Source organism: Channa argus, chromosome 15 (assembly GCF_033026475.1).
Source record: "Channa argus isolate prfri chromosome 15, Channa argus male v1.0, whole genome shotgun sequence".
In the NCBI taxonomy this organism is placed as follows: domain Eukaryota; kingdom Metazoa; phylum Chordata; class Actinopteri; order Anabantiformes; family Channidae; genus Channa; species Channa argus.
In genome coordinates this window covers 20,203,669-20,448,194 of record NC_090211.1, presented here as the reverse complement: position 1 = coordinate 20,448,194, position 244,526 = coordinate 20,203,669, and the positions used below count along the sequence as shown (strand labels likewise).

Here is a 244,526-nt window from a genome sequence, read left to right as displayed (position 1 = left end):
ATCCGAGAGAGCTTCCTAAGATATTTAAAACTGCCCTGCTTTAAATAATCAATTGCACAAAAAACATTTTAAAAATCATTGACAGTGAAGGAATTTCTTCTCTTCTTATAAAAAACAAATGTAGGCTGGTGTTTCTGGTAATGTATCAGTTTTTCATTATAAAAAAAATCATTTCAAACATCATTTGAAAGGAATCTGTGAGAATATTTTTGATAATAACTCAGACCCTGTTGGCAGCCATTGAGCGACAGGCTAGTGTATTTGACCTTCTATCGCATGTACACCTAATGAATTTAACCAGATTTGCCTGTGGACTTAAACAACGTTTTTAGTCCCATGTTTCCTCTCAAGGGTTTGTCCCTTCACACTGGAGCTTTTCTGCAGTAGTGCTATCAAACTTCTACTGTAAGTGTATCAAAAATCTCAAAAGTTCTTGGGTAGGCTAATATCTAATATTTCAGCAAAGTGCATATATTATTAACTTCAAAATGATATATCAGCATCAATCTATCCTCCTAGGAATGTCATTGCTGAATAATATGCTGAGAGCGTGTTGTGGGACGCATGAGTTTGCGTTGCAGTATCATTTAACAGTAAAGGCCACAATTTGGTTATCACCATGACAACAAAAGCCTCTCGGCAACTGAGTAACCGTCTGATGACAGGAGTGTGGGGGCGAGTATCAGCCACTACCAACATGTCAATTTATAATCTCTACTTCTCCTTAAACACAGTTCACTGCACAATAAAGCAATGCATGACATAAAATGGAGCCAGCTCATCTGTGTGTGTTTCTGGGAGCCAGTGTGCATGAGTGTGCACAAGTGGGTGCACTGGGCTAATCTTTCCTAGCTTCATCAGTGTGCAGTATGTGTTGCTTTTGACAAGTCCCCTGTGCTCCAGCAAACATACTGGAGGACGAGAGTGCTGTGAGGACTGTGTCTGCAGGAAGTGGTCAAAGCTTATTTGGCTGACTGAGAACAGCAGCAGACCTCTGACGAGAAGATAGAAAATATTTGTAAAGTCTCCATTTGTGACTAGACAGGACCTAAAGCCAAGCCTGTGCATTTTTATCGGCCCCTGAGAGAGACATGAACAGACACAGACAGAGAACCATCTTCAGTGCTCAGACAGGAGCCAATGCAAATCTCTCACCTTTATTTGAAGTATTTCACATAGACAGTTCTTGAGGGTCCAGAATCACACAGAGACAAATGGATTCAGCTTCTATTCAAGCATAAGTGGAAACTTAACACACATGCATGCATTTTCATGCTAGGCCTTTGGTTTTTAATTTAGTGTAATACAGCTTTAACCACTTCCTGTGTCTACCCCCTCATGTCTCACGCACACACATTTCAAACAAATGATGTGCTGATAGATTAAGGAATGGTCCTCTGCTGATGATTTAGTCTGCCACTGAGACTGCAGCCACCGCTGGAGGCGTCGAGGCACCCTAAATATTCCTCCATACCTTTTTTTCCACTGACATCAACCCACATTTTGTCAAAACTGCTCTTGGCTCACATTATTGCACCACAGGCTTTTGTTTCCAGTGACAACAGTGAAGGTCATGTAGCAGCAATAGTTTTCTTTTTATGTGAAGTTTCTTTTTTGTATTTTTTTTTTTGTCCTTTAATGATGACAAATATATACCACTATGGCAAGCTTATGAAACTGCATGTAAAACTGAAAAAAATAGTTCAGGACTGTGTTGTCACTTTTCTGAAACAGCAGACATGCACTTTTATTTAAGCATTACTCATGAACATTACTCAATCATTCCCAGCAAGGACAGTTATATTAAGTTATATCAAGTTTTATGGCTTTAAAATCTTGAAATAATACTCCAGCATCCTGCAAATACTATATTTAAATCTACTCATGTTAGTATTACATGAGACAACACAAAATGTGATTCTGAGTAATGACATAAAGATAAATCAAAAGTGGGCGGGGGAAATGAAGACGTGGGCGTGGTGAGGGTGCGGGGTTTGCGGGGAAGTGACAGTCACTCACTGCTGTGAGACGTTCAGGTGCACTTCGTCCTCAGTGTAAAAACGCACGGGGTAAAATGATGGACTATATGGGCTCAGTACTACTTTCATTTGAGGAATAAAACATGTTGCAGCGCCAGTGCAGTGTCGGAGACGCGTCGGGCCGATTAAAGTGAGCCTGGTGTTGTTCAGCGGTAGGAAATGAAAATACCTTAAATACATTTTACTCAGTGTTCATTCAAAGTGTTGTTAAACTAACCCGGTGTCCAACATGGAAGGAGCGCTTTGCTCCATTCAGTAGCCCACAGTTTGTGTTATCTTTAAATGCGATTTTAATTCTTATAACTTCGAGCTTTGCTTTGACTTCTGTGCTACTGTATGCTATTCCTAGTGATGCATTACATTACAACTGTTTGAATGTAAAATCATCTAAGTTCATAGTTGATTTATGGGGCTTTGTTGCTAATTATAGAAACTTTATGGGATTATTTGGAGTTGACATGCTGAAACATTCAAAAAACAAAAAAAAAGATCTAATGTTTTTTGGATAATGTATGGTAACTCTTGAAAGTGATCTCATGTGTGGTTTATTTGCAAAAATAAATGTAGTGCACTATTTCCTGGTGGATTAGAAATGTTAGTCATCAGAGGCTGCACACATAGCTAAACTTGCCAGCCACAGCTTTTAGCAGACAGACAAAACAGAACGCGCATTTGCAAAATATGCAATATACTCTCAGCATGTTGGCCACAGTTCTGAGATACAAAAAAAAATCCCCATATGACCACAGTCTGAGATACTGACATGCATCAAAACCACATGAATCCACAATGTGTGTCCCTTTGTCGGTCAGCGTCGGTTCTTTTTTAAAGCCTGACAGTAATCTCTAAAGTTAGCACACTTTGCAAACACTTCACCTCCCAGGTGTTTTGCTTCAGAAAAAGCAAACAGTAAGGCTCATCTCTGAGCTATCTCACCAGCACTTTCCACCACCGATGCAAGACAAACAGTATTACCCCAATACACCCGGTCTCTGCATATAGAAAGAGCAAGCAGTGTGTGTGCCAGCAAGTCACACAGTGAGGTTACAGGTGTGGTGGTAATGTCACTTAGAGGTGGTGATGTGGTCAGGGCCCCGTTTTTTTTCCTCAGCTAGCATCAAGAAGGGGAGTATTTGCTTTCACACAAGGACAGGGCACCACTTAGCAGCAGCTTGAGTTGACAGAGGGCTGAATTGAGCAAAAAAAACCAAAACACTGAAACTTTAGCCTTTTGTTTAGATGGGAAAGTGGTGACGAGACCGAGAGACACAGCAGAGTCTCAGTATCCCCTGTTTTACAGAGATGCTCTGAATGCTGATCTGAATGCTCGGGGCATAGCGCCAACCAAGTGGATCTGAAAATCATTCTCCAAACTGCAGAACTGTGAACGGAAAGAGGAGAGAAAGAGGGAAGGAGAAGAAAGACAGTGACAAGTGAAAGAGAGGATTTGCTGATTGAAGTGGAAGGGGGTAGAATGGGGGTGGAAGGGGGGAGGGGGGGGGCGACTACACCACACTGAATTTTGCTCCAAGTGTTGGAAAAAAAAAGAAAAAAAAGAATTAGATTTTCAGGCACAAAAGTGAATGATTGTGATGATGAAAAGGCAATGGAAATGATAATGAACCATCATTACTGCACTGGTGATGATGGATTTTTATCTTCAAGCTGAAGATACGAGGACATTCATATTTATTATAAGTGAGGAATTTTGGCTCTTCTACATGAGATTGCTTTTCTTCAGTTAATTAGATTGATGGGTTGGTTGCTTTGTGTGCTGAGAGACTCCATTCAGAGCTAATAAAAGCCGTGTCACACAATAGCGCGTAAAAGAAGAACAAAGACGAGAATAGTAAGAGGCACAAAAATAAATGCTCCAAGGTATTTTTCATCTGCTGTGTACCGGCATTGTAACTTTTATCCATTTACCCACCCACACAATAGCATAGCCTATACTTACCCTTCAAGTTGGTAGAAAATTGCTTTCACTGTAGAATAATCTGAGCCTGACTGTATTTTCTGTTTGTGTGTTTTTTTTTATTCTCTCTTTTTACCTCTCTCCCTCAAGACTCTAATGAGTTTCACCTTTTCTCCTACTCTCATCAAGCTCTGTTTTTCCTGCTTCTCATGTCACTGTTCCCATCCCTGTGTTTGTGGACCCTGAGCTTCTTTACATGAACTTACCAGTTTGTCACACCTCCATTTATTTTCTTCCTTCTCTTCAGTTTTTCCTCCACCTTCCTGTGCACCCTCCGTGCATACCTCTCCTCTCCTCTCCTCTCCTATCATGTCCGTGTCCACGAGGAACCCGCCCCAGCGCCGGCGCTCTCTGGGTCCTGTGTCGCCCAAACGCATCTACAGAAACCTCTCCGTCAGACTAAAGGGTGGAGAGTCGCCTGCTGACATCCCCAAGCACCTGAGCAAGTCTGCAGATGCTGTAAGACCTTTTGGTGTCATTCTGAGTCTGCTTACATTGCCTGAAATGTTTACTTGTCCTCTGACTTGGTTTCATTATAGTGGTAATTATTAGATCTTTCAGTGACACAGAGCCTGATTCTCTGTCCCAGATCAGTCTCCAGCTTTGATTTATGATTTGATTTATGTGTCCTGCATTACTGTCTCATCCCTTCCTGCTACCTCACAAAATACATCTTTCACAGAAATGCTCTTCTTCTGTCTTTCTCCTTGCTTGCACCCCATTAGTACAAGAACCTGTGGGAGGCAGTGGAAAATGAAGACACTTTGGCTGTACAAAGCCTGCTGTCCAGAGGTCTCACCAACTGTGGGGGAGGAGGAGGAGGAGGAGGAGGAGGAGGAGGAGGAGGAAGCATGTGGGTGAGAGGAGAGAAGAAAGACTGGGAAAAAGAAATGGAGAAGGCGGTGAACAGGGTGAGTGAACAGGGCCTAGTCCCCTTGGATGTGGCTGCCCTTACTCACAATTCACCTCTGCTCCATGTGTTGACAAAGGCTGGAGCCAGACATAACCCTGTTTGTGAGTTCTACAATTTAAAGTATCACCAACATAAATATTGCATTGGATGGTTTTAATATGCTGTTCTAAGTTACCCCTCATCCTCTCTATTTCCTCTCAGTGTGCCAACCAGCTGAGTGGGAACTTAAGTTGGATGCTCTGGTGGCACTGGCAGGTAAACAGGTGGAACATAAGAAGAAGGAGTTAGTAAGGAAGCCAGGGACAGGCACTCAGTCACGGACTGACGTCCAGAGATATGTCCACCTCTGGAGCCTGAGGCTGCAACTGTACTGTCGGATGAGAGAGAACTTTTCCAGCACAGGTCAGTTGTCAGCATTTATTGAGCCATGGCTTGGGACACAAACTCAATCCTGAGTTGTTACTTGAGGAAAAACTGGTACTATTGGATTTTCTGTCCCCTTCAAACGTAGTATTGCAGTTTCTTGCAGCTCTTCCTTACAAAGCCATTCACCTCTGCTGACAAGACCATAGCGACCAAGAATTCAGCCCAACTTTTGGCTTAGGTTTAACTTACTTCCCTTCTGGCCTCTTGTAACTCCTAGCCTCCCTCCAGCCCCTTTCAGCTCATCCAAAATTCAACAGACTGCCTTGTCATCAACCTTTCCAAACTCTCTCATGCTTACACTCCCTCACACGTCTGCCACTGGCTGCATGTATCAAATTCAGAATCCTTGGTGCTTGTGAATATATCAGTAGAAATCCACACCTTGAATACTTCCAGTGATCTACTGCAACCTGTGTTCTGCCTGTTTGCTTTCTTTTTCCTGCACCAACGTGCTCGAGTTTCTTTGCCACTGACTTTTCATTGGCTCAACCTTGATTTTTTTTTATATTCTATACATTCATATTATGCAATGATGTCTACTCTGCACTCATTGTAATTGCTCTGCATCAACCTCTCTGATAGCCTTCATTTCATTTCTCTCTTAAGCATTTTCTGTTTTCCTCACAGGCTGTTTTATGATCACAGTATTATTGTGAGGGTGAAAAGAGCAGAACTCTTCTTTTTGGCTGCAGTGAAGTAAGCTTGCTTGCTTGTCTGAAGTCTTGACTTCATCGGTTCACTTCAGTTCAGAGCTTAGTTTGAGCAAAAATTGGTTAGAATCAAGGAGCAGAACACAATTAGATTTGTTTACAATACAGAAACTCATTTTACGGGGCTACTTTTATGGATGCTATTGCATTAATAATGTTGCGATAATTTACTGATCCCCACAGGAAAACTCTTTTTACATCTAGGCAGGTCAGAGTTTAGCTGCAGAAGAGAGTTTCTGTGTCTTGGGGCAACATCGAGCTTCAATGGAAGCAGCTCGACTATGCTTTCTTAGCTCAGAGCCAGGACATTGAGAATTAGCTCGAAGTAAAAGATTATTTATCAGCAGTTGTCACTTGAGAAACTGGCATTTTTTGCCACCTACAGTGGTGTGAAAAATTATTCAACTCTGGTTGTGATTTTTTTTCTCTCTTTTTTTTAATCATCAAAACTCTTACATACAACAAAAGCAAACTCAGCGAAGAGAAATAATTAATTTAAACTAAATGTAATGCAATAACAGCCAGGCCTATGGAAAGAAGTATTTTCTCCCTTAACACATTCAAACAAACAATAAATCTGGGAATTGACCTGAAGGTAAAGCTCTAGGACAGAACCACAGTGAGAGGGACTTTGGATATACGGACTTGGAACAATAGTGACCTTCCCAGAAAGTCTGAGGAAAACATCTGAGGAGCTGCATGACACTCTCACCTCAATAAAGGTCAATTTCCACGACTCCACTGTTTAAAGGACACTGGGTAGAAATGGCATCCATGGGAGGGTGGCGAGGTGAGACCACAGCAACCCTAGAAGAACATTAGGGCTCGTCTGAAATCTGCCTCAACACACCCAGAATAGATGACCCTGAAACCTTTTACGAGAATCTTCTGTGGACTGATGAGTCGGAAGTTAAACTGAAACACAGTGGTGTGGTTACATCTGGAGTAAACCAAACACAGAGTTCCACGGAAAAAACACAAACCTATGGTTAAGCATGGTGGTGGTAGTGTGATATGTCATAGTGTGCATGTGGGTTACGCTCACAATGGCTCAAAAGGAATAAAAAAATAAACTAGCTGTTAAGTTCACTTACTTTTTCTCATTGGTGATGTAGCCATTAGATAAACTTTTTGTTATTTAAAATGTGTTTTTTTTTTATATTAAAAATACAATACAATACTTCTTCTCTATGGTTGTGTACACTCAGATGTTCTCTCTGTTTGAATTTAGTTTTTTCCTCTAAATGTTTCACCCAGACCTCCCTGGCCCCCCCCGGCACGTGTCCATATTGGTGACCGGTACTACTTCTCTGCTTGTGGCAGTCAAAGAGCCAGAAGGTGATACCATGGGGCTCATAACGTGCTACAAAGGTAGGTGGGAAGTAACTTTTTATTTTGATACATTACATGGATGGATGCATGGGTCATAAGAGTTATGACGAGAATGGCCACGGGAATGATGAATAAATAAAGGTTTAATTTAGGCATAACAGACCATTTAAGCTGGCAGGTATAAAAGCCCTATATTTATGCTTCCCCTTTTTGGCTTCTCTGCTTTTGTTAATTAGCTTTACAGCTTCATAAATGTCATACTTTGCAGCCAAGGGTAGATTAAGACCAGGTACAGCAAGTACAAGTTCCCGACACTGTAAATACACAAATCCTTAGTTCTCCTCTGTGGGGGTTTTAAGTAAAGCCAGAGAATAATCAATCAGTGAGATTGTTTTGTATCCACAGTGGAATGGAGCACTTCAGCCAGCTTCGAACGCATCCTTGGCTCAGCCCAAGTTACAGAGACCAAGAATCCCTCCTACACCATCAAGGGACTCACGGCCGTGAGTCAGGCAGCACACACACACACACACACACACGCACACATATAGGCAAGAAACATCCGAACATTTGCATCTGCACACACATTGTAGATATGTATATGCATATTAGACATGCAAAAACATATTTAAATAGGTTAAGACATGTCATTACGCACACACATGCACAGACTGTGTTCATTGCTGACCAATTACCATCCACTGTGCTGAACCACTTCCCATGAGTGAACATTATCCCACTCAACTGCCTTATCCAACCAGATGAATTAATAATGAGAGCGCTATGTGATTTCTTTGTCCCGGAACGGACGATTCATAAGGTTAATGCATGGTGATAATGTGGCAGTCTGGTGCTTCTCCAAATGCAGGGAGTGCATTACTTTGTACGAGTGAGTGCCTTCAATGTAAAAGGATGGGGTCCACCTCAGAGCTCTACTCCAGTCAGCGCTGCCCCCTCCAGTGAGTATACTGAACTGCAAACTTGGATGAATGTGGACTTAGCACTTTGGAAAGGCTCCATTCTTTTTCTCTCTGTGCCTGTGTAATGAAATTACTTGGCTGACATCAAGCTTGATGTGAAAGAAGTGGAATCCACTCATGGCTGGTGGATTAATCCATTATTAAAACACGGAGAACTAAATGTGCCACTTTGATGTCAATGGGCCTTGGTGCCCGTGCCGCTTTGAGTTTGAACGCGGCTCATAATCTTTTTTGTATGTCGGCCCTTGTTTCTCGCTGCATTAGTTGCTGGCGCTTGGCGTTTCGTGCTGGGAAGTAAAGCAGAAAATGGCACCTAATGTTTCGGAAATGGAGAAAAAAATATTTGTCTAAACGCCAAATTAAGTCAGAATGCAACCATATTAGTAATGTTATTAATGCTCAGCATCTTTCTTCATTCATTTTGTAACAAAATTGAACTTGAAATTCATATCTGAATAAAAAAACACATAGTTTCAACAGCTCAGTATGAATCATCATTAAACGTTCAGAAAGGCCGCGCACAGATGGCTTCTCATACAATTGCTCTTGCCTCCTAATCACCGCGCTAGGGAAAAAGCAGCACTCAGGACTCGCTGCAAATGGGTTCTTGATGTCTTGAATGATTTTCCCCTAATTGCGTAAAAAATGAAAGTGATTATTGTGTTCCCTCCTGCTTCCTGTTCAGGTTGGAGAGAGTGCGTTGGCGTGAAGTCACAGTTCAGAAATCGCGAGGAACTAGTGAGGAAACTGCTGGAAGATGCCAGAGAACCACATTACAGAGGGTATTGCATAGGTAATGCTGGGCCTTCAGTTTTAAAGCTGTTGGATCAATTATATGTGCAGTTTCTGTTTAATGATGAGGCTGGGGACTTTTTTTAATTTAATTTTATTTTATTTTGTTTTAATTGTGTCACCTGTGAATCCAGAATCTTATTTTAGCCTGTTCACCTGCACTACAGAGCCACAGTGTTCAAGGTTAACAACAAGCACAGATAGATTTCTGCAAATTACAAAATTTAAAAAAAGCATTGTTCAGAGCTTGTGAACTAAAATCAGGTTCTTATCTTTAAACAAACTACATACGCAATGAAGATGCTTTAGATTTGTTAGTGTATTTCTTGCATTTCCTATTTTATCTCCTAATATTTATCTTTTAATGTGATAAAACCTCTCTCGCCTGTACTTAATGTTTAATTGTCAAACATCAGAAAACATAATGAGCATCAGAGGCATTGCAACATTCTCCATTTGTTATTATTCATTCTTTACCACATTGTATTCTTGGAGAAAACCATTTTACCAACTTCCCCCAGTCGAATATTACGTGCGTGCACAGTGAATGTGATTCTCATCCCATCTGATCCTCTTCAGAGAGCTGTAAGCCCCAGAGTCCCAGCAAGCGGCTGTTTGTGTCTCGGGGCATCAAACAACTGTTCCAGTCGGCCACCAAGTTTGTTCGTCTCCTACAGAGGTAAGTCTCTCTCATCTGTCTCACCTGTCCCACGATGCCTTGAGGGTATGTGGAATAACGGATTAAATGTGATGCGATTACAGCAGTGTAGACTAGAAAGGTACAAGTCTAAACTCTTATCTGTTACGGTTATTGAAATAGAACACTAGTCACACTGAAGCTGATGCAGCCTTGAGATCAGTGTAAAGTTCTTTTGAAGAGGTGGATGGTTGAAAGTGTTGCACGCTGCAAGTGAATGATCAAAGCATCTCACTGCCACGTGCGCTCAGCTGAGCACACTCACCACAGTAGCTAGCGGTGAATAAATGGGGAAAGCTGTAACTGCATGAATATGAGCCACTCAGTAGCTTTAAAAACACTGAAGGCTGCATAGAAATGTGGTGACTCGAAATGCTTTTTGAAAATCTGCACAAGAACCGTATAATTGTTGCAGTTGGGTTAAGTGATAACAACATGATTAGAGTATTGATGCATTTAAAAAAAAAAAACATGGGCCCTCGGAGAATTGAAACTTCTCTGACGTCCCTCGTATTTTCATCTAAAAATCCACAAATGCCCAAAACAAATGATTTTAAAATCATTTGCCTGTTCATCTTTGTTGGATCTGTTTCATATTGGTCTTGTTAGGGGCGTGTACTTGGCAACGGTGTTTTACCACAAGGACAACATCCTGGTGACAGCAGAAGATCAAATCCCACTGGTGGAGATCCAGTGCTGCTCCACCTCCATCACCCAAGAGTTCCTTTGGTTCGCTAAGGTCAGGATGCTGGCACTTCGTGCATTCATGTAACACGCAACACTTCCAACGTTGTGTTGCATTTTGTCCTAACTGAGAACAAAGACAGAGAAGCTGAATTAAATTGTACGGTACCTGCCAATAACGACAATGTTTGATTTATTGTTTCCACATATTTCTTCACTCAAAACGCAGCTTTGGGAATTGCGGGTTGAGGTTTTTTTTGTGGTTATTTTCTTTTGCAGTTGTCCTGTGCATGGCAACAGGTGCCCTGGCTCCAGCAGGCCCTTTGCTCCGCTCACTCATCATCCTCCTCCCTGCTTCAAAACCGACACAGCATTTTAAGAGCCATTTCCCAGCTGCAGGTAGGATGTTAAGCAGCTTATTGTACTCTGCCTGATAAGGAGCATCAAAATGGGATAATTGCTATTTTAATTACCTCTTTACATCTTTTCTTCTTCCTCCCACTCTGCAAACTGCCGCCTCACTCCCCGATCTCATACTACCTACCTGTTCCCCTAGAACCTGTGTTTCACTGCATTAGTCCCTAATATCCTCATATTTATTCATCCTCATGCCTCTGTCTTACCTCTCCACCTATCTCTGCCATCAGTCTTCCCTGGGAACCGTGGACTTGGGCCAGGTGTACTATGAACCTCTGAAAGACCGGCAGGGCAACGTGCTACTAGTGACTCTGAAGGAGATCCAGAGCTCTCCCAGGTGAGAGAGTCTCTTTTCTTGCCTTCTGTTAATACCCTTGAGCAATTTTTATTGCTAACTTGACTTGCTGCCATCAAATTCAAAATGAGCAAATATTTCCCATGAAATGGTAAAATGTCTCAGTTTCAACATCTCATATGTTGTTTATGTTCTACGGGGAATAAAATAAGGGTTGATGAGATTTGCAAATCGTTCTGTTTTTATTTATCTTTTACACATCGTTCCAACTTTTTTGGAGCAGGGGTTATATTATGAATTACTCAAACAGAGCTATCATCGTATTTTAACTTGTCTGCTTTTCCACAAGCCCTCCCGACCCTCCCCTTCACTGGATGCCCCTTACCCGCCTGGACCTGAACCGCAGCAGAACTCCTCTCCTGCCTGAGCTCACTGCCATGGACATGCTCTATGAGCAGCTCAAGGTGAACACGGTTTTGCAAAAAAGTCCCCAAAAAAAGTGTGAGATCGTGGACACACTCAGCAGCGGCCACGTTTCTGTCTCTGTCCTGTGCAACTCTATTGGAATTAATTTAGCATGTTTGAACCAAATGAATCAGCCAGATGAAAAAAAACAAGAAATGCAGGGAATAAAAGGCATCTCAACATGACGTCGTCTTGTCTTGTGGTCTCCAGGAGAAGATGTCCTTCCACAGGCACAGCATTCAGTGGATGCAGCCAGGTCTGTATGTGGGCATCCTGAAACTGTGCAGTTCAGTGGAACAGATCAGGGTCCTGGTGCCTCAAAGGCTGCCCAATGTGCTCTGCCACACACGGGTCCGACTCAACGCTCACGTGACCAGGTAACTGTGCCGGGCCCAGCAAACGCAGCGGTTGTTGATGATGTTGCTTTTAACTTTCTACTGCTAAAATAGTAGGTCCTGACTTTGAAAATGATGCTGTTTGCAGCCAACAAGGCAGCAGCTCCTGTTTATAGCTTCATTACAACGACAAATGCTTCGGAAATGTGTCACACAAACCCAGAGTAAATGCAATTAGAGGTCGATGGTCTACAACGTGCACATATGTTGTGTTAATGCTCTCAAGACTCACACATTTTATAGCAATCTTTTGTTATGTTCGTTTGGGTGACAGAGGGGAGTGGGCGTGGCTCCAGAGTCATGTTTACGCCACAGCCAACAGCAGTGTCCAGAGCCTGTTGAGCGGTGACGATGGGAGCTTGGCAGAGGGCAGCGGGGTGGTTGAGTTCATCAGGTCTCTGAGAGCCGCTGTCACACATCTCCTTACGAAGCTCAACATCCCCCTCTACAGGGTAAAAACTCATTTACACAGCCGTCACAAAACCAATTCTCCTTCCCAAGCAGTTCATTTATGAGATGTTCGGGGGGACAAGACTAATCTGACCTCTTTAGATTTTCAAATCATTATTTTCATAATTATGTCCGCTCTGCCGTGGGTCTGACAGGCTTATCAGTATGGCGTCTACACCCGAGAGCTGCTGCAGTTTGGAGACAAGGTGTCAATGCTGCTGCTGCTGCCTCCCAGTGAGGACTTCAGCTCCAGCTACTGGCCTCTGGTGGGCACCAACGAACCTGGACTCACCATGCCCCTGCAGATCTTTGAGCTGGGTAGGTGCAGGTTTTCCACAACCACTCAGTCCTTCTCCTTCAATAATGTCCTGGGGCCTTTAGGGAATATCACATGAAAACGATGAGAAGTGAAGTGGAAGGAGTCTTTTTATGGCATAAATCTTATTAAGATCAAACAAATGGGACACATCTACAAATAAAGTCAAGATTAAAAATTTTAACAAACCTTTGATACATAATCAGCACTTTAATCCTCTTTGCATGAAAGGGCAACTTCACCAATTTTCAACGTGCCCCCCCCCCCATGGCTTTAGTTTAGGGTGTAAATATACAAGGATGCTTTTAGACTTCTCTCCAACTTCCCTATATTAAAATATCTCTCTTCTTCTGGCTGAAAAAAGCCTCCAGATGACATCACTTGGAGGAATCTTTAGTTCATATTATGTCACCTCGTTGCTCACACTGTCAGCTGTCCCAGATAATATTATCTGAACTCCCTAGGATGCAAAACACCTGCGGATGATGTTGTCTGGAGGCATTTTTCAGCCAGAAGAAGAGAAATATTTTAAAAGTTTAAAAGCCTTGTTGTACAGTTACACCCTGAACTAAAGCCATGGGGACGTACGTTGAAACTGAACCCTCTCACCCCTTGACTCCTCATATGATTTCCAAGCCACAGCTATGATAAAGTGTGAGTTCTGAGGCTCTGTCTCTCCGCTTGGATGTAAACGCTGCGTCTCTCCTCTCTACTCCGGCTCCCCACCAGTTCACTTCTGGACGTATGAACAGGACTTACTGTCTCTGTACTGTCAGGCCTGGGTGAGGCTGGAGCTGGACACTCATCTGGCCCAACAGGCTCTGCGGGAGGCACTGGACACCAAAGAGGTGCAGGAAGCCAGGGAACGTCTTAACCACATCACAGAGCTGTCCCACGTAAGATGATAACAGCAACACTCTGATTTGCTTCGTCTCAACGCTTAAATGCAGTTCTTTTGTGATTAGCACAGGTTTACTGAGGAACACGAATAAAGATAAAGGACTTCACTCTGTTCATCTGTTAGAACTTTAATTCTACTTCCGTTGTCGCCGTTCATTTCTCCAGCGTCTTGATGCGGTGTGGAGGAACGGCCGCTGGATTATGGACTGCCTACAGTGCGTGCGCTCAAAGCAGTGGGTGGGAGCGGCGCCTCTGGGTCTGGTGATGGGAGGGGACCCACCACCACGTCCTGATGGAGAGGAAGAGGGGGAGAGTTTGACTGGCAGACTGACATGGCCCAACCAGACAGAGGCACCAAGAGCCACCACAGGTATCCTCATCATCGTCAGGTTGGAAATGTCTCTGCGTAATGCAGTTCAGCTGCCGCACAAGCTACAGACTTCAAGATGATCACATAGAGGTTTGAGGATTGTAAAGTAGAAAAATCTCTTTGTACTCACTACCCAGACATGGGACTGGACAGAAAAGGTTTCACCTCCAGTGTGGTGTTAGAGAACCCAGAGAAACAGAGTTACCCAGAATGCAAAGTCAAAGTACACTAAGTGCTTAAATACACTTTTAAGGTTTTTCTACTTGAATATTCTCATGTTCTTCTATTTTTTAATTTGTCTTCAATTCAATTCAGAGGCAAATATTGTACTTTTTACTCCACTTATGTAGTTACTTTTTGAATTCTGATTACTAAAAGAAAAGCTTCATGATCCTGTTGAGAAATTAACAAGATTCACCACATGATCATAAAAACATTACATAATTTAGTTGGCTTTGTTGTACTTGTACCGTGTATTTCTGCTCTGTGGTCCTGCTGCTTTTACTTGCTGTAATGTGTGAAGGTCACTTGAAGTTTAATTAAACTTAATTAGACTATACTTAATTAAACGGGCAGTGCCTGAGTGCTACAGCAGGGGTCCCTGCAGGGCCGGTGGGATTAGCAGCATGTGAAATAACAGAGGGCGATCGGTCCATCATGTCAAACTGCAGGAAGCTAATTCACAGCAAATGTGTAATTTCTCAATTGATATGAGACCTAGAAAGACTTTCGTACTGCATATTATATACTTTACCATATGAAGCATCATGCAACTGCTGCATAGACATTTGTCCAAACAACAGAGACAATGTCTAAAATCTTTAGCCATGTAGGAAACTGCTCCTTGGCTCTGTCACATTGAAGCAAGCAGCTCTAAATGAACTTGTTTATCCTGAATGATGGATTAAGACTTTACCTTCCTCCTTTTTCCCTCTCAGAGAGTGTGGTCAGTGTGACTCCACCAAACAACGTCTCTGAAGAGGGCGTCACAAAGGGAGGGTACCCTGTGGACATCACCACCCCGTCAACGGCGGATTCCACCGGCTGTGGTCGGACCGAATTAGGTCCAAGCGCTTTCTTCGAGCCTGCTGCCGTCGCACAGTCGGAGGCGGGTGTGGACATGCAGGAGAGCTATCGCGGGGAGCAGGCCTACCCTTCCAGCATCACTGAGGTAATCCAACCGATGGAGATGGCAGAGCTGGTCGACATCATTCCCACGCTGAGTCTGATGGAGGATGAGGCCCCCAGCCGCTCCTCCACGCCCTCAGTAATGGATATGCTGCACAGCTTTGGCCTGGGGATTGGAGAGAACAGTACCTTCTTTGACTTGGAGGATGCAGACATGTTTAATGGACCTGGGTGTCTGTCAGAGCCTGACCTGCTGTGTAACAGCAGCAGGAAAGAGACACACACTCGGGATTTTCCTCCAAGGGACACAGACACTCAGCAGGTTTCCAGCAAAGGAGCATGTTTTCTAGTGAGGAACCAGGTGGAGTGGGACAGACCCTGCAACAGTTCATCCTGATATCGACTCTGCAAACAGCAACTTTGTCATTTTCAAACCTCCGATCCCCAGATTTATAGAGGCAAATGCAAGATGCAATAAATCTTGTGGCCTGAGAAGGATTTTGTCCTTAATCCTTAAATTAATGTCGGCTGTTGTAGACACTGGAGACAGAATTACACCAAACACGTCACTGCAGCTGATCTGAAAATGGCCGTGGAAAATGAAAAGAGAGAAATAATTAACAGGCTGATTTACAGGGTTTCTTTTCACATGTTCAGGCTGTTGAACTTCTAAGGACAAATTAAGTTTTTATGACTTCAAATTCCATCACTCACTACAGCACAGAGCAACATTGCTGCTTGAGCTCGCAAAACTCACAGTTATGCCAAATGGACGTGTTTTCTTTGTAGGCTATAAAAAGGTGTCAAAGTGGCTTCACACCCCTTCATTTTTTGCACTTTGTTGTGTTTGTTGCAGATTGATGTTTGCATCAAACTGCAAAATCCAAAGCTGAAATACTTAATTTAAACAAACAGTCAGACACTTTATTCAGTTCTGTGTAGAAGACTGTTTGGCAGCTGTTCCAGTGAGTCTTGTTGGGTAGAAGCCTGGATTCAGGCTGTTTATCTCTTCATCCTGACAGGGAAGGAAAGTACATTTTGGAGCTGGTTTACTTCAATAACCACCACAGTAACATACTTAAAAGCAGTTTTTTAAATACTTAAACACTGCATTTCTTTGCCTGCACTAATCTACTTGGTGGTTTTCTGGGTCTTTGTTTCTTATAGAACCTCGAAACAGTTTCTATTTATGCATTTGTGTTATTTTTTGCTTTGCAGAAAATGTTGTCTTTGCATTGCTGCATCTGTGCTTAGTGCATATTTACCTCCTCCCACGTGTCTTTTAGTGAGTCAGCCAGAGGTAAAGCGATTCCTGAGAAACATGCACAGTTCCGATGTTTTGGCAGTAACCAGAGCAAGAGGAAATTTTGCTAATTGGATGAAGAGAGACGCCATAATAAAAGGAAGTTTAACAGGGACCTGACTGGATGAACCGAGTCCAGAGAACTATGAGCACGACAAACTCTAAAAATACAACACAGTGGAACAGAACAGCTTTTCCTTTGCAGTTTAATAGGTTAACATGGCTGTTTTGACCGGTGCCTTAAATATTGGGTGGATGAAGTTTATACTATTAGCATTGTATTCTTACAGTAAGGGATAGAATACATTCTTAGAGTAATACACCTAAGCAAATGTTTAGTGAGATCTGGCTATAGAAGTGTTATAAATCCCATTAAATATCCCTTCTGAGACTGAAATGGGCTTCAGTTCTTTGAGTTCTTGATTAAGAAATGATCCTGCACATCCATCCACCCTCACACACATGTTTTTTTTTTCTGAATTTGCAGAATTAAATCTCTACTCCCAAAGGGGTGGGTGTACAAACTGACTGGGGATGATGTGGGGCCAAATCAGTCAGAATATATAAAAACTAAGCTGTGCAAAGCCTTTAAATTGTGTGATTATACTGGTTATTAGTTTAGCATGCACACATCTTGTCATACTTATGAAAAGGCAACAACATGGGAACGTTTGCTTAATACATGTGACAGTTTAGTTGAGTGAGTTACCAATTAGCAACCTGACAATGAGCTTTGTTATAACATTTGTCAGATAAAGGGAAACAAAAATGATTCAAATAGCATGAACATTAGATCAGTATGTGATCACTTGTTTCTGACGTTACATTCCATTCTTTTATTTTTTTGGTTGTTTTCACATATAAGTAAATTTAAAAAAATAAAGAAGACTAAATTAATTTAAGGACATCATGGATTTAACTAAAAGGCAGCTACCTTATCAGCGACTGAATGGAGTCATGAGTATTCACTGCCCTCTGGTGGTCACAGTTAGATACTACGTGACAACGACAGCGTGGAATGGTCCAAAAGCTTATATAATATGATTTATTACACTGTGATATTACAAGTAATAACAGTAATATTTATAAACGCTATGGATAACAAATCATTTTTTTATAAAAGGTTTTTTTCTGCTGTGCATGGTCTCCGCATACCATCAGATTATAGATTAGTGAAATGTGTCGCCCTCTGGTGGCCATTGTGTTGCACCGCACCATTAAAATGGGGAAAACGTAAACGCAGCGGTGCCCGTGTGGACATAGTATTTCCATTGATATCCTTAAAAATATTGGTACCATACTGAAACTATAAAACAAAGTGGTAGAAACGATTGGCGCTGGGATAAAGCGTCCAAGGTGAAAGTCGTAACTGATGCAGATGAAGGCAGCCGAAAGGATCAGTGATCTACTTAGTTATTAGTCTGCTAACTATTTTTATCACACCGATCTCATTTTGGGCTTCATAGTGGTCTTTCTAGGGTAAGTTAATTTTTCTTATGGTCTACATTTACTATTTGCCCCAGTATTTATTCTAGTTTGATCATTTTTTGTGTTGCAGTTTGTCATTGCGACGACAAAAGGACGACATAAGGATCATTTTGATTGAGGTTACATGCATTCAGTCCTCAATAGTTAGTTTATTAGAATTTGCTTTGATATCTGCAACATTTCTACTCTTGGATGAGGTGTCGGGGACTTATTTTGAAGTTACTCACCTGAAGCATCACGCCTACATTGACGCCAACGTATTGGAGGTTTCTTACTTTTACCACCACAGGTCAGAAAAACCCATCAGCGTGTAAACTGTTCTGTAATGTTAGAGAAGATGGACTAAGGTTACGTCTATATAACGCAGCTTATATTATAACAGGACACGCGTCCTCTTTTTATTGTTTTCACCCCAAAAAGTTTAAATTCACCTGCGCACATTTAACACGGGTTTTACTGCCCCCTACCGGTGACAGGGCGAAACCGTAAATAACTTGTAATATTACAAGTTTACAACTCATCACAGCAGCTGACGCGCGTTTTGGTTGTAACGTTGTGGATAAAAACCTCTTGCACTCGCAGTTTTCTAAAGACCGGGCTCTTATTTTAGTGCCGTTGGTTCCCCAGTGTGCAGCGCGGTGGCAGTGTGGAGCAGCTCTGCGGCTGCAGATGCTCCCATCAGGTCTGTGGGGATGAAATAAAATAGCATCCTTTGAATCGCAGAGAAAACACTGCAGAAGCCGTCAGTTGGATTTAGAGACACGGAAAGACCCGCAGAGTCTTTAGTTTGGTTTCTATGTCAGGATGTCGTCATCTGAAAATGCTGCGTCACACAAAGGTATGTGTGCGCATTATTGTAATCTGCAGTTATTTAAAGGTTAATATAAAACTAAACATCATCGTTAACATCGTTATTGTACCTGAAGTAACTCCTTATTTAAACATCTGCTAAAAACGCTGTTAACATTAGTTTTGTCAAAAGGTCAAATAATTTAAATTTGATAATTCACGTGTACTGTAGTTTATTAGTAGCGCTGATTTGCACAGAGACGTGTTCTTAAACTAATAGTTTAATAGCATGAATCACTTTTATGAGGAATAAAATGTATTTGTGATTATTATCATGTACCTCAGCAGCTGCTTCACACATTGTTGTATCAGTTACACTGTGCTGTATTTGTGCTTTTTGCTTCAGCCTGTGAAGCGTCACCTTCTGCATCAGAGGCCGAACCCCTGAGGATCGTCCTGCTGGGGAGGACGGGAACAGGTAGAAGCTCTTCGGGAAACACCATCCTGGGCAGGTCTGCGTTCTGGGTTGAAGCGTCACCCTGTTCTGTCACCACACAATGTAAGAGACAGTCCGGGACAGTGGACGGACGAAACATTTCAGTGATTGACACACCCGGATTCTTCCACACACACCTAGCCCCTCATGAGATCATGGCAGAGGTGGGGCGGTGTGTCGTCATGTCCTCTCCGGGACCCCACATCTTCTTGGTGACCCTGCAGCCTGGCAGGTTCACCCAGGAGGAGAAGGACGCCTTGGAGTGGATCAAGGCTATATTTGGGCCTGGAGCTTCCAGGTTTACCATGGTGCTGTTCACCTGGGGAGACCAGCTGCAGGACAGACGCATCGAGGACTTCCTGGAGAAGAGCAAAGAGCTGTGGCACTTTGTCAACAGCTGCCATGGGGGCTATCACATCTTTGATAACAGCAAACAGGACGGGGCGCGACAAGTCACGGAACTTCTAAAAAAGGTAGACAGGATTGTGGTGGACAATGGAAGCGGTTGCTATAGCGACGGGATGTTTAAGGAGGCTGAGAGGGCCATTAAGCAGGCAAAAGAGAGGATCCTGGGCGAAAGAGGACATGAGATGGAGTCCCCACAGAAGATGGCTGAAGACAAAGAGGAACAGGAACTAGCGATAGAAAACAAGAGGCAGATAGAAGAGGAAGACGAAAAGAGGAAGAGGGAGGAAGAGGAGGCCAAGAAGAGAGAGGAGAGGCTTTTCTGGTGCGAGCTGTTGACGGCGATGGGGAAAGGTGCTGCAGAGGGCGCAGGGATCGTGGGGAAGGACAAAGGGAAAGGAAAAGCTGTGAAGAAGGTGAAGGTGGTGGAGAAGGCCGCAGCACTGGCAGCCTCGCCGCTCTCCATCAGCTCAGCTGCCAAAGCGGTGGGAGGGGCGGTGAGGGAGGGAGGGAAGGTGTTGTACAAACACAGGAAAACCTTTCTGCCCTGAACATTGAGGGGAACAGGACACGAGGAAGTTTATCAAGTTTACATGTAGAAGTAAACATGACGTCTTCCATTGTGCATCACACATGTAAAGTTATCAATCTTTATGCACCAGCACTTTCACATCATACTGTAACATTAGAACGTGTGTGTGTGTGTGTGTGTGTGTGTTGGGGGGCTACATGTCCAATTGGCGTAGTAAAAAAGAACCAAACACATCTTTGATTTGAAAGAATTCATGTTATAATAAAGGAAATATTATCAAATGTTGTGCAATTCAGCTTTCGGTGAGAACCTCACACGTAGGTGGTAATTAAGTGAATGTTTGCCAATGTCAAACATCCTGATGCCATATTTGTCCATATTTACCTCTGACAACACGACAAACAGTTTTCTGTTACACCTTTGGTTCATTTATGACAAAACATTGAGCCCTTTTCTGTTCCATTAACATCCATATACATTGAAATACAAATGACAAAGAGGAAATATAAAAAGTGACATAACTTGGTAAACAGGAGAAAAAATGTCTGCTTATAAAACAGTAAACTCTTCAGGGTGTGTCTAACATCGTAGACCAGAAGAAGAAGATCAGAAGATCATTGTGGAAGGTCAGACAAGACAAATCTACAAATACAACCTCTATCATCAGGCAAACATTTATCAAATGTGGTAGTAGTGGGAGAAAGTAAAGGAACCCCTGATGTGAATGTCTGGACAAAGGACGTGTAGCTGTGATGCGTAGAAGCTAAAGCTGCAAACTATCTGTCTCAGAGAAAAAACAGGAGCAAATTCTAACACGTCTCTGACGCCCTGAAGGGGACAGTAAAGACAAATACACAGTTTCCATAGTGTTTCTCAACTGCCTGGATTTTAGTTCCGCATGCACATCGGGGACACGTTTCCAGCGTCCCCAAAAAGACACACGTGATAAACGTCGGATACAAAGTTTCAGTGAGAAGAAATGCAAAGAATACAGGTGCACTCATCCTGGTCAACGGGAGGATGTCAGAACGTTAGTCCCTTCGCTAAGCACATGTACAGATGTAGTGGAACGTCTGTGTTCGGCTTTAACGGCTTTAAATAGGCATCGGCAGGCTCATCTTTGCTTGTCCTCGAAGAACTGCAAGACAAACAGAGGACAAGGAGATTTTCAATCCACGAGACTCAACTTTCTCCACTGGTGTCATACAGTCACAAACAGCCCACAGCGAAGTCTTACATGAAGTCGTTACAGCATTTACAGCTCAGAGCTCAGCTGTCGGACTAGTAAACAGTAAAATCATCTATAGCCATGAAAACGCTGCCAGCACCTCAAGACCCCCACAGTTAAAGAGACACTTTTTGGTTGTGTGTTTGTTTACTGGTTAGAGTTGGACTGAATGCTTCATCTCAATTTGTACATTTGTTAATGTTACTGCTGCTATTCTTCTTCTTCTTCTTCTTACCACTATTATTATCGTGTTTTTAATCAACTTGTACACGTTGTTTTTATGGCTTCTAATTCACCATTATCATGTGGTTCCAGTTAATTTGCATGTCTTAAAATTTGCATAAAAGTTACTACAACTTCTGCAACTGCCACTGCCTGAACTTCTGCACATGCAGTACGTTGTACGTTGTCCATATTTCTATTTCTATTACGAGCATTTATCATCTAGTTTGTGCTTCTTTTAAACTCTGTGTATTTGGCATTCACTGCGGAAAACATAGGATTTTATTTAATTGTGCAGGGAAACGTGTTTCCTTCACTGTGCACATGACGATAAACACTTTAAATTGAATTGACTTATGTCATTTGGTTTCTCCGACACTTTGCAGGCAAACACCAGCTCTTTGAAGCCCTGGAGCCTTTGGGCCTATTCCCAGTTATCCATCCATGATTATTCAGTTTTTATTACCAATGAACTGTCTAAATCATCATCAACTACAGCATATACTAAATTTTGCTTCACAATATGTTGAAAGACACACAGTGGTTTTGTGATTTGACATTCTTTTCGATATTTCATAAATGAAGAAGTGGATCAGTTACTCAGAAGTTATTCAAACTTGGAATGAAAGAGCAACATGACTAGAGAAGTTTAGTTATGTAAAGGAAATTAACTAAATCATCGCCTTCACAATGGTCAACACTCACCTCTTGTGAAGTAAAGGTAGAAGAAATCGCAGTAGAAAATGGTCTGAACAACACCGGACACCACAGCGATCTGGTCAAAGAAGCCCTCGGTGTGGTAACGCCAAACCCAGTTGGCGATGTACAGGGCTCGGTAGAGGCCCAGGAAGAACAGGTAGTGGGTGGTGATGGACTCCGCCTCGCCAGTCTTGGTGATCATGAAGAGCTGCGGCATTATGGCCACCGCCTCCAGGAAGATGGAGAAGGTCCACAGGATCTGGATGGAATCAGTGGGAGAGGGTGAACATGAAAACATAAAACATTCACATAAAGAAACATTTTGGGTCTCAGACCTATTTGCGAGCACATATCTTACCTCCAGTGGGGTGAAAGTGTAATTCTCCAGGAAGGACAACCCGATGACCGGCACCAACAGGAACTCCACGCGGAACGTATCGTTCTCCGAGTCGTACGAGTTCCTGAAGCGCATGTAGATCAGGTACACAGTTGCGTAGGACAGAGCCAGGAACACCACCTGAGAGCAGCGTCAAGTACTGATTAGTGGCCGTGACTGGAACTGGAACGTGCAGGAACCACTCGGCACTTTATTAGGTGCATCTGGCTAAAACTAGGAGCAGTTTAATGCAGCAGCACATCCAGCACAAGGGCTTATTGCAGGACTATTATCCCTAATACAAGTCATAGATGTATCTTAGTACATCCAATAAACATCCACCTGCGTTTGGTGTGAATAGAGACTTGACCTGTTTAATCTGGTGTGTGTGTGTGTGTGTGTGTGTGTGTGTGTGTGTGTGTGTGTGTGTGTGTGTGTGTGTGTGCGCGCATGTTGGCAACATTTTGCGTCAAAATTTGAACACACTCTACATTTTCCACTGAAGGTACTTTAAGGTAAAGGTACCGTAAGTGATCACATACCTTCATGACTGTGTTGTAGGGAGAAATGAAGACTGTGAACAGGTCAAGGTACCTGGTGGTGAAGACTAGCGCAAACAGCACTTGGGACTTCCCAGAGATCCCTAAAGGCAAAAGAAATTAAAATGAGATTAATCATTGTCTAAAGCGGACGAGGGAGCAGCAGCAGCAGTGCAGATTAGTTTGCTTTAATATTGTAGACCCATGTGTAATAGGTGGGGCAGGCAGCAGACTGCTTTGTTAACATTGCCACGTAGGTTCCACTCAAGCACAACAACACAGCAATATGCAAATATGGCCATGTCTGCAAAAAGTCATCAGTGCGTCTTCACTGTACACTTGCATATTGCAAAGTGCAGGGACATCTCAGCCTACCAGCACAGGACTTGGACCTCCAGATCTTCAGCAGCAGGATGATGATCGCCACCAGATGTGACACGTCTCCCAGCAGCCGAAAGATATTCATGTTGTTTATATTCAGCAACTAAACCTTGGTGAAAGTTTCCACGGGGCCTTTCCTCAGGAGACAGCCTCCAAAAGCAGGCACCAGCTAAGCGAGGCTCACGGCTGCACAGCGAACTCCTGCTGCCGCTGAGCTTAAAGAAATAAGAAGGGAAAAAAAAAAGAAAGAAACTGAGTCCGCTCACTAACTCATCAGAGTCCGCAGGAGTGGGAGAGAAAAGGTGTTTAAGAGGAGGTGACGTGGCTGACAGCAGCACCGAGCAGGAACTAACGTGAAGTTAGCCCGGCTCGAACGGATGTGACGCTTCCCGGTTTAGGACTTTCAAAGTAAAGCTCGCACTAACGTGGATGAGTTGTTTCTACAGGTTACATTTAGATTTTTTTATTGATTATTATTAGTTTGTTTTTTTAATACCTGTATGTGGTGGGAACGGGGATGGGAAGATAGAAAATACAGGAAGTGGCGTGACTGTATATAGAAAATGTTCATTTTAAGCTTTAATGGAACCTTAAACATTCAACTGCACATTTACATCTATTTAACTCTTTTATCATTTTAGTTTGTGTTTTAGTGTTTCATTTTTTCTTTCCTGTTTAATGATGATCTAAAATGCTGAAATTGTCTTACACCGTACATCTTTTGTATCATAGCCTGTATGAAAAATGGTCTAAATTAATCTAATTAAGGCTCTTATATATACCTGTTTTCGGGTTAAATGAGTACAGGCTTTGTTAAATGTGACTATATGTATAAATACATATAAAATAGATTATGTTGAAATAATGCAAACTGATGAAGTTAGTGAATTGCTTAATTTTTCATTGTAAATGAATAAATCTATTGTCAATGTGAGCACATCTAACAAGAAAGGATAATAATCTCCTCCCACTTTGGGGGAAGTTTTTTTTTTTTCTGCATGCAAAAGGAACAAATAGTTGGGACACAGTCAGACAAGCATTTTTAGAAAACCATATCTTAATTTGGAATGTTGAAACAGAGTGGTGAGGGTGTGTATCGTTGCACTCGTGCTCATCACTGTATGAAAATACTCTCCAACCATTTCTTCGGACACTTCCATTCCACCTACCTCTATTTCTTCCTAATTCTGCTTTCTGAGTCACTGACAAAACCCAAAACTGCCAACCCTCTTTATTTCACCACACACCGTCTCCCTGCCTATCAAAACCCACTGTCTCCAACTCATCATTTGTCCTCCCTCTTACAGTAACTTTCAAATGGGAGCTGAATTCTGGCATCACACACGTCCTCCTCATCCCACTCTTACATTGGCTTGAGACAAAATGAACACAGGGCACCTGAGATTACAGAGGAAATGCTTTCAGCCTACTTTGACTGGTGCAGAGAAGTGAGGGGGCACCGCACGTCAACAAGGAGTAAACAGCTTCCTTTACCTTTTAGCAGGTTGAGTATTATTTTCAAGCAGAAGTATATGAATTTAATTTTTAAAAAGTGATGAACCAACAAGAAAAAGGGAAACAACAGCGGAGGACAATTTGCTCTACATACAAAATATGCAGTAAAATATACTTTATTATGGTCTGTGCTGAGATCTGCCTGCCTGGTCATTTTGTTTTCTTTTCAGACGCTGGACTGTGGATGCTTCTGTCTGAAACCTCACTCTCCTCCACACAGACATGTTTTCATTGAAACGCCTATTTAGTTTGTGATTCTGTCTGAAAACACTGACACAGCACAGAGACTCCTCTCAACACAAGGCTTAGGGTAATTAAATGGTGTCATGCACTTGTCTTTAATACTGTACAATGTAATGCATTTTTAAGTTTAAGTTAAGTTTTAAGTTCTTTTTTTATGAAGCAACAGTGACAACAGTACCTGAGAACACAGCTTCAAATCCAGAGATGTGGTCAAAACAGTACCACATTTCTGTTTCCTGGATCTGCTTATTGCTTTAACGCTGATTTTAAGAAAAGCTACTGGGGATCAAAGATTTTATACAAATTAAACATGAAACCATCCAGATTAGATCACTTGACTGTCTGCCCTCATAAATGGCTGCAGCCTTTGAGTGATAGTGTTGCTTCATCCTCTCTCCTTACTTGCGTCTTCATGCATGATTAACTGTATACGTGTACAAATTGTGCTTGGTTGAACTCTGAGCAGTTCTTGTCTTTCCACCCTCAACAGCAGAGGACTAACAAACTTCTCTCTAAAGTTTTATACCCTTCTCGGTGTGACTGTGAAGGGTATATATATATCTTGCATCTGTCTCCATGCCATGTCTCCATCTGCCTCCTAGTTCCTCCTCTGTGAAACTGTCATACAGGCAGATTCAACACCCACAAGCCGTATTCAGGGGGAGAGATTCTGAAAAGATGTTCTAGGAAGGAGTGAAGGAGAAGACGATTGAGGGAGGGAGCAATGAGGGGGCTAACGGTGAGCTGTGGGTGAGGATGGTTTCCATAGAAACAGTTTTGCTGAATTTATATTTCATATAGTAATTTGTATTCTGGACTAAGGCATTTTGCATTAAACTAGCACACAGCATTATGCAGACATTGTTGAGGTGGTTTGGAGTTTTACTTGTCCTCTTTTTATTCCCCTCCCCCCCAAGAATCTGCATAACAAGGTATAAAAGCAGAGTTTTATGTCACATTCAGAGCTTTTGACGTACTGGATTATAAATGTGTTTTTAATGAGCGGAAATGAAAATATTACTCCTGCTGCATTTTAAGTTGGGGTGTGTGTTCGGGGTGTTTGCATTTTGGGAAACCTTTAAGGAATCATGCTACATATGCTACTTGTTTCAAAATGTTGAGATAGTTGGGTTCATAGTGGTGATTGCCTACCAGTTTCCCAGTTTGGCTGGTTGCAGTAAATGTGGGTGATGGTATTAGAGCTAGAGAGGGGTCTGGGATGGAAAAAGCTGTTCAGTACTCTGGTGGTCCTGGTCCTGATCGGGCAGATCTGGAGGTCAGACATGCCTGAGTGAGTGAGGTGAAGCATGATCCAACCTTCACTCTTCACGGGAATTTTTTGATTTAATAATTGCAGTTTATTTGGTAAATAAATGTTTGTTACCTACAAAAACGTTACTCACGATTTACCAAATGGGATATTAATAGTAAAAACATAACAGCAAATCTACCAACAGCTTAAACAAGAACAGGGACCGTTCTGCATCCTTTCTATGTTTAATTGATACCTGTTGCTTATTGTGCCATTGTGCTGCTTGCAGTGTGTCGTTCCACATTTTTGGATTATTGGACAGTCGACCTTCAGGAATTAAAATGTTTTAACTTTGCAGGAATCAAATTGGGTTTATATAAAGTTCACAGGATGTTCATGTTGATCCTCATTTCTCTCTCCACTCTCTGTTTCTGTCATCAATAAAAGGCCCAACATGTTCAAAACCAATCAGTACAACAGTTCTAGCTTATTTGCTCAGTGCTAACTTAACACTGGCTGAAATGTTCTTCAATCAAATACTTAAATACCCTTGAATCCGCTGATGTGCCAAACATGGACTTTCATTGTAGTGTTGATCAATAAACTACTGCGGCTCAGACACTGTGCAGAAAAAAAGGAAACCAATGACATTGTCTTCTCAGTTATGAGAACGTTTGATTACATTCCAATTTGTATCTTGTGTACAAAATTTTAAATTGCCTGGTTCCTCCTCCATTATGTGACTTTGTCATTTTCGCTCATAGCTCTCTGTATAATCACTGAGAATATCTTGAACCTTTATTAATACAGTCAGTCAGAGAAACACAGTACGAGATGGCCAATCGAGTTATCAGTCATTTCAGAGCCAAATTGAAAAAGATGGTAAAAAAAACCCGCTGCAATGAATCAAATGCAAACATTTCGTTTTAATATTTCACGTGGTTCCTTTTAAATGCATTTTAATAATAATAATAATTCTGCAATTCAAGTTACAATGCAATTCATCCAAGAATGACCAATTTACATGAATATGCCTGTATTCTAATAATTGTGGTGATGCACACTATTCTTTTGTTGTCTCCCACCTGTTACCGAATCATCACTGTTGCTCCTCAAAGACAGTTACACTAGTCTAGAAATCATGACTCAAACTAATTCTCGCTCACTTCCATCAGGCTTTTATTCAACACCTACACATGCTAAGCTTCCACAAAGTTGCCACCCTCCCTCATCTCTTGTCCATTTTTGTTTGCTTTTCTTTTATTTCCTCTCCTTCTCCTCTCCTCCACTATCCTCTCTCTCTCCCTTCCTCCCCTCTGAGTCCATGCTCTGCAGAAGACAAGATTGAGACAGCATTTTTAGCCCGGGGTGTCTGTGTGCGCACAGGAGAGCGAGTGCAGACAGGATTATAGTCTGGAAAGGATGCGGTGGAGGACGACAAAGGATTAAAAGAGAGAAACAACAGGGATAAAACAATGAAGAATAAACTACAGACAGAGGAAATTTGCAAGAGACGATCACGGGCAGCAGAAGTGTGAAGATGTGGTGTCTTTGCTCTGGACAGTGAAAGTGGTTTTACATAAGAAACTCAAACTACAGCTGATAGTAAGACTCACTTTCTAGGTGAGTATCATTCATATTCATCTCACTACCAAGACATATCAGAAATTAATCATATTTACAGTGGTATACGTTAATTTGACCCTTTTGATCCCAAGAGGACACATTGAAACACGGTTTTGTTTAATCTCTGACACTACGTGGCTTAAAGACTGTAACTGGAAGACTATCAATACACACCAGCTATAAAATACGCCTTAAAGCAATGATGGTGTTTCGGAGACGCAGTTTGTAGTTTGTAAGATTGATATTGCGCACGTGAAATAAATTCTCCTTCTTCGTTAAGTTCTGGATTACTATGCTTTTGTGCGTGATCACATCAAAGCATTTGGAAGAGGAAAGCAATTCACAGAAATAGTTGTCAGAGGAAACAACTCAGAGAAAAGACTTAATTGTTATAGAGGAACTTAAAATATAGTCTTTTTAGTCCATATGAAGAACAAGTTATTGTTGAGGGGAACGTTATTGATCTGTTTTGCAGTGATTATATCAGCCTGACCCACTCTTCAAACAGCACCAACAACCTTTTCAGAAGCAGTCAGGCCAAACTGCGTTGATCAGGACAAATCAAACTAATACTTGTGCTGAGAGTTTTCAGCCTGGACCAATAGTACAATTACAAACCAATTATCGTACATTCATTTTACTTTCACCTATTTATTTCATAAATGTCAGATTGTTAAATTCACAAGTGTTTCCAATTATAATCATTCAAAACATATAATCTTCAAAAACTTGTTTGAAGTAGTTCAATACAGCCTTGAACATGATGATGCAGTACAAATATCATATATTGATATAGCTTTTCTGCATAAATAGAAGTTTTACTTTGATAACTTCACGTTTTCTTTTTGAAGGGGGTCATTTTTGACTTAATTTTGCAGCATTAATGAGCAGGTAGAGAGGAAACATGGGAGCAAAGAGGAGCTATGACACCAAATGTCCCCTCTCAGACTGGAACTGGGGACGTTGGAGTTACGTGACACAAAGCTCTGATCTCATATTTTTCATCCATATTTCATATTTCATTCATATTGTACACTATGGAAACGATACTATTCTTTAGGCAAACATGAGTACTTCTTTCAGTACTTCTTTCGAGTACTTTTTTTACCACTGCAAACCAGAAGCTGTAGGTAATAAGTACGACAGACGGATAATAAACCACTTCATGAGCCACAGGGTTCAGATCTGTCATCTGTGCCTGAGGATAAATCTGAACCTGGATTATTTTCCGTTTGACATCGTTTAATATAGTCATTTGGCCAAACTAACCTATGTTTGCAAAAGATAAAATCGGACAATATGGGCAATGAAATCTGAACTGAAGCCAAGATGGAGGTTGTCTGGGATGTGATGGTAGCGTGGGAATAATTCTCTGCATGGTTGACTGCCTCTCTGTGGGTTGGCTCGTGACAGGCCGAGGTGAAACTGGGGCAAGTATCGACTAGTCTTTACACGCTTTTTTTAACAAGGAAAACCAGAAGGAAGTGAACTGAACAGGCTCACTCAAAAATCCTTTAAACTATAATGAAATTATGAGGTTATTTCTGATAATAATCTTTGAGATAAGATGCTCTTTGTCTAGTTTTGAGTGAAAGCAACGCGGGTTATTCTGTTTGCTGTCATCTTCACAGTGTATGAGAACACATTTGCATTCGTATTTATTTTAATGAATTTAGCAATGTCATTCAAAACCTATATAGAGGAAAAGGACACTTCTGTATTTCCAGTGACCAGTCATGATCAGCAAATGACAAAAACATGACTCAGACCACTTTGCATAATTGCCCCACTGGCATCAAATCTGCCTTAGAGGTCTTATTCCTTTTTTGTGGCATTTGTAATAGTGAGTTACATCAGAACCAATTATAATAGGACTTTGGATAAGTGGGCACTTCTGCAGCTCAGGCACTTTCATTAAAGAATAGGTTCACCATTAATTTTTATTATAATATAATTTAATATATAATTTAACAGTCAGTTGTCTATATAAAATCCGAAATAGGCTTTGCTTGGTGTAGCAATGCTTCCCATTAATACAGTCATTTGGCAGATGAATTACTAAGGTCCTATGTCAGGACTTGGACAATATTCACACACTGAGCATGACATCGTGGTTGGGGTGCGTGATTAAATCTTATATGAACTTTTTTCTGCTGCTGTGTGTATGATTCACTCTAGCTTCTCAAAACAAGGGCTATATTTTGAATCCCGTCCCTTCCAGAATAGGACAAACGTACAAACCCCTGACACTGAGCATGTGCAGTACATCAAGTGGAGGCAAGTCCAGTGAGCACTGGTTGGTGTGATGATGCTGCTCGTTCAGCTTGTTCGGCCACGAGAATGTTACTCAGTGCTGTCCCCTATAAAACACACTGAACACTCAGACACGGCTTTCTGGATGAATAAATTCTTAGGTGATCAGCCGCGGTAAGTTTTTATTGGAATATTTTTGTCGACACAAAATACAGAGCTTGTTTGTAATGAGAACAGCATTGGAAAGCGGTTTGACAGTAATAGTCAAGCACTCAGAATCCATTTAAAGTAGTTAGGCTGCTTCATGTTCACTGTGTTGTGTGTTATGATGAGCAGCTCAGTGAATGAAATCCCTCAACACAAAAAAAAGGAATTTGACTCAGGGTGAAACACAACCACCACATGAACACAACTTGGTTCCTGACAGGTTTTTCTCAGTACAACCAGTGCAGTACGGCACAAGCCAATGTAGTGATATCCCAAAATATTTGTGGTATCAATTTGGTGCTATCTAATGTGAGAGAGAGGAATAACGATGCTGTAGCTATGCAGAGGTTTCCCTGTATTACTATGGGGAGCATCCCTGGTCCGCTGCCTCTCATTGATGTGCATTGTTCAGACCCGTTCAGTTTCTCAGTTTAGTTGCTGTGTCCACCAACATTACCGATGCAGACTAAACTAATTTTGGCATAACTTACAGACCCGAGTAAATACATAAATATAAATGTCCTTCTTCTCAGTTACTTTTGTCAAGTGAACATGTGAATTACTGCTTCCCAACTTGCATAGTACTGTCATTGCCTCATTTGTTGCAATTGTACTTTGGCTTCACTCAAAAACAATAACTAAATGAATTTGTTCGCCCCGCAACTTGATCAAAACTAGTAAGAAGTGCATATTTTTGATAACTAAGTACAGCAAAGATACCAAAAAGATACTGTACGACAGCTATGGGGGTTTACAGTGTATCATGTAGGCGTAAGTGATGGGACATGCAGACAAAGGCACAACACGCACGTGCACATGGTAATGTACAGTAGGTGCTCGCAGAGCCTGTTTAACTCACTGTTTTAGAGTTAAGCTAACGTAAAACAAACAAGTACAGTAGCAACAAACGAGGTAATGACACAACTTAACCAGTCGGAGGCAGAAATTCACAAAGAAGGTGCTTAGTCTGCTGGGAAAAGTTCTAGGCAGCTATTAAAAGGGTCATGAAGGTAAGTGTCAAAGCATCCTGCTGCATTCATCACCGACCTTTGAAAAGTCCTCTGCTGACATTTGCTGAGGACGGAGGGAGGATTACCTGTTTCGATAGTGTATTATTGCATGTAAAATGTGTTTCACGTTTATGCAGCACAGTGTGAAGAACATTTTACAGACTGTGGGGACTGAGCTGAGAAAAGAAGTGTTCCCGGATGAAACAGCTGGGAGAGAGGGGTCAGACTGCTGATGAAGTATGTCGAGCTGATTTAACATCTTACAGTTCTCATTAGTGGTGTGTGATACTCCAAGTATCGCAGGTACCAATACCGATACTTTTTAATAATTAAGGTTGATGCGTCATCAAAGTGCTAAATCTGAATGAAATTTCATTATAATGGATTATTAATTAGTTAAAACCCAGGACAGACTTTGGGCAAAGTTTATAGGTAAATACAATATACTTGATTATTATAATTAAATGTGTGCATGTGTCGGGGCCAGGGGGTGGGGGGTTCCTCTCCTCCTCTTTCCATTTCTGCAGTTCAGTGTTTTCTTTCACACGGTTTTTGGTGTGGTTGTAAAAATTTGCTGTGTTACCTTCGTATCTTACAGCCTTTTTACAAATAACACAGCGTGCCGCTGGTCTGTTTTTGACCTGAAAATTAAGCTTCTTCCTCTCTTCCATTGCTTGTTTGCCTGGCGCTGCTGAGTCACATGACGGGACTACGTGAAAACCCAGAAGGGGGGAGCAAAGTGTGCCTGCTCCACGCTGTGACAGGACACTTACACAGACACAAACAGCCAGGTCGCCTCTTTGATGAGAAAGCAGCCGTGCGTACAGGACAGAAACTCCATTTCATTACACTGGTATCAATCAATATCGATACGGAATCTATAATACAAGATATCTATGACTGCATTCTGACTAGTAAGAATGAATATTCTAGTCATAATGTGTTGGTGAAATAATTGAGTGAAGAAATATTATAATAAAAGCCTTGATTATTTACAGGTTTGTCGCACTTAAAAGTACGCCAGGGAAAACTGTCTCCAAATAGTTTGCATTGTGTCAGTAACTGTGCAAAAATGAACATATATATATAAGAATTTGACCTATGGTGCTATAAAATAGGAAATAAAATTAAGAAATGTAATAAAATCTAATGAATTGCATTGTATATCCAAAATGAAAGGTTAAGTCAGGACATTTTAGTTGTTACTCATATAATTCACAAGTCTCCTTTAAGTGCCACCATAATTTACTTAAAGGCAAACTTAGGTGTTATTTCGATGCCCTTACATTCTCTTTCAGAATACATGTGTGTGATCAGGTGTGTTGTGTGATAAAAGAGCATCAGCGAGAATGAAAGGAAAGATGTTCAAGACGGTGGTGAGACCAGAGATGTTGTTCGGCTTAGAGACAGTGGCACTGAAGAAAAGACAGGAGGCAGAGCTGGAGGTAGCAGAGCTTAAGATGTTGAGGTTCTCTTTGGGAGTGACGAGGATGGACAGGATCAGGAATGAGGACATCAGAGGGACAGCTCATGTTAGATGTTTTGCAGATAAAGTCAGAGAGGACAGATTGAGGTGGTTTGGACATGTTCAGAGGAGAAACTGTGAATATATCGGTAGAAGGATGCTGAGGTTGGAGCTGCCAGGCAGGAGGTCTAGAGGAAGAGCAAAGAGGAGATTTATGGATGTAGTGAGAGAGGACGTGAAGTTAGTTGGTGTGAGAGAAGAGGATGCAGAGGACAGAGTTAGATGGAGGCACATGATTCGCTTTGGTGACCCCTGAAAGGGAACAGCCCAAAGGAGAAGAAGACGTGCTCTTTGACCCTCCTTCTCTCCACCCTCCTCTGAGTCATGTAATAAGAGCACTTAATGTCTTCATATACCAGTGTGTCTCCTTAAAAAGTGATTTAGAAATCTGTCCTTTAAGGTCTGCAGTGGTGGTGCATGAAAAGAAATTGTCATAATGATACATATTTCCAAAGAGTGGGGTCACACAGGGTCACATTTCTTCAAGACATTTTACAAAATCCAATCTCAAGTCTGTCTAAAGCCAAATCCTTTTCTCAACAGAAGAGTCAGACTAAAGAAACACAGGTCCTTATGATAATGTTTAAAGAAATTAATTCAAATAATCTAATCACTCACTAATTTCCAAATCATAAATTTGCTTCAGTGCATTGTTAGTTTGTGGCTTAAGCTCATATGTTTAAATTCACTCAGTGTAAATATCTAGGTTTACAATTTCCCACATAATTCACGTTCAAGTTTTTGGTTTTAACTGTGCGAACTAAATTTTGCTTTTCTGATGCCTTAACATGAAATGATAAGTTGAATAAAAAGAGCTCGAGTGGCATTGTAATGAAAAAATGCCGGATCAGATGTAGAAGATGTTTAACTTATATGCACTGATTCTGTCCATGTCCCTCTCTCCTGCAGTGGTCTCCTTGTTGTCCAACAACCACCTCAACGGTGGAACAGGACAGCGTCCGGGCACAGAGTAGTGATCGTTGGTGCCATGGGAACAAGTAGGTCCAACAGGTGAGGGATTTACAGTAATGCGGTACCGTTATGTAATTCATTCTTTGTCTTATTAGGTGGTCCTGGTGGGTTTCTGACTGGCAGCATAGCTTAAATCAGCAACATAGATCATTTACTATCCCTGAACTTATTTAGATGTCCTACAACCGTTTTTTGAAGTTTACGCTGTGTTGATGTCTACTTTTATTTGGCTGTTAGTCCAGTTACAGTGTCAAAGAGCATCACATCACTCATATCAGTCACATATGTCTGATGCAGAAGCCTTAACATAGAAAGAATGTGCCTGTCAATAATTTATGAGCTGGTCAGGGTGAGTCAGACCCTGCAGCTCAGAGATATTTACAGCAAGGAGATCTTTCGAAAGGCCAAGGCTGTCTTACACTGTCCTGACCCGTGCACAAAGAGCTGCTTCTCCTCAGGCAGCTGCAACGGAAGATGACTGAATGTTTTCTTATCAAATAAAGACCTTCAATGTGTTCAATGGGGGCATTTATGGTGAATTTGATCTATAGTCTATAGATCTATAGATCTATAGTCCTGAAATAAAAAGTAACTTAAAATTTCAAAGTGGCTTTGTGAGATATTTAAAATAATCTTGAAATTTCCCTTAACTACTTGACTACAAAAGCTTCCCCTACACTACAGATATTGTGTGATACTGATTGCGTTGTCCTTAAATGACCACTTGGGGAGGGTTAATAATTTGACTGACCCTGACTCAGTATAATCCACTAATCTGTGATGACAGCAATCCTTCTCACGCAGCTAAACTGAACTCACCTTCCCATGCGGTAATCCCCCGTGTAAAGGAGAGACGCGGTATTTTGACTAATATGCTCAGGTGACCGTGGCTTTAAACAGCAGTGTGTTGTCTGTGGGGAGTTTACAATAATTATTTCACCGCTGAATTTACTTACAAGTGTCCTCACAGACAGTGCGGCATGTGACACTTCCAGCATCCCTGGCACAGCATCTGTAAGGGGTCAAGTACAGTATTATCCTCCTGTTACTCTGTGAGGTGATAGTGTCTTTGTAGGCTTTAAACACTACACTGGAAAGTACCTGAGTCAGAAAGACTAAGCTGTCGTCCTCTTTCACACACTGCACACGCCACAGTGTGAGTGATATAGATTTATTTGTGTGTTAAATCACTAAACTTCAGAAAATTTCAAGTCAGTGTTTAGCTTTTTGTGACAAAATAACATCTGGAGCATAACTTATTTGTGATCAGAGAGAAATCACTTCCCTTAAACAAATTCCTATGTAAACCTGACGTATGGTGAATCACTTGCTGTTATCATCACGTGGTGGTGTCCATTTAATATGACCACTTCCGTAATGTCCCCTCACTGTTGCTGACAGGTACAATCTTGTGGCAGGTATTTTACCAGAGGAGGAACCCCAGAAGGTCTCTATCCACAACGGCCATCGTTCCCCTGATTTCCATCCGCACCCAACCTGTGCAACAGAGACAGAAGACAGTCGGAAGAGGTCGGGAGCCTCTGCCGCCAGCGCGAAAGCACAAGGAGGGATGAACAATTACGACGGGAAGATTCTGACAAGGGGCTCCAACTCAGTGCGGAGCCGGTTTGTAAAGAAAAATGGACAATGTAACGTTGTATTCACCAACATGGAAGAAAAGAGGCAGCGGTATCTAGCCGACATCTTCACCACCTGTGTGGACATCAGCTGGAGATACCTGCTGCTGATTTTCTGCACCAGCTTCATGGTATCGTGGCTTTTCTTTGGCATTATCTTCTACAGTGTCTCCATGGCACATGGGGACTTTGAGGACTCTACAGTTAAAGCTCAAGGGCTGACAGCAGGCTCGTTGCATTCGCCCACCTCTGGGCACACAGCTGGAGGGCATCCTCAAAGCATGCCCTGCATACTTCACATCCAGGGCTTTGTTGGGGCGCTTCTATTCTCCATGGAGACCCAGACCACCATTGGTTATGGCTGGCGCTGCGTTACAGAGGAGTGCCCTGTTACCGTGATAACAGTGGTGATCCAGTCCATCGTGGGCTGTATCATTGACTCTTTCATGATCGGCACCATCATGGCCAAAATGGCAAGGCCAAAGAAAAGGAACCAGACCCTCATGTTCTCCAAAAATGCCGTCATCGCATTGCGCGATGGCAAACTGTGTCTCATGTGGAGGGTGGGCAATCTGCGGAGGAGCCACATTGTGGAGGCTCACGTCCGTGCGCAACTTATACGCTCATACATCACAGCTGAGGGGGAGTTTATCCCCTTAGAGCAGATGGACCTCAATGTGGGCTATGATGAGGGCACAGACAGGCTGTTTCTGGTCTCCCCACTGGTAATAGTCCATGAGATAGATAAAGACAGCCCCTTATATACTTTAAGCCGAGCTGATCTGGAGACAGATGACTTTGAGATCGTTGTGATCTTGGAAGGGATGGTGGAGGCTACAGCCATGACCACTCAGTTTCGCAGCTCCTACCTCTCCAGAGAGATCTTCTGGGGTCACAGGTTTGAGCCTGTTATCTATGAAGACCGGGACCGCTACAAGGTGGACTACGCTCGCTTTCACAAGACCTATGAGGTGCCATCAACCCCTCAAGTCAGCGCCAAAGAGCTCGATGAGGCCGCAAGCTTGGACTCTTCGGCTGCTTCTCCCGTCTCTGCGTGTAGATCCAGACAAGACTTTATTCCCAGGTCTCTGGGTGCTTTCTGCTACGAGAACGAGGTAGCACTGAGCTGTGGGGAGGAGGAGGTCGACATCTTTGACTCCTCTCAGATTGTAGGTCGGGACAGGGCAGAGGAGAGGAGGACTTCAGTTTCCACAGACTTCCAGAATATGTTCAAGGACACTGCAACCATGACATCAGGCAGCCACAATGTCCTGTGTGTTCTGGACATGGACAACAACCAGATGGAGTTTGACATTTTACAGACTGCCATCCCTCTTGATCCTGTGACCTATAAGAGCGAGCAAGAGATATAAAGAGCAGAAGGAGGGTAACATATATATTAAAACTAAGAAAAAGAAAAGTACGATTCCCCAAATATATTTTGGCAGATGCTTTGGAAAAGCATAAGGATTAATCGTGAGGAGAATAATCTGCAGGAGGACAAAGTGCAGATAGATGTTCCGTGTTCTCAACCAAAGGAAAAGCACAAGATCAGAAAAAAAAAATCCAGAAACTTGAATCAAATCTTAGACTCAATGTAAATTTTGCATGGGTAGAACTGTCTTTACTGAAAATAATAGCACTTTTGATGTAGTTCTCTTCCTTTTTGAAGAGGGCTGAAGTTAAGACTTACATTTTTATGACAAACAGTTATTGTCAATTTGTGCTTGACAGTCTTGGTTGTTAATTGTGGGTTTCAGTGGGCATCATGTCTGCAATAACTCTCTGCAAACTCTTATGAGGCCACTTATTTGTCAAACCTTTTCCTGAAAAAACACTTTGAGTGTGTTTTAGTTTGCACCAGAGAAACTAGTTTCCATTGTGCTGTACAGTAAAAAGTTCATTTCCAGTGTTGCACAGGGCGTTTTTCTGAAGATTCTTTAAGAAAACAATTTAGAGAGGAATTGCTGATATTTTTAACTTGTGTGATTTAAATTTATTTTTTGTGTTGAAGTAGTGATCCGGGATTTTAGTACATTTTACAGCAGAGTTTAATGCATTAATTTATAAAAACCTTGTCTTGGTTTGTTTCTTGCGGCAGTTGCAGCCGGTAATAACAGAAACCGTACTGAGACTTTGCTTTAATTCATGTGTGTGCTGTCATTGTTCGCCAAAGGTCTGGACAGGAAAACACAGAACGCCTCGGATTTTCGACTTGGAAACTGGGGTGCATGCAACCTAAGTGCACTGGTCTTTGATAGTAGAAAGGGCTGAAGCCACTCTGAAGCAAAACGCGAATGAAAGGGATGTGCAGAAGGTTGAAAATGTGCAATAAGTGACTGATTTGGAGGAGACGATAACTGAAGTGTGAATGTGAACTGGTGAACTAAAGAAGACGTCGTTAGTGCTGTTTAATAGATGAAAGTATCAATTATAATGAAAGCACAGCTAACTGATGGCTCCAATTTACCTTATTGTGCCGACTGCATTATCCAATCTGGAAACTACCAGCCATCGAGTTCTGGCACAAATGTTTATGTTCTTTTTTTCTCATTTGTGATTTTTGCAGTAGATTGTGCTGCACAAGCAGATGCATGTTTTTGGTATGTGTGAGTGAGACGACTGCATCTCAATAGCAGAGGTACTATATGCAGAATAGAACCAGTTTCATTGACAAGCAGCGATACACTGGCAGCCAAAACTAAACCACACCAACATTCAGGGTTTCCTCTGGAGAAGTGTATGCATTCATGTACTGTATAAAATACTGTTAAATATGGGCAAAAGTGACCGATTGTTCATCTTACTGTAGATCTGCTTTTTAATTTAGATGTCTTGGCCAATCTGCCTAATTACTGGCTGTGCACATGTAGTGACAGTGGCCTGGCAATAAAAAATTGACAGCCTGTCAACAGTCATCAGGTTCATATAAAAATGTTAACGTTAACGGCAGACAGAGCTTTATTTTCCGCTGAGCCAACTTCAAAAAAGCTGACACAGGAATACAAATATTAAAATGATCAAAACTGTATTCACTGTAATTAGCAGAACACCACACCAGTCACACAAGCGAAATTCTTCGCTAAAGCTAAAATATGCAACTTCGGGGAATCAACTTGTAGCGTAAGATTCAAAATCCAGGGACGAAGGGAAAAAAACTGATTGATGTCATTATTTCCACCTTTGCTTTAATTTCTATGTGTAAAAATGACCTTATTAGTAGAATTAGTTAGTGCTAATTAGTGCTTCATTAGATGCAGATGTTCTAATATTTTGTTTGAATTAATAAACACTTGTGAGTACCTTACCTGAAACCTTTGTATTTCTAGCATCTCATTTTAAGTTTTCAAAACAAACCTAATATTAATGTGATTGTAATTAATCCAAAATTTTACAAATAATTAGTATGTGAAGATTATGATTGGCAGTGTATGAGGGCGTTTCTGTACTGAGGGGTTTGAATTGTGCTCTCTAGTTAATTACAACATTAACTGGAGCCAAGTTGAGTATGAAACAAACTTTTGTTGAGTCTTCCTGCTTTGCATTAATCTACTAATCTCCCTGCTTGGGATTAAATATGCACTCAGAAATCTATTGTTCAAAATTAAATAAGATGAAAAGCACAAAGCACTTTATTGCTCCTATTTATATTGCAAATATATATTTTAAAGACTTTTGGTTGTCTCTTGTTTTTGAAACCTCCTCCTGATCATTTTAAATCAAATCGAATGTTTTTTATATGGCCCAGTTCCCAACTTACCAATTTGCCTCAGTGGGCTTTGTGCCCGAACAACACCACCCTGTGCCCTTACCCCTAAATCATGGAGACACCTTAGGCGAAGCAACAGGTGAGGGATCCAGCTTCCAGGATGGACAGATGTGCAATAATCCTTTTAATGCAGCTATGAGATATGAGCTGTGCTTCAGAGCCACTAGATGCCTCTGCAACCATTTCTATCACTCAAGAGCCAAACAGAAAACAGGAACCATGATCCCTCTAGTGGTGTGTTATGGTACATGATCTCACATATTTCTATTTCACATGAGATGTATACCTTAAAGCATATCTAGCTGCAAAAACGGTGCAATGTGCCTTAAGTCTGACAAAATCAAAGTTATTTTTTCTTCATTTAACGAAGTATTTTTAGGGTTTTATATAGGGTGTTAAATCTTTTCTGATTGGAAAGACTTGTTGAAATTGCTCTTTGACAGGCTCTTTTATGCTCTTTTACAATTAATATATATATATATATATATATATATATATTTGCTTTTTCTGCAGAATCAATCTTTGTGCAATGACCTAAATGTATGTTTAAGTTCTCAATTAAATGTAAACTTTACTCTTATGGCACTGATTCAAAACAAAGTCATCTCAAGCCACTTTACATAATAAAGTCCATAAAAAGATAAAGAGAAAACCCAACAAATCCCCCTTGAACAAGCCCTAGGCAACAAACTCCCTTTAAAGGAAGAAACTTCCATATGTCTATATTTTCTATATAGTCAAATAAACACATTTGCCAAAATGCTATATGATTTTCTATATTAACTTATGCAATGAACCCCCGTTATCTTCTTCCTTTCTCTTCCTCTCCTCCTCCCTTTAGCCACTGCCCCCCCCCTCATCTTTCTGAATACCCCCCCTCACAGAACAGTAAACACACCCAGCACACCTTCACATATGTACGCACCATAAAATGTCCTGCTTTTTTGCTTTGTAAATAATGTGCTCTAGCACATGACCTCGTGAGCCCCTGGGCCCATTCAGTAATCCCTCTATGGATGCTGCACATATCACAGACCAGGACCAGGACCAGGATCAGGACCATTATGAAAACGTTCAGTGCTATAAATGATAAATGTCAGTGACAAATGGCTCTATAAGATTAACAAGTCAACACAGTAAAGTGTCTGTTCCGGTTTGTTGCTATGAGGGATCCACTGTGCAAAACAGGAGCCAGGAGTCCCAGTGATCATACAGGATGTTAAAAAACGGTCCGAAGAGGATGTAGGGAAGTCAGAAAAGAAGTGTGAAGTGCAGTCTCCTGCCTTGTCCTATTTTACTATTGATTACTATTTACTATGATTTAATTTGTTGTTGATAATTCGGCCTGTGCTCAGGCTGAAGCTGATTGGATGTTGTCTAGAAGACACCAAATACCAATAACAATGATGATCTTCATACTCTAACAGGTGCAACAAAGATTAAAACAGAATGAAGAACAGGCCACTCAAATGCACCTTGTACACAGCCACATTACACATATACATACACCTGGTGCCAATAAGCCAACTAGCTAATGATTTATACGAGAAGAAAAGGTCCCATTCTAACATGTGGTGGCATCTTATTAAACCACGTGGTTTTCAAGCAGGGTTAAATACGAGCCAGGGCCAGAATAAAAGAGACAGTTTATTACCACTGTCAACAGCTGGAATTGGGCCAAACTCAGCTTTTCCTTTAATCGACATATTCGCAAGTGGAGAGACAACAGCAGATTTACGCATTATCGTGCCTCTGAATGATTGTTATCGGCCATTATCACACCCACAATTATGCCTCAGCAGGTCCCCTACTGCTATTGGAATAATTATCATAAATGAGAGGTGTGGGACATTAGTCATGTAACAGGCATATTAAATATATTTAAGGTGGTGGGCTGACAAAACACGGGGATTGGGGACAGATGATTTTCCGGATGAACTGGCCAGGTGCACTAAAATATGCTACAGGTCATGGCAGATCTGGAGGGCTGTAACCATGCACACCTGAAAGTGTTCTCATGTACTAATCACAAATTGAGTTTTGCAATCTACGGGAAGAGGAACCTTCCGCTATACGTATTCTCCTATAATTGAATCATCTTCCTCCATCTCTTGTGTTTTTCTGTCTAGATTTTAATCGAGTTGAAATCGGCCCATGTCAAACTAATAAGACACTTCCCCGTTTGGCTGCCCTCTCTTGATCTCCCCTTAATTACATATCCTCCATCGGTGACTGTCAGCCTGTAGCTGTTCCCATGCACAGGAACCCGAACGGCAGGTCAGGCATTTCTGTCAGTGGGTAAAAAGATGAAAAGCGGACAATCAGGAGGACGGGGCAAGCTGCTCAGTGGCCGCAGGCCTCGAGGCTATCAGCTTTTCATTAGCAAGTCAGTGAGTGAGTGAGTGAGTGAGGGTGAACGGTGGGATGGTAGCTGTGCTGGGGTGGGTTAGGGGGCTCCCACTGACTGCCATTGTGCATTGTCTCCGAAGAGAGCAACTGAGACTCAACAGAGAGGCTTTGTGTTGGGGACATTTAACTGCCTGTTAGCATGCTAATTATGAGATGTGTGTGTCTGTGTGTGCCAGTGTGCGTCCATCATTTACTGATCTTTTCCATCTCTTTGGGAAACACACTCCCCCGATACCTTCTCCTCTCTCCTAACTTTCCCCAAAGGCGCTACTGCCCCGTCAATGTCTTCGTTACTGTAGCAACCCCTTTTAAATCTCCGTCCTGTTTTTTTTTTCATTTTCTTCTCCTTTCGTCTTCCTTCAGACATCCGTGTTGTCTCTGCAGTGTCTCGTTTAGTCTGTCTATTTTAATTAATCAGCTGCCTTTAATTTTGCATGGATCTGCTTCGTTTTCGCTCCAGTGGCAAAACAGTGTAAGATACTATTTTCACATTTTGTGATGGAAAAGCGATTAAAACCAAGCCTCTTGCAAACTCTCCATCTTTCTCAGGCCTGTGCTTCTTTTTCACCAGTCCCCCCTGAGCCTGGATTAGGGGTGTACGATTACAGATTCCCAAAATATTTTTGGCCTAACAGATCCGGAATAAATTGTTCTGAGAGCTGCACACAAGTACGTAAAGTATTTTGTGAGGTGTTTATATTATTCCGTCTGTAAAATCAGCCAATGGTTGATCCACAATGTGCATCTGTTAAGTTTCTCTATTGAAGCAATCTAAGATCAATCAGCTCGGCTTCACCCAGACCTTTCTTTACCTGCTCCTCCACTGCCTGTTGTGCTCTGCAATGCTGGATGACATCGGACAAATATCAAAACACATTTCTACTAAAAATGCTTTTTAAAAGCAGTTTGAGACAATAAGGTATTATTCTTTCAATTAAACCAAACTGGGGAGGCATCCTTTAGCAGCTTTGATCCTAACTAACAGGTAAATGAGGTCAGCACAGTTTGCTGCGCGCCACATGAAATCAAAAGCCTACCAAACATTTAATGAGTTCCACATCCACATCCCATCCAGGAAATAATAACTCAAAGGTTTTGCATGAAGCTACAGTGGGGCAGTACAGTATGTCAACCAAATGACTCAACAGGCTCTGATGCTACTTGGTAAAATAGTATTATATCAAATGATTGATGATGAACAGACACAACACGGAGTGTTTCCCACTGACCACGACAAGGCTCCGTTTGTTGGGCCTGACAACCTGAATCCTTCTGCTGATGTTGGTCCTGACTTAGCTAAATTTCAGTAATGAAGTTAGAGATGCTAGGAATAAACAATCTCCACAACTCGAGCTGACATAACTAAGCAATGACCGATGTAGTTGTGAGTAAATGTCCGTGCCCTCTCTGGATTAGGAGGCCGACGAGTTCTGCAGGTTTTGGTGTCATCCATGGAAACTCATGTATTGTATGTATATGAGTAGTGTATTTACTCGGCAGCTGGTTTAAAAGGTCGTTGCTTCCCATGCTAACATTCCTCAGCTGAACCGTGATTGAAAAGAAATATCATGCTTTTCTCTATTTTAAGGGTTATTGGAAAACTTTATGATGGTGCTGGTCATTTGCTTCCTCTTAATCTTCCTAAAGAAGCAGCATGTAGTTTGTATTTAGCAGACATATTGAAACATGCCGGTTCATTCTTGACATTTGGGAACAGTTGCTTTTACTTTTGTACTTTGTCTTATTTGAACATGAACCCTGTTTGATTTTATGTCCCCAAAAAAACAAAACAAAACCAAAAAAACCAAACAAAGTTTCGATTTTTTTTAGGTCCTTGTCCAACTGTCATAAACAGGTGCGAATTTGTAGCACACATATGCAGATTTACAGTTTGCAAATCTTTCTGTGTGATTTTGTTTGCGTCCATGTACAGGGCCATGTATACATCAGTGTATGCACTCCTCTCTGTGTGTGTGTGTGTGTGTGTGTGTGTGTGTGTGTGTGTGTGGGAGCAGCTGTGGGCCCTGCGTTTGAACTCTAGCTCACATGGGCAGAGTCAGGGAGGGCTGCAGGGTGAGAAGGCGATGGGAGAGGGGACTGATGCCCGACAAACTCGCTGTCTCCCTCTCCCCTTTCATCTCCCTCTCCCAGCATCGAACAACGAACTCTTTCATTCAGGCAACTTCTGCGACCAGCCGCCCGCAGACCCTGGAGGCCTCCACCCGTTCACGCTGCTTAATTCAATGTTCCGAGAAAAACTCATGATTGGAAAGTGACTTTTTTATCCTCCGCCTTTTTCACATCTCCTAAGAATCATCAGCCATTTTTCTGTCCTCCCTGAGTCTGTTTTTCCATCTTCCATCAAAACAACTTCTATCCTGTAAACACAAAGGAGGTAAAGGCCAGGTCATAAAACAGGACTAGGCAGCGATGGTGGGTGCACCACCAGATGCTGGGAAACATGGAAATGATATTACAACAGTCCTCTGATGCAAATGTCTGTCTACTGATCGAAAGTAACTATGTACGTTTACTCAAGTACTGTACTTAGTTTGGAGTACTTATACTTTATTGAGTTTGTAACTTTTACTCAACCACAATATATAGAATATTGTACGTGCACCTAAATCTTACAAATTTTGTTCTTAGTTAATTCCTAATAAACAAACGACTCGATGAATTTTTGCTGATTAACAACCTTTCAACACATTTTAAATCAGCTCCACAACAGCAGTGATGTCTACACATTAATGCATCAACAATTACCATCCCATAATATATGTTGTTCTGCATCATGACGGCTTCTACTTTTGGTTCTTTTAGTCCATTTTGGTTCTAATGCTTTTGTGCTTACTTACTTAGGTAAAGCTTCCAATGCGGGACTTATAGTTTCTATACTGTCATGATGATACTTGAGTGAGTGAAAATATATCTTCCTGTATTCAGAAAAAAACATTTTATATGATGATAATTTGTGTGTAAAATATTGATGTGCTGAATGCATATTGGGTATTAAAGCAAAAAGCGCCTCTGTAAATTGTATATTTTATTGAATTACGGTGTGTTGATTTGTAATATATTTTTAAAAAGACGATTATATTTCTAAAGGCACAATGTACTAACTGCAAGCTAGTTGTCAACTGCATGCAGGGACTGGAAAAGTATAAATGAAAAGAGGAGCTAAGCTTAAACCTTATGGCATAATAAGCGCAGTACTGGAGTAAATGTAGTCAGTTACAAGTATCTGAAGTGCATGTTGTTGTGCTCGGCTTGCAGGGCATCAAGCTAAATTAATAGGAATTTTGTTTTGTGTCCAGGGGGAAGAACAGTCTGTGAAATAATCGTTAAAGTTGAACATTTTTAGAGAGGCACATCATTGCTGTGTAATGATGTCCCAAATAGCAACCAGCCAGACATGCAGCAGAAACATCCCAACAAAAGACCCCCTTGTTTCCCTGCTGGATTCTTGAACATCATTTTCTGCATTTTCCTGCAAATGACTCAATCTCCACATCCCTCACCCCTCACTCCTCCCAATTATCATTTTTCAAGCGCGTCGTCCCGTCCCACAGACATGGGCTGTTTGAGAGTTTCCAAACCATGGGTGTTACCTTCAAAGTGCTGGGAGCAAATATTAATGGGACTTATTTTGTCTAAGACAGTGGCAGGGAGACAAAGCAACATTGAAGATGATCTTATCCTTATTCCTCGTACATCAATCCCCTTCTTAAGCTTTGCTTCTCGTTGTCGACAAAGATGCAGCGGTGCCGAGCAACTATATAGCTGTAAGGGCTGATCTTGGCTGGTGTAAAATGGTGTGATAGTACTTCACAGCGTCGATTCTGTGCATCTGTGACTACAGTAAAGTGTAGAGAATGTCATCAAATTGAACTGAACCGAAAGGAACTGAAGGTTCCAAAGGTCAAATGTCATATGTAGCAGAAATACAGCATCTCAACAGAGTATTCACATAATGTCATCACTGTTACAGCGGTGCCACTAACCAAACACTTATATAAAAGTTCAAGTAGTTCCCTAAAAAAGTGGCCCTCTGCTTACTTACAGTGCTGTACACATAAAGAAATCCACTGCTGTTTACATTTTATCAGCCGGTCACAGGGTCACTTAAGGTCACAGGTTATTTTTGTAAACATTGCATTAAGTTGAAATTCAGTTCTTGAACTTTTTGCACCTTTTTTGAACCTTTCGCAACAAAGATGCGTGCGAGTGTTACTTTAAACTTAACTGTGAGCCATAAAGCACAAAGCAAATCTGATTAAAGTCAATGACTGACAACCAAGCTGCATCAAAGTGATTCAAGCCCGTGTAGCAGATAGTGTGTGTATCATGTTCACCTCTTAGTTGTATGGATTAGTACTCTAATGTTTACTGGTTGGTACAAAACAGACAGTACAGCTAAGTGGCGGCACATCCAAAGTGGGCTGATGAGGGAACTCCGATGTCATTATGATTAATTATCTGGGCCTCATCCATACATGGACCCAAATGCACGGCAATTTAGCATTTAAACGTCGTGAGACTTCACTTAAAGCCGGAAGATCCAACCTGTTGGTGGTGCTAGAGGAAAAGTAGGTGATCATCATCAAGTGCCTCAATCTGGGCTCTGAATTTTTGACAGAATGTGGTCTACTCAGTGTACGCACATGTCTGTAGTAAATCCGAATGGTTCCTACTGCAGTTCTCAGTTGGATGGGGGCACTGAGCAGCTGGGCTGGCCACAGTGATTTTATGAAAACGTGCCCCTTTTGTTTTGTTAGAATAGCTGCTATCTTTCTTTATCTACCAATGCCATATAAAGTTACACATGCAAAGGATTGTGGGATATATTGCCATGAAGTGTCCACCTATTGGAGGCGTTATTGCCGGGTGGTTGACAGAGGCGTTTGAAAAAGCCTTCGAAATAGGACTCGGAGTGACAAGAACCTTTGACGGGTGCAGTCTCCGATCTGATAAACAGCTATAATCAGCAGGATTCATCCTCTGGGTCCCACAACTGTGTTTAAAACCGTCAAGCAATGCAGCAGTTTTTCAGATAATTCAGCCTGAACCAAAGTGGTGGGACTGACTAACTCACAAACAGAACAAAGCAGTGAAACACATTTTAAATGTTGCAAACACAAAGTGCTAGTGTAGCGACTATTCACGGACTGACGAACAATCTTTGAGCACACAGTGAGAAACGCCAGCCACCTCCTGAGAGCGAAACCTGGAAATATGAGTCAAGTTCTCCCCAACAAGCAGATGGATGATTACAGAATACCAGCAGAGATCAGCCACAGGTAACTAAACTCTTCCTCTGTGTCTTACTTGGCATCATTAACCCTGATACCCCACACCCCCTCCAACACCCTTCCCCATAAACCCAGGCTTCAACCCCCACATATCAATTTCCTTTAGATGTTCTCCCGGACACAATCGAAGTAACTAGATTCTTTCCTTTGGCTGGCCACTGAAGATATGAAATGGAACACACAATAGGCTATTCATTAGGGCGTACGCACACACACACACACACACACTCGCGTCTCACCCCCATTCACTCTGGTACCGGCAACAGCACCATCCATCTCTTAAAGCCTGCCCCTTCTGGTACCATCAAGACTCGCAAAAACACACATACATCAACAACTAGATGAAAACACATTTGCATTTAACAGACACACACCACCTCCCTTCCCAGCTGCAGTGAAAGACCGTCCAAGTTTTTGTCAACCACTACACACACACACACACTCACACACACCCTAAGACAAGACAAAGAATGGTAACTTCATGAATCACAGATATTTGAGTGGCGGTCTAGTGTTAAAGCAGCTGTATGAATTGAAAAAGATGTTTGGACACAAATATCAGTACAGAAGCTGTTTCATTCTGACCATCAACCTCTTGGAAATCTATGTGAATCCATCAATATCATATAATAAGTGCCATCATTCAAAAACCCAAGCATGAATGCAGCTTTTAAAGCTGTAAGACAGAGTTTATTGCATTTGTAATAACTTAATGACGGCAGTATCAGTAGCCCACCGGATCCTTGTGCACAGTTGACTGATTCACTTCAGTTGCCACATACTGACACACCTGCTCAGTCCTGCACAGGTGCACACAGGGAGAACGAGTGAATAAGAGAAAAATGAGAGTATCACGGACGGGTGGAGGTCCTGCACGTCTGTGAGTAGAGGGGTATAACCCGCTTTGAATGAGGACATGTTAGACCATGTAGACCTCTGCTCTAAACTAAACTAAACTAAAACCAAACTAACGTCAAGCCCAGGTCAGCTGAGCACATTCCTGTCTCTTGTGAGTGTGAGTCTTTGTCAATGTGCTTGTCTGAACCAGAAAACAACTAAAGTGCTGATGCTTCCTCCTGGTATCGGTTGCAGAAGAATGCAGCCTCTCGCTCTGCACTGATTCATATTAGCACTTTTTATTTCTACTTCTAAACTTAAAAGATATCCCACCGGCAATGTGGGAGAAATACACGAACACAGTACTCAAGTAAAATATTCTCCGCTAAAAGTACAAGTTGTGATTCTCTGGGCTTAAATTAAACTGAGTTACTGATGAAAGTATTTAAATGCTACTGAACTTGATGCTGGTGATAAATTGTTCCACGTGTGCTTCATAAATGAGATTTCTGCAGAAATCTAAAATGTTCAGGTCTTAAGTAAAACCGCAAAGCTCATCAAAATATACTTGAAGTACTTGTTATGAATGATACATTTTAATAATTTATGGATTAACTTCTAAACATCACAAATGTTTCAGGTGGGAAACCTCGCTCTCCTAGGATTATTTTGTACTAAGTATCTGTAAAGTAACTAGTAACTAAATCTGTCAAATAGTACAAAGTACAACATTTCCCTCAGAACTAAAAGTAACATAAAATGCATAAAATGGAAATAAAGTAAAGCTAAATAAATATGGAGAAACATTTGAAGACAGAACTTGAGTAAACGTACCACTGACAGCATAAAGTAACATGCGTGACGTGAAAATCTGAATATCTTTCTGATCCTGTGCCTTAAATGAATATTACTGCCCTTTTTGTTCATATCTGGATTTTTTTCTTTATTTTCTGTTTGTAGATGACTGCGTTCACCCTTTGGAGTTGGGATTTGGAAAGCACGGGGTGATCAGAGTATTCTGCAGCGGTGAGCACACGGAGGAAGTTTGGCTCCACATCAACAAACGCAAAACAAATGCACAACCTTTCGCAGGGCTGCAGGATGTGAGGTTCAGTACTGAGGATGGGTTTTATGCTTCTGAAGGGAATCTGCTGTGGGCTGACGGAGGCGGGGCCACCGGCCTCATTGTCACAGGACTGCGGGGGCCCCTGCGGAGCCAGCCTGCTGACCTTTAACTGTCACCACCGTTTGTATGTTTGCATCTCCATGTCTGCTTCACAACGACATCTTTGTCAAATGGCGAAACATGTTTGTATCGTTTTGTTTTCTTTTCACCGCCTGTTTGTGTGCATGTCCATCATTACTGAGAGTTTGATTGTTCTATTACGTTGAAACACAAATCCACTGAGATTGTAAGCTGCAACAGCAAAAAAAAATATAAAAAAAAAAAAAAAATAAAACATTACACGGCCTGTTCCATTAAAATGTAAGGTAAATGATTTTTCTTTTCCAAACCTCACTTCAATAAAACCAACAGCTTTGAGGTCTGTGTAATTTAGTATTTTACTATTTTGAAAGTTGCTTTAAATGTAGTCTTGTGTTTAAGCTAAGTCAGTATTTTTTTAATCTAAATTATTTAAGCACAATATATTTTATTTCAGTTTATAAGTGTAGCTGTAGTTGCAAAATTGAATTTAGTTTGGTTTCTATGAGACAAAAGGGCCCAATAGAAACGACAGTATTACAATATGTCCAGTATAAAACACTTGTAACACTGGAATAATTTTGGCACCATTGTTCTTTTTAAAATTAGAGTTTTATCATTTTTTGTTTTTATTTTCCTAAACGCATCATATATTTGTCTTTTATTACTTGTATTATCAGTGTGAGGAAACTCATCCATATTGTGCAGACAACATTTTTCGACAAATAAGATGTTTAAAAACGAAAAAAAGTTTTTTTTTTACCTCCATATAACTATTAAGACATTGTTAGCCACATTCCCAGCAAAAGACAAAAATCCTAAATTCGACCCACTTTCTGCTTTATTTTATTAGACCTCGCATTTCTGTCAAACGTGTTACATTAACTGGACTTACCCATTAATGTTAGGCCGCTGTTCTTCCCTTCATTTGTCGTCTACCATCAGTATTTGCGCTTAAACACACACATACACGCACACGCACACACAGACACGCAGACACACACAAACACGCAGACACACACAAACACACACACACGAGCCAAAACAAACACTCCCGTTCAACCGAGGCCGGGCCGCAAATCCTCAGCGCTACAGCGGGAGACAGATCCCCGGAGTGGCTCTGTGGAACTACCCGGTTTTAAGCTCCAGGAGCCGGACAGTCCAACCACAGCTCGCCGCACATTTTCCCTCTATATGTTAGAATTTGCTGAGACGCAGACAAAGAGTGGCGGCACAGGGGGAAGACACAGGCCTTTTTCTTCTTTTTCTTTTTTCTTATGCACAGAACTGCTTTTTGTTCCTTTCTTTTTTCATTTGGGGGGGAAGGGGGTGCTCGTTTTGATCACATGATTACAATTCACCTGAGATAAAACAAAGCGCGCAAAGAAAGGAGGCGAGGGCAGGGACGGAAAGAGGCAAAGGAGACACAGAGATGCACTCATAGTTCGGTTCCCCTTATCACAGTTAACATTCATGGATAGTGAGAAAATTGTGAATTTTGGATCGGGGGCCAATGTGTCGCATGTGGTGGATACAAGGGGTCATTGTTGTGAAGAAAAGCGCTTGTGTTTGTGTCCGTGCGGCCTATAATGTCCCCTCTCATCTCTCCCTTCTCCGTTTTCTACAGGGACTGACGCGTCTAAACGGGCGCACACTGCGGTTGTTCTCAGGTGCTGATGCAATTAGAAAACGCACGTGAACATGAAGCGGCGCTTTGTCGTTAGTCTCACACACGGTGTGTTCAGCGACCTTTGATTGAGTATATTGTACGTGTGATGTGCTGGAAAATGTTAATGAATTCAGTCCCTTATTCTCTAAATTCTGTGTAAATTGGAACATTATCTCCGTCCTTCAATAAAACAACTTTTAATCTATGCTTTGCTTTACATCATTTTTTTTTTTTTTAATTTTGGCCTTAACAAGGTCGGATACACTTATTTTACAAGCGTGTAAAGTTATTTATCTGTGTAACTGATTGTGTTTAGGGGCATTCCAGTGCGCAAAGGTGCGTAAAAATCTGGGCACTGGAGTCAAAATGGAACATTTTTTCCAGTGGCAGCTTCCTGAGAGCCGAGGTCACTGAGACATTTGTCCCCCTCTTCTCTTCAATTAATTAACAGGCCTATAATAAACTTTGAATAACATTTCTGGATCTGCCAGGACAGAATGTTGTGTTGCTCGTGGAGAAATCTGAAATCAAACCTGAGGACTTTATTCTCTGCTATCGATACAAAAGATTTAAAAAAAGCCACATTTAAAATTTGGGTTATTATAAGACTTCGCCACTTCTTTTATTTCGGTAGTTCATTTTGAAATGAAACATATCAGATGCCTAAATTCGTGCGTTCCTGCAGAGGTTCGGTTTGGATGCCAGATACTGCAGGAAGCCTGTAAACGAAATACTTCTTTTTTGTTTTACAAACACTGCAACTGGAATAATCTTTCTCTAAAATTGACACCTAAACGACAACTTTCTATACGACTTATACCTGCACTAGACAGAATGTAAGTTGATAGTGAGATCCGGCGGTGCCATCTGTAAAATTACCGCTAGGTTGGTTAGAACTTGTTCAGAACTTGTGCAGCTTTGCGTGAACTTTTGTGCGCACATTCGGACACGTATCAAATATTAAACCTCAGATTTGTTTGAGAAATAAGAAAACGAACAATTTCCTTTCGATATTTCACAACCACCAACTCCACATTCCAAACGAGCGAGAGCGCGCGATTGAAGTGTAAAGCGTTTCTCAGCCAATCAGACATCTGCGGGTCTGCATCGGCACATTTGCGCTGCTCCTTTAAGACTTGTCCTCCCCGGGATCTTTTTATTTTTTTTACCCCCCCACCCCCCCCCCCCACAGCCTCATACAAGGAGCTCTTTAAGCCCCGGTACCGGCACACAGAGCAGGCATTCATACTCGGGCAGCGCGAGCGAGGGGGCTGGGGAGCGAGCGTCACTTTGGAAACTCGGGAACTCACGGATTCTCGTGCTAAACCGGCGACCTCCTTTTCTCAGTACTGAAGTAAGACGCTTAGCATTTCAGACTCTTTTCTCTCTGCTGCCGGCGGCTGCTCTCATTCTGCCAAATGATTATTTGTTCTGTCCAGACTCACGGGGGGAAGAGCCCCGACTCAGAATTAGAGCTGTAATTTTACCTCTAATAATCGTTATTACAACTCTTCATTACCCTTCATTAACAAATCGTTAAGTATTTGTGAGCTGGGACTGGTTTTCTATACTTGCTTTATTTACTCATTCTCAGAATTGAATTTGGGACATGTCGGGCATCCAGGTCTCATCGTTAACAGCCATCCTTATGATGCTCGATACAGTAAAGATAGGACTCCTGGTGTTAAGTTGATTTCTGTGACGGCTTCATGTTGTATGTCGTTGATCATTTATCTGGACAAGTTTTTTTAAAGGGAAAAGTATTTTTTGTGTTTGTTTGAGCAGCTGGAGGGATTGTAAAGCCCTTCTCATAACGAGGAAGACGAAAGGCTCATTAAAGCTCTTAAAGGCTCTTAAACGTTTTTAGCTGAAGGATTTTGTGAAATAACTATAAACGAAAACCTTTTACCTCAAACCGAACTGCATGCTGAGTAAAATAATGATATAAACTTATTTATGTCCTTGTTTGGTTATTGTCGTCGGTTTGATTCCTGCTTGTGTTGGGCTTTCCCATATATATTCTTTAGTTCTGGAGCTGCGTGGACCAGATAAAGCTGTAAATATGAACTTACAAAAAACAAACAAACAAACAAAAAGTTTTCAAAGAAGCAAATTAAGGTCAACTTATTGAGAAGTCAGGCGGCGATAATGAGCGCACGCAGCCGAAATTCATTAGGCACAGTAAACGTGCTCCGGCATGTAAATTAGAAACAAACACCATTTTACGGGTGTGTCGAAAACAATTTAGAAACAATTATATTTAAAATGAAATTACATGTGCTGCTGCAGACTGATGGGCGTGACAGTCAATAGATGGCACATTGTTCCTCGGTGGAGGCGTTATTTGTAAAACAAACTTTAAAAAAAAAGAAATTCTTCAGTCACGGAAGGAAACGAGCCCCGCTCAGTGGTGTGATTCTCCGTGTTCGGTTTCTCTCGTTAAAGGTGGCATTTTAAAACAATCTCGGTGCGAACGCGGGCGACGCGTGCGTAACTGGGCACGCTGGTGCCTTTACGCGCGATGTTTACACACTGTCTGCTTTTGAGACACGATGACAGTCTGTGCAGTGTCCTTGTGGAACAGGTGGCAGGCGAGTGTCATCATCAATGTGTCTCGGGTGGACGGTGAAGCTTTAGAACCGCTCTGCTGGAAATTGATACGTTTCCCCGATGGTGATTAAACGCTGGTTTTCAGACACGTTAAACATTTATTAAGAGCCTCATAAATAATTTGTCATTTAACTCCAAATGCCGTTAAGTAGCTAATCTGTCACAACGGTTACAACACAGAAATTAGCTGAAGCAATGTTTGTTTTCGAATGTCAACAGACATAATCCGCTGCAACACGACACCTGTATGAAAACAAACCCGCGGACTCTGTGCTGCTGTTCAAACGACGTTCGCTGATTGAGAACGTGAAGTTCGAAGGAAGGTGTTGATTTATTGCACTAAACCAGGACACGTTTGCCCCCGTCGATGGACCTGCCCCTGCTCAACAAACAGAATGTGTCCAATTCACGCACGCGTGCTAACACGCACGCACGCAGGGTTTATATTTCCACTGCCATGTTTATCCAAGAAGTGCGCGGTATAAATCCAAGGTCTGTTTCTGCTGCGGCCTCATTGCAACTCTTTCTCCCCGGGGAGCTTGGAATAACTGCAAACCCGTAAACAGTGGCTTTAACAGAGTCGGACCTCTGCAAAAAAAACTACACTCATATACAAATACTTGGAAATTCTACTTAGATCTATGAGAACATTCTGTAAATCTTAAACCTTTTCACACTGTCAACGAAACTGGTTTACCCACCTTCACATTTAAACAAGTAGTTATTTTCCTCACTACATTTAGCATTAACACCCTTTCCATATCTGTATGAGTGTTGCTGATAATTGAGTGACATGGGGACATTAAGAGTCACAAAATAATAAATAAAGTCTGGTTTAAGAAGTAAGCCAATTTCTTCGGTGTAAGTAAAAACACATTCTCCTCCCCGGCAGCCCAGTGGGTCTACGGGTGAGGCTTTGTAGCACCAATCACTCTGACCTCTGTTTTCTTAATCCCACTCCTCGCCACTCTTATGTTTTAGGTCCTTGCAGTTGGATTACAATCGCGGGGCACAAGGAGAGAGGAAAGGGGAAGTCAGGCGGAAGGTGAGACCGGGCGAGTTTGGCGCTGACAGGTGTGCGTTAGCAGGTAAACTGGGGTCCAAGGTGCGCACTCCGCCGCCTATGATACCAAGAACACGGATGGAAAGAACTTTAATGTGGAATCCTCACAGAGTTTTGCAACGGAGGCTGAGAGTAGAGACAGACTGGCAGTTTATATTATAACTTAGAGGAGGACAGAGGGACAGACAACAGACAGACGACACTCCGTGCGTCACTGTAGGTATAAGCAGGAACAGGCACCTGACGGGCAGAGCTGAGAAATTACGAACAGGTCTTGCATCCTCTGCGCACCTGGACGCTTGGGCGTGTAGGAACATGTCCAGAGACGAGCAGAGCTTATCGGAGGTTGAGCTCAGTCCTGGGATGTCGGACGACAGCCGCTCCATGTCACCGGGTCATTCCTCCGGTGCAACAGGTGGCGGGGACTCGCCTTTCAGCGGGCAGCATCAGCCGCAGCTGGCCGGCCTGGACGACGAGTCAGCGGGCTGCTCGTCCGTCAAATCCGACGACGAGGAAGAGCGCTTTCCCGCGGGGATCCGTGATGCGGTGAACCAGGTGCTCAACTGCTACGACTGGACCCTGGTGCCCATGCCCGTGCGCGTCAACACCGGAAGCAAGAGCAAGCCGCACGTGAAGAGGCCCATGAACGCCTTCATGGTGTGGGCGCAGGCGGCGCGGAGGAAGCTGGCCGACCAACACCCGCACCTGCACAACGCGGAGCTCAGCAAGACTCTGGGGAAGCTCTGGAGGTGAGGGGGGGAGGGGGTTACCGTCAGGTGTCAGATCTGGTATGTTTACACCATAAATTCATATAACAGAAAGTCAAAGTTGCAGGTATTTGTGCATTTTGTCATTTGTAAAGCACATTCAGATTCACGTCTTTCACCTGGTCTTAAGACAGACGTGAATGCCGAGCTTGTCCTTCTACCTTCCTTCTCCAATAAAAAGGCATTTAATGATGCAATTTTCACATTATCTGTTACATTATGAGAAATGAAATTGTCTTAAATGTGTGGCATTAAGAGATTTAGGATATATTCCACACTGGCTCCTTTGCTACTTTCATTCATATCTCATCAGCCACAAAAAGCTACACTGACTTACTCCCAGTCACATGAATCAAGGCTAATTTCACACTCTCATTGATTCTGGGGCATGAAGCTGCAGCGAATGACTCCTGAGGGAATACGGGGGGGGGGGGATTTTCGGAGCTTTTCAATGCTCAATTTATTGCCACACAAAAATCCCTGCTCATCTTATACTCAATGAATGTTTCGTTCTTTAAAGTTTTGCTCCGCCGCCCAGTTTACACGAGTTCCTCTCTCTTGTGCAGAACACTCACGGTTTGCTTACAAGAAAGGTCAGGGAGGTTAAATTCATTAACCTTGTGGGGGCTGAACACTAATTAGATAAAGACTTGACCTTGGGCTCGGGCACGACTGGTCAATTGGCCCAGAAACATGATCAAGAGGGAGGCTGAAGAAGGTCAGGGATTTCTCATGCCATTTGCAGCCAGGATGCATCTTCTGAATTATTACATTACTGTTCAGCCCCCAACAGGCACTACATTAAATACAGCTGTTCAGATGTAGAGATTGTAGAAGCTGACTGGTACAATATCAATTCTGAGATTCTATATAATGCATGAGTAGTATGTTGTTGATTATTTTGCCACGTATACTATGTGCTGATATTTTTTTATTCCTTCTACTCTGGAGCAATCAGAAAACATCATTTTCTTAAGCCTTAAAAACCTTTTGACGCCTTTTTCTTTTCCAAGGCTTCTCAATGAGAATGACAAGCGTCCCTTCATCGAGGAGGCAGAGAGGCTGAGGAAGCAGCACAAGAAGGACTACCCCGACTACAAGTACCAGCCACGACGCCGCAAGAACGCAAAGCTGGGGTCTGGCTCAGGGAGTGAGGCCGATGGCCATTCGGAGGGTGAGGTCAGCCACAGCCAATCCCACTACAAGGGCCTCCATCTGGAAGTGGCCCACAGTGGGGGAGCTGGGTCCCCTCTGGCAGATGGGCATCACCCTCATGCTGCAGGTGGGCTGTGGGCTCCCTCCCACTATCCCACTGATCCCTGTTACGCTCTTAAGATTTTTCTTAATACAAGTGGAGAGCAAGACACACACAGACAATTGTTAGCCAGGACAAAGAGATCTAAACCTGTGTTTCCCTTTGTATCTGCAGGCCAGAGCCACGGTCCTCCCACACCTCCAACCACTCCCAAGACGGAGCCTCAGTCGGGGAAAGCAGGTGATGGAAAGAGAGAGGGTCCTGGGAATGGGGGCTCCCGCAGTACAATGGGAGCAGAAGGAAGCTCCGGTGTTCCGGGTTCAGGGAAACCTCATATCGACTTCGGCAACGTGGACATTGGTGAGATCAGCCATGAGGTGATGGCAAACATGGAGCCTTTCGATGTCAATGAGTTTGACCAATATCTTCCCCCAAATGGGCAACCGGGGGTTGGGCAAAGCGCTGGGGGGGGAGCAGCTGCAGTGGCTTCCCCGGCCTCGCCATACACCTACAGCATCTCCTCAGCTCTGGCTGTGGCCAGTGGACACTCAGCAGCCTGGCTCTCCAAGCAGCAGCAGCCACAGGAACATCACAGCTCCCCTCTGAGCTCAGACGCCTCCAAGGCTCAGATCAAGAGTGAGGCCGGAGGAGCAGGGGTTCACTTTGCAGAGGCAGTTTCAGCAGGTTCTCATGTCACCTACACCCCCCTCAGCCTTCCCCACTACAGTTCTGCCTTCCCCTCACTGGCCTCCAGGGCTCAGTTTGCTGAGTATGCTGACCACCAGGCCCCAGGCTCCTACTATGCCCACTCCAGCCAGGCCTCTGGGTTGTACTCGGCCTTCTCTTACATGGGGCCCTCACAGAGGCCCCTGTACACACCCATTACTGACCCTGCCAGTGTGCCTCAGTCACACAGCCCCACGCACTGGGATCAGCCCGTTTACACGACACTGTCGCGGCCATGACAGACAACGAGACCAGAAGACACTGGTGCAGGTTCAGCCCCCACGTCAGACCCGAGAGGAAGCACCATCAGCAGCAGCAGCAGCAGCTACAGGAGCAGTACTGGTGGTATTGAAGGTGGAAGTGGTCTGGGCTGGGGTGAGTGGGCAGGCACTGGTGGAGTTGGCTGGGGAGGCAGGAGGATAGAAACCCCTGCCTGGTCCTGCCCAGATCCAGAAATGCTGTCACAGCCCAAGAACAACCTTGGAGCATGGTGGTTTTAAAGCGCGGTTGATCATTTGGAGGATGCAGCGTAATCGTTGTAGAGTTTAACAAGAAAAAGAAGCCCACCCTTTATTGCAGAGTATCAGGTTACAGATACAACAGCAAAGTTAGCAGTGTCCATGGGTGAATCACGTCCTTGTCGGTTTGGTGGCTCCACGTATATCAGAGGACGCACACTGCCACAAACCACAGGAAGCACGGTACTAACATCTAAATCTGCAAACTTCAACATCAGACATATTTATAAAGGGTGTGACTTGCCAGACTATTTGGCTGAGGCCCATTAATTTCTCAGGCATGAATGACTTTTTTATCAAACAGATGTTCGTTTTGTATTGAAAAGCAATACAAGAAACACTGATCACATTCTGTTGGTTTCTGAACCACATTTATCCCTATTTAATTCAAATTAGCGTGCTGGGTTCCGTACACACAGTGAACATGCAGGGGAGAACAAAAACGCCACAAAACCATGTAGAGGTTTTGTTAAGTGAAGTTCATATTCAATGGCAATTACATTTTAAACCTTTTAAATGATGACTTTTATATCAGGATAGTGTGTAAAATGTACTTGAAGCTACAAATGTACGTAGAGTGGATGGAGACAGAACAGATATGAAACATTTTAAAACGACCAAAGTTTTGAGACCAAAAGTTTAGAGAAGAAACTGATTTTATAGATGGTTTCGCCCAACGTGACACTCAAAACTACCTTATAGTGTAGAGCAGATTAGTTTTCTCTCTTTGCTGTCATTATTCTAAAGTGACTAACAAATTGCTAGTGGCTAAGGCTCAAAGGCTAAAATGTCCTGATGACGATTTTACTTATTAATAAACTTATTTGTAATGAACACGAGAAGACAATTCTATTTGTACTTGGATGATCCATTAACGTGTCCTATAATAACAGAGGTTCTTCTGTAACTGTAATATTACTGCTTTTTGCCATTATGTTTTCCACTAAAATTAACCTGTTACGTCTCATGTAAAACAGTATTCAATGTGAAATATCACATCTTTTGATTGTAACTGTGCATCTTTTTTAAGACACTTTCAGAGTGAGGAATGCCAATACTGGCAAGCTAGAGAAACCCCCAGGAGATAATAATATCACTATCTGATATTAATTATAAAAAAGTGCCTTGTCCTACTAACACGTGAAACAGAGATGGAGCTTTTTCTGGTGTTTCTGCTTCTCACTGTCCATTTTCCTATTTCTCCGTCTCCACACACAAATATATTTTATTCTCCACCTTGTTAATTTGTATTTTTAATCACTCAAATACTCTTTATAGCTACATAATACAACATGCATGCAGCACTGCTTGTGTTAATCCATTTCAAGCTGAAAACACATTTATTTAACCGTTTGTTTTATCTGTAATATTGAATATATGAATTTTGTTGCATGTTTTATTTATCTTTGTTTTATGTTTTTTTGTGCACTGTCAATTGATGATATGAAGAAAAAATGTTTGCTGTTTTAGTAGCTACTTCATACTTTTTCATTCTTGTATACCTGTTGCCAGCGCCGCAAATCAACATCTAAGCAACAGCCTGAGCGAAAGCCTAAACATGTGACGCTGACTCGTGATCTTTTACTCTCTGGTGAAATAAAGCTATTATTTCTGCTTTAATACAAGCTTGCCTCTTGAAACATTTTTACAACAGAGCAAATGAAGCACATGACATTTAATAAATAGCAGCGTGAAGACTAAAAAAACCCTCCTTCTCATAACTTACACTAAACAATAAAAACACACGTCCGCGTGGCTTCGAAAGACTCAAGCGCTGCTCACATTCTGAACATAATCTCTTTGGCTAGTGGATAAGTCACTTCAGCCGGCTGCAGCTACCGCAATCCATGACTGACCATTAGCAGAGGTAAGCTCAACACGGGCAACTGTGACTTGAGAGTGAAGGCAGCGAGAGAGACTGCAAGCGTGGTGTGTTACATGACAACACATTCAGAAACTCTGATAGTGGGCAAACGTACCTAAGTGCATATTTCAGTTTTGTTACACTGTGCATGTATATGTGTCCGTTTCTGTGTTGCGGGATAAGCCTGACTCCTAATTCCCTCTCTTTAATCGGCTGTATGATTCTTTGGAAAAACAAAGGAGGCCATTGAAGGGGCGCTTGGGGGAGGGAAACAGGGCAACGAGGAAGTCTTGCCCATAACTGCCTGGCCTGTAGCTTCACTGGGATACAAAGGGACTCTCATACATTGTCTTCACACAGACCCTGCACCCACTGCGACACACTCACCCCCATCCAGTGAAAAATAGAAAACACTTAGGTTGAAGCCATAATGGCATCTAAAAGTTTAGAGAGGTAAAAAACTAGTAAATTTACTTATCTATTTAGACACCAGCCTGGTAAAGCAGGTGTCTGCCGGGAGCAGCGCTGCTGAAATGGGACCTTCCCAGAGAACCTCAATATATTACAGAGAACATGGCTCAAAGGTTAATCACAGGCCTGTGTTGTTTTGATTCACTGGAAGACTAGTACAGCTCTGCTCTGTCAAGATGTTTACAGTAGGTTCAGATTCAGCCAAGTAATGTGAGACAGCAATGCTCAGAAGTGCATGGATTCAAAACAAGTGTGCATTCATTCGGAAAACGTCTGATCTATGTGTTACAGCTACGATATTTGGGAGCCAAGCACATGTAAGCACGAGACTCAGAACTGAAACCTAGCTCTTTAGGTTTTAGTCTCAAACAATTACAACAAATACTGCAGCTTTAAAAACATAATAATTAAAACATAAGGTTCTTGTGGGCCAGCTGGGGAACTTATCCAACACACAACTAGATGGTCATAAAGTTGGAATCAATTTTGTCACTCGTTATAAAGGATCTTCAAAATGACGTGAGGAATTACAGAGAGACACAACTCGAATGACATATTTCACATATTTCATCACTTCAGGATTCTATATTCCAATCTATGAAAGAATTAAATTCAACAATATTTGGTCCAGTTGTCCAACGTTTACAAAGTTAAAGGACAGATTCACCATTTTTTTATGTAATTCTTAAACCATATAAACATAGAAACTAAGTTTTGGTTGCCGTGATAAATAATCTTGTCCATACGGGCCTTTATAGGAAGTGATGAGGGACAATGTCCACAGTTCCTGTTTGGTGAGAAAATGTTTTTAAAAGTCAGAGGGAGTTAATTCAAATGAACTAGGTTTCTTCTTTTGAGTATTTGCGTTTCTATGGTCACAATTTCTCTGCTGCTGAGCTGTAGTGGGAAATAACAAAAACCGCATCCGAATCTGACGTTTGAAGCCTCTTAGCTTATGATGAACTCTGGGATGTTGCTCGGCACAAAACGCAGACAGCAAAAGTGGAGGGACTTTTTAAATGGTCTGTATGAGCAAGAGGAACACTCACAGAAAGCAAACCCTGCCCCGTTGTACACATGGACACCTGACCATTGAGCAGAAAGAAATTCAAACAAAAACAGAGACAGACAATGTGAGGGACAGAGAGAAATAAAATGGGACAAGAAGCCGATTAAGTGTAAGATAGAGATGTCAAAAACAGCAGAGAAATACAACCCTAACTCAAAATAAGTTGGGACAATGTGGAAAACATAAATGAAAACAGAACGCAACTTGCAAATCTCATCAACCCATATTTTATTCCCGGTAGAACATAAACAACAATATGAGATGTTGAAACTGAGACATTTTATCGTTTCATGGAAAATATTGGCTCATTTTGAATTTGATGGCAGCAACACTCAAAACAGTTGGAAAAGGGGCAACAAAAGGCTGGAAAAGTAATTGCCACCAATCAAAAACAAACTGAGGAGCATCTGACAACTAATTAGGTTAAATGGCAACAGGTCAGTAATGTGACTGGGTATTAAAGGCACATTTCAGAGAGACAGAGCCTCTTAAATGTCAAGAGGAGAGATGTTCACCAATCTGTGACAAAATGTCCCTCATTGCAAAGACTTTGAAGAAAACACCATCTACAGTAGAATCAAGAGGAATCTCTGTGTGCAAGGGACAAGGTCAAAGGTCAAAACTGGCTGCACGTGATCTCCGGGCCCTCACGAGACACTGCATTAAAAACAGGCAGGAACACAGTTCACTGTGCAAATCCACAAATGTAAGTTAAGGCTGTATCGTGCACAGAAGAAGCCACATGTGAACATGATCCAGCCTGGACTCGTGTTGCTGCCATCAAACTCAAAATGAGCTAATATTTTCAATGAAATGGTAAAATGTCTGAGTTTCAACATCTGCCATGTTGTTTTATGTTCCATTGTGAATAAAATATGGGTTGATGAGATTTGCAAATCGTTGCATTTCTGGTTTAATTTATGTTTTACACATCGTCTCCACTTTTTCTGAATCGGGGTTGTAAGACTTTGGTCACACCCTGAGCTGGGTTGAGGGCAACCTGATGGTGGCCTTTCTGTGGTGGATGCTGTTGAGTGTCACATGAGCTGAGTGTCACCCCCCGCTTCATGAAATGAAACCAGTGCTGACGCATCACCCTGAGGCTCTGTCTCCTCCAATCAAAGGAATCACACATTCAGAAATTAACAACATAACTGTGGCTAAACACATGTAGACACCAGTTCAAACTAGCTTCTTGGTGATGCTATATTTAATATTTTTGCGATAGAAAATACAATAATAAATCACAAGATGTGTTTGTATACTGTTCACACACACAAAATAGAATTTACAATCCATCAACCAGTGGCTGAATCTTCCTCATGCAGCTTCATCTGCATGAGAGTTTTGTCTGTCTTCTAGTTTGCACTGGACCTCTTTCTGCACACAACAACAACAACCCATTTCCTCTAAACAATAGAGTGACTGTTTAGCTGCTGTGTGTGTGAATGTGACTGCATTAGGGAAGAGGTGGGGCGAGACCCATCTCCATCAGCTGCGAGAAACCGCCATGTAGCAGAAAACTGCTATTTCTGCACAGGAAAGTCACTAATAAAAACAGAAATCATCAGGCAGAAACATGCGAATACTTGTGGCGCTGCCCTGCCTGTAGCTGTCCAGTCTGAAAATCATGCTAATTTTAGCCACACAAACACAAAGGCGGCCTGCTCCGATTTTCTCTAATAGTATGTGAAGGGCCAGTTGCATGTACGTTGCTTATCTGGGGAAGGGATGACACAAGGATGCACAATGGGAACAATGCAAGTCAAATGGGGCAGTGTGATACTTTGCTAAGGTTCTGCTGGGAAACCTTGGGTCTTACCGTAAAATGGGGATGTTACTTTGACACGTACCACCTACCTAAACATGGTCGCTGACCAACTACACCCTTTTATGCTCGGATAATGCAGCCTGCCACACTACAAAATTGGTTCAACAATGGTTAAAACACAAGTTTGACATGTTGACTTGGCCTTCAAATACTTCAGCTCTGGACCTCCCACATACTACTGTATAACAAGATTATTGAATTTTATACTATGAAACCTCTGCAACACAGATATTAATGCAGACGGTCAAACCCATTGATTAAAAACCCTCTGTGTGTAGATAGGCTGAATGAGACATGGTAATTTATACAAAAAGGTTTTATTTATAACAATAAAAATTATTTTAAACTAATCACCTATCTCCTTCGAAATACAACAAAAAGAATTACAACACAGGACCCTTCTGTGAAACAAAGTATCTTAGAGTTGAGTTGACATTTCCCCCTTGAGGCTTTAAGTTGTAATGCAACTGGAAGAAGAGAATACAGTGGATACTAATTTAAGTATTTGATTGGGCTTAATGCATCAACAACTTAATGAGAAAGAAAGTCAAATTACAGGATGATCAACATGCAGCCAACATACTTTGATCCCCCCCTCCCCAAGTTCATTACATTTAATGTTTTTGACCAGCTCTCAAACGTATCTGATATTATATTACAATAAATTGGGGCATGAACTAATGGGTATTGATTGCAACAGTCATAGGAATCTTCCAGGTTTGTGAAGCTGGCTGACCTGCTCTGATGGTGGGTATGAAACAGTGTATAATGTTCTGTAGACCTGAAAAAATGGTTTAATCAGCTACAATGAGCTCATCGCAGCCCCAGTCCTCATAACTCCCGTCGGGAAGGTATCTGCGAATGATGATGGGGATCTTTCTGCTCCTGTTGGAGGGTCCAAACAAAAGTCACTGTGAGATACAGGGGCTACACATAAGCTCATCATCTCAAAATATGACAGTCTCACTTACTTGAGCTCTTTCATTGCAATTTGCAATGGGTCTGTTTCTCCCTCCAGCTCCACCATGACCGGAGCACACATCCTGTTGAAAACAAGTCAGTGAATACAAAAATACAGCTAATATACAAGTTTTACCTTCAGCACATCTTCAACATGAGTCTGCAGCTGGAGAGGGAGCCAGTGCTTTTAAAACAATTTTGTTAACTGGTGTGAGCACAGTTATGTCCAGCTCAACATTAGTAAAACAAAGGAACTGGTGGACTGGACAAACTAATAACGAGGGCTGGTTCTGTTCTGGGGGAGATGCTGGACCCTCTGCATGTTGTGGCTGAGAGGAGAATGTTGTCCAAACTCCTCTCAGTCTTGGACAATTCCTCCACCCACTCCACTGAGTGCTGGATGTACAGAGGAGCACTTTCAGCCAGAGACTGATCTCAGTCAAGTTCTCCACAGAACAACACAGGAGATCCTGTCTCCCAGTGGCCATTCAACTGTTCAACTCATCCCCTTTCTTTAAAAAGGAAGTGGACTGAATGGTCAAAATGGACAAATATTGTTTTTATTTCATTTATGTTTACTCATCTAGCTGGGTTTATCCTTAGTGATCAGTAGTTTGTACTTGTTTATTGTCTGGGTTTAGTGGACGTTTCTTCCTCTCTTTTCTAATTTTCACATTGAGAGCAGCTGTTGGGATCAATACATTTGTTTGAATCCCTTGATGATAACATTTCAATGTATAGTATAAACGGCCATAAAATATGATTCTAATTGTGATATGCTTCAAACAGAGTGGAAGCTTTTACGGTCACCCAAGTAGCATAGTATCCATAACACAATGATGTGTTAACGACAACACTCACGCTATCTGTAGAGCCCGTGTCCCCAACACGCGGGCCCTCTCATATTTGGTCATGTACGGTGTTGTGATCCTCTTCTGGTTTGCCTGCTGCCCCTCTCCTGCAGGCAAAATCTGCATGTTCTCTTGGTCTTCCTGCCCACACAAGCAGAGCAAACACGTTAAAAAATTAATCAATGAACGATTCAATGTTGTATTCAATTGAATAAGCCAAGCATTGTACAACTACACGTACATCTTCCACGTTTTCCAGATCATCTAATCCCTCATCCTCCTCGGCATCATCAAAATCGCCGTCATCGAAGCTACAAATGGAATAAAAAACATCGTTATCAGAGCCAAGAGTTCTGGTGACCAACTGGCTACACGTTAGCTAATTTAGCTACAACATTAGCGCTTTCCGTATTGCACAAGTTATTCTTTAATCCGCTGTTTAATATATGGCTCAAATCTGTGAGTCGTTACTTACTTATCTTCGTTGTCGGACATGTTTAATTTTGAAACTCGTACGTATCCCTATTAATCCGTAAAACCAAAGATTTTAATTTAATATTGTGGTCAACATGAAGCCACATGAACGACGCAAGCTACAAGCTTCCGGTTCCTTTGTGCGCTGGAAAATATTCCGAGTGGTCAAGAGTTTCAGTTATTTTTCGTTCCGCTTGCTATGCGGTTCAAGATAAAATGTTCAGAAAAAAGCATAACGTAATTATATCAAATTATTGTGAATAAAGAAGTGAATTAAGAGTCCATTTGTTTATTTTCTGTTAAAAACTAAAAAGTGAATACACAGATTGTTAAATCTTCTGTTTCTTTTAAAAATCATTTGTGTGTTGACTTTTTGGGGAGTTTTAGTACCAAAAACCTCTCAGTATTGTTCGAGTTAACAGTTAACAGTTAACAGTTTGGACAGATTGGTACAAGTTAGGAGTTAATCATGACAGACAATATAGATCAGACACAAAACATTTCCAAATAAATATTTATTGCACATTTTAACATTAATAAAAAACAAATATGAAGCAGATGGAGAAAGCAAAGAAACACGGAAACAGAGAAAATATACAATAACATTGAAATGAATTCTAATCCATGCGTCTGAGCTGCTCTTTGTGAACTTTTTAATATGATGATCATTATCTGTGAATGAGTTTGTTTTCTGTGATAGTACTTGTAAAACACTTCTACACTCTTGTGATAGTGTTTCAGCTATTTTTGTCTATAGAGTTTTTTTTGCTCTCTGCTTTATGACTGAGCATCTTAAAAAGTTTTGAAGGCTTCAACTTTCCTTTTGACTTCTTTAGATCTTTTAGGCCTTCTTTTTGCAACTCTGAGAAGAGAAAAAAAGCAGAAAAGGCATCAGAAAACACGTATTATAGTGTGAGAATGTTATTAAGCAGAAGGTCTCTTCTATATCTGTGTGGGGTGACTGTGGCTCAGGAAGGTAGAGCGGTTGTCCACCAATCTTGCAGTTGTTGGTTCAATCCCCGGCTCCTCCAGTCACACGTCAAAGTCTCCTTGAGCAAGACACTGAACCCCAACTTAGTTGCTCCCTGTGAGTGTTGGCCACTCCCCCATCAGTGTGTGTGTGTGTGATTGTGAGTGTGAATGGGTGAATAAGAATCAGTGAAAAGATCTTTGAGTGCCAATAGGTAGAAAAGTGCTATATAAGTGTAGAATATTTGCCTTGTACCTCACATGTAAGTCTGCTAAATGACTAAATGTAAATGTATCTCACCTTTGTTCTTCATCATGGTTTCCCAAAGCAAATCTTCTTCTCTTTCTCTGTTTAAAAAAATCAAAGTTCCACTTTACAACATAAGAATCTATGACTATCCAACCCCCACATATTGTTTTTTCATATATAATGTACCTCTGCCTGTCCTGATCCAAGCAGCTAATGATCTGGTCCCGCTGTCCGATGACAGCGATCAACTCATTCGTGAGCTCCTTCTCTCGATTATGATCCTCCTGAGTCCAGTCGCTCTCTGAATGTGTACACAGTGTGTAATATTCAACAAAACAAAGAGCTTTGCCTTTGCACTGCATCATACAGCATTTCAGAATAATGAATACATTTTCCAAACTTTCCCCTCAGTAACTCCACTGGCTATTGATTTCAGTTATTGTAATTATTGTTAGACATGCTAGCTAGAAAACTGCTGCAGTCACAATTTATTAATTTATTTTTTGTCCTTTCTGCTTATCCCTTGAGTTCAGGGTTGATTTGGCAGAGTTTTTACACCGGATGCTCTTCCTGTCGCAACCCTCCACAATTTCTACTGGGCTTGGACCAGCACTGACAGCTGGGGATGGGAATGGGCTGTTGGGGGTTCGGTGTCTTGCCCAGAGACACTTCGACATGTAGCTGACATATAGTCGAACCACTGACCCTGTGGTCCGTGGACCACTGCCTTTACCATCTGAGCTACATCTGCCCCTGCTGCCGTCACACACTAACCAGGTTTATTCAGGAGACATCGGAGGCCATACTCCACATCTGCCTGTTTCTCCTCCAATTTCTGCTGCTGTGACCTGGAAACATGCACAACTTAAAATACAATGAAATTTACTTCAAACTGATATAATGAGGAAAATGTTAACATTTTCCTCATTATATCAAACAAACACAGACACACACACACACACACACACACACAGCAATATCCCAGCATAACCCTTCTCTATTCTACTCACAGGTAAACCAGCTCTATATCTCTGCACACCAGAACATGTCTCTTATGGATGAGAGAGAACCACTCTGTTAACATCTGCATTTCTTCTTTATCTGAAATTAAAAACATCCACAGTTTATCACAATACAAGTTAATTTGGTGTTAGGACATTATTTGGTCTGGGGAAAATCTGATGTACCATTCTTGCAGTTTCTCAGTTTCTTTTCCAATTCAACTCCTCTTTGTTCCAGCGCCTCTAGTTGTTTATCCAGCTCTCCCATCTCCACCTGCAGGTCTCCAGGAGAGACACTGTGGTCTGTCTGCACCTGTCAAGCAATGTATAACTTACAAATAGCCCACTCCATCAATGTCATTGACAATTTCTGAATGTAAAAGTTGTTCTAACATTTTACTTTTGGGCAACAATGTGTTGATATATATTTAGAAAAATAAAAAACAAGAATACATATTTGTTGTTGATGATGTTGTTAGCTGCCTTTTTGTGTGTATGTACAGGCACCGTACCTTCCTCTTCATGAGTGGGAAACCATTTCCAGGGGCCGGGACCTGCTGAGATGAGAGGGCCTGAAGCGAGTTTGATTTGGCCATGGCAAGTTTCTGATCCAAAGGACTCTCTTTGCAAACGTGCTATAAATCAAGAGATGTGAATGTAAACTTGTAAAGGTGTTTGTGGGTATATGTGAATGACTTGTTGAGTTGATATATTAAAATGATAACAGGAACTGGGAATAAACCCCTTGCAGCACTTGAAACCTGATTAACCTGATATATTTTACATAGCATTATTAATTTATTAAAAACAACCCTTTTCTACAAATTCATACATTCAAAGATTATTATCTCTTGTCTTACCTTGCTTTGGCATGATGTGACACATTCCTTTGGTTCTGTTGGACCATCAGGCACTAAGGAACCGTGAGAGACAGCAGATGCAATAGGTGGCACAGAAACACTCCTGGGTAAAATTCGACTCTGTGCTTCATCTGAAGTGGCCTGCGGCCCTGCTGTTGGTGCAGTGACATCAGGTAGGGAGTCACCGGTGCCTTGGTTCTCATCCGAAACTGATGAACTGTTTGTCTTTCTAGCAAGTTCACTGGAAGTCTCCACTGTGTTAGCACCCACTGCCTCTCTGCTCTTTGATGGAAGGGGGTTATCAGATTTAACGTCAGTCTTTTCAGGATCTCCTGAATAAACTATAACCTCTGTTTTAGTCTCTCTGCTCTCTGAATGACAAGCTTCCACTAAGCACTTAGTTTGTTGTGAAGTTTCATGTTGGGCATCCTTACTGCAAGTTTCCTCATCCACCTCCTTTAGAAACGGGTTTGGTGGAGGCACTTTAGGTCTGTATCTGGGCTGATGCAGGTTAGATTTAGGAATGGCTACTGGGGGTGGAGCAGGAGGCAGCTGTGTCCAGGGTCCAGGATGGATGATGCCCAACCACGGATGGTTGGTTTTCACTTTAGGTCGACCGCCGGTTGGCCTGGTATGAACAGAGAAGTCAAATAGTGCTTTTAGAGATCAGTCACTGGCATTTTTGGCATCATTATTATAAATAGTAAACTCATTTTTACATGTTGGTTGAAAGTCCCATCTAATCATGCAAGTTGATGTTCAAAATTACTCTGCTTTGAATAATAAACTGTCTCATATTTTCTACAAAAAAGACATTTCTGTTTCATCCTACTTAACAATTCAGGATCTCTGAATCTGTAAACTGTGATCATTTTCAAAGCAACATGCCTCCTAATTCACCATGATACACGTTCTCATTATCTGTTGGCTGGAAGTGTGAAATCCTGCACATCATCATACTTCAAGTTGCTAAATGACATCTGAGATCAGATTTTAAAACCTTTGAGTTGTCACAAATCCCTATATAAATAGAAATATGAGCTCAGAGAATCGTTCCCAGTCAGGAGAATTTTAGAGAGAGCTTCTAGAACTGTCCGTGCCAAAGGCCAGCACCTCCTTTTGCACACTTACATCTGAGGTGAAATGAGCGGAGATTTACGTTGGCTGGATGCACTGGCTGCACAGAGGAGAGAAAGAAAAACAGAGTTGGCTTCACTAATGTTTCACAAGAGATGGACACGGACTAAAATACAGACGAGTGATTAAATAAGACAAACACTTTATTCACCTGCAGTAGAAGAGCTGTTTATTCTCTGCGAGGTTTTCATCCGTGGTGCAGGAACGGGTCCTGCAGAAGAGTCTTGCATTCGCCGGGGTGCTGGAACCGGCCGACCGCTTCCGTCTACACATGGTGAAGAGGGCTCAGACGGCTGCTGAGTCTCTGTCACTTCCTGCTGTAATGTGCTGTCTGGTACAGAAGGTTCCGGTGTGCCATGTTGAGCTCTTTCCACTGTCCTGTCTTTACCACTGGGTTGGGGGAGATGGAGAGGTTCTGGCTTTTCTACCATGCTCTTCAGTCCAACAGAAGACTCTTGTCTGTCTTTCCCCCTTGTGCTCTTCTCCTTTGCTCTCTCTTCTGTGTTTGCTGTTTCACAAACCAGTTCATCCAGTGACTCTGTTTTCTCAGTGTAATGAGGGATGCTGGTGATTGCCAATCCACCAAAAGAATAATAACCCGCCTGAAATGTAAATTTGGGCTGAGTGTGTTTGGATCCATTTTTCGGAGCGAAGTCAACATGAGCATTTTTACTGTCTGTTCCATGATAAGTGCACATCAAGGAGCCTGCATCACTTCCCTGTGTGTAAAACCGTGGCAAAAGAGTGCTGCGGCACACCGTGCACCTAAAAGGCAAAAAGGAAAAGTGCTGTTGTAAAAGCATATTTAATGAGTAAGGAGTAGATACTAAGCTCCTCCTATAACTCATCTGCATGAAATAATCATTTAATTATAAACACACGACGTGACACTAATTTAAATAAACACAATTACTATTAATGTAATAAAACCCGGACCCAATCAAACAGGCTGTAATCTAATATTATTCGGGGAAACTCAATTCCAGCCTTTTAAAAACTTCTCAGGACCAGAAAATTCTCTCACAAGTCTTCCCTTAAACACCCACTGTGAAATGCAGCTATTTCCAAATCAGATCTAAAGAGTCTGTATGTAATGTGGATGCAGACGCTAATGCAAACAGAAAAAACAAGCTGCTGTTACCTGAAGCAGCTGCGATGATAGACCTCTCCGTCAACCAAATTTCTCTGTATAAGGTGGACAGGCTTGAAACACAGTTTGCACATAGTTTGTAGCCTTGTGTTGGATAAGTGATCATTACTGGTTTTCAGATGAGTCGTGCTCTAAACAGAGAAGAGAGAGTCAGGAGCTGAGATCAGCATGAGAAAAGACGTATATTTTAATACTGTGAGTAATTACCTTCAGACCTTTCACACCATAAAGTCTTTTACTCCTTTTTAAATTGTTTAAGAGAGTGATGTGTGATGATCTCAAACTGGCGGGACCTGCTGCAAAGTCAAGAGAAAACATGCAAATTGAGCACAGTTTGGATAACAAGAGCAACCTCAGCTGGTGGTGAAGCAGGTGAAAGAGAGACACCTTGTAAAGTATCTACTCAAAGGATCCTGTACAACACGTACCTTTGTATATTGTGCTCTAAAACAGCATGCAGTAAAAATGTGCTTTAATAAAATACCTTTGAGAAAGACAGCAAACCTCAAAACTTAAAAATAAATGCATGCGATAAAGGTAAACAACACCGTGACAACAACCACACACCGTGAGACTTGTTGCTGAAGAAGTGGTAGTACTGGGAGACGTAGGAAGTGATGCTCAAAGCATTAGGCACCTCGCAGGAAACCACATCTTTTGGGTCTAGCAGTGCTGCAATGCCCAGCTTAGTTTCTGCAACCTCGAATGCCTACGAAGTGAACAAAGGAAGTAAGACGTCGATGACTGTAAACATAGCATTTTGTGTAATTAATAAAGTATATATATCACACACACAGTTAAAGAGTTGTGTGGCTTGTGTGCAGAAAAAGGATGGAGGAGACTCACCCGTTTGTTATTTTCAAACGCATTATCTTTGGAAAGGGAGCGGAAATCTCTGTAGTGAAGTGAGAAAAATGAAGAGATGGATGACAAAACGATAACATCACAAATAAACAAATAAAAAGTGAACAAACTTTATGTGCCTTGTTTGGATCAGTAGTTAAGAAATGCCACTCAGTCACCTCATTGATTTATAAATGTCCGTCCTCACTAGCTGGTAAATGTATGAGTCACAAATCTATTTCGTCCAATAGAAACAATACAATATGCTGCTAACTGTATTATAACTATTACTATACCTGCTAGACGTTAAAATTCCTAAACCGAAGTGCTCACATGCATATGGCTATATTTTGGCAACAAGAGTTTATGAAACACATTGCATTTAATAAGGCAATTAGTAACACACATTACTAAAGTATGAGTTGCACCCTCACCGTGCACATCACTCACTGCACACGCAGATTAGGTTACATAACTGAGGGTCAGTCCATAAGTCTGACTGAGTCTACTTACATCAAGTCAGGTCGGTGTTTGTGGATGATGGCACAAAATGCAAGTCCATCCCTGAAGGAGCTTGACATGTTCTTTATTTCCACAGTGGAGTAATCGGCGCATGTGACGCGGCACCATTCTCGCAAAGCCAACGGTGATGCCATGTCGTCTGTGAGATTTGATGTGCAGACTGGACGAACATGGCACTTTATCGATCAAATGAATGTGAACAGGGTCCGGTCCCGTGGAGGAAACTGGTAACGGGCGTCTAACTACTTGTTTGCAGACAACCTGCAGCAAAGCATGTGCGAGACGTTGCTGAAGCTGCAGGGAGGAAGTTGTGTTTTTTTCCCCCGTCGTTGCGTTGGTGTATGAAATAAAAGCAAAGGTGTCCAAAGATTTGACTCGTTACTCCCGCAACACGCAAACTTTTCGCCTCGATCCACTAACGAGTTTCTAAACGTGCTAAACAATCATCCACATGTCTGCACCGATGAGACCGGATCGATTTGTAAGATGGGGTGTGAAGTTAAGTCAAGTCCCGTTACAATAGTCCTCGTTTTTTCGCTCCTCACACACAGTGATACACACTATAGTCGCCGCTAGAGGGAGACAAAGAGCGTGTCTATGTGTGGGAAGGTGAGCTTTCCGGTTACAAGCAGTCTTGGCACTTTATCTCTGTACTGCGTGGCAGATAATATTTTTTAAAACATTATTTTAAAAAAGCAGTATGGCGTTATATCAAGTAGAACTTCTGATCATGTTTAATTGCTATTATATTTACAAGTTGAGTCTCACAACAGTACATTATAGGCAAAGCGCAACGTTTGGGATGAAGTTAAAAGAAGTGCACATTGTAGACTTTAAAGATTTATCCCAGAGACCACACCAACTAAGGAATTATGAAGGAATTATGAATTAAATTATGAAGGAATTTAAACTTCCGGTATGGTTCTGTTCGGTAACTTGACGGAACTATCATAGAAATAGATTAAATAGAACGGTTAATTCCAACGTTCTAAAGATGAAATTTGATATTTGATGATATTTTTATGGACATTTTGGTCCGTATTACACTTCGTACACGGACCATTGTTGATGTTGTTCTACAATATCAATTACAAAAATAGAATGAACATTATGGCAACATGTGCTAAAGACGCAACAGACAACATTGTTTATTATAATTACAAATCGTAAACTGATAAGTGTTAATATAAATTCACCTAACCTCTTAATTACATATAAATATATACAATGCATGCATAGTATTTACATTTTAGAATTATACAACTATTTTTGAATCATATTTTGTTGTAGACTATCTTCTATCCCGTTTAGTTCTTTGTCTACCCTTCTACGTAGTCGCGTGTCCCTCGCGAGAGCGACGCACTACATAAATCTCGCAGTGATGGCTGCGCCGCCCGATGCGGAGAGTTTGGAGTCTCGTATCAGTGAGTATTTTAACCTTATTTACCAAGCCGGTGATACCTGGAGCTCCAGACATCCGCTCACTATCACCTCCGAGGAGTCAGCGAGATATCAGCACACCACATCCGAGCGTGCCCCACCAGTGGGGGCCGTTACATCCAGAATGCTAACGTAGCTTCGGAGCTGCTGTGCCTGCCAGCTGTCAACAGACAACATTAGCCAGGCGCAGCTTTAGCTTCACGGCTCGATAGCTTGTCCGGGTAGCGGACGACAACACTACGAAAGGCCAATTTTTGTTCTAAAGGTTAAATTAGAATTAAAGTTTCAGCCTCGTAAGAACGTTCTAGACGAGACAGTGACACAACGCGACTGCCGTGAGCGAGCCAGCTGAGGCTACACCCTGTGTCTGTCTCTGCACGCTGACATGTCGGGGTTAGGTGGCACCGACCTGATGAATTTTTAAGTTGAGGAGTCACTCGGGAAGCCGTCTGCTCTTTTGCGGCTTTCGTTGCGCTGGTTCAGTTTGTGCATGTTAACATTTTGACGTTTTAGACTCCACGGGACTGTCTGAAGTGGTTTTAACCACCTGGAAACTGTTGCTGGACCTTGTTGCTCGGCAGTGTGTTGCTTTCGTTGCTTTTGATGGTTTTATCGCTTTTCAGTCATTTATCATAGAAATCCAGAGCTTATGTTTTCCTTTCCATATCAGGTCATACTGCGTTTTCTCCATTGTAGTTTTGAGGCAATGCTACTGTTATTCCTGCTCTCGTGTGCTCAGTTTACCTCTATTATATAATAGATTAATTATATTTTGGAGTTTAATGTTGCATTCAACCTAATGTGCTATATTGTATATTGTGCATAGAAAGTCTGACGTTATAGATGCTTTATATATTACAGCTTGTTAGACCTCATTGGACAATACTGTATAACTTTTTCCCCATATTCCGGTATAAAAGATCTACTACTATTATTTAATATTAATAGAACAGAGCTGTATTTATTATTCTGTCTGTATTATTAATACTATAACATGCAGAGTTTATGTTAAAACATGCAACTAACTCCGTCCACAAAACCTAATCTGCACATTCGCAGATCACATTTCTTCCTTTGCTATTCTGCCATTCTATTAACTTCATGCTTGTATACTCCTGTGTACACTGAAGATACTTGAGCATGTTTGATTTTTGGATGTATACATTGGTATGATAATGTCTTTCTGTCTTTAAAACAGAAAAATACACATAATATAACCATGAAGTCAAAAGTTGTGTTTTGTTGAAACTGCTGAAAAGAGGTGTTAATTGAACTTTATGGCCATGTTAGAGGCTTCAGTTCATGTATTGTTGAATTTTGCTGCATCATATTCTGTCTACCTTAATTAATAAATGGACCATAATACAACTAAACCAACAAAGCTGTTCACTTCAGTCACCTGTCTTCTAACATTTTCCTTCTGCTAACATTTAAGACAGAGCAACAAATCCACTCAACCGAGACACAGACTGGAGCAGCATCCATGCCTTCTGCGACCAGCTCAACAGTGATTTGGAGGGGTAAGAGGAGGCAGAAGGGCTAAAGCACAGTGTGCTTTAATCTTTTTCAGGACAGTGATCTGGATTGACTACTACTTGACACTACCTGCATTTTACAACTGAACATTAATGGTGATCAATGCAGATCATGCATATTTCTGAATATATTAAATAAGGCCTCAATTTAGCTTGAGGTGTTGAAAAATTGAGGAAATTTGAGAAATCTGAATATTGACTTTTGTTATTTGTATTACAGGCCTCAGCTGGCCACCAGGCTCTTGGCGCACAAGATCCAGTCTCCACAGGAGTTGGAGGCCATGCAGGCTTTGCTGGTGAGTAAAGATCTGACCCAGGACCTGTCAGTAACGATGAATCAGGTTTTCAGTGTTCAAATTAAATTAAAGCCGCTCTGTGGGTTCCCCACAAGCTCAAATAAATCCAAGCCTAAATCAGTAATATGATGGAATAAATGCTGGATTTACAATCTGCATTCTATTGATGAGGCGAAAGCACAAAAAAAAAACAGTCCTAAAACCCAAAGCCATGTTACTGCTTGTCTTGATATGTATTTCATACTTTTTTTACTGTGCATAATAGTGTTTATATTTGGGATTTATGATGTTTGCATTGTGTGATCACAAGGTTCTAGAGACATGTATGAAAAACTGTGGGAAAAGGTTTCACAACGAAGTGGGCAAGTTCCGTTTCCTCAATGAGCTCATCAAAGTCGTTTCGCCAAAGGTAAAACTTTCACATTGCATCAGCTTTTATTTTTTTTTTTGTTTAGTTTTTTTTGGCGGGGGGTTTGATACGGCATTTTTACACACCTGTGTGTTTGGTTAAATTGCTTTGTTCTCATTCTCCCGCACAGTACCTGGGCTCAAGGTCATCCGAGCCGGTAAAAAAGAAAGTTTTGGAGTTGATATATAGCTGGACCTTGGCATTACCTGATGAGGCTAAGATTTCAGATGCCTACCAGATGCTGAAGAAGCAGGGTAAGAAGTTACCTTCATTAAGAAGAAGGGAAACCATAACATTCAGAGTTTATAATCACTAGTGTAAGGATGTGCATAATAAGAAGGGCCAAAGCAATAACTTGACTCGATCTCTTGTTTATGTTCTCCATTTTTTGAAATCAGGGATAATTAAACAAGACCCAGATCTGCCACCCGACAAACTACTGAACCTTCCTCCACCTAGACCCCGGAATGCAATTTTTGAGGATGAGGAGAAATCTAAAGTAAGGACTTGTCTTTTATGTGGAATTGGAATCAAGAATCAGTTCCAGTTTAAAACTGGTTCCAAATAGTCCAGGGATTGTAATTGTAATGGCAGAGTGCAAATGCAGCCGTATGTTGAAAACTGGTGCAGACCTGCTTGTTACTGGTTAGATGGGAAAAAAATAAATAAAAAAGTAACTTGAATGAAAACATCTTTCCCAACATGAGGAAGAAATTGTGACCTGATGCAGTTGCTTATCCAGTGTGCCTGCTGTACTTTTGGTCATCATTGTGCTCCTCTCTGCTTTGAGATTCTATTCACCACTGGAAATTCTGGCTCTTTCCATCAGATGCTGTCTCGCCTGTTGAACAGCTCGCATCCCGAGGACTTGAAAGCAGCTAACAAACTCATCAAGGAAATGGTCCAAGAGGTAAAACTCATTTCTTGTCCTTCCTACTCTTTTTGTGAATTACCTGTTCCTGTACAGTGTTATGGGAATGGGCATTTTGTTAGTACTGCAAGTGTACTAGTCTCTTGTGTGTGTGATTTTTGTGAGGAGGTAAATCTAAAAAAGCTACAACAGGAACAGTACCTGAGGAAATGCTCTGGCTGGTTTATGTGTCACTGCCAGCAGTGAATCAGCAGGAGTTGAGAGTAATTGTGTCCTGATTTAGGAGGTAATACGAGACTAGACGTTTCTTTCAGCCTGATGTTTCTATGCTATGTGACTTTAAGGCTTTAACCATGTGTTTGAAGCTTAATTAATTTATGTAAAGGTTTGGAGTCGCACCCTGTCATGTTTGTCTGTTTGCAGGATCAGAAGCGAGCAGAGAAGGTTTCAAAGCGGGTCAACGCCATTCAGGAGGTGAAGGAGAATGTTACATTGCTGACTCAGCTACTACAAGACTATGACAGCACAGCTAGCAATCAGAGCAACACTGAACTCATACAGGTGAACTGGAAGACGGTCAGAGGGGGATCTGTGTTTACAAAGCCTGAAGTATAAAGTAGTATTGATTACTATTCTGTGTGCTCAGGACTTGTACCAGCGTTGTGAGAAAATGAGACCCACACTGTTCAGACTGGCCAGTGATACAGAGGACAACGATGAGGCTCTGGGTGAGTATTACTTTTATCATCCGGGGAAGAAAGAAACAGTCTCTCTGTTTTAAATTGTTGCAGCTTTGTGTTGAGACTCACTGACGTCACTTTCTTAGTTTGTCTTCCTGTCTGACCCTTTTCTAATAACATTTGAATTTACAATAACTGACATCAGCAGATGTTTATCTGAAAATGCTGTGAACAAATTTTAAGGAAATGATTTGTGTTGATTGTGCAGCCTCGCTGCGTATAACAGATACTGAAAAAGAAAGCAGTGAATCAGAGACGACCTTCATTGGACAATTCACAAATGCGCAGCTTAAAGCAGACGTCATGAACGTTAGGAAGGAAGTGGCCATTCAGCTAATTTGGAAGAATCCCATTTAGCCTGGAAAAGCAGTTTAATAATGTACAAAAAAGCTCTCTGTGATGCCAGAACAGCATAATATTCATCATTAATAGAAGGAAAACAAGAAAAAAACCCTGGTTTCTGTTCAGCACTGTAACCAGGCTGAGTACGAGCCATAGTTCTGTTGAGCCTAGTTTTCCCTTAAGTCTGAGCAGCAATGACTTCACGACGTTCTTTATGAATAAAATTGTAGCTATTATGGAAATAATTCACCAGGTCCTCCCCTTAAATATTACAGATAGATCTCCATGTACACCAGCTCTAGAAAACTCCAATCTGTAGGTCTCCATCCTTAGACGGCTTTTTACACGTAGATCTTGCTGAGCTAACTTCAAATGGACACATTGATCAAACCTCTACGAAAATGGTTTTTGTTTTGATCCAGGTGATTTAGCCAATTATAGACTGATATCCAATATCTTGTTTTTCTAAAATAAAAAATAAAAAAGTACTTTCAAAGCAATTATGTGACCACCTGCACAGGAACACTCGTCCTACTAGACCTTAGTGCTGCATTTGACACCATTGACCACAACACTCTATTACAAAGACTGGAACATGGATTTGGCATTAAAGGAACCACACTGGAAACTCTGGGAACCACGTTTCGAGAAGGAGAATGGCAGGCAGAGCCTTTAGCTATCAAGCCCCTCCCCTTTGGAACCCACTCCCAATCCAGATTCAAGAAGCAGACACCCTCTCTATTTTTAGGTCTAGGCTTAAAACCTTCCTCTTTGATAAAGCTTATAGTTAAAGCTGCTCAGTTGACGTGAACTAGCTCCCATTTAAGTTGATAAAGGTTTAGACCCCCCCCTCTCTTTTCTCTCGAGACTTTTATTTATCACCTTTATCACACGTCTTTCTCTCCTGTAGTTGTCCTTCTCCTTCTGTGTTTCTTCTAGTGTGCAGCTACTGGTCCTACCAACATACCGGATGCTTTGTTTGTTGCTTTTGTTGCTCTTTTTCTTTTCTTTCTTCACTTTCCACTCACCCCAACCTGTCAAGGCAGATGGCCGCCCACCCTGAGCCTGGTTCTGATGGAGGTTTCTTCCGTTAAAGGAAGTTTTTCCTCTCCACTGTTGCCTTGCTCAAGGGGGAATTGTTGGGTTTCTTCTACATACTTGTACATTCTGGACTTTATCATGTAAAGTGCCTTGAGATTCTCTGGTGCTATATAAATAAAGTTGAATCGAGTTTGTTTTCAACAGCCAAAGCCAAAAAATTATATCAATTTCTAGTGTTACTTCAGTGTCAGTGCTTTGTTTGTTTTTGATTTTTCCAGGTATGTAACAGGACACTAAATTCTAGGCTGCACCTGTTATTAGCTCCAAAGACACAACCAAAGTATAAATAAAGAAAACTTCATGGAAAACTGATGACATTGTTGTCTCACAGCAATCTGCTCTTTTGTTGTTGTTGTGTTTTTGTTTTGTTTTTTTGCCTCAAGCCCATCTGATGTCAGCCTCTAATGATCCCAGCGATGGTTCCCACAGTCTAAAGTTGGGCAGGTCTCAAACACTAAAACGATAACAAGCATTTTCTCATGTCTTTCCACAGCGGAGATTCTGCAGGCCAATGACAGCCTGACTCATGTCATCAACCTGTACAAACAACAGGTGAAGGGAGAGATGGTAAATGGGAACAACACATTAAACGCAGGGAAACTAACAGGTGCGTGAAGAATGTCGCTCATAAAAACATACAGCGTGCTTTGTAAACTGGTTTTAAATTTACAGAAAGTAAAGGTTTTTGGTGTAATGAGCTAGAAGTTAACCGGCTCTGTCTCACAGGGGGAGGGACAGCACTACTGGATCTGTCAGGATTGGACACCTCACCCCAGTCGCCTCCGTCCTACCCAGAGTTTCCCACTCCGACCGACAGCCTCACTGCCCCATTGCAGGAGATGGGGATCAGTCTGCTTGATGATGAGCTCATGTCACTTGGTAACAGCGAATAAATGGCACATTCCAAGTTTGTTTTTTTGTTTTTGTCAGGTAGTTATCAAGGCTGTATTTTTACATTGAAAGGATCTTCCAACGAATCTCTAAAAAGATGCAGAATATTAATTATAATCATGTGGAACTGTTGTGGAGTTGAACCCCACAGTGCAGCTCTGAAAGAGGAAAACTCCTGCCAACACTGATTCTCTTCTTTGCCCACAGGTTTAAGTGAAGGAACGCACACTTCTAACCCTCCATCACAGCCTGAGGACTCCACAGCCTGGGACTCCTTCCAGGTAAGTGATATAACTGATGGTCCAGTTACAGTTTGTATTATTTATACTGATGGCAATAATAGAAATCGTTAATTGGAATCAATATTTATACTGCTTTAGTATAATCAACAAGACTCAAGTCTAGTTGGACTTCTGGAGGACTGAGAATGTGGACAGACAAAAAGATCTGTTCCCCTCACACTCTCACTTTGTACCTCCAGTCCTCTGACAGCATAGATGCCGACATCCCAGCAGCACCCAGTCTCCTCTTGAGTCCAGACCCACCCTCCCGCTCTCTGCCGCTTTCATCCGGCTCTACTCCTGGGAACTCTGCCCTGGATGAACTGGACCTCCTGGGAAAAACACTGCTACAGCAGTCCCTGCCTCCAGAGGGCCTGCAGGTCAAATGGTATTTAAAGCATTTCTGTTAAAACTATGGGAAACGGCCTCGTGATAGCACTAACATTTTGTAAGGTATTGTTGGATACAGTGGTCTGTTTTGTGAGCTGTGGTATAAATGTGCAACAACCACTGGTTTCTCCACTCAAGCTGTCTAAGCACCATATAACCTACCAGTAGAACACAAGGATGCAGATATGTCGATTTTTCTACTTTTAGGGACAAGCAGCAGGCCAAACCAACTCTAAGAGATCTCCAGAGCAAGTGTGGAGCCAACATTACCCCAAACCCCATCCAAGCCTTTGGCTCTGAGCATCCTGCACCTTCCCTCAATTCTCAGCCCAACCTCAAAGCTACATTGCTGGAAATGTCTCCAAATCACACAGAGACGACTCCTGCTGAAGTCACCTTGACAGATGTTTTTGTACCTATAGAGTCTATTAGGCCTAGTGAGTAAACTGATTAGTTGATGATTTTATGCTTCTATCCACCTGGAAATGCAGTTGTACAGATTTATTACACACACTCTCTCCTCCTCCTCCATCTCTTTGGTTTCTTCTCCAGGTAGTTTACTACCTGTGACAGTGTTTGATGGACACAGTCTGCGGGTTCTCTTTCACTTCGCTCGCGATTCTCCTCCATCTCGTCCTGATGTGCTGGTGGTGATCATCTCCATGTTGTCCTCGGCTCCTGTCCCTGTCACCAACATAAATTTCCAGACAACTGCTCCACAGGTCAGCTGTGAGAAACTTCAGTACCTTTGTGTTCCATTGGATATAGGAGATAACTTCTGGTTTTATCAGAGCTTAAAATACAAGCAATGTTTATCTCATTAGGACATTGTTACTAAACCACAGCTGTTTGTTTTGTCCATGCACTGTAGTCCATGGCAGTGAAGCTGCAGCCCCCATCAGGAACAGAGCTCCCTGCTTTCAACCCCATCCTTCCTCCTGCTGCCATCACACAGATCCTGCTGCTGGCAAACCCAAAGAAGGTGGACAAAGATGTTTAACTATCGACACGGGGGGAGGGGGAGAGGGAGGGGGAGCGGGGTCCCCTTTAAAAGAAACCCACTTAGCGGACTTTGTTTAAATAGAAAACCACCCACCACAGACTTTAGCGGCTTGTGCAGTATGTAACACTAACCAAGGTGTTAGTTTGGTTTTTGACTGTCTGTTTAAATATCATTAATTTTTACTGAGATACTTAATAGCAGTGTTGCATTACGTGACACTCTTTACTCAGCTGATACACACAAACAAGAAATGCTAAGACTCTGATACTAAATGATTCCACCATGGCAAGTGCTGTCACTGTCCTGCAGGCTGTGACATCTCAAGCTACACCTGACTTCAGTATTGAATTACTTTACCACATTTGTTAAGTGATCTGTGGTCACAGACTGTAAGGCTGTTAGAAATCTGCATCTGACTGGGAAACCGAGAGACGGGACTAAAGTCTGTCCATCCACCCAGATGTTTAACTGTCTATCCACTTCTCTTATTGTGTTTCAGGAGAACGTGCAGCTGCAGTACAGATTAACCTTCACCCTGGGGGAGCAAGAGCACAATGAGAGCGGCAGTCTAGAACAGTTCCCTCCTCCGGAGACATGGGGGAATCTATAGCATTTAAACATATCTACAACCTGACAGACTCTCTGCTTTCAGACTCAGCTGCTCTACTGAACCAACTCAACACTCTACATGAACCTGTTTTCCTTTGTAATCACGCTGTAATTTTCTTTGATATGGTTTCCAGGGGTTACACTCATGCTGTCAGTGATGTGCGTGTGCTTTGCTCTTACCGAGTCCTGTGTCTAGGTCTATTCTGCTCTATGCGGCTGATTTCAAACAGACCTTCAACTGCTTTCTTGGAGTTGCTGCAGTCCTGTCATCTTTGTTTTCAGACCACAGTACTATGAAAGAAGAATATGTCAAATGTGGACACACCTGCTTATTTAGTCTTTTGTTTTCTCACTTTATTGCACAAAGTCAGTTTAAATGCATTATTAAGTTTACCGTCACCTCTGCATGGGGCACAAAACCTGCGAAATCCATCACAATGAGAGTAAGAAAATGAGCATTACATGTTAGTTTGCAAAACAAAGCTAAACCTAATCAACTTTTTTTTGCTGGTTTATTTTGTGATTGTCACTTATTTTTCTCACTTCTTGATTTGCACAATTTTTCGTAGTGCTGTATCCCTCTCTCTTTATCTTGTGTAAAGAACAAACTACTGTAACATCAGCTGTGTATTATCTGCCATATGTGCCTATTTTGCAGTTCCAACTTTTGTCAATTTGTGCATTTTGTCTGTTTCCGTTACACGTTAGTTAGATTAAGTCTGCCGATTGTATGAGATACTGATCAGCTACATTATAACATTAAAATTTTAATATATTAGAATAATTTTCAATAAGGTATGTCTTTGTTTTTTTGACCATTGTTTTTAAGGGTTCTTCAGATTTAAGTTAGTGTTAACATTTATGGGGTATAACTGATTATTTAAAACTTGGACATATGCAAACTGGGCTGCACGCAGGTGCTCTGGGCTCAGCATCATTCTCAAACATGTTCAGCTTGTTTCTACAGTATGAAATGCATGTCAGATATGTTGAACACTTCCTCCTCAATCACATTCCACTGAGTCAATCTCCCAACAGACCGCTTTGTAAATTACAGTGACAGCAGTTCGGTCATGTACATTTGACTTGTGCAGGAGCATAACACTGGTAAAATTCCAAATGGGTAATAAAATGTTTTCTTTGTGAGCTGAAGTCATTTATTTGTGTTGTCGGTAACGGGGCTGTGATCCCTCTGCACAAATTCTGTCCAGGATGTAGTGCACAGCTTTATTAAATGTGAAAAACTGTAAAAACAGATTAGCTCTGAAAACTTTCATCACTATTGTATAATACTGGTCAACTGAATAAGGAACTAGTATTTGGCAAGAAGTTTGTCAGTACTCTAACTACATGCTAAAAAAAAAAAAAGAGTAACTGATGCCATTGCTACAAAAACGCTACAAAGTTGCTTATAAATCAGAACTAACTAAAGATCCACGACTAAAAAGACAATTTTCACCCTTAGCTTTGTACAAAACACAAGTCACAGTTCAAATAGATCACATGGCTTACAAAGTTTAAAATCCACAAATAAAAGGACAGAAACAAGCCTTTTGACTAAATTAACATAAGCACCTACCTTTGCTACAGGTACAGAGAAAATCTGAATCTCTAAATCTTCTAGCAGCTCACACAGAGGCTCACAATACAAAATCATTATGTTTGTACAAGACTTTTCCAAGACACCTGTGACAAACCAAAATTCTTCACCACTTAAACTGAAACAAAGAGCCAGTCTAATGTAGAAATAAAGAATTTTAAATCACAATGCACGAATGTTGCAACCCAAACAAGCTTATAACTGGAATGTTAATATTTTATGGGTCAGCTGCCAGGGACTATTTCCTTGTATTACGACTGTCCTGACCATCTGTGTGAATGGGAATAGTGTGTGTTGCGAGGTGTGTGACTTCGGTGCACAGATCACATTACTTTCTTCCTGAGGAAGGAGGTGGAGGTGGAGCAAACTGGAACGGCGAGTGCCCCATCAGGCCCATCATAGGCTGGGGCGGGTTGAACTGCTGGGCCATAAGAGGCTGGGGACCTGATGAAGGTGGGGCCTGCCCCACTCCACCAGCCCCTGACCCACAAATGCCCCTGGAGCGGCTGCTGTTGTTGTTATTCTTGTACTTGTCGTAGGAGTTTGTGCTGGAGCTGGAGCTGCGGCCATCCCTGCTACTGCGATCTCTGTAGGAGGAGGAAGAGGAGGAGCGGTCTCCGTCACGGCCGTAGCTGCTACTGCCGCGGACATCCTTGGAGGTGCTGCCCCCACCGACAGAACGCATTCGCCGGTCACACTCATCTTGGAACATCAGGTTAGGATTATTGGAATTGGAGCTGCCACGGAAACGGGGGCGGCCAACTGCAAAGAACAATAGTGGACAAAGAATTGTCGTCATATTCTTAGTCATTTGCCTGATTATTCCCGAAGCAAACACTTTGCACAAACAACCAGCTCCTTTCAGAGCACGTAGTCCCTCACCCCCACCACCTCCACCTCCTCCACGTCCAGTGTCAACCAGCTGCAGCAGCTTGGGATTAATGGCCTGCCGAGCCTCCTCCAGCACCCGGATCAGCTCGCGGGCCTGGCGGAGGTTCCCCGGAGTGAAGAAGGTGTAGGCAGTGCCTGTATTCGTGCTGCGGGCCGTACGGCCAATACGGTGGATGTAGTCCTCCGAAGAGTTGGGATAATCATAATTGATGACAAACTTGACATCCTCCACATCTTGACATTGGAAACATTAGTCAGAAAAAAGAAACAACTTAATCAATCGGATGCATTCAGGAATTGTTGGGTTTGTGCTTTTGAAAGTGTGAACGTTAATACAGACAATACCTGCAAGACACCCATTATCCTCTAAAGCTTCACTTACCTGTCCAACAATCACTATTGTTACAATATCCATTTACAAAATGATTTTACAATTAAAAAGGAGGCGTCAATAATGGAGAACTTGTGCTCATGCAAATAGGTCGCATGCAGCTAAAGCTACAGATCAACTCAATTAAATGGTGGAAAATGTAAAGTGGTTAAGAAAGTGGATAACGGTGACACCTAATAATGGAGAAACTAATTTATAGATTCTTTTTATAGTTAATAATTGCAAGTACAAACTCAGCAAGTACAGGAATCAACTGTGAAAATTCTTTTTTTTTTATGGGGGGGGGGGGGGGGGGGGGTCTGTTTCTCATTACTGTTTACAAAGGGCTCAGAAAGCGCTGCTGATTAAAGGAAATACAAGTCTTGTTTTGGAAAATGTAATGACAAACGCTGGTAGCGGAGAAAATAAGGAAGAGAGGTTGAGGCACAATACTTACCCTGTATCAGAGATTTAATGATGACTTACAAAGTTGCCCCTCTATCACCCAAACCCGTCACCAGTCCTGGGAGGTCTGCAGGGTTATGAGGAGAGCAGACAGGACAAAAGCAGTCCCCTCTCCCACCTCACCACTCCTCCACAACACTCCCACAGCTGGAAACTGTCTGGGCCCGAGTTCCTGCTGCTCTGTGCAGGCAAGCAGTTCTATTCTAGACTTATCTGTGCCTCTTCATGTCTCCCAGCTTTCTGCCGACATGGAGGCAGTGCTGCCGTGTTACGTTGTTTTAAGAAGAGGTGGAGAGTGATATTACAGAGCCCAGTTTATTACGTTTAGTAACAAGAAACAGACACTAACAAGACCTGTAGGTGTCCTCCCTAAAACATATCAGAGTGGGCTCTGTGAAGAAAGAAGTCCTGACCATTGTGCTACTTATTATGGAGAGGTATAGCTAGCCATTAAGAGCTGGGGAGCCATTTTAAATGCTGGACTGGTATAATATTTGCAAGAAATGGCTGAAGGGGTAAAAGGTGTGGTGTAGGTGGTGTGGGGATGTGAGGCTTTGGGCATAGGGACAACAAGAACAGAGGTCAGAAATTGTTTCAAGGAACAGAGACTGAGATGAGAGTTTCATGGAAAAAGGTGGTGGAAAGAGGCAGAGGAAAGAGATGAACGACAAAGTGGAGAAAACCTTTAGCAAACGAGCAAACAAGGCTGAAAAGTTGTGACTAAGACAGAAAAGAGATGAGGAGCAAGAGGCAAGAAAATTGAAGGAAAGCAAAGACAGAACGAAAGAGGAGTGTGGGTTTGGGGGGGGGGGTCGATTATAGAGAGGTGGCTCCTCCAGGCCAGGACTCCTGCCAGCCAGGACCAGACATGACGTCCGCAGAGGGAGAGGCTGGCCAGCACAGCCAGTGGTGGGGGGTGTCAGGGGCTGGCATCAGGGGGCAGTTCAGAGGGGAGCCTCCAGCATAGCTGTCCATGCCCGGTTTTGGTTGCTTTCCACCCTCACCTCCTGGCAGTTGTCTTCTTGTAACACACCACCGTGTCTCAGCTTCACAAAACCTAAGTACCATCTATCTTACTGTATTATCTGCAGGACCAATTTCGGTAAAAAAAAAAAAAAAAAAAAAAAAAAATTGTTTTCCACAGTTTGGTATCTGGACTGGAAATGTATCTACTCAGGCACCACATAAGAAAGTTTTCTTAATCCAAGTCTCAGCAGAATAAAAACTTCTCTAGGCGAATCAGAGTTAATCGAGTCAGGAAATAGTGCGATGCGTCACCGACATGATGGCATGGCTGATAGGTGCCCCTCCCTCCTAGCCCTCTCACCTGACAGCCGCCCCCAACCCTAGGATCGAATTTGGAAGCCAAGCAGCACCCCACACTCGCCTCCCCCCCAATCACCCAGGAAGCCACTCTCCTGGAAGGGGGGAGATTTTTTTGCTTGTGGGCTCTGTGCTAGGTTTTCAGTGGAGATGGCTTTGTCTGGGACTGATTAATCAGGCCTTCTCTCTCCCCAAGTCAGCTTTCGATTTGTCATGCCTAGGTCCGGCTGCAGGCTCCCAAGGGCCTGTGTGCTTCTAGTTGCCAGAAGAGAGACTTGGAAACAAAAAAACAAAGAAAATGAAAAGAAAACAAATGAACACAGAATTAGGTTAAAGGTCGACTGTTATCCTGTAAGGGGCTGCTTCACTAGCCTCACCCCTTACATCTTCACACTTCATTCAACATTATTCCTGTGGCATTTTACTTTATCATTCAAAAGTGCCTTAAAATATTCACAGTAAACCCCGTTTCAAATGTGACACACTTCCTAGACACAAACTTTATCTGACAAGGACTGTATATTATTTAAAAGATAAGCAAATCTGTGTGTGTGTACTATAAACATGCAGTGAAAATCCTAATTATTATACTGACTATTTTTTGTAGTACTCTGCATATTACATGGTCAAATATTTTATATGTGTGGAATGTCAGTGTGCGATTTTACCACAGAAACTATTTGTCTTTGCACTTAAGCACACAGGACATACCCAAACCACGAGAGGCCACATCAGTAGCAATGAGGATAGGAGCTTTGCCGCTGCGAAACTCTGCAAGAACAGGTCATTAGGAAGTGAACACAGCATCACAGAAACAGAGGAACAATCTTAGAAAAGTCAATCTAGTTCAACTAGTTGCGTGTTTGTGCTACCTGACAACACCCAGTCTCTCTCTGGTTGGCTCTTGTCACCATGAATACACATCGCTGGCCACCTGGAAGAAAAACCAGTAACACATCAAATCTTATAATGTCTACTTTTAACCAGATGATCGTTTTGGTTTTAACAATATGTTTTCATTCCTGAAAGGACGTCCCACCACCTGCCCCCTCCCACAGAGCTCTAGATCAGCAACGAGACACAATCCCCAATAAATCACTGTTGCTGGGATTAGTTTATTTTGTGTGAAAGGCTTTTTTGAGTGTGTTCACATCAGCCACATGTACTCACCCATCTCGTCTCATCCGACGGGTGAGGTCATCACATCGTTTCTTGGTCTCCACAAAGATAATTGTCTTGTTTTCTTTCTCAGCCATTATTTCCTCCATGAGCTGGATCAACCTGAGAAAGGAAAACATAACAGAAACACACTCACCGGCCACTTCATTAGGTTACACTTGTACAATCTAATGCAATCCAAAATCAGCGGATTGCCATTAATTCCACTTTTAAAATGTTATAATTTCTCACTTTTTAAGTTGAAACTGTCTGTATTTTTACTCTCTGTTATTGAGTTCATAGTGGGTGGTGGCGTTGGTTTAGAGTGCATTAAAAGAAGACGTGTCTCTAAAGTTTTGCATTTTCACATAAAACATCCACTTCAAAAAAAACAAGCTCCAATCGATATATTAGGGATAAACTAAAAAATAAAAAAAAATTAGGGAGGGGGGGAGGAGCAATAAGCAAAAAGAACAAAGCCAGCAATGTTACTAATGAAGTGGGACTTAAAATAATAGAATCCAAACTGCAATAAACCGATGGAAGGAAAAGAGTGTTAGGGGAGCAGCCTCTTACTTGTGGTCCTTCTCATTATCCATACAGACATCCACTATCTGAAGGATGTTGTGGTTGGCACTGAGCTCCAGTGCTCCAACATTGATCTGGACATAGTCCTTCAGGAAGTCCTCTGCCAGCTGCCGAACCTCTTTAGGCCAGGTAGCGCTCCACATCAGTGTCTGTCTGTCCGGCTGGGATATATCATATCAACTTAACCAACAAGTAATTACCTCGTACTACAATGTTTCAATTAATAGAAACAAAACATAATGAATAAGCTATAAAAGCAAGAATTTATGGGAAAATACAGAACTAATATCACATTTAAAATCCATTTCTATTTAAAAAACAGATTAAGCTATTGAACCAACTCATCGCCTTTATTTATCCTTACTCTGATCTGATCCACAATTTTGCGGATCTGTGGTTCAAAACCCATGTCCAGCATGCGATCGGCTTCATCCAGAACCAAGTACGTGCAGCGCCGGAGGTTGGTCTTCCCAGCCTCGAGGAAGTCAATCAGACGACCCGGAGTGGCAATGCAGATCTCAACACCTAGGAGACGCAAGCTTATTATTTCTCAGACTAACCACGTATATATTTCACAGTGACACCACTGTTTAAGCTCATTGGAACCATTCAAAGAACTGAACAGCTAGTTACTTAACAAGTCACAGTATTAGTGTTACTCCGGTAAATACTACTCACCTCTTTCCAGGTCTCGAATTTGTGGTCCCTTGGGAGCACCCCCATACACACAAGTGCCTTTGATGCGAGATGACTTTCCATAATCGTACGCCACCTGTTGGACCTGCTGTGCCAGTTCTCTTGTGGGAGCCAGCACCAAGCACTGCAGAAATTGCCATTCAAAATCCACTTTTTAGAATAGTCAAGATGGCTTCATGTGTCATTCTTTTTGAGTTGTACATGGTCTGCTTGTATTTCAAAATTCAGTACAAAGTGAAAAGTGTGTTACGTTTGTTTAAGTCACATACAATTGGTCCATCTCCTCGCTCCAAGTAGGGCTGATGGTTGATGTGCACAATTGCAGGAAGGAGATACTGGTGACAAAAAAAGGAGAAGTCAGTGGATTTTGATGCGGTGTTATTCCTCAGTCTAACATGTAACTGCTGGTAGAGGGTAAGATATGCATCTCACCGATAAGGTCTTCCCAGAGCCAGTTTGAGCGATGCCCACCATGTCTCTACCGCTCAGGGCCAGAGGGAAACCCTGAGCCTGAATGGCTGTGGGCTCCTTGAAGTTCTGCTGCACGAGTACATCTATGACATATTCTAGGTGGAGAGAGATTAAAAACATCATCTGCTTACTTCTGGTTGCATATTTTTTGTAACTGCAGAATAACTAGAGCCACAGTTTTTCATGTGTGGCTATCCATTAATTCACATGCTTACGGGGAAACTGTGCATGATGAAAGCTGGTGATGGGTTTAGGGCAGCCCGAGCCACGGACACTGATTTCCTTCTTCCTGCGATACTCCTCAACTTCATACTGAAAGCAAAAGGTAACAAACCTCATCCTTTGTGGACTGCAAATGATTACAGCAGCAAGACAGCTACTGTTATGCTCAGAATGAAGCCCAAGCTTCTGCACGATTACCTGGCTCATGCGCTGCACGTCTGGGTGTTCACTGTAAAAGTTCTTCTCAAATTTGGGAAGCTCGTCCAGGTCCCATCTCTTCTTTCGTAAACGGTCCCCGGGGTTCCCGAACTTTTTGCCCGGTGGTGGGCCGCCTCTACTGGAGCCGAAACGAGGGCTTCTGCATTAATAGAAAGACACGATTTCAGAATTGCTTGTGGCTGGTGGCTAATATCAATGTTCTCACTGACGGTCGCAAGAAAGTCATCAAAACCTTTGACATTGATTAAGAATTGGTTGGCTTTAGCACTAACAGCTAGCATGCTAATTCAACATTAGGTGCTCCGTTTACCCTCTGTCACGGCCGCGGTCTCTTTCTCTATCCCCGTACGACCCTCTCATCGTGGGGACTCGCTCAAAAAGTGAAGCCCTTCTAATTTCTAATAGTGCGCTGATTTTCTCCGAGGTTGGCTAACGTCGCCTAGCTAGCTGTCGCTTTTCGTTACCGTCACAGGCCTCGCCTCTAACCCCCGTTAACTAACGGCACACCTGCCGCTGACTATCAGATTTCCGTTATCATGGGACACGGACTGAGTCAAGACAGTGCCGCCCATAGGCTTACTGAATATTCAAATATTACACCAAATCATAGTTTTCCCTGGAACAAATCTGGCCACACTTCAATCATTGTAAACAAATGTAATGTTGTTAGTGTAGTGGTCAACCTGGTAAGCGGAAGCTGCTGTGATTGGCTGGTGATTGGTTAAGCCCCGCCCCTAGATATGATTTATGCATTCGTGGTCAGATTTTTAAAAAAATATATATTTAAAATTACCTGTTTTTTAAGAAAAATACACCGTTGCAAGGGTTTTATGTTATAAAATGGTTTTGCTAAAGCTATTCTATCTTTATTATTACCACTACTGGGGTCAGTTCAGTCAATAGCAGTAAACTGAATTTGGTTTAATAAAATAGTGGTTAGGCTGGATTGGAATGTTGACTATAAATATGGTGTATCAAGTATTAAAATAATCACTCAAATTAATCCCAACATATGAAAAAAGCCTATTAGACCTAATACCAGCAAAATGTAGCTTACCTAAAGAACCACTTTACCGCTTTTCAAGTTGCTTCCAGTGATTCTTGCTTACTTGGTACATACAAATAGAATCAAAGTACCATGATTAAAATATCTCTGTGCCTCAAGCTGAAAAATTTGCCTGAACTGGGCCATCTCGAGGAATTAGTTAGTTAGTTCAGATGATGTCATGTGGTTGCTCATACTAAAGAGGCTGTAGTCTTGGTCAACCTGCTCTTCTAGATGACTTAATGTAAACTGGAAATCTGCTCCAGCTGTCACGGGTTTTTCAGCTAGATGCACAGAGATAGTTATATTAGGGAAGGCAGAGGACATTCAATATTATTTTTATATGGGACATAATATATACAACTTGAGTATGAACAAAGTCACTCTTTAATACCCTAGAGCTTGGCAAGAAAATTGTGCCTGTTGTACAACTTCATATTATTCTTGTTACATACAGTATATACTTATCGTAATGTTGTCATCTATAAAACTGGAGCTGTAGGTTTACTCTTGGCTAATTTAACACTTGCACATCACATTACTGGCAGCTGTAAGGTCTAACAATGAAAATAAAAGCTCAGTACTAACTACTATTAGTGTACAGTGTCAAAATATTATATTCATTGTGATGGTGGGGGTCCTCAGGCATAAGTAGTTGCATAATTGCTAAATTAGCAATTTTTTGTGTTTCCATTTCTCGTTTATTTTCTTTTCAACACCAACAGAAACCGATATATCCTCAAAACATGAAATAAGATTACCAATATACAAATTAAAATGTATGCAACAGGAACAAAACTGGAGAATCTAATTCAAATATTAAAACATAAAAATATTAAAACAAAGCATTATACCAAGCAATGTCATCACAGTCATGGTTATGAAATAGTTTAACTATATACAACATTCTTTTTTTTTTTTTTAGGTATTGAATTTTCAGCTTTATGTTCAGTTGTGTGATTAACCAACCAGCCAGCTTCTATATCATATACCAGTGAGCAGTGTTTTGAATAAAGATGCATGAGTTTGATATGCTGTTACCCCAGGGGGCAAAGTATAAGGCAATACAGTTTTACTTTGAAATACTAAAGTTAATGTTGTATGAACAGAATAAATGGACTAGCCTTCAACTGAAGCACTACAGGTTCAGCAGAAAGACATATGTGTTGGTTACTGAGCGTAGCAGGGTGATAACAGGGACATGGGTAAGCAAACACAGCTGGAAGCCAACTTCTTTATCCATTTCATACACTTAGGATAATTCTGTACAAAGCAAGTTGACTGTGCACTGTTGATGCACATCCATTTGGCTGGTACATCTGTTTTACATTCAGCTGTTCTGTACTGTTTACCTGCAGTCAGACTGGAGTCAATCAGTTTCAACAGAAATGCTAAATGCACATTTAGAGGCAGCACTAGCGCTTCTGAAACCACTTGCAAATGATCCACTCAGCTTTTATACTGCTGTGATTTCGCCCTTAAATATTTACAGTCATGACCACAAGCATCTACTTTAGTGCTTGCTGCTAGAACACGTTACTCATCAGTTAACAGTGTAAACAGTTACCTCAAATAGTTTGTGTAATCATTTGGAAAAAAAATAATAGAAAGCAGACGGACAGGTCCAAAGGTTTTGACTCACTTCAGGCTCCCCCCCCCCACCCCACACGTATTTCCTAGCTGTACCTGAATATAGGGCTATCCCGCATACCAAATTTTAATGCCCTACCAATTTGCGACTCCAGTTAGATTTAAAGCCTTATGTGCACTGACATATCTTTGTATTCGTCTGTACTGCCCGGTATCTTGACTCGCTCACTATTACTGGAGCAGTGATGCCATTTTAAACAGCACCAGCAGAGGCAGGCCAGATCTGTGCTGCACGTAATACCCTTTATTATGGAATTACAATCCACAGCACATCACAGCTGCGCCTGATGTACAGGACGAGTTGCTGCTACAGTAATCTGTAATCTATGTGTTGTCTTTCAGTCAGTCCTTCTGTCCACACTGAAATCTCCCCTGCAGCTGTTCCCTCTATGCTCCATAAACAACAGCATTGTGTGCTAAGGGCCTTAGTTAGGCAAACGGTGGGAGTCACACTATTACACTTATGAGTCACTTGTTCATATGAACCCACAACAAAATGAAAACATATATAGAATATTTATAACATTTATCCACAAGACTAGTGTTTAAATGAGCTATACCTCCAAGGTTTTACAACACTTATTTGTTTTTAAATTCTTAAATATTAAAATGAAGTCCTGCAATTCAGAACTCTTTAGTTTTGCTTGACAATAAATCAATTCTACATCTTAAAACAATGTCTCCTATAATGTACTGGTTCCTCTGTTTGGCAATATATTTGAAGCAAAGTTGGCAGAGGGGTGGGGGTGGGGGGTGTGCATCTAAAATAAAACAGAAAAATTAAGGCTTTTTTTGCTGTGCAGCATAAAGGTTGTACAAACAGACAGTTATTTGTGCCGATCAATAATCAAACAGTTGAATACAGATACTGTATGTGACAATTATTCTCAAATTCTTCCTTAACTTTATTTTGTAACATATTCATCCTCTTGCTTGCCATTACTCATTATCCCACATTATTTCCTATTTTTCCTGTTAAAACATTTCCACCAATACTGCAGTCTGACAAAAATGTAAAGTCTGTCATGAATTTGTTTGATTTGAGGAAAAAAAAATGAATGTTAAGTCTGAAAAGATCTGATTTGTCTAACACAGCAGCTAAAAGTCATTAGGGGCCACAGGAGGTAAATGGCCCTCTGAGTGTGTGTTTGAGTCTTAGAACTCGTCATCAGAACTGAGCAGCAAAGTCTTTTCATTGTCCCCACGGGTGCTGACGTTACTGTGGCTGCGGGAGATGGGGGGACCCCCACGGTGCTCCAGGGTGGACTGCTGGGTGTACTGCTGATAAGCAGGGGAGAAGTTATGAATGGCATCCTGGACCATGTCCCCAGGATTCATGGTCTCCTTCAGGCTGCTGGAGATGCTCTTCATAGGGGCACAGCGACCTGAAAGAGGGAAAGGAAGGTGAAATTTTATTATACAGACTGAGCAAGATGGGAAGGGAGTAGTGAAAGTGACAGACATGAGAAAGCCATCAGACTGTCAGGGAATAGTCCAAATAAATATTTGACATTTTAATGAAAAATATGAGCAAAATGGATCAGCAAAAAGGAAAACAAATTGGCCCCGATGCCTGAAAAAATTTCATATTATATAATAAAGAAACCCTGAGTAGAGCAATAATTTCAGAGCCCTGTAGTTAACGACAGACGTTTACTTATCATAGTTTTCTGTAGTCTATAGTGGATGGTCTTAAGTTCCTGGTGCACCTTAGTAATAGTTTACTTGTATAATATGAACTCAACAACATCAAATCTCACTGATTTAGGTGTCCAAACCGTGTTTCTATGGTAATTTTTTAATGACTTACTGAAAGCTGTTATAAATACTACTGTCCAAGGGATGATTCAAACAGACAGACAGAAACACAGAGAGACAGAGACAGAAAGAGCACGAGAACCATTGGTGCTGGATGGGAGCACAGACCAAAGAACAATTCTTCCAGGAAAAATGCAAAGCAAAAATGTGGCGCTAAATTCGCTGAACATAAGGAAACTAAGCATGACTCCAAAATATCCACAATTTTATACATATAACTTGAATTCATGCTAAAATGAAAATTATAACACCAATGATGTTGATATATGTTTAACCTAACACACAAAAAAGGAAAAGTTAAAAAAGAAAATGAATAAAAAAAATTAAAAATCACTATTACAGAACTGGGGCAGATACAGATACACAGACCTACCGTACTGTCCGTAGATGGGAAATGAGCCTTTCAGTGCAGCAAAGTCAAGAAGAGGGAAAAGGGAGATAAGGAACACAAGAAATTCAAGATGAAAATGAAGAAAAAGATCAAAGTACCAGAGAAGTCAAAAGGAAATCTAATAGTGAAGTCAGAGCAGAAGCAGAAATCAGACTGTAAGAAGAAACCTGTGTAATTAATACATTTATACAGATTAATAAAATTATAAACACTTTCATCTGAACATTAAGATTAATCTCAAACCCGGAGAAAATACACCAGGCTGTTAATATTCACACACATAATCATGCATACTGTAAGCAAACATGCACTTCCCATACCATATGAGTCCAGCCTTTTATCCATGTAGACTCTGTAAGTAAAGGCATGACGCAAAGCCACAGCAGCAAAGAACATCTCAATGCAGATGATAAAGTTTTGGTAACCAGCAGCAACTGTTCCCTCGCCCACCGAGAAGTCGGCAGAGTTGATCTGGGGGATGGCTCCACATTTCTCTAGGATGGCCAGCAGCATCCCTGAATAATTAAAAAAAAAAACATTTTCTTTAGCAAATTCACTTAACATGTGCACATTAAATGGATGAAAACATCTAGAAGCTTACCCTGCCAGAAGGAGAGGAAGATAACTGACTTTACCATGAAGAACTTGAGTACTGGGTTGTATGGGACAAGCAGCTCACGTGTGGCAAAGTAGAAGAGGAAGAGAGCGTAGAGCGACAGACTGACAGAGATGTTGTAAATAATGGTCACATACAGGTAACCACTGGCCACACTGCAGGAAAGACGCAGAAATAAAAGAATATCATGGGTCCCACAGAGCACATACATGTGTGAGGAGACAACATTTTAAATCTAGAGGTGATCAAAGAGGTACTCATTTATAGTTACCTTGAAGATACATGTTTGCAAGTTCATGTTCATCTGGGCAAATTGTGAAACCTACTGAGTGTCCTAGATCTAGGGAAGCTGAAGCCCCGTTTTCTGAAACAGGCTGTAGCTTCTAAATTCTTCTAGTTCATTAAAAGGGTGACATAATGGACTGCAGAGCAGCTCTGGTATTGGTTGTACAGACCCTATGGAAGGGTTTTTGTGTAACATCCAACAAACTGCACAGAGGAGCTAAAATAGAATTTTTAATTTTATCCATCACTAATTTAAAAATATGAAATATCGGCATTCAGAAAGCGCTGTATGGCACCACCATTACGGTGTGACAGGTCAGTATCTGTATGTTTATGTTGTGAATGACAGAGGCTGAGTTGCCGTGGAAACCTACTTGAAGTCTCCATCTCTGTACTTCCCAAAGGCCTGAAGAATGACAGTGATCACTGCCATCAGGGGCTTCACCACACAGAACTGAAGTGTTGCCTGATGAAGGCACATGAGATATAATGAGGGTAAAGGAAGTACACATGGTATTTAAAAAGAATTGTGAGAGAAATAGTAAATGATGCCAGTTTGTTCTACAAAGTGTTTTTGAAATATTAAATTATGATATTTTACATAACTAGCACATTATATGTGACTGATGTTACATTTGTGGGAAAACCTGCATTAAAGCTGGTGTACTAATCACAGTATTTGTTTATTTGTAACAGTTATTACATCCTCTGAGTAATACTAAACTGTGTGCAGTACAGTGACAAGAAAACGTATGCGAATAATGCAGTTTGATGTGTGTTATTAGCTGAAGAACGTTGTTCTTATGACTCATATAAAGATCACATCCCATTTTAGGTTAAAGTTCAAGAGGGATCGGATACATTTTCTCAGCCCAGTGTACAATAAAAGAGTGATTGTACCTGTTTGCAGAACCTGAGGAAACCAATAGAGTACGTCTTTCCCCACAGACAGCATGTCCCATACATACAACTCGACCTAAAGCAAAGTGAGATCTTATATGGGTTAGTTGAAAAAGTAAACAGGCCATTTTAATGTGCAAACAATAAACGGTTTAATCCAGAAAGAAGAAGACAAAGAAAAAGATCATACAAGACTCACTCTATAGGTTTCCCTCTGATCTCAGCCATGATGGCACTCTCTCCTCCCAGATACTCATAACACAGACTCAGGAAGTTGTAGATGACAAAGGCTGCAGAGTGTTACACACAGAAGAATATCTGACCATTGTGGTGTGTAAAATGACTTCCACGTTCTATTGAACTGCACAAAAACAATCTGGATTCTCTAACCAAATTAAGTGCTTGATGGATTTGATGGAAAACTATGGCACTGTGCTGTGCAGGAAGGACATATTGTAGCAGTTTGAAAGGAACTTTGTTAAGCAGTTGAAAATATGATGGATAATCATGTTATACCTGTTAAAAAGCAATTAGACAGAAATCACCATTCCACCTGCTTTTATATGCAAAAATCTCACTTGAGTGTTGCTGAAGTGGGTTTAATATATATTAACATAATAATGCATGATAGCTAGAGGAGCAGTGGGTTAGTAGCTAAGTGTTCCCAGCTCGTGCTGTAACTGTCATAATTACAGTAGTCATGTTTTGCTGATTCTGTTGCAGAACTACTCGGCTTGCTATTTCTTATTACTTATTAATATAAGTCTGAAGGTCGAGTCATCCCCATCAGCAGCCATAAAAACTTTGAGAGATATTATTAGTGCTGGGAGCGGATGTGGTGCAGTGTGACTTCGGAAAGCAAATGCTGAAGAAAGCTTATGGTCATGTCACACTTTTACGTATGGGTGTCACATAATAGGAATAATTCAGAGAAACATGTTCTCCCAGCAAATAATGGTCCCAAACAAATTTATAGTAAAGCTGTAATGTTCACACATCAATTAACAGCATCAACGCTGCTCCAGGTGCATTCTCTACTATCCACTGGTCTGATCCGATATGTAATCAGCTGGCTGTGTTGACTGATTAGGCTATAATTAAATTACACTGACATACCTGCTCATACTGTACGTTTTCAATATATTCTTCTTATACAGGAAACCTGACAGTTACATAATACCCAGTGTACTGGTCAATGATTTAATTTTATCAGCTGTTTAGCTCAGAATTCACATTCAAGTTAAAATGAGCCTGACTGGATGATAATTGGTGCCTCTGAGGGAAACGTTTTTAATCATCTGCTGCAACAGGTGTTCTCGGGCTAAACCCACAGACAGCAGCCACCACCTCAGCTCTCTTTACTGTTGAAGTAGCTGGGTTTAAAAGTGAGCCTGGGATTGTATCACACAAAGTGCCGCCTTGATTGCTTGTTGCATAGATACAGATGCCATTTCCTGGGAATGACGATAAAATGAAAACAGAAAATCGTTGAAAATATATATTTTGAGAGTATACAAACTAAAAACAATTAACAAAAATGCCCCTATCTTTGACAAAGATACTGCGTAAGGTGAGTTTGAGTGATAAAGTCATAACACAGATACTACCACTAATAAATACCAGGTTTTTGAGCTTTAAAACAAATTTGACCAAGATATTCTGTTTTAAAGTTTTCCCACCTTGTGGCCTACAGTAGCCTGCGCAATTCAAAAAACTGAAATTGTTTAGTGGGGAAAAAAATAATATTAATGCGGCTGTTGAATGCACACACACCATCTTACAGTTACAATTATGGAAGTGGCTCTGAACATCATCAAAACTGGTCTATGAGGCAGCACCTTCTGATTTTGTACTACACATGACAGCAATATCTCATGTCCTTCAAACTGTATGTTAAGGTTGTCAGGTAGGATATACAATAAGTCTTTACTTACAAAGAAAACCTCCAAGCCCAGCTACATTCTGCAAAAGCCCACATCAAGTCTGACAAATTGTAGAATTTGGAGAACTATGGTTCAATGAGACCAAGGTGAGGCCCATAGTCTTATAGTTGTAGTCAATTTTGTTGTAATCCTTGTATGTATAATGACAAATAAATCACTTGAACATTTTAGCCATAATTTCAAAAGGATATTTGGTGGGAAAACAAACAACCAAAAAAAAAAAAAAAACACTGTGTGTCACAAAAAAAACCCATACCCACAGTGAAGCATGGTGGTGGCAGCTTTTTGCTTTGGAGCTGTTTTTCTTCAGCTGGAACTGGGGCTTTAGTCAAGTTGGAGGGAATTATGAACAGTCCGACATATCAGTCAGTTTATGTCACATAACCTTTAGTCCTCTACTAAAAAGCTGAAGATAAAAGAGGAATTTAACCTTTCTGCATGTCAATGACCCGAAACACAGCTCCAAATCAACAAACTTTATCAAAAGAGGATCAAAGTTTTAGAATGGCCAAGCAAGAGTGACCACTAGAAGGCTGTGCACAAGAGATGCCCTTGCAGTCAGTGGCATTCAACCAGATTTAGAATGCTTTTGCAGGGAAGACTGGGCAAAGATTGCCTCCTACCCTAAAAGACTGAATGCGGTCAAAAAATAAAAATGTATATCAGTTTCAGGGTGTGCATATTTTTTCAACCACGTTATTGTTTGTTTTTTTTGTCCTTTCAGCTTTATCCCGTGAGTTCAGGGTCACCACAGCAGATCATTGACCGCATGTTGATTTGGCACAGTTTTTACGCCGGATGCCCTTCCTGACGCAACCCTCCCCAGTTTCTACCGGGCTTGGACCAGCACTGCACAGCTGGGGAGGGGAATGGGCTGTTAGGGGTTCAGTGTCTTGCCCAGAGACACTTCGACATATAGCTGGGGCAGTGGATTGAACCACTGACCCAGTGGTCCTTGGATGACTGCCTTTACTAAGTGAGCTAAAGCCGCCCGCATTCAGCCATGTTATTGTAATTTTTTAAAATTTGGATTTATTCCCTTAGAGGATTTCAGTTTATTTTTTAACTGCACAGATTATAGGTCAGATTAAAGGTGGAAAAAAGGTTTGATTGAGTGATGAGTGATTTATCTTGGTCTTTTATTTCACATCTCAAATACCTGGCATCTTACCAAGGGAGTGACATTTTATATCCACTGTAACTCTCAGATGATGCCACTCAGTGTGACTTACACTTCCTAATGATATAATTATCACTGTTGGCCATCTAGAATTGAGATCTATAACTATCTATCTAACTATCCACATATATACACACACACGAAAGACCAAAAATGCTTCGGAAACTGCCTGAGAATAATCACATTTTTAAGTTTTCTTCAGTATCAGACCCACTTATCTGTATATTTATGGCCACACTGCAAACAGAGAATGCTAATGCCCAATTCTTAGTATGCAGCCTTCCATTTCATGAGATATTTTATCAATCAGCCATAACAATAAAACCAGCATGGGCATTTTGACTGGTCTGTGGCTATGTGGCCCCATATGCACCATGTTGCAATTCAATGTGTATTCTAACAGCTTTCAGCAATCCCTGCTACAGTGGATCAAATCAGATCGGCTACCCTTCAATCCCCACAACACATCAATTTGTCTGTGAATATGGTTTTTAAATAACCGAACAAATGCAATTTAACATTTTAAAACCTCAAAAATATTCAATTTGCAATGTTATTAGGAAAAAATAGTAATGCACATAAGATGACGTAAATAAAAGTAAATTACATCAACATTACCATAGCATGTTATACAAGTGCCTTTTAAAAGTCTTCAAGGATTTGCTAGTTTTCATACTGTTGCTAGGAAACAAGTTTCCCCTCCCTTGCAATCCCAGCAGGCCACGGAGACATGAGAACAAGGACGGCAACCTTTGTAAATGAAGACACTGCAAAGGCCATCTGCCACCACGGAATGACAACACATAAATTCTTACACCCTTATTTTCACTGAGAGTAAGAAGTGGTGTGGTGATTGCTGGTCTGCAGCATGGACGCCCAATATGGCACCCTACAATCCAGCCTAGAGCAGATAATGCCATTCAACCATTTATTACACTCTGTATCTCCATTCACTCACCTTCATAGCAGTCTCGGACCGTGTCAAAGTACACGTAATACTCCTCATTGGTGAAGAAGAGAAGGCTGAGCCAGGAGTCAAAGGCATAGATGGGGACTATAAAGAGGATTCTAACTATGTGCCTCTGTTCATTTGGAGAGCTATAGTAACGTAGATGCATGTAGATCTAAAAAGAAAGAAAAAAAGGTAACAGGTGAGCACAGAAGAATATATTAAAACAGATGAAGTGAAAGACTCATATTCAGAAACATGCAGTATACAACAAAACTGAGTGCAACTACAGTGAAATGTGAAAGGATGGAAATGGTCAAACTACAATATTTATCACTTTAGAGTTGAAGTGTCTAATGTTTGTTTTTCTTATACCTGAGAGCAAACAGGAAAATATAGGCCTAACATTTTAATGTCAATGCAACAAAAAAGAAAGTACACTTGTGATTTCCAGAAACACATATTGGCCTATAAAAATCCTTCAATTCAAAACTCTAGTAAAAGTACTAAGCAGATCATCTACTTTTTAAGAAGCTACTAAAGGAAAAGTACTCCACCAAGAACAGGGCATTTTAAATAATACTGGTATATTTCTAATTGTGCGAAACATGCAATAAATTAGGTCTTGCACATAGATTTTTTTTTATTTAATTTTATCATTACACAACTAAAAATGGATGTTGGGGGGGGGTATCAGCTCGCCATTTGTGAAACCACAGCTCAGAATGAGGTGGATAAATGGGTTAGCTGAAACTAATTGCTGCCTCATGAATCCTGTATGTATGCTCTCATCAGGTCAGAATACAGCCACTTTGCATTTGCCTGAGTCAGATTTTAGAGTATAGTGTCAGCAAGGTGTGCATTGTGTGCACACACTGACACGTGGGGGTGTTTCAGGTACTCGACACTGGGCTGTCATCACCACTATTCACAGCAGCAGACAACAGGAGGAACAGGACGGCCCTTTGTCTCCAGCAGCTCAGTCTGCACCACCCTGCTCCTTTCCACTTACACAATGTCCTGCCGATCACCTTTCCTGGGCTGAAAACAGACACGCACCTCTGGTAAAATAAACAGTAGGTGACAACAAATCAAGCGAGATGGTGCACTTTGCTCACAGGGTTTGTTGCTAGGTGACCCTCCACTATGCTCGCATGCACGCAAACAAACACACACATCCCAAGCTCTTTGATGATGTAGTAGATCCAGAAACACCTGTTGCTAGAGAGACAAAATGCTTTTCTTTAACCTTGTATGTGAAGAGCAGCAGCAAGAATGGCAGACATCAACCTGAGTCCCAATTATATAAAAGTGAGTCTTACTCTAAAACCTCTGCAACTTAAGGACTGATAAACTGACACTCCTGAGGAAAGACAGCGTCTAAAACACATCACAATCAAAAACTCAATTTTTCAGACATTTTGAATGTAATATTACCAAGAATCAAAAACAACCTTGACACACAGCTGAAGTTTTTTTCTCTGTCCTGGATTTGTTTCAGGGCGCACAGTAGTCTCTTTCTATGCAGTTAATTTCTGTTTACTCACTACTATAAGCTTATGGGTTAATACAAAACTCCTTGATACCATCCACAGAAAGACTGAACGTGGATGAGAAATAATTATCCTCTTTAGCAAATGTGCGACAAATAGAACACATTGCTAAAGAATTGCCTGATATTTAGAAAAAGAATGTGTTGGCATGTGCATCTAGTCCATCTTAACACATAAAGTTAGTAGTGTCTTGGCAAAGGCAAGGAAACGGATTCAAGCCCTTATTTACACTGTGTATTAGGCTGTTCTCTTACCAACGGTGGCCTTCAGTACTTACAATACTTAGGCCACATTCCGATTGACAGCACATGGTACATTAAAGCTATCCTAAATTATTTCACAAAGACCACCTGCTGGCACCCACTACATGTGGTTCTAGCAAAAATATTTTAAAAATCACATATACAACATATTACTCTAGCTTGACCTTCATCTGCAAGCTCCAAAGACACGTTCTCCTTACCTGGTGACATGTGATCAGCAGAGCTGTCCAAACAAAAAAACCTGAAATAGTTTGGGCAGTGGAGGTCATGAGGAAAAACTGCTCTTCCGGTGTGACCACTGGAGTTTCTGGTACTGAGGAGGAGTTGGATCCTTGTGGGGCCATAGTGGCTGGGGACCCTGGGGCAAGACCGATCGGAGAGTCATTCCCCAGCCTCTCTGACAGGGGTATATCTCGCCGCCAAAGATGATTCATCTGCATCAAGAAAATTACACTTTGTTTATATAATATAATATAATCTAAATACTACCCTATGGTAAATCACCTGCAGAACCGTTTTTTTGCCAGGTTATAAACCCTAAATAAAACACTTTAATGTGTAAAACATATTGTGACAGGCATGCAGTCGAAGACCTAACTCCCAAGCCAACATTCTCTGATTTTAAAATAAGAAAACAGAGAGACATACAGAGCAGAGCAAAGTAGGACAGTGAAAAGATCTACAGGGCATAGACAGTTGAAGAAAGATGAAAACTGAGGCAGTAAAAAGAGAAGGCATGAGGTAGGTGGGTTAGAAGAGGCTGAAGGAAAAAAAAGAATCTAAAAACTACAAACACCTCCAGAGAGGGAAGGGGGCTGAATATTTCAAACACAGCACATCAGTTTGAGAGCTATGAACTGTAGACTGCTGACCCAATTTCTCCCTACTGCTTCAGTGTGTGTTGCTGAGGGCAGGAGGATGTGTTGTAGTGTAGCTAGAAATTATGTTAAACCAAGTCATTTTTCTGCAGAGCAACCTTTTCACAAATCTCAAGACAACGGGGTGGCCAACATCTAGGTGTTATATTTGTGGTGCTTAACTTTTTCTTTAACTGGATCTGCAGTGGGTAAATTCTAAAGCTGAAACTGCAATTATGCCATGTTAGCACAATGAGAAGAAATCACTTAAATGCATTGTAAATAATGATTCATAAAGAATAAAAATATGACACAGCATTGGTATTGCATAATTACACAGCGCCGACATGGATTAATGAAAATACAATGGGTCAATCAGGGGGAAAAAAAATATCCAGAAAGAAGCTCCATGTGCCACCACAACTACGTCAGTGTCTTGGTGAGGACACAGCAAGGCAATAATATAATCATTCATAGCAAAAACTAATTTCACAATGACTTTCAAATCCCCTAAGAGCACCAGCTAAATATAGTTCGGTACCTTGTGTTGTGGATGACTCATGCTGCTTGAGAAAACTCAATCACCTTGTGGCAAGTAGGAACACATCAGCACGTTACATATGTTTCACTATTTAGGCAAATAAACTGCAAGCCAATACATTTCAAACAGTATTAAAACTCATTGCATTACTCGACTGTTGTGAATGAAGTCCTAAAATGTTACCATCATTTAGGAATATGCTTAATGAAAGGTTGGACAATATATCAGTTGTTCAGTTGTTAACAGACTTGCACTATAAGGTCTGAAAAGCAGATAGTGTTAGTTTGACCTAACATATTAATATTTCCCTGCAATGAGGTCAACGCCAAATACTCTATATATCAGCCAAAAGGGACAAACAGATATAACGTACTACAGTATATACCAATACTTGGGGTTGGGCTTATGGTATCTTCAGTGCCATATTGCCTAGACTGATTAATAAGTAGTGGTTTTAACATGAACTGTACAGTTGAATGCAAATGTTTGCTTCTTCAAATTTTGATGTAGCAAAACCAGTAAAATAAAACTTTTCCCCCATTATAATTATAATATTTATTGCACATTGAGGTAGTACAAATGTTCATCACCAGAAATTAAAGTTATTGTTTATTTCAGTTATTAAGAGGGATACACATTTTCAACAAACAACAATATTATTTTCTGTATTTTTCTATAATTTTTAATACATTATGATGTTCTGATGAAAATAGCACATTTGTACCAGTTGACTGCATTGTTATTAGGTTTATGGTTACTTTCCAAACCCCTACGTGTAATTTTAATGGAACAAAAATCGCCAAGGATGGTCTTTTAAAATAAATTATAGTAAAGTAATGGAATTTATATTGCTGCAAAAGATTGATGAATTAAATTAACTTTAATTTCTGATGAATGCACATTTGTACAAGCTCAAAGTGCATTATATATTATGTTGATGAGGAAAAAATATCTGTCGATTAAAAACTTTTTTCCCCCCCATGTGAAAATGAGGGGATGCAAACCTTTGCACGTGAATCAGTAAAAACCGGTTGTCATAAATAAATAAAAGCGATAAAAAGAATAGAGGGTGAGGTCGGTTCTTATTCTACACACCGAGTTGATGTTTGCACAAACAGCATTAGAGCTTGTGCGCTTCCCAGTGAATCACAGACAAGAGATGAAACACATCAATCCTGCTGAGCACAGCCGTGGGAGGGTTTCAACACACTTATTGTGCTTTGACCTCAATCGAATCAGCAGGCTTTGTCATAAGTCCTCAGGAGAGGAGCGCTGCCTGAAACATACCGCACTGTAAACGTCAGGCTATTGATGCGTTCAATCAGAGGCACCGCAGGCAACAGAGCTACTTAGCAGTGACCACTAGTCTTTTCAACTGGGCTGTAACATACTGAGAGCGGGTTTGTCAGCTTTCAGACTTCACAATAGTTTACCCCGCTGCATTTCAGTTATGGGGGACGTCTGATACCGTCAGTTGCCTTAAACAATAAAGTGAAAAAATGGTAGCCGTCGTTCGGCTTTCATGGATCCATGATGCTGCTTCACTTACCTCCTCTGCAGTTGTTTGATCTGCGCTGATTTGAATCCAGGCACTAGTTTAGCTCATCATCAAGCCGATAACAAATCTTCTGGAGTTCAAGAAGTTGTCTGGCCAAGCGATAACATTTAGAGAACAACCGGCCACTTGATTCCTGGGTGCATCACTGTTTGAGCCCTGAAAACTTGCCTCTCCTTTATAAAAGGTGGCAAGTGTCGGCAGCTCAGCGTTAACGCCGAGCGCTGCTAGCTAGCGTTACTGTTAGCTAGCGTTCTTTAGCTTGACGCTAACTTGTTGTCTCTCCCAGTAAAGTCAAAATAAAGTAATAAAACGCCCTCATAAGAAGCAGTACACCCCACTGTAATGTAAAAATACCTATCAAAATGACAGTCCTTATCTCGCCATTTCCAAACCGAAGCTGCCGAAGCAGACACCGTTATTTCTTCCACATCATCATCATCAGTTGTATCAGCAGCAGCGGCTGCCAGCAAAAACTCCCCCTGACGCATGCGCAGTTGCGATTCTTAATTCTCAGGTCTTCTCCATTGATCATAACTTTATACAAACTGCGTTGTACTGAAGTCATTTCGACTTTAGTGAAACGCAGTTTGTATAACAACCTGTTTAATAGCATGCTAATTAGCATTCAAAATTATTACTTACATCGCTTTAAATTTTAGCTATAAATTCAAACCAATTCAACTTCTGATAAAACTAAAAAAAAAAAAGTAGCCATAGCTTACTTTCCTAAAAACAATCCATTTTACATACTAAACTTGATGCAGTTGATGTGAATTTATTTATTCATTCCAGACTTGTACCACATCCCTCATAAATAAGGTTATGCACACAGCTAAAAAGCTATTTTAAAAAGGTGTTGAGGGGAGAAAGAAATACACAAAACAAGCGAAGATAGAGCCAATTTTAACTATTCCATGCTTTAAGGTGAGCAATAATAATTTGTATTGAAGACCTGCATGTGCAAAAGAAACTGATAACTAGACAATGTAACAGAATAAAAAGTACTATATTTCGCTTTGAATTGTAGTGAATCAACACAGAAATACTTAGATAAGTGTGTCAAGGCCATACGTCTAGTAAAGTACTCATGTAAATATACTTCAAAAAAAATTTAATTAAACACACAAGCTCCATAATTAAGTAAAAAGTGTCCACCCAGTGCAGTTAGCACAAGAGAATGGTGAGCACAGCAGTGTGAGCAACATTATTCATTTTTATTACCTGATAAAATATACACAAATACTGTTGTAAATAAAGTGTGTTAAAGAACTGTACAAGATATCAATACACATTACATAGTGAAATCCCCATGGCTTCAGCCTCTTTACCATCCCCAACCCAACAGTTACGGTGCCACTGGGTCATAGTGGCCTGTACAATGGTATCACTCACAGTACACTGCTATTTACAGATCCCTGCATTTGCATCAGTTATGTTTTCTTCCAAATGACATCATCAAGTGTGCTGGAGGTTAAAATCCAAAAGGTGACATCAAACTATTGTCTATAGTTTTTGCACAAGGAATATTTAAAGCCCTATGAATACAGAAATGTACGACATCTTTGAAGAATAAAGAAAAGAGACAGGAAACAAAAATGTAAAAAAAAAAAAAAAAAAGAAGAAGAATACTTCTAATAATTTACAGGAAGAAAAAGACAAAAATGACAATGACAAGTATTTCAGAACAAAGTTAAACAATGCTATCAAAGACAAAATTAACTGAGTGGTCTTTGCAGGGATTCACTTTTATCATGTGGATTCGCACACACTCAAAATGTGGATGACCCAGCTGGCAACGCAACAGTAATTCATCCCTCAATGTACTTTAAATTCTGAATCCAGCCCCTAATCTTATCAATAATATGCATTTTTCTACTTTACACCAAATCCAAAAACATCAAAATAAAAAAAAAATATTTACAGTGGAGTAAACATTAAAAACAAATTTTGGATGCCCTATTACCCCAAATGTCATCCCTATCATAATGCACCCACTCCCCTATGACTTATAATAAAAAGAATAAAAAAGGTAACATTAAGAATCATCATAAAAATTGCAGCCACTGTTCGTCAAAATGGGCAGCTATGGTCTGTGGTCAAATACACTGATAACTTCCTGAGGTGCTTCCCTCAAGATGTGGAGTGTCTCTTTGCAATATCTATGTTTATTCTTTACCTTACCTACTCGCATTAAAACCAAAAGAAAACTTAAGTCAAAACAAGAAAAACATAAGCAGTAGATGAAAATTTCAGGGACTAGAAAATCATCAAAACTTGGTTAAAGGGCAAGCAAGCAACAGGTTCTACATCACCAGAAACATTACAACAGCTAAAATGTCACGTACTTATGCTTTTCAAAATCTTCTTTCCTTTTGTCCTCCATCCCTCTCACCTACCTCTCTCCACTTAATTTTTTAGCTGTCACATAAGCAAAAAAAAAAAAACAAACAAACAAACAAACAACAAAACAAAACGAATAACTCTAACTTAAAATGTCCCTGTGATAGAGAAGAAAAACAACATACAGATAAAAGGTTGCTTTTTCTGTTAAAACTGTAAAATAAATCATTGCTAAGCCTATTTCAAAACAAATTGGCCTCTGACAAGAAACATGCATGTCCCTGATGACTTTTTGCTTCATTGATGCCAACAGTTCTTCATATTTGTCTGTCAGAAGGTACTGAGGGAATGTGATGAGGAAGGAGGGAGTAGGTATGAGCGCACATGGAGCAACAATGGTGTAGCACTGTCATTAATTTGCTTTTTGTATTATAGTAGTGATCCATAGTTCAGCAAAAATATTCATGAACGAGTGCAAGATGGATACTGTCATGTATTTTGCTGGATCCTTTGGAGATTTACTGCTCCGTTCCAATGTGCGTTTCCATTGGCAATAATCTTTTTGAAAGACAAGGTAAAAAACACAAATCAATTAATCCATATTGCAGCTCTGCAACAACACGAGCATTATTGGTCATTAGAGAGGACAATGTATTGATGTAATTAAGTGTAACTGGACCAAACCTGTCAGTTTTATGTGCATGCAGAGCCAAAGAATTCCTACTTCCCCATGTGCTCAAATGGCACGCTTACCTGTAAAAGAAACGGAATATGATTCATGAGTCAGCAGTCTACTTCTCTCTCTCTCTCCCAGTTTCAACCAGAATTACTACATTAAATTATTATAACAATATTAAATTAGCAACATGACACAAATCCATCATATGGTGCAACACCCATGCAACAAATACTGCATTTGTTTAACTTGTTATAAACACCTCTTTTATTCATATGAAGGAAGTACACATTTCATTCAGTCTTTCATTCAGTCATTTCTGGGTCCTTCAGTTTGTTGTGCTGTTGTATTTGTTTAGATTTCACTGGTTTAACTATATGTGATCCTGTTATTTTACCACCTTGCTGGCTGAAAAGAGCTGTGAATGTTTCCTTACTTGTGATGTGGAAATTCTGGATTGGTCATGACGGGCAGTGAGGTCAGAGGAAGATACGTTGGCAGGAGCTCCACGGTGAAGCCGCATGCTGACCTTTCTCTCCCTCTCCGCACGAGAAATTGCACGTGGCGATGTGTTCCCTGAAAGTGTGGATAAAATTGAGTGGTGACCATTTTGATGCAGATGTTTCAAGAAAAAAAAAAAAAAATCCCCAATGTCAGAAGAGAATTATAATTTTTAACGAGACACAGATGGCAAGAGATTGAGACTTTTAGCTGGAAACTCACCAGACTGTTGGACCCGTGAAGCTGGGTTAGAGATGGCCGGCTCTGGCCCATTTCTTATTCTGTTGGCAGCTCCCGGGTTGGGACCTGGAGGGAGGCCCCGTGTTGCAGACCCTCTGGGGGCTCCTCCAAGCCGCTCATCCCTCTCATCTCCCGTCCTCCTCTCCCGATCCCCATCCTCAGCAGACCGACTGGCTCCCTGACAGACAAGATCAATCACATTAAAGATCTTATACTGGGGAAAAAAGTTTGAAATGAACATCAACGCTGTATTTAAAAGTAGCTGCTTAAGCTTACAAATTTGAGCATGTTCCAATCGAACACATAGTCATAGGAGAAGCCCTGTCGGTGGAAAAGATTCCTGAAGAGCTGTCGTAGGTAGGAATAGTCTGGCTTGTCATCAAAACGAAGTGAACGGCAAAAGTTCAGGTATGTTGAGAACTCAGCTGTTAAAAAAAAGAAAAAAGTAATGAGGTAATGAGTAGAAACACTACATAAACACACATGCAGCTTTTTTTTTTTTAAACCTTTCAGCTTATCCTGTAAGTTCAGGGGCACCACAGTAAATCATTTGTCCGCATATTGATTTGGCAGTTTTTATTTTACGCCCGATGCCCTTCCTGATGCTACCCTCCGCAATTTCTACCGGGCTTGGGACCGGCTCGGGGTGGGCTGTCGGGGGGGGTTCAGTTTCTTAGATTTAGACATTTGGTTGGGAAGGGCAGGGAGCAAACCTTCGACCCTATGGTCGGTAGGCTGCCACTACCACCTGAGCCACTGACGCCCCGATAAACTCACACATAAAACACTGAAAAAAAAACTACAATACAGCAAAACTACAACATCTCTGAAATGTTTATAATTTACTTTGTGCAATTACCAAACTGTTCCATACAATAAAAACATACAGTTGCAGCTGCACTTACAAGGGTATCCTTTGCAAAGAACCTCAATGGGCGTGGACATTTTCTTCTCGCTGATTCGTTCATACTTCTGTCTCTTGGTTGCAGCCTTGAGGCCCTGCCAGGGGAGGGATCCCAGGTTGAAGTACATGAGGACATAGCCGAGAGACTCCAAATCATCACGTCTGGACTGCTCTGTAGACAAGACAGTATAATGTGCATACAAGAGTAAAGTTTAAAAAAAATGTCTTAGGGCTGGTAAATAAACAATACCTGTGTGTAATTAATATCAGTAGTGTGTATTAGTGTGATGAGAAGTCATTTTCATGATAATTTGTTTGCAGTTTAAACCAAAAACAGATTAGAGATAAATTACATTTTGGGCATGTTACCATTAAACTAGCACAGTGCAAGAAGATGAGGGATGTGAATAATTAGGAGGGTTAGACAAATAAAAATACTATGCAGATTGTCTTAGAGGGCATGACAACACTAACTGACTCCATCTCAAGATCCTCTGTATATTCATGCAGGGTGTATATAAACCAAAAGATTGTTAAAAGGCACTTTCAAAATTAAACTGTGGGTGGAAGAGGAGGAGGTCAGGTGTCAAGTACTGTATGACAAAAAACACAAAGCAGGAATTGATTGTTTCCTGGCTGAAAATAAAATACACCCCACTATAAGCTGGAGATTTGAACCCCCCTAAAATATTTAGAGGGCATCACTAGGTTATGACAAGATGGGAAAATCTGGCAAATAGTTCAGGGCATGAAACCTTCCGTCTAGGGATGAGTATCACATAGGAGGAGAAATCACAAGCGAACTGATAAATCACATTTAACATGTACTTTAGAGGCAGTTACATAAATAATCACAGGAATAAGTAATAGCACTATTTTCCATTATCTGAATAAATTGGTCTTGAAACGTGATCTGACCTTTAAAACCACAAATCTCAACATTTCTAAGCTGCTAAAACAAAAACAGTCATGATCTTTCAAGTCTTGAAGACACTTGAACCTCTCAGCCATGACAGCAATAAAACAGAACAGAAATCATAACGACACTACAGCTTTCTAGAAAGCTTCTTCACACAGCTGTAAGTGAATAGGAGATAATCAACAAACAGAAGTACTTTATGACCCAACTTTCTGCAAAACAAGTCACTAATCTAAAAGACAGAGATTTCCAGTATTACCTTGCCTAGTAGCTTTCTTACCCAGACACATTTAGCACAATACTGTACCAGTAGCTTATTATCTCTTTTTAAACCTATATATTCTCAAATGACATAAATAATGTTACGGTTTCTTTTTTGTCACAAGCATCATGTACTGCAGCTAACACAGGGGTTTGCTTCTGCCAGGGCCATTTTAACTACGGTGCTGCTAATCATAGTGAAGTTTGATTTTTTATTTATTTTTTTTACTTTCTTCATTTATCCTTCAATTGCAGCTTAAAGTGCAGCTTTTGCAATTTGAAAATTCTACTGTTAAGATTGCAATGTTGATTTGAAAAACAAGTCGTTCAGCAATATTAGTCCCCACGCTGATGGCTACAGAAGAGAGAATGAACACACACACACACACACACACTTTCATTTAAAAAATAATTATGATAAGCAGGTGTGGGTACTGTATGTTCCATGTGTACTATACCAATTCCGAGATGTGTGTTGATGGAGGCGTAGCGGGCTGTGCCAGTCAGGTTCTTGTTCTCCCTGTAGGGGATGTGCTGGTGTGTGCGGGCATCACGGTACTTTTTGGCCAGGCCGAAGTCAATGATGAACACCAGGTTGCCCTTCTTGCCAAGGCCCATTAGGAAGTTGTCAGGCTTCACATCCCGATGGATGAAGTTCTTAGAGTGGATGTATTCAATACGACTAATCTGAGGAAGACAGGTGAGACGAACGGTGACAAAACTGTCTTGTTAAGCAGCATAAAAATTTTCATACACAGCATTGATGCAAGGCAGCACAGTGGAGCAGTGATTAGCAATTAGTTTGAACCCAGCTGGTTGTGGCATTCTCTGTGTGGGGTTTGCATGTTCCCCCCTGCCTGAGGATTTCCTCTAAGTACTCTGGCTTTCTCCCACAATCCAAAGACATGCAGTTAAGGAACAAATTGTATGTAGGTGTAAATACGAGCATGACTGGCTGTCTGTCTCCGAGTGGCTCTTTAATAAATTTAGGCTTTCTCAAGGGTGTACCCTTACTTGACTGTGAAGCATAACAGGATAAGCAGTTTGGATAATGGATACAGTGAAGAGTATAATGGTGTCACAAATACAGGATAGCAATTTTCCTTGCTACTAATAAACTACTTTGCAGTTTTCTGTGCTTCCTCAGCAGTATTAGGTGCATTTAACACATCAATACCTTGCTCAAACCAAGTCATACGAGAGAAGACCCCAGAGTGGGGGTGGAGAGTCAAACACCCATACATAAGGGACTGACACAGAAACTAGGCTGTAGTTGTGTGCGCGCGCACACACACACACAAACACACACCTAAGAAGCCTTAGGGGACTCAATTCATACACATGACCGAGCTCAATCATCATCCTTGTATTATACTTCTAAATACATAATAAACATTTAAACAGACTCCACTAAGGAGACTGTAAAACTATCCTAAATCAAATGAACCTGACTTTGCAAATTAGAAGGTTGTGTGTTGTACCATCTGGTCGGCCAAGAGCAGGACAGTCTTTAAGCTGAATTTCCGTGAGCAAAAATTGAACAGGTCCTCAAGACTAGGACCCAGCAGCTCCATCACCATCACATTGTAGTCTCCTTCTGCACCACACCACTTTATCGATGGAATTCCCACTAAAACACACACACAAAATCAGTATGTTTGTTCCACCAACTACAACCTTTACTTTTAGTTTATACAGTATATTTTCCCTCTGATTTTTGTGCAACAGTTCTATTGAAATACATTTACTAAATTTTGTGAGTTAGCTTGAAAATGATTTATCTCACCAAAAAGATGTCGGCCTCTCAGGATTAGTATATTATTAAAGGCCAGAGACACCAAAATGTATTGAGAATTTATTGAAACCACATCAGAGCGGCGTGCACTCCTTACCTCCTCCTTGCATCATCTTGTAGAACTTGCTTTCAATGTGCAGCTGTGGGTGTTTGGTTTTCACACATTCGAGTTTGATGGCTACCTCTTCACCATTTGCAATATTGGCACCTGAGGGGAGACGCGCAGAAACACAACCACAGCTGTAAGAGACATGGCATTTGCACCAGCACCAAGCCAATAATGGATGAATATGAAGTAAAATCAGTGCATAGTTAAAGAAAAACTATAATTCTATATTAACACAGAGTGTCCAATCTGTAGTGTGGAAACAACCTTTAAACTGGTGCAAAAATAAATAAATAAATAAATAGAGTATGACATGCAAAAACAAAGAAAACATTGCCACTCACCAAGGTAAATGTCTCCAAAGGAACCACTTCCTATCTTTCGCCCAAGCCGGTACTTGTTCCCCACTCTAAGCTCCATGATTACAAGTTGTTACTGTCAAACAGAAAACAGAGATATTGTTAGAAAGGGCAAAGGACACATGATACCAGCTTGTCATTGTTGTGCCTCTTTACCCTTTGCTCTGAAACACTTAAGGGTGAACTACTTTACAACTCAAATGAACATAAAATTTCACCATTTCCTCAATTTGCTTGAGTGGCAGCCAGAGGGAAGCTGAAGTTATTTTCAAGAGTCAGTCAGCTGCACACAAAGCATCAATGCCAGACAAACTGAACTAAGAATGTGACCTAAGGAGGACTAGATGATCAGCAAACAGCTGTCTGGCTTCCAGAGACACAAGATTAGATTTGTAGAGCAGGGGGAGGTGGATGCTCTGAGATCAGCAAAAGCAGAGGAAGAGCCACACAGAAAAGCCAGTTGGCACTTTGAAGAGAAAGAGGAGTGGAGCAAAATCAACTGCTACATGAGGACTAGGAAATGAAGTGCATATTAAATTGGACGTGATGCCGGAGCGGGATAATGATTTATTTAGTACCTGCTCCACCACGCCACATTGTGTAGCCAATGCAAAAGCAAGACTAAACTCTCCAGTGTTCTGTACTGGTACTGCCAAGGGAGGGAAGGTATGAGCAGGCACCACTGGCTGGTTTTATCTGTATCAGGGCCCTCAGACAATTCTGTGCAGCAGACAACGTGTCAGCGCAAAGCATCATTCATCAAGGGCTCTTTATAGCAACATTGTATTCACAGTAATGCTATCCTAATCTTTATTATTATTATTATTATTATTATTATTATTATTATTATTACTATGACTTTCGTCTTCCATACCGGTTTGGCGACTAACTACTTTGGTAAACTTGCAGCCAGTTCAAACTTCAATACCTTCAGCTCAAAAAAAGCTGTTATTGCTTGCATATGGCTTTTTAAATATCTTTAGCGCTGAAGCATTCACAGTACATTCTCTTTTCGGAAATGCTTTTCCTAGCTCTAAATGTAATGGCAGCGTGTCGTCAAAGAAAACTCAGTCTGAGTTATCAAATAATAATTCGACAAGGAAATATTCTGAAATTGGTCACATCATCCATACTGACTCATTTGCTGAACTTTAAAGAGTGGCCTTAAACCTCATCTCCTATGAATCCGGGGAACGGCAAAACGAAGGATCAGACAAGCACAGTTTTATAGAATCAGTCCTCACCACTCCGTGGGCTTCCATCCAAACTTCCTTTATCATAACATTATCAAAAAATTCCCTTGTCTGAACTATAAGCAGTAGGAGTTAAAATAAACTTAAAGACATCAACTAAAAAAAGCATTTCTGAAGTGGACTGAATGCTTCGCTGCTGAAAGGATTTTCCAAGCAAAGCTATTTGCTGAAATAGCTGAAAGCTTTGTTATCACGAATGCTTCTGCATTCACAGTAGACTAGTTTAAAACTTCATTAACAGGTATGATATCCGACACCATCTGAGCCTTTTTAAAGGATTAATACTCAAAAAAAAAACTGTCCTCATTTTAGGGGAAAACATCAGCTGACCCAGCAACACTGTAAGATGGCCCTAGACTGTCAACTTTGGCTGATGCCTGCATGTTTAGAACTTTGCCCATATGGTTTTCACTTGGTTATATCCTAAAAATCTTAGCAAAGGAGAATTTGTTATTGCAAATACATGTATAGTGAAAATGTTGCTGCAATGTGAAGAACGGATGTTTCAGGGATGGACGGCGCGATGTGAAACAAGTGGAATTAGCTTGTCACACCACACAGCCAAAAAACCCCATGTGCTATTATGGTAGTAGTCGTGTACAGGACAGTGGATTGGTTAAGATGCTACAGAGAATAACTGCTGGTTATGGGGATGTCACACCGCTGGTTGTAGAGACACAATGTCCCAAGGAGGTTGTGTACTGTTGTGAAACCACCTATACACACACACACAAACACATAAGCACAACTATTTACAGTATTTCTTGACAGTTGATCAGGGCACTTGTGTACAAAGTACCCAGCACAGAAATGACAACTTAAGTCGTCTTAAAGAGAAAAACATCCGTCAAGCCACGAGACCAAAAGCCACAAGATTTCACAATCTCATGAAAAGCAGCCCTGAGACGCCTCTCGCACTCAGGCAGCTGTCACTCCACAATCAGCCCGTGAGTGGGGACTCTAACGTTACACCACACGTCATTTCGCCACAACTTGCAGGCTTTTTATTTAATAATCGGTTCTTTACCGGCTGTGACAGTCGGCAGGCTGCACTTCTCTTTCCTGGGTGCAATTTGATGCGAAGCCAGTCACTTGTGATTAATGTTCAAAAGGCTAAATATTAGCTGCAATATTGCGTTTGATTAAACCGAACAACAGTAATAATGCTTCTTTTAAAAAAAAAAAAAAAAAAAAAAAAGAAGAAGAAGTACACATTTGCATAAATTACAGACGTTTCAGTAACGTTAGTAAAAAATACCGACCGTCGGCAATAACGATTAGCTGCTACGAGAAACACCGATAGAAATACGTTACCGGATCGTGATACGAGGGCGAATACACCATGAATATCTTCGATATTAAATTAAAGCTTGAAATGTCATTATTTTTGCACCATATTTTGGATCATACTTACAACCGCACCCTTGTGTGTACTGGACTAGCTTGTGTAGATAGTCATCCCTACTCCTTGCCCCCTCCCCCTCTCCTGTAAGCCGTGAATACTAGACTCTGATTCGGCCGAATCAGGCCCCTTTTCCCCCTTGGTTTCCCTGGTTCCCCGGCCCACCACTCACCCGATACTGGGTTCGTCCGAGAGCTGCTTCGGTGGAGGTTCTGATCCGATGGTTGTCAGTCGGATACGTGCCTGGGCAGAGGAGGATGGGAGCGGATTCTGGCGGCTCTCATACCCCCCGCTCTTAGCTGTGTCGTCGCCTTGTACTCCCTGTTGATAGTCCCAGCGAAGCTCCAGCAGCACGAGCGGCCGTTCTCCGCTCTGTCTCCCCCTCTCGTTACTTAACGCGCCCGTCCACGGCGTCAGTGATGTCATTCTCGGGATGTCAGGGCAGCGTCATTAAAGGGAAACGTCACACCAAACCCCTCCTTCGTTAACAAATGTACCCGTTCATTCAGTGGGATAAAGACAAAAATTAGTAATGGACTATTTTAATGATGAAGCAATGTAAACTTTAGCTGAGAAAATAAAAATAGTACAGGTTCACTGTTTTTAAAATTTGAGGCATCATGTGCAGCTTTTTTAATCCCCTATTATTTATTTATTTATTTTTATTTTTGTTATTGCTGTTTTTAGTTATTTTTTTCATCGAAACTAACCACAAAAATGCAAACTTTGGAAAATAATAACTTAAGTTGATTACGTCAGACTGAAGCATTGCATTAGCTTTACATAAAGAAGGGGGGGTTAAGAAAGAAAGGGGTTAATATGGGCACCTAACTATTATTTTGAGCCAAAAAAATGAGATTCGTCATTAAAAAGCCATATACATTATCATAAACCTGTGTACAGTACATGTTTGCAATATTTGTGCACGGGTTATACTATAAAGTTCAATGCTGCACACATTAGCAGAGAACCACTTCTCAACCTAATGAAGTGAAATGAGAATGTGATGACATGGGGCAGGTGTATTGCTCCAGTGAGGCTGTAGGGGTTTGGGGTCTATAAGATATGGAAACAGTGCATTTGTATGCATGTGGATGTTAAGATTAGAATTGTACGTAGTTCCTGTGGTACAGTCTGATGGCAGTGGGCACAGCTTTGAAATGCACTGCCTTCATCTTTGGTGGAATTAGTTTGTGGCCATATGAGCTCTCTATCCCAATAATTATTTATTTTTATATTTTCACTTACAATAGTTTGTTAGTTCCTTTTTTCATATCATGAGTGAGAGACTTCACACTATAATGCCAGTAACAATGACATTACAAAAAAAAAAAGAAGAAGAAGAGTAATCTGGTGATCGAAAAAGGTTATCTATTAGTTGGTATATGTCAAATTTGAATAGTGAATTTTCACTTTACCATCAACTAGGGAGCTGCCTAAACACATTTGACATGGTAGAAGTAATCAAATCTTTCGCTGAAATAAAAGTGAAAAGTGTAGAATACTGTCGCAAACAGCTGACAGGAGTTTGCAATCATATACATAACTGTTTACATTGATTTACATTTTTGCTTTTGGACATTCATTATTTCAGAACTGCACTACCTCGCTTTTATTGCTCTTAATTTTTTTCTATTTTTATTTTTATTTTACTGTATGACATGTATTTTGGACGGCAAAGTAAGAATTTCATTGTGCAGGGAAACATGCTTTCTGTCTGTGCATATGACAATAAAAACTGAATCTTGAATCTTGAAGTCCTGCATTTAAAATTCTATACTAAAAGTACATAAAAGTATCAAAGGCAAAGTACACTTTATACAGAATGACAAGTTTTGAGTCGAATAGATTATAAATAATTGATACATTACATGCATTCATATTTTAATGTTGCAGCTGGTAATGATGGAAATTAAGAGAATAAAAAGCATTTTCTTATTTACTCAAGTAGCATTAATTGTAATACTTGGCAATACATACTTTACACTTGCATTGTGTGTGTAAAATTCAACCCATAGGAATCTGGGTCCAACACATATTTATAAAACAAAATGTTAGGGAATCCTTTAAAACAATAATCCTATCCCTGGACACAGTGGTATATTATAATGTTTCTGGGACAACAGTACCCACTTAAGACTGAGACAACACAGTTGCATCAAAGTAGTTAATGATTTCATACAGCCAGCAGAGGCTTACTGCAGGATGACGCAGCTGGTAAATAGGATTGTTTTGTGGACGGTAATAAGAGGGTGACAGATGGACATGCTGTCTTATTTCTGCCTATGAAGAGTCCATACACTTTCTGTTTGCAGCATTTATTCTATGGTATATTAATCAGTGTAAAATGCACAAACTGTAAATATAGTATGCTATAATTGACTTGTACATACAAAAAAATAAAAAGACCTAAAAATAAAGCAGACCTCAAGAGGAACAGATCAAATCTGGTTAGAGATGGAAGTTTTTCCAGGTTTAGAACTTTCTAACTACTTTATTCCTAAACTCACACACTAACAAAAACAACCACAGGGACAAATTTAGAAGCCAATACTTTCATCTTTATTAATCTTGTTCTCATTTGTTTAAATAAATTTTCATTTGTAAAATCTCAAAACGAAAACACTGAACAGGAGTGTTAAAGCCTGTCTTAATTTAAAACGAATACACAACAACAGAACATTAAAAACGTACTGTAACTTTCACACTGCATCTGTAAACGCCCCCCCCAATCCCCATCCCCATCCCCAACCACTCCACACAGTTTGATAAGATTTGGCATGTCCATTTTCTCAACGCATACATCTTCAGCTCTTTGTGTCATTAAAATGTTTTTTTTTTTTTATTATTGCAGGTCAGACAATAAAAAAGACAAGTTTGCCTTAAAAAAACAACCTTCAAACAAGAAAAAAAAAAAAAAGAGAAGCATTAGTGCCAATATTTCTTAACACACAGTCAGCAGTACACCAAATGCACTCAAACATTTTTTGTAGACCTTCTGTATAGTAAGCAGCCTTGCCCACATTATGACAGGCAGATAACGTGCGCACACACACAAACACACTCATCACATTCACACTCGCAACTGTGGTGGTTTAATCCACTTACTTGGTCTCAACCTCACTCATACTTATGTCCATATAGTGTGGAGGATACCGCACACAGTATCAACACATGGAGAAATGCAACATAGCCTCAAACTGCCAGCAATTTAACATTTATCACTGCAACAGTAACAAACATGTTCAAGAGAGAATAACAGAGAAAGAGTGCGTGAGATACAACAGTAGGAGGTCAGCATTTTGAAAAACAGAACAATGACATTTTTCAGTATTTTCACTGTTCAAAAATTAAAACCATACATACAAACAGGAAAAACAAAACATACACAGTAAGTTACAGTTCTGTTGTCAATCAGAGCTGCTTGCATGTGTTTGAATTCGGTCTCCATCTTTAGGGGACTTGGAACACAAACTGCTCTTTAACCTCACACCATGTAGTAGTTTTAAGTTCTCTTATGAAGTTAAGATGAAGGTAATGCTGTTTACAGTGCCCATCTGTCTAAAGGCTTGTCTGTATTTGGTGTGTGCATGTGTATGTGTATCTGCTGAAAAGTCCCCTATTTGCTGAGCACATTATGATCCAGTCAAGTCTTTCAGACCAACTGACTTTCATTCTGTTTCAGGTTTCAAGTCTAAGCAGTTGAAATCTTCATCTGTGGAAAAAGGCTGTATACACATCTAACAGTCCCTGCATTTGTTTATATAATAGCTTAAGTCTGGCCACAAGAATGTGTGTAAGCATGTCTCACATTTTCCTTAATGTGTGCACAAATGCATACCATGTATATGTATGCATATGTGTATCTGTAGTACATTAATATGCATACCATGTAAATGTAATTGTGTGTGTGCTATAGTAAGTACAAATATATCCCAGTGTATGTTTCATCAGTGTGTCCAAACCTACATGTACAAATGGAGGAGTATCATCAGATGGAATCAGTTCCCCCTCCCAGCAGGTCGCCGGGCAACAATGCAGCAGGGCTGTCCATTTGGTGCCTCTCCTCCATTTGTGGTGCCCCCCAGAGGGTGCTGCTGGGGTATCCAGCAGTAATACCGACGCAGAGCCCAGACCTCCCAGACTCTACACCCCCTCCTCCCTCCCCTGACCCACTGGTGCTCCACTGTGAAAATATCCCCAGCCCAGGTCCTTGGACTGAAGAGGTGTCTGAAGAACTGCCTGTACCATCAAGACTCTGCCAGCCAGAGCTGGAGGATCTCACACTACTATGGACCGCCGTTCCACTTTCCCCTGATCCACCACCATTTCCACTTCCACCTGAATTTGTGCCCAATGCTGCCCGCTCACTTCCTGGGGAGCTGCCCCCACTGCTGGTCACAGCTGTGCCAGTTCCAGATGAACCCTGTGTCCCACTGGCTGTGGCCCCTGCTGAACTGGCCCCCTCTGCTCCTCCAGCCTGGCAATGTGCAAAATAGCGAGCAACTTCTTCCTCACTCACAAACTCTGCCAGGATTGTGGTATTGCCCAAAACACACCTGGAAGGGAGTTATAAGACACGGCTATTAACAACAGGAGTATGTTCAATGTTAAGAAAACAGTAAGTGTATTAACAGGTTTATGCTTTAACCTACATATGCAGTGCACCCTGGGCCTTGGCTGCTTCCTGACGAGTGCTGTACCGAATCACAGCACTGCCCTGGGTCAGGCTGAGGTGGAAGGTCAGCAGTGGCCCATGCTGCATGCAGATAGTCCTCAGCGTGCAACCATCAATCTATGGGAAAGAAGAATAAGCGCCAAACATAAAGCATTGTGTGAGTCCGTGTGTGACAGGACAACGATAACAGTAATTGTGGACAAACTTGGCGTCATCAATTACAGAGACACAAATAGAGAAAAGTCAAGAAATCTAGGAGATTACATAATGTGTAAATATTAGAAGAACCTTGCATTAACAAATGTATTGAGACTGTACAATGTGTCTTCATTAGTATAAAATGCTATCATGGTTTAAGATATACAAGTTTTGCAAGCTTGTACATCTTACTTTAATAGAAAACCTTGTCAGGCCTGAGTACAGTTGTTTAATGGTTTAATTCAAACTCTCAATGTGTGGATAAAGGGTTTTATCACTTTAAAAGAAATTTTATTTTACATTTATTTAAGGAACTGCTTGGACAGCATTTTAAAATGATCACTTTCATTACTAATTCCTTGTAAATTGTCTATTTGATGTCTCTTCTGTTTACGTCTCCTCCTTTGTCTTGGCTCTTACCTGCGGGGTCAGGTTGGTCAGCAGCAACCAACAGCTGCCTCTGGAGGCCATACCATCACTCCAGGCTGAACCTACAAAGATAACAAAAGGTTGCCAAACAGAAAAGAAAACAAAGACAAGGCAAATAACAGAAAGGTTATCATTAGTGGCACAAACAGACATTATGCTGATCCTTCCTTAAAGGACGCCTTCACTGATTTTGAACTTGCTTCGTTTGGATCTAGTTTGGGTAGTAGATGCAAATAAATGCCATTAAACTTCCCTTTGACCTCCCTATGTTAAAATATCTCTCTCCTCTCCTATCTGAATCATACCTCCAGATGACATCACTTGGAGGACAGTTCAGATTATGTCATCTTGTTGCTCATACTATGGAGTTTGTAATCATGCTCAACCTGCATTTTAATCACAAAAACAACTTATATACAAGCTTTTATTGTCTGGTAGTCTTGAGTCATCATATCACAGTTATGAAGATCATCCACACTACAGATTTAATTCATAAGCTGGGAAATTATAAATAATATATAAATAATAAAATTCCTTTCCCAGTAAATTGTACCTGGGCCAAATCTTGACTCTTGATTCATCCCACCCCCTCCCCAGGTCCTGGCCAACCGGGGGCCTCCGCTACCCCATGGGGACGGTGAGGCCTGTTTCTGATTGGTTAAGCCAGGAGGGGGGCGTGGCAGCTGGGAGCTGTTGCGATTGGTTTTCCACAACTTGTTTTGACCGATAGGCTCTGGGGGCCAGCTGGACTTGTATTCTGAGTACTTTCCTGAAGAGGAAATGGAGGGGTGGGAAAAAGCAGAGGAAAAAATAGATTCATTTTGAGAATCAGACCACAAAACACCAGTACACCAGGAAAATACATCACAAACACATTTATATTAAATGGACACACAAATCAAAGACACTTAAAATGCAACATAAGTAAATAATATATTAAAACTGCACTAATCAAAACAGATACCTGGGTGGTGTGCATTGCTGAGGGGGCTGTCTGAGGCACTGTAGGGCCAGGCACCAGGTGAAGGCAGCGAGGTGTTGTGGGATGGGTTTGGCCCTACAAAGCATTACAAGGTTATCTGAATGCAACATATCCTGCAATAAATCAGACAAGGTAAGAATACCACAGGCAGACTGCACCAAGTGGATCACTGTGTGCCTATGCATTTAGATCTCCTGGAGGTAAATGACACTGGAACATAAACACAAACCAGTACTGGGCAGTATGACCTAAAATTTGTATCATCATCATCATCATCATCATCTACTGGGAATATTTTCTTGCCTTTTCTCTGACGGTTTCACAGCATTTCACAGCAATACGTGTGTGGACCTTTTATATAGGTTTGTGGCTTATTCTACTGTCAAGAGTGCATAAAATATGAGAAAAATAACAGATGTTTTGAACAGTCTACTGGACCACTATGCCAACTAACATAAAAGTAAGGCCCAATATGTTATAAAACTCTGTCCATTAGTAACTATTATCTTAGTTATCAAATATAATCATCTAAATGTCAAATGTCCATATTATCTTTTAAGGTAAAGAAATGTTTGGCTAAAGTATGTTCTTCCCATTAGGACATATACCTCCAATGCAGTGTCTAAATCGGTCTCTGTCAAAAACTCTAATAGAATTTTCAAATGAATTACTACATGTGGTGTTTAAATTATGGGATGCTATGGCAGTGTATGCACAAGTTATATAGTCTGTAAAAAACTACTAGTACACCACCCAGTACTACAAAAACTATAACACTTCTGGTGCATCAAATACCTATGTTGTCTCGCAGCAACTGGTGGTCAGAGTCATTGAGACTTTGGGGTCCTGGGGAACCAAGAACACTTCCCGGGGTCATGTAGGGGTCGGACTCCGGATCCCCACTACTCTGGATTCCCTTCCAGGGAACACCAGGCTGGAACTCTAATCAGATCCAAAAAAAAAATACCTAAATACCTGTCCTTAACAAAATATTACCAACAATTACAAATGAAGTACATATCAATTAAACCACAATGGCTCCTACACTGACTGAAATAATAAGCTATCATGCTATTTGTTTCTCAATCACACCCATGAAGATAATCATATCCTGTGACCAGCTCCCTAGTACAAAGTCTGGACAATATCCAATGGACCACATGTGTGAATAGGTCAAGCGTGCTGATGACATCTATATCTTGCTTTTGCTGCGAAAGCTAACAAACACAACAAAACAAACGGAACAAAATGAATACAAACACCCAATGGTGAACAAACACTTATTGGCACAAAAACCATAAAAACAATGGCTACCTGAAGAGACGACAACATTTGTGAACTTCTGTAGTAAGGGCAGACATTGACAAGTGAAATGAAGTAAGGGAGTTGGTCCCATGGGATCTTCAATATGCCGCACATAAAACGCAGTGATTTCCACAGTGTATTTTATGCATCATGTACTGCCCCCTACATGCTCTATGCAGGCACCACCCCTTGCCCTATCTCTTGATGTGCCCTACAGGTGTAAAAGAACTAAAGAGACCACCCTCACCTGATTCTCCAAATATTCTCTTAAGTTCTTAAGTCATTTGCTTATTAAAAAAATAAATAAATAAAAAAATAAAAAAATAGAAAGGCACACTCACCTGGAGGCCAGCTAGATGTGGCAGGTTTATTGCCCATTTTACTTCCAGGTGTTCGGTGCCAGTTGTCTGCAGGGCCTTGAGGGGGAATTCCTAAACCATCACTGCCCAGCATTTCATACTGGGAGTAAGGGGATCCACCTCTCACCTTTATACCACTTGGTAAAGGGCCTTGGGAATGGTTACAAACAGGTAGACATGTATAAGTTTGAAATCACTCATTCCCAATGGCTTCTTCACAATCAATGTAAATGTAATTCACAAACACGTAAATTAAAATTGGACTGACAGCCAATTAGACATATACATTACTTAACTTTGATTGCTGCCTTTTGTAAAATCATGTTATGAACAATTTGTGAACCTACCATTTTTGTGAAGGGTTGTGTCAGGAGGAGAGGGAGCTGGGGATTGTCCCTCCATCATCCACTTGAACCGGGATTGTTGTCCACTTGTGTCCTTCATCCCTCCCATCATGGAGCCAAGATCCAATCCTGACAGGTTACCACTTGAGGAAATTCCTGACAAGAGGAAAAACAATTTGTCTTTGGTATCTCTGGGATTGCACAAACTTCTATGACAAAGTACTAAAGGTTAGGAACTTTTGTTGCAACAATGATTACAAAGGTAATATGTCTAAGTGAATACAAACTGACAGAACCAGATGGTATTTAATGGATCCCCGAGACATACAGACAGTGATCACACACAGAGAATCCAGTATTGCAGGTGGATATAGTTGTATGTTACAATCATGGGGCACAGCTTGATCCTAAATATGTGTGTTGATTTGCAGAGATCATGTGCCTTAGTTTACTCACACAGGCCAAAAACATGCATGTTAGGTTAAATGGTGAAACGAAAATGGCCCGTAGGTGTGAATGTGAGTTTGAATGGTTGTCTTTCTGTGCTTGTCTCTCTGTGGCTCTGAGATAGACTGGTGACCTGTCCAGGGTGCACTTCACCTCTGCCCAATGATGGCTGTGATAGACTCCAGACCTCTTGCAACCCAAATAGGGTAAGCAGTGACAGATAATGGATGGATGGATGTGCTTCAGTACAGGATTCTACAATGCTATTGTGGCAGCGTAAGAAACACCACTAAAAGTAAAATTCGAACCATACACTGACTAGACTCACCAGAGTACATCCCTTGTGTTTTGGCATGAAGTTCTGATAAATGGGCCCCCATACCAGGATGTGAAAGAGTGTCTACCATGGGCTGTTTGGATAGGCCTCCACCCAGGTGTGAGGGAGACAGTTTGGAGCTGCCACCTCCTGTTGGTGCTCCTCCAACTCCACCCTGCATCTGCTGTCTCTGCTGCTGCAGAATAGCCATAATCCTTGCCAGCTGAGAAACAAAGATGAAACTAAATCAGAATCATTGAACTTGTGAATTAACACATAACTTGCCAATATTTCAAGATTTCTACGGGAAATTTCAAGTGGTATATTTCTGTAATACTGGCGAAGTTCCAGAGGGTTTGAAAACTTAGATAGAATATGATTGGTTTTCAAATACATCTACAGTAACCCTCCATTTCCCTCCCAACACTCCAAGATATAATGAAAGAAATTCTCTGAAACCATTCCTGATATTGCATTCACAAGAAAGGATGGGCCTCAGGTCACTGTGGCCTTGAACTTTCACCCACCAAATTGAATCAGTTCCTCCTTAGATCTTTGTTTGTTTTGAAGAAATTTGAAGAAATCATTTTGAGGCAATATTGTGAAAGAGGTTATAGTAATGGGATAGGTGGAAGGGACATGTTAGGTACCAGTAATTGTGACCTCTGATCCCCAAAACCTAATCAGCTGTGTCTTATGTCTTTGTCTAAATTTCCCTCAAGGTTTTCTTTTAAAACTGTTCATAAATGTGTTCATAAGAATGGTGATGAAAGGTCACAAAAGGTCAAAGGTTTGTCACAGTTGTCTGAAGTGCATTTGAGATGGTGCTACTGCAGAAGGGGAATACTGTCATTTAAGTGCAATACTGTAATTTAAGTGCAACCGGTTGACACCTTAAGGAAAGCATTTGCATGACATGATATACAATGTGAGCATGCTAACCTGCTGTTGGTCCAGCTGTTGCCTGAGGGGCTGAGGCAACTTCCTCTGGTTTTGCAGAAACTGCTGCTGCTGTTGCTGCTGCTGCTGCTGCTGTTGTTGTTGTTGTAGCAGGAGCTGACATGCCTATCGGTATTGGACAGAAATTCATATGAGTAAGATATATAAAGGCTAGTGCTCACATACAGACACTGATCACAGACACAATTATGGGTGGGATTGTTATAAAACCATGTACTTTAATAGTCCATTGCAAACATGCATGAATGCAGTCAGCAATTAAATAGTTCTTTTAAGTTAATTACTCAGTCCATCAATCCAAAATCTATCATTGAGGGACATACCAAATGAAACTGCTGCATGTGGGGATAAAAGTTGCTGAGCATTGCTAGCTGCTGTGGGGAAATTCCAGGAGGAAACACTCCTCCACCAACACCACCAACACCACCGACACCTCCGACACCTCCGACCACTCCACCTACACTGCCACCAGGGGAGGCCATCTGCTTCAGCATAGGACCCGGCACCTGCACGTCACAAGAATTTTTTTTATAAATATAGCTGCTGATACAGATGATGACAAACAGGAACACACCATTCATCAAGCTCCATTCAGCTTTATCCATTTATGTTTTGTTTTTTTTAATTTTGCAATTTCCTTGCTGATAATCAATTAGTGTTGTAACTGTTAAAGTTTATCAATTTTAAGTTAAAAGTTATAAGGTGTTCGTTTAATTTTATATTAACTGTATCTAAAAGGCATATATATCTAAATTGCTTACTGAACATATTTTGTAAGCATACTAGAAATTAGTGCTGGCCATATGGCGATCAGGTTATTTGTTGTTCCGCTCAACAGCTAGCAAGTCCCACAAACAATTAGCCTGAGTATATCACGCAGAATATTATATTACTATTGCATTACCCATGACCCCTGTCGACAAAGTACAGCATCAGCATTATGATGAGCCACATTCGGTTTGTGCTGAAAAAAATAAAAGCAACTAAAACTTTTATATAAACAACATTGGCAGAGCTCAGAAGTCTCTCCGATTTCATTATTTATAGCAATCATCATAACCGATAACATCAGAGACAGAAGAAAAGACCTGAGCAGACAGGAACTGATGAGGCACTTGAGCACGAAACCCCTGGGAAGGGTTCATCTGATGCACGCCAGGTTGGTGCATCCCTCGAGGCTGAGGCATCCCTCCACCACTGCCACCAAACACTCCATGTCCACCCATCTGCAGTTCAGAAAAAAAACAAAAAAACAAAAACATACCATAATAGTAATATATTAGTGGTGAATACTTCTCATCAACACTAGTTCTCAAGTTAGCACAACATATTTTTAGCTGAATTTTACAACCCTGTATCACACTTTTATAGATATAGATCTGTAACTAATACATGTCAACAAAATAAATGGATGCATACTTTTTCACCACAGGACCCCATGTCAACAGGACCCATGTCTTTGGAACTTGGCATGCGGTAACCACCTCCACCTCTTCCTCCCCTCCGCATCTCTCCATTATAATCAGTTATTCCCCTCTTGTCTCCTTCCATTATCTTTTTGTCAACACTTGGATCATCACCCTAAAAAAAACAAACAAAAAAAAACATCATGGATGAGTTCTATTAACAGAATTTTAGGTATCTTAAGAGAAACTTTAATTAAATATAAACCACCAATGTTCAGATGTGTGATAAGATTATTTATGGAATAATATCTTACCAGAAGACCCATGTTTGAAAACTGGCGTGAAACAGGGTTCATCCAGCTATCCCCTCCTCCGCCCTTTAGGACAAAAACAGTCATCAGTTTTTCTCAGACAACAACCAAAAACCACTGCAAATGTTAGTCAGTGCTGGGTAAATTTATTAAACTAAAAATAACTTCACTCTCCAAGAAAGAAGGTCCAAGAACCTCATTTGCCCTACCTTGATGTTGCCTCTCTTTCCACCGTGAGAATGACCCCAGCCTCCAGAGTTAAAGGATGAGCTGCTTCCTTGGGAGCCAGTGCTGTTCCAAACCCCTCCACCACCATCATCTTCCTCGTCCCAGCTTGGGTGACGGGAGGGTGTGACAGAGCCCTCACCCTTCCCTCCCCAGTTGTCCATTGACTTGGACCCTGCAGCAAGAAAGTGGACGCTTATGGTACAGCTAAAAGTGATGTCTATTTACTAATAAAGGCATTTCCAAAAATATTTTTTTTTGAAAATATTTTTGCTGAAATAGCTAAAACAAAATGTCACTTCCTTATATACTGGTTAACTGGCTTTGAAGTTTGCCTAGATTTAAAAACTTCAAAGGCAATATGTGATGTCATAGATGATGTCATCAATTTTTAAAAATATACAACTCTTAAAAAAATATAAGATATAAAAAAGCCAAAGATGTTTGGCGACATTTTGAAGTTAGCACACTGTTTCAAGCGGAAAGTAGTTATGCACCAAATAACGTAAGGAAGTTGGAAGTCATGATAACAATTAAGATATCATTAATGTGAATGCTCCAGCATTAGGGACTTGGACTCTGTGGTTTATAATGTTTTTTAACAAGTTTCAAAATTGAGAGACATGTAAAGTTGCTGGGTTTGAGACTTTCCCTCATGTCTTAAAATGACTCAGATTTTGAACTGCATTCATTTTTTCTACTCTTACCAGGTTTACCAGAGTTTGGTGAAGGGTTCCCCCAACCTGACGCTTTGCCAGGTTCTTCTGGATCACCCCAGCCCGTTGCTGCATGTGATGCCTGACCCCAAGCAGCTGTACCATTATCTACAGATTGTGCACCTCCTCCCCACATACCTGCACCTGGAGGACAAGTGAAAATTCTGATGACAAGAGTCAATCATCTGAATTATTGACTCTTGTCATCAGACTAAGGATGACAGGAAATCGTTTACGCTCTGCTGTAAGAGTTCCTAGTATATGGAATAAAGGACATAAACCTACATGGAACATTTTCTAACTTTTATTCATTTAGGGTACACTGAGAGCGCTCCTCTTTTTTTCCCAGGAAGATGGGAAACTTAGGAATTGTAACCTTTAGGCCACCACTGCCCAAATTGCTACTAATTCCTTAAATTGTTGTTTTACTAAATACACATTGGTTTGCAGTAGTAGAATCTTCTGCTTACCAACTGCAGGGTTGCCAGGGTTTGCATCCCGGCTTTGCTGCATCCCCTGCTGCCTTCTAGGTGGCTGTTGCTGCATGGAGGGTGATGGGGCTGACTGACCGTGGCTTTGGCTAGGTGTAGCACTGTTTTTGTCCCACAAGTTCACATTCTTGCTGTTGTAGCAGGTTGGGTCTCCCCAGGCTGAAGTGCCATCATCAATTTCCATTTTGCGACTGATGGATTGAGGGGAGGGCTCTTCCCAGCCACTAGCTCCAAGGGAATCCCCTCCACCCCCAGAGATTTGTGGGATTGGGCCAGTTGCCCAGCCCAAACTTTGGCTCTGGTTCTTGGACGGTGGGCCTCCACCTCCAACATTGGACCGACTGTTCCACCCTCCTTGCATGGAACCTCCTGGTGGCTGTTGGCCCTGTGATTGGTGCTGCTGTTGATTTGGGGCTTTCATTGGTGCCATCTGGCTGTTTGGTATCTGTGCTGCTGCTGAGTGGGATTTGATGCTCCCCCAGTCCTGGTGGGATCTGCCTCCTCCCACATCTCCGCCACCCCATCCTCCTCGCTGAGTTCCTGCTTCATCCAAATTACCCCAGGAAGATCCTTCATCAGAATTGCTTCCCTCTTTGCTTCGACCATCACCCCACCCACCTCCAGATATAGAGTCTCTCTGACCCCAGTTTCCTCCCCAGCCACCTGCCTCCCCTCTTCCGGTCCCCTTCCATGCCCCTGTTTCTTTGTCCTGTGAACTATCTGCCCTCCCACTACCCTGTTCTCCAGTGTTTCTCCAGTTCCCACCTCCTCCTCTGTGATCCCCCCACGGCCGTTCTTTAGTTCCCCATCCTTTATCCTGGTTTTCAGGAGGGGGATCACCCCAGCCTCCAGCTGCCTTGCCCTCAACATCTTCTTCTGTTGTTCCCGGGTTCCTCACAGTGCTAACAGGCATGCGAGGACCACAGGTGGACTGTGCATTACCACCATCCCAACCATCCCGCAAAGCAGTAGTGCCAGAGTTCGGGCTGGTTGTGTGATTGCCAGCAGATGGATCATTAGTTATTGAGCTGGTGTTTGATGGGTATCCAGGACCGCGACTAGTGGTAGTGTTCATGGTTGCTGATGTAAATGCAGAGGAAGATGAAGTGCTTCTTTCATTTTTGTTTCCTACTTCTGTTGTGCTCTCCAAGTCCCAGGCCACGTTCTGTCGAATCTGAGTCTGCCCCCAACCCGAGTTTGACAGAACCTTGGGATCCAGGTCAGATCGACTGAGAATGCTCAGTAAGGCCACTTCAGCATTGGTGGACTGTTTGGAGTGGTGGTGTACAGAGGAGGCTTGCTCCTGTTCATGTCCACTACCACTCCCTCCTCCACCACTTCCAGCTATGGAACCTCCTTCGCTAGAGGATGAAGGTCCTCCACATCCAGTACCTCCATCCTGAACTCCTCCTCCACCGAATTCCCCAACTGCCCCATCTCCACTTTCCAGATCTTTCTGATTGTCCCAAGCTTTTGTTATAGTTGCAAACTTTGGTGAGGCAGAGTCCTGTAAAACGCTGCTACCAATACCTCCACCGCCTCCACTACTGCTGCTGTTACTGCTCCCATCTCCCCCTTTTACACTTCCTATTGCTAAGTTATCTCCTGTTGTGCCACCCCACTCTGCTTCTGACCTTCCTCCATCCCACGCTCCCTGAGATACCGCTGGGGTATTTGAGCCACCATCATTTTCCCTGACCCACCCTGCTTTTTCCCCTTGGCTACCAAAGCCCCACACATTCCCTTCCTGCCCCTGAGCTCCAGTCCCACCAACACCCCACCTATCTGCCTGTGATACACCTGCACTGAGGTCAGAGGACACTGGAGGCACGGATCTCCATGAAGAAGTGGCCGTTAAGGAGGAAGACGAAGAGCCAGATAGATTACCACTCTCTTCTACTTCAACATTACAGTCCCTTTCATTTTCACTTTCTTGATTTGGTCCTGCTCCTCGTGATCCCCCACCCAAGCCCAGCTCTGCCCCTGGGTTTCCTAAGTGCTGCTGCTGTTCTCCACCCCTGGTTCCCATAGGCATCTCAGTGTGCTGCTGATGAATACCAGTTTGATTCACAGATGAAAGCAAGTGAGTAGTGACAAGTGTGGTGCTGGCAGAGAAGGCGGAAGCTGAAGTAATGGATGATTGCAGTGGAAGGCCATCACTAGCTGAAGTGGATGTCCCACCCTGCACTAGGGCAGGCCAGGCAGAGGGGTTCATGTTGGGGTTGAAATTGGCACCAGGGACACTGCTGCTGCCACAGAGGGGGCTCTCCTGAGGCCCAGGAAGAAGATGAGAAACTTTGGAATTGTAAAATGCTGCTGATCCTGGCCCTGCATCCCCCTGGGAGGAGGTGGAAGAGCCCCACACGCTGCCACTTGTCTGAACACATTCATTAAGCGAGGAAGAGGAGGAAAGAGGAGAAGAACAAGGTGGGGAAGGATTCTCATTGTTCCCTCCTCCTACTGCTGCTGCTGCTGCTGCTCCTCCTTGCTGATGGATGTTTCTCTCACTCCATGAGGCACTACTGTTGTTGTTGTTACTGGGGCAGTCTTGATCCTGCACTCCCCCTACAGCCCCATCAGAACCTATTATGGCCCCGCCTAGAATGGTTGGCCAATCCTCCAGGTCAGTCCCATCCACAATCACCTTCCCGCAGCCCTGAGAAGAGGACTGGCTGCCAGAGCCTGCCCCCCATGTGGAATTTGCATAATTTGAAGTAGTAGAAGACGATGACACAGCAGCGACACATAATGAGGATGATGAGGAGATAGGAGTGGAAGGGGACAACGAACCCGGGTTGGAATCTATATGGACAAAATTGGACCGTTATATTAATTAAAAATACATGCACACCAATAAATAACTTAAAGATATTAAATGATAGTGGGTCACTACCAGTTATTGCTTCATTGAAGGCATATCATATATCATATTATACTAAGGGATAGATTCCAGGCAGTGGTAACAAAAGCACGTTCACAGACAGCTGCACAGGTTGTCACTCTTGCTACTGTGTCCCTTCAAATCAAACTAAACATTCTACTTTGTTTTTAAACCTTTACTCACCTGTGCCTCCAGCTGTATTAGCATTGGGGTTATCAGCTCCATGTGAGGAAACAGGTGCAGTGGCTACCCAGCCACTACCTCCTCCAACTCCTCCTGCACCTGCTTCCCCTCCTCCTCCCAGCAGCATGGAGGACAGTGGTGGCTGGCCCCTCTTCAGTAGCACTTTATGGTCCTGCTGGCAGCGAAATCTTGGTGGAACCTCTCTAGACATGTATCGGTGCTGCTGGGAGGTCTGATTTCCAGAGGGAGCGGAGGTGGGCTGTCCGTTGGCCACAGCAGTCCGCTGCTTTGCATTGTTCCCACCACTAGGAGAAACTTGTGCGGAAACGCTGGCTGCACCAAGACTGGGGGAAGAAGGGGCAATGGGGCCAGGGCTGGGAGACACTGAGCCGGGTGTGGCGAGCGGCTGGGGACAGGAGGGCTTGGCTGATTCTGGCACTGAAACACACAAATAAAATGGTATGAATCACTTATTGATCTATATTGAAGTAAGGAATTACAGTAGATCAACAGCTTTCAGCTTGACCCTTTAGGGATCGCCATAGCGGAACGTGTTCTGCACGTTGATTTGGCATGAGTTTTTTTTACACCGGATTCAACCCGGCCCATTTTATAACAGCTTAGGACCAGAACCAAGGTAAATCTTAATGGCTGGAGTGGGCCACACCTGGTTGGGTGAGATTTGATCCCATGGCCTTCTGCATCACAACCCAATGCCCTACCCATTGAGCCACCAGCCCCCATTAATTACAGAATGACAGTGGGGGAATGTTATTCAGCTGCAGGTGGGATAAAATATAGCTGTACATGCTTTGAATGAATTTCTTATGTGGGCATTATCTTTATAACATATATTACGTAAGGTGCATTGAGTTGACTACTGTTCTCTACATTTAATCAAATTTAACTGAAAACATATAGTCTTATAAGAGCTGAGTAATGTCAATTAAAGCATATTTAGCAACAAATCATAGGGGTTATGCCACTAATATTAAGAAAGAAGACAAAAAAAAACAACAAGAAAAAAACAAAAAACAAAAAAACAAACAAACATACCTTTGAGATTCTGTTCTGGCACCTAAAACAGAACAAAGTAAATATTAAGAAATTTTACCAGAAGCAAAAAGATTTTGACTTCAGATAACTACCTACATAAATCCATGTAGAGTGTAGTCTTAATGTATTGTTCTTGCAAATGAAAAAAATAGCAATTCATGTGCTGTTTATACCAACAGTATAAACTCACACTGCATATTTGTTTGACCATTTTAAAACATTGTAAATTCCTTACCAAAGCCCTAATCCCTACTTAACAAAAATGGTAAAAATTATTAATGGATTTTATACAAATCAGCTCTAGTTAAACAAAAACATCTGCGGTCAAATAAGTGATAATTATACGGACAGCGGAAAATCACACAGATCTTTTCGAATATATACAGGGAAAAATAAATGCAATTTTGGTGATGCCGTTTACCTTCTGAGAGGTTTCCCTTTTCTTTTTGTCTTCTTTCTTCTTTTTCTTGTCTTCCATGAACTACTGTTCCCTTTCCTGATTCTCCAGTCTGAAGCAAATATACACGTTCAATTATTTATGTTACACATTAGCCTACACTGATTAATTTAATGCCCACAGAAGCAAACCTTTTAACACACACACACACTCAAAATTATTAATATGCGTCTCATCTGATCAACACCAAATATCCTCCTACACAATCAATGTTGTAAGGACTGTAATGTTAACCAGGGGCAGACAGCTTGACGACAGGCCTTGGTAGCCTAGCTTTACACTGCATAATTCATTAACCAGCAAACGATTGCAATTCCAACCCACACATGCAGCGCCCAATCAAACAACGTCAAACTTTAAAAAACTGCTAGAAAAATGAAGGCATTTATATTACAGCAGAGAATGTAACAACAGCAGGACCAAGGAAAGTAGTATTATCCATTGTAGGGGCACACTGCCTACCAAAAGTATACATATGCACCATGCAAATACCACCTTACTAAACCACGTGAATGCGTGGAAAGCAAAACATACTACAGGGGGTTGGGAAAACCTGGATATATATGAAAAAGTAATGAGGAAGAGACGTGTCAGATCCTATAGAGCTGTAAATACAACTGGGCCCAGTGTTTGATAGCTGGAATTAGCACCGTCCCACAACGCTAAACTAAGGTAACGTGAAAAGACCTTTAGTGTACAATATATAAATACGCCTGCTATGATAACCTTTATTGCTAATTTATATAATGTATGAGGACCTGTTTAGTCTAAACGTCTTCGGCCACATAAGCACAACATCCCGCAAAAGCTAAATGCAAGTTACGAACGGGAGTGCAGCTACCAAGTCCAAGAGAAAAGGTCCTGTCAGGTGAGCAATTAGCTAATGCTAACGCTAGTCAACTTTAAAGCAGCTAGTGAGCACTGGGCCGTGACCTGGAGGCTGTCGACGGCAGCGGGGGTGTTAGTAGACTGACCCGAATCGCAGGAAGGTGCCTCCGCACAACCAATCCTATGTCTACAGAGTTGGCTGCGAGCTACAGTACATGCAAACTTGTTTTCAAATTCAGCTCTTAAATTTATTGTTGTCATTCATAACAGCAATAACACAGCTGACAGCAGTAGGCAAGGATCTAGCAACTAGTACTAACGCTGGACAGGGCCAAATTAACGACGAACTTCAGTGACGTTTCTTCAGTAACGCGTATGAAGTGAAGCTAAACTTCAACTGAGAAAACCAAACGTCATCGGCCGTAAATCATTATTAGCCAACACTTTTATTGAAAGCACATAAGATTCATGTTAATTACTCACCTCGGGAATCAAACAGGACATAAAGTGCTTCTGTGCAAAAATTCTTGCAGACCTACCGCTAGCAAGGTAGCTAGCCTAGCGTGCTAGTTCTTCGAGGCTTTCAAGGCTAAATTGAATAAGAAATGACATCACCGAAAGGCGAAATGTTAATCGTAGAAAAAAACGTGATTAGACGCGTATCCTTTTCGAGCGACTGTAGTTCTCAGGCTGTAAACAAAACATGCATATCCCCTTGATGACTGTCAGACGCTCTATGATCGGTTAGCTTACTGTCGGCCATTTTGCTTCTGTGTGGAGGTTGAGCGTATGATATCACCGGACTGGTTGTTGATTAGAGAGGGGAGGAGGAGCGGGGCGCGTCCCGACACACGCCACCAGAGGGCGCTAAGTCACTGCAAACATGACGTCACCACAGCGGGGAGTAAACTTGTAAACAAAGAGGCCAAGCGAAAGTCAACAAGTAGATCCGCACTTAAGTACTGTATCGAGGTACTTGTACTTTACTTGGGTATTTCTATGTAATGTTACTTTTAGTCGAAATATGGTGACCTGTTTTTACTCCACTACGTTAATTTACAGCTTAAGTTACTTGCACATTCTTCATACAAAGATAGGATATGATTTTTGTCTGCCCCAAATATTTGTTTCGCCAATTATCAGTATATTTCTCTTAATGAGTCTAGCTAAAATAATTCACTCATGCTTAACTGCACAGTTACATAAACAAAAATGAGATTAAGTCACACATGTTACGCATTGCTTCGTATTAATTTATTAAAAAAATATTACAACCAAAACAGATTTGGCAATATAAAAATGTAGTCATAGTGAAGTAAAGTTTCTGGTGTAGAATGTAGTGTAAAAAAAATTAGAACTTAGCGACTTTCAGTCATACAATAAAAAAATCTGTTCATATATAATTCACTGACCTTAGAATATGGGGACCTTGTGTCATCCCTGAAGCTTAATATTGAAAGTACAGTTATATGATACACAATAAAACTTAAGTAAAATTGCTATGGATAAAAACAGATCAGGTATATCTGTACTGATATGTTACCTCTTTGTGTAGGTCAAACCAGTTTTAGTTCAGTGTTGTTTTTTTCCCCCCCATCTTTCTCTGGGTTCAGCCAGTCCAGCTTGGCTATACAGATGAGTATAATATAGAATTTCTGCTTGCATTCATGTCTATAGACATTATTGGGCCTCTTTGAGATTCCATGTAATCTTAAAGTTAATGTTGGTCCATGCGCAAAGCATATTAGGAAAATCTACCACTACATGTTAATTCTCTAATGAAACCTTACAGTGATTAATTGACAGCATTTATTCAGAAAAATCTGGTTAAAACATTCACATCTTTCCATCTGTGCTCTACTGCAGCCGATCCAGTTCGACCCATGCTACTGCTCTCTGTTGTCTTTCAATGGCATTGCATATGGCTGCCAGCAGCTCATCAGTACTGCTCCAGGTGGTGGGCTCCAAGCTGCAGTAGAGCAGGGGCAATGTCTCCAGCTGCAGCTCCTCTACCTGGCACACCTCCTCCATTAAGGTGTCCTCCCCACACCGTGGAAAAAACTTCCTATTTCAAGCATTGGAGAAGTGTTAGAAAAACATGTGGAATCTTTCACAAGAAGAGTTTTTGTTTATTTGCAAACATAAAATAAAATGCGGTGAAATACTTTTCATAAGACCATGTTGACCCTGGACAAGACTGATTTATGTACCATGATGTTGCTGTGATCTGCACTTACTTAACAATACCGAACAATTTGGAGCACTTACCTCAGCTTCTTGTGCTTTTTGTTTTTAGGGTGGATATGGATAACGATAGGGTAAATCCCCTGTCTCAGTAAGCCCTCTACACTGTGCAAGCCCAGCTCCAGCAGACAGTACTTGTCCTAGGATGGAGACAAAGAGAAATATTTGGATTATGTGTGACCATGAACATATTCTCTTTCCGTGAAATAAAAATTCATCTTTCCATAAAGATGACTAGGAATGTTTGTGTGTGCACTTCAGTAATACGAAGTTGCACCTTTGTGTTTGTTGTTTGTCAGGTAGAGGAGAACAAATAAGATTAACTGCAAGGAAAAAAAAAAAAGGATGGACAGCAACAATTTGTTTTTGCATTACCTGGTTTATGACATCCTGTATTGACTGCAGCCTTATGCCCAGAGCCTGATCTGGACTGTAGGTCTCCAACAAGAACACTGTCTTCTCTCGCATCTCTGAAGCCTGAATAGGCTCTGCAAAGCCAGGGACACAATTAGGCGATCAGGCCTTCATCAAAATAATTATTTTTGTTCACTGACATTGTCTCTGTTTGGGACTTTGTGTGTATGACTAAGTGTGAGCAGATACCTGGTGGACAGGTGCTGAAGTTCAAACCAGAATCTGCTGGTTGCAGCAGCTTTTCTATGAGGCCACGGGAGAGAAGAGAGGGGGAGAAGATAACCGGCCGTTTCGTCTTAACCTGCACAGGCTGGACTAAGCTGTATGGGATCATGAGTTCCTCGTGACCTGAGCGGAGAGGCACACATACAGGTATGTTCCCATTAAAGTCAAGTGCACACAACAGACAATTTTAGCTAAACAATATGATTCATCACACATATTTAAAGATGAATTTAAGGACCATTCAAATGGCTTTTGATCTCACGTTTGCTGAGTGTGTAAAGGACTTGTGTGGATGCAATCCCACGGCAACTGGGGTCCACTGCCTTGACCAGTCGTACACGATCTGAGGATTTCTTCAAGAACTACATGCAGGAAAACAGAGAAAAATTTTGAAAAGGTTTGTTATGGGTTCTGAAAGCACCATGGTTAAAATGGATTTTATTATGAGGAGTTACCATCCTCTTCTTGTCTTTTTGCTCCAGTGCCATTTTTCTCAGCTTTACAATTAACAACTGTTGGGCCCTTGAGAAAGAAAATGGTGGAATGCAGGTTATTAGCCTCCCAAAACCACTTTTAACATTCATATTTACTATGGCTCACAATAGGCATTAGTCTTTCTGAGCTACCGTGAAAAGAATTTAATATTTAAAATTAGGAAATGATTTAGAATAAGACGGAAGATCTAAGTGGCTTACCGGTTGTAGTTTGGCATGGTCCCTGCCTGCTTGGGCTTGGCAGTGTGTTGGTCCACTAGGGAACAGCGCCAGTGGTATTTTCCCATGTACCTTGTGTCTGTGACATGTATAATGTCATCACAGGACACAGCTAGAGACGGTGGCTCGCCGAGAGGCTCCATGTTGAGATTGACACGCACAAAAAAGGAGTCAGCACCAATAAAGGTGGATGACGAGAGCTCGGAGCACAGCTTGGAGTAGGCTAATGATGGGAAGCAGGAGGGGGAACAGCTCAGTCTCACCTTTCTGAGACATTACCATGAACAACTTTACGGGAAAAATACAGTCTTACTGTTTTATATGCCTTTTTCAAATCTATGTGATAACCGACTCACCTTCCGTGTTAATTCGGTGTTTGAGTGTTGAAGGCTCAGTCCACCACTGCAGAGAAAAGTGGGCTACCTCAGCAGTGCACTGTCCCAGTTGCACATTGCCCCCACCAAACAGAACCTTCTCCAGCTGGACAACGTGAAGAAAGAACTGCGTGTTAAGTTACAGGCTCATGTCTTTTTTGTTCTTTGTCCTACAGTTTGTTCAATTCCATTTACACTTTTTGCAGACACAAAAACACACCTCCAGCAGCTCACTGCCTTCCTTCAGTCCACACTGTTCAGCAGGGGAACCAGCTCTCACATGGCTGATGAAGATCCCCGTTCGATTTCCTCCAATTATTTTGATATCATTAGCTAGACTGGCTCTTCCGTGCCTAGGTAAGGTGGGTGGACTGGAAGATGGGGAGCAGGAGGGTATCCTGACAGATGGCAACCGTGGGGAGCAATATAGACATAAGCATTAGACACATCTTACAAATTTGATGAATACAGTATGTCATGAGATGTAAGGCAGTAAGATCTACTAATATGTTTTCTGATTATGAATAAAGGTAAAGGTCTGTGGACTAAAGTAATACAAGTAATAAACCCCTTTTAAATATATTTCTTTTACTTAAAGTAAACGGGCCTTTGGTTTTGCACTGCAGTTTGTAATTAAAGCCTTTAAGCTGCATCAACATTATTTTTGAGGAGATGTTGCCCTGGTTAGTTTGAGACACTGCTGTGAGTCAAATCTTTAAGACAGTACCTGGGAACATTGGCCTTGGGGTCATGTGAAGAGACTGAAGGCAGGTTCACCAAGTCAGGAGGGAAGGGATGAGAGTGTAGGGAGATCCAGGAATCAGACAAAGACAGTTCACCGCGCTCCCCTGAAAACAGTGCAGGGCTCCATAACATAACTTGCTCACAATGTTTTACACGCAAAGAAAGAAAACACAGAACTTCTCTGGTTATTTTAATTGTACTTTGACACCAGATTACTGCAACTAAAGCTATTTTAATCATTTAAAATTTTTTTTTTTTTCCCCGTGCAAGAATGGTCAGTTCACTCTTCCGACTTGGACTTTCCTCAGTTTGTTCACACAAAACATGAAAATGTACCTGTAATGTTATCATTCTCATCACTGCCCCAGGAGTCAATGTCGAACCTTAGCAAAACAAAAAAAAGTTGAAGAAATTAGTTATAGTAGGCTGAAAATATTGTATGTGTGGACATGGTTGCATGGGGCTGATAAACTCACTCCGTGTTGCATCGGCGGTTGATGGAGTTCATACAGGGAGGAAAGGGGAATGTGGAGAGACGGTTTATTTCCTTCTCGTTGTCTTCTGTCTGAGGGTACCAAAGTAAACAAACGTATGCTAGGTTTGATTATGATCATTTCATTCTTTCTTTTATCTTGCGTTACAGTGCATGTTACTGAGCAGAGCTGTGACACTCACTGACAACAGCAGATTCTCCTCTGAGGTGGATCGAGAACCTGGGATTGAGCAGAAATCACGTTTCAACAAAAAATATTAGACTTTTCTGTGCAAATCATCTTCAAGGTGCAGGACTTACCTTCTGAGTTTTCATTGGCTTTAGAGGTTGTCTGCAGCACAGGAAAGATAACACAGTAAGATTTTGTAGTTAGTGAGAGGTTTTATGGAGGCACTGACTGTTCCTTAAAGTTCAGTGAGAGTCTCTGCAGTCCAAAAGCTACGTTCATTGCACAGCCATTAAAAACATGAGGAAACATGCTTGAGCCGTCCTGAAAACAGCTGTGCCCCACAAAAATGGTCTCTTACAGGACACAAAGACATAGTCACACTGCATCTCCAGTGATTGACAGCAGCACCACACTGCTACATTGAGTACCACTAGAATAGGTCGTCATAGCAGCAACATGACGAGCACAGAAACGGCAGCTCTCACCTTTTGTAGCTGCAAATGTTCTGTGCTTCGGAAGCTCAGGTCAAGGCCAGGGGAGCAGCAGGGGCCGTAGCACTGTTCCTCACTGCAAAGAGACAGGTGGGACTGGGAAACAGACACACGGAATAACACAATGGTAAATGTTCTGTGGTTTGCAGAGGACATGTAGCGCTGCACACCTGTCTTAACTCACACAGTGCAGACAGGTGCTGCTCTGCTCCATTTGCTCCCTGCTCCTCTCCTTTTGTCTTTCTAATTGGCTCTGCTGCAGCTCCAGGGTGGCCTGCAGCTCTGCGATGCGTTTGCGCAGACGGTTCTTATCCAGCAGACACTCGGTGTACTCCAGCTGCAGGCTGTCTCGACTGCGTAGAGCCTGGCAGCAAGATGGAAACGGGGAGAGAGTATACGTTTGCATAGTGTAGAAACACTTACAAGCAGCCAGGGATGCTAATATGAGCAGAATGAATTGCAGTGTTTAATTTAATGCACTTTATAAGCTGCTTAGAGAACATGTTGAGCAGTGCCACATGTTTGAGCCAGGCTCAGTTCAGACCAGCCCTTCGCACTGACCTGGTCTCTCTCCTTTTCTAGCTCCATGCTCTGGTTGAAATAGGACATACTCCTCTTCTGCTCAGTCTCCCAGTCGAGCTGGAGAGTCCGTACCTTCAGCTGTAGCTGCCCACACTGCTGCTCCAGCTACAAGCATAGACCACAGATCAACAACGCACTGAAACGTAGATTTGTTTGCTAGTGTAGATGCAACTTCTCACATTTCAACCACCAACTAAAGATACAACATATAACGTTTAAAATGGCTCAGAGATGTTCACCTTGTCCCTGATGTCCTCTGTGCTCTGGAGCTCTCCCTGTAGTCTGGTGATCATATCACAGAGCTCCTGCCTTTGCTCGGCAGCCTCCCTGCGATCCTGCTGCAGGATGTCCATCAGAGCCTGAGGTCAACAACAGAAACGTTTTATCCTCCTTTGACTCTGATTCTAAAAAAGGTGCTTTCAGATAATAAACAGTGAGGATTCAAAAAACATACTACAACTCCAGTGGCAGGAACTGAGTCCTTCAACTGAGTTCCTGTATTCTCAGCTTTCTTTGTCTCAGCAAGGTGCACAGGTTTCTTTGGTAAAGGAGGTGGAGAGTCATTTCCTCCATTAGACTGCAAACTATTCCTCTTTGCTGGCGTAGCACTTCCTAGAGCATCAAGTGTTTGCTTGTCTGCCTCCATCAGCCTCAACTTTAGCTCCTCCACCTGTTTGAAGACAGAACAAAGTAAATATTAAAAACCTGATGTTTTAAAAATGTACTTTTTTAAAACTTTCCTGCAATATGGCATATACACACAGTATTTCTATTATCTTCTTTCCCTACATTTATTCCAAGTAAACCAACTTTTTACTATTCACGAGTACAAACACTACTACATTCCAACATGAGCAGGCAAACCGCAGTACGTTAACCACAAATATTTCCAGTTTTTTTCCAATAAGCTCATTCATTGGCGGTATGGCCGACATGCTGTGACAATACACACACTGAATAAGATGTGGTTGATAACATCTCCAAAATTGGTCTGAGCAGCTCACACCGGCTCTTGTGTTGCAGCTGTGCACCAGTACTGTAGTTTCACTTGAACTGCCTTGGGCAATGCAATTGGCCTCCCTATTTTGCCATCCTACAAAACATCTGTTTTTCACACATTCAGTCTCATCCAAACCTAAAAATTTTATTTTTTTTAAGAAATCGCCTTGTGTCTCTATTGAAAATGATTTTGCAATAAACTATATCTCTGCTTCTTACACTCAAGACCTGAAAGCAAGCTGTGAGATTTGTGGGTATTATCAGCAGTGAATTCCCTATTTGTGTGGCAGTAGACAGCTGTTTCAGGTGTCGGAGAGTCAGCTGAAAATGTAGGTGGTAGAAAGGGAATGACTCATCCTCTCACTTCACTCTTTACAATGACCTTAGACAACTCCTATTGTAGGTTTGTAAGCTGGGATGGAAGTGAAAGTAAAAGGAAATTAACTTTAGACACCATAACAAACCAAAATAGAGCTTTCATCAGTTTCTGTTGCTGCCTCTCTACCCACCTGCCTCAGCAGCTCTCTCTCTCGGGCGGAGGCTTTGCCCTGCTCCTCCAGCGCCCTGGAGTACTTCACGGCCTGTTCCAGGTGTCTGTCCTTCAGCTTTCCCAGCTCTCGACTTGCCGCCTCGCAGTCGTGACGCAGTCTTAAGATCACAAATCATCGAGTGCATATAATCATACTATTTCTCGCCGATTTATATTTGTGCAACAAAATGTAAAAAGCAACACAAAGACAAAGACACCAGCAACAATGAAGTGACCTCATTGGAACTTCATGGCTGCACAATTATAATAGCGGTAAATTCACTCATTCATTCTCTGAGATGATTCAAATGTTGAGGAACAAACTGTGTCACCTAGAGAAGTCAGACAAACCTCTCTAACTGCAGTCGGTCATGGCGTAACTCCTGCACTTTACGTTCTGCACGGCTGCGTTCCTCTTCCACGATGCGGTAGCGCTGGGACAGGCGTCGCTCGCACATGCGACTGTTTCGAAGCTGCTCCCTCAGTTTACGAACCTCCAGCAGCAGAAACTGGGTCAAACCCTCCGGACCCTCCTCATCTAGGGAGACGTGGAGGATCATGAGGTTGTGAGTCGGACAAATGCGTGAGGAGACTGGGAAAGTGTATAATGTGACAAGTGCACATGCTTGATCTGTTCAGCACTTTTACTCCGGTTGGCAAATGTGCTATACAGGCTGAAGCCAATGAAGAGTCTGAAGTTTTATTTTTTTTACCTGTACATCTCTTGAACTTGGTGCCAAATGTCAAAAAAGAATTATTGTGTTTGTTCACTATGTTATTTGTTATGATACTTAGAATAACTTCCTCAAAAATATGCTGGTTCAGTTCCGCACTTTCCGAGACTTTCGGGTTTGTTTGTTCCGAATTCAGTCTTGAAAATTTCACTTTTGTGAATTCTCTTTAAAGTCTAAAGGTCTTTGAGTCAAGCTGGGGACCACTCATTTCTTCCAAGCCAGAAAGTTCTTGTTAGTTGCTCATTCTTGTATCACAGTAAGACAGTTTCCTTTTTTGTCTCAAACATCCCCCTTTTTGTATTGTTCCAACCCCTGACATCAATTTGAGATTGTGAGTCAATTTTTAAATGACATCCCCACGCGCATGAGCGCTACGTACCTAGTATGAGGGAGCAGCGTTGGGTGGGCTGTTCTCCTGTCAGCTGCGTGTACTGCTCTGGGTGGTAAAACTCCAATGATTCCATGAAGGCCTGAAGACCTCGCTGTCCCTGACCACGTAGAATGTCCAACAAACGACCTGTTCCGAGAAAAGAAAAATGATGCTGAGACGCTGTCTTCAACAACGACGATAAACGGAGCTACATGTTCACCTCAGCAACTGAAACAATTGAACCACAAACACGAAACCTCTTTGATGCGAGGGGACATTAAAACCTTTTCAAACATGACCCTGATGGATTACTGGCTGTAACATGAGCGTTGCTTCGTCTTTATCTTCATTCCTCATTCCTGCCTCACTCACTCCCCTGTACTTAGTCACGTCTTTGATCTGACTCTTTTCCTCTAGTTTCTGTTTTTCTTCTACTACAACATTTATCTTTTACCACCTGTCCCCCCCCCCTTCACACCTAATGACTCTGCTTTTAGCAGGCTTCTTCACAATAAACACAAGAGATAAAAATCTTCTTGGAAACTGTACATCACGTCTGTGAGTTCTTAACTCATAGAATTAGCCACGAATAACTTCCCATGGTTTTAAGAATCCAGCATCGCCTGCTTTGTCGTGTTGCAGTTTCAGGATGTGACAGCGGTCGGCCCTGCTCTGTTGCTCCCTCCCTTCTCTGCCCCTCATTTCTTCCACTCACTCTCCTCATCCCGTCCCTGGTTTACTTTCCGTTTTCCCAACGCGGTTGAGATACGTTACCCTTGTATAGGTTCACCCAGCTTCCTTAATATCTTGCTTCCTTTGTTCCATTCACGTCAGTATTTAGGTTCATTTCTCTTTCTTTACGTCTCTCCAGCCCCGTATCGTATCTGTTCTTCTTTAGCTTAAGTTCTTTCTTTAGTCACTGCTTATGTTTAGTCTGTTGCCTCCCTATACTGTGCTCTTTCTGTCCTCCTTTTAGAAACGGGAGTATAATCTTTTATGCCGCTTAAGGACCACAGGGTGAGTGATTCGATCCCCGGCCCTGATTAAATGTCGAAGTGTCCCTGGGCAAGACACTGAACCTAACAGTCCGTTCCCCTCCCCAGCTGTGCAGTGCTGGTCCAAGCCCGGTAGAAATTGGGGAGGGTTGCGTCAGGAAGGGCATCCGGCGTAAAAACTGTGCCAAATCAACATGCGGACAATGATCCGCTGTGGCGACCCTGAACTCACGGGATAAGCCGAAAGGAGAGTAGTAGTAGTAGTAGTAGTAGTAGTAGTAGTAGTATAATCTTTTATGCCGATACCTGTTCTCAGTTTTTAGACGTTAAATTTAAAAGATGATGTTTGTGAGGTTTTCACGTGAACTCTGCGCACTCTCACCAGCCTTGCTGATGCGCAGTGGGTACTGCGTGGAGTTGAGCACCTCGTCCTCATCCTGCTCATCTATGACCTTGCACTGGCGCAGATACGGCGTGAGTTTGGCCGGGTTGATGATGCGTGTCAGCTTGTGTCGCACACCTTCCACACTGTCCCACAGTTCCTCACAGCGTTCCTCAGACCAGCAGGGAAAAGACTGCCCCTCCTCTGGAGCTATGTCCTCCTCCTTTGCCTCAAATGCACCTGCAAGAAATCAAAAACTTTTCATTTGTTGAGGTTGGAGTTAAATAGACGTGGCCATGGCAGAAAATGACAGCATGTCCACAAAAAGGACTGTAGACACAAAGACAGTGTTTTGCACGTTTTTATGACTCAAATACAGTTTATTGCTGCGAACCATCTCTCATTCATCTTCAGACTTATCTGAGCCTCTGCAACTATGAGATGGTTGTAGCATCTTACTGTGATTTCTAAGCAGTCACGTTCTCTGTGTTTCAATGTAAAGGTAGGACATCAGAGGAACACAAGTAACACTGACTATATAATGGAAGGTCTCACTAAGCTGCATAGAAGATTCGTTGGCTGGTCTGCTGAATGGGGAGACAATTAGATGGAGTTCCTTGCTGGAAATCTTTCAAAGAACACGGAGTGTGTGATACTGGCTACTAAATATGTGTTTGCACATTTAACTTGAAGCCGTTTGCATCGTTAAATCTTGCATATGAGCCCGATTACGTAAAAGCCAATACGTGTTTGCATTAATAAGCTGCTATTGAACCATATGCTTCATCATCAGTGTGAGTTAATAGAACAGCAGCAGTGGTGGTTCTAGAGTGTGTTCAGCAGTGCAAAGGATCTGCTGTTATGAGGGTCATAAACTAGTAGGAAGGACAATTTGTGGGTGTCTCAGAGAGCAGGAATGAAAATTCCATTGTGACTCATACGCACACTTATAAACACACCAGGGAACCACAGACAAAACATTTCTCAGCTCCAATCACTTCACAGTGAAAAATTCAAAGAAGGATAATAAATAAACCTGCCTCTCCAGGTGTTGGCTAATTTAAAATGAAACTGTTATTATCTGTGATGTCTACATGCAGAATTGCTGATTAAGTTATCAGTGCTTTAGGAAAGTGAAAGCTCTGCAAATGGCCTGACAAGGCACACTGTGAAAACACAAGCCCTCTAAAATCCCGTTGACCTACACACACAATCTCGTGTGGCATTTTGGTTTGTTATCCAAGCGGAATCGCAGAGAGGTAGAGGACACCGGTTTCTCTCACATCGCAAGGCATTTTGTTCTGTTGATTGGACATTATCACATTTTCTTGAATCATCCTCTGACATTAAATTCTAAAAAAACTCACAGATTAATGAATTGTGAAAATGAGCCTATACTGTGTGCACCCACAGTGTCTCCCTGTTGTTAATGGTCTTTAATTGCAAATAATGACAGTGTGTTTGCGGTGCTGTGTGCAGCGGAGCTATGTGAGCTTACCAGCAGGTTGAGGCAGGTCTGTATGCTCTGGAATCTGTGTCATCTTCCACAAACGGTCTAGTGAGACTTTAAACTCATGCGATTGCTAATTAACTCCACCTTACTCTTAAAGCAGAGAAAGCCAAGCTATACCAACAGTACTTTCACCTTTTCCAAGAAAGCTGTGAAAATTTTAGGGCCATCAAAATTTACTTTAGATCATATCATTTGCAGTATTTAGCTCAGATTTATTCTAACAAGAAGATGAAAAAAAAGCTCATCTTAAGGTGCCATGATTGGTTTTTAATTAAACCACAGCCATCATTTGTTTGGAAAAGTATTTTGGAAATACATGTCATATTATTCTTCACGGTGTCATGTGATCCTAAAATTTTAGCTGTCAGATCTTTTATGTAAAAAAAAAAAAAGACCATTTCTATACTGTGTGCGAAGGCTTTGTGCATACATCAGCTTTTTGCAAGATGACGAAATCAATTTTTTAATGTTTAACAATACATCAGTTTAGTAAAAGTCTTTATTTGTAGAAATCAAGCAGAGAACTGACACAAAACATCACATTCTCCAGAAAAAGGTCAATTCAGTGTTTAGATGCTGGTTAGAAGCAACACACCGGTCTCAGCGTTACGCATAAAGTGATTGGTTATTGTATGTTACTGCAAGTTTATATACGTTTACATAACTTTTTTCAGAAGCAATGGTCGACACAGAGCAGAACAACAGGTGGACTGTCCTGCTGCCATATAATATACCGACAGATTGACAGAATAACCACAAGCCTGTCAATGATTCCACAGTGAGCCGTGATAAGGAAAGATAAACGTATGGACACGGAGTTAACAGCATCCCAACCACACTGCTACCTACTCACCGCTCATGTCTTCAACCTGTTTAAAGCCTGTAGTCAAGCCGTCCACATCCTATTCCGGTCCAGGAGCGAGACATGTGGGAAACTGGAGGCGTGAGACCAGAGTTGTGTTGGCGCTACCTGTTTGGAAAGCGCAGGTTTTCTTTTACACACACCTTGGCGACGCACGGAGCTCCTCCACCCTCTGTGCAGCCCGAGCGGCCAATCGGAAGCCGCGAGCAACGGGAAAAAAAAAGCCCCCGCACTCGCTACGCCACAGCGGATTTCCTCCTAACGCTGAGCTGTCACTTTACTTCAGTCCTGAAACAGCAGGCGGCGCTTTGAACCAACGTTTCCAAACCGGGAACGGGCCCAAAAGGAAACCAGTTCACAGTTCGGATTGTTCTCTTACGAAATATTTTAAAGGGAATATAGGTCACAGTTTATGTTCCCCCCTGCAGTCAAGAGCAAAAGTTCTATTTTCACCTTGACAACAAGATAATGACCGTTGTGCCCCTGAGCACATTACTCACCATGGAAGCTACGACAAACATGACTGATCATGTACATCAGTCACAGAGTTCCATTCCCACAGTTTTTCAATCTGAGTTTTTTTTTTTCTTTTTTTGTTTTGCTTCTAATACTAGTATTGTGTTGACTTTGACACTTCCCCGAATATCTCTCAGTTCAGAAATCTTTTCAAATCTTAATCAAATTACATCATTCTCAAAGTGATTCAGCAGCAGGTGAAAGACAAGTGACACAACTAAAAGTATATAAATAAAGTAAATATGCTATAGATTCATGCAAGTGACATTATTATTTTATCTTATTATATATCATTTGATAAGTAACTTCTGGGCGGGCGTCTGAAATGTGTGGTATGGGACAGAGTGAAATGTTTCAGTTCCAGTGCAAAGGCAGACTGAAGAATGAGGTGCCTGGCAGAGGGACGGGTCTTTTTCTTGGCCTGTGGACTGGAAATGTCAGGGGGCTCTTCATCACTGGCCCTTCTCAGAATAAACGGGCCTCCTGTTTGAGGCCTCTTTGTTGCTGCTGAGAGCTCGCGGGGGTTAACGTAGATAAATGAGATGCATGTCACATACGTAACAGGAAGTTTAGGTGCTGATTTTGGCTCAGAACTGACTCAAGCGTAAAAATAAACTGACTTTGCACAAAGCCCTGTAATCTGTACAAAAATAGTATTAGTGATTTAATTTGACAGTCACTGAATCATTTGCCAAAAATATCCACAAAAGTATTAAAGCTGTTTGAACCTTGTGGGTTAAATGCTTTCATGAACTTGTTCATTTAGAAATTAACAATTTATAGAGAGGAAATAGAGTAGGAGAAATAAAGTAGTGTGTCTTATCTTCATCATCTTTGCCTCTGTCTTTTTGTCATGACTCACAACTCACATCTGTCCTCTCTGTCTGACTCTTTATTGCACTCTGTTGTCTGCTGTGTCCGCCTCCTTCTCATCTGTCATGTACTTTGTGCTGCTTCATCTCCACACAAAGCGATGCATCCTTCAACAGTGCGTACAGGCTTTAGTCTGCAGAGGGAGCGAGGGCTGCAGTGGACGAGCATTCCCGTTGTCTCTGAGGTGACAGGGACACAGAGGAGCCATTGACAGCAGCACTGGACCCCACAGTTTGCTCATGCTGGAATGTGTGATAGTGTGGCAGCTCATTCACACAGAAATTCCTATTTGCACTCTCTGGAGCGCAAGTGAATAAGCAGGTGTTGCTTTCAACAAAGGCTAATGAACACTGTTGCCATTGTGTAGCTGTCAGACGAGTTCACTGTCGCGACTGAAACAAACACTTATCAGAGGACAGTTTTGATTCAGCAGGTATTTTGTTTGAGCTGATGTTTCATGACAACCGGACGTGGAACTGATAACCATCTGCTGTGCAATGAAATTTACATGCAGATGCCTTCAGGACAGGATGAAATACAGTGTGAATTCATTGAAAAGCCTCCGTGTAGGACTTTTTAGCAGCGTGCGTGTGTCAGTTTATTTCTGTGTTTGTTCCCCTGCACTGCTGCCCGGCACAGAACAGGCCTGGCTCTGCGCCGAGCAGCTGACCCCCCGTGGCTCCATCTGTGACTCAAGCCTGGCGGCTGCACAGAATCGGCCCTTTGTGTCCGTGAAGAATGCGTCTTTCTGGCTTTTTTGGAAAACAGAGGCAGAGAAAGAGAGGGATCGGAGCATGAGTAACCGGGACAGATTTAAATCTTGACATGTGATTTATGCTCCTTTGTGGGCAGAAAACTGTAACAGAAGCTTTTTTTTTTTTTTTTTATTGATCAGGCTGCTGGCGTTTAAGTCCTGCTTGACACTTTATGACAAAGTTATGAAAGGAAGTACGAAATTATTATGCACCAGTAAATTTTATGTAACTCACTCTCCACTTGTAAACACTCACTGGCCACTTTATTAGGAACACCTTGTCAGTTCTGGGTTGGTATTCAAAATAAAGGTCCTGTTCCAAAATATCCCAAAGGTGGTACTAAGGGGCCCAACTTAAGAAAATATCCCCCACACCATCATTATATCACCATCACCAGCAGCTTGAACTGAATGGATCCATGTTGTTTACAGCAAATTCTCATCAGAGCAGGCAACATTTTCAGAGCAGCCCATCTGGCCCCAACCACCAGGCCACATTCAAAGTCACTTAAACCACCTGTTTACCACCGCTGTGATGCTCAGTTTGAACTTTGCGACTGGCTGATTAGATCTTTGCATTAATGAGCAGTTCAGCAGGTATTTACCTAATAAAGTGGTAGGAGAGTGTACGTTCAACTGTGTTGCGCTGCCATCAAAAAAAGCCACCTGAGGCCTCTGCAGGTAACATGTGTTGTTACTCGCAGCTGTGCCACATTTGGCAGCACCAGTGAGATTAATGAGATGGTGTGAATATCCCCGAGTAACACAGAGCCATTTCCTGTTTAACGTGGAATCAACATGAATAACTGCAGGAGGTCAGAGTGAAGGCAGGAATTATTTTTGTTACAAACAAGAAGCTTGGCAAAACAAGTGGAACAAAAATAGCTCAAATTAAAACCAGAGGCCACTTTTAAGGACTGTTTACTCATCGTTCAGTGAACTCTGGGAAACCTGATTGACTTTTTACAAGCATCTATGTGATGTAACGAAGCGTAGTCAAACACACGGAGTTTTCATTTTCCTGGTAGTTGAATTATGTTTTTCAGATTGTGCGATTTACTTAAGTATTTATATTTTCTGCTACTTTATACTTGGACCCTACTACACGTCAGAGACAAATTTCAATTCAATTCACCAACAGCAGGCTCAGGGTGGGCGGCCATCTGCCTCGACCTTTTGGGGTGAGTGGAAAGTGAAGAGAGAAAAGAAAAAGAGCAAAAAATGCAACAACAAAACATCGGGCAGGTTGTTAGTTTAGATGAGGTAATAGTTGAAGTTAGCTCAGCGAGATTTATGGGTAAAAAGCCGTCTAAGAGGGATTGAAGCCTTATTGATGATAATTCAAATTGTAATGGATTTGTAGCATTATTTTGACACAAACTTTGAGGAACTGGGAGAAAACATTCAATCTGGAAGCTGGACAGAATCAAGAGGTTGGGTCTCTTGGGTTGTTTTAATAATTAAATCACAGTATGTGTTTTTGTAGGATTCTCTTGCCTTATAATGACAAAAAGTGGGGAAATATCTTTGCATTTGAGTTGGGACAGAATATTTTTCGCTGTTCCACGCAGTTAAACGATACGATACACACTGTAAGAGCTCTGATAGCAAAGTCAGCTCAGCTTCCACAGTAACTTGTCCCACTCCTCACCCTTGACATCCAGAGTTTGACCTACACAAACCAATGAGTGCACACACGACTCCGACCGTGACGGCTTCTCCTTTTCGTCACTGTCCCACCAGAGCAGTGAGGTTTGAGCTGGCATTTGAATTACAGGGTGGAACATATCTGTCTAAATGTGAGCTGCACCACACACTTGAACTGCAGACACAGACAGCTTTACCAACCACTGCACACCAATCTCCACACACACAAACAATTTTAAACGTGCATCTATTGCCAACCGCACTGTAAAAGTCCGTCCTAAGACGGGAACAAGTCTGTCGTCACATGGGCCGATGTAATGTTCACGCTCGTGTTTTCCACGTCACCTGCTGCTGGACCACATTTCCTTGGTTTTGAGGGATTCTCTTTTTTAACTGGCACCAACAAAACAAGCCCCAGCAGGAAACCCAGGCCTCTTGGTAACGATTAACAATAGAGAATTTAATTGTGCTAAAAACAATTAAGTTCTATTTCAAGTTCCACACAACAATGTGTCCGTGTTTGTAATCCCCTGGGTCATTTACCAGCAACAGACTGTAAGTACAGAGTGTTTTACATTATACATAGGACTTGGAAATGTGAGTCATTATTTAATAACAGGAATTAGAGGATTACAGGAAGCTATTATAAACCACAAATGCTCCAGGCTCTGTTTCACAGTCCAGCTTCATCAGTGTCTGTGTGCATTTTCTGGAGGTACAATGTCCGGTGTCATCGTCTGTCCCTGCACCAGAAAAAACATACCAGGAAAAGGGATTAACCCTTGTTAAGTCCCAGTGACTCAGTCAAGAAATGTCTCACTTTCTCTGTTTGTGTCCCTGCTTCATGTCCACTGTGGTCCTCTTGTGGAGATACCACTGAATAATATGAATGTTCAGATTCTAAAAGTTTTTTGGATTTTGATGCCTAAAAGGAAAAAAATATTTTACAGACAAGGTCACGCATACAGATAATTTGAAGTGCAAGTATTTGCTTATTGCTAAATGTATCACTGCTAAACGGTGGCTTTAAAAAAGCTCCGAAATCCTTTATTAACTCATCTAATGACCCCTGAAAACTACGTTTTAGCTTTTTGCAGGATGTTGACACCCTGGACAAGTAGATTTGTTAGAATCTGATAAACCGAAATAACAAGTTTCGAAATGAGGTGATTTCCAGGTTCAGTCCCACGTGATCTGATCTGCAGCTGTGACACTGCACCTGAAATAAGTTTCTTATGTAACAGACAGTCAGCAGCAGTGTCAGATTTTTAAACATCATCTTTTTTTGTGATCATTCACAGGTGATGAGCTGCATTGCAGTTTAGGAGTTTAGCTGAAAATATAAACACATTTGTTCTAGTTTTACTGGATGTTGGATTTAAATAAGGTGGAACCGCTTCAGATGTATCTTTCGACGTCTTGCTACGGTTTAATGAAGTCTTCCTCTTGAGATTTAGTTTTCCTAAGAAATGTTTAAGAATAAGCACCAGGCAGAGCTGATAGGAAGCCACGTCCCCATCGGTGCTTTTTCCGACTCCTAAATTTAGACCCAGCTTTCTAAAAACAAAGGTGGACACTCACTGTTGTATGACTGCCAAGGTTTCAGTGTGTGTCTGTGTCATCATTTTTATTTTTTATTGCAGCCTAGAAAGCACTGAGGACTGACATTACAATGCTCTATTGTCTGTGGGCCAACACTCAGCTTCCTGGAGCTTCAGAATCCACGGAAACAGGAGCGCAGTTTAGAAAAAGGCCCAGGAGTCGACTTCTTTCATGTGCCCCCTTAACCTCATCATGTGTGTATCAGGCTCATCAAACTACTCCCCCCTCCCCCTAACCGATCATTCCCATTTCCTCAGCAAACTTCTCCATGTGCACATCTGGATTTCTGCCGTCCAGACCAGGAGCTAGAGTCATAAAACAAAGACAACAACAAAAAAAAAAAACACTCCCAGACTGACGGACACCCACCATGAAAAGCTCAGGGCAAAGTGAAATCAACTTTACGCTAATTTATGTCGGACGTCAGTGACAGTAATGGTTTGTTGATCTGCTGAAAATGAAACGAGGGCCTGAAAGCTTTTGAGGTTCTCGGCTGCCTCTCTGACTTTTGGAGTTTCTCTCAGATTTCTCATCCTGGTTGACTCCTTCCTCTCTGCCTCCTTCTCTTTCTGCCCACGAGCTCAACGTTTTGCTTTGTTACTCTTCTTTTATCCTATTTCTCTGTTATATTTCTATTACTTCCTCTTTGTTCCTTTCAAAACATACACGTACAATCACGATTAAAATGCTTTTTCATGACACTTATGACAATGAAGAACTTTTAAATGTGATCGTTTATAATGTCTGGTTTCTTTCTTTGTTGCGTTCACTGCCTTTGTCTTCTGGTTTTCTTTTCCTCGTCCTCACATCCACTGCTCGGCATCTGATACTTTGCAGCTGTTCACAAAGCAAAGATGATCCCCCCATTTCTCAAGGTCCACTCCTCCTCCTCCCTACACATCTTCTTCTCCTGACTGGCCCCCACTCGCTCACCTCCTTTTTCTCCCGTGCCCACTCTGCTTTCTTGTCTCGCATCTAATCCCCCAGTGTGTCTTCATTTCTTCCCCATCTGTCAGTCAGTCGATTACTCTTTGTTTAATCTGGACCACAACTTGAACTCGTGGGTCTCAGTGTGGACGATCACGGCCTGCTCATCTCAAAGAATCTCTTAAATAGTTTTCCTCGTTCAAGATGCAACAGTTGGTGCCAGCACTAATTGTTCCATTACGTATTTGGGTGTTAAGCCAGATGAGATCATGAGAAAGTGAAGTCAACAGTTTTTTGTTTCAGAGCCCTGATGAACAAGGATGTTTTTATATGTCCCATCGGATTTTTATTCTAATGACGACAATTTACCACATTTTCATTTCTAATAAAAATGAATGAAGATGCTGAACTATTATATCCGTGCAAACATATAAAGACACACACTCACTCATCAGTTTCCTGAAGCTTTAACCAAACCCTAACTATACCTAACTGTGCAACTCTGACCCTTCAGTAACCTTAGCTTAAATGTAACCTTACACTAACCCTCAGCCAAGCTGTCACCCTGAAATCAAGTGATTTATGTAAGGTGCTGCTGGAAGATGCTAGAAGATGTATTCTCCTTATGTGACTCTGTAACTCTGATTTATATCCCAACAACGAGCAAACACATACTGACACTCGTCTCCCTATCTGCTCGTTTGATGCTTACGATACAAACAACACGCATGTCAGAATGTTCTGACATTCAAATATCAAAGTCTGTGTCTGCTGGACGGGTTGGACTGAAAAAAGTACACGATCGGTGGGTTTACTATGAGACGGCCTTCGAAAATCAGCGAGGATCAAATGGTTTAAATAGCCTTTACTAATGTATTATTGTTGGTTGCCCAACTGTAAGTTAGTGGGGAGTGTATAGAAAGGTAGACTATACCCATGGGAGATCTTAAGAGATCATGTTTAAGGGAAGGAAAGGTTGTGTGTGTGTGTGTGTGTGTATGTGTGTTATCCTCCCTGTCTGCCACGGCCTTAGATGAATGTGTGACATGTGCAGTGACTTGGAAACACACGCCCGCACACAGAGAAGCATAACCACAGTGTGGGCAGCCTTCAGTGTCACATGAGAATATTTTCAGTGTCTTTTGCATGTTGGTCTGAGTTCTACAACTGCACAACTGACCCGCTTTTCTTGCTTTGGAAACGAAAGTTTACATGATGTGTAAAAGCTTGCTGAGAGCCACCTTTTGTTCCACAAACGTGTGACCTGTAAGGAAACCACATCAGCCGTATATAGCCCAAACCCACAGAGTCATTGTGGGTAAAGTCGCTCCTTTACTCTAATCTAATGAGCTGCAACTGAAAAAGTTACTGTTCATCTTATTATTTTGTCACTCACGCTATTAGAGTCCACCCAACCCAGCTTTTCCTTCCTCCTCCTCCCCCGTCTCCTCTTCCTCTCCATCTTCTCCACTTGTCAGCAGAAAGCAGCAAACAGCGCCGCTGCACTGATGCTGAGTTCACGTCTCAGCGGAAACACACGGCGCAACACCGCAAACCGATGGTGAGGATGTTTCTCTGCGTTCGCAGTTAAGGTAAGAATATTCAAAAAAAAATTAGTTTGCAAAAAAAATTTAGTTTGACGTTGGTCGCGTTGGATCATCACGTCAACACTGCTCCAACACTGGCGTCCTGTACAATAATCCGTGCGTGAAAGAGGAGCAGCAGCGGGCGCAGAGTATCTCTGGTCTCAAAATAGCTGAGGTTACTGTAACTTTTGCTGATCTGCTTCAGACTGTGCAGTACTACGAGTCTTTGCAGTGCTGTGTACTGTGTGCTGCTCGATTTAAAATAACTGTGGGAAACAATCTTTCTCCTCTCGTTCATAGAAACTGCAGCGTATTGTTATCTGTTAGGTGCCTTAATAAACGGGTCATTTTTTAACTACATCATTTTGCTTTATGCTTTTCTGGTCCCCCAAGGCAATTACCTCTGTAGATCGTGTTATTTGGCCATTATGATTTGAACTATCTATTATAGATGTGAAATGCTGCAAATTAGCATTTGTCAGCTCACAATGTGCAATAGTTAAAGTATCCACTGCATATGTGAATACAGAGATTAGCCACAAACATTAAATGTAGGAAGAGGTTCGTACATCAGGACCTCAGATAACAAGATGTGCAAGCTTGAGACCAGTGTTCACATTTCAGGTCTAAAGAGAACATTATTAATGTAAATCATAAAGTCCTTATGAGCAGGAAACAAACTGCATCAACCTGAATAGACTGGTGAATCCACCAATGTATCCGTGTTGGACACAGTGACATAGTTCTAAAGAGGTAATTATTTCTATGAATGTGTTAGTCATGTAACAATCTAAACCTTGAACATCCTCTTCTGCAGCATTACTTCCCATTACTTCAGTGAATATGTGGACCTTTTTGAAATATTGAAACAGAACTTACAATAGACGACAATACATTTCACATGATATCACACACTGTTTCATCTTATCAACTGTCATGAACTTTAAACGGAGGTGGTGTTTGGCGTAAACTCTGAAAATCAATTGGTCACTGTGCTCCGCCAGTGAAACCACAGAGCAACTGTACCAGAAACGTGCCGGATCTTAGATCAGTGGGTTGGCATCTTGTCAGCGGGTAGAGCCCACACATATGTCCATCGGTAAGACACATCTGTCTGTACCTGCTGGAGTCTCGAGCTTTAAGTGGAGAACAATAAACAAGGAGCAAGACGTGAAACAAACATGGATGATTTGAAATGTGGACAAAGTTTGCAAGACACACAGTGAAAATAGCTTGAAAATGTCAGGTTTTGAAAAGGTGACGATAATGTGATATAAAAAATTTTTTAAATTGAGTGATACAGGGAGAAGCCAAGGTTGAATTAATTGCACTGTAGGCTCTAGAAGCTAAGGGCATGAAGTCTCGACAGAGACTAAATCAGTTGGCACAGCCACTATTATGCTCGTTTATTTTTGCTGAGTGGAGCGACATTTCCTTATTCTCTTTGTTAGGCTGCACTTTCAAATGGAGTGAAATGTGTTTGCCCTGCACTGCTGCTTGGCCTCATTTCCTCTGTGCTCTGTTGACAGAAGTCCCATAGCAAGACAGGCGCTGAACCGGACCAGAAAGGCTGATTTGGCTCCTCAGCCTGCTGTTGTTTTGCACTGGCTTCTTTAAAGTCGTTGTGAAAGAAGTCATTGAACTAGTTGGAGTGAACTGCTGTATGAAGTGAATTATTTTGTTGACTCAGAACATGGAAACTGTGCGAGGGAGTGAACAGGAAGTGCTCACATATGATGCATGTGAAATTACACATATCTGTCTCCTGCGAGATATCATCATCCACCATGTCACTGCACTCACAATGCAGTTGGATGACATGTAAAGGTTTTGAGTGAAGGCAGTGCAGAGACACATCCTCGCCGTGAGGACTTGTCAGGCCCTGGAGCGTTTTGCCACGTTGCAGCAGTAAACTGAGTGCATGTTGTATTTTGGACGCTTTGGTCAGGGTGTTCTGACCTCAACCACAGTTTGCTGGTGCTGTGCTGCAGAAGGACCACAGTGATCCGGTCCAGTGGAGTAAGCAACCTCAGGCCTAAGCAGCCACTGCGACACAGCTCAGTGTGTGTGTGTGTGTGTGTGTGTGTGTGTGTGTGAGCACATGTACAAGTACACAGATGTATCTCCTCTGATTGAACGCTCCATCAAATCTCACCACAGTCTGATTCTGCACTTTGTGACTCTGCAGCACCAGATGTTTGCCCAGCACAGTAAATCTGCTTACAACTGAGTGAGACAGACGAGAGGCTTGTTCGACAGCATGTGTGTTTTTGTGACAGAGGGCAAAACAAAGAGATAAGAGCCCGAAATAGAAGACCGGTGGAAAAACACACGAAGGCAGAAATGTGTTTCCCATCAGCGTCTTCAGATCCTGTATTCGATGAGCATAATAAATGGCGTCCGGTCTGCTCTCCCCATTCCACGCTGTTCTCATTACACACACCGATCCGTCTGTGTCTGCAATCAGTCAGACGGCTTGTGCACAACAGGCTGGTTTATGGATGTCTGCAGGCCCAATTTATGGAGCAGATCTAAACGCCATTCTGTGTGTTTCGAACGAGGCCAGTTTTCGGAAAAGACTTCCCGTGAGTGCATTCCTGTGCCGGTTTACTGCTCACAAAGCTTTGAAGGAAGAAGAAACCGCTATTAAAACTGATACGGAGGAGCTCGAAGCAAGACAAACACAAAGGGGAAATGATCAGATTTTAATATTTTATCCAAACTTGATGTTGACACAGAGAATGTTTGTCTGATTTCTCACCTGTCTGTGCACCATAGGCCTTAATTCCTCCCTTAAGCTAAATGTTACTGAGTGAATGGATCAGAAGTGGTCAAGCAACAGCCCAAACCTTCTCTTCTCTTCCTCTTTATGAAATATCTTCATCAAAGCTGCCACAGCCTTCACCATAACTTTTTCCTGTAGTTGGTTCAGATTAGCGACAGTCAATTATGGATATTTTTGTCCTGGAAGTGTTGAAAAACGAGGATTATCTGACGATTTACGGGAGTTAATCTGAGGCCGGTAAGAGTGGCAGCATCACCTTGTTCAAGTTGTTATATCACACATGCAGCTTGGCGAGTAACAGCCCGCGACACTAATCCAACGCTGGCTGAGCTTTGGAGCGTTCACGTGTATGGAGCTTTCCAGTGCTCCCTTTGCCCTGGAGTCATTTATTCAGCAGACAGGAAGATGGTGCACAGAGTGTGTCCCCGAAAAACAGATGCACATGGCCTTTGGAGTGTGTTGGGGAAGTAATGTGTGTCTGGGGATAAGTGGATTTTATTGTGCATAAATCTGTTAGAAAGACCAAGCAACTGGAAAGTTCAGTTTGGTGGAGCAAATTCAGACCGAGGCCTGTGTTTGTACAGTAAATAAGATATATTTTTTAAGTCCATCTTCATTTTCTGTCCAAACATTTACAATTGGTTATTTAGCAGATGATTGGATCCAAAATGGCTTACAAGTGAGTGACACACACCAGGGACAACTTTAGGTTTCAGTGTCCTGCCCAGGGCCACTTTCACATGTACATTCGTATTACATCCAAGCAGTTCTGTTGAATGTTCATCAAAAGAGTATCAAGACTTTTTAAATTGTTGTCTCCTCAGGCAACACACACACAAACATACACGCACACTGAAAAAAGTTTTGGCTCTCTGACGTTTAAAAGCTGCTGCTTTAGATTTTACTTGAGTGTGAAACTTACATCACTCTCTTTTTTCCCCCTCTCTGTCTCTCTCAGCTGGCCTAAAGTGAACTGAATAAAACCCCCCCCGCCCCCCCACAGCTACCTGGAGACCAACGGGGAACTAAGTGGATTGAACAAGGCAGAAAGCAAGTGAAGGAGTCAGCGAGGGAGGGAAGACAGGAGGGATTATCAGCTAATCCAGTGCATGGACAATCCTGACGGAGCATTATCTTTCTCCTGGAAGGATGCAGACAAAACAGTTCCTGGATTATGACACTTCATATTCTAGAAAGCATCACCTTCAGTTTTGCTCTGTGCTCTGATTGTTTCCATTGCATCTCAAAGTTCTGGTGTCTTTGGAGCAGAGGGAGACGAGTAAACGGAAGACAAAGAGGCGACAGGCCTGGGGACAGGATGTCTGAGTGTGGTTCCACACACGGTTAAACTCTTTAGTGGGAGACCGTGCATGTCGGTGGACCCCCCGTGGGACCCTGAAGACGACAAGAGCGGAGGGACTTATTGGCTGAGACACACGAGTTCCTCTCAGAAGCGGACGCACAGTTGAAAAGGACTCACTGCCAGTAAGTCTCAGTGAGTGAGATTGTGAATAGGTTTCTTAATAAGCTCTGGATTGTTGCAGGTTTCTGAAGCTAAAACTAGAATCACGATCAGTAAATGAAAGAATGAAAAATGTCCATCATAGACAATTGTCACTCCCTGAGAAGATTGTGTGCAGCCGGATGTTAACAAAAGGTTGAAAACCAAAGAACCACAGATAAATACTCACTAATCGTCGTAGGCTAATATAAAACCTAAACAATAGTGAGAAGGGAAAACACAGTGTAATGTAAATGGGCTCATAAAGCCACATATTGTCTGTTCTATCTGTGACATGAAAGCGTCACAGGTTTGGGTCAAAAGCAAATTAATTCCTATTGTTAGGAGCAAAACTGAACTTGTGACTGACAACAGAACAGTTCTCTGGTAAAAAGATATCAAGTTAAGTGAATGCAGTGCAGGCAACATTTCATTTAATTGCCTTTGTCACACGAAGCAGCTGAGTTGTTTGGCTGAAATCACATCTGTATTTGCAGTTGTGGCGGCATTTGGTATTTTTAAACTGTCAATTACTGAACAGAATCGGAGCTGGTGCCCAGTCAACCCAGAGTCTCGAACCACAGAGGCTTTTGTAAGCAGAGGAAACAAAGTATGACCTTGTAATTCGTCTTCTTTGTTGTTTTGTCACGATGAAAACTGCGGCAGTGCAACACAAGGGAGTTGAACATTTGGTAATTTTAGACAGATGTGTAGTACAGTACTACAGTAGCTGTGCATGAGATGGGAAGAGAGAAAGAGACTGATTCTGCATCCATAGATCCAAAAGGGAAACCGTGGGCTGACAGTGGATGAATAGTTTGCTCTGGTCGTGTGGAGAATGGATTATACGCACATTCTCTGCCTCAACTGAACAACCACATATTTGTGTTTTATGTCCTCACTGTCCTGGCACTCTAATTTCTTTCTCTCTCTCTCTCTCTCTATGGTTTTACAGTGGGCCTCAATCTGGAATTCACACTTGACTGACATGTAATCAAAGTTCAGACCCTGCCATTGAAATTTAAAGGAAATTCCACAACTTTTCTTTCACCATGAGTCTGGGAAAACTGCCAGGGATTAAGGGCCTCGTGTCTGGCTCTCAGGGGAAGCGGCGCTTCAAGAGCGAACTCTCCGTGGACATGATCAGCCCACCGCTGGGCGACTTCCGACATACTATGCACGTCGGCCGTGGTGGAGACGTGTTTGGGGACACTTCCTTCCTCAGCAATTATGGGGGCACGAGGGAGCCAGGAAGTCCAGACACAGCAAACAGCTCCAAAACAATCGGCTTCTTCACGCGTACATTTCGGCCCGGTCGGAAGAACTCCGGACTCCGACCACGAGGCGGCTCCCGGGACTTATCATCACCACCACCAGACATTTCACCCATCATCAAGAATGCAGTCTCCCTGCCCCAGCTGAACATAGACAACGGGTGCCTGCAGAGGGTGCTGTTCCCCAGCTCCATCAGCTCAACGGATGACTCCCTCTGCACATATGGTGAGATAATACAGTACAGATAATCACTTCCAGCTAGTGAAGCCGCTTAGGATCCAAATCATCTTCATTAAAAGTCACCAGGGAGAAGGTAGAGCTCATAGAAAAGAAAATCAAAGACAGATCAGACGAACAGCAGACTGTTAGCAGAGTGTTAATATTGTCATTTTTCAGTCCTAACAAAACTCCTCCACACCAGGTTTAACATTTTCATCCAGATTAAAAGGTCCCTGTATCCTCAGTGTCCTCATAGAATGGAATGGAATTTGTTTGTGGGGTGAGATAACAGGAAAAAAGGAGTCCAAACTTTTACTTTACAGACTAACAGGCATCCACTGCTCATTTAAAGAAAACGTGTCCAAAGGGAAACACAGCAAGAGAACGAATCTTAGAAGGAACTCATCCAAAAGTATTAATATAGTTTTGCAATCATTGCATTTGTCAGGTGAACATATTATTTCTTCTTCAAATCGACCTTTATGAGACCATTTCAAATGCATCTTTAATGCCCAAGTCCCTGTTTTGTGCAACAAATGTTAATCAGAAGTATTAAAAGTTTATTAGAAGTTAATCTGAGTTCATCAAATCAAGAAGCTGGGAAGCTCCTACTGCTCCAGGACGGTTTTCCTTCTGAGCTACAGTGGAAAATGATAACAACAACTTATGTTACCGTCAGATAAGCCTTAAAATAAGGACGGCAAAAAACAAGGACTGTGTATATTATCCCCCATCTCTTAACTGAAAGAGCAGGAGGAAGCAACCTTTTACAGACCGCGAGGAACAAGAAGAAGAAAAACACACTTAAAAAGTTTTGAATCTCTTACAAACGTATTAATCACTTAAAGAAGTGGACCTCAAATGTTTCTGACCAAACTGTTTGCTGGCATCGTGCAACAACATCGGTAAGAAATGAATGTTTGTGTAGAGATCCCACGTTTGTCCCGTTTAACAGACTAGAGATAAAAAAAAGGGGGGGGGGGGGGGGGGGTTGCCTGTTACTTTCAACATCATTCCCACATTCCTCCAAGACAACCAGCAAACAGACGGGCTTCTTCTGAGTAATGTGGGATCACCTAGGCGACACCTGTACACAGTTAGGTCTATAAACACAAACGCACACAGCTGGTTTGTGAGAAACAAAGATACTTAGTGATACTTATTTTCATCTCTGGGTGCATGTGTGCAACTGAAAAAGCTGGAAATCCCCTTCCCATCCCCAGATTGCTTACCCAGTCCCTAAGGAATGTGCCCAAACTTATAGGCCAGAGTGAACTGAGGGTTGGTGTCATCCCTGGGTTTCTCAGTTCACCCCACACGCCACCGTCTAATTTCCATCCATCTTTTCGTTTTCTTGTTAGCAGATTTTTGCCTTGAAAACAAAGATAAGCTCACAGGTCGTCACTGATCTTGAGCTCACCGAACACAGTACTGGAAGAAAAAACTGCAGCTGTGCTTCAAAAGCTTTTATAATTACCATGCTACAAAAAAGAGTCACTGAATCTTTATTAAACTTCCATCATAAAACACCAGATCAACTTCTGCTTTTTTTTTTAAATTACATGTTTTATTCCGGATTGTTTATAATACTTTGTTTTCTTAATGGAGTACTTTATTTATGTACTTCAAGTAACTTGTAGTTAATCTGTTTAGTACTGTTAAATAAGTAAAATATATTTTTTTAGGCCGATACTTATTAGGTTGGTGTACTTGTACCACCTCTGTAAACAGTGTACCACATGTTAAGTGTCTGTTACACAGAGAGTGTGTGTGTGTGTGTGTGTGTGTGTGTGTGTGTGTGTGTGGAAAACACCCACTTTACTGCAAAGCCTGTGCAATGCTGCCACCCTCTGGTGAAGGATTTGAGCTGCTGGACTTCAAAGCCCATTAACGTTTATCACATTTGCAGTATTATGTCTCAAATGTAAAACAAAATAGTTTTTTGGATAGTGAGATATTTGAAGCTGAAGCTGCAAAACTGTGGCTATAATCAACATTCTTTATAAAAAAAACTTGTCCTTTGCTCAAAGTACAAAAATGTACATTACAAGTTAGAATTTACTGTGTTAGTTTAGTGAAAACACAACCAAGGACTAAATCCAAAGAATTCTCTCCAAAATCCAACAAATGGTTGTAACATAACTACTATTACATTTATTGTTGTGGGTCTTTATGCCTAATCTCTAGAGTTTCTCTGAGACATTCTTTTTTTGTTCTTGTGCCACTATTTCAGATAATTATGGGTTTTCTTATACTTATTCTTATTCTGTCTCTTGACTCAGGTCTGCAGTCTGGCTTTGTCACCCTGCCCCGACTCTCTCGACTTGACAGACAGTTTCAGGATCCACATGTGCGGAAAGCGTCGGTACCAGACAGTGACGGCTTCACTCTGACACGCTCCGATTCCCTCAACTCATTCACCGTGGACCTCGGCCCTTCGCTTATGACTGAGGTTCTCAGCTTGATCGACAACCCCAGTTGCTTTCAGACGTCCAATCACAGGCAGGCAGCAGGAGAGGAAGAGGACGAGGAAGGAGAGGACGAGGAAGGTGAGATTGAGGAAGAAGAGGACGACAGCTCTCTAACAGAGACTCCTGTGCAGAGCCCTGAGGTGACCTCACCCAACCCTTCCATGTGCAGTGGCTCATTCAGCAGGAACATGAACAATGGCGGATGCTCCTCCGGCTCTAAGTGGACAGAGCTGGAGGAGGAGAGGAGGTCTGTGAGGACGCCCGATGCATCAGTCGGGTCTCCTCAGAGACCTGAGCCTGTAATGGAGGCAGAAAGGTTCCAGAGGGCAGCTGACGTTCTGTCTCGACATTATGGTGGAGGCTCCTGCACAAAGGGAATGAGGATGAGCAACAACGTCACAGCTCCTGCTTTCACCCCCCACAGCCACAAAACACCACATGGCCTCTCTGAAGAGGAGGAAGAGATCAAAGTCTAGATGTTGAAGCTGTTCTGAAAGAGATCTTCATCAGTCCAATAAAGAAACTTTCTGGACCAATTTCCACTTAGAGAAACTGAACTTTGGATGATTTGTTTTTTATTAATCATTCTTCCTTTAACGGTCTGTGTCCAGTTTCTGCAGGGAGGACGTTTGATGCTGAACTTGATTCTGGACGTTCCCTTCTCTTTGCACCACATTACTCACATGATTTCATACAGATTATTTAAAGTATTCTAAACCTATGAGCTGATTCTCATCAAGACGAACTATTAAAAGACATTTGAGTTCACTAACAAGGATTTAGTCAATGAAGAATTTCAACCACCTCCATCAGTTTGACTGACCGACTACACTACAGATACTGAACAATAAAGGATTTCACTCTGTGCTAATCGCTCATACTCATGATGTTTAACAACAAATTGTAAAAATGTTCAGTTTTAAAGGTCTGAGGCATCAAGCTAAACATGACATTTGAGACGGATTTTTACAATTGTTAAATAAACTGTTATCAGGAATAATACTGCTACAGTATTCAAATTAATATAGTTATGCAATTACACCTGATCAATCTTTAATCACTATTAGATTGTTTTTTTTTATAAAATAATATGACTTCTGTATTAAAGGTCTGATTTCCAACATGTGCCATTTCATGACATTGAATCCACAAAAAATAGTTCAGTATATAAAGGCAGCATGTGATCAATAATTCTAACAATTAAGTTGCACGGTTTCACAAACTTTCAGGCGCAGGACTGGTGACAGTGGATCCAAATAGGAAAACATTTGATCTGTAAACTCAAAAAGCAAATAGAGAGTTCACGTTATAAAACTAATCAATCAATCAGGCAGAATATCAGAAGAATTTGGAAGCTGTACAATACTATACTGTTTTTCACACATCCATAATATGAGATATAAATCATACTAAATCTCACACACGTGTACACGTGACAGTATGATGGTGTATTTAAGGCAAATAATGTGTGAGAATGAATGTTTATGTAAGAGTGAAGTTTATGTGAGCGTATGAGTGAAAAGGAAGTTAGTTTGATTAAACAGGAAAACAGTTTAAATCCTCATTCCCTGATTGGATTACAGCCTAAAAAGAAATTCTGTAGCTTGTAGCTACGCTGGTCACACTAGAGCTAAAGGATCTATATCAAGCTTTTGTATATACCATGTAAGGATTAAACAGCAGCTTGGTAGCCAAATATTTTATATTTCTTTACCTTGTTTTTTAAGATCAGGTGTTTGTGGAATCTGACACCATGGGAGCTGACAGCATGATTTTGGAAAGATTCTTCAGTGAGCTTAATGATACACAAGGACAAGTTCTTCCTTTCTCTTAATTTGGCAGCAGTTAGGTGGGAGTGACCAAGATTTGGGGGATGTTGGAGGCCTTATATACCTGTTTTTGTTCTATTAGAAACTCATATGAAAACTCGAGATCAATGGAAGTAACACAAACAGATATGAATATTCCAACAGTACCTCCGACGCTCAGAAGTGGACATCCCGGTCGTCCAGAGTACAACATACTACGTGAGCAAATAACTCATTGTTAGTCTCTTTGAATGAGTTGGCAAAGAATAGCTGTGCGCTTTGAGGACACTGTACAGGCACAGACAGCAACTGGAAATGGGATCACTGACCTATACATGAATGTCTGATACAAACTTGACAAACATTATTAGTGAAATTCTTCAAACCACCCCAAATGCAGGAGAAAGGTATGTGTTAGGAGGCCTTAGACGTCTTCTCTCTGCCGTAGTTGTCTTTCAGAAGAATTTTAGCTCAATCATAACCAAGTAAAATGAACAGTACCAGTAAAAATTGAATATGGAAAACAGGAAAAAGTAACAGAAAGTGAGTGAATAAGGGGAAAAAGTAAGAATGCAAGCGTAAAAAGGTGGAGAATTGAATGGAAAGAGAAGGAAAAGTAATAAAACAAAAATGAGTGAGTGGAAAAACTTACATACATTTAAAAACAAAACAAATCAACCAGAGGACGTCAGCCTGAGGAAAAGTTTAGGGTAAAAGCATAATAATTTCATACATTGACAAAATGACAAAAATATCTTGAAGAGAAAATATAAAACCATACAAATTTAACAGGTTGGAAAAATGTATGAATTGTTGATAAAATGCCAAGTCAAACATAATTTGAAATCTTGCTCACTCTCATTGAATTTGAGAAGAAGCAGGTGGACAGTTCATTGAATGTAATGACGTTTTTCATTTGTACATGTTTTTACCAACCTTCATTACACACAGTAATGGAATTACTACTACATGAAACGTTTTGAGCCTGACTCTGTCTGTGGAGCATTTCTGTGGATCACCTGAACCATGAGAATGTCTTGAACCCACAGGTCTCTCTCTTAAATGCATTTTATGGCCTGAGACACCCAGCATCTCCAGGTAATCTTGCAGTGGTTCTGTGGTTTGCAAAAGGTTCTACAAAGATGTTCATTCTGACACCTAAAAATCCCAAGACAAAGAAAGATTTCATTTGCTGAGAGTTTAGAAAAACAAGATTATAAAGCTTAAATCTGAAGCCTACATGTTGAAAAATGCTTCGCTGCACCAAAATGATGCTGTTTATTTAGGACACTGGTTTGGTTATAAAAACTGATTTAGCAAACAAATATTGTTTTGTGGCTTAATTTGATTGTGTTTGCACTAATGAACTGTGACACATAACTATCTGCCTTTAGCTGCAGATTAGTGGTTAAATGTTTTGTCATCAGGCCTTCAAGCTTTACCAAGGCAGCATGATTTCCTAAAGAACTGACTCCTTTGTCCAGCTACAGTTGTCGTGCTTAACTATGATTGGCTCAGCTAAGTCAATCCTATGTGACAAGTGAAAGACTAAGTGAGTCTGTAACTTGACTTCGAATAAAGTAAAGATTTATAATAATATTTTTACCTTTTTAACCTTCTCCTAAAAGTCAGGATCAATAATGCCTTTAAAGACAGGCTTCACTGAAGATATCCCACCAACTAGTCAGGAATACAAAGTTGGTGAAAAGAATCCTGGTGGAGAACCACCATGGACAAGGCTTACGGTAATAGCTTGACCAGGGATGAAATACCGATATAGAAATGATATAGAAATGACAAAACATAAGATTTACTTACCCAGCTGTGCAGGGACGGTCCAAGCTCGGTAGAAATTGGGGAGGGTTGCGTCAGGAAGGGCATCCGGCATAAAAACTGTGCCAAATCAACATGCAGACAATGATCCACTGTGGTGACCCTGAACTCACAGGAAAAAGCTGAAAGGACAAAAAAAAAAAAAAAAAAAAAATATTAGAAATCCTCAGGGAGTCTGGTGTTGAATGCTTCTCTTATATCTGCAATGACAGTCTGCAGTCCAACATTTTCCTAATTTCAAAACCAGTTATGTTATGGTCACTTTCATGGTTTTGTGCTTGCTTCATCCCATGCTGGATGTGGTAATAAACTTCATCCCATGCTGGATGTGGTAATAAACTTCATCCCATGCTGGATGGGGTAATAAATTCATATCATGCTGGATGGGGTAATAAATTTCATCCCACTTTGAAATAAAGTTAGTATTTTCTGCAAGATTTCAGTTTCGCAATAGTTTTAGCATTAAATAGTTAAACAAATGAAACACTAGCGTCGGATATGGAGATAAAAGTTCATTTCACCAGCGTTAATTCAGTTAACTCACCTCTTCCTTGGCTTTGATGTCAATGCACCAAAATACTGCTGAGTTTGATGTCGGGGTCACATCACTTGAATAACATTAAGGCTGGTTCCTGGTTCCTCGCCATCAGCAGCATCAGCATCAGATGTTTCCCTTATGGATGTCTGTCGATTTTGCTCCAACATTTCTGACATTGCTGTGACAGCCGTTGCGGAATTTAAAATGTTGCTTAAGAGGCCAATGGCTTCATTAAGTTGCTGTCGGTCCACGATTTTCTGTTCATGACTGACCATTAACTGAGAAAGCAGGTCAAAGCCATGAAATCTCTCTTAGTTTACACAGAACTCAATCAGGATCAAAATTTGATATTATTTCCTTTGCAATCAAACTTACTTCCCATTCAATCAAACTGTTGCACTCTAACAAGTATTGTCATTCACATATCCAGTCAATATTTTTTACATTAACTATCATTCTGTTTCTTACATGATAATTGTCATATACGTGTCTTATTCATCTCTGTTTCATTTGCTACAGTTCAGTATGAAATACAATATTATGAACTCATACATATGCAACATTTTGTTAAACATACACTGTTGCCCTCATTACATTTTTTATCATTATTAAATACATATAATATTGTCCTCTTTTTCATAAACCATCATGCAAGAATGTAACATGTGCATATGAATCTAGTTTTGTTAGAGAAAGTAGTATTACGTGTAGGTGAGTATGATAGGAAACACAAGAATGAATTTTATGATTGTCATAAAAAAGGTTGCTATATGTGTAAAAGAGTATAGTAATGTACGTGTGAGATTATGATGCAGTGTGTGTGACTTAGTATGATTTATGGTTCAGGGGGCCTCTCATAGAATTAAATCTCCTTCTCTCTTTCCTGTGAATCATCAAGATTTAACTCTCATATATTTTAATAATAACTTAATGAATGAATTCCCAAAACATCCACCTAATGACTCTTCAAATTAATTTTATTTTCTCCATTTTTCAAGAGTTTAGTTCCAAATTTGAATAAAACTATACCTTGACTTTACCCTTGACTGAAACTGTGGTTATTTAGCTTCTGTATACCCAGTTAGATACATAAACTTAGGTTTTAATATACTGTGGTCTATAGCAGGTACGTACAGTAAGTAAAGGAACATGGTTTTTAGTGGATATGAAGTTGTTATTTTTATTATAAGAATTATGCTCATTAATAGCACGGGATGTCAAACTCAACAAATTCTGTTTTATAATCAAATAAATAAATGACAAAATCTTCATGAGCATTTCTGCCTTTATTTGATAGATCAGTATTTTCCTTTCATCACTTAACTAATCTGCTTACACTCAAACCTGGATAGCAGTGATGCATAGACAGAGTAGTAATTAAAATAAAGCTCATGCAGATGCCAATATAATAAAACACTCTTTGAAATTATATTAACTAAACACTTCAGAAATATCAACCATCCTTTGCCATTTATGTTTATGTTCTTTCGCCCAATTGTAGAGACTATGACAATATACAAAAATGCAAACAGATAATAATTCACATGATTTTAAGATTTGAATAGCAGTAAATAGTTAACAAATATGCGTTCAGTTCTTAAAAAAGCTGATAACTTCTGACAACGTACTCTATGTTAATTAACCTTCAGCTGCAAAATGTCACATATTTGGTTTTATTATGAAATCTCCAATGTAAATGTAAATGAAGGGAAAACTTATCCCGTCCTTCTTACTCTCTCTTCTACAAGTTGTGCTTTACCTCTATGGAAAGTATTTGCAGAAGTCTTCACTATCCAACTTAAATAAATGAGGTGATCACAGTTGTGTACATAACAGTCAAATCACCTGTAATTTTAATGACTGACTGTCCACATTTATTAGTCAAAGACATAATCTACTAATCTACATAATGTGATTCATGCATAAATATGTGAAAACTACTATCTTGATTTTAAACAAGGTTGTAGTTGTATTCAATCAGTCACATTTTGTACATTTCATCCAGACTTTGAATAGCTTGTTCTTTAGTGCATTTTGCCCAATCATCAGGAATTTTACCAAGACCTTCAAATTTTAATTTATAGTGATTTACCAGTTCAGTTTGAAATTCAAACACAAACCATTTCCAGTATTTCAGATTAGACCCATCAGGAGTAATGCTCCAATCCTGAAACCCTTTTCCAGCAGTTCGGTACAGTTTAAATGGAATGACCTCTTCTGAATCCCCACGAGGGTAAAAGCTTCCAGTACTCGCAACATTTGTTGTGCAGAATTCAACACACAGTTCCACTGAGTTTCTGTAGTGCACACCATTGACTGAAGTTGACCGATGAAAAAGGACACTGTGATCCTCAGGACTGTGATCTTTTATCGTGTTGGTACAAACTGCTGAACAGAATGGACACTTGACCCAGCAGCAGTTACACAGTTGATCAATGAGGAATTTATGAGGTTTCTCCCTGAATTCCTCATGTCCAGGGGGGATGTTGCTTATCTTAAGACCTTTGTCTATCTCTTCTTTAAAAAAGTCAAAATTGTTTATGTCACTGAAGTTTTGAGAACAGATGGTCTCAAATGTCAGATCATTTTTTAGCAAACTGGAAAACTGCTGCAGCCACATGTCTATGTCTCCTTCTTTGGTTTTGACTTTGTCTGTTGCTGTAAATAAAGCTTGACTCACTAGTTTACACATGTCTTCAACATTTTTCTTGAGTATATTCAGAGCTTTATCTTTATGATCCGTGAAGATGTATTTGTTTACCTCCTCTTTTATAAAAGTCTCGACATGGTTCCTTGGGTGGTGGATGTAGGTGATGAAACCATTAAAATCCTCTTTCTCTGCCAGTGACTTCAACACATGTTTCTCCAAGTTCAGTCTGTTCCCATTGAATGCTGGGAAATTGCTCCTCATCTCTCCAGCCAGATCAATGGCAGCCTTGTTACAAGCAGCCTTAACAATGGAAACTTTCAGTTTTTCACAGATCAGTTCTGCGAACACAACAGCAGATGAACTTCCTTTGCAGAAACTTCTGAAAATGTTGTAATATTGTGTTTTCTTGCTTTCTAAATAAGTGACAGCATCATTGTTCATTTTGTAGTTTTTGTGAGACTCTAAAAGCCAACTATCAGCTCTGTGAAACACATACAGTATCAGATCAACTGTAAACTCCTTTTTCAGTGTGTATTTCCATTTTGAATCAAATTCTGTCACTTTCTCTTTTACACTTTTGGCCATTTCTTGTACGTAAGTTGGACTGTAGCCTCTTGTGGCTACAGGTTTGCTCTTGATTGCATTGATGCACTGTGCTTCAACATTTTCAGTCAGAGATCTGATCAGTTGTTGGTCTTCATGCTGAAGATACCCTGTCATGTAATGTTTTAGTCTGGCAGCTTGGTTTAAAAGATATTGTTTTCCTTGTTCAAACTTTCCCATCTGATTGACTTGAGATTGTTGGTTCGTGTCACCGTGATCTTGGTGCTTGGTGAAGGACACATAATCCCTGTAATCACCAATACTTGATATGTTTCTGTATCTCCCACTGCTTTTGGATTCACTTACATAAGTCCATTCAATACCAAGCTCTTTAAGAACATTAAACTGATCTTCTTCCAAGTTGATGTCCTCAATAGGTTTTGTATCTGCAGTTAGTTCATTAACCCAGTGACTCCAAACAGACTTGAACTGCTTTTCTAGTTCCTCTTCATCTTCGACCTTGTCTTTTAACTGGTGAGCGAGTTCTTTGCTCTTTTGTAGCAGATTCCTCTCAAACTCTGTCTTCTGAGCATCTAGTTTTTTACAAGCCTTCTTCTGCTGAAGAACTTCCTCCAGTTTTCTTTTTGCTCCTTTCACCAGTTCATCATGAAACTCCTTAATTTTTTGTTCAAATCGGCCTCGCCACTGAACCAGCATTTCTTTTTCTCTTTTCTCTTCAAAGTATGTTGTCAAATTATTTCTGATTTCTTCATATGTTTTACTAATTTCTTTGTTTAGAAAACTGACCTCAACTTTGTCAATGTCTCCATTTTCAACTCTGGTATGAAGCTGGTTTTCAATGGTCAACATGTTGCTCCTCAGGTTCCAGGTCCAGTTCCCGTACTGGACCTCAAGTTTTCTGTAAACTGCAATTTCCAGTGTATTTTTGAAGCTGAAGACAAAGTGTTCATTCATCAGGGCATTCCACAGGTCCTGGATTTTGGTTTTGAAGTGTGAGAGAGTCATCCCAGCAGACTGTGAAGCTTTAGAGAGGATGAAGTTCTTCAGATCTTGGATGCACTCACTGTAACCTGGATTTGGAGGAGCCATAGGTGGACTTCCCTCCCACAGTTGGGCAAAGTATTTCACATCTTTCTGCACATCAAATGCAATGACATCACTGAAACCCTCAGCATCACAAACCTCCTCTTTGGCTGCAAGCTTTGTCATTTGGTCCAGTTTTTCCTGCAGGCGTCTCTTTCCATCCATGTTTTTCTCTGCAGCTGCAATATCTGTAACATTCTGGTGAACAAACACACAACTTGGAGAAACTTTCACTTTCTTCATCCTCATAAAGGCCTGAACAACAATCTGCAGAACATCCTGCATGTCAGCTGGATTCTCTCCAAAGATGTTGATCAGTGTCATGTTTCCCAGACCAACAACAAATGTTGCCAGTTCATTGTCGCGGTGAAGATTGGTGTTACCTGCCAGCTCAAGAGCACGCAGTCCTTCAGTGTCCACCACTAGAACATAGTCAAACTGAAAGTCTTTCTTCATCTCCTCTGACACTTTGACCAGCTGCATGAAGGCTCCCTTGGTGCACCTGCCAGCACTCACTGCAAACTGCAACCCAAACATGGCATTCAGCATTGTTGATTTTCCACTGCTTTGTACGCCCAAAACTGACAACACAAAAACTCTCTGGTCGCCCAGTTTCCGGATGACTTCATCTAAGAGACTGGAGATCCATGTTAAAGGCACATGACCTGCATCACCATCCATCAGCTCCATCGGGTGTCCTGATATCATCAGCTCTGCAGCCAGCTCAGGGTATTTAGACCAGTCAGTCTGATTCAGAGCTTTATGGGCTTCATAGATTTGTCCCATTTCTCTGAAGATGTGCTCCAAGCCAAAAGTTGCTGACTGCAGTTTGTTTGATATCTTTTCAAGTTCACTTTGTTTGATTTTTAACAGGTCAGATTTGTCATGTTTCTTCTTCAGATCCAAGACCTCAGACCACTTTTCATCATAGCTTTGGAGAATTGAAGACAGATCGTCTGTGGAGAGAGCATCTATTAAGATCTGAGTCCATTTCAGAAAATACTGTTTCTCCGTTGTTGGCAGTGATGAGAGGTTTTCAATGAACAACTTCATCAGTAGACTACAGGAAGCAGAGCATTGTTTTTGTCGTATTTGAATCAGTTCATGTTTTTTTCTACATTTCTCCTCCTCAATGTTTCCTTTGAGGTGATACAGTTCTTTATTTATTCTGCACCACTTATGCCACAGTTCACCTTGACAAGGGAGGAATTGATCTTTGATCTTTGAAACATCCATCTCCTGAAGCAAATTCACTATATTCAATGCAGCAGATTTTCCTTTTTGACAGACTTTGTCATCTTCATCTACTCTGATTTCAGAGACATCAGCCATGGTTTCAAGCTGAAAGGATTGATGTGGTCCAGACAAAATCTCTCCAATGATTCTCTTGAGGTTTTCAGAAACATCTGCCTGGCTTCTGTCCTTTAGACCGATTCTGTATTTTCCTTCTTTCATCTGCACTGCACCACAATCATTATCAGTTATGAGACAAATCAGAGGCTTTGGAGACTTCAAAAGGTCTGAGATAACTGCCCAACTTTTGTCACCTTTTTCCAGAGTTGGTAATAGAACAACATTGACTGAAGACTTCTCAGTCAGTATGTCACGTTGTTTCTCAGTCAACAGAGCATCACCATGAAGATTACAGAAGGCAGTGCAGTCAGTGAAGGCGTCATTGGGTTTTCCAGCAGGACAGTACCAGGCAATCTCTGCTACACCGTCCATCAAATGGCGAGATTTGGTGCTACCTGGACAGTTTCTGTGGAAGAAGGTGCTGTGACGGTCGTTGATCAAAGTGTTCATCAGCTGAGATTTAGACACTGACAGTGAACCCAGGCGGGAAAATGACACCATGGGTGTCTCAGCTTTGCAGATGGGCATATTCTTCATGGTAACAATGTTAGAATTATCTTTAGTTTGAGTTATCTTCCATGTATTTATAATTTGTCTGAATGTCCACAGTGGACACTCAATGTCCATTGTGTTTGGGTCAGGAACAAGCAAAGGTAAAGCGTACTGACACTGGGATAGTTTTGTAACCATGTTCTGCTTAAGGAAGCTGTCTGAGCAGTGATAAACTGCCATTTGAACGTCCATTGGATGAACATGAGTCTGTTTTGAGTGATCAGAGTCAACACTGCTGCTGAAAAGAGCATCAAAGTCATCGTCTTCTGTGTCACTAATTTCAAGCACAGGATCAGTCTCTGATTGGCTCATCTCAGCCCTGCTTTGCTTTACAGGAATATATCTGGCTCTGTAGTCTAACATCATCAACCTCTGAAGAAAAGTATGAGCAAGATCTTTCTCAGATGTCTCATGGTCCTGTTCTACAGCTGGACTTATTTTAAGAAAATCTGCTAGAGACAACGTTTGCTGAAGTTTGTCTTGAAGGTGAAGTCTGTCGAACAGGGTTTCAAATGTTTTATTCTCTTCATAAATCTTCACTGACTGTTGTAAACAAAAAGATAAAAATGTGTTGTATGTAAAACAAACACCAAACAGCTGAATAAAGGAAATAATTATTTATTATTTATTTCTTACTTTTTCTTTGTTTCCACTCACATCTATATCTGAGGTATCTGCAGGAAAACAATGAAAGAGATCTTACCTTCAGCTTGTTTTCATCTGTTTTCACATCTGTCTCCTTTACTGTAGGAAAAAACAGACAATGTTTAAAAATTACGCCATTAGCTATTGTTCTGTGTTCAATACACAGCATAATTCTCAAAACACTATGTAGACAAATTAAATTTATCAATTAAACAACAGATAATTTCTTTGTTGCTTTCATACAGATGTTAAGTGCATAAATACAAGTACATGCATGTAAAATAAGTGATAAGTAAAAATGAAGTGATTTTCTAATGATCTAACTCTGTTATGTTTATCTAAATCTTTACTGTGTAGTATTTTAATATTACAATTTTTGTGCAACTTGTCAGTTTTAGATTGGAGATAAACTTCTTAGGGTCAAAATATACTTTATTTACCAACTGCATGTGTAGACAATGGTAGCTTCTCGTGTCATTGTTCACATGCTTGAACTAGAGCGTATAAAAGGTTCATCACAAGGATTTAAGGTTACTCATTCCTGACTGACAATGACGATTCTTCCTTGTGAACCTTTCAATGTTGGAGCCAGTTATATAAAGTAGGATAGATCACTTCTTCTGATTGTTTTGCTGCGCTGTTTGATTTTCTAGAATAAGCTTTGCAATGTCATGTTAGATGCTAAGGATCTAACTGGTGCCAAGATTGTCTATAACCAGCTCTGGTCTCTGATTGGTAGAAAATCTTAACAAGTAGCTTGGCCATGTCAAGTTGATTTAGTCTATTTTTTTTAAGCTTTGAAGATTAGCACATAAACTTTTGACCTTTTTTATAGTTTTTAATTTTACTTTGAACTACAAGTAGAAAGTTTTAGTAAATGGGAGCTGCTTCCACAGGAGAGGAGCTTGATAGCTAAAGGCTCTACCTCCCATTCTACCTTTGGAAATTCTGGGAACCACAAGTAGGCCTGCATTCTGAGATCCTAGTGGTCTACTAGGATGATATGGTGCTATGAGGTCTTCTATATATGATGGAGCCTGACCATTCAGAGCTTTATATTTAAGAAGTAGGGTTTTAAATTCTATTCTTGATTTAATGGGAAGCCATTGGAGAGAAGCTAGTGAAGGTGAAATATGATTTCTCTTGCTAGTTCCAGTCAGCACTCTTGCTGCAGCATTTTGGATTAATTGCAGGTTCTTTAGGGAGTTACTGGGGCATCCTGAAAGTAGGGAATTACAGTAGTCCAACCTAGAAGTAACAAATGCATGGACTAGTTTTTCGGTATCACTTTGAGACAGGATGCTCCTAATTTTGGCAATGTTCCGTAGATGGAGGAAGGCTGTTCTAGAGATTTGTTTTATATGTGAGGTAAAGGACAAATCCTGGTAAAAAAAATAACTCCAAGGTCCTTTGCAATAGTACTAGAGGACAACGTTATGCCATTTAGAGAAACAATATGGTTAGACAACATATTTCTTAGATTTGTAGGCCCAAATACTGATGTCTGAGTTTAGAATTAGGAACTTGTTGGACATCCAGGCTTTTATGTGTTTTATGCATGATTGAAATTTGATTAATTGATTTGTTTCATCTGGTTCCATAGAAAGATAGAGCTGGGTATCAGCATAGCAGATTTATGGAGTGTTTTCTAATGATGTTGTCTAAAGGAGACATATATAAAGTAAATAGTATTGGTCCTAACATAGAGCCTTGTGGAACTTCATAGCTAACTTTTGTGTGCATGAAGGATTCATCACTAACAAGAACAAATTGGAATCTATCTGATAAATAAGATTCAAACCAACATAATGCGGTTTCTTCAATCCCAATTACACATTCCACTCTGTAATAAAATGTTGTTATCAGTGGTGTCAAATGCAGCACTAACATCCAACAGCATAGAGATGAGTCCATTATCTAAAGACAAGATAGCATCACTGGTGACTTTTACCAGTGGTGATTCTGTCCTGTGATAAACTCTAAATCCTGACTAAGAGTCTTCAAACAAATTACTCCTGTAAAGGTGGTCGCATATTTGTTTTCTAGCTACTGCAAAACAAATGTGGAGGTTGAATATTGGTCGGTAATTGGCTAAAACACCTGGTTCAAGACGAGATTTTTTTTAAGTAGCGGTTTGATTACATCTATCATATAGACCTGTGGTACATAACCAGTTTCTAGACATAGATTAATTTTATCTAAAATAGATGTGTCTAATACGGGTAAAGCGTCCTTGAGCAGTCTAGTCAGGATAGGGTTTAACGGACATCTTGTTAATTTTGATGAGGTTATAGTTGAAGTTAGCTCAGCAAGGTCTATGGGTAAAAAGCAGTCTAGGAGGGATTGGAGACCTACAGATTGGAGTTTTCTAGAGCTGGTGTACATGAAGATCTGTAATATTTAAGGGGAGGACCTGGTGAATAATTTCCCTAATAGCTACAATTTTATTGATAAAGAAAGTTGTGAAGTCATTGCTGCTCAGAGTTAAGGGAGAACTAGGCTCAACAGATCTATGGCTCTTAGTCAGCCTGGTTACAGTGCTGAACACAAACCAGGGGTTGTTCTTATTGTCCTTTATTAATGATGGATAATATGCTGTTCTTGTGTTACACAGGGCTTTTTTATATATGATTAATATATAAAAATATTTATATTAAGTGTTTTTCCAGGCCAAGCGTGAATCTTCTAAATTAGTGGAACACCACTTCCAGAAAAGACTGTAATTGCTTAAAAACAACCTTTTCTAGAACACTTGAGAGAAAGGGAAGATGAGACACAGGTCTAAAATTAAATTAAAAAGAATTGCCATTAGCACCTTATGCTTAAAAACATCTAGTACAACTCCGGAGCTATTAACAGTTGTTAATAAAAATCAGAAGACATGACCCTAATATTAAAAACCTTTTTAAAAACATTAGCTGGAACAATATCCAAAAGACAATGGGTTCCTAGCTCCCAGTTCAGTTACAGGAAGCAGTCACCCTCTCTATTTTTAAATTGAGGGACCCACCCCCACGATTCACTGAGTTCCTTTCCTCCTCTCTTGCCTCTCTTCTCTCCTCTTAACCTGCCTTTATATGCCACCACTGTATGACTTTAACTTTTTGTCTTCTTCTTCCAGACTCTAAAGAACAGTTTGTAGTGTCTGTGTTCAAATGAAGACAAGCTAACTGGAAAGGTCCATTACCAAGGTATGCCTCTTGGAAGAGGCACTGTGAATAACCAAGAGACTGATTTAAAACAGAAGAAAAAACAAAACAAAAAGGGACATGAATAATGGAACTTTAGGGAATATTGCACTTGTTTAAAAAAAATGGCTCCAAGTGGTCATTTAATATTTGATTGTTGTCAGTTAGATCCATTAGGAGCAGGATATGTGGAAGCCAGTTATATACAGTAAGATAGATAATTTCTTGTGATCTTTGTTTTGCTTTGCTGTGTTTGACTTGCTAAGAATGAGCTCTGCAATCTCATGTTAGACACTAAGGATCCAATTGGTGCCCATAATGCCTGTAACCAGCTCTGGTCTCTGATTAGTTGAAAATCTTTACAAGTGTCTTGGGCCTGTCAGGTTATTTTAGTCTTTATGTTTAGAGCTTTGGAGATAGAGAGCACATTAGGTTTTGACTGTGTTTATGTATCGTACATTTTGATAGTTTTCACTTTTGCTTTGTACAGGAGAAGGAAGTTAAAGTAAATGGTTGAAATGAAGAAAATGGACAAAGAGGTTTTACAAAGCACACTTAACATGCTCAGACTATGGTTTTAAGTGGGCATTGAAAAAATTGATGGAATCACAGTAACATCCACAAAATAAACAAATGCTGTCGTATTACTCAGGTCAATGAAAAAAACCACAAAGAACAGAAATGGCAAGTATGTAGATATACATAGTTATAGAGAGGCTCAAAGAGTATTTTTCCAAAATTACCATATTATAGTTGTGATTTGAAGTTGCTGCCAAGATTGAGTAATGGTAATGTGGACTAGACAGATTGATGTAGTTCTACAAAATTAATGGTTTTCCAATTTTCTGGGTAAATAACCTAAATACTGTAATGTATTTTTCAATTGTCACAATTAGAAAATCATCCACATCTTCTACTTTCAAGGGTCAAAGTAAAAGCTTTGATGACTTATTCATTAAGTTCTGACAACAATATTTTTACAAAGCAGTGAAGGTATAATCTGTTATCTCACCTGAGGGATCCGTTTTTGTCTCTGTGGAAATGGGGTCCAGGTCTTCTTCCTGCTCTTTAGTTTCATCAGACATCAGTCCACTGTAGCAGTGTGGATCATTTTCAGAGACCATGACATCTATTTTTTCCAACAGAGCTATTATCTCACTTCCATCCGTCATACTTCTTGTACATGTGTGGTATCTTTTTTCAGTAAAACTGCTGTTGGCTTTCAGGTCTGTCAATGCACTTTCACAGTTTTCATCTGATTTGTGAGTCACGACTGTCAATACATAAGAAAGTGATCTTTTCCCAAAAGCTTTTTCTAACCACTGCAGTCCTGAACTGTAATGGTTGTTATGCAGAGCATTTGGTAACAGTAAGAGAAAGGCATGAATTCCCTGATTTACTGGGAATTTCTCAGGGCTCTTTAGACCAAGCAGATTAATGACAGAGATGTACCGACCACACAAATCATACAGTTTGAGGGAAAACTGACTTGTTTGTGCATCATAGTCAAGTAAGATGTTATTTGATCCAAGCTCAATAGAATTTGTGTCACCAATTAACACAAGTGTGAGTTCAGGGATCACTGAAACAAAAGAGAGCAACATCATAATGTTATCAAATATTATTCTCAGTGTTTTGTTTCAGGTAGAAATGAAAGAAAAGTGATTCCAACATTTTTACATAAGTTTTAATATGTTTGCATAATTATTATGAAACTTAACTGAAAAAGGCTAGAGGCTATTATTTATTATCTATTTATTTTTTAGTATTACCTTTGTAATTTTCAAACTTTCTTCCTTTGCGTTCATCATTCTGATCTGGTTTTTCTTCTTCACCAACTTTATTCACTGAATCAAACTAAGAAGGAAGTGAGAGGGAGTAAGAGGGAATTGTTTTTAAAAAAATTAGGAATTTGATCAAGTTCCTCAACCTAACATTTGTGTCGCTCACAGCGTTTCATAAACAGATTTTGTTTTATTTCTGGGTAATACATGTACAATGTTATAGCTATCTTATCCACATTATAGTTATTGTGTGTCCTGTATTAGTTACAGTAACATATAGTTACCACCAGTGGTGGATGAAGTACTCAAAAACTGTACAGAATTTAAAAACAAATAAACAAACAAAAAAAGTACAGGTACCCACTGTCATTTCTACTTAAGTAAAAGTAAGTAAGTACATGGTTTATATTTTACTTAAAGTACTAAAAGCAAACGTTTTTTTCACCCTGTCTCTTTCTGTGGACCTGTGCTGCTTTTTTAGGTTCGATCTGATGTTTTTCTCAGTTTTATTTCTAAACTATTCGTGTTATGTTACTGAAAAACATATCTGTAACATCACATAGTGTAAATAACAGCTCTGTAATTTCAAGAATAAAACATTGATACAATCACAGAAGAAAATGTCCAGAGAGCTGGACATAAGCTCAGGACTCAGAATGAAAGAGCCACAGAAATCCCTTAACAAAGAGAAGACAAACGTGCTTCTCTTGGAGCTTTATTTTAGTAAGTAAACACAGTGGAGGGTTGTAAGACCACTGAGCACTAGTGCAAGTGACTGCTTCACAATATGTCTTTTAATTAAGCCTATGGATGGAGGGACTAACAGCCTACCTGCACCTAGTATAATAAAGTCATTCCTATGTCGCTTGTTTTCATAAAAAACGGACAAAGTGGTTAATTATGAAATGTGTAAAATAACGTGATTATACCATGTAATGCAACTTTCCTTTTTACTCCACTACATTTGCAATTAGAGATATTTGCTCTTAGATGTAGTGGAGTAAAAGTCAAATTAGCCATATTTAAACATACTTAATTAAAGATACATGAAAAATGTACTTCAGTACAGTAACAAATTACTTGAACTTCGATACTTTCCACCACAGGTTACCACTTACTGGTGCTTCCATGAGTAAGCCACCTGTGGCATTTCCTTCAAACCTAGCTCCACCTCAATTTTGCGAACATGCACTGACAACAAAGAGGTATTGCTCCTGTCCATTGCCCACCAAAGGACAATGAATCAAAATGAGTGTGTCTGAAAAATGTATACCTAAGGAGACCACCTAAAATGCTGTGTGTGCTCATTTCACTTTGACATGTTGATAATGAAAGAAAACTTGCATCCGACTTTGTGGTTAAGCTACAAAAGACATGAGGTCAAGATAAAAGACGTCAAGTCCTGAAAATGACTGACGACAGCAAAACATGGACACCAAATTTGATTTCAGATGTAGGAAGGTTCCAGCATTCTAGTCTTTCTCCAAAAAGCCTGTAAATTTCAGGGACTGCAGGCAGGCGGTGACCTGGTTGACCAAGTTGTTTTTAAGTCCATTTTAATCTCAATCTTACACTTTTTAATGAGGAGGTATAGTCTTCACTTCACCAGCTGTATCATCAAAGCTCATAAATTAACTAAATATGCTGTTATCAAGCACTTTTTCATGTTGTCCTCCCATCCTTCTGTAACATTAGTACAAGGCAGAAGTATGGACACATTGTCCCATCTGAGGTGAAAGAAACTGTTTTTTCACATGTTTTATCTGGTGAAAGGGATCATGTGACTTTTTATTTCTCAGACTCCCATTCAGTGAAAACAATAACTGGATCTTGTGTTGATTTCAATGGATGAGAGCTTGATAAAAAGCTTGGCAGAATGAACAAAGGTGTATGATGATGACAAATTACAATTGAAAGATTTTACCTTGGTTGTAGCTGCACTTTCCTCAAATCCATCTACTGAAAGTCAATAGAGGAAAAACAGATTGCACAACTCAACATAAAAAATATTTTGGTTTGCCAACAGTGTTTTATGAATTACTCTATTATAAAACATTAAAATTACCTTTTCTATCAGTCACAGATTGAGAAACAGATTTGATTTCAGATGCTCCTCCTCCTCCTGCTGCTGTAGTGCTATAATGTTCTTCCATCTCCATTTTATTTCTTCATCTTTACAGAGTCATAAGAACAACACAAAATGTAATAATTAAGAATTAATACAAGTTACTATTTAAGCCACTTAAGCAAATAATTGGATAATAATTGGAGATTACAGTAAAAAGACTAATCTTGCTATCACAAACAATTCTCCAGGGGACCTGATGTCACCAGGTATCATTACTGCATGTTTGGCTAAAAGAATCCATCACTTTATTGTGGGGGCTCCTCTGAGGGCACTTTTGCTCTACTGATTTATTGTTTGCTTTACTTTGAGGACAACATAGAGGACACTGTGCTCCACCATGAGTCTTCCTCTGTCCAGTGCAATTTGCTGGCTGCACTCTTCACTCAGTCTTATCTTTTATTAACAGCGTGTAGAGTAGTCATGGAATAAACAAGTTTACTCTGATTACTTGAACAGATATAGTCTTGTTTGTTCTTAGCGGCAACTTTGCGCTGCTTTTAAGAACTGGTCATTTGTTTGTTCCGTCTCTTCTTCCTGCACCGTGCACGCTGGGTGTGGCACAAAACCACACAGACACAAAAAGCACAAATAAAGGAATGATAGGAAGCTTGGTGTTATTATCATAGAGGTCCTCCTGGTGGTCTGTCGGGTCTCTCTCCCTAAATTGATCTCTCTTAACTGTTGCCTATATTTGCCGAAATATGCCGATTTTCCATTCGCGTGTGTGTTTTGTCAGTACACACACATCAACTACAGACCGTGTTTAGTAAAAGACAAAGTTCATTCTCCAGACTCCAGTCCTTATTCAGCATAATAGATACAGTTTGTTTAGCCTAATGATATTTTTATTAAATTGTCGAACTGACCAGGTCCTCGTTATTCCTATGGCAACGCAGGCTGTTATTTAAAAATGATCGAGTACATTTTATAATTCAAAATCAAATCTTTCCGGCAAGAAAAAAAAAAAAAAAAAAAAAAAAGCGGAGACCCTGAAACGCAGTATGTTACTGTGTATCATTCTGGTGTATTTACAGAGATAGTTATTAAGAAGCTTCACAGACTCACCTTATGTGTTGTCTGCTCTGCCTCGTGTGTGTAGATGTAGCTGCTTTATTTCAAATCATTCCAGTCTCCATCATTTATATATCAGAAGGAAGTTACATTCAGTTTCACAAACTACTCTCACCTGCTCGGTGTAAGTGAAAGTAAAAGCCCCCATGGTTTCCCCCAAACCATGTGACTTAGAGGAAACTGGTGGTCAGAGTTACTGATATGCTGCTTAAGACTGTTAAATTTAGTTCTTGGGGTGTGTTTATGGAGCTAAATCGATGCACTACATATTTGTGTTTTATAATTATTTTATGATTACAAATTTAGCATTGTAAATACAATGTGAAATTCTAAACTTTGGGTTTTTTTTTTTTCCTTTCTCCTCATTCTGTGAGTTCAGGGTCGCCATAGCGGATCATTTCTCTGCATGTTGATTTTGGCACAGTTTTTACACCGGATGCCATTCCTGACTCAATCCTCCACAGTTTCTACCGGGCTTATATTTGAGTATTTGTGCAAAATCACATTTGTAAATGTTTGGGCACTGTGAGAGAAAAATTTCCTGCAAATGCAAAATGCCTGTATATGGTGACCAAATGCTACATTCACACCTCAGCAGACCTTCTGTCTGCACTATCTTTAGACCAGAGCTTCATTGGGAAGCTGTCCCAGCAGGGAACACATAGGAGACGAGTGGTCTCAGATACTTGCTAATTAGATTCCTGACCACTGTGTGTTTGTTCTGTAAAGTTGAGTCATTACTTTGTGCTTTTATGTAAATTCAGCTGCTGAGCTGAGTGGTTAAAAGAAAACCAAAGCCTGTAAAGCCTTGTCAATCTGCTATCTGCTAAGGGTAATAAAGGGAAATCAAATGACTTATAACCAAGATAATATGGATGTGAGTGGAAACAAAGAATAGTAAGAAGTGTTTTTTTTATTTTTTACATATTATTGAGAACTTTTTGATCACACTTTCGTCAATGAACTTCACAACACCTTCTTCCACAGAAACTGTCCAGGTAGCACCAAATGGACATTTAATGGACGGTGTAGCAGAGATTGCCTGGTACTGTCCTGCTGGAAAACCCAATGACGCCTTCCCTGCCTACACTGCCTTCTGTGATCGTCAAGGCTTCTTTTAGATACTAAACTGCCTTGTACTTGTACATGTGTAATGACGATAAAGTTCAATCTAATCTAATCGAAACATTTTAGGTGTCACTGTGGTGCAGTGCTTAGTGCTGTTGCCTCTCAGCTAGAATAAGGTTAAAGTGGCTGCTGGGGTCTTTCTGTGTGGGGTCATAGTCACAGTGGGCTCATAGCCGCACTGCACGTAGGGTTGAAACACACCACATTGACACAAATCTTGAAGTTTACAGTGGATCGGGAAACTACTCAGAGCACTTGACCTTTTCATATTTTATTATGTTACAGCCGTGTTTCAAAATGGATTCAATTAATTATTTTCCTCAAAATTCTACAAACAAAAGCCATAATATCAATATGAAATACATTTGTTTGAAATATTTGCAAATTTATTAAAAATAAAAAACAAACAAACAAAAAAATTACATGGAGTGTAGTCCCCCTGTGGGAAATTCGGTTGATTGGACATGATTTGGAAAATCATACACCTGTCTATATAAGGTCTCACTGTTAACAGTGCATGTTGGAGCACAAACCAAGATATGAAGTCCAAAGAACTGTCTATAGACATCTGAGACAGGATTGTATTGAGGCACAGTTTTGGGAAAGGGTACAGATAATTTCTCCAGCATTGAAGATCCCAATGAGCACAGTGGTCTCCATCATCCATAAGAAGAAGAAAGAAGTTGGGAACCGCCAGGAAACTCCTAGGGTGGGCTGGCCAGCCAAACTGAGCAAACGAGAGAGAAGGGCCTTAGTCAGGGAGGTGACCAAGAACCTGATGATCACTCTGAAAGAGCTCCAGCGATTCTTTGTGGAGGGAGGAGGAACATTTGAATTTCCATATGCCATTTCAAAATATCCATATACATCATATATATAGGAGCAGATAAAAGGGTTTGCAAAAGGCTCCTCAAGAGCTGAGTAACGGTATTTAGCAGCATATCTGTAAGTCTGTCCTTCATTTTCCTCTAAGTCACATGATTTGGGGGAAATCAGACGGAGGGCTTTTACTTTCACTTTTCCCCACAGTGTCTCAGATCCCTATCAACTCGAGATCCACAAATACATAGATCAAGATTTTAACTTGGAAAACAAGATTTGTATTTAAAAGAGGGTCTTTGTGCGCAAACATGTACAAATGTGATTTTGCACAAATAGTCAAATACAAGCCCGGTAGAAACTGGGGAGGGTTGAGTCAGGAAGGGCATCTGGTGTAGAAACTGTGCCAAATCAGCATGCAGACAATGATCTGCTGTGGTGACCCTGAACTCACAGGATGAGCAGAAAGGACAACAACTCAGAAGAAGACATTTTATTTTATTTTTATTTATTTTATTTTAACTCTAACATGCATAGCCTAAATATAAAACCTGTCATCCTCAGGAAGTCTTTCAGTCGTCAGACGACAGGACTGGGGATCCCCGGTCCTGGCTATATGTTAAGGTGTCTCTGGGCAAGACACTGAACCCCTAACAGCCCATTCCCCTCCCCAGCTGTGCAGCGACGGTCCAAGCTCGGTAGAAATTGGGGAGGGTTGAGTCAGGAAGGGCATCCGGCATAAAAACTGTGCCAAATCAACATGCAGTCAATGATCCACTGTGGTGACCCTGAACTCAGGAAAAAGCTGAAAGGACAAAAAAATAAATAAATTAAAAATCCTCAGGGAGCCTGGTGTTGAATGCTTCTCTTATCTCTGCAATGACAGTCTGCAGTCCAACATTTTCCTCATTTCAAAACCAGTTAAGATATGGTCACTTTCATGGTTTTGTGCTTGCTTCATCCCATGCTGGATGTGGTAATAAACTTCATCCTATGCTTGATGGGGTAATAAATTCATATCATGCTGGATGGGGTAATAAACTTCATCCCACTTTGAAATAAAGTTAGTATTTTCTGCAAGATTTCAGTTTCGCAATAGTTTTAGCATTAAATAGTTAAACAAATGAAACACTAGCGTCGGATATGGAGATAAAAGTTCATTTCACCAGCGTTAATTCAGTTAACTCACCTCTTCCTTGGCTTTGATGTCAATGCACCAAAATACTGCTGAGTGTGATGTCGGGGTCACATCACTTGGATAACATTAAGGCTGGTTCCTGGTTCCTCGCCATCAGCAGCATCAGCATCAGATGTTTCCCTTATGGATGTCTGTCGATTTTGCTCCAACATTTCTGACATTGCTGTGACAGCCGTTGGGGAATTTAAAATGTTGCTTAAGAGGCCAATGGCTTCATTAAGTTGCTGTCGGTCCACGATTTTCTGTTCATGACTGACCATTAACTGAGAAAGCAGGTCAAAGCCATGAAATCTCTCTTAGTTTACACAGAACTCAATCAGGATCAAAATTTGATATTATTTCCTTTGCAATCAAACTTACTTCCCATTCAATCAAACTGTTGCACTCTAACAAGTATTGTCATTCACATATCCAGTCAATATTTTTTACATTAACTATCATTCTGTTTCTTACATGATAATTGTCATATACGCGTGTTATCCATCTCTCTTTCATTTGCTACATTTCAGTGTGAAATACAATATTATCTACTCATACATATGCAACATTTTGTTAATCATACACTGTTGCCCTCACTTACATTTTTTTATCATATTTAAATACATATAATATCATCCTCTTTTTCATAAACCATCATGCAAGAATATAACATGCATATGAATCTAGTTATGTTAGAGAGTAGTATTACGTGTAGGAGAGTATGATAGGAAACACAAGAATGTATGATTGTCCATAAAAAAAGTTATAGTAGGATGTGTAAAAGAGGATAGTATGTATGTGTGAGTTTATGATGCAGTGCTAGAAACTTAGGTTTTAATATACTGTGGTCTATTGAAGGTACTTACAGTAAGTAAAGGAACATGGTTTTTAGTGGATATGAAGTTGTTATTGTTATTATGAGAAATTATGCTCATTAATAGCACTGGATGTTAAACTCAACTGTTTTATAATCAAATAAATAAATGACAAAATCTTCTTGAGCATTTCTGCCTTTATTTGATAGATCAGTATTTTCTTTTCATTGCTTAACTAATCTGCTTACACTCAAACCTGAATAGCAGTGATGCATAGACAGAGTAGTAATTAAAATAAAGCTCATGCAGATGCCAATATAATAAAACACTCTTTGAAATTATATTAACTAAACACTTCAGAAATATCAACCATCCTTTGCCATTTATGTTTATGTTCTTTCGCCCAATTGTAGAGACTATGACAATATACAAAAATGCAAACAGATAATAATTCACATGATTTTAAGATTTGAATAGCAGTAAATAGTTAACAAATATGCGTTCAGTTCTTAAAAAAGCTGATAACTTCTGACAACGTACTCTATGTTAATTAACCTTCAGCTGCAAAATGTCACATATTTGGTTTTATTATGAAATCTCCAATGTAAATGTAAATGAAGGGAAAACTTATCCCGTCCTTCTTACTCTCTCTTCTACAAGTTGTGCTTTACCTCTATGGAAAGTATTTGCAGAAGTCTTCACTATCCAACTTAAATAAATGAGGTGATCACAGTTGTGTACATAACAGTCAAATCACCTGTAATTTTAATGACTGACTGTCCACATTTATTAGTCAAAGACACAATCTACATAATGTGATTCATGCATAAATATGTGAAAACTACTATCTTGATTTTAAACAAGGTTGTAGTTGTATTCAATCACTCACATTTTGTACATTTCATCCAGACTTTGAATAGCTTGTTCTTTAGTGTATTGTGCCCAAGCATCAGGAATTTTACCACGACCTTCAAATTTTAATTTATAATGATTTTCCACTTCAGTTTGAAATTCAAACACAAACCATTTCCAGTATGTCAGTTTAGACCCATCAGGAGTAATGCTCCAATCTTCATACCCTTTTCCAGCAGTTCGGTACAGTTTATATGGAATGAGCTTTTCTGAATCATCACAAGGGTAAAATCTTCCATTACTCGCAACATTTGTTGTGCAGAATTCAACACTCAGTTCCACTGAGTTTCTGTAGTGTTTACCATTGACTGAAGTTGACCGATGAAAAAGGACGCTGTGATCATCAGGACTGTGATCTTTTATCGTGTTGGTACAAACTGCTGCACAGAATGGACACTTGACCCAGCAGCAGTTACACAGTTGATCAATGAGAATTTGATCAGGTTTCAGTCGGAAATCTTCTGTCTTGCTCAGTGACAGGCTGTTTATCTCTGCGAATATCAATACTAGACCTTTTTCTATCTCTTCTTTAAGAAAGTCAAAATTGTTTATGTCACTGAAGTTTTGAGAACAGATTGTCTCAAATGTCAGATTATTTTTTAGCAAACTGGAAAATTGCTGCAGCCACATGTCTATGTCTCCTTCTTTGGTTTTGACTTTGTCTGTTGCTGTAAATAAAGCTTGACTCACTAGTTTACACATGTCTTCAACATTTTTCTTGAGTATATTCAGAGCTTTATCTTTATGATCCGTGAAGATGTATTTGTTTACCTCCTCTTTTATAAAAGTCTCGACATGGTTCCTTGGGTGGTGGATGTAGGTGATGAAACCATTAAAATCCTCTTTCTCTGCCAGTGACTTCAACACATGTTTCTCCAAGTTCAGCCTGTTCCCATTGAATGCTGGGAAATTGCATCTCATCTCTCCAGCCAGATCAATGGCAGTCTGGTTACAAACAGCCTCAACAGTGGAATCCTTCAGTCTTCCACAGATGAGTTCTGCGAACACAACAGCAGATGAACTTCCTTTGCAGAAACTTCTGAAAATGTTGTAATATTGTGTTTTCTTGCTTTCTAAATAAGTGACAGCATCATTGTTCATTTTGTAGTTTTTGTGAGACTCTAAAAGCCAACTATCAGCTCTGTGAAACACATACAGTATCAGATCAACTGTAAACTCCTTTTTCAGTGCGTATTTCCATTTTGAATCAAATTCTGTCACTTTCTCTTTTACACTTTTGGCCATTTCTAGTAAGTAAGTTGGACTGTAGCCTCTTGTGGCGACAGGTTTGCTCTTGATTGCATTGATGCACTGTGCTTCAACATTTTCAGTCAGAGATCTGATCAGTTGTTGGTCTTCATGCTGAAGATACCCTGTCATGTAATGTTTTAGTCTGGCAGCTTGGTTTAAAAGATATTGTTTTCCTTGTTCAAACTTTCCCATCTGATTGACTTGAGATTGTTGGTTCGTGTCACCGTAATCTTGGTGCTTGGTGAAGGACACATAATCACTGTAATTACCAATACTTGATATGTTTCTGTATCTCCCACTGCTTTTGGATTCACTTACATAAGTCCATTCAATACCAAGCTCTTTAAGAACATTAAACTGATCTTCTTCCAAGTTGATGTCCTCAATAGGTTTTGTATCTGCAGTTAGTTCATTAACCCAGTGACTCCAAACAGACTTAAACTGCTTTTCTAGTTCCTCTTCATCTTTGACATTGTCTTTTAACTGATGAGCAAGTTTTTTGCTCTTTTGTAGCAGCTTCTTCTCAAACTTTGTCTTCTGAGCATCTAGTTTTTTATAAGACTTCTTCTGCTGAAGAACTTCATCCAGTTTTGTTTTTGCTCCTTTCACCAGTTCATCATGAAACTCCTTAATTTTTTGTTCAAATCGGCCTCGCCACTGAACCAGCATTTCTTTGTCTCTGTTATCTTCAAAGTATGTTGTCATATTATTTCTGATTGTTTCACATGTTTTACTAATTTCTTCAAGTAGAAAACTGAACTCAACATTGTCAATGTCTCCATGTGCAACTCTGGTATTAAGCTGTTTTTCAATGTTCAACATGTTGCTCCTCAGGTTCCAGGTCCAGTTCCTGTACTGGACCTCAGGTTGTCTGTACACTGCAATTTCCAGTGTATTTTTGAAGCTGAAGACAAAGTGTTCATTCATCAGGGCATTCCACAGGTCCTGGATTTTGGTTTTGAAGTGTGAGAGAGTCATCCCAGCAGACTGTGAAGCTTTAGAGAGGATGAAGTTCTTCAGATCTTGGATGCTCTCACTGTAACCTGGATTTGGAGGAGCCATAGGTGGACTTCCCTCCCACAGTTGGGCAAAGTATTTCACATCTTTCTGCACATCAAATGCAATGACATCACTGAAACACTCAGCATCACAAACCTCCTCTTTAGCTGCAAGCTGTGTCATTTGGTCCAGTTTTTCCTGCAGGCGTCTCTTTCCATCCATGTTTTTCTCTGCAGCTGCAATATCTGTAACATTCTGGTGAACAAACACACAACTTGGAGAAAGTTTCACTTTCTTCATCCTCATAAAGGCCTGAACAACAATCTGCAGAACATCCTGCATGTCAGCTGGATTCTCTCCAAAGATGTTGATCAGTGTCATGTTTCCCAGACCAACAACAAATGTTGCCAGTTCATTGTCGTGGTGAAGACTGGTGTTACCTGCCAGCTCAAGAGCACGCAGTCCTTCAGTGTCCACCACTAGAACATAGTCAAACTGAAAGTCTTCCTTCATCTCCTCTGACACTTTGACCAGCTGCATGAAGGCTCCCTTGGTGCACCTGCCACCACTCACTGCAAACTGCAACCCAAACATGGCATTCAGCATTGTTGATTTTCCACTGCTTTGTACGCCCAAAACTGACAACACAAAAACTCTCTGGTCGCCCAGTTTCCTGATGACTTCATCTAAGAGACTGGAGATCCATGTTAAAGGCACATGACCTGCATCACCATCCATCAGCTCCATCGGGTGTCCTGATATCATCAGCTCTGCAGCCAGCTCAGGGTATTTAGACCAGTCAGTCTGATTCAGAGCTTTATGGGCTTCATAGATTTGTCCCATTTCTCTGAAGATGTGCTCCAAGCCAAAAGTTGCTGACTGCAGTTTGTTTGACATTTCTTCAAGTTCACTTTGTTTGAATTTTAACAGGTCAGATTTGTCATGTTTCTTCTTCAGATCCAAGACCTCAGTCCACTTTTCATCATAGCGTTGGACAATTGAAGACAGATCATCTGTGGAGAGAGCATCTATTAAGATCTGAGTCCATTTCAGAAAATACTGTTTCTCTGTTGTTGGCAGTAATGAGAGGTTTTCAATGAACAACTTCATCAGTTCACTACAGGAAGCAGTGCATTGTTTTTGTCGTATCTTCATCAGTTCCTGTTGTTTTTTACATTTCTCCTCCTCAATGTTTCCTTTGAGGTGATATAGTTCTTTATTTATTCTGCACCACTTATGCCACAGTTCACATTGACAAGGGAGGAATTGATCTTTGATCTTTGAAACATCCATCTCCTGAAGCAAATTCACTATATTCAATGCAGCAGATTTTCCTTTTTGACAGACTTTGTCATCTTCATCTACTCTGATTCCAGAGACATCAGCCATGGTTTCAAGCTGAAAGGTTTGATGTGGTCCAGACAAAATCTCTCCAATGATTCTCTTGAGGTTTTCAGAAACATCTGCCTGGCTTCTGTCCTTTAGACCGATTCTGTATTTTCCTTCTTTCATCTGCACTGCACCACAATCATTATCAGTTATGAGACAAATCAGAGGCTTTGGAGACTTCAAAAGGTCTGAGATAACTGCCCAACTTTTGTCACCTTTTTCCAGAGTTGGTAATAGAACAACATTGACTGAAGACTTCTCAGTCAGTATGTCACGTTGTTTCTCAATCAACAGAGCATCACCATGAAGATTACAGAAGGCAGTGCAGTTAGTGAAGGCGTCATTGGGTTTTCCAGCAGGACAGTACCAGGCAATCTCTGCTACACCGTCCATCAAATGGTGAGATTTGGTGCTACCTGGACAGTTTCTGTGGAAGAAGGTGCTGTGACGGTCGTTGATCAAAGTGTTCATCAGCTGAGATTTAGACACTGACAGTGAACCCAGGCGGAAAAATGACACCATGGGTGTCTCAGCTTTGCAGATGGGCATATTCTTCATGGTAACAAAGTTAGAATTATCTTTAGTTTGAGTTATCTTCCATGTTTTTATTATTTGTCTGAATGTCCACAGAGGACACTCAATGTCCATTGTGACTGGGTCAGGAACAAGCAAAGGTAAAGCGTACTGACACTGGGATAGTTTTGTAACCATGTTCTGCTTAAGGAAGCTGTCTGAGCAGTGATAAACTGCCATTTGAACATCCATTGGATGAACATGAGTCTGTTTTGATTGATCAGAGTCAACACTGCTGCTGAAAAGAGCATCAAAGCCATTGTCTTCTGTGTCACTAATTTCGAGCACAGGATCAGTCTCTGATTGGCTCATCTCAGCCCTGCTTTGTTTTACAGGAATATATCTGGCTCTGTAGTCTAACATCATCAACCTCTGAAGAAAAGTATGAGCAAGATCTTTCTCAGATGTCTCATGGTCCTGTTCTACAGCTGGACTTATTTTAAGAAAATCTGCTAGAGACAACTTTTGATGAAGTTTGTCTTGAAGGTGAAGTCTGCCGAGCAGGGTTTTAGATTCTCCTTGACATTGATTCATTCTGTTGTTGTCTTTATAAATTATCAGTTACTGCTGTAAAAAAGAAAATAAAATTGTGCTGTATATAAAAGAAAGAGGTGGATAAAGGAAATAATTCTTAAAATCATGTAAAAAAAAAAGTGTTTCTTACTTTCTCTTTGTTTCCACTCACATCCATATCTGAGGGACCTGCAGGACGACAATGAACCAGAAGGGCAAAACACTTTCTTTCTGAATTAATAGACTTTTAATGTTAACCAAATGGAAATAGAGTAATTTGGATGTTTTAAAGGCTAATTATCTGTATTTTAAGTGATTTGTTAAGTTTAATATAAAACTCATTTAAATTACCTCTTTCACTGGTTGCAGATGGTGCTAGAAATTTGTTTCCTGTCTCTCTTCTTGATGTTGCACCATCGTCATTCTTTTCAGCTTTTCCTGAATCATTCATGGAATCAGACAACAACAATTAATTTGATATTAACTTTGGTTCATATGGTTAGAACTGTTGAAATGTGGTACAAGTACTACATCAAAAGTCTGAATTACCTAAAAGAAAACACGCAGTATTACATTCCCCTAGGTCACAGTGCAATATTGCAAAAACATAAAAGCAATTCAAAATAAACATGACTAATGTTTTCTGCAAACTCCCTAAAGACCTTTTTTTAGTCTTAGTTCGGCTATTAGAATTTAGTTTTACCTGTACCTGTCTACCTCTCTGTCGTTTATGTTTTAACAACGTTTCACGTGGGAGCTATTGAACAGTGAACTTTGAATCTGTGAATGTCCTTTCTGATAAACTGATAACCAGGGTTTCTCAGTAGACGCCCTTCTGATTTGTGTCTCAGCTCTCAATCTAACTAAAGTGATCTGTGTTAACCTTTGTATTTACAAATCCTGCTCAAGCTTAAAATTAAAAAGCTGCAAGATACAGCTGTTATTTCATTATGTATCAAATACATATTTAATGATCATTCACTGTAGGTAAAACACCAAGCACGCGCTCAGGCGATTTTGTTTTGTCCAAAAACACAATGATAAACTGGCTGGTTCATAGTTAATCGGCACAGTGACTACAGACCCGGTTTAGAGAAGACACTGATCATTATCCAGACTGCGAAAGAAAGATTCTCAAACCAACCTTGCGCGTGCACATAAGCGCGCCTCATGGGTGCGCTCCCATTGCTAAATTGCACTGGTTTCAAAGGACACACTCCGACCCTTTTTAAAAATATGCTGCAGATAAAGGTTACAGATATTTCGTGTCAGCACCGAGGATTTGCTCAGTTGTCGCAGTTTGTTTAAGTCGATAATTTTCGTTAAATGGTCAAAGTGAGAACAGGTCCTGATCATTATGAAGACTTTCATCTATTAAGATGCTTCACAAACTCACCTTGTGTGTTGTGATCTTCCCTCGTGTGTGTAAATGTAGCTGCTTTATTTTAAAACTTACGGGAGCTAACTGTGGACTGACTTAGCTAACCGGCTAGCTTGGGTGCTAGCAGACAATAAGATTGCGAACTTGTCCATAATGGCAGACAGAAGGGAGATGACTTGTGCCCCATTCACCGCACGACTCCAAGTGCCTCAAGCTGACTATCAAGGTCAAACGATAAACACCTGTTGCCTTTTTACAGCTACATCTAACAATGAAACTAGCTGAGTTTTATAAACAATCAAGCTCGATAGTAACCGTGATCGTTACTCCTATACACAACACTTTCACTCACGGTGCCGGCAAACACATATGCCATATATGACAAAATCAGAACGTTTGAACACACCTAATAACACTAATCCCAACACAAATCATGCACATTAAACACTTTAAACACATAGAACTATTAACATGGCTTTTACCCATAATCCCCCGGGCTCACTGTACCAGCCCCCCAAACTAACCCATTAGCCAGGCCGTTACGCAACTTTCTATTCCGATATGTTGTAGTGTAATGGCTATTAAAATATTTAATATTTTGTCTTATCATCTTAATACATTTTATTTGATGAAGCTGTTTAATGAATCACTAATCCAAAACTTAATTAGTCTCTTACAATTGAGTTTGCTCAGGGTGATAAAGTCACAGTGAAGCGAAGTGACCGCTTCAGAAACAGATGTGGTCGTGTTTGCAGCAACTTTGCGCTGCTTTTAGAAACTGGTCATTTGTTTGTTCTGTCTCTTCTGTTTAGCCTAATGATTTTTTTATTAAATAGTCGAAGTGACCAGGTCCTCATCATTGTTATGGCAACACAGTTATTAAAAAATGATCGAGTACATTTTAAAATTCAAAATCAAATCTTTCCGACAAGAAAATGTTACTGTGTATCATTGTGGGGTATTTACAGAGATAGTCTATTAAGATGCTTCACAGACTCACCTTGTGTGTTTTGTAGATGTAGCTGCTTTATTTCAAATCCTTCCAGTCTCCATCATTTATATATCAAAAGGAAGTTAAATTCAGGTCTTTGTCTGCCCTTCACAAACTACTCCCAACTGATCAGTGTAAGTGAAAGTAAAAACCCTCCGTGTGATTTCCCCTGAACCACCTCCCCAGTTTCTACCGGGCTTGTATTTGACTATTTGTGCAAAATCACATTTGTAAATGTTTGCACAAAGACACGCTTTTAAGTACAAATCTTGTTTTCAAAGTAAGGAAGGAACAGTGAAAGTAAAATCCCTCCCCCAAACCATGTGACTTAGAGGAAACCGATGGAAAGACTTTTTCAATTCAATTCAACTTTATTTATATAGCGCCAATTCACAACAAAGTCAACTCAGCTCAAGGCACTTTACAGAATAATGTCAAGACTATAAAGATGTATAGATAGAACCCAACAATTCCCCCTTGAACAAGCCCTAGGTAACAGTGGAGAGGAAAAACTCCCTTTAACAGAAGAAACCTCCAGCAGAACCAGGCTCAGGGTGGGCGGCCATCTGCCTTGACCGGTGGGAGTGAGTGGAAAGTGAAGAGAGAAAAGAAAAGAGCAACAAAAGCAACAACAAAACATCGGACAGGTTGGAAGGGATTTAAGCACAAGGTCTAAGGTTTGACTAAAACAGTGAGTGGGTTTATTTACATTTTGGGAAAAACTAATTAAATCTAATAATGAATTAAACGAAGTGCTGAGGCAGTTACTGTCAGCATCTACATGAATGTTAAAGTCACCTACTATAATGAGTTTATCTGTACTAAGCACTAAATCAGACAAAAAATCAGAAAATTCAATCAAAAACTCTGAATAATGATAATAATAATAATAATAATAATAATAATAATAATAATAATAATAATAATAATAATAATAATACACAATAACTAATAATAGTGTTTTTTGAGTTTTAAAGTTTGGGTGTGAAAGGTTAAGAGTAAGGCTCTCAAATGAGTTATAACTAAGTTTAGGTTTAGGATTTATTGATAAGCTAGAATGGAAGATTGCTGCTACTCCTCCACCTCGGCCTGTGCTTCTAGAAACATGATCATTAATATAACTAGGGGGGGGGGGTTGACTCATTTAAACTGACATATTCTTCCTGCTGCAAACAAGTTTCAGTGAGACAAAACAAAATTATATTGATGACCGTTACTCAGCTCTTGGGCAGCCTTTCACAAACACTTTTTACCTGCTCCTATATGTGATGTGTAAAAAATTAAAAAATAGATACAGATGGATCCAAAAGTTTGCATCCCCTTATTTTGAACTTAACTTAACCCTAATCCTAACATAATAATATTGCACCCTTAGCTAGTTCCAATGTTGGACAAAGAGTGTATTAAAAACTTTTGATAAAATAAGGAAAATGATTTCAGTGTAAAAGGGGGGTATGCCTCTGCCAAAGACACTTTTAAGTACAAATCTTGATCTACGCATTAGTGGATCTCCAGTTGTACGTTGACAGAGCTCATCCTGTTGATACGGATCTTCTCACACACGCAAATCTTTTTACGGTGACTCTGAGAGCGCAAAGCACTGCAGTTTCAGAAAATACATGCAAAAAACAAAACACAAGTAAATAAAAAAATAAACGTACAAATTTGACAAGAAGAATTAAGAAACGTGCTGCAAAAGCCACAACACAACAGAAATGGCTCCGGGAACTAAAATACAGCGGTGACTCAATATGCATTGTTCTCTGTACTTTCGTCCTCACAGACTTGTGAAACATCAGTCACAGCACAAGTACTGTTCCAGTTCAAGGTTTGCATCTAACCAAGTACAGATCAAATACCCGGAAGTTTTCTCGTTCCGCACATTTGATCGAAAATGTTTTGGGAGCAGACTTGTGTGGACTTGCCGTAGCCAGGTATCCCAGAGAACCTACACAGCGGCTTTAGTGAGGAGTTTAAGCCAAACTCACAGCTGATTAAAAATGCATCCTAGTACTGCTATTGGACCTCTGTCAAGTTTTAATGTTTTTTCATGCGAGGAAGTATCGCCTTATATTTATAATATGTGCTCCGCTCGTCTAAATTGTTTCTATTTTCTAGGTTTGATCGGATGTTATTGGCACCGTGAGAAGCGTTCTTTCAGATGAGACAGCGGTCATGTCAGCAGAATGGAGCCCAGCTTCTGAGTCGATCTGACGGGTAACGTCCACGGACATCCCAGGGGGACAATGGTTCAGTTTTCTGAAGAAGTTTATTTTGTCGTGACAAATGAGAATGTCTGGTGTGACGGTTATAATAATATTTAAGACGTTGTTATGCTTAGATGTTAATATATTTTGAGATAATAGTATACTCACATCACAATCACAATTCACATTTGTTTTCCGATGCAGGGTAGATATTGTCCATATTGTGGAACTTATTTGACTGTTCAAATCGGATATTTTTGTGGCTTGAACAAGGTGTCAAAAAACGCAGACTCGAATTAAAATAATGTCTGATATTTGTAGGCTTCAACCTTTCATCAGGAGAGACTGATCAAGGTGAAGAGGTCAGCAGTGTAAACAGCAGGAACATGAGTGATGGCTCCATGAAGGAAACATTAAATCACACGAGTCCAACATGTCAAACCACTTCAACTGACAGATTAGTGGTTAAATGTTTTCTCATCAGGCCTTCAAGCTTTACCAAGGCAGCATGATTTGCTAAAGAACTGACTCCTTTGTCCAGCTACAGATGTCGTGCTTAACTATGATTGGCTCAGCTAACTCAATCCTATGTGACAAGTGAAAGACTAAGTGAGTCTGTAACTTGACTTCAAATAAAGTAAAGATTTATAATAATATTTTTACCTTTTTAACCTTCTCCTAAAAGTCAGGATCAATAATGCCTTTAAAGACAGGCTTCACTGAAGATTTGCCACCAACTAGGCAGGAATACAAAGTTGGTGAAAAGAATCCTAGTGGAGAACCACCATGAACAAGGCTTACGGTAATAGCTTGACCAAGGATGAAATACCGATGTTCTCTTAGAGCTGGATAAAAACATAGAAATGACAAAACATAAGATTTACTGAAACTGAAAAATACCTAACATAACTACAGCTAGGATGATAGGGAATCTTAAGTTGATACACTGGGACCAAATACAGTGTGTATCCCCCACCAGAACTGTCCAGGGCCAAGTTCAATTTGTTGTTCCTTCCTTCAAAGATTGGTGACAGCATCAGGGCTTCCATGAACAAATGCAAAAATTCCCTCCTGGGGCCACCAAGATCAACTGCCTCTTCATCCATCAAGTCTTCTAAAAACCTGATGTACATCGTATGTATCCTCGAATAGCACAGTCCAGAACTGCAGTCCTATTGATGTTGAACCTGCATCTTTGTTTACAGTCACTTTTGGGGAAGCATGAAGTACCTGCATCTGTTATTGAAGGTTATAGCTGTTATAGCATCTACACAAGCATGGTGGAAACATCTGAGCCTGACTAGTGCTCCTGTCAGTAGGTAGAACTAAGTTACAATAAATTCCAATACATTTGGTTCCCTATGGTCATGTCGTCACTGCAATGGTTTTCTCTGGTCATGTTTTTATGAAACTGGTTTTCTCTGCTCATGCTGTTCCTGCAAACTTCCTGCTTTGGCTCTTCTGGTTAAAGGAGAACTAGAAACCTGCTGTTTTGTAAATTTGGTTTTCCCTGGCCCTTGTAATCATATAGTCACTGATTCGATTAGCAGTGGGTCTGTGGTCACTGGATGTTGTAGCATCAACTTCCACACAATTGTCCTCAAACTAAAACAAAACAAAAATGTGAATAATTTAATTAAAAAGCACAAACATGCTTAAACTTGCTAAAACAATAAAACTGTATGATGCCAATCACAACAGATTATGGCTTTACATTATTTTTTAAGATGGCTTAGCAGAACTGGAAGAACACTTGATGCCCTAATGTACACTGCTTTGGTCTGAAAACTTTGAGTATCATAAAGCTGTTCAGTTCCTGGCCCTCAGGCAACTTTGGTTAGACCAGTTTGTTTCCACAGGGTTTTAAGAGGAAAAAAAAGAAAGTAAACATAAAATTCAATTAAAAACTATACAACAATAAGTCCATTAACTCTAATGTGCATAGCCTAAATATAATACCTGTCATCCTCAGGAAATCTGGCAGTTGTCAGAACCACTGACAGGGTTAGTCGTTCGATATCCGGTCCTGGCTATATGTCAAAGTGTCTCTGGGCAAGACACTGAACCACTAACACCCCTTTTCCCTCCCGAGCTGTGCAGTGCTGGTCCAAGCCCAGTAGAAATTGGGTAGGGTTGCGTCAGGAAGAGCATCCGGCGTAAAAACTGTGCCAAATCAACATGCGGACAATGATCTGCTGTGGAGACCCTGAACTCACGGGAAAAAGCTGAAAGGACAAAAACATTTTAAAAATCCTCAGGAAGTCTGGTCTTGAATGGTTCTCTTTTCTCTGCAATGACAGTCTACAGTCCCACATTTTCCTCATTTCAAAAGCCCTTAAGATATGGTCACTTTCATGAAGCCTTCCCCTGGTTTTGTGCTTGCTTCATCCCATGCTGGATGGGGTAAGAACCTTCATCCCACTTCATGCCACTTTGAAATAAAGTTAGCATTTTCTGCAAGATTTCAGTTTATGCTGCTGAAAGGGAATTATACTCATTAATAGCACGGGATGTCAAACTCAACAAATGCTGTTTTATAATCAAATAAATAAATGACAAAATCTTCTTGAGCATTTCTGCCTTTATTTGATGGATCAGTATTTTCCATTCATCACTTAACTAATCTGCTTATAGTCAAACCTGGATAGCAGTGATGCATAGACAGAGTAGTAATTAAAATAAAGCTCATGCAGATGTCAATATAATAAAACACTCTTTGAAATTATATTAACTAGACACTTCAGGAACTTCAGAAATAAAAACCATCCTTTGCCATTTATGTTTATGTTCTTTCGCCCAATTGTAGAGACTATGACAATATACAAAAATGCAAACAGATAATAATTGACATGATTTTAAGATTTGAATAGTAGTAAATAGTTAACAAATATGCCTTCAGTTCTTAAAAAAGCTGATAACTTCTGACAATGTACTCTATGTTTATTAACCTTCAGCTGCAAAATGTCACATATTTGGTTTTATTATGAAATCTCCAATGTAAATGTAAATGAAGGGAAAACTTATCCCGTCTACAAGTTCTGCTTTACCTCTATGGAAAGTATTTGCAGAAGTCTTCACCAACTTAAATAAATGAAGTGATCACAGTTGTGTACATAACAGTCAAATCCCCTGTAATTTTAATGACTCACTGACTCTCCACATTTATTAGTTAAAGACATAATCTACTATCAAATCTCAAATAAAAGTCAGTGAATGTGATTGTTTGATTTGTGGATAAATATGTGAAAACTACTATCTTGATTTTAAACCAGGTTGTAGTTGTATTCAATCACTCACATATTGTACATTTCATCCAGACTTTGAATAGCTTGTTCTTTAGTGTATAGTGCCCAAGCATCAAGAATTTTACTACGATCTCCAAATTTTAATTTATAGTGATTTTCCAGTTCAGTTCGAAATTTAGACACAAACCATTTCCAGTATGTCAGATTAGACCCATCAGGAGTAATGCTCCAATCCTCAAACCCTTTTCCAGCAGTTCGGTACAGTTTATATGGAATGAGCTCTTCTGAATCACCACGAGGGTAAAATCTTCTATCACTCGAAACATTTGTTGTGCAGAATTCAACACACAGTTCCACTGAGTTTCTGTAGTGCACACCATTGACTGAAGTTGACCGATGAAAAAGGACACTGTGATCCTCAGGACTGTGATCTTTTATCGTATTGGTACAAACTGCTGAACAGAATGGACACTTGACCCAGCAGCAGTTACTCAGTTGATCAATGAGGATTTTATGAGGTTTCTCCCTGAATTCCTCATGTCCAGGGGGGATGTTGCTTATCTTAAGACCTTTTTCTATCTCTTCTTTAAAAAAGTCAAAATTGTTTATGTCACTGAAGTTCTGAGAACAGATGGTCTCAAATGTCAGATCATTTTTTAGCAAACTGGAAAACTGCTGCAGCCACATGTCTATGTCTCCTCCATTGGTTTTGACTTTGTCTGTTGCTGTAAATAAAGCTTGACTCACTAGTTTACACATGTCTTCAACATTTTTCTTGAGTATATTCAGAGCTTTATCTTTATGATCCGTGAAGATGTATTTGTTTACTTCCTCTTTTATAAAAGTCTCCACATGTTTCCTTGGGTGGTGGATGTAGGTGATGAAACCATCAAAATCCTTTTTCTCTGCCAGTGATTTCAACACATGTTTCTCCAAGTTCAGTCTGTTCCCATTGAATGCTGGGAAATTGCTCCTCATCTCTCCAGCCAGATCAATGGCAGCCATGTTACAAGCAGCCTTAACAATGGAAACCTTCAGTTTTTCACAGATTAGTTCTGCGAACACAACAGCAGATGAGCTTCCTTTGCAGAAACTTCTGAAAATGTTGTAATATTGTGTTTTCTTGCTTTCTAAATAAGTGACAGCATCATTGTTCATTTTGTATTTTTTGTGAGACTCTGAAAGCCAACTATCAGCTCTGTGAAACACATACAGTAAGAGATCAACTGTAAACTCCTTTTTCAGTGAGTATTTCCATTTTGAATCGAATTCTGTCACTTCCTTTTTTACACTTTTGGCCATTTCTAGTAAGTAAGTTGGACTGTAGCCTCTTGTGGCGACAGGTTTGCTCTTGATTGCATTGATGCACTGTGCTTCAACATTTTCAGTCAGAGATCTAATCAGTTGTTGGTCTTCATGCTGAAGAGATGTCATGTATTTTTTTAGTTGGGCGTAATATTGTTTTGCCAAACTTTTGATTTGAGATTGTTGGCTGGTGTCACAGTGAACTTGGTGCTTGGTGAAGGACACATAATCACTGTAATCTCCAATACTTGATATGTTTCTGTATCTCCGACTGCTTCTGGATTCACTTACATAAGTCCATTCAATACCAAGCTCTTTAAGAACATTAAACTGATCTTCTTCCAACTTGATGTCCTCAATAGGTTTTGTATCTGCAGTTAGTTCATTAACCCAGTGACTCCAAACAGACTTGAACTGCTTTTCAAGTTCCTCTTCATCTTTGACCTTGTCTTTTAACTGATGAGCGAGTTCTTTGCTCTTTTGTAGCAGATTCCTCTCAAACTCTGTCTTCTGAGCATCTAGTTTTTTACAAACCTTCTTCTGCTGAAGAACTTCCTCCAGTTTTCTTTTTGCTCCTTTCACCAGTTCATCATGAAACTCCTTAATTTTTTGTTCAAATCGGCCTCGCCACTGAACCAGCGTTTCTTTTTCTCTTTTATCTTCAAAGTATGTTGTCAAATTATTTCTGATTTCTTCATATGTTTTACTCATTTCTTTGTTTAGAAAACTGACTTCAACTTTGTCAATGTCTCCATTTTCAACTCTGGTATGAAGCTGGTTTTCAATGGTCAACATGTTGCTCCTCAGGTTCCAGGTCCAGTTCCCGTACTGGACCTCCAGTTTTCTGTACACAGCAATTTCCAGTGTGTTTTTGAAGCTGAAGACAAAGTGTTCATTCATCAGGGCATTCCACAGGTCCTGGATTTTGGTTTTGAAGTGTGAGAGAGTCATCCCAGCAGACTGTGAAGCTTTAGAGAGGATGAAGTTCTTCAGATCTTGGATGCTCTCACTGTAACCTGGATTTGGAGGAGCCATAGGTGGACTTCCCTCCCACAGTTGGGCAAAGTATTTCACATCTTTCTGCACATCAAATGCAATGACATCACTGAAACACTCAGCACCACAAACCTCCTCTTTGGCTGCAAGCTTTGTCATCTGGTCCAGTTTTTCCTGCAGGCGTCTCTTTCCATCCATGTTTTTCTCTGCAGCTGCAATATCTGTAACATTCTGGTGAACAAACACACAACTTGGAGAAAGTTTCACTTTCTTCATCCTCATAAAGGCCTGAACAACAATCTGCAGAACATCCTGCATGTCAGCTGGATTCTCTCCAAAGATGTTGATCAGTGTCATGTTTCCCAGACCAACAACAAATGTTGCCAGTTCATTGTCGTGGTGAAGAGTGGTGTTACCTGCCAGCTCAAGAGCACGCAGTCCTTCAGTGTCCACCACTAGAACATAGTCAAACTGAAAGTCTTTCTTCATCTCCTCTGACACTTTGACCAGCTGCATGAAGGCTCCCTTGGTGCACCTGCCAGCACTCACTGCAAACTGCAACCCAAACATGGCATTCAGCATTGTTGATTTTCCACTGCTTTGTACGCCCAAAACTGACAACACAAAAACTCTCTGGTCGCCCAGTTTCCTGATGACTTCATCTAAAAGACTGGAGATCCATGTTAAAGGCACATGACCTGCATCACCATCCATCAGCTCCATCGGGTGTCCTGATATCATCAGCTCTGCAGCCAGCTCAGGGTATTTAGACCAGTCAGTCTGATTCAGAGCTTTATGGGCTTCATAGATTTGTCCCATTTCTCTGAAGATGTGCTCCAAGCCAAAAGTTGCTGACTGCAGTTTGTTTGATATTTCTTCAAGTTCACTCTGTTTGAATTTTAACAGGTCAGATTTGTCATGTTTCTTCTTCAGATCCAAGACCTCAGACCACTTTTCATCATAGTATTGGAGAATTGAAGACAGATCGTCTGTGGAGAGAGCATCTATTAAGATCTGAGTCCATTTCAGAAAATACTGTTTCTCTGTTGTTGGCAGTGATGAGAGGTTTTCATTGAACAATTTCATCAGTTCACTACAGGAAGCAGTGCATTGATCTTGTCTTATTTTCTCCAGTTCCTTTTCCTTTTTACATTTCTCCTCCTCGATGTTTCCTTTGAGGTGATATAGTTCTTTATTTATTCTGCACCACTTATGCCACAGTTCACCTTGACATGGGAGGAATTGATCTTTGATCTTTGAAACATCCATCCCCTGAAGCAAATTCACTATATTCAATGCAGCAGATTTTCCTTTTTGACAGACTTTGTCATCTTCATCTACTCTGATTTCAGAGACATCAGCCATGGTTTCAAGCTGAAAGGATTGATGTGGTCCAGACAAAATCTCTCTAATGATTCTCTTCAGGTTTTCAGAAACATCTGCCTGGCTCCTGTCTTTTAGACCGATTCTGTATTTCCCTTCCTTCATCTGCACTGCACCACAATCATTATCAGTTATGAGACAAATCAGAGGCTTTGGAGACTTCAAAAGGTCTGAGATAACTGCCCAACTTTTGTCACCTTTTTCCAGAGTTGGTAATAGAACAACATTGACTGAAGACTTCTCGGTCAGTATGTCACGCTGTTTCTCAATCAACAGAGCATCACCATGAAGATTACAGAAGGCAGTGCAGTCAGTGAAGTTGTCATTGGGTTTTCCAGCAGGACAGTACCAGGCAATCTCTGCTACACCGTCCATCAAATGGTGAGATTTGGTGCTACCTGGACAGTTTCTGTGGAAGAAGGTGCTGTGACGGTCGTTGATCAAAGTGTTCATCAGCTGAGATTTAGACACTGACAGTGAACCCAGGCGGAAAAATGACACCATGGGTGTCTCAGCTTTGTAGATGGGCATATTCTTCATGGTAACAATGTTAGAATTATCTTTGGTTTGAGTTATCTTCCATGTTTTTATAATTTGTCTGAATGTCCACAGAGGACATTCAATGTCCATTGTGACTGGGTCAGGAACAAGCAAAGGTAAAGCGTACTGACACTGGGATAGTTTTGTAACCATGTTCTGCTTAAGAAAGCTGTCTGAGCAGTGATAAACTGCCATTTGAACGTCCATTGGATGAACATGAGTCTGTTTTGAGTGATCAGAGTCAACACTGCTGCTGAAAAGAGCATCAAAGTCATTGTCTTCTGTGTCACTAATTTCAAGCACAGGAACAGTCTGTGATTGGCTCATCTCAGCCCTGATTTGTTTTACAGGAATATATCTGGCTCTGTAGTCTAACATCATCAACCTCTGAAGAAAAGTATGAGCAAGATCTTTCTCATATGTCTCATGGTCCTGTTCTACAGCTGGACTTATTTTAAGAAAATCTGCTAGAGACAACGTTAGATCAAGTTTGTCTTGAAGGTGAAGTCTGACATATAGCGACTTTGTTTGTCTTTGAAATTGATTCCTCATGTTGATCTCGTCTGAAATCTTCCCTGAATCCTGTAGGCAAGTAAATAAACCCAGTTTATCAGTGATGATAAAGTAAATAGTCCTTAAATATTGTGAAATGAATTTAGAGTTTCTGACCTTATTCTTGTTTCCATCCATTTGCATATCTATGGCTCCTGTAGGACAATAATCAACCAGATCAACGTACTACAGCCTATAAATAAATGACTTTATTTTTTATCTTTTATTTTTTACGATTGTTACCTTTCTCATAGGTTGCAGATAGCACAGACTCAAATTCAGACTCCAGTTTTTTGATGTCATCATTCTTCTCTGTATGGTCAGTACCACCAGGCTCATTCAGAGAATCACACTAAGAAAAAGGTGATTTTATAAACATTTAGTTCCCCTCGTTAAATCATCCAAAATTAAAATTGTTTTTAGTAATAGCGATGACAAGAAAAACTAAACAAAATAAATCAACACAACAAACGTTTTAACTTTTTATTTTGATTAGATGTTTAAAACCTAAACTGGCTAACGTCAAAACAATGTAGGTACTTCATCTTTTCCTTTCAGCTGTTCCCTTTCAGGTGTCTCCACAGTAAATGATGTGCCTCCATCTAACCCTGTCCTCTGCATCCTCTTCTCTCACACCAACTAACTTCATGTCCTCTCTCACTACATCCATAAATGTCCTCTTTGGTCTTCCTCTAGACCTCCTGCCTGGCAGCTCCAACCTCAGCATCCTTCTACCGATATATTCACAGTTTCTCCTCTGAACATGTTCAAACCACCTCAATCTGGCCTCTCTGACTTTATCTCCAACACATCTAACATGATCTGTCCCTCTGATGTCCTCATTCCTGATACTGTCCATCCTCGTCACTCCCAAATAGAACCTCAACATCTTAAGCTCTGCTACCTCCAGCTCTGCCTCCTGTCTTTTCTTCAGTGCCACTGTCTCTAAGCTGAACAACATCTCTGGTCTCACCACCGTCTTGAACACCTTTCCTTTCATTCTCTTTTAACACACAACACAACTGACACTTTTCTCCACCTGTTCCAACCTGCCTGCACTCGCCTCTTCACCTCTTTTCCACACTCTCCGTTGCTCTGAACCGTTGACCCTAAGTACTTAAAGTCCTGCACCTTCTTCACCTCTGCTCCCTGTAACCTCACTGTTCCACCTGGGTCCCTCTCATTGACACACATGTATTCTGTCTTGCTGCGGCTAAGCTTCATTCCTCTGTTTTCCAGAGCAGACCTCCACCTCTCTAGATTTTCCTCCACCTGCTCCCTGCTCTCGCCACAGATCAAACTATAAGTACAATTGTTTCAAAAAACACATTTTTTGCTAAAATAACCAAAGAAAAGAAAACAAATAAAGGTGAAGAATTTAGCCCCTCTTTACTGCATGATGGATGCTAATGGTACTGTGTAAATGGTACATTTACAATAGTGTGTAGACTTGAAATGTAAACTATAGAAATACTTTATTCAGTATTTCTGCACTAGCTTCCAGTAGCTGTCTGTATCAGGTTCAAAGTTCTGAGTGGTCAACTCAACGGCACCGTCCTACCTGTTGTAACCACACTCATTTAGGTGTATAACCCATCTCCTGTCCATGCCAGCAAACATTGTCTGGTCTGGTGGTCTCTACACCAAACAGCGTGGATTCCAACCAAAACTCATCGTGGTCCCATGAAGGTGGAATAGCTACATACCTCTCCCCACTGCCAATATTTTAAAAATTATTGAAGACAAAACTCTATGCTCTGGGTCACATAAGGTGAAAGGAAAATTAACCTTTTCAAAGGTTTCTTAAAGTCACCCAATGTCAAATGTGTATATGTGCACTGTATGGAGAATTTTTGTAATTTAAGATTTAAGGAAAGATTCTCTGTCTATGTCAAAAGTGAAAATATTTACCTTTACCTTCATTTCAGGGACACTCTTCTCCAAATTCACTGCAGTCATGTAAAAAAAGCAGATTAGATACTATATAGGATCCACCTAATTATATTTGGTTAGTACAAACAGTAGAATATTTTAAAAGATTTAAATTACCTTTTACATTTGTCATTGATGGTATAAGAGGTTCGATTTCAGACTCTTCTCTTTCTTTAGCTGCTGGGATTTCATTGTTGTAAAGAAAAGTATGCGCGAGGTCTGTTTCAGATGTCTCATGGTCCTTTTTCATGGGTGGACCTGTCTGAAGACGATCTGGTGGAGACAGCTTCTGTTGTTGCATGTGAAGTTTGCGAAGCACTGATTTAGAATCTTCATCACACTGGTTCCTGTCCTCTTTGGTAATATTCACTGAAAGCTGTAAATAGGTAAATGAACATGTGGTGTATGTAAAATACAGTTAGTAGCCTTTAAGACCTGGTAAATACATTTTGAGTTTCTGACCTTGTTCTTGTTTCCACTTGTATCCATATCTATGCCACCTGCAGGACAACAATGGACAGACGGCCAGATGAATGTGGTATTCAACCAATAACATTGTCTAATGTTAAAAGCCTACTTTTGGGTATTTTTGACAGTTTTGTTATATTGTACAATGATGTCATTTATTAACAATGTTACCTTTCTCACAGGTTGCAGATGGTAGAGACCTGATTTCAGACTCATGTACTGTGCTGTCCTCATTCTTCTCGGAGTGTTTAGTACCACTAGCCTCATTCAGTGGATCACACTAAGAAAAATGTAAATGATATAACCTTTAGTTCACCGGGATAGAGCATTTAGGATTTAGAAAGCTTTCAGTGATAAACTGAGAAAACAACAAAATAACACTCAACATCAATAACACACAGTGATTCACTAATTGAGTAAAAAAATACTAAAAGCAAAACCAAAATAATTTGTATAGTTTTCAAAATTTTTTAAATTTTGCTAAGAGTTATTTGACATAACTCAGAAAAATGTATGTACAGTGAATTTAGAAAACAAATGCTGCTCCAATAACATAAATAACAAATAAATATAATAAAATCTTACCTTATTCTCGATTTTATCTGTATTTTCCATCTCTTTTTCTGTAGGATAAAATAAGAAAAAAATGTTTAAACGTCCCTAATCTTACCATCTTCAACATTTAAATGTTAAACAGTTTTGTCACCATTAGAAATGTTGTGGACCTTTGATTTATTGATAGTTGTTTTATAATCTTTTCTGTAAGACCAAAAAGATTCATACTTTTTGCTGGTTGGCCATATAAAGATACCCCAAAGGATTGTGGTAAAAATGCAACCACAAGGGGCACAAGCCAGTGTCTTTTTGTGCCAGTTCTAAGACTGGATAAATGCAGAGGGTTGTCAGGAAGGGGATCCAACATAAAATACATGCCAAATTAAACATGTGAATCCTGACTTTTGTTGTGCGATGAAAGAGTATCAGTGAGAATGAAAGGAAAGGTGTTCAAGACGGTGGTGAGACCAGAGATGTTGTTCGGCTTAGAGACAGTGGCACAGAAGAAAGGAAGCAGAGCTTTGGTGACCCCTGAAAGAGAACAGCTCAGGTTGGATCGCAGGACCTAAAATCAAACATGAATACGCAAGCTAGTAAGCATCTAGGCTCCAGTGTGAGTGTGAATAGTTGTCTGTGTATGTGTCTCTGTGTTGGGCCCTGAGATAGACTGGACAATTGTCCAGTCCTGAAGCGGGTGAGAGGCTCCACTTTAAATTACAACCCTCATTTGCTGTACCTACTGTATAAAAACAGATAACAAAGGGGTTTAGATATATTAATATTTTTAGAAAATAAACACCAATAATGCTTTTATTTTTATTGCCTCAAAAACAATTTAAATTAGTTGAACTTTAATATTCTAAACAACTTATTGATAAATAATTAAATACAACATTATAGGTGTGATACGTACATCATTGTTACTAATATGTACACAGTAAGTCCGCTTTACCCTGTAGGTCACAGGCTGAAATCTAAAGCATTACTGTTTTATGTTAATAATTCTGTTAATTAATAAATTATGAATTATCGTTAATGTTATTTAAAATTACCTTTGTCATTGGCTGCAGCCATTAAAGACTTGGCTTGACACCCTCCTCTTGTATTTTCATTATTGGTCTCTGGATCTTGAACATCACCAGTTTTATTCACTGAATCAGACTAAAAAAAAAGATTTATTTAATAACTTAGATAAGATATACTGAGATTATCATCTGTTTTCAGATGGAAACCTGAACCCATTCAAGCAACTCACTGAAAATACAAAAAGTGAAGAACTGGTGAAGAAGTTGGTGAAGAACTGGTACTACAAATAAATGCAGATGTAAAGATGATGATGACTTAAGGTACATGTTAAAACTATTTGCCATTACCTCTGCTGCACAATTTCTGCGTGAACAACAGCAGCATAACCAAGAGAAACACCGGGAACCTAAGAAACAACACTTTGTTAGCAAACCATGTTTTATACATGAAGTCATATTTTCAAAACCCTAGATTACCTTTCTTTTTTGACATGGACTTGGTTTTAGGCTTTCCCCACCTTCCAGCTTCACTATTCTTTTTCCTTTTCATCTTATCTGTTCATATTTACAGAATATGAGGTTACTCAGCAAATTCAACAATACACAAATAGTACAATTACACCTGACCATTCAAGTTAAATTTGTATTTTAAATAGTAAATGAAAGCATATAAGACATTTTGGCCATTGTGAAGGTTCTTAATGGTTTCAAATATTTAAATTATTATCATTGCTTCAAGAGGCTATTGTCTATATAATCATCAGATTTGAAATCTGTATTAAAATTTACTAACTCACCTTCTGTTATGTGTATCTGTAGCTCTGGCTGGTCAGTGTCACTGCAACTGCATTATCATTCTTGCATCGCAGAAAACTATATTTATAGGCCACCTCCTCACAAACTCCTCCCACCTGCTGTCAACATAGCTGTTATAATAACTATAAAGAGGTGTGAAAGTGAAAATGTACATTAGATTCAAGTCAGTAAATGGAAAAAGTAAAAGAGTTCTGTTTCCCAGAAACCTGATGTCCAAGATTTTCAGCCCGAAGTTTTTTTCCTTTCGATTTGACAGATTTCCTTGTGTGCAAAGTTCATTTGCGACGACTGCTCTCTGTGCTCCACAGACTTTTTTGCGCTGGCTTTTATGTGGTTTTGAAAGTTTGGGGGTGGGGTTGTAGCAGTGACTTCTATTGGCTGATGAGCTGTGGGCAGGAAGGAGGAGACCGATGCAGGCTTCCTCTCTGGGGTCCAACACCGCTGCTTTCAGGACTGGACAGAACAGCTATGGAAGAAGACGTCATTGACTCTTAACTTGTTCTAAAGTTACCACACAATGGTAATGGCAACCACCTTGTCTCCCTGCTTTGCTTTACTCATCTCTCTGGCTCCTTATCTCCTTGGCTTTCTTCCTCCAGGCATCGGCCATCTACCCCCGGCAACTCACTGCTCCATCGCTCCACCTGCACCGGGATCCCAAGTCCGTCCACCTCCTGTGGACATTCCATCACTCCCGTCCTTTACCATGCAATGCTTATAAAATAAATAGCCTTTTTACCAATACACCCACTCTTTTCAGTCTCTTGCTATTTGTCCACTCAAAACCACACTAGACTCTGGAAGTGTGACACTATCCAGTGATGGCTTTAGCACCTGTATGATGATTGTGGATAATAGGATTCATTTAGCAAATGATTAAAGTTATCCTTTAAGTGCCTGGGAAATAAATACTATCTGACTATCAGTAAGAGGCTGTTTTACTTCTACCTGAAGACACATACAGACAACACGAAGACTCCACACAGAAAGACCCCAGCAGCCACATTAACCTTCTTCTAGCTGAGAGGCAACAGCACTAAGCACTGCACCACAGTGACACCTAAAATGTTTCGATTAGATTAGATTCAACTTCATTCTCAACTAAAATGCATCAAACAATAATTGTTTGTAATAAAATAAATATTTATAGGACACTATATATTAGTATTACAAAGGACATTAAACTTTTTTTTGTCAGTATTGCTTTTTTTATAACGATTATATTTTACTATTTTGTCCTTCATTGTGTGGTTATACAGAAGCCTCCAGAGTTTGCACTTGAATTCTGTTAACAAATACAGCTATTCCTGCTTATGACTACATTATGTTTAATAGCCATTTAATAAATATATAAGTTATAAATGTTAAACATGCAGGCTCAAAGTAAATTGTCACCTCATTGTTTTTGTGTTGAGTTAACCAGCAATTTGGTAGCACCAGGTGACAGAGGGAGGCCAGAGTACTGAGCTACTAAGATTATGTGCTATTTGTTGAAGGTATTATTTTACAAGTATGTTTTACAAATATACTTCTTCTTATGCTAAGGCACAATAATCTAACACTACTGTCTAGATGAGTAAAATACTGATAATACAACAACAACTTTGAAGTTGGTATTTTAAAAATCACACAAATCAATAATGCTCATGACACCATGAATGTGCCTCTGAGATGGAACATCAAGCTACCCAGTATTTTCTGACAACTGTACATCACAAACAGATCATATGTGGGAGAACAAGAACCTTAAGAATTTAAAGTCCAGACATATTTTTGAGTGATATGTAATTCTAAACAGATTTTCTCCAGGTGACTGACGGAGCCAGTCCAATCTGTCCTTCCAAATGTGGAAAATGACCTTGGAGATTATTGTCACCACACAGAGTTCCCTGAGTTGGCAGAATGGGGTTAACCCCAATAGCTGAATGTGAGGGTCTTTAGCAGAATATTAGTAAGTCTGACCATCAGTTTCCTCTAAGTCACATGGTTTGGGGGAAATCAGACTGAGGGCTTTTACTTTCACTTACACTGAGCAGGTGAGAGTAGTTTATGAAAGGCAGACAAAGACTTGGATGTTCCTTCTGATATATAAATGATGGAGACTGGAAGGATTTGAAATAAAGCAGCTACATCTACACACACGAGGCAGAGCAAAAAACACAAAAAGTGAGTCTGTGAAGCATCTTAATAAACTATCTCTGTAAAAAAATAAATACCATAACAATGATGAGGACCTGGTCACTTCGACTATTTAATAAAAATATGATTAGGCTAAACTGACCTTATCTATTATGCTGAATGAAGACTGGGGCGCATATGACGCACACGCATCTGTGCTGGAGTCTGGAGAATTAACTTTGTCTTCAAATCCGTGCACCTGAGCGCGTATTGTGTATAGTTCACGTCTTTCACCTGCAGTGTATTTTTTAAAAATATGTATCTGATGAAATAACAGCTGTATCTCTGACACAGCTTGTTTAATTAGAAGCTGCAGCAGCATTTATAAGGCAACGGTTAAGAGAGATCAGTTTAGGGAGAGAGACCCGACAGACCATCAGGAGGACCTCTATGATATAACACCAAGATTCCTATCATTCCTTTATTTGTGCTTTTCGTGTCTGTGTGTTTGTGTGCCACACCCAGCGTGCACGGTGCAGGAAGAAGAGACGGAACAAACAAATGACCAGATTAGTGATTCATTAAACAGCTTCATCCAATAAAATTTATTAAGATGATAAGACAAAATATTAAATATTTAAATAGCCATTACACTACAACATAATGGAATAGAAAGTTGCATATGACGTTGTGCACACTGTGCTTGCAGTTTACATTCGGTTAGTCCTGATAAATCATTCTCATGATCAGACTATTCAACCTCAATCAAAGTATTAACTTTGTAATTTATTAACTTATTAACTAGGTGGTTTCATTGAGCACAACACGCAGTGGGTGGGTTGCGTCACTGTTTTCAGTAGATGCATATGATTGAAACTGGCCTCGCTCTCTCATTACATCCACAACAATGTCTGTGTTGGTCTCCAATGTGTGTGAGAGAGGGATAGGACGAAGGCATTGACAGAGACAAATCTTTATTAATCTACAGTAGATTTATTAACACCAATAATCTTGTGCAAGGTAAACGGGTAATCTTTACCACCACTATTAAACCATTTTTATTCCTAGCAGACAATTACTTTTGTGGTAGAAACTGGAGCAGAGACACATTTTAAAGATGAACAATGTGTCTGACTGAACTGAGGGTTGCAATCAATAATAATCCAAATGCAAAACCAATACTTGTGACTTTGAGTATTATTCTGAGGATCAATTTAGAAAAAAACAAATATGGAAGTTTTATACATTATCTATTTGATTAGTTTTCTGAATGTGAATTTTAATGAATTTAACACATTATTTTAGTCAATTATTAAAAAGATTTTAGTGTAATAACTGTAACAGAAACTGAGTGATCACACAGTGAGGGATTTTCAAATATAAGCCTATGAGGTGTTTTTTACTAGTAGAATTAACTGGCGGAGGTAGAGCTTTATATGTGGATAAAACAGAAGTCAGTTGTATTGTTAATGAAATTATGGAATGTACAGCAGAATTGATCAAAACATGATTTATACAAAAATTATTTTGCTATTTCAGGGACATAGCCAGGAAACCATTTTGGGGGTCGTCCAAGTCTATTCCTTCTTCCCACTTGGAATATAAATTACATTATTCCAGTGGGCTCATAGCTGCACGTAGGGTTTAAAAACAGCACATTGTTACAAATCTTGAAATTTACAGTGGATCCACATTTTGTTATGTTACAGCTGTGTTTCAAAATGAATTAAATTCATTATTTTCCTCACAATTCTACAGACAATACCCCATAATGACAATATGAACTATGTTTGTTTGAAATCTTTGCAAATGTAATTTTTTTTTTTTGTCCTTTCAGCTTATCCCGTGAGTTCAGGGTCGCCACAGCGGATCATTGTCCGTATGTTGATTTGGCACAGTTGTTACACTGGATGCTCTTCCTGACGCAACCCTCCCCAATTTCTACCGGGCTTGGACCAGCACTGCACAGCTGGGGAGGGGAATGGGCTGTTAGGGGTTCAAGTGTCTTACCCAGGGACACTTCAACATATAGCCAGGGCCAGGTATTGATCCGATCACCCTTCGGTCCATGGACGACTGCCTTTACCAACTGAGCTACAGCCGCCCTAACAGCTTTGCAAATTGACTAAAAATAAAAAACATACACACAACAAAGTTACATGGAGTGGAGTCCCCCTGTGGGAAATTCGGTTGATTGGACATGATTTGGAAAATCATACACCTGTCTATATAAGGTCTCACAGTTAACAGTACATGTTGGAGCACAAACCAAGACATGAAGTCCAAGGAATTGTGTGTAAACATCCGAGACAGGATTGTATTGAGGCACAGTTTTGGGGAAGGGTACAGAAAATTTCTCCAGCATTGAAGGTCCCAATGAGCACAGTGGTCTCCATCATCCATAAGAAGAAGAAAGAAGTTGGGAACCGCCAGGAAACTCCTAGGGTGGGCTGGCCAGCCAAACTGAGCAAACGAGAGAGTAGGGCCTTGGTCAGGGAGGTGAGCAAGAACCTGATGGTCACTCTAAAAGAGCCTCAGCGATTCTTTGTGGAGAGAGGAGGAACATTTGAACTAGCTCAGAGTGTATCATTATTATGTTAGAATGAGGGTTAAATCTGCATCCCTATTTCCATATGCCATTTCAAAATATCCATATACATCATATATATAGGAGCAGGTAAAAAGGGTTTGCGAAAGGCTCCTCAAGAGCTGAGTAACGGTCTTTAGCAACATATCCATAAGTCTGTCCTTCATTTTCCTCTAAGTCACATGGTTTGGGGGACATCAGACGGAGGGCTTTTACTTTCACTGTTCCCCACAGTGTCTAAGATCCCTATCACTTGAGACCCACAAATGGATGGATCCAGATTTATACTTGGAAAACAAGATTTGTACTTAAAAGAGTGTCTTTGTGCGCAAACATGTACAAATGTGATTTTGCACAAATAGTCAAATACAAGCCTGGTAGAAACTGGGGGCATCAGGTGTAAAAATTGTTCCAAATCAACATGCAGCCAAATAATCCGCTGTGGAGACCCTGAACTCACAGGATTAGCAGAAAGGACAACAACTCAGAAGTACATATTTTATTTACAATGCTAAATTTGTAATCCTAAAATAATCATAAAAAAAAAATATATAGTGCATCGATTTAGCTCCATAAACAGAGAACTGAACGTGACAGTCTTTAACAGCATATCAGTAAGTGTGATCATCAGTTTCTTCTAAGTCACATGGTTCAGGGGAAATCAGACTGAGGGCTTTTACTTTCACTTACATTGAGCAGGTGAGAGTATTTTATGAAAGGCAGACAAAGACCTGAATGTAACTTCCTTTTGATATATAAATGATGGATACTGAAGGAAAAGTGGGTGTGTGAACCATCTTAATACACTATCTGTGTAAATAGTCCAAAATGACGTACAGTAACATACCCTGTTTCAGGGTCTCCGCTTTTTTTTTCTTGCCGGAAAGATTTGATTTTGAATTTTAAAATGTACTCGATCATTTTTCAATAACAGCCTGTGTTGCCATAACAATGATGAGGACCTGGTCACTTCGACTATTTAATAAAAATATCATTAGGCTAAAAACTGTATCTATTATGCTGAATAAGGACTGGAGCGCGCATATGACGCACGCACATCTGTGCTGGAGTCTGGAGAATGAACTTTGTCTGTTACTGAACAGGGTCTGTAGTTGATGTGTGTGTACTGACAAAACACACGCGAATGGAAAATCCGTGCACCTGAGCCCGTATTGTGTATAGTTCACGTCTTTCACCTGCAGTGTATTTTTTAAAAATATGTATCTGATGAAATAACAGCTGTATCTCTGACACAGCTTGTTTAATTAGAAGCTGCAGCAGCATTTATAAGGCAACGGTTAAGAGAGATCAGTTTAGGGAGAGAGACCCGACAGACCATCAGGAGGACCTCTATGATAATAACACCAAGATTCCTATCATTCCTTTATTTGTGCTTTCGTGTCTGTGTGTTTCTGTGCCACACCCAGCGTGCACGGAGACGGAACAAACAAATGACCAGTTTCTAAAAGCAGAAAACAAATAAAATGTATTAAGATGATAAGCCAAAATATTAAATATTTAAATAGCCATCACACTACAACATTATTAACACCAATAAACTTGGTCAAAGTAAACAATATAAATATGTAGTTAAATTCAGCAATTTTCCCAGCTCTATAAAACCATTTTTATTTCTAGCAGACAATTACTGTTGTGGCAGAAACTGGAGCAGAGACGCATTTTAAAGATGAACAATGTGTCTGACTGAACTGAGGGTTGCAATCAATAATAATCCAAATGCAAAACCAATACTTGTGACTTTGAGTATTATTCTGAGGATCAGTTTAGAAAAAAATAAATATGGAAGTAGTTTTCTACATTATCTATTTGATTAGTTTTAGGAACATGATAATTAATATGACTTGGGGGGGGGTTGACTCATTTAAACTTATGTTTACATGTTTACTGTATCTTCATATTTTTAAGCTTAATAACTTTAATCTAACTGTGACACCCACCAATGGTTGGTCACAATTGTTGATTAGGATTATGTGTTTTTTTGTATTTTGGTGCAGAGAGACTAAATTTCTGAACATTTACCTTGGTTTTAAGTTTCAAGCTTTTCATTGTAATTGTCAAGTTACGCCACTAGGTGGGGTATTCACCAAAATGAGCGCTAGTTGAACGTAGCCTTCAGGCCTCCGTTCAATCAGGCTGTTTCTGTCTGAGAAGCAGACACAACTAACGTCTCCCGTCTCTACTTTTTCCTGTCTGAAACAGGGTATATAACCTGTCTACAGGTCACTGTTGTTTGGGGCCTGTAACATAACAATGATAAATATTTTTTCAGTCTGACCCAGTAAATGAACCTGGTGTTGTTGAGATCTCAGAAGAGAATGGAAATAGCAAAACTCTGCGAGGTAGGTTTAAAATTCAATCCAATCCTCCAGCTGAAACCAGGGAGAAACGTGAATAACTGTTATGAATTCTTTTTACAATCAGATGAAATTATCAAATATATAACTTAGAAAAATATACATTCAAACTCCCTTAGACTTATCTGATGCTTTCGTTCACTGTTGTCCTGCAGGGACCTTAGTTATTGATATGAGTGGAAAAAGGGATGAGGTAGGAAATTATTTTTTCACAACAGCTTTTACTTTATCTCATTGTATAACTTGTTTTACACATTCTACATGTTTCTTAACTTCTTAACAGCAGCCAGTGAAAAGTTCTGAAGAGATCAACAGAAAGAACCAATATCAAAGAGAAACTGAAACACTGCTCAGAAGACTTCACCTTCAAAATAACCATCAACAAAAGTTGTCTCCTGCAGATTTTCTTAAAATAAGTCCACCTTTAAAATCAGACCATGAGACATCTGAGAAAGATCTTGCTCATACTTTTCTTCAGAGACTTATAATGTTAGACTACAGAACCAGATATATTGCAGAGGGACAAGTCAAATTGAAGCCTATTCTAGTGTCTAAAACAGTTAATGCAGAAGATATCGACTTTGATGCACTTTTCAGCACCAGCAAAGACACTGATCAATTAAAACAGACTCATGTTCATCCAATGGACGTTCAAATGGCAGTTTATCACTGCTCAGACAGCTTCCTTAAGCAGAACATGGTTACAAAACTGTCCCAGTGTCAGTACGCTTTACCTTTGCTTGTTCCTGACCCAGACACAATGGACATTGAATGTCCTCTGTGGACATTCAGACAAATTATAAAAACATGGAAGATAACTCAAACTAAAGATGATTCTAACATCGTTACCATGAAGACTATGCCCATCTGCAAAGCTGAGACACCCATGGTGTCATTTTTCCGCCTGGGTTCACTGTCAGTGTCTAAATCTCAGCTGATGAACACTTTGATCAACGACCATCACAGCACCTTCTTCCACAGAAACTGTCCAGGTAGCACCAAATCTCACCATTTGATGGACGGTGTAGCAGAGATTGCCTGGTACTGTCCTGCTGGAAAACCCAATGATGCCTTCACTGACTGCACTGCCTTCTGTAATCTTCATGGTGATGCTCTGTTGATTGAGAGACAACGTGACATACTGACTGAGACGTCTTCAGTCAATGTTGTTCTATTACCAACTCTGGAAAAAAGTGACAAAAATTGGACAGTTATCTCAGACCTTTTGAAGTCTCCAAAGCCTCTGATTTGTCTCATAACTGATAATGATTGTGGTGCAGTGCAGATGAAAGAAGGGAAATACACAATCGGTCTAAAAGACAGAAGCCAGGCAGATGTTTCTGAAAACCTGAAGAGAATCATTAGAGAGATTTTGTCTGGACCACATCAATCCTTTCAGCTTGAAACCATGGGTGATGTCTCTGGAATCAAAGTAGATGAAGATGACAAAGTCAATCAAAAAGGAAAATCTGCTGCATTGAATATAGTGAATTTGCTTCAGGGGATGGATGTTTCAAAGATCAAAGATCAATTCCTCCCATGTCAAGGTGAACTGTGGCATAAGTGGTGCAGAATAAATAAAGAACTATATCACCTCAAAGGACACATTGAGAAGGAGAAATGTAAAAAACAACAGGAACTGATGAAAATACGACAAAAACAATGCACTGCTTCCTGTAGTGAACTGATGAAGTTGTTCATTGAAAACCTCTCATCAATGGCAACAACAGAGAGACAATATTTCATGAAATGGATTCAGATCTTAATAAATCTCTCCACAGATGATCTGTCTTTACTTCTTCAACACTATGATGAAAAGTGGTCTGAAGTTTTGGATCTGAAGAAGAAACATGACAAATCTGATCTTTTAAAAATCAAACAAAGTGAACTTGAAGAAATGTCAAAAAAACTGCAATCTTCAACTTTTGGCTTGGAGCACATCTTCAGAGAAATGGGACAAATCTATGAAGCCCATAAAGCTCTGAATGAGACTGACTGCTCTAAATACCCTGAGCTGGCTGCAGAACTGATGATATCAGGACACCCGATGGAGCTGATGGATGGTGATGCAGGTCATGTGCCTTTAACATGGATCTCCAGTCTTTTAGATGAAGTCATCAGGAAACTGGGTGACCAGAGAGTTTTTGTGTTGTCAGTTTTGGGCGTACAAAGCAGTGGAAAATCAACAATGCTGAATGCCATGTTTGGGTTGCAGTTTGCAGTGAGTGCTGGCAGGTGCACCAAGGGAGCCTTCATGCAGCTGGTCAAAGTGTCAGAGGAGATGAAGGAAGACTTTCAGTTTGACTATGTTCTAGTGGTGGACACTGAAGGACTGCGTGCTCTTGAGCTGGCAGGTAACACCACTCTTCACCGCGACAATGAACTGGCAACATTTGTTGTTGGTCTGGGAAACATGACACTGATCAACATCTTTGGAGAGAATCCAGCTGACATGCAGGATGTTCTGCAGATTGTTGTTCAGGCCTTTATGAGGATGAAGAAAGTGAAACTTTCTCCAAGTTGTGTGTTTGTTCACCAGAATGTTACAGATATTGCAGCTGCAGAGAAAAACATGGATGGAAAGAGACGCCTGCAGGAAAAACTGGACCAGATGACAAAGCTTGCAGCTAAAGAGGAGGTTTGTGATGCTGAGTGTTTCAGTGATGTCATTGCATTTGATGTGCAGAAAGATGTGAAATACTTTGCCCAACTGTGGGAGGGAAGTCCACCTATGGCTCCTCCAAATCCAGGTTACAGTGAGAGCGTCCAAGAGCTGAAGAACTTCATCCTCTCTAAAGCTTCACAGTCTGCTGTGATTACTCTGTCACACTTCAAAACCAAAATCCAGGACCTGTGCAATGCCCTTTTGAAAGAAAACTTTGTATTCAGCTTCAAAAACACACTGGAAATTGCAGTGTACAGAAAACTTGAGGTCCAGTACGGGAACTGGACCTGGACACTGAGGAGCAACATGTTGACCATTGAAAACCAGCTTCATATCAGAATCGAAAATGGAAACATTGACAAGGTTGAGCTCAGTTATATTTTTAAAGAAATTAGTAAAACCTATGGAAAAATCAAAGGAGACATGAAAACATACTTCGATGACAACAGAGACAAAGAAATGCTGGTTCAGTGGCGAGGCCGATTTGAACAAAAAATTGAGGAGTTTCATGATGAACTGGTGAGAGGAGCAAAAAGAAAACTGGATGAAGTTCTTCAGCAGAAGAAGGCTTGTAAAAAACTGGATGATCAGAAGACAGAGTTTGAGAAGCTGCTACAAAAGAGCAAAGAACTCGCTCATCAGCTAAAAGACAACGTCAAGGATGAAGAGGAACTAGAAACGCAGTTCAACACTGTTTGGAGTCACTGGGTTAGTGAACTAACTGCAGAAACACAACCTATTGAGGACATCAACTTGGAAGAAGATCAATTTACTGTCCTTCAAGAGCTTGGTATTGAATGGTCTCTTATAAATGAATCCAAAATTGATGGAAAATACAAAGAACTATCAAAGTGTGGTAATTATTCTGAGTATATATCCATTCTAAAACACCAAGAGCACTGTGACAAAAGCCAGCAATTAAAAGAAGACACAACAGTGCAAAGATTTTCATTAAAAACTGCATTTAGCAGTACTGTGACTTTTTAAAAAAATATTGTATTTGGGTCAAAACAAGAAAACCTATGTGCATCAAAGAGTTCTTTACCCTATGATGAACAAAAATGCATCAGATCCCTCATTGACAAGGTTGAACAACAGGCCATAAATATAATTAAGAGCAAACCTGTAGCACAAAGAGGGTACAGATTGACCTATTTGCAGGAAGTGGCCAAATCTGTAATAGAATAAGTTGGAAAATTTGTGTCAAAGTGGAAATATGCGCTGAAGAAGGAGTTCACAGTTGATCTGATACTGTATGTGTTTGACAGTGCTGAGAGTTGGCTGTCAGAGTCTCACAGGAAATTCAAGCTTAACAATGATGCTGCAACGTTTGTAAAAAGCAAGAAAACACAATATTACAACATTTTCAGAAGCTTCTGCAAAGGAAGTTCATCTGCTGTTGTGCTTGGAGAACTGATGTGTGAAAAACTGAAAGTTTCCATTGTTGAGGCTGTTTGTAACAAGGCTGCCATTGATCTGGCTGGAGAGATGAGGAGCAATTTCCCAGCATTCAATGGGAACAGACTGAACTTGGAGAAACATGTGTTGAAGTCACTGGCAGAGAAAGAGGATTTTAATGGTTTCATCACCTACATCCAACACCCAAGGAAACATGTGGAGACTTTTATAAAAGAGGAAGTAAACAAATACATCTTCACGGATCATAAAGATAAAGCTCTGAATATACTCAAGAAAAATGTAGAAGACATGGAAAAGCTTGTGAATCAAGCTTTGTTTACAGCAACAGACGAAGTCAAAACCCAGAGAGGAGACATAGACATGTGGCTGCAGCAATTTTCCAGTTTGCTAACAGAAAAGCTGACATTTGAGACCATCTGTTGTAAAAAATTTCAGTGATATTAACGATTTTGACTTTCTCAAAGAAGAGATACAAAAAGAGCTTGTATCGATCAACAAGGAGATGAGCAGCTTCTCACTCGATAAAATGAAAGAATTCAGGTTGAAACCTGATCAAATCCTCATTGATCAACTGTGTAACTGCTGCTGGGTAAAGTGTCCATTCTGTGCTGCTGTTTGTACCAACACTCTGGAAGATCACAGTCCTGACAAACACAATGTTCCTTTTCATCGCCCCTCTGGGATTAAAGGATGGGACTTTAGACACACGGTGGACCTGGTCATTGATTTCTGCACCACATTAGTTGCAAGTGATAGACATTTCTATCCCCGTCATGATTCAGAGGAGACCATTCCTTTTAAACAGTATCAAGATGGTGGGGAGAAGTATGCTGCATGGGAGATAACTGCTGATGCATCTAAACTGATATACTGGAAATGGTTTGTGTGCCGATTTCAACAAGAACTGGAAGATCACTATAAATTAAAATTCCAAGGTTACGGGGAAATTCCCAATGATTGGAGGGAGCACAAGAAAGAAGAAGCTATTGCAAGTCTGGATGAAATGTACAAGTAATGTGAGTGAACTGGTAACTGAGTGACTTTAACTTTTAAAAATGCCTTGAAGCAAAGAAAGGAAAAAAACAATATGTCAAACTACAAATCATGTGTTTTTCATAAACATATTATTGTAAAAAGTATGTGGCAGATCCAAATTTGTCAAATGTATTTTTTAATTAAATGCACATTTTCTGTTATACAAATGTGCAAGTGAAAAAAAAGGTTGTTGAAAATTTGAACATACACATCACAGGAATATAATCTATGATTTCACTTGTTTTTCAATTGTATGATTGTATGATTTTCTGTTGATCATCACCAAATTCGATAATTATTTACAAGAGTAAGTTTTTTTTTTATTCATTCTTTTGAATACAAGATTTTTTTTTTCCTAAAGTTGTTACACATTTTTAAGATCAGTGAAAGCTATTGGATGCAGATCATACATGTTATCATACATGTTTTGTTTTTTACTTCATTAGAAATAAGAGTTGACAGTGATATTTGGTCGTATTTTTGCTTTTAACTTCTTTCCATAATAGAGTTCTCATTAAAAGACATAATCACAGATAATTTTTTAGTTTAGAAACATGTTTTACTTTTAATTAAAATGGACTCATCTTTGCCATTGAATGTTTCGTTTTATTTTTTAGAAAGAGAAAAATGGTGACAACTGATGAACAGGGTGAGTCATAAAGTGGTTGTTCTAAGGCTGAATTAAGTTATGATGAAATGCCTGAAACTGTTAAGTTGTGTTGCTGTAATGAAATGGGAAGATTAATGAGAAGAAATGCTGGATTGTTTGATTTATTCATTAAATCCTTACACCTCTATCTGTTGTCTTTTTTCTTTTTAAATGCAATGGAAGCCATTTAGTCTAGTTTAATAATAATAATAATAATATTCTCCCTGATGCCTGTGTGGGCTTATTATATATAATCTGCCTTTCAATAACTGTCTCAAAAACTGTATAAGTCCATCAGTGATGATCGATCGTGCAGCAGACATTCCCTGGTACTGTCCCGCTGGCAAATGATTTCACTCTGGAATCCGAGTGGCACAGTCTGTTAAAAAGGGAAATGGACTGAAATTAAAACATTAAGAGTGGTGCATGACCGATGCAGAACTCACTCGAGCCCAGTGCTTCGTGGCCCTCTGTGTGGTTTCGGTGGTGACTCTGGGAGCGAACAATGAGTTGTAGCTCCAGTGGAATAATACTAGTAATGTCAATGTGTCATGAGTTGGCGATGTCCTGTCGGTTGTATGTTTTTTGTTTTTGTTAAAAAACAAAAAACACACAAAAAAGAAGAAAAAGCCGACATTTGAGCGCGGAGAGAGCAAACACGTCTGCCACGGAGGGCGTTAAGTGCACACTAATCACACATAACTACTTACAAGGACACAACTGTTTACATTGAATCACATTTTGCATTTGCACATTCATTTTTTTCAGAACGGCACTACCTCACTTTTTATTGCCTTTATTGCTCTTATTTTTTATTTTATTTGTATTTTATTTTATTTCTATTTTTATTTTTACTTTACTGTATGACATTTATTGTGGACGGCAAAGTAAGAATTTGATTGTGCAGGGAAACATGCTTTTTGTCTGTGCATATGACAATAAATATTTTGAATCTTGAATCTTGAATCTCGAACACACAAAAGACTGAATGAATGCATACAAACTTTTATCGTTTTTTCCACTGTATCTTAAACATAATTTAACATGTAACAAAAAATTTTATCTTCAGTTTTTTAAGTTCGTTTTTGTTTTCTTTGAGCCACCTCCTGGCTAGAAGGTCCCTGGTGATCAGATCCACCTGACATGCTTGCTTGGGTTTACTCCGAGTAATCCAGTTTCCTCCCACAGTCCAAAGACGTGGACGTTAGCTTAACTAGCAACTCTAACTTGTTTTAACTAACTAGTTTTAGTGTGAGCATCTGCGAGTTAAAGATAACATTTCTAAACTCTCATCACATCTACTTTCATTTTCAAACTTGCTGAATAACATATTTTACTCTTGGTGTGAGGTTGGTGTGAAGCACCGTGAAGAAGTTCAAGTTGGTTTGAAAAGAAATACATGTTCCCCTGCTGCCTGTAAATATTCACCCATTATTTGTACCCGCATATGCTGTGTAGGGTCGCGAGGGGCTGGAGCCTATCCCAGCTGTCATTGAGCAAGAGGTGGGGTCCACCCTGGACAGTTCTCCAGTCTGTCTTAGGGTCAACACAGAGAGACATACACAGACAGACAACCATTCGCACTCACATTCACATCTACAGGCAATTTTAGTCACCAACATGCTCGTCTGACTGTGAAATAAACCGGACCAGCCAGAGGAAAGACACACAAGCACAGGGAGAACATGCAAACCATTCACATTTAAACTGGCTGAACAAGACTTTTTACTCTTGGATGGAACAGTAACTTCCTTGAGTGTCTTCTGTTTGTGTGGATTGTGACAATAAAAGACAATTATAAATAGAAAATAATTATTAGCTACCAAGATTGTAAAGACCTCGAGTAGTGAAGTATTGATTCACTTAGTATCACATGTGAAAATAAGAAATAATTACACATGCATTCAAATCCAGGTATTATAAAACCTCTTTACTCTGTGTCACTTCTTCAAATAATAAAAATCATAATAAAACAACAATAAAACAAAAGAAAACACAGAAACATCTGCCACAAACATGTGGCGCAGAAACACAGAAACATCTGCTAAAATTGCACCAACAAACCAAATTGCATTGGAAGAAGAATCAAAATTGAAATCAAATAAATGTCATAATATGTGGATTGAGGAATAAAAGGGAAAATGATCACGTGGAGCTACACAGATTACAGTTATCACATTACAAATGTGTTAAGAGCAGGTAGGAGGGTTTAAATATTCCTTCAACAAAACCTTAATTGTGTTTTGCTGTGATGAGTTGCCTGCATTGCTTTTGACTATTGAATTATTAATATTATTAGTGTTGTTGTTGTTCTTGTTATTAGGTAACATTTTAACATATAGTCAAACCTGCTACACACTGATAAAAATAACCAGCATGATCTACTCAAAAAAAATGAAGGTAACTTTTTGGATCAGATTATTATGTAGCAAGAATAGTCTTTGTATTTACTACTTAAATTTCTTTATGTAAAAAATACTTTTTGAAAGAAAAGTCTAATTGATTCAAGCATGTGTCATTTTAAAGTTACATTTACTCAGATTTTCTGATTAGCAACTCGGCATTTCTTATATATTATTATTAAAATATCAAAAGTGTAATTGTGGGTTTTGAAATGCAACTTCACCGAGAACAAAAATTAAAGTAAAGGACACTTTGTATTATGTGCATACACTCCTCAGTAGTCACAGATGATTGCTTGTTGTGTGCCCCTAGGAAGCTTGTCAGTGATTATGTGAAAGCATTTTTTTAAGAAAGAAATGCACAAGTCTGCAAATGCAAATTAATTTTTAAATTCTATAATATATTATTATTGAAGTACTTAAAAACAGTTTTAAATGACATCATTTTTGACTTAGATGCTAGGACCTGACATACATCTTACAATGACAAAGAGGGTGATGACAGCAGAAGGGGACAGGAAGTAGATCCCATATAATAATTAGCTTATATCAAAAGTGTTCGCATAGGGGTTAAAACGTTAGAACAATAGCCACAGGACATAACTAATGATTGTACGTCTGCCTTGGTTATAATGTGTATTTTTTCCTGTACATACAGGATGTGCACTGGGAGGAGAGCAGCCACATCAACACACACAAGACAGAGACAAGGACGAGCAAAATAAAAGGTCAGTTCTTAATAAATTATCACGTACTGTAACTTTGTCATCATCGTGTTGTTCTGACTTTGTTTGTTGTAGGTTGTGTCGAAGAGGTTTGTAGGTGAACAGGCTCTTACATGTTTTGAGCTGCAATAAGAAGGTATGTCCATGTTAGTTTGTAAAGACACTTACGTTAGTTTGTATCCAGACTTGGGACGGGCACAAGAAGACACTGGCTTGTGTCCCCTTGCAGTAAAATCACATTCACTAACTATCTTTTATTATTTGATAGTAGATTAGATCATATTATAATAATAAATGTGGACAGTCAGTAAGTCATCATAGGGAATCGACTGTTATGTACACAAATGTGAATACCTCATTTATTTAAGTTGGATAGTAAGGACTTCTGCAAATACATTCCATGCAAGTAAAGCAGAAAACTTTTTTTGTTGTTTGTTTTAAGAGAAAGAATAAGCACAACTGGATCATTTTTGCATTTTTTGGAGAATTTATCTTAAAGCCAAATATGTGACATTTTGCAGCTGAAGGTTAATGAGCGTAGATTATATTTTCAGAAATTATCTGCTTTTTTAGGAATTGAAGGCATATTTGTTAACCATTTAATACAATTTAAATCTGTTAAATCTGTTTTTTTTTTTTTTTTTGCATTTTTGTATATTGTCTATAGTCTCATTTGGGCAACAATTGGGCGAAAGAACATAAACATAACTGGCAAAAGATAGTTTATATTTCTGAAGTGTTTAGTTAATCAAACAAAGAGTTTGTCGGTTTTTTTAATTAAAGCCCTTCTCTGTCCGTACATTTCAATTAAGTCATGTAAACTAAATATTAATCTATCAAATAAAGGCAGAAAAGCTCAAGAAGATTTTGTCATTTATTTAATAAATCAAACTGATGAACACAAAGTAATTGGAGTCTCAGAGGCTTCTGAGACATGAGCATAATTCATAAAAATAACAACTTCATATCTGCTAAAACAAAGTGTTCTTTTACTTGCTTTAAGACCTGCTATAGACCAAACTCTATTTAACTTAATTTGGAAAATAATGACTGCAAGTTGCTGTTCCACATTGTGATCACTGGAGGATGGTAAAACCCAGAATCATAAGTTTGTATCTGAACTGGGTTTAGCTAAACTCTTATCTGAGGGAATGTTGAAAAAAATGAGCAAACAAAAAAGATTCATTAGAGTCATTAGAATTCATTAAGAAATAAATTCATAAAGTTATGATTGAAATATATGAAAGCTGAATCTTGATGATTGCCAGGAAACAGAGAAATCGAGCAAGAAGAAATGAAATTGCTTTTACATTGAGATAGAAAATGTTTGGCTTGTTATGTTCTTTTCTGTGAATTTTGTACTTATTAGTCTTTATGTGACCTTTCGGTGTTCGTTGTCACCTCTAGTTCCTGGTCTGGTTTATGAGGTTACATGTCTTGTTTCTCACGTCTCTGCATCTGCTTTGTGTTGAGGGTCTAACTGCAAGTGTGGTTAAACCAACTTCGTGTTTCTCTGGAAAGAAGAACAGATGAATAGATATTTGTACTGATGTAGCATCAATACAAATATCATTGTAAGCAAAATTAAGAGCTTATTTTAGAATCACTCAACATTAACTTAAGACAGTTGTCAGTTGCTGGGAGACTCTGAGAGTCTTTACTGTCCTCCAGTGGTTACAGTCAGGAACTGCAATCCCGTGAGACCAGGGTCGCCACAGCGGATCGAACCACCCTTTAGGGGGCCAGTTGTATGAGTATGAATATGTCAAATGAGTCACACTGGTTCAGGTACATATAGAAATGAACTCGCAAATAAATAACATTTATCTTTTAGTTGTCACAGGTAGAAAGAACAAGTCCATGTTGATATTCATTATAATCTTGTAGCTTTCTGTTTCCTCTCTGACCATTGCCTCTGCCTTACCCTGCCTGGCCCCGTAAGATTATTTTCGTTATTACAGATTTGTGTTTAGTGATGGCGAGATGAAGCCTCATGAAGCATTGAAGCTTTTCATCAAATTGGTTCACTCAAGAGCAAAGCTTATGTAGGCTTCATTTACATTACTATCCCATGCAGCTATATTAATATAGTGTGTATTATTCTGAGATTTAAACCTTAGGTTTTTGAAATTACAATGTCCCCAAGGAAATAAAATAGCAGGGTGAGGACATTGTAGAAGCAGGCTTACTCGTGTCTGGTGGTCAATTATTGAGGTGATAGCTATTTTTCTGTGGAATTACTTTGTTATCAGCACAATTGTGGATGATCTCTGGAGTGGATAATTATTGACCACCAGACACGAGTAAGTCTGCTTCTACAATGTCCTCACCCTGCTATTTTATTTCCTTGGGTACATTGTATATTTATATTAAAGCCAAATGCGTATGTGACATTTTGCAGCTGAAGGTTAATGAGCTTAGATTATATTGTCAGAAATAATCAGCTTTTTTAGGAATTAAAATCATGTCATGTTATGTTTGTTTGCATTTTTGTATATTGTCTATAGTCATATTTGGGCAACAATTGGGCGAAAGAACATATCCATAACTGATCATGCACAACTGATCCCAACTGATTATAACTCTCAAAACTCTCATAACTCTCAAAAAATATTTAAGATGATAGCCAATAAATTTCACAGAATACATTTCACAAATTTATTCCACAGAACTAGAAACCCTACAGCTACACACCCAAATTTACACTGCTGCCTTGTTGATCTCCGACAGTTGCTCTAAAAACACTGCCCCAGCATATTGATTTTACTCTTGTAACTTGGGGAAACAGAATAAGATAAAAATTACAACTAATGACTCTGTCAGTTCTTATTTCAAATGAATTAAATAAAAAAAACACATCAGATACAGCTCAAACATCTAATACACATCTTATATGCAATAACAATGAATATTTGGGTGAATAAAAATCCTATTAGAATTAATTATATATTAATTACTTATCAATTGAAAAATATCAAAGTAAGAACAGTTGGATTTCGTGCCAGTATACTTAATAGAAAATGAAAAACGTAAAAAACATGTTACATCATATATAAAATTCTAGTTTTAAAAGTAATGTAAATATGTCTATAACTGCTGTCAGCATGGGAATGCCAACTTCATTCCGTCTTTTATTTACATGCAACTTTGTAAAATAAAAAAATGCAAGCTCTTATGAAACAAAGAATCACCTTAGTTTTCACAGCAATGCGAAATCAGGCCATTTTCAGAAATCATTGTTATTAGGATAACATTTATCAATGTGATCTTTCAGATGCTGTTTCATGTCATGTTGGAAAAGTTTCAGAGTTGTTCAAATGTTGCACATATGTGCCAGTTACACTGTAACTGAGTAGAGTACAAGTCATTCATGGATTGTACATTTCATCTAGACTTTTAATAGCATCTTTTTTCTTGTACTTCATCCAATCATTGGGAATTTCACCATAGCCCTGAAATTTTAATTTATAGTGATCTTCCAGTTCCTTTTGAAATCGACACACAAACCACTTCCAGTATGTCAGCTTAGACTCATCAGGGGTAATCTGCCAGGCAGCATACTTCCCCCCACCATTTTGATACTGTTTATAAGGAACAGTTTTATCTGAATCATGACGGGGATAGAAATGTCTATCACTTGCAACTAATGTGGTGCAGAAATCGATGACCAGGTCCACTGTGTGTCTAATGTGCCATCCTTTAATCCCAGAGGGGCGATGAAAAGGAACATTGTGTTTGTCAGGACTGTGATTTTCCAGAGTGTTGGTACAAACTGCTGCACAGAATGGACACTTTACCCAGCAGCAGTTACACAGTTGATCAATGAGGATTTGATCAGGCTTCATCCTGAATTCTTTCATCTTATTCAGTGAAAGACTGCTCATTTCCTTCATGATGGATACCAGACCTCTTTCTATCTCTTCTTTAAGAAAGTCAAAACTGTTTATGTCACTGACATTCTGAGAACAGATGGTATCAAATGTCAGCTCATCCTTTAACAAATTGGAAAATTCTTTCAGCCACATGCCTGTGTCTCCTTTCTTGTTTTGGACTTTGTCAGTTGCTGTGAATAAAGCTTGATTTACATTTTTTTTTATGTCTACAACATTTCTCTTGAGTATATTCTGTGCTGTTTTTGTGTTTCTGAGGATGTATTTCTGTACTTCTTCTTTTATAAAAGTCTCCACATGTTTCCTTGGGTGTTGGATGTAGGTGATGAAACCATTAAAATCCTCTTTCTCTGCCAGTGACTTCAACACATGTTTCTCCAAGTTCAGTCTGTTCCCATTGAATGCTGGGAAATTGCTCCTCATCTCTCCAGCCAGATCAATGGCAGCCTTGTTACAAACAGCCTCAACAATGGAAACTTTCAGTTTTTCACAGATCAGTTCTCCAAGCACAACAGCAGATGAACTTCCTTTGCAGAAGCTTCTGAAAATGTTGTAATATTGTGTTTTCTTGCTTTTTACAAAGGTTTCAGCATCATTGTCAATTTTGTATTTCTTGTGAGACTCTGAAAGCCAACTCTCAACTGTGTCAAACACATACAGTATCAGATCAACTGTAAACTCTTTCTTCAGGGCAAACGTCCTCTGTGACTCAAATTCTCTCACTTTATCTTTTACATTTTTGGCCACTTCTTGCAAGTAAGTCAATCTGTAGCCTCTTGTAGCTACAGGTTTGCTCTTTATCATATCACTGGTCTGTTTTTCAACATTGTCAATGAAGGACCTGATGCAATTTTGATCTTCATTTGTTAAAAAACTCACTGATGTATGTAGTTTGCTTTGTTGTGTTCCCCTATATCCAAGTATGTTTTTTAAGGAGGTCCATGCAGTTGTTAATAAATTACTTCCTTGTTGTTTTGTTTTCTGGTTTTCCCACATTTCATCTTCTAATTGTTGACTTCTGTTAGACTGCTCTTGCTTCTTTGTGATAGATACATAGTCACTGTAATTGCCAACTTCTGATATGTTTTTGCATCTGCCACTTTCATCTGTAAAACTCCATTCAATACCAAGTTCCGCAAGAATAGTGAACTCATCATCTTCCAAGTTGATGTCCTCAATAGGTTTAATACCTATAGTTAGTTCACTAACCCAGTCACTCCAAACTGAGTTAAACTGCTTTTCAAGTTCCTCTTCATCTTTGACCTTGTCTTTTAACTGATGAGCGAGTTCTTTGCTCTTTTGTAGCAGCTTCTTCTCAAACTCTGTCTTCTGAGCATCTACTTTTTTACGAGCGTTCTTCTGCTGAAGAACTTCATCCAGTTTTCTTTTCACTTCTTGAACATGTTCATCATGAAACTCCTTGATTTTGCTTTCAAATCTGCCTCGCCACTGAACCAGCATTTCTTTGTCTTCGTTATCCTCAAAGTATGCTGTCATGTCTTTTGTGATTTCTTCATATGTTTTGCTTATTTCTTTATGTAGAAAACTGAAGTCAATCCTGTCAAGTTTTCCATTTTCAATTCTGGTATGAAGCTGGTTTTCAATGGTCAACATGTTGCTCCTCAGTGTCCAGGTCCAGTTCGCGTACTGGACCTCAAGTTTTCTGTACACTGCAATTTCCAGTGTGTTTTTGAAGCTGAATACAAAGTTTTCTTTTAGAAGGGCATTCCACAGGCCATGGATTTTACTTTTAAACTGAGACAGAGTAATCCCATTAGACTTTATAGCTTTAGAGAGGATAAAATTCTTCAGGTCTTGAACACTATCACTGTAACCTGGATTAGGAGGAGCCATAGGTGGACTTCCCTCCCACAGTTGGGCAAAGTATTTCACATCTTTCTGCACATCAAATGCAATGACATCACTGAAACACTCTGCATCACAACCCTCTTCTTTGGCTGCAAGCTTTGTCATCTGGTCCAGTTTTTCCTGCAGGCGTCTCTTTCCATCCATGTTTTTCTCTGCAGCTGCAATATCTGTAACATTCTGGTGAACAAACACACAACTTGGAGAAACTTTCACTTTCTTCATCCTCATAAAGGCCTGAACAACAATCTGCAGAACATCCTGCATGTCAGCTGGATTCTCTCCAAAGATGTTGATCAGTGTCATGTTTCCCAGACCAACGACAAATGTTGCCAGTTCATTGTCGCGGTGAAGACTGGTGTTACCTGCCAGCTCAAGAGCACGCAATCCTTCAGTGTCCACCACTAGAACATAGTCAAACTGAAAGTCTTTCTTCATCTCCTCTGACACTTTGACCAGCTGCATGAAGGCTCCCTTGGTGCACCTGCCAGCACTCACTGCAAACTGCAACCCAAACATGGCATTTAGCATTGTTGATTTTCCACTGCTTTGTACGCCCAAAACTGACAACACAAAAACTCTCTGGTCGCCCAGTTTCCTGATGACTTCATCTAAGAGACTGGAGATCCATGTTAAAGGCACATGACCTGCATCACCATCCATCAGCTCCATCGGGTGTCCTGATATCATCAGCTCTGCAGCCAGCTCAGGGTATTTGGACCAGTCAGTCTGAACCCCCTTTGCTGGTTTCTGCATAGTTTTATGGGCTTCATAGATTTGTCCCATTTCTCTGAAGATGTGCTCCAAGCCAAAAGTTGCTGACTGCAGTTTGTTTGATATTTCTTCAAGTTCCATTTGTTTGTTGTTGAACCGATCAGATTTGTTGTGTTTCTTCTTCAGAGCCAAGACTTCAGACCACTTTTCATCATAGCTTTGGAGAATTGAAGACAGATCATCTGTGGAGAGAGCATCTATTAAGATCTGAATCCATTTTAGGAAATACTCTCTTTCTTTTAATGACAGAAACAAGAGGTTTTCTATAAACAACTTTATCAGCTCACTGGAGGAAGCAGTACATTGATCTTGTCGTATTTGTATCAGTATCTCTTGCTTTTTACATTTCTCCTTTTCAATGTGTCCTTTGAGGTGATACAGTTCTTTATTTATTCTGCACCAGTCATGCCACAGTCTGCCTTGACAAGGGAGAAATTTTTGTTTAATCTTTGAAGTGTCCTCCTCTTCAAGCAAATTCACTATTTTTATTGCAGCAGATTTTGCATTTTGGCAGACTGTGTCATCTTCATCCACTCTGATTCCAGAGACCTCAGTCATTGTTTCAAGCTGGAAGGATGTATGTTGTCTGGACAAAATCTCCCCAATGATTATTTTCACTTCTTCACAAACATCTGGCTGGCTTCTATCTTTCAGACCAATTTTATATTTTCCCAGTTTCTTCATGTCTCTACCACCATCAGTATCAGTAGTGAGGATAATAAGAGGCTTTTGAGATTTGTAAAGGTCTTGTATAATTGTCCAGTTCTTGTCACTTTTTTCCAGAGTGGGTAATAGAACAACATTGACTGAAGACATCTCAGTCAGTATGTCACGCTGTTTCTCAATCAACAGAGCATCACCATGAAGATTACAGAAGGCAGTGCAATCATTAAAGGCATCATCTGGTTTTCCAGCAGGACAGTACCAGGCAATCTCTGCTACACCGTCCATCAAATGGCGAGATTTGGTGCTACCTCGACAGTTTCTGTGGAAGAAGGTGCTGTGACGGTCATTGATCAAATTGTTAATCAGCTGAGATTTAGACACTGACGGTGAACCCAGGCGGAAAAATGACACCAAGGGCGTCTCAGCTTTGCAGATGGGCATACTCTTCATGGTGACTGTGTTTAAAACGTTTTTATCTTGATTTATCTTCCAGGTTTTTCGTATTTGTCTAAATGTCCACAGGGGACACTCAATATCTTTGGTGGTTGGGTCAGGAACAAGCAAAGGTAACGCAAACTGACACTGGGACAGTTTTGTAACCATGTTCTGCTTAAGGAAGCTGTCTGAGCAGTGATAAACTGCCATTTGAACGTCCATTGGATGAACAGATGTCTGTTGGGTTGGATCAGTATTCTCACTAGTGCTCAAAAAAGTCTCTAAATCAGTGTCTTCTGTGTCAACAGTGCCAGACACTGGAGCAGATGTTTTTTTGTCTTGTCTTACTGGAATACATCTGGCTCTATAGTCTAACATCATGAGCCTGTGAAGAAAGGTTTTTGCCAGATCTTTTTCAAAAGTGACATGTTCCTGTTTCACAGGTGATCCTATTTTAAGAATATCTGCTGATGTCAACTTCTTTTGATGTTTGTCTTGAAGGTCAAGTCGGTGGAGCAATCTTTCAGTCTCTGTTTGACATGTTTCCTTCATGTCAATCTCTTCAGAAATCTTCACAGTGTTGTGTGTGTCTCCAACCTATAAATTCAATGATCACAAACCAAAGTTAGAAGCAATGATTTACCATATGGTGCACAAAAATGAGAGTAGGTTCAAAGGAATAAATCAGAAATAATCTGAAAATCAATAAAACATTGTGGACAGGGGTTCTGTTAGGTCACATACAGCATAAATTAGAAGTTATGGGTTCATGCATAGTTCATACACAATTATGAAGTCTGAAGAGACTCATGTGAAATCATGCAGGAGAGAAGCTGTTGAGATTATGACAAACACTTTTACAGTGCTTGCATATTGTTCCATCTTTTACTGCATATTTTATTGACAGAATATAGAACTGAAGTGCAATTCATTACAAGATATTAGTTAAAGCATTTATAAATGCACCTGTACCCCCAACTGGACTGTGTGAGGGAACCTGAATACCCGGAGGAAACCCACGCAAGCACGAGGAGAATAAGCAAACTCAACACAGAAAGGCCACAGATAACCTGGGTGCTGTTCTTTAGTTGCTCAGAAAACATCATTTCTATCAGACTGACAAAACATGGTTGGTGGATTAGTTGCTTATGTGATTGACATAGACCCAACTGCCCTACAGTGCATCTGGAAAGTATTCACAGCGCTTAACCTTTTCCACATTTTGTTATGTTACAGCCTTATTCCAAAATGGTTCAAATTCATAATTTTCCACAAAATTCGACAAACAATACCCCATAATGACAACATGAAAGAGGTTTGTTCAAACTCTCTCTGCAAATTTAGTAAAAATAAAAAACTAAATAAAAAAATCCCTTGTAGATAAGTATTCAGAGCCTTTGCCATGACACTCAGAATTAAGGTCTGGTGTATTCTGTTTCCTCTGGTCATCCTTGAGATAAGTCCACCTGTGGGAAATTCAGTTGGGTTAATCATACACCTGTCTAAATAAGGTCTCACAGTTAACAGTGCATGTCGGAGCACAAACCAAGCCATGAATTTCAAGGAATTGCCAGTAGACCTCAGAGACAGGATTGTATCGAGGCACAGATCTGGGTACAGAAAAGATTTCTGCAGCACTGAAGGTCCCAATGAGCACAGTGGCCTCCATCATCCGTAAAAGGAAGAAGTTTGGAACCACCAGGATGCTTCCTAGGGCGGGCTCCCCGGCAAAAGTGAGTGCCTTAGTCAGGGAGGTGACCAAGAACCCGATGGTCACTCTGAAAGAGCTCTAGCATTTCTCTGTGGAGAGAGGAGAACCTTCCAGAAGAAAACCCATCTCTGCAACACTCCACCAATCAGGCCTGTATGGTAGAGTGGCCACATGACAGCCCGCCTGAAGGACTCTCAGACCACGAGAAACAAAATTCTCTGGTCTGATGAAACAAAGATCGAACTCTTTGGCCTGAATGCCAAGTGTCATGTCTGGAGAAAACCTGGCACGACTCACCACCTGGCCAATACCATCCCTACAGTAAAGCCTGGTGGTGGCAGCATCATGCTGTGGGGATGTTTTTCAGTGGCAGGAACTGGGAGACTAGTCAGTATTGAGGGAAAGATCACTGCAGCAATGTACAGAAACATACTCGATGAAAACCTGTTTCAGAGAGCTCTGGGCCTCAGAGTGAGGCGAGAATTCATCTTCCAACAGGACAACGACCCTAAGAACACAGCCAAGATAACAAAGGAGTGGCTACTGGTCAACTGTGTAATTGTCCTTGAGTGGCCCAGCCAGAGCCCAGACTTGAACCTGATTGAGCATCTCTGGAGAGATCTGAACATGGCTGTGCACTGACGCTCCCCATCATTCACCCAGCATATGATTGACATTCATGTTCTTTAGTTGCAAACTGACTCATTTGGTTTAACAGAAAATAAGTGGGTTCCATAAACTGCATTGTTTTGATGCATTTATGCACAACTGGCCTTAGTTTTGTGTGGCACATACAGAGCAATTAATGAATTAGCATTGAGAAATAAGATGTTGTTAGCTTGAGCACTCAGCAGCTGTTTCAAAATGAATCAGGAACAACTCAAGAAGAAAATGGACATTATTTAAACAAGGTTGTTCCTGATTTCTCCTTCACTGATTCAACAGTCCCTGTGACTCTTAACAGGACTAGTGTTTGAAGATGTTATATGGATGGATGAATGGATTGATGATTCATTAGTAACTAGTTACATTTTTCTGTTAAGTTCAACATTTTTAAAAACGTTAAACAGTTGTGAATAGTCCTCTAGCTCTGAGTTGAATTCAGTTTCTTACCTTATCTTCATTCCAATTCAAAACAGCATCTAAAGTTCCTACAGTGCAAATAATGATTATTAGAGGGAGTAAAAATGCACTATTGTGAGAGTAGAAAACACACGTTCACACATCTTTTACTTTGACATGTGTTGCACAAAGTAATGTTTTGTACAGTATAATGACAACTAGAATTAAGTTGCAGATCACATCCATGTCTGCCCAGATCCACTTCCATGAATCTGAATGGACCTTTGTGCCAGATAATCTGAAATTTTAGTGTTCAAAGGTCAAATGAACTCACATCCATTCCGTTCTCAACAACACTACATTTTAAAAATACCTGGAGAGATTTTAATTATATCTGGAGAAAATGTCCAACCCAGACTCACAGATTAGAATATGTGTCTGGACAGACATGCATGTTAACTGAAACCTGACTGGTTTGCAAAGGCATAAAATGCAATGCAGTAATTCTAGTAATAAATCATTCTGTAACCTTGACAGAATCTAAAAGTCTTTATTGTGGATACAATAACAATATTCATCTGAATTACCACATTACAATAAAGCCATAATCAAATTCAAAATTAAATCTTAGTTTTACCTTTGTCATGTCTTGATGATGTTAAAATTAATTCACATTGATCTTCCAATAATGTGCTGTCATCATTCTTTGAGGGGTCACCATCACCAAGGTCATTCACTGAATCGCACTAAAAAAAAATAGATTTTCTTTAGTCTTTAGTTCAACTTTAAATATTCAAATAATCTTGTTCCAGTTAAAATCCCAGAGAATGAATAAATCACTGTGGAAATGTGGCCAAAAAAGAATTATTAACATAAAAATAACAATGACATTATACATAAAAAAATTCTTAAAACCTACAGTGAACCTACAATCATTTTTTGACATTTATAAAATAACATTTTGTCCATGCCTAGAATAAAATTGTCTTGAATTGAAAGTAAAAACCTGGCCAATTCTTACCTTGCTTTTGGATGAACCCTTCCCCAGCTGACCTACTGCAGGGTAATTTAGAAAGATATACAATTTAGATAATTGTCCTCTGTTTCTGTTTTCTGCATGAAAACAGCAGATTAGCAAACAAGAAGCAAGACCGATTTAGTTATAAGCTACATTGGTTTAGTTTGTTTTATTACTTAGAACCTCTTTAATAATTATTATCTGTCATGATCAACAAGATTTTTAGTGAAATATCTTAAGGACTTACCATCCAAAACATTTTTGTTATTGCTGGAGAACAAAACAATACACTGATTTTGAAAGGCAAGTTATATCTTTTCAGATATCTATGGAATAGTTACGTTTTTAAATGATGATAAAATACTCTGAGGTAATCATTTAGGTTTGGAATTGTCACTCCACAATTAAAACTGATGTTAAACTGATGATGTTTTCCACAAGTCCAGTTCTGGGTGCCTACATTAGCCCACATCCATGCAGCAACTGCCTATTCACTGCCAGTCAAGTTGAGATGTATAAACAATGCATACATTAAAAAAAAGTATGTAAGTAGTACATAAACTTGTAAAACATTTTGAGAAAAAAAGTGTCCACCTCATGGATACTCAAGACCAGGTCAATATTCCTGGTTGGCTGATAATGATATCTAAAGTTAATTAAATGTATATTACATTCGCCTTATCGTTACCCACTTTTTTTACTTTACTTTCTCCCTTGTACCTACAGTACCATTATGTACCTAGTAAGAATTGTATTTGTGTCCTGTAAGCATCAAACATGTACATGGTTGGGGACTGTCATTTGTAACATTGCTGAAAAATGTGTGTTTCACAAACAAAAGCGATAAACTCTCACCTGTTTGATTTTGCTGAAACACAAAGGGATCTGCCTGTTCTTCTTTGTGGGATGTATGGTTAAGGTCTTCCTTTTGATCTTCATGTTCATCATCCACCAGTCCACTGTTGTAGTGCACTAACAGTAGTTGTGGTTCGTTTTCAGAGACCATGATGTCTATTTTTTCCAAAAGGCCTATTAATTCTTTTTCATCTGTCATACTTCTTGTACATGTGTGGTATCTTTTTTCAGTAAAACTGCTGTTGGCTTTCAGGTCTGTCAATGCACCTTCACAGTTGTCATCTGATTTATGAGTCACAACTGTCATCACATAAGAAAGTGATGTTTTCCCAAAAGATGTTTCTAACCACTGCAGTCCTGAACTGTAATGGCTGTTGTGCAGACCATGTGGTAACAGTAAGAGAAAGGCATGAATTCCCTGATTTACTGGGAATTTGTCTAAGTTCGGAATACCAAGCATGTTAATGACAGTTATGTACCGGCCACACAAATCATACAGTTTGGATGAAAACTGTTGCACATTTGTCTGTGCATCATGGTCAAATAAGATGTTTTGTGATCCGATCTCAACAGATTTGGGGTCACCAATTAACAAAAGTGTGAGTTCAGGAATCACTGAAAGAAAACAACAACACAGTCTTATACTACCAGGATCACTGAAACAACATTTTCACAGTTTTGCTGAAGGTTAATGCGACAAAGATGAAGCAAAAATAAACGGATTCTTACATTCACTGATGTCTGCAGAAACACACTGAGATATTGGATTTGCGTCCGTCATTGTTTCACTCTCCTCTGCAGACTGCTCAGTAACATTGGCGTTGCCTGATGTGTTAACTTCTTTACTGTCATTAGACTTTCCTGTTGAAGGGTTAAAGTCTTGAGGTACCAGAGAATACTTTAATATTTTCATATTCATCAGTCTGAAATTGATCTGAAAGCATAAATAAATTTAAGCAAACAACAATGATGACAATTACCTTTCTCATCGAAAGGTGGTGAAGACTTGATTTCAGATGCTTCTCTACTTTCATCATTCTGCTGTGGGTGTTGAGGTTCACCAGGTCCATTGAATGCAGAATAAGAACACAGGTAAGTTTTTGTAAACTGTAATTTGTCAGGGTAGACAGCTTTTTTTCAATTTTGTTATGTTGCAGTATAATAATACACTGAATACAACTGTAGAAAAAAACATTCCTATAAATCTTCAATCAGTTTATCATAATGACAAAGTAAAAACAGACTTTTAGAAATGTCTGTCAATTTATTGAAAATAAACTGAAATATCACATGTACATAAGTATTGAGACCCGTTGCTCAGTACTTTGTTGAAACACCTTTGGCAACAATTACAGTCTTGAGTCTTTTTGGGTATGACGGGACAAGCTTTGCACATCTGCACTGGTGGATTTTCTGCCCTTCTTCTTTGCAAATCCTCTCATACTCAGTCAGGTTGAATGGGGACCATCAGGTCCAAGTCAGGGCTCTTGTTGTTGTGTTGGAAAGTTAACCTTTGGCCCAGGCTGAGTTCCTGAGCACTGTGGAACAAGTTTCCATTGAGGATATGTCTTTACTTTACGCCATTCAACTTCACCTTAACTCAGACCAGTCTCCCAGTCCTTGCTGCTGAAAAACACAGTCACAGCATAATGCGCCATTACCATGCTTCACTGTAGGCCTGGTATTGGGCAGGTGAGGATCCTGCCTGGTTTACATCAGAAATAAAGTCCTTTGGGTGCTTTTTAGCAAACTTCAAACAGGCTGTTTATGTGTTCAGACTGAGGAGAGGTTTCTAGGCACTCTGCCATGAAGTTTAGTTGTCCTTCTGGAACTTTGTCCCATCTCCACCCAGAATCTCTGGGGCTCAGTCAGAGTGACCACTGGGCTCTTGGTCACCTCTCTTTTGTAAATCCTGTCTCTGAGGTCTGCAGCCAGTTCCTTTGATCTCATGGCTTTTGTTCTGATACAGCATGCAAAATGGGAGGCAGCTGAGCTAAATTTGAAGTGTTTTTGCAAAGGGTCTGAATACTTGGGACAATGTGACATTTCAGTTTTTCCTTTTCATACATTTGCAATCATTTCTAAAATTCTTTTTTCACTTTGTCATTATGTGGTAATGAGTGTAGATTAATGAGAAAACAAGTTAACCTGAGCATCCGCAGTATGAGGCAGCAACATAACAAAATTGAAAAATGTTGTTATGTTGTTATTTAAGTGGGTCTTAAAACCTTATGTATGCACTGTAAAATAAATCATAAATTCAGATGTAGATAAGGCGTCTTTTATGGCTAATGTTGGTGTGGCTACATTTAGAAGAAACAGGTACTGTAAGAAACTGAAAACTGAAAATATTTACCTTGGTTTTAGCTTTTCCTTTCTCCAAATCCTCTACTAAATGGTCATGCAAGAAAAAACATATTGCATACAATTGGCATAAAACACAATATTTGGCCTAGTAGTACTTCATTTATAAATGTTTTGTTAAAATTTTAAATTACCTTTGCTATCTGTGACAGATGCTGTTGCAGATTTGATTTCAAACTCTTCTCTTGTTGTGTCATTGTTATCATGGCTCTCCATCTCATCTGCTCTTCATCTTTACACAATCATAAGACACAGCCATTCACACAAACGTTTCAGGGAAATATTATTGAAGTTGCACAATCTGCAATTATTTAGCACTTTTCTACCTTATTAGTACCCAAAGCACTTTACACTGATTCTCATTCATCCATTCACACGCACGATCACGCACACACTCACACAACCATGGGGGAACTGCTATGCAACTTGCCTGATCTCCACAGGAGCAGTTAGTTGGAGTTCAGTATTTTGCTCAAGGACACTTCAACAAGTGACCAGAGGAGCCAGTAATGTAACTAACAATCCTGGGATCGGTGGACCACTGATCTACCTCCTGAGACATTCTCGCCCCTTTCATTCAAATATACTATTCAGTAAATTTTTTCATAAAGAGGATATAGGCAATTGTGGCAAGGAGACATCAGGGCTGTGACAAATTTGCAGTAGTATTTGTAGTTGTATGGGGCTGAATGCGCTGAGATTTGCATGCAAGTAATTTTACGTCAAAGTTGTTTTGTTTTATTGTCTTTGGTGCACTGCATTTTATTGTATGCGGAAAAACAAAGGGTCTAAATATTCTTAGGTATTGTTTGTAAAATATTTTATTTTGGTCTGCTATCATTTTTTATAGGTCAACAAGTTGAGTAGTCTCCCCATCTGTTGTAAAGTATGTTGTTTGACCAAAAACATACAGATGAAGCACTGACTGCCATTACTAACCATTACTAAACCTACAGAGAGGGGGCTGCTTATTCCAGTTTTGTTTTATACTATGTTGAATGTTTCTTGTCCTGTGGCAAATCGTGGTCTCCAGGCACAGGTGTTGTCAGTATACTGGGAGTTACTCACTTCTATATTTATGCTTTGTGGATTCCTTCCTTAATTTTTTATTTGGTTAACACACATTCCGGAAACTCCCAGCCCCCTACTGGTGGGGGATCGGTCTTCCGGCTGTAGTACAACTATCTGTCTTCTCCTTTTTCCTTCTATTTTGGGATTCAATGTAGTTGTTTTCTTTTTATAAAATAGCCGTTATGGCAGTTAACCCACACTGACTGTGTTTCACATATTTAATACTACAAAATCTTTGTAAACCAAAAGTGGCGTATGATTGTCCTGAAGATTTTCTACAACTGAAATGTTAAGTGCGGAAACACATCACCACAGATGCAGACTTGCATCTACTGACAGCTTAAAGGAGGGCAGCAAAAAGAAAACCGTAGGCAGAAAATCCCTATCTCAAAGATCTTCCTGTGCATCCTGTGATACAGGATGCATGTAATCTACTACCTTGCAGCAGTGAACAACCTTTTCTTCTTCAGCACAAATTAAAAATACATAAAACTACAAGCCAAAATAAAACAAGTTTTTTGGTGGGGCCCTTTCACAATGTCAAAGGTTTTGTTTGAAACGGTTAATGTTTTAAAAGTTGTAAAATTGCAAATTCTTACGTATTTTAGCTTTTCACATAGAAGATTTGTACAAACTCACCTTAGTTTTGTGTTCTCTTGGGTTTGCCTTGTTCATGTATAGGGGTCTGCTTTGTTTCAATTCCACCGAATTACTAACACTACAAAGATGTTGTAGGATCTGGGTTTCGTTCTAGGTCTGCCCCTCACAAACCCCTCCCACCTCCTAACTAATCTAACTCTGCTTGGTCATTATTTTGAAATTAGTCATGACAAAAGGAAAAGAAAGAGAAACAGCTTTCTGCCATTGTTTCTCATAAGTCTTGTGACTTAGAGGAAACTGGTGGATGGTTTAACTACAGCCAATCAGGGCCAAGCACAAACCAATGTCAGCAAAACTGATATTTGTTTGCACAGCTACAATATCTGGAAGGGGTGAAACTATTAAGTGCTACATTCTAATAGTATGCTGTACAACTTCTAATGTCTTTACTTCCAGAACAATTCCTTATTTAATACTTACTCAGCTAAATGGAAGACATACAGCAGTAGAACTAATACTAATAAAACTGAAAATACCATAACAAGTAAAAGTACTTGTTAGCCACTGTGACTTTTTTACTACTAAGTGCCATTATCTTATTATTACTCATGTATGGTATTAATTCATTGACTGTTTTCTTGTTTGATTCCCTTTGTATTTGTGAAAGGAAAACAGCAAATCCTCACACTGGAGACGCTGGAACCAGGTGTTTATGTGTAAAAAATTACTTCAATTACTATCAATAATATCAACAATGAATTGGCTTTCTTCATAGTTTAACGTACTAATCATTGCGGCTCTTTCTACCCTTAAATGGTTGAATTTATAATCCATACATCCATTATTTGTAACCTCTTATCCTATTCAGGGTCACAGTTGGCTGGGGCCTATTACAGCTGTCATTAAGTGAAAGGTGGTCTAAGCGCTGGAAAGGTCTCCAGGGAGCAGATCTGATTCAGGCTGAGGTTGCTTCTACAGTGCAGGGTGTTTTCCTCTGCCAGGCCCTTGGTGATGGGGATGCTGGTGGAGAGGGATGTAACGTCTAAGGTTACTATGGTTTCATCTCCTCTGAGTTTTGTATGTAGTTTTCAGTGTGTTCGACTAGTGGTGGCATTTTTCCCCTAATGAGCTTATGCAGGCCAGGTGAGAAAAAAGGACTACCCCTGGAGGATATAACGGGTCTCCTAGCCTCCCTCAGACTGAAGAAACTGCTTAGATAAGTACCAAAATGTTTCTACCCAAGAAGAAAAAAGTCCAGGTGACAGGATTCATCCTTTGTATAACTAAACCTTGATGACTCAGAATCTTTGACATAGTCGTCTTGGATTAAAAGATTATGTAATATTCTGCAGGTGGCTCTTCTTCCTCCAGATGAAACAAGTAAGGTAAGAAATTACATCCATAACATCAGGGGGTATGCAGATTAGACAGATTAAACTGTCAGGCATTTAAAGGGAGATGGGGAGGTTACCGGAGTAAGAACTCACTCCGTACATGTGAAAGTTTGCTCGATTTCTGTGCGTGATCAGTGAGCACAGGAGGCAAAACATGTTAGAAAACTTAAACTATGTGAAACAGTGTTTTGTTTAATTGATACTGTAGATTAATTTTGTATTTTGTTGTCTACTGTGTAGTGACTGATAAAAAGACATTTTTGACTATTTAACAAGCAACAAACATTTTCATCCTTGCTTTTTTAAGTTTTAATGTTTTTTTGTTTTCTTTGTATTGGAGCCTATCCCACCTTTCATCTTGTCGTTGAGCAATAGGCGGGGTCCATCCTGGACAGGTCTCCAGTCTATCTCAGGCCCAACACAGACATACGCAGACACTCAAATTAACACTTACAGGCAATTTTTGGAGTCACCAATTAACCTAACATGCAAGTCTTTGGACTGTGGGAGGAAACCAGAGTACCAG

The 244,526-nt window shown here is 40.4% G+C and overlaps 18 protein-coding genes and 1 pseudogene across 47 annotated transcripts; 8 read left to right on the top strand and 11 right to left on the bottom strand.

The window, feature by feature from the left end:
* Positions 1 to 2,009: 2,009 nt before the first annotated feature.
* LOC137099580 (ankyrin repeat and fibronectin type-III domain-containing protein 1-like) lies at positions 2,010 to 17,452 on the top strand. Of its 2 annotated transcripts, none has more exons than XM_067476607.1 (19): positions 2,010 to 2,191; positions 4,262 to 4,473; positions 4,740 to 5,028; positions 5,129 to 5,329; positions 7,321 to 7,434; positions 7,801 to 7,898; positions 8,264 to 8,354; positions 9,061 to 9,168; positions 9,747 to 9,846; positions 10,474 to 10,603; positions 10,828 to 10,947; positions 11,196 to 11,302; positions 11,610 to 11,724; positions 11,936 to 12,102; positions 12,395 to 12,572; positions 12,726 to 12,888; positions 13,616 to 13,782; positions 13,952 to 14,156; positions 15,095 to 17,452. In XM_067476607.1, exons 2-19 carry the CDS (start codon positions 4,324 to 4,326, stop codon positions 15,679 to 15,681), a joined length of 3,090 nt encoding a protein of 1,029 aa, XP_067332708.1. In that variant the 5' UTR covers positions 2,010 to 2,191; positions 4,262 to 4,323; the 3' UTR covers positions 15,682 to 17,452. The 2 variants fall into 2 exon arrangements, with proteins under 2 accessions (XP_067332708.1, XP_067332707.1); XM_067476606.1 differs by having other exon boundaries at positions 4,105 to 4,473.
* Positions 17,453 to 18,577: 1,125 nt separating this feature from the next.
* On the top strand, positions 18,578 to 20,385 carry LOC137099589 (GTPase IMAP family member 7-like). The gene is made up of 2 exons (XM_067476626.1): positions 18,578 to 18,913; positions 19,271 to 20,385. The coding sequence occupies exons 1-2, from the start codon at positions 18,880 to 18,882 to the stop codon at positions 20,314 to 20,316; spliced, it is 1,080 nt and encodes a 359-aa protein (XP_067332727.1). The 5' UTR covers positions 18,578 to 18,879; the 3' UTR covers positions 20,317 to 20,385.
* Positions 20,386 to 20,532: 147 nt separating this feature from the next.
* On the bottom strand, positions 20,533 to 24,099 carry kdelr3 (KDEL endoplasmic reticulum protein retention receptor 3). The gene is made up of 5 exons (XM_067476627.1): positions 23,737 to 24,099; positions 23,365 to 23,465; positions 22,805 to 22,963; positions 22,453 to 22,705; positions 20,533 to 21,435 (listed from the first exon to the last, which is right to left on the bottom strand). Exons 1-5 carry the CDS (start codon positions 23,825 to 23,827, stop codon positions 21,392 to 21,394), a joined length of 648 nt encoding a protein of 215 aa, XP_067332728.1. The 5' UTR covers positions 23,828 to 24,099; the 3' UTR covers positions 20,533 to 21,391.
* A 4,135-nt stretch (positions 24,100 to 28,234) lies between these two features.
* kcnj4 (potassium inwardly rectifying channel subfamily J member 4) lies at positions 28,235 to 37,738 on the top strand. Its single transcript, XM_067476613.1, has 3 exons — positions 28,235 to 28,375; positions 34,283 to 34,384; positions 35,747 to 37,738. The coding sequence occupies exons 2-3, from the start codon at positions 34,362 to 34,364 to the stop codon at positions 37,353 to 37,355; spliced, it is 1,632 nt and encodes a 543-aa protein (XP_067332714.1). The 5' UTR covers positions 28,235 to 28,375; positions 34,283 to 34,361; the 3' UTR covers positions 37,356 to 37,738.
* Positions 37,739 to 52,387: 14,649 nt separating this feature from the next.
* On the top strand, positions 52,388 to 59,746 carry sox10 (SRY-box transcription factor 10). 4 transcript variants are annotated; one of them, XM_067476617.1, is made up of 4 exons: positions 52,388 to 52,536; positions 54,774 to 55,604; positions 56,636 to 56,796; positions 57,052 to 59,746. In XM_067476617.1, exons 2-4 carry the CDS (start codon positions 55,171 to 55,173, stop codon positions 57,840 to 57,842), a joined length of 1,386 nt encoding a protein of 461 aa, XP_067332718.1. In that variant the 5' UTR covers positions 52,388 to 52,536; positions 54,774 to 55,170; the 3' UTR covers positions 57,843 to 59,746. The 4 variants fall into 4 exon arrangements, with proteins under 4 accessions (XP_067332718.1, XP_067332715.1, XP_067332717.1 ...); XM_067476614.1 differs by having other exon boundaries at positions 56,636 to 56,904; XM_067476616.1 differs by lacking the exon at positions 52,388 to 52,536 and adding an exon at positions 52,736 to 54,634 and having other exon boundaries at positions 56,636 to 56,904.
* Positions 59,747 to 63,654: 3,908 nt separating this feature from the next.
* On the bottom strand, positions 63,655 to 65,803 carry polr2f (RNA polymerase II, I and III subunit F). The gene is made up of 5 exons (XM_067476628.1): positions 65,643 to 65,803; positions 65,409 to 65,478; positions 65,178 to 65,308; positions 64,328 to 64,399; positions 63,655 to 64,241 (listed from the first exon to the last, which is right to left on the bottom strand). Exons 1-5 carry the CDS (start codon positions 65,660 to 65,662, stop codon positions 64,151 to 64,153), a joined length of 384 nt encoding a protein of 127 aa, XP_067332729.1. The 5' UTR covers positions 65,663 to 65,803; the 3' UTR covers positions 63,655 to 64,150.
* Positions 65,804 to 66,141: 338 nt separating this feature from the next.
* Positions 66,142 to 73,663, bottom strand: LOC137099582 (MICAL-like protein 1). 2 transcript variants are annotated; one of them, XM_067476610.1, is made up of 15 exons: positions 72,365 to 73,663; positions 71,855 to 71,903; positions 71,576 to 71,717; positions 71,216 to 71,301; positions 71,000 to 71,139; positions 70,010 to 70,623; positions 69,853 to 69,898; positions 68,722 to 69,349; positions 68,374 to 68,496; positions 68,048 to 68,174; positions 67,871 to 67,961; positions 67,635 to 67,708; positions 67,047 to 67,161; positions 66,912 to 66,958; positions 66,142 to 66,503 (listed from the first exon to the last, which is right to left on the bottom strand). In XM_067476610.1, exons 1-15 carry the CDS (start codon positions 72,505 to 72,507, stop codon positions 66,379 to 66,381), a joined length of 2,550 nt encoding a protein of 849 aa, XP_067332711.1. In that variant the 5' UTR covers positions 72,508 to 73,663; the 3' UTR covers positions 66,142 to 66,378. The 2 variants fall into 2 exon arrangements, with proteins under 2 accessions (XP_067332711.1, XP_067332710.1); XM_067476609.1 differs by having other exon boundaries at positions 71,216 to 71,304; positions 72,365 to 73,659.
* Positions 73,664 to 73,701: 38 nt separating this feature from the next.
* Positions 73,702 to 83,433, top strand: LOC137099583 (ADP-ribosylation factor-binding protein GGA1-like). 2 transcript variants are annotated; one of them, XM_067476612.1, is made up of 17 exons: positions 73,702 to 73,797; positions 75,249 to 75,333; positions 75,569 to 75,644; positions 75,955 to 76,053; positions 76,184 to 76,307; positions 76,452 to 76,552; positions 76,883 to 76,963; positions 77,348 to 77,485; positions 77,571 to 77,652; positions 79,601 to 79,714; positions 79,834 to 79,986; positions 80,206 to 80,279; positions 80,480 to 80,667; positions 80,877 to 81,106; positions 81,222 to 81,391; positions 81,541 to 81,651; positions 82,172 to 83,433. In XM_067476612.1, exons 1-17 carry the CDS (start codon positions 73,755 to 73,757, stop codon positions 82,280 to 82,282), a joined length of 1,980 nt encoding a protein of 659 aa, XP_067332713.1. In that variant the 5' UTR covers positions 73,702 to 73,754; the 3' UTR covers positions 82,283 to 83,433. The 2 variants fall into 2 exon arrangements, with proteins under 2 accessions (XP_067332713.1, XP_067332712.1); XM_067476611.1 differs by lacking the exons at positions 73,702 to 73,797; positions 75,249 to 75,333 and adding an exon at positions 75,347 to 75,444.
* LOC137099593 (probable ATP-dependent RNA helicase DDX17) lies at positions 83,080 to 90,976 on the bottom strand. Its single transcript, XM_067476629.1, has 13 exons — positions 90,595 to 90,976; positions 90,264 to 90,423; positions 90,059 to 90,155; positions 89,805 to 89,938; positions 89,642 to 89,707; positions 89,355 to 89,496; positions 89,041 to 89,201; positions 88,665 to 88,837; positions 88,101 to 88,211; positions 87,803 to 87,864; positions 87,642 to 87,701; positions 84,764 to 85,006; positions 83,080 to 84,643 (listed from the first exon to the last, which is right to left on the bottom strand). Exons 1-13 carry the CDS (start codon positions 90,642 to 90,644, stop codon positions 84,210 to 84,212), a joined length of 1,893 nt encoding a protein of 630 aa, XP_067332730.1. The 5' UTR covers positions 90,645 to 90,976; the 3' UTR covers positions 83,080 to 84,209.
* Positions 90,977 to 91,697: 721 nt separating this feature from the next.
* LOC137099586 (transmembrane protein 184B-like) lies at positions 91,698 to 106,321 on the bottom strand. Of its 3 annotated transcripts, none has more exons than XM_067476620.1 (10): positions 106,188 to 106,321; positions 103,078 to 103,311; positions 101,071 to 101,236; positions 97,189 to 97,279; positions 96,990 to 97,065; positions 96,464 to 96,555; positions 95,790 to 95,959; positions 95,509 to 95,703; positions 95,171 to 95,197; positions 91,698 to 94,364 (listed from the first exon to the last, which is right to left on the bottom strand). In XM_067476620.1, exons 2-10 carry the CDS (start codon positions 103,309 to 103,311, stop codon positions 94,135 to 94,137), a joined length of 1,281 nt encoding a protein of 426 aa, XP_067332721.1. In that variant the 5' UTR covers positions 106,188 to 106,321; the 3' UTR covers positions 91,698 to 94,134. The 3 variants fall into 3 exon arrangements, with proteins under 3 accessions (XP_067332721.1, XP_067332720.1, XP_067332722.1); XM_067476619.1 differs by having other exon boundaries at positions 105,825 to 106,309; XM_067476621.1 differs by lacking the exon at positions 95,171 to 95,197 and having other exon boundaries at positions 105,825 to 106,307.
* A 606-nt stretch (positions 106,322 to 106,927) lies between these two features.
* LOC137099587 (casein kinase I) lies at positions 106,928 to 116,939 on the bottom strand. Of its 2 annotated transcripts, none has more exons than XM_067476622.1 (11): positions 116,762 to 116,939; positions 113,920 to 114,010; positions 113,567 to 113,677; positions 113,156 to 113,304; positions 112,133 to 112,361; positions 110,496 to 110,666; positions 109,867 to 110,015; positions 109,573 to 109,768; positions 109,286 to 109,425; positions 108,858 to 108,926; positions 106,928 to 108,731 (listed from the first exon to the last, which is right to left on the bottom strand). In XM_067476622.1, exons 2-10 carry the CDS (start codon positions 113,993 to 113,995, stop codon positions 108,894 to 108,896), a joined length of 1,254 nt encoding a protein of 417 aa, XP_067332723.1. In that variant the 5' UTR covers positions 113,996 to 114,010; positions 116,762 to 116,939; the 3' UTR covers positions 106,928 to 108,731; positions 108,858 to 108,893. The 2 variants fall into 2 exon arrangements, with proteins under 2 accessions (XP_067332723.1, XP_067332724.1); XM_067476623.1 differs by lacking the exon at positions 116,762 to 116,939 and adding an exon at positions 116,602 to 116,633.
* A 2,189-nt stretch (positions 116,940 to 119,128) lies between these two features.
* Positions 119,129 to 135,979, bottom strand: LOC137099576 (trinucleotide repeat-containing gene 6B protein-like). Of its 4 annotated transcripts, none has more exons than XM_067476592.1 (21): positions 135,645 to 135,979; positions 134,298 to 134,385; positions 133,877 to 133,898; positions 132,821 to 133,258; positions 129,736 to 132,558; positions 129,257 to 129,409; positions 128,534 to 128,724; positions 128,328 to 128,390; positions 128,027 to 128,188; positions 127,696 to 127,833; positions 127,512 to 127,571; positions 126,590 to 126,712; positions 125,660 to 125,870; positions 124,888 to 125,040; positions 124,523 to 124,690; positions 123,672 to 123,818; positions 122,859 to 122,951; positions 122,448 to 122,663; positions 121,886 to 121,956; positions 121,245 to 121,384; positions 119,129 to 121,148 (listed from the first exon to the last, which is right to left on the bottom strand). In XM_067476592.1, exons 2-21 carry the CDS (start codon positions 134,352 to 134,354, stop codon positions 120,581 to 120,583), a joined length of 5,997 nt encoding a protein of 1,998 aa, XP_067332693.1. In that variant the 5' UTR covers positions 134,355 to 134,385; positions 135,645 to 135,979; the 3' UTR covers positions 119,129 to 120,580. The 4 variants fall into 4 exon arrangements, with proteins under 4 accessions (XP_067332693.1, XP_067332692.1, XP_067332695.1 ...); XM_067476591.1 differs by lacking the exon at positions 127,512 to 127,571 and adding an exon at positions 126,931 to 127,113 and having other exon boundaries at positions 135,645 to 135,976; XM_067476594.1 differs by lacking the exon at positions 127,512 to 127,571 and having other exon boundaries at positions 135,645 to 135,978.
* Positions 135,980 to 136,757: 778 nt separating this feature from the next.
* On the bottom strand, positions 136,758 to 148,199 carry zmp:0000000896 (caspase recruitment domain-containing protein 10). Its single transcript, XM_067476608.1, has 24 exons — positions 147,986 to 148,199; positions 145,620 to 145,859; positions 144,252 to 144,389; positions 143,490 to 143,676; positions 143,119 to 143,257; positions 142,065 to 142,280; positions 141,850 to 141,969; positions 141,590 to 141,715; positions 141,213 to 141,392; positions 141,023 to 141,124; positions 140,669 to 140,699; positions 140,551 to 140,588; positions 140,352 to 140,440; positions 140,212 to 140,258; positions 139,859 to 139,979; positions 139,352 to 139,529; positions 139,114 to 139,237; positions 138,740 to 138,980; positions 138,500 to 138,566; positions 138,307 to 138,406; positions 138,009 to 138,167; positions 137,781 to 137,893; positions 137,430 to 137,545; positions 136,758 to 137,226 (listed from the first exon to the last, which is right to left on the bottom strand). Exons 1-24 carry the CDS (start codon positions 147,990 to 147,992, stop codon positions 137,019 to 137,021), a joined length of 3,087 nt encoding a protein of 1,028 aa, XP_067332709.1. The 5' UTR covers positions 147,993 to 148,199; the 3' UTR covers positions 136,758 to 137,018.
* Positions 148,200 to 155,612: 7,413 nt separating this feature from the next.
* On the top strand, positions 155,613 to 165,271 carry cdc42ep1b (CDC42 effector protein (Rho GTPase binding) 1b). Of its 2 annotated transcripts, none has more exons than XM_067476625.1 (4): positions 155,613 to 155,905; positions 159,643 to 160,179; positions 161,141 to 161,685; positions 163,962 to 165,271. In XM_067476625.1, exons 3-4 carry the CDS (start codon positions 161,238 to 161,240, stop codon positions 164,624 to 164,626), a joined length of 1,113 nt encoding a protein of 370 aa, XP_067332726.1. In that variant the 5' UTR covers positions 155,613 to 155,905; positions 159,643 to 160,179; positions 161,141 to 161,237; the 3' UTR covers positions 164,627 to 165,271. The 2 variants fall into 2 exon arrangements, with proteins under 2 accessions (XP_067332726.1, XP_067332725.1); XM_067476624.1 differs by having other exon boundaries at positions 155,615 to 155,905; positions 159,643 to 160,169.
* A 4,329-nt stretch (positions 165,272 to 169,600) lies between these two features.
* Positions 169,601 to 195,581, bottom strand: LOC137099578 (interferon-induced very large GTPase 1-like). Of its 8 annotated transcripts, none has more exons than XM_067476601.1 (7): positions 195,305 to 195,576; positions 182,214 to 182,320; positions 182,073 to 182,107; positions 180,137 to 180,221; positions 179,854 to 179,946; positions 175,235 to 175,275; positions 169,601 to 175,077 (listed from the first exon to the last, which is right to left on the bottom strand). In XM_067476601.1, the coding sequence occupies exons 2-7, from the start codon at positions 182,305 to 182,307 to the stop codon at positions 170,311 to 170,313; spliced, it is 5,115 nt and encodes a 1,704-aa protein (XP_067332702.1). In that variant the 5' UTR covers positions 182,308 to 182,320; positions 195,305 to 195,576; the 3' UTR covers positions 169,601 to 170,310. The 8 variants fall into 8 exon arrangements, with proteins under 8 accessions (XP_067332702.1, XP_067332703.1, XP_067332699.1 ...); XM_067476602.1 differs by having other exon boundaries at positions 169,601 to 175,074; XM_067476598.1 differs by having other exon boundaries at positions 179,377 to 179,946; positions 195,305 to 195,575.
* A 4,484-nt stretch (positions 195,582 to 200,065) lies between these two features.
* On the bottom strand, positions 200,066 to 210,535 carry LOC137099577 (interferon-induced very large GTPase 1-like). 2 transcript variants are annotated; one of them, XM_067476595.1, is made up of 12 exons: positions 210,301 to 210,535; positions 209,981 to 210,058; positions 209,852 to 209,910; positions 209,531 to 209,639; positions 208,509 to 208,546; positions 208,095 to 208,203; positions 207,918 to 207,955; positions 207,573 to 207,831; positions 207,435 to 207,472; positions 205,767 to 205,875; positions 205,641 to 205,678; positions 200,066 to 205,553 (listed from the first exon to the last, which is right to left on the bottom strand). In XM_067476595.1, exons 2-12 carry the CDS (start codon positions 210,051 to 210,053, stop codon positions 200,796 to 200,798), a joined length of 5,628 nt encoding a protein of 1,875 aa, XP_067332696.1. In that variant the 5' UTR covers positions 210,054 to 210,058; positions 210,301 to 210,535; the 3' UTR covers positions 200,066 to 200,795. The 2 variants fall into 2 exon arrangements, with proteins under 2 accessions (XP_067332696.1, XP_067332697.1); XM_067476596.1 differs by lacking the exon at positions 210,301 to 210,535 and having other exon boundaries at positions 207,441 to 207,472; positions 209,981 to 210,184.
* Positions 210,536 to 217,519: 6,984 nt separating this feature from the next.
* LOC137099579 (interferon-induced very large GTPase 1-like) lies at positions 217,520 to 221,186 on the top strand. The gene is made up of 2 exons (XM_067476605.1): positions 217,520 to 217,592; positions 217,683 to 221,186. Exons 1-2 carry the CDS (start codon positions 217,572 to 217,574, stop codon positions 221,049 to 221,051), a joined length of 3,390 nt encoding a protein of 1,129 aa, XP_067332706.1. The 5' UTR covers positions 217,520 to 217,571; the 3' UTR covers positions 221,052 to 221,186.
* On the top strand, positions 221,058 to 223,671 carry LOC137099590 (interferon-induced very large GTPase 1-like; annotated as a pseudogene).
* A 5,267-nt stretch (positions 223,672 to 228,938) lies between these two features.
* On the bottom strand, positions 228,939 to 242,806 carry LOC137099575 (interferon-induced very large GTPase 1-like). Of its 9 annotated transcripts, XM_067476589.1 has the most exons (11): positions 242,646 to 242,806; positions 241,070 to 241,167; positions 240,928 to 240,962; positions 239,552 to 239,612; positions 239,301 to 239,450; positions 238,572 to 239,186; positions 237,720 to 237,754; positions 237,336 to 237,444; positions 236,750 to 236,787; positions 233,112 to 234,522; positions 228,939 to 233,006 (listed from the first exon to the last, which is right to left on the bottom strand). In XM_067476589.1, the coding sequence occupies exons 2-11, from the start codon at positions 241,149 to 241,151 to the stop codon at positions 229,663 to 229,665; spliced, it is 5,880 nt and encodes a 1,959-aa protein (XP_067332690.1). In that variant the 5' UTR covers positions 241,152 to 241,167; positions 242,646 to 242,806; the 3' UTR covers positions 228,939 to 229,662. The 9 variants fall into 9 exon arrangements, with proteins under 9 accessions (XP_067332690.1, XP_067332683.1, XP_067332686.1 ...); XM_067476582.1 differs by having other exon boundaries at positions 228,939 to 234,522; XM_067476585.1 differs by having other exon boundaries at positions 228,939 to 234,522; positions 239,301 to 239,432.
* Positions 242,807 to 244,526: the final 1,720 nt, after the last annotated feature.

Bases quoted from the DNA above. Each gene is read 5' to 3' on its own strand.
- LOC137099580 (XM_067476607.1), top strand. From the start codon at position 4,324: ATGTCCGTGTCCACGAGGAACCCGCCCCAGCGCCGGCGCTCTCTGGGT. The intron at 7,435-7,800 runs GTAGGTGGGAAG...TTGTATCCACAG, and splicing joins GCTCATAACGTGCTACAAAG to TGGAATGGAGCACTTCAGCC. The intron at 13,783-13,951 runs GTAAGATGATAA...TCATTTCTCCAG, and splicing joins ACATCACAGAGCTGTCCCAC to CGTCTTGATGCGGTGTGGAG.
- LOC137099589 (XM_067476626.1), top strand. From the start codon at position 18,880: ATGTCGTCATCTGAAAATGCTGCGTCACACAAAG. The intron at 18,914-19,270 runs GTATGTGTGCGC...TTTTTGCTTCAG, and splicing joins AAATGCTGCGTCACACAAAG to CCTGTGAAGCGTCACCTTCT.
- kdelr3 (XM_067476627.1), bottom strand. From the start codon at position 23,827: ATGAATATCTTTCGGCTGCTGGGAGACGTGTCACATCTGGTGGCGATC. The intron at 22,706-22,804 runs GTAAGATATGTG...GATTCCATCCAG, and splicing joins ACACTTTCACCCCACTGGAG to ATCCTGTGGACCTTCTCCAT. The intron at 21,436-22,452 runs GTGAGTGTTGAC...TTTGTCTTGCAG, and splicing joins CTACCTTTACTTCACAAGAG to TTCTTCGAGGACAAGCAAAG.
- kcnj4 (XM_067476613.1), top strand. From the start codon at position 34,362: ATGGGAACAAGTAGGTCCAACAG. The intron at 34,385-35,746 runs GTGAGGGATTTA...TGTTGCTGACAG, and splicing joins GGAACAAGTAGGTCCAACAG to GTACAATCTTGTGGCAGGTA.
- sox10 (XM_067476614.1), top strand. From the start codon at position 55,171: ATGTCCAGAGACGAGCAGAGCTTATCGGAGGTTGAGCTCAGTCCTGGG. The intron at 55,605-56,635 runs GTGAGGGGGGGA...TTCTTTTCCAAG, and splicing joins ACTCTGGGGAAGCTCTGGAG to GCTTCTCAATGAGAATGACA. The intron at 56,905-57,051 runs GTGGGCTGTGGG...TTGTATCTGCAG, and splicing joins GCATCACCCTCATGCTGCAG to GCCAGAGCCACGGTCCTCCC.
- polr2f (XM_067476628.1), bottom strand. From the start codon at position 65,662: ATGTCCGACAACGAAGATAA. The intron at 65,309-65,408 runs GTACGTGTAGTT...TTGTGTGGGCAG, and splicing joins ATCTGGAAAACGTGGAAGAT to GAAGACCAAGAGAACATGCA. The intron at 64,242-64,327 runs GTAAGTGAGACT...ACCCTCCAACAG, and splicing joins ATTGCAATGAAAGAGCTCAA to GAGCAGAAAGATCCCCATCA.
- LOC137099582 (XM_067476609.1), bottom strand. From the start codon at position 72,507: ATGGCATCACCGTTGGCTTTGCGAGAATGGTGCCGCGTCACATGCGCC. The intron at 69,350-69,852 runs GTAAGTGTGCAA...TGTTCATACCAG, and splicing joins CCGCTCATTTCACCTCAGAT to GCCAACCGGCGGTCGACCTA. The intron at 67,162-67,634 runs GTTAGTGTGTGA...GTACACATTCAG, and splicing joins ATGTCTCCTGAATAAACCTG to AGAGCGACTGGACTCAGGAG.
- LOC137099583 (XM_067476612.1), top strand. From the start codon at position 73,755: ATGGCTGCGCCGCCCGATGCGGAGAGTTTGGAGTCTCGTATCA. The intron at 75,334-75,568 runs GTAAGAGGAGGC...TTTGTATTACAG, and splicing joins CTCAACAGTGATTTGGAGGG to GCCTCAGCTGGCCACCAGGC. The intron at 79,987-80,205 runs GTAACAGCGAAT...CTTTGCCCACAG, and splicing joins TGATGAGCTCATGTCACTTG to GTTTAAGTGAAGGAACGCAC.
- LOC137099593 (XM_067476629.1), bottom strand. From the start codon at position 90,644: ATGAGAGGGTCGTACGGGGATAGAGAAAGAGACCGCGGCCGTGACAGA. The intron at 89,202-89,354 runs GTGAGTAGTATT...TGCGTCTCCTAG, and splicing joins AATTCGAGACCTGGAAAGAG to GTGTTGAGATCTGCATTGCC. The intron at 85,007-87,641 runs GTATGTCCTGTG...TCCAATGTCAAG, and splicing joins TGTGGCCTCTCGTGGTTTGG to ATGTGGAGGATGTCAAGTTT.
- LOC137099586 (XM_067476620.1), bottom strand. From the start codon at position 103,311: ATGAATCATCTTTGGCGGCGAGATATACCCCTGTCAGAGAGGCTGGGG. The intron at 97,066-97,188 runs GTGAGTCTTGTA...ACTTTGCTTTAG, and splicing joins ATCAGAGGGAAACCTATAGA to GTCGAGTTGTATGTATGGGA. The intron at 95,704-95,789 runs GTAAGCTTCTAG...TTAATTATTCAG, and splicing joins CTTCCTCTCCTTCTGGCAGG to GGATGCTGCTGGCCATCCTA.
- LOC137099587 (XM_067476622.1), bottom strand. From the start codon at position 113,995: ATGGAGCTTAGAGTGGGGAACAAGTACCGGCTTGGGCGAAAGATAGGA. The intron at 113,305-113,566 runs GTAAGGAGTGCA...TGTGTGTTTTAG, and splicing joins CAAGATGATGCAAGGAGGAG to TGGGAATTCCATCGATAAAG. The intron at 112,362-113,155 runs GTACAACACACA...TGTCTTCCTCAG, and splicing joins TGCTCTTGGCCGACCAGATG to ATTAGTCGTATTGAATACAT.
- LOC137099576 (XM_067476591.1), bottom strand. From the start codon at position 134,354: ATGGAAGACAAGAAAAAGAAGAAAGAAGACAAAAAGAAAAGGGAAACC. The intron at 127,114-127,695 runs GTCTTTTCTTCT...TGTGACGTGCAG, and splicing joins ATCAGTTCCTGTCTGCTCAG to GTGCCGGGTCCTATGCTGAA. The intron at 123,819-124,522 runs GTGAGTGTGCCT...GGATCTGATTAG, and splicing joins CACATCTAGCTGGCCTCCAG to AGTTCCAGCCTGGTGTTCCC.
- zmp:0000000896 (XM_067476608.1), bottom strand. The intron at 143,258-143,489 runs GTTTGTCTGACT...TGTGATCTTAAG, and splicing joins GACCGACTGCAGTTAGAGAG to ACTGCGTCACGACTGCGAGG. The intron at 141,970-142,064 runs GTATGTTTTTTG...TGTTGACCTCAG, and splicing joins TTCCTGCCACTGGAGTTGTA to GCTCTGATGGACATCCTGCA.
- cdc42ep1b (XM_067476625.1), top strand. From the start codon at position 161,238: ATGAGTCTGGGAAAACTGCCAGGGATTAAGGGCCTCGTGTCTGGCTCT. The intron at 161,686-163,961 runs GTGAGATAATAC...CTCTTGACTCAG, and splicing joins TGACTCCCTCTGCACATATG to GTCTGCAGTCTGGCTTTGTC.
- LOC137099578 (XM_067476598.1), bottom strand. From the start codon at position 182,307: ATGGAGATGGAAGAACATTATAGCACTACAGCAGCAGGAGGAGGAGGA. The intron at 180,222-182,072 runs GTAAAATCTTTC...CTTCCTTCTTAG, and splicing joins AAAGTGCAGCTACAACCAAG to TTTGATTCAGTGAATAAAGT. The intron at 175,078-175,234 runs GTAAGATCTCTT...TTTTGTTTACAA, and splicing joins CAGATGAAAACAAGCTGAAG to CAGTCAGTGAAGATTTATGA.
- LOC137099577 (XM_067476595.1), bottom strand. From the start codon at position 210,053: ATGAAAAGGAAAAAGAATAGTGAAGCTGGAAGGTGGGGAAAGCCTAAA. The intron at 207,956-208,094 runs GTAACATTGTTA...GTTGTCCTGCAG, and splicing joins ATCTGCAACCTGTGAGAAAG to GTGGCATAGATATGGATACA. The intron at 207,832-207,917 runs GTCAGAAACTCA...ACCTATTTACAG, and splicing joins CAAGTGGAAACAAGAACAAG to CTTTCAGTGAATATTACCAA.
- LOC137099579 (XM_067476605.1), top strand. From the start codon at position 217,572: ATGAGTGGAAAAAGGGATGAG. The intron at 217,593-217,682 runs GTAGGAAATTAT...ACTTCTTAACAG, and splicing joins TGAGTGGAAAAAGGGATGAG to CAGCCAGTGAAAAGTTCTGA.
- LOC137099575 (XM_067476582.1), bottom strand. From the start codon at position 241,151: ATGGAGAGCCATGATAACAATGACACAACAAGAGAAGAGTTTGAAATC. The intron at 239,451-239,551 runs GTAATTGTCATC...TGGTACCTCAAG, and splicing joins ACCACCTTTCGATGAGAAAG to ACTTTAACCCTTCAACAGGA. The intron at 239,187-239,300 runs GTAAGAATCCGT...GTTTTCTTTCAG, and splicing joins TTCTGCAGACATCAGTGAAT to TGATTCCTGAACTCACACTT.